This window comes from Rhinichthys klamathensis, unplaced genomic scaffold (assembly GCF_029890125.1).
Source record: "Rhinichthys klamathensis goyatoka isolate OS25496 unplaced genomic scaffold, OSU_Roscu_1.1 h1tg000192l_1, whole genome shotgun sequence".
NCBI lineage: Eukaryota > Metazoa > Chordata > Actinopteri > Cypriniformes > Leuciscidae > Rhinichthys > Rhinichthys klamathensis.
The window spans coordinates 204,060-492,417 of record NW_026606718.1 but is presented as its reverse complement, the minus strand read 5'-3'; the positions used below and the strand labels follow the sequence as shown (position 1 = coordinate 492,417).

General features: G+C 38.9%; 7 protein-coding genes and 1 long non-coding RNA gene across 9 annotated transcripts; 2 read left to right on the top strand and 6 right to left on the bottom strand.

Moving 5' to 3' along the window:
- Window positions 1–72,999: 72,999 nt before the first annotated feature.
- On the bottom strand, window positions 73,000–172,521 carry LOC130095647 (uncharacterized). Its single transcript, XR_008808144.1, has 3 exons — window positions 172,436–172,521; window positions 170,588–170,733; window positions 73,000–73,338 (listed from the first exon to the last, which is right to left on the bottom strand). It is a non-coding gene; the product is annotated as an uncharacterized LOC130095647 (long non-coding RNA).
- Window positions 172,522–178,981: 6,460 nt separating this feature from the next.
- Window positions 178,982–179,985, top strand: atoh1b (atonal bHLH transcription factor 1b). The gene has a single exon (XM_056262532.1). It carries the CDS (start codon window positions 179,009–179,011, stop codon window positions 179,693–179,695), a length of 687 nt encoding a protein of 228 aa, XP_056118507.1. The 5' UTR covers window positions 178,982–179,008; the 3' UTR covers window positions 179,696–179,985.
- A 1,204-nt stretch (window positions 179,986–181,189) lies between these two features.
- On the bottom strand, window positions 181,190–192,232 carry dok3 (docking protein 3). The gene is made up of 5 exons (XM_056262379.1): window positions 192,120–192,232; window positions 190,833–191,141; window positions 188,561–188,651; window positions 184,304–184,473; window positions 181,190–182,694 (listed from the first exon to the last, which is right to left on the bottom strand). Exons 1-5 carry the CDS (start codon window positions 192,174–192,176, stop codon window positions 181,480–181,482), a joined length of 1,842 nt encoding a protein of 613 aa, XP_056118354.1. The 5' UTR covers window positions 192,177–192,232; the 3' UTR covers window positions 181,190–181,479.
- A 312-nt stretch (window positions 192,233–192,544) lies between these two features.
- LOC130095645 (probable ATP-dependent RNA helicase DDX41) lies at window positions 192,545–199,532 on the bottom strand. Its single transcript, XM_056262378.1, has 17 exons — window positions 199,362–199,532; window positions 198,866–198,955; window positions 198,585–198,738; window positions 197,472–197,546; window positions 197,323–197,383; window positions 197,099–197,235; window positions 196,938–197,010; window positions 196,419–196,572; window positions 196,101–196,237; window positions 195,794–195,956; window positions 195,489–195,620; window positions 194,540–194,611; window positions 194,356–194,452; window positions 193,856–194,005; window positions 193,503–193,574; window positions 193,219–193,329; window positions 192,545–193,070 (listed from the first exon to the last, which is right to left on the bottom strand). Exons 1-17 carry the CDS (start codon window positions 199,386–199,388, stop codon window positions 192,934–192,936), a joined length of 1,842 nt encoding a protein of 613 aa, XP_056118353.1. The 5' UTR covers window positions 199,389–199,532; the 3' UTR covers window positions 192,545–192,933.
- A 1,166-nt stretch (window positions 199,533–200,698) lies between these two features.
- On the bottom strand, window positions 200,699–215,376 carry fam193b (family with sequence similarity 193 member B). The gene is made up of 10 exons (XM_056262376.1): window positions 215,038–215,376; window positions 212,558–212,833; window positions 210,731–210,914; window positions 208,712–208,927; window positions 206,935–207,343; window positions 204,828–205,014; window positions 204,483–204,716; window positions 202,707–203,724; window positions 202,518–202,593; window positions 200,699–201,753 (listed from the first exon to the last, which is right to left on the bottom strand). The coding sequence occupies exons 1-10, from the start codon at window positions 215,224–215,226 to the stop codon at window positions 201,657–201,659; spliced, it is 2,886 nt and encodes a 961-aa protein (XP_056118351.1). The 5' UTR covers window positions 215,227–215,376; the 3' UTR covers window positions 200,699–201,656.
- Window positions 215,377–217,117: 1,741 nt separating this feature from the next.
- Window positions 217,118–225,247, bottom strand: abhd18 (abhydrolase domain containing 18). The gene is made up of 13 exons (XM_056262375.1): window positions 225,097–225,247; window positions 224,008–224,117; window positions 223,471–223,555; window positions 223,252–223,352; window positions 223,054–223,129; window positions 222,710–222,794; window positions 222,585–222,612; window positions 222,321–222,459; window positions 222,088–222,177; window positions 219,041–219,142; window positions 218,495–218,873; window positions 218,247–218,409; window positions 217,118–217,416 (listed from the first exon to the last, which is right to left on the bottom strand). Exons 2-13 carry the CDS (start codon window positions 224,097–224,099, stop codon window positions 217,362–217,364), a joined length of 1,395 nt encoding a protein of 464 aa, XP_056118350.1. The 5' UTR covers window positions 224,100–224,117; window positions 225,097–225,247; the 3' UTR covers window positions 217,118–217,361.
- Window positions 225,248–226,108: 861 nt separating this feature from the next.
- Window positions 226,109–237,462, top strand: LOC130095642 (metal cation symporter ZIP8). 2 transcript variants are annotated; one of them, XM_056262374.1, is made up of 8 exons: window positions 226,109–226,597; window positions 226,822–226,984; window positions 228,532–228,701; window positions 229,154–229,276; window positions 229,753–229,881; window positions 235,151–235,340; window positions 235,506–235,690; window positions 236,972–237,462. In XM_056262374.1, exons 1-8 carry the CDS (start codon window positions 226,382–226,384, stop codon window positions 237,119–237,121), a joined length of 1,326 nt encoding a protein of 441 aa, XP_056118349.1. In that variant the 5' UTR covers window positions 226,109–226,381; the 3' UTR covers window positions 237,122–237,462. The 2 variants fall into 2 exon arrangements, with proteins under 2 accessions (XP_056118349.1, XP_056118348.1); XM_056262373.1 differs by having other exon boundaries at window positions 229,747–229,881.
- A 5,051-nt stretch (window positions 237,463–242,513) lies between these two features.
- LOC130095636 (diacylglycerol kinase theta) lies at window positions 242,514–287,217 on the bottom strand. Its single transcript, XM_056262367.1, has 23 exons — window positions 286,376–287,217; window positions 281,098–281,177; window positions 273,153–273,252; window positions 270,504–270,589; window positions 269,423–269,548; window positions 267,479–267,635; window positions 265,541–265,615; window positions 265,359–265,459; window positions 264,984–265,198; window positions 263,224–263,314; window positions 262,866–262,920; window positions 260,502–260,563; window positions 260,177–260,327; window positions 259,826–259,864; window positions 249,208–249,323; window positions 248,419–248,570; window positions 248,155–248,303; window positions 247,891–248,069; window positions 245,925–246,021; window positions 245,672–245,822; window positions 245,464–245,575; window positions 243,781–243,933; window positions 242,514–243,279 (listed from the first exon to the last, which is right to left on the bottom strand). The coding sequence occupies exons 1-23, from the start codon at window positions 286,581–286,583 to the stop codon at window positions 243,178–243,180; spliced, it is 2,757 nt and encodes a 918-aa protein (XP_056118342.1). The 5' UTR covers window positions 286,584–287,217; the 3' UTR covers window positions 242,514–243,177.
- Between the last annotated feature and the right edge of the window lie 1,141 nt (window positions 287,218–288,358).

Below are 288,358 nucleotides of genomic sequence, written 5' to 3'. Positions count from 1 at the left end.
TTCTGTCAGCTAGGTTTCGGGATTGAAGCTCTTTAATGATATACCAGAGCAACTGACTATGGGACGGCAGCCACTTGGTTGCTCATATTTAATTGGATCCACAGAATTGAAATTTTTCCCTCATTTTCAAAGTGTAACAAGTTCCCTGCCCACCCCAGGATATCAATTTTATTACACATATTGTTGACAACAGCATTGCATTATTAAAAAAAGTTTTCTTAAAAAAAAAAAGGGGGGGGATGTAAAAAAAAAAAAAAAAAAAAGAGCTAAGAAAGAAGTTTGTTGAATCAGCTGAGAACAAAACACAAGACGGGAAAAATGCATATTGAACGCAATCTCTGTGGGCAACTAACTTGTTACGCTTAATTAATTTCACCAATATTTGTCATGTGCACCCAGCCTGAAGAGTTATGAACTCATCATTTACATACTGAGAAATCATTGATCAGAACAACTGCATTGATTCGTGCCATTTATATAAGCGTCGCGACACCCACGCTCATTGACAGCAGAATCAGTCATGTCAAAGATGACTTCATTAGCGCTAGAACCATTTGCATGCCGAAGAACGAGTCATAATGATATGAAATATGAGCCAACAGAACCAACATTATAATGCACCACTGATTTCTACCCCCTGCGGTAAAAACAGAACAGAGGACATTTACCAACACATTGTGGATGTACTGTATCAGTTGCGTTTTTTTTTAGACTGAGGACCACAAGAAAAAGCCTGTTGAACCTCCACGGCAGTACATGAACTCTAGTCCCACATGCCCCTGATCGGGGTATACAAAGGACCTTTGGAAAAGGCCATATCAATTTACAAGGACAACCCATACCATCCTGCTAGACAAAGGAACAATGGCTGTCTTGGCTCATGAAGACACAAAGATGCATATGGATTTTCTTTTAAAGGATAATACGACTCTCAGGGGGCCGCCGCAGCTCAGTTTGAATTTAGAGACACAAACGGGGATAATTGAAAGCGACAGCAGGTTGAGTACAATGACTGAATTGATAACAACAATCATAAACCCGTAATCATCTCAGCAAGGGACGCTCGACTTCATAGGTAAACAAAATTACCAGACTGACACCCACCATCTTGTTTCTTTGCCTCTTTTGGCCATTGATCGCGATTCGCACACCAAAGCCCGCAAACAGAAGAGGACCAACGGAGCCGAGAACAGTTTGTCCTATATTCGTGCTGGAGGCAGCGACAGAGGGAATGCCATTCGTTGATGCCTCGCTCCACGACCTCAGGGAAGACAAAGGCCAGTAACGGACACCCCCTAACCCACTTTCCCTCCTCACTGATGTTCACCACGGTGTGCAGGTTTGTGTGATTCTACGACTAAGCGGTATGATAGTTTCCACATGGCTATTGTTAGGGGGGGTAACAGTTTCAGACCCAGGACCAGAGATGATGAAAGAAGACCAGGAGTCGTGATGTTCAATCAAAGAGTAAAATTTACTGAAGAATAGTTTGCAGTTTAATTGGCAGAGTCAGCGTCAAAGTCTCACGAGGAGGTCGCAAGCTAACTCTACCTTACATGAAAATCGTACACCAGTTATACTGTTTTCAAGGGCATACATTACATAAACATTCACTTCTGATTGGCTCAGAAGACATAAAGCCTAAACAATTACACATAGATAGAAGGGTACGTTGACATCAATCAAGATAGCTGTCATCCAAGTCACGAAGATCCAGTAATGACCTCGGAGGGCCCATCGAAAAGCGTCATGAGACCAGCCACCCCATGTCATGAGACCTGCAACATACTGATAAAACCTTCCATCCTCAGAGAGAAGAAATAACAATTACTTTACTTCTTGAGAGATATATGTATGAAAGAAGTAAAACAAATCATAGAATCATACAGAAATTGACCCCTGCCCATTAATAGGGTCAGCAGAGAAACATGATCATATGATGAGGGTTTTCTTTAAGTTTAACACACTCATTAGTATACATACGGACAAAAAGCCTGTATTTAATGTTCTTGCTCAGGGCCACAGAAGATTAGTCCCAGACATCATAAGACATTCATGAAAGATAGGCCTTCACCCAACATTCAGGAAAGAGGTGCATTCAACAGAAGTATGAATAAAAACTATATGTGAATCATTTATTGCGTATAGGAATGATTATATAACTTGATTAGTGCTTATTATAGTAATAATGTAATCATAAAAAAGGATATACATATAGTTAAATTGAAGAGGCAAGGGATTCTGACCCCAACCCTTCAGTCCCCCGTTTTAGACCGATGTGTGGTCCAATACCGCCACGTCTGGTCTATCAAGTGAGGCCACTACGGAGAGGGGGAGTGGTGACGCATGCTTCCCTGACGGGTCACACTTGTCTCTTCACCTCGTCACGGACATGCTGGATACTAAAAAGTCCAGTCCCCGTTAAGAGGCTCTCCCACCTTCCACTCACATCAGGGCTTCAATGTTGTTTTGATCCAATTTGTCCCTCAGGTGGGTCGTGAGCATCAGCAGTCTCTTTTCCTCCTCAGCAGGATTCAGATTTCTGCATGCAGTCCTGCACAGATAGGAGAAACAAAAACGAACACACAACCAAATACACAAACAGAGGAACATCACCCCCACAAGGGCTCCCACAGCATACAGCACGTAGTGCACAAATCCCATGACTATATCTTCCGATGCTGTCACCAAATCATCCCAAGCTTCTTCCACATATTCTTCTACAGTTTCTGCCATATCTGTGAATATAGCACCAACCGAAAAAGCCAAAACAAAAGCCACCGCAATAGCAGATGGTGCTTCAGAGTCCGACATAAGAGAAGTTCCCTTGGACTTAAACCAGGCAGAATTCAAATACTCATAACCTGCAAATGGATCAGTCGTCTTTACCTGCTCAAGGAAAGCTGTAATGTATTTCTGCTGAGCTTCCTGGGCCTTTACCTGGGGAAAATATTCAGTTTCTTGCTTCAATTCAGTAACACAAAGGGAACCCTCCGCTCCATTACCATCTTGACTCTGATCCACTGGACGCCACGTGGGACCCAAGGGATGCGTCCACCTATGTCTAGCACAGTTCTTGGGAGAAATGTTATACTCGTCATGCAACTGGATCGGACCCAAAAACGGCCGAAATTGTTTTTCCCTATCAAACCACTCATCCCCTATGGCTACATCCTTTAACTGAGGCCACATCCTCACCTGGAATGGTTGATAATTATCCCACAATAACTCCTCATATTTCACTGGTACCAGACGAGTCTTTATTCTAGTATACATCAATTCAATCGTCAATTTAAGCACATGAAGGTGCATCCAGGCAGTCACATTATAAGCCATGGAGGTAGGGCTGTAACATTTCCCTTCTAAATAATCATGCAATTGATCCATTTTAAGAGCCGTTTTATTAGCAAAGCTCCTAACGAGCTCGTACTGATGCAACACGTCATACAAACTAGTCCAAGTGTATCCTGTCTTAACAAAAGAGGAATTACATACTTCCATAGGCACTTCCATCACCTTTACACCTGTGAGTTTTTCCGACATCGTTTTACATTTCTTAACATCACCTGGAGGAAAGGTTTTAACAAACCATTGTTGAATGTTTTCACCTAAACAACGTTCCACCTGTACTGTCTCCTTCCACGGATCATCAAACCTAGTATACTTGGGCCAAGAGAGAGAAAAAGCATTGACAAAAGGCAAACCATTTTTACTGCCATTAAGGTCGAAATTCTTTTTATCAGTCTTATCGATTCGTCCGAATCGATCACAAACAGCACCATAAGACCTGTCTACGTCCCATCGGACCATGTGAACCCTCGTGGGAACTAACACTTTCCATCTCATCGAATCCTTATCCTTCAGGATCTGTTGATACAAGTCTGAACCTGGTTCTTCTCTCACAACAATGTTGCTATGTATGTAACTTTGGACCACATCTTTGACAACCTGATTAGAACCTAATTCAGCTTTAGCTTTGGGCAGGTAATATGACATTATGTGTCGAGGGTCAGGTGCACTAGGATAAAGGGGAAGTTTCACTGGTTTCCCTCCTAAAATCATGTGGGAATCCCCTAATGCTACGGTCTGACGCTTCTTCCGCCCTGCTCTATTCTCATTCTTCATGGGTTTCAACAGATAACTATTAGCCATATTCATCCGTTTGGAGCAGGCAGTGTGGTTTTCATGGGCTATGCTGTCTGGAATCCAACTCATGGAGCTAAAATGCGGTTCATAAACATAAACACCTCCATCTCTCACCCAACGACCTTTTTGCATAATGAGGGTATTACCGGGATAATTTGGGGAGTGACCAAGCCAATAGGTCACTGACTCATTTCCGTCCAACCGATAGCATCTATCGTTTACCTTCTGATACATAGTCGAAATCAAATTTAGACCCTCAGTTGAATTTAGGCATGGGTATTGTACCCAGGATGGACGGTTGTCAGTTTCTTCACAATCCCAATTAGTCGCAAAAGCATGGAATCGACCGGTCCAAATGGAAATCTGTATCCACAGTAGAAATGACAAAGCGATTAGGATTAAACATACAAAAGAGAGCGGGAGTACTAATCTAACAAAAGCCCGTCTCATTTTCCGTCGCTTCTCATTACGCACTTCTTCTTGCAGAATTAGCAGCTTCAATAAGTCGTCTGGCTCAGCCATCTGTAAATGATAAAACAGTAATGCCAGAATTTAGAAAAATCATATACGACAGATATTGAAGAGGTACGATTTATCATGTTATTATGTGGTGGTATTCTGGTTGCAACACCTCTCAAGTGGTTTCACCTGTGACCAATGTCTCCATACTGTACCCAACACACCTCTGTCGAGTAAAACAGATGTATTAGTAGTCAACAGAACTTGGTAAGGTCCATCAAATTTCGGACCCAGAGGAGAGATTATCTCCCTTTGCAACATTACACTGTCACCTATCTCAGGCAACGCAGGCATGTCTTTTTGCTCAGTGTTATCTTTCTCTGCTTGTCGGATACTGACACTAACCCTGGTGTCTTTTAAACAGTTATCCAAAGCCTTCAGATAATTTTGCAGAGCATCTTTCAAAGGCCCTGACGGTCCCTCATGTTGCAGAGGAGCGTCCCAGGGCAGTCGCATGTAGCGACCTGTCATTATCTCAAAGGGACTGATCTGAGTAGTTTTGTTCGGGCTGGCTCTCATACTTAAAAGAATGGTTGGGATAGCAGAGTGCCATCCCTTCCCCCACTCCAACAATCTCTTTCTCAATGAAGTTTTAATCGTCCGATTAGAACGCTCGACAGAACCACTAGACTGAGGACGAAACGGTATGTGGAAGTGTTGTTTCACTCCCATCAATTTCATCACATTCTTCATTACCTTCCCCGTGAAGTGTGTGCCCTGATCTGAGTCAATGTGCAATGGTAAACCCCATCTGGGGAAAACTTCATTCAACAGAATTTTTGCAGTTGCGTCTGCGGTGCAGTTTTTCAGAGGAAACGCCTCCACCCATCTGGAAAACAAATCAACAATCATCAGAATGTATGAAAAGCCTCCACTAGGGGGCAGGGGACCTATGAAATCAATTTGAAGGTGGGTCCATGGCCCCTGAGGTCGAGGGGCATGTCCTAAAGGAATCTTTAGCTTTGCTGGGGAATTCACTTTAAGACATACTAAGCATCTTTTACAAAAGTCATTGCAAGAAGCTCTCAGCTTTGGCCACCACCAGGTTTTTGAAATCATTGCATGTAAATTCTCAGGACCAGCATGTGCCAAACCATGATACAGAGACATTAGTTCAGTTCGAGCAGAAACAGGACAAACAAAACGGTCATTGAATTTCCATAATCCTTCTGTATTTTTCTTTGCACCTAATTTTGTCCATTGCTCTATCTCTTCAGGGTCATCCTCTGAATAAAGTTCAAAAATGTCTCTAGAGGGTTCACTCTCCTGGGGAGCAAAAGCCAGCACACTCACGCATGTCTCAGTCAATTTTGCAGCCTCTCTGGCAGCAGTATCAGCCGCTTGATTCCCTTTGGCCTCTGGAGAACTGTCAGTGGAGTGTCCCGTGATTTTGATAACAGCTCCTGCTGCAGGGAGATCACATGCAGCCATCAATTCTTTTACCTGGTGCTGATGAGAGATGGGGAGACCAGCCGTGGTTAGAAATCCCCTGCGTCTCCAAACCGGGCCGAAGTCATGAACCGTACCGAAGGCATAACGACTGTCCGTGTAGATATTGACGCGTCTCCCTTTGCTGTGCTGTAATGCTCGGGTTAAAGCAACCAGCTCTGCCACTTGAGCCCCTCCCCCTGAAAGAGAACCACAGTCAACAGTTTCACCATGTTCATTTACGACAGCCCAGCCTGTGAATCGTTTCCCCTGTTCATGAAAGCTGGAACCATCCACAAACAAACTCATGGCATCGGAAAGGGGCTCAGACTGGAGTGGGCTTTGGCTGTCTGTGTCAATCAGCCGTGCGCAGTTATGGACAGTTCCTTCGTCTGGAAGCAAGGAGGCAGGGTTTATAGCAGTCTCAATGTCAATTTGTATCTCCACATTTTTACTCAAAAGAGTGGCTTCCCATTTAGCTCTTCTTTGGTTAGAAATAGATCCTAAACGAGTGTTTGTTAGCAGTTTCAAAATCTGGTGTCTGGTGTGCAGAATCACCTTTTGATGTGTCACAATGTTCTCTGTGGTTTTCACTGCCCACTCGGCACAATCACATATCAGCAGACATGGATGTTGTCCTGCCATGGAAACAGGAATAGGAGTAGAATAGTAGCCTACCATTCCATACGAACTTCTTCCTGGAACCTTTTGACCCAGGGCAGCAGAGTAGGATCTGTTTCCCACCCAGGTCCACAGATGGAACGGTCTGGTTGCATCAGCATGTCGCAGTGCTGGGGAGGAAGCAAGAGTTTCTTTGATACTCACAAAAGCCTCCTCCATCTCCTCGGTCCACTCGATCAGATCTGCTCCAGGTTTTCCTCCTTTCAGTGCCTCTGTGAGTGGTTTAGAAAGTTCAGTGTATTCACAGACATACTGGCGGCAGTAATTCAAAAGACCCATTACTTGCCTTAGACCAGTGACAGTATGTGGCTTTGGAAGTTCAATGATAGCTTTAACTCGTTCAGGGGTGATGCGTCTGCCATGCACCCCAACAATCTGTCCAAGATAAGTCACTTCAGGCAAAGCTAGCTGTGCTTTCTTCAAATTCACTTTGAATCCCCCGTTTTGGAGGGCATTCAAAACAGTTTGGACAGCAGTCAAATGTTTGAACTTAGTTGGACTAGCAATCAGTATGTCATCCACATATTGCAGGACAACCGATCCGTCATTTTCAATTTGTTTTCTTACCGGATCGATGAAGGATGCTAGTACCTGATGAAACAAGGTGGGGCTGTTGCAGAAGCCTTGTGGAAGCCGACTCCAGGTCCATTGGCGACCCCTGCTGGTAAAAGCAAATTTCCCTTGGTCCTCCTTGGCTAAGGGACAAGTCCAAAAACCGTTAGAAATATCAAGAGCAGTAAAATAACAATGTTCAGCTCCTATTTCATGAAGGATAGTTGCGGGGTTGGCCACCAGAGGGTGTACTTTCTCAGAAATTGAATTTAAAGAAGTATAGTCAATCGTCAAACGCCAAGATCCGTCCGCTTTTCTGACAGGCCACATTGGAGAATTAGTGGGAGAGGAACATGGAATGATTATTCCCCGCTCACTTAACTCATCCACAACAATGTCAGCTCCTTCCCTAGCTTCATTTTTCAAAGGATATTGTCGTTTGGCTACATGCATAGGACCTGGGATGCTCAGTGGCTGGATCTGTGCAAGACCACAATCATATTTGTCTTTGGCCCATACCTTTGGGAATTTTGAAATTATGAACTTCCACTCAGGACGAGTTTCAGTGAAACCAACAGGTTCAGCCACTGCACATCTCTCATGGTGGGGGCCAGAGTGAGATAAGCGAATTGTTTCATTGCAGCCGAGCACGAGCTTATCTTTTGAAAGCAAAACATCAGCTTCGAGTTCTTTTAGAATGTCAACACCGATAATAGTCCCCACAGTATTCTTCCCCACCCAAAACTCAGTCCAGAACACTTTGTCAGAATCAGAAAGGGTTAGAGGAACAGAAACAGATTTGTGAAACACCTTTTTGCCATTTAGGCCTTCTATATACAAAGTTTCAGAAGTGATCTCAAGATCGAGATCAGTAATCGATACTGTAGCACCCGTGTCAATTAAAGCAATGCATTGCCGGCCTCCTAACAACGCGTTTATGAATGGACGGGTGTCAGCATAATTACTATTACCGGAGGCCGCTGACCCCTAGTCCCCACCTATCAGCTGTTTCAGCTTTGCAAGATCAGCTTGAGACAGAGTGACAGATGGGGAAGCTTCTTTTTTATCATTTGAAGCATTATTTTTGTTACCTCCCTTTTTCCCGTTTCCTTTATTCTTGGGTCTACGGCAATGTTTCGCAATGTGACCTTCCCTTCCACAATTTCTACATTTAGCAACTGACTTGGGACAGGTTCGGGAAGTGTGGCCTAACTCATCACAGTTATAGCATGTCACATCATTGCGGGGAGGGGCCTCCCCTTCAACTGAAACAGCAGCCGCTTTCACAGTGCTCACAGTATCAGCATCGCATGCTTGCATACGGCTCCAGCTCACAGAGCACCAACGGAGCAAATCTGCCCACATTTGGATATCAACAGCACTGTTCATCAACATATCTTTGTATTGCTTATTCAGACCGCCTGTGGCTGATTCGATTACTATAGCAGAATCAAAATCTTCATCATTGTTATTAGCAGCACAGTAGGTCTCATATGCAATACGGAACCGGTCCACATATTCTATCGGGCTTTCACCGGTTCTCTGTTTAATCTGGGTCACACTACTCCACGGAAAAGAACCCCGACCCAGCAATTCTTTCACAGCTGTTTTATAATCAGAATAAGCCACACAAAACTCACCCCAATTTGCAGGGACTCGAGGGAAAAAGTTCACACCCTGGACAGCCCTTAATTTGGAAGAAGGAACTAACCCTTCGACCAGCGACTGGATATCAGCAATGCCTAGATTTTGTTGCCTAGCAACAGCCTCTAGCTTGTCCCATAGACTTTTGTTTGGGTTATACAACTTAAAAGGTTCCAACCCTGCAAGCAAACTGTTTTTCTCAGTGGGTGTGAGTCTGACCCATTGACCATCCTCACATCCCGCACCCATTTCAATATTCAACCCGGCCCAGTTCGTGTGTCGAATCGGGGCGGCGGATGCAGTAACATTAGGTTTAAATGCCTCCATGGGAGTCAGATTAAGATTTTTGACCCCAGAGTTATATTCAGTTTGTTTTGCTTGCACAGAAGGAATCTCTGAACTGTAGGGAGGGGGAGTTGCAACAGCCACATTCAACAGCTCGCGTACCTCAGCGTAGGGCCCACTATTTTGGTTATCAGTCTGTCTGGCAGAGCCTGAAGCGGCAGCCGCCTGAACAGAGTGAGAAGGGAAAGAGGGGGCGGAGGGAGTAGGAACTTCCTCCTTTTTTACAGCCTTTTCTGCCATTTCACACAATGCCTCAAGCCCTTTGCTCAAACTACACAGATCACTGCCTATTTCATTCCCAAGGATTTTAGCCATCCTGTCACGTTGGGCAATTAAACTCTTCCAACCATTAATCATGTTCGGGATTGCCTTTTCAGGGGTTAAGGGAATTCCACCCATTTTACAAATCCATGAATAGGCAAACACGGACAAAAACTTCACTCTGTCAGCCTCTTTCTTTTTTTGCAGCCAGTCAATCTGTTCTGTGACTCCCCAATTAGCATCAAAACCCTGGCTGACCATTTTCTTAATCAGTTCTGCGTATTTTTTTGATTTGAGCGCATCAGAGAAGAGCTGTTTACAGCATGCACTCTCTTCAGCCTCATCACTTGGGTCAGAACAAATTGAGATAACCTTTTTATCTGTCATTGTTGGTCACAGGTGAAACTCACCACAGAGAATGTTCTTAGCAGCAAAAATGTTTTAGCAGCGAATTGAAAAATATGTTTTAAATGACAAGTCTGGACTTCTACACAAAGAAACCACAAAGTATTTTTCACTCACGACTCCCGATCATATATTCTGATCCATGCCAATTTGGGTCATAATTTATTTAAGGGGATCGTTCTTGATGCATCCCTGGCAAACAACCCTGTCTCTGTTACTATATATATATATATATATTTTTTCTAACTAATTTCTCAGTCCCTAACTGCCTAATCCACTAAATTCGGGGATCCCCTTTCTGAGATGGAAGAGATATAGTAGGATCACGGCGCCCTGGACCTTCAATCCAGGGACGTACTCTGCTGGGGTGTTGCTATATCAACAATGCCCAGTGGGGCCCCCACAGAGCACGCTTCGCTTGCGCTGTCTGCTCTTGTTAAATTTTTAAACAATGCTATCAGCGACTTCCTTTTATACTTTAACCTTCAGTATAATTAATCTTCACTCTCCTCATCGGAGTGAAGCTCTTCCGTTCCCCTTCAAATCTCTTCCATTCAGACAGACCTATAGCCTATAATATAATAAATCTTCCTACCTTGTTTGTTGGTTTGCCAGGGGTGTCACCTCAGAATGATTGCCCGCATTCTCCACCAAACTGTTAGGGGGGGTAACAGTTTCAGACCCAGGACCAGAGATGATGAAAGAAGACCAGGAGTCGTGATGTTCAATCAAAGAGTAAAATTTACTGAAGAATAGTTTGCAGTTTAATTGGCAGAGTCAGCGTCAAAGTCTCACGAGGAGGTCGCAAGCTAACTCTACCTTACATGAAAATCGTACACCAGTTATACTGTTTTCAAGGGCATACATTACATAAACATTCACTTCTGATTGGCTCAGAAGACATAAAGCCTAAACAATTACACATAGATAGAAGGGTACGTTGACATCAATCAAGATAGCTGTCATCCAAGTCACGAAGATCCAGTAATGACCTCGGAGGGCCCATCGAAAAGCGTCATGAGACCAGCCACCCCATGTCATGAGACCTGCAACATACTGATAAAACCTTCCATCCTCAGAGAGAAGAAATAACAATTACTTTACTTCTTGAGAGATATATGTATGAAAGAAGTAAAACAAATCATAGAATCATACAGAAATTGACCCCTGCCCATTAATAGGGTCAGCAGAGAAACATGATCATATGATGAGGGTTTTCTTTAAGTTTAACACACTCATTAGTATACATACGGACAAAAAGCCTGTATTTAATGTTCTTGCTCAGGGCCACAGAAGATTAGTCCCAGACATCATAAGACATTCATGAAAGATAGGCCTTCACCCAACATTCAGGAAAGAGGTGCATTCAACAGAAGTATGAATAAAAACTATATGTGAATCATTTATTGCGTATAGGAATGATTATATAACTTGATTAGTGCTTATTATAGTAATAATGTAATCATAAAAAAGGATATACATATAGTTAAATTGAAGAGGCAAGGGATTCTGACCCCAACCCTTCACTATCAATGGACAGGACTGCTTTACACCTTACAAGAAACACATTACAAGAAAATACAGCAAAGAAAATAGATAAATATGATAATATAGAGTGTGAAGTGATACTGTTTTGAGTTTTAAATAATGCAACATCATAAATTTGACAAGAAATTGGTTTTGGTTTGTGTACATGCAGCATTCATCTTACAAAATTACTGGTGAAAAAGTTTTTTTTGAATGTCAACAATAAGACATATCGGAAAAAAAATAACGCTAATTAAATGATTTTAAAGGGGACCTATATGCACTTTTACAAAGTCTTGATTTTGCTTTTGGCGGTCTACTAAATAGGTTGTCATGCTTGAATGTTTAAAAACATTATTTTTCACAAACATTATTGCAGCACCTCTCTTCACAGTCTGTCAGTAACGCTCTGGGGTGTGTTTCCCGCTCAACAACTCGCTGCTTAACCACCATATACGATGAATTTAGTTGAATTGAAGTTAGTCACAACTGTTTCACAAAAACGGGTCGCACCTAGTTTGAACTCACATTAGTTTAATAATATAGGACTACTGTTAATGACATCACATGCAGGTGGTGGAGTAATGCCTTCTAATTAATCGATTCGAGATTGTAATGAATGCATTTAATATGATTATAGTTCAATTATATAAACGACAGAAAGCCGTTAATTATTTAATCACGCAGTATTTAGTGTACACTTACTCCCGTGTCCATGCTTTCATTCGCTCAGCAGCTTTCTCCACAACATATTTTTTAATGACATGTTGCTGGAACAAACTAATGAGTACTTATTTTTTATTTATTTTTGTCATTTTGCTTTACTTGATGCTTTGGCACGCTAAAATATATAGATTAAAATGTATGTGTATATATAAATATATATTTGCCTGGGATTAAATATATAGAATGTACCAAATGTTAGCCTGCTTATTGTTCCCAAGAGCACTATCTATTTAAGTTCACGTCATTTTAAGAAGAAACTATGCTTCTAACCACGTCTTGAGAGCTGTAGTTCTAACCACACAAGTTTGCAATGCTGTTTGAGAATGTTAGTTGATATCAACAATTACATTTTTGATATCAACAATTACATTTTTTGATATCAACAATTCAATTCTTGATATCAACAATTGAATTCTTGATATCAAAAATGTAATTCTTGATATCAACAATTGTATTTTCACTAGTGAAATGTCACCATAGACTGCCATTCAAAATCAATTGTTGATATCAAGAATTGATTTCTTACTAGTAGAAATATAATTTTTGATATCAATAATTACATTGTTACTAGTAAAAATGCGAATTCCTGATATCAATAATTAAATTATCACTAGTCTAAATGTCTATTCTTGATATCAACAACTGAATTGCTACTAGTAAAAATTTTCATTTTTGATATCTGAAAATGTATTTCTGATATCAATATTATTTCAGATATCTAAAATGGCTTTCTTACTAGTAACAATCACATTCATGATATCAGAAATTAACATTGTCACTAGTGAAAATTGAATTATTGATATCAAAATTGAACATTGTTACTAGTAGCAATTCAATTGTTGATATCAAGAATAGACATTTCAACTAGTGACAATTTAATTCTTGATATCAAAAATAAAGGTTTTTACTAGTAAGAATTTTATTTCTGATATGTGAAATTGGAATTTCAACTAGTAAGAAATAAATTCTTGATATCAAGAATTGATTTTGAATGGCAGCCTATGGTGACATTTCACTAGTGAAAATACAATTACAGATATCAAGAATTATAGTTTTAACTAGTTGCAATTCAATTGTTGATATCAAGAATGATCATTTTAACTAGTGAAAATATAAATGTTGATGTCAAGAATTAGCATTGTTACTAGTGAAAATGTAATTCCTGATATCAAAAATTGCCATTTTTACTAGTAGAAATATTATTACTGATATCAATAATTATAATTTTAACTAGTGAAAATTGAATTGTTGATATCAAGTATTCATATCCTGGAAATGAATAAAAGTTAAAACGGCTTGCCATAATAGGTCAGCTGGAACAGCCTGTTGCAATTGGTCAACCGCTTTGAGCATGTTTACCATAACCACGATTTTTAACACACTGGTAGCGTAACTCAACCAGGCCTCATCCTCTTTTTTGTGTATGCTTTGGGTGGGAAATATTTTGGGAATATTGTGACGTGTCCAGAGACGGTGCTTACTGATATAAAGAATAACTCCCTTTGGAGCAACATTATACACTAAAGAAAACTGAAAATGTATAATAATTAATAAATAAATAAATATTGGTCCTCTTTAATTAAAACATAGCCTACTTGACGAAAATCTAAAACAATACCGCAAGATGAAGCACTTTTCTATGGGGTTGATTAACTTATTCAAATGCATCCTATATGAGATTAATCAGACACAACATGAACATATTACAACATACATCTGCACAAGTGAACTTAAACGAAGTTAAACGCTATTCAGCATGTGCAAGTCACATTATGATTACACTCTTTTCATAATAAACAAACTACAATGACAACTGTAGGAGAACAAGTTTGAACTGAATTTATACCATTACAGAAACTCAAGAATGTATATGTACCATTGAAGTACATACTTACTATGCATCGACCAAGCATTAACATTTTTATGTAGCCTACTTACTTGCATAAAGTATGGTCTGGTCTTAAGTATAAACACTTCAGCCTTTCATCTTATGTGACTGCCATTGTGTTTCTGTACTCTGCTGCTGAGTGATTTTCTGTCTTGAAAAGAACAGATGTTCTGCGGATCCTGTTATGATCATAAAACTAGGTAAGTGAAAATTATTTTTCAGCTTAAAATGATCTATCAAGAAGACATATCAAACAAAGGAACAGAGATCCACCCGCAGTGAACTGCTTTTTAAAAAAAATACAAGTTTAAAAGATAACACTCCAATCTCTAATCTATCATTTAAAACTGTATATAGTGCAATAAATAATCACCTCAAATGCAATGCATGGTTAAAGGTGAAATTTGTCCATTACAAGGTCAATAATAGCTGAAGAAAGCAATCCATTACTTTCCCCATCTCAACAATATTTCCAAGTCACACTTTTAAAAACATTTACTATACTTTAAAAATGACAATTTACATGTTCCTTGCAAGAATTTCAAAGGCTGCATTTGATCGACAGTTATTTAAAACACTCTTTTGGAGCACAATGGTGTTTTCGCACTATTTTGCTAAACATTAACTGTTTTTAACACTGGAAGAACAAACCAATGCCATTGGGTGAGTCAGTTTTGCTATTTTCGTCTGACCAAGATGCTCAAACAAACAGATCAATGTTTTAATAACGCCACAGAGTCAGTGTTTACATGTTTCAGAGATATCGACCCACAAATGGCTCGCTAACAGTTCTGCATATTAACGTGAGCTAAGGCACTGAAAACATTACACACTTCACCTCTAACAGCTTATATATACAAGTTAATGAGTTCTTATGGGCAAAATGCGCATGACTCATATAGATAAACGTCTGGACTCGACAAGAGAAAAAAATATTCTTGAACAAAGCTACTCTAAATGTGACCTATCTTTTCACTCTCCTGTATCCTGAGAAGATGTCTGTATGCGCAGTGTTGACTCTAGCAACAGGGAAAAGGAATTACAGGTTCACATCCCCTGGCAGTGTACCTTGGCCCTGTTAAGAAAGAACATGCTCCACTCCGCTTCCCAGAACATCAGATCTAGGCTGTGCTGCTTTTACAGGATGTTTACTCCTCAGGGGCTCAGTTTCATCCTCTTTGGGTTCAAGTCACCTCTCTTTTTCACTCTTTCTCTCACTCCCTCTGTCCTAACACCATGTACCATATGCATTACCAACTCGAAGATGGGATTCCATCAACAAGTACATGGGTATTTTAATGAATTGCAAGGCCCTCAGTTGATTAATGCATAAGAGGGGGTTGGCTTTTCACTGGGGTTAAATTAATCTTAAAACAGAGTGTCGACTAACATACAAGCTACACTTGGTGCACTTGGTCTCGTGGAACGGCATCAGTTTATGCAAACATAAAAGCTCAAAATTGTCCCTTTCCCTAGAATTTTGTAAAAAAAATTTGCATTGGCCATTTGCACTAGCGATGGATGCTATTTACACTAAGTGATGCTAGTTACGCTAAGTGAAAATAGCATTTTTTCTTGGTGATTTAAACTAAGTGCAAGTAGCAATTTATTCTATTTGCACTAAGTGAAAATAACAGCATTTTCTTAGCGATATGCTATTTACATTAAGCGAAAATAGCAATTGATCCTATTTACACTATGTTAAAATAACAGTACTTAGATGTTATTTATACTTATAAATAGTAGGAGATACTATTTGCACCACAGTGTTGTTGTACATTAAACTTTATGCAATAATAACACAGTGTACATGATTACATTTATACAAATTATTAATTGGATGCCACCTTATTGGGACAATAAAGCCTTCTCTACATCTAATTAAACACACGTTAGACACTTTATTTCCACTTTTCGAATATTTTCTTAATTTAGTGTAGCCTCTGCCAACAAGGCGGGCTATTTGCACTTAGTGTGAATAAACACACTTTTTTCCCCGAATAATGTAAAAGTACAGTGGAGTCTAAACTGGGACCACATTGAAAGTCACTTGAGCTGTATCATGATTAAAAGTGTACTCAAGATGGCCCAAGTTACTCTGTAAGTGCACGCAATATGCACAAATAATGAGTGTAATCTTGGCACTTTGGTGAAGACCCTAGATGTGTCCTATCTTGGCAGGCACACCCACCTGCTATTGTGACAGATAATAAATAAATTAAAAAACTGTGATCATCTTTACAGGGACTCAGTTGGGGGCAAATGCCACAGACATGTTTCACACCGCAGCTTGTATAGGCCACATGGACACATGCCAAAACTGCTTAGGAGACATCTAAAGATGAAACGTGTTGCTCATGGGAGAACAGCACTTTTTAAAGGGTGTTTGTACAAGGTCTATTTCACCGTTTCACCCTTAACATATGATGCAATATAAGCAAAAGTGAGAAAATGACACAAAGAATTTGAAAAATACAACTGCTATAACAAGAATTAAATACTCTCAATACTACATTCCATGACACAACAACAGTATTATTCAAATTATAGTGGGTTTTCCCTTCCACCTTTGCCATTCGCTGGAACAAATGCTGCCTGCTGTAGACCCGTCACTTTTCAGTGCTGCGCTCGTGGTGTTCTGTCTTCTGGTTTGTATTTCCACAGCATGAATGTAAGATGTTACGGATTTATGAATGAACCGCTCGTTTTTTAAAATCTTCCCGTTTTATTGACATTTATTATGATATCCGCTTCAAACATGACAATGCTCATAACTGTTGTAAAACCACTTCACCAGTTAACTACTCTTCGAAGACGATGCCATAGAAATATACAGAGCTATGACAAAAATGGAAGTTCAAACTAAATTCTAAATATGGCTGCACGCTAGTTTCTCTATAGAATGCGCAGAGACAAGCGGAGTGATACAAACGGTGAACAGTCCCTGTGCTGATACTGGTGCAATATCGCACTCTGAGAAGGCCTCTCAGCAAATCAGATTCAAAGATCAAAACAAACTGTATTATATATATATAATAAATGTTGCTGTAGTGTGTCAGTTGGAGATACCAGTTTACATTTCCAAACATTCCTTTTGTTATTAATTGTAATAATCCAGTGAGATATTTGTATGCAGGATAAGGAGTCTGACAACAGCCTGTATGCTCCACACGGAGATCTGATCTCATCATCATCGGGTCTATCTGGAATTACATGAAGAAACAGAAAAAAACGGAGACAGACTAAATCCAGAAGACCTGCGGCACGTTGCTTGAAGAAACTTACCTGCAAACTGTCTGTTTTCAGACTCCTTGTGCATACAAAAATCTCACTGGATTTTTACAATTAACGGCAAAAAGAATGTTTGGAAATGTAAATGGATATTTCTTACTGACACACTGGCTTAAAACCATTTTTTCTGGTGAAAATAGTAACGTGCTATTTACGCTTATTTATATAACGTGCTAAGACTTTCACACAGTAATGTATATATATATATACTGTACATACACACACATATACACATGTATATAAAGTACATAAGTCTATACCACGGACAGCCAACTCTGCTCCAAGAGGGCTACCATACTGAAGTTTAGCTTCAAATGTAATCAGACTCACCTGAACCACCTAACTAAAGGTGAAGTATGTACGATTTTTACCCCCGGTTTCACAAACAAGGCTTAAGCCTAGTCCCAAACTAAAATGCATGTTTGAGCTGTTTTAATGCAACTTGCACTATATCTTAAAATATGTCAGTGCCATTGTTTTATCTCAAGATGCACACCAGTAATGTTTTCTTCTAAGGCACGTTTATAAAAACTACTTGAATTGAACTATGGCCTAATCCTGGCTTAATCTAAGCCCTGTCTGTGAAACCAGGCCTTAATACAGTACATTCTCTTAACCCAGTTTATTGTTCATTGCATACTACTGTATAAGTGTAACGGAGGCCAGCTAGCAGTTGCTGTGCGAGTAAACCTCACTCCTAAGGGCTAAGGGCTGCAGTCTTTAGCCTCCTTGTTAGAGCGCCTGACTCTCATGCCGGAGACCCGGGTTCGAGGCCAGCTCGGAGCGGGTCGAGTGGGACCCGGGTGGAGGGGTTACATAAGCATTCCATTCATAGGCTATCTCCCCCAAAAGTGTAAACATCGAGCCTCCAGGGACAATCAAAACATTGAGAGGGGTCCAGATCCGTCAATAACTTTCCAGCTCAACCTATAGCGTGAGTTTGGGGCATGGCAGCTGTAGCAGGCGGAGCCAGAGGGTGTTTAGTGGGGGAAAAGACATTCTGCTTCTGTTACCGAAGTGCAAAGTGCACTGCATTTAGACCTTCAAAGTTTAAACACTGTGGTTTGTTTTGGCAAGCGCAACGTGCAAGTCTTGCAAATAAATTGCTCAGAATTGCAAGATAGATGGTTCAGAAACGCCAGTGATCACTCTCCAATCGCACTCACAGAAGAGCATTACAATTAACTATTGTGCTAGGCGACAGTCTGCCCAACTCTCGGATTGGAGCCGGGCTCGGAGGAAGAAAAGAGATGAATCCTGCAGTTCGAAGACCAAATACACATCATTACCACCCAGAAAATCTCCTTCTGTCCATCCCAGCCTCCCTTTCTTCTGTCAAAATGCATCTCCATTGAAAACATTCTGTTGTTATTGACAGTCAGGGGAATCAATTAAAGCCTCGGCAGTTTATTCTCCAGCCCAGCGAGAGCCGTCTACGGGCGGGCTCTCCAATGACGGAGAACAGTTAACATTATAACTCATTTCCTGTGGAGCCACAAAGGGCCTCCTGGTGACACAATGACTTCTGAGTGCTTTCTAGAGCTCTCTGAAAGAAACAGGAAATGTGTTAAAAGGACATAATAGGTGCCATGCAGCAGGATGATGGGCAGACCCTTGTACAAGCAACTATTTGTTGGATCCGTAACCCAGGCTTTCTTCAGATATGCCTTAGTTGAAGTTTCGGTTGGGTGAAGGAATAGTTCACCCAAAAATGAAAATTAGGATCACTTATTCACCCTCATGTCATTCCAAACCCTTATATTTCTGACTTTCTTCTGTGGAACACAAAAGAATCTGACACAAAATGCTGTCTGTTCCTTACACAAAGCTAAGACATCAGAAGACTGCAAATAGCAGCATGGACCACTCACATGTGCTTAAATGATGTTCAGTCATAAGGTATTAAATTAATCTGTGCTAAAACAGTCAAATCATATAATGAATCAAAATAAAGATTATTTTGGGGGGGGGGGGGGGGAAAGTGAATGATTACAAAATTTCAAATCTGCATGTGCACATGCTTCACTAAAAGATTTTTATGTTTTTAAAAGAAGTCTCTTCTGCTCACCAAGGCTGCATTTATTTGATAGAAATAGTTATTATAAATGTTAATAATATTTCACAATATTACTGTTTTTAGTCCATTTTAATATAATGGAATAAATAAACTGTTTTCAACATTGATGATAGTAATAAATGTTTCTTGAGCAGCAAATCAGCATATTAGAATGATTTCTGAATGATCATGTGACTCTGAAGACTGGAGTAATGATACTGAAAATTCAGCTTTGATCACAGGAATAAATTACATTTTATAATAAAATCTGATAGAAAACAGTTATATAAAATTGTAATAATATTTCAATGTTTTTTTTGTTTTTTTAATCAAATGAATGCAGCCTTGGTGAGCATAAGAGACTTCTCTTAAAAACATTAAAAAATCTTACGATCCCAAACTTTTGAATGGCAGTGTATATTTATTCACTTATTTATAGCAAGAAAAAAAAAAGTAGCATGAAAAAGTATCAACTAACATATTGGAAAGCCAAAAATATGCAGTGTTCTACTCATATAGCTGCCTTAAATCTGCTGAGGGGCTTTATGATTAGTATTATCTACAAAATGTCCATTTAGATAACCTAAAGGGACTAACTAACATTGACTTTAACACTTTGAGATCAGCGATCTCATTATTTCTCACTCGAAATAAATACTTGCTTGCATCTTTGCAAAATTGAAAAGGGAGAAGGGGGGGGGGGGGGGGGGGGGGATGAATGAAAAGAAAAGCGTGCTGCAAATGGATATTGGTGATGGACTCACTTTCACGCTCTGTATTAGGCGGTAAATTGTTGCGCGGCTTCTAAAGTGCGTGGCTTTATCGGCAGGCATGCAGGTCTGCTGAATTTGAATCTGCTGTTTGTAGGCCTGTGTTGTGATGCTGGATGTCAGGCCTGTGTTAATTGACTTTCTGCAGGTGGTTTCCCACATATCCAGCCTACAGAACCCACCTTTCACAGTCTCCATCTGGGCTGATGGGTTTGGATTTTTCACACTGTTCTGCTCTGAAGACTGACTTCAGTGGGAGAAACTCCAGACGCCGCTTTGCTCAGGCTGTTTTTAAAGGCCACCTGCACATCAGCGGCACGGAAGAATATACCGCACATATCGCATTAACTCTCCCCCACACGCGCATGTGTGCTTACCCTTCTTATTCTCAGCCAATACTTCAAACTCACAACTTATATAATTCACTACATGTGCTTGAGTGATTCAATATGATATCGCAAAGGGGATATTTGAACAGACATCTTGACAAACAATGTATATGTCAACAAGAGAGATACAATTGTTCTGCAAACATGCATTTCAGATAGATGAAGTTGACTTAAGCAGATATTCAGCAAAAGATAAGCCTATTGCTTTGTGCTGTGTAATTGAAAAAAGTTTCATTTGGGCTGTGTTAGGAATGGAGTACTATTATGAATACTGAATAAAGTCAAATTCTGGCTAATGTAGGTCATCCGGGTGTTCTTTGCATATAGAAAAATGTATTGTACACATCGTACACATTCAGAATGGAATTATAGGTTACTACATACAGTACTGAGTATATACTCTGCCTACTATTTTAAGTGAAACAGTAGGCACAATGCTAAAACATTTCGAACAGTAGTAGAGCTACGTTGTTGTGATGTCCAGATATCATCTTGGAAGAGACATGGTTATTGTGTATTTTAGTTCAGTTTTATGTTAAATTATTGAACTGAACTGAATCAACACTGAAATGACTTAAGCTGAATAATGCCAATATTATCTTCTTCTTCAAAAAATGATAGTATATAAGATGTTATCATTTGTTTTACTTCCGGTTCATTGGATACACTGAAAATGGAAGGTCAAGTTGTGCAAACTGCATTGTGGGATATAGTATTCCAGTGTGCTCAGTTTGGTGCTTAGTAAAGGCACATTTTGACAAAAGAAGTAGGTCATCCGTTCCAAGCATACAAAAAAAGGCATAATGTGTGCAGTATACATACTACAGTATATATGAGTAGTATGGTAGCTTGCTATTTTAAACATTCAAAATGGAATACTACCTTACTACTTACTATTAGGCAATGTACAGTATATACTCAGTAAGTAGTATTTAGTATGTGGAATTAAACGTGCAGTGATGCATGTTTTAAATGCTAGTTTTCTACATTTTGTCATGATGAATGTTTAATTCAGTATTTCAGGAAATTATCTATTATGAAAGTTATTTTGGATTTTTAATCCTAAAGAGTCAAGAATATGAATACTGCTCAGATTGACATATAACATGTGCACCATATACATACTATACACTAAAATAATTCTCTGGAGAAATAGCAAGAGTACTATGTTAGTATGCTTATCACAAAGTACATAATCTTTTCATTTCAAAAGCCCTCAAAAATTGAGCTATTTGAGATATATTTTGGGAGCATCAGCTCACTGTCGGGGTCGGATAAACACCCTGCAGTTAGACTACGCCACTGCACCTCTGTCTGAGTGCTGTTGCCTGTTTCAGAGAGCTGTTTCCTTGGCAATTCTCATTGGATGATGATGAGGAAAGCTATCATAAAATCTGTGAGTTTTCACATATACAGTGCAGCTCATCGAATGCAATCTATGGTGAAAATCCTCAACTTACTGTGTTGGAATTCGATTTCACAGGTAAGAGACATACTGAAATTAGCATCTGTGCTCTTCAGACATGTGAGAGTTCGACCTTGATGAGGATTTAAAAAAACCCAAATGAAATAGAGAGACTATAAATCTAGCGTTTCACCCTATCAGAGTTTCATGATACAATCAGAGGAGAGAGAGATGCCCAGAAACCCACTCAGCGGTGATATCTGCTGGCTGTGGAACCTGACCAGAACACTGTGGTATAATGTAGCTGATCAGTAAAACTGACAGACTCTGGGGGTGTGAGAGTAGAGTGAGACAGCTGGAAAGGTCACGGGATACAAAGTAGCTATACCTCTTATTGTAGAATGAATCAGCTTAGTGAAGCTGCCCTTTCCTCTCTGTCATCCCAATAGAATCCAGATGGGCTCTGATGGAAAGCCCGTCCACAACTGAGGGCGTGGGATCAGGGTGTACTTCTACAGACATTTAAAAAATGGTCATGAATCGTCACAATAAAACAGAGTTCGCATTCAGATTTGAGGGAGGCATTTTCAAAATCATAGTGCCATGCTGATAAACCACTGACTGTACATCATATTAATGCTCAAGTTGCTATACGCTGATTTGCAAACAGGTGACAGACTAATGAACGTTATTGCATGGATCTCAGGAATGTTTGATTCTGATTGGTCAATTCAACGCTATCTCACGACCAATTCGTACTAATTTGTACGAATGATTAAAAGGTGGCTAATTCGTACGAATTCATACGAACTCACTCGTACGGATTCGTACGATTTGTCTAAACCCACGTGATGGGTAGGTTTAGGGGCGGGGTCAGGGGTAGGTCATTCGTATGAATTCATACGAATTTGGAATTCGTAAAATATGTACGATTTAGCAAAAATCCTACAAATTCGTACAAATTCATACGAGTCAGGTCGTATGAATTGTTACGAATTAGCCACTCGTACAAATTAGTACGAATTGGTCGTGAGATCGGGTTGGTCAATTACAGCATTCAAACCTTTGTTTCCTATAGCTGTGTTCAGTCTCTCCACAGTCTCTACAAGTACAATAATAAAATAATTCAAACCAATATTTCATGTCCAAATATGTATTTATACTTCAAGTAGTTGTATAATAATTCAGTCAGGCATTCATTATTGAAAAAGAAAAACACTGAACGGTTGATCGGGACTCAAATCAATATTTCATGTCTGCGTTTCATCACAAAATAAACACTTTCTCAGCACTTGGGGGTCTTGATAAATCCTGTCAGAGGTTTATTTAGCAATAATTAACATCTGAAGGTGTATTATTGTTTACATATTACATGGCGGACAAATGTTGTTCATAATATTAATAATTGTAACGTGTACAGCAACTAAAATGTAAATAATTCAAATTTGGTGTATCTTATTATATTGCTGTTGCCGTCATTTAATACTAGAAGTAACCATTTAACTATAAATAAATAACCAAAAATTAACCATTATAACATGCATTGGTAGGATGGCAAAATAAAACGGGCTTCTCAAGAAAATCATGAAACCATTGAAATTCAACACATTATTCATGTAGCATATCATTGGTTCTATGCAGCTCACAATAATACTAATAATACATTAAAAATGTATGTATTTTATTATTTTGCTGTTGCATGCATTTTATAGTAGTAGGAAGCTACTCAAGGCCATGCTGTATAGTGATTTTACCACGATTAGTGTGATTTTAGGAACTCACATAATGCCAAAGGCTCAAAAAAACCTGGGTCCTGGATGCTGACTGGTCGATACACCATTCCAGCCATGCAAAAGTCTAGGACTTTAAAAGGATACTTTTTTTTTTCTTTACCAGAAAGGCGCAAGTTAATATATTTGCTTAATAAATGTACCCATTATAAAATCACTATACAGTCTCCTCTCTAGGCTTATTGCTTAATTTGAATGTAGATGAGATAGTAGTCAAAGTCACCCATTTTGTTCAGCTAAAATCCGAGACATTGTCAGGATAATTAGACTGCATTTGTATTTGAGTGCAGGCAGGAACTCACACCCAAAAATTCTTGAATTTTCTTCTCTCAAGGCATGTTACATATGGAGGACACCGTCACATCTGAGCCGCCACAGATCAGAGCATTTACCAGCCCGAGCAACAACACCATCAATAAAATCGGCCGACTTAGCCCGAGAATTTTACATGCTGTGTGCTTAACAATTATCGAACCGCAGGCAGGAAGGAAAGAGAAGGAATACGAGAGAGAGAAAGAGAGCAAGAGGAAAAAAAGGGAAATGAGCTTTAATTGGTTATTTAAACCTGCTGGACATCAACAAAGCACAGCCAGCTGAGAGACCTGCATTATTATACACAAGAAACGTGCACTAATTTTATCCTAAAATGATGGCCCTGCTGGTCAGCTTCGAGCGCACAGGGCTTCTGAAGATTAATCAAATCACTCAGTCATTTTTCCTTCTTATAATCACAAAGCTAATCCACACTTCCACATTTATAAGACTCAGATCGCAGGATTTCACATTATGCCTTTGATTCGGCGTCCATTTGCTCGCCGCATGTTAAATTGTTTTAGAAAATGACTGCGGATGTATTTAACCTGCATGTGTCTTACTGCAATCATCATTTCCAGAGCAACAACTCTTGCCAAACACGACTCCAAAATGAAACTAGGATGTGAAAATAGTGGAAAAAAGCCATCAATACCTGGTTAAGACTGTAAGAGTGCAGATTCTGTGTCTTTTTTCTTTTCTTGAGCTATGTGGCATTACTCATGGCTGTAAGGGCAGAAGAAAGTGGAGGGATGTCAACTCCATTACTTTGCAACCTGAAATGGACAGGTGACCTTTCTAAAATCAGATCAGATCTGTATGTCACATACTACTCCATGCATTGCTAGAAAATCATAATATCTCTAAATGGGATGACATTCGGGGGCTGCAATGATATTCCCGGTGATATGTGCGAATTAAGAATTCTCCGTGCAGGCAGAAGCTCAGCTTGAATCGAAGTTTTTTGCACAGTGGGAGCTTTCCCTCCGGGCCAAGGTTTTAGAAAGTGATATAGCAAGATTTTAGTCTTTGCACTTGGAGTTAAGATGCATTTCAATATACAGAAACTAGCTTTTATTGCAAACGAATGTGCACATTCCAAACTAAATGACTGTTTTTACATTACTCTTGATCTTAGTGTGGTTTTGGACACAAAGAAATATTTCTGATGTATGCATCACCAAAATAAACATTATATATGAATAGAGACTAGTGAGATAATGACATGTTGTCAAGGAAACACCTTATTCTAAATTAAGTAATCATAATATGCAGCTGTGTTATAAAAAATACTCTTCACTCATCACAAATCAACATGATGATAAATTTAGCTATACCTAGATGTATTGCACTTTTCATTTCAGGCTATTAGCTACCGTCCGAACACGACGTGTCCGAAAATAAACACAAATGTCGTTTCATCAGCTGAACATCACTCGGGCAATAATTAATGAGAACATTTTGTTTCTTCTACCCTTGACTTCTTCGCAAAAAAAAAAACAATTGTATCACCACTTTGGCATTAAGGTTAATTTAATGAGCGTGTTATAAAAGCAAGCCTTTAAATAGCAGTCCAGTTGGAGCCAGAGGAGAGTGCAGTGAATGAAAAAGCAAGTCTTTCCGGGATCAATGCAGTAGGTTAACCTATACTGTTGTATCAGTGTAGTCAATGTGGACACATCAAAGGAATATGTCAATGAGGAGAGTTAAAAGAAGTTAAAGGGCAACCCTGTGGGATGGAGATCAAATTTGGGTCAAGAAAACATTCCAATTGGGTCAAAAGATGATGTGACAGTGGTTGAAACAACCCTTCAGACTTACATGAGTCAAAAAGACACCTTTTCTACCTCTAAACAAACCCTTAACCCCAAGATTCGAAAAGGAACCTACTGTATTACGCTTTTTTACATTTTCAACTTTCTTTAGTGTGTAATGCTGCTGTTTGAGCATGAAAAAGGTGATGGTCAGTGTTAACGGATTATAAGTAATGCGAGTTACGTAATCAGATTACTCTTTACAACTAGTAAAGTAGCGCATTCATTTTAAATTTACAACAAAATATAAGTTACTTTTTCAAATAAGTAACGGAAGTTATGTTTTCCCATTTATTGACTCACACCTCACATGTTGAGAGCAATCGGGAGTAAAGGCAGAGGGCGTTGTGTGCGCTAGGAGGGCAACTTCAGATTTTTTTAAGTCAACATTTCTGTGATGTCAAGTCGACGTCGACTAGTCGCTGATGATGTCATTGATGAACAAACAAGCCTTAACCTCGAGCCTAGACTCGAACGCGGGTTGCCTTGTGCACAGCTACATATGACAGCGCTGCCAAGGCTATTGCTCCTACATAACAGCTTATTTTTATCAGTTCTTTTGTCTTTGGGTTGTTACATTTCTCACAGATTTCTGCCCATTCTAAATCAGATACAGATAAAGTAGCACCGTAAAGATTACATTTATATGAATGCCTTAATGAGAAAGCGATTGAGTGTGAATTAATTCTACCTGTGCAGCGTCTCTCTACTAATAGTGAAGCTGTGGGTTTTAGTTACTAAGAAATATATGCTAGAACCTTTCATTTTCTAAGCTATTTTATTGATAAATCACATAAGTGTTGACAATACATTTCAAGTGATGTGCGAGCTACTGTCTATATGTGTGTGTGTGTTACAATGCAGCGGGACATTAGTTTATATCTGAGATTAACTTACGTGTACAATAAGCTAATTAAAACGTGCATTCACCCGATCAATTTTAAGCAACGAGATGGTATAATCAAACATATCTCGTGGAGCGCTCTCAGAGGATGCATTTATTTGTCATTTTAACAATGAACAATTTGTCAACAATAAAAAATAAATAAATAAATAAAAATTCATAGACTTTCATTGACAGTGACACCATATCTTTAGACCACAATGTAGCCTATTTAGACGTGGGCCGGTAAACGACGCACAGCAGCACCCTAAAAGCAATTAAAAACACAATATGTTTTCCATGAATAAACATGTTCATAATAAACCTATGAAAAGTTATCATAGAAAGCATATTGCATTTTCAAATGCTTTTTTTAATAGATTAATGGAGGTAATGAGGCATTGCTCCAGTTCCTAATGAAACGGAATGGCTCCTCCAGCCGTATGAGGTCCCCGTCCATAGTTTTCATCGCATTCAGCATTTTTTTTTTTTACAACAACCCATGTGTAAATTAATCTACTCAGCTAAACAGGCATCTGAACATTTGAAAATACCTAAAAATGTGCTGGAGCAGGCAAGTCAACACAGTCCATAGTAGAGAGTTGTTAAAGCTTTATGGTGCTTCCTTATTTTTTATTGGTGTTACTCATGTCTGAATAGAGAGTATTTTTCTCTCCTCTGTCAGATAGTCGATATCAGCTGAAGTTTGTTCAGGTTGTAGCCTTCCGAGGTTTGGTTTACGCTTCCCCTCCTGGAATACAAGTAGATGCTCAGTGTTTGGTTGCAACGACAACTAGAACTGGCAAGTTGAACATTCTTGAAAAGAATAACACTTTAGTATAACATGAAATGTGTACTAATGACAAAAGAAGACGAGTTCTTTCCAGCTGAAAATGTCATTGCATTTGACATCTAAAGGTCAAGAGGCAAGACTTGCACAGAGCAGATGAAAAAATGCAGTCTGTCCTCATGTTAAGGCCATTACTGTATACATCATAGAATAGTTGAAGGACCAATACTGCCAGTATAAATCAATGAGATATGATAGTTCATTGTCAACAGATCTTGTCAAACAATAAGTCTGTTCCTCAACAAGTCATGAAGGTCAGTGGATCTCAACTGGTGGATCATATCGCATGTTAGCAATACTAAATGCAACTATTAAAACACAGTTCACAATAATCATGCATTGGTATGACAGTAAAATAAATACACTTTTCAACTTTTAAAAAGGAGAAAAGTCAGAAACGACTGCAATTAAAAACACTAAATTCATCATATTATTGGGTTTATACAGTTCATGATAAATATTATTAATATAATTGTTTTAATAATAATAAAAGTAAAAATAATATTACTATTTTTATTACTGTTGTAATTAATATTATTGTTACAAATAATTGAATTAATATTTTAATAATTAATAAATGTGTTGATGTCTAAAGTAAGCCCTAAAGAAAAAACAGTTATGCCACTGGTATAGCTTTGTAAATGTAACTTGCACGAAAGCAATATCACACTCTCAGCCCTGGCGTTGTAACTATTGAACACCACCAGTTTAATTAAACTGCAGACACAAAGAAACAGTATATGTAAGCAGTCTTACTCGTGTGATATAAAGGAAAAATACTTTTTTTTTTAAAATGTGGTTGCTGAAGGAAATGAAACAAAAGTAAAAAGAAATGAAAAAAGACAAGTAAAAATAGCACCCTTGTTTGGCAGACAGGGCTATGGGTTAGTGAGTTCAGGGCTCAAAGCGAATGTCAGAGGGATCATCACAGATCTATACAGCACCGAATGGAAGCTGCCGAGCACTGGTCCAACCTCCATGGCAACCACATGCTCGGATAAAGACGGTGAGAATCGCACATTAATAAAGAGGCCGCACATACACTGTGATTTCAATAAAGCAGAGAGAAAACTGACATGTCTGACATGCAGGACAGAAGTCGATTCCTTCAACCTTCTGGGGATTCAGCATGTGCACTGAGGCATGCTGCTATTCAGCTCTCATGATCTATGAGAGTCACCATTCATGCTCATAAAGAGAGATCGTATAAGATGCACAACCCTGTCAAACCAGTTGGCAACTATTACATCTTCTAGTGTGCGTTCTTCAAGTGAACATATTGAGGTATTGAAGGTTAAGGAACTATATGAAATTGTAAAAGTGTGTACACATTTCATCGATTTTTTTCTTTTCTTTCTCAAGCATGTACATCTGAGGTCAATTAGCCAATCGTGGTCCAGATCCGGACCTTGAATTGGTTCCATCCGGACTGTGAAATCAAATAAACATATGAGGACAGAAAATGAGAGAACATATCTACACTGGAAGCTAGTGGCACACAGTGCTGTGAGAAAACTAGACTGCTCTCATTATAATCAAGAGTTGTTTACACATTACATTTACATGCATTTATTTAGCAGACGCTTGCGACACACAAATGAGAAGAACATCACAAGCAATTTGTCACAACTGCGAATTCTGATGTACATTTTGTCACTTAGTAGGCCACTGCTAACTTTACAATTATTTTTCTACATTAAAAGGAATTTTGAATACCACTGAATCTCCATTGAAATAAAAAGGCAGATAGAGATAATTATGCACCCATAAAGCTCCTTAAAGCTCGTACATTCTTACAGTGTATACCAGGGGTCTTCACCAGGGGGTCTGCCAATTATTTCTTGATCTCAAACTGATTTTTGTGTTCAACAAAATACAATATTAAATTAACTTTAACAAAAGCTAAAGTTTTAATAGCTTTACAATGTAGGCATAAAGTATGTTTACTTACTTTATTTTAAACACATTAATATAATACTACATTCAATCCAACAAATCAAAAACTAATGTAGATATATGTACCCTTATGTAGCTAAGGATCTCTTTTTTGAAGACCCCTAAAGTATACTAAACAACTCTTTTCAACAACTTTTATTCACATATACATTCATCAACTCACACATCAGTTGTGTTAAACGGAAGCTCAAGCATGTTCGCTTGACGTGTAAGAACCAATGAGGTTCATTCTCGTGTTACGCAGCACGTTTGAGCTTCCACAAGAACCAATGAGGTTCTTTCTCGTGTTACACAGCACGTTTGAGCCTCCACAAGAACCAATGAGGTTATTTCTCGTGTTACACAGCACGTTTGAGCTTCCACAAGAACCAATGAGGTTCTTTCTCGTGTTACACAGCACGTTTGAGCTTCCACAAGAACCAATGAGGTTCATTCTCGTGTTACACAGCACGTTTGTTCTTGGATATCAAGCAGGTTCGGATGAGCTTCTGCTGATCAATGTCTATATGTGAATAAAAGTCTAAATTAAATCTGTTCTCTTCAGAAAATTTGGACTATACCACATGAGTAAATGATGACAATTTCCATTTTTGGGTGAACTAACCCTTTAAAATAAGCTTGGAATGTACATACACCCAATCTATTATATAAATGCATCTCAATGATCTTATTGCAAACAATTTGTCCAAGCATACTTTTCATGTTTTGAACAATATTTTTGACCGATTAACCCCATGAAAGGACAGATTTCTTTCTGGTTCATCAGACTTCATTTAAGTCCACTTAACTCCAGGCCTTTTCTTACAACCGTCTGCAAGCTCGCATTCAGATCTACCTAAATCCAATCAACAAACGATGGACTGAAAGAAGCCCCGCCCCACTTTTATAATCAGTTTCAATCGAATATACATCACAATGCAGGAAAACATTATCTGCCTACACTTCTGTTTTATTGTGAGCATGTTAATTTAACAATTATTACTACTAAAAGCTGACTGTATACTCACTCTAAATGATGTGTTCTCTGAGTCTGTATGTTTGTAAGCATGAGGAAGGTCGATTGATCGAAACGGCAAAAAAAAAAATCCAATTTTGCCACCTTTAGTGTGCATGATGTATATTTTTCTAGTTTATATTGTAATTTCATCTAATGCACCTAACACCGTGTCTACACCGAATGCGAAAAAATTGTCATGCTGCAACAGCTTGAGGCTGTCTACACTGGACACAACAAAGTGACCGCAACTCCATTTGTCCTTTATGTCAGAAGTAGCGCGAGCGCTTTAGGTATCAGAAATAGAACAGGGCATCAGTTTACTGAATTTGTCATGTACCACAGCATCCAGTTTAGACAGCATCTGCGTGCGTCGCACCGCTTGTGTAGACACGGTGTCAAGCTGCGTTCACACTATCAGCGACAATAGAGAGTAAAGGTGATGATACACAGGGCAACTATTTGAGAAATGTTGCTGGGCAATCTTGCCGAGCGATTGTTGCTTGGGCACTTTCCCATTGAAAAAAGGCTAAACATTTCTATCTGGATAATTTAGATCGGTCGTGGGCCCTGTGTCTCATCTGGTTGCCGGTTGACGGCAACATTGCCCAAAAAGTTGCCCTGTCTATCATCAATTTAACAGTGGTCGTTGGCGACAGGATGTAGGAATGTCCAGTAATGCGACAAATTAGAGATCTATTAACTCTATGAAAATGAAGAGCCACTTTCGGGAGCGACAACCAATAGAGTGAAATCAGTGGAGCGCACGTGATCCGACATTACATCCTGAAGTACAATGTCGAGGGAAGATGCAGAAGTTCATTTTAGCGGTCAGCAACTTTCCTATAATTTATAATCCATATCTCTGTGTACAGTAGCACTCGCCGTGCTGACTCCGAGTCTGAATGCTCATGCGAATGCTAAATGCTTTCGTGAACCCACATAGACTTTCGCAGAAGATAAATAGCCGCGATGGCAAAGAGCACGTGCTGTTTCTCATTCATCTTTAATCTTAAACATCTCATGTACTGATTCCATTTACATTTAGTCTTTTCCTTCCAAAAGGTTTGTTTGTAGAGGCAAGAAAACTGATTACAACATGGAGTCACATCCGTGAATGTCATTCAAAAACATTACTAGGTAACCAGTAGTGGGAACACCCACTAGAGACCGCACTGCCAGCCACTGGCGGCATGATGTGAATCTGAACTTGAGAAAAATGTCAACACTCAGAAGAAAAGAAAATTATAGCCAAATGTATGTGAACACCCTCTTCAAATGAAAAGGTTTGGCTATTTGTTAACACTTTACATAAAGCCATATATATTGCATTACATAATGCGTTAAAATAAAATGCATTTTAATGCATTATTTATTCATGGTAATGCAGCTTATAATGTATTGTATTGTCTCATGAATAATTGAAACCACATTTATAATACATTTTTATATTTACCTAATCACTGAACACACTTTCAGAAAGCATAATGCATTAAAACACATGACTAACAACCAATTTTAGATGTAACAAAGAATCTGCAAATATTATAATGCATTTTAACTTTGGTTACAATTATTTATGAAAATACATAATGCATTATAACGAAAACCTTTATAATGCATTATACATGCATTATACATAAAGGCTTTAAGTAAAGCCTAAATTTAATGCTGTGCTGTAATCAGTCCACTGAGGGCGAGTAGAATACAAACCCATGTGCTGCTTATTGAAACAACCATTAAAAAAAAAAAAAAACGACGACTTCAACTAAACTTGACAATAAATATAACATAACCATAAACGTGAACATAAACTTGACGTACTTGACCTAGACTCACCTACAGCGGTTACATGAAACAAAGCTAGACAAGATAATAGTAATATGAGGGCTATTTAAAACTAAAACGAATGACTTAACAAGAAACACCTGAACATATGAACCAATGAAAAAACAGAACTGAAAAACAGAACTGATGAAGCAAGAACCTTCAGTTCAACACATGAGACTAGAGAAGCACAAGACATGGGCAGCGTCTGAAATCGCATACTCTCTTGAGTAGGTACTTCTATTGAATAAGTAATTACTTCAAGATCGCTAAATAAGTACCTTCTATAGTATGATTGTGTGTAGTATGATTCGCCATGTTGTCTTTATCATGTGACCTACCAGCGTCAGTTGCGTCGCTTCACTGCCATTCATAAATCCTCTCCAGTGGCCTCATGGGATAGTAAAGTGTCCATGCACACGTCAGAATCTCGCTAGAAATAGTAGGTCATCTAGGAACTTTTTGCCTACTCATTTATGAGTACTGTGAAATCAGACATACTACTTTTAGTCACCTATTGTTTTTTCACGTACTATAGTAGGGAAGTTTGCAATTTCGGATAGCCATGAGGGCAAGGAAGTCACATGACAAGAAACCAGGAACAAAGCTTCAAAATAAAAAAGCATGAAACATGAACATGAAACAAAACCCAAAACAGACGTGGCATATACCATACAAACACCTTCTAAAGAGTAGAGTGCTTACAGCTTTGTGGAAATGAAGGGATCTTTTTTTAAGAAGGCAATGCTCCTGTTCACAAATTCATCCAGAAAGACCATAAATAAATGGTTTACTAACTCTGATGTGGAAGAACTTGACTGACCTGCACACCTTTGGGATGAATTTGGACGCTAACTGTAAGTCAAGCCCTATTGCTCAATGTCTAGTGGAAAGCATTCCCAGAAGCATGGAAGCAGTTAGGTAGGACCAACTCCCATTAAATGCCAATGATTTTGAAATGAAATGTTCAGCGTGCACACTTTCGGCCATATATTGCATTTTCCAGAGTTTTCCTTTCAACATATCCCCGGTGATTTAAGTACTGGTAATGCAAAATGATTTCAGCATTTGAAGATGGGTCATTTCCCTATAACCAAAGTAGACTCAGAAATACAACAGAACCTCAGAATAGAAACATTTTACAGATCAGGCATGTGAAAATCCTGCGGGGCAGTTCTTATAGCTCTTGATTGATGTATAGTTGTCCTCAGATTTGGGTTTCAAAGCTTCTCCTCTCTTTCACAGTCTTTACTCCTGAGGACGCCTATGAATATCTCACATTTCTCAAAGCATTAAATCCGTCCCCCGTCACTATGGTTACAGACAGCTTACGTACGAAAGCAGCCGTAAGGCCTCCCAGAAAGCCTTAGGAGGTCTTCAATGTCTTCCTTCCCCATTAACAATACATGAAACTCATAACTGGACCCCTATATTAGTCAGCAGGTTTCCATCTGACTAATGATAAAATCAAGGAAGCCATGCTGAAGACATGATGTCTTCAATACATAGAGAACGACGAAAATCATTTCTGAGCATGAGCCTCCTTACGGTCTCATTAGATTTACTTGTGATGAATGACTACTTAGATTTCCATAAGCGGTTGAGAGGTTATCATTCAATGGAGATATTAAAATATTGGTCTCGCATATGAAGATATTAAACGAAAGCTTTAAATTATGTTTTTAATCAACAAAGCTAATCACCAATATCCTGCGCGAGAGATATTCAAAGGCACGTTACCAATCACTAATGAATCTTCCACTGTCACATGACAGATATTGGACCTGGGGAACAATACATCAAGCTGCTTAGGATTCAAAGAAAGTAGTTACAGTAGTTTATCTGCTGGAAATAAATGTGGGATTGAAAGATGATAGAAATCTTCCCAACTAATACTTTCACTATGTGGTTTACACAGTATTGCCCTCAAGGAGAACATTTTGAAAATAACCTGTTACTTAGGTTAATTAAAGAAAAAAACATTGCACAGATTTTGTAAATATTAAATTGCCCAAACCACAGATTAATATTTCTGGTTGTACAGAGTATGATGCAGCATAATAAAGCATTGATTTATCCAGCCTGATCTGATAAGAATTCAGATATATACTCTGAAATAAACAAAATAGATGTATTGATATCATATAAAAAATATCTAATGTATGTATTTTAAAAAAATACATTGAATATACAGCTTTAAACACGTAACATATTTAGATCTTTTATTTAATAAAAACATTTAGGTACCTTTTACAATGATATGACATATATATATATATATATATATATATATATAACTCTTTCCCTACCTTAAACCTACAGCCACTTTTTACCAATTTAAAAAAATATAATAGGTTGATAAATGTCTATTAACCATAATGGTTTCAATTTATTTTGATAGTCAACTTTAGACATTCTACTAACGATAAGTAACTTTGCAAATACACATTGAGGACACAATATGTAAGGTTTTGTGATTAAAATATCCAAAAAAAAAAAAAACATTAAAACAATGTTTGTTGACTTGTGTACTGACATTATCCCAAATGTTTCCAACAATGTTTAAATTTTAGACGCTTTAGTTTAACATTTGTAGATGTTTAGTTTTAGATGCTGTCAGTATGTTCATAATGCATAGTTTCTATGTCTATGCAAAGATATGAAAATGTATTGGTGCTAAAACTGTACTTTAAAAACCTGTGATTTATCATGTACAGTAGTTAGGTAATTTGGGGATGGAAGGTGGGTCTCTGTACCAATCAATCCTTTATGAAGCTGTGTGGATCAGAGGCAAAGATGACAGTATGCAGATTAAGTGTCCTGACCTGCACCCATCAAGCAACCTACATTGTGATTAACGGGAATGCTAACGGATAGCTTTCTTCAAGTGTTCTACATCTCCTTGATGTGGCTGGTGGAGACTATAATATCCCCTGTTCTCATCTAAATGGGGGAAAAAAAATATCCAGAAAACATTCAGAATAGGAAACTAAGGCTCATTCTGACATGGTGTATGAAATTATTCACACGGGTGATTCAACATTAATTTCCCTCTTTATGCTTGGCAGAGATGAGGCTCATGAGAGCTTCATTTTGTGTTAAATAAATATATTGACACAGGATTTTGCATAAGGACGTGAAGCTATTAATAATACAGTTATCCTCCTCGTCCAGCTCCAAACTTTAAAACAGCAATCCAGCTTCCAGGGGCCCATATCTCACTTTTATAATCCTTAGAACAAAACCAGAACTTCAGGCAGCTGCACATAAATTTTCCCATATAGACTTTATATTATGCTTGGGTATTCACAATTTCAGAGATTTCTGTTGTCATTAACTCTTTAAAACTAACAAGGACTTTCTCAGAGGAATTCATTAGCCACTGTGTATTTTGCAAAAGAGGAGCTAAGAGAGGCTAAAATAATAGAAGAAACAAATACTACATTTTAAGGTCTTCTGAATATGCAATCCCAGTGTGTTTAATATGCTGTTGTGCAAAAGTAGTGCTCACAATTCATGGAAAAATTCAATTATAATTATGAATAATCAATTCACAATAGTTACATTTGCCAAGAATACTCCCTAAATGAAGACAATTCAATGAAATTACATTATTTATGTTGCAGACAAGTGAACCATCAACTTTTTTGAAAATGGGTATTTACACTGTAAATAATCAGAAGTCGAGAAAACTCAAAAACTTGAAGCAACTTAACAACTTTTATTGAGAATACTGAAAAAAATATGTTGTATCAACTTAACTAAAATTGGTAGTATTATCAAACATAATATGTCAAACTCAAAACTAATGTATTTACACGTGAATCGATCCAAGTTCAATAAGCTTGCATTTTAAGTTAAGCTGATCACTAACAACATTATTCATGCAGAATGTAGTTTAGGGTTTCAGTTTGTCTAGCAACTGGGTTGTTTCACTCACACCTCCAAGAGGACTATATTAGTGGGGTGATGAAGGGAATAGTAAACAAGGGGTGATTTCGGACACAGCTCAAGGAAACAAAAACTAAACAGAGCAGGGAAACAGGAACTAAAGAAAATGGAACAAAATATCTAAATAACAGTCAATAACCATAACACTGACTAAATGGAAGTTGCTTTTTTTTTTTGCAGTGTACTTTTTTCCCTCACTGTATATCTTGTTTCACTCAGATCGTCAAAAAACAAACAAACAAACAAACAAACAAACAAAGGGTTTTGAACGTTGTATTCGAGTTCTACAAGCTTGGATTGCCTAACATAAACTTTATCCTTCTCTCGTTTCTTGTAGTTTGTTACCCAATAGGTTAAGACCTGTCAAGGTTTGTGTAAAAGTGTGTGTGTACGTTTTTTTTTTCTTTGCTTTTTTTGGCACAGCACAGGTGACATGTCGGCATTGTCAGAATTGTTTTTGTCGAGTGTAGCACTTGGCACCCCATAAATTTAGCTACGCTGATAAATTACTGTCACTGTGGCTTTCCATCAGTGACTGTTGGTGACACAGTAGCTTCTCTCCAAAGTGCTTACTGTACTATTGTTGTATTAAAATAAACAAGAGCCTGGAGGTAAATAGATGCATGCCAATGAGACAAGTATGCTCTCATGCAAAACAGGCAGAGACAGATGAGAGAGCAGAGGAGAGTTACTCTGATAGATACGCCAGGAACATTAATGAACAATACATTTTGAAAGACGTGGCTAAATTATATCTCAACAACAGGGTTGTGTTGATATGTATAATTGAATAGAGAATGACTTTAAAATTCTATCATTTGAATTGACAGCAAACAGGAAGTAGAAGGAAACGCAAGAAAATAACTTGGTAATATAATCAACAGTCAATTTGAGAGAGTAGGACGTTTTTTTTGTTACGTAAAGCTTCAAGGAAAGTTTTTGCTGTGTTGGGTTTTGGGTCTATGTAATCACAAATTCCTGGCTTATTGTTTTACAGGCAGAAATGCTCAGATTTCTGGATTTGTGCATTAAAGATGCAGCCTAATAAAATATTAAGATCCTTTCCAGAAGCCATGAAGTCTGAACACGAAGAGAGAGAAAAAAATCACTGGAAAAGAGCTTTTTCTTTCCTATGAGCACATCCACACGGGATAAGCTTTATGCTGACTTCACATGCTGGGAACTTCAGAGATCATCATGTTACCAATTTGGGATGACCCATAACCTTTCAACATGGTGGAGAAGAGGACAATATCAATAGTAAATAGTAGGTAATTATTCATTTTTTCAAAATTCAAATGTATCTTCCTAGCTGTTGCAGTTTTGATGATAGATTTATGCATATCTACATATATACAGTTCTATGTACACTTTTACATAGATTTAACCAAGTATACAAGAATGAACCTGTCTTCCTCCATGTTTTGTATTCTCTCCAACCCCAAAGAAACTTTACTTCAGAAGTGGAAAGTAGGATGTTCCAGCACATGAAAGCGGGATAACAGCAGAGACAAATCCTTATAAAAGATTAATTTATCAAAATTGGTGTAGAGAGCATATTAAAACACAAATCACTGATCAGACAAAACTATAATTTCTTCAACAACAAAAAAATTCACAAAACACTATATGCAACACCAATGCAAGTTAACGATTACAAAATCTAATTAACTAATAATCCCACCATTTGCACATTTCAACAGCCTCTTCTTCATCTGAACTTTGACCTTTGACCTTTCCCACTACATTTTGTATTTTCAAAATACAAGCCTAACATTGACAACACCTGACATGAAATAAAGGCACAAATGGTATTTCAATATGTATCAATGTATAATTCTTTTTTTTACCAGTGTTGAGTGGAAGCATGATGTGTGATCATTTGCTTGATGAGTTTTGTGATTGGTGGATGATATTCGGTATTATAACAAATTTTCATTGGTTGTTTGCAACAATTTTGTCCTTGTGTGTATTTAAAGGAACCAAGGCTTGTGTGCCGAGACGCGTTGGCAAAATAAAAACAGTATTACTTTTTCAGCTCCACTTTTTGTTTGTTCTGACCCCTTGACCTTACAAGTGTTGATAAATAACTATATATGTATAGCCCAACATGTGCACAATTTCATATAATTTAGAATTTCTTATATATGGGGTTTCTGTCAAGGGACATGTTTGCTTCCAAATGTGAATGACCTAAAACTGAACTCGTTGTGTGGACAGCAAGCTGAATTGAATTGCATGCACACACACTCAAACAAACAATCCCAGCAACATGTTGACATTACAAGATGGGCAGGTGGATGCATTAGCACAATCCCCTTGTAGGTGACACAATGATTCGCCCTATTTCACTCAATCAGACAGTTGGGACAGATACGGGTAGATAAGCTGAATTCAAATCACTCACGCATTGTGGAGAAGCCCGCAGCGCATTCACTTGATCTCTAAACCCTTCAACAAAGAGAGGATGCATCCCCTTGATCCTGTGACAGGCTTGATACGTAACAAAGAAACCCCATCGTGGCAAACTGATCTTCAAAACGTATTTGTTTATTCTTAAAAATGAAATATTGCAATTTTTGTTTGCTACAGTGCTCTGCTAACCGATCTAGCGTTTACATCCAAGGCTATTGTGAATCATCTGGTGCTTTAGAAAGCACTTGATATATCTAAGTCTCTTCCCAGACGGATAAGATCTTGTGTCCAGGAGCAGCGCTGGTCAGGCTGAATGACTGCGACTGCCCTGTGTGACTGATCTACAGCCTCTGAGTCAGCCCGTATCCCTCGGCCACGGCCTGTAGAACCTCACTAATAAATGACACTGGAGGACAATGTCCTATTTCTACTGTGGACTTATCTGTCATAGCATGGTGTGAACAGCCCAGAAACGCAACTTAAACTGCTAATAGATGACAAACATTACCAGGCTAGAGTAATATTTGACACGGTCTGTCTCATAATATTCATAATCGTAGGCAAAGGTTACAGACAGCCCGCCAGACCATTTTCTTAAGCTCTAATCTGATTGGCTGCCTGTACACAATTTCCGGGAGTCAGGGTTCACAGGTTTTTAATCAGTCTGTCAGGTAGTTACAAGACTATCATACGTGCACCAAGGAAATAAAGAGTCAAATTGGACTGGCCAAAGGCATGTGGCATAAAATCTTGAAAAGATATTCAGTGCTTTAATGCTTTAATAGCTAGTAAACGATGTACTTGAGCACTTCTGTAATTTTCCACTGTGGTTATGATTTCTATGTAAGAACCTTTTCACCTCAGAACGCAAACTGAAACTGTGAGATTAAGTCTAAAATAAGAAATCACTTAAAAAATGAAATTCTGTCATCATTCACTCACCCTCAAGCTGTTCCAAACCTGTATGAATTTATTTCTTCATGCTAAACACAAATGAAGATATTCTGAAGAATGTCGGTAACCAAATATTTGATGGACCCCATTGACTTCCATGGTATTTTCTTTCCTACTATGGAAGTCAATGGGGCACATCAACTGTCCGACATTCTTCAAAATATCTTCATTTGTGTTCAGCAGAAGAAAGAAATTCATACAGGTTTGGATCAACTTGAGGGTGGGTGGATGATGACAGAATTTTATTTTTTTAAGTGAACTATTCCTTTAAGTCAAACTGTGAGATATAAAGTCACATTATGAGATATCAAGTCATACTGTGAGATAATGATGACAAATTGTGACAGTCACGTGATATATAAAGTCAAATATAGGATATAAAAGTCACATTGTGAGATATTACGTCAAATTAGGAAATATTAAGTCATAGGGCCCTATTTTAACGATCTGAAACGCAAGTGTCAAAGCGCAAAGCGCAAGTAACTTTGTGGGCGGATCCCGGCGCTGTTGCTATTTACCCGGCGGGATAAATGCCTCTTGCGCCTGGCGCAAATCTAAAAGGGGTTGGTCTGAAGTAGCTTCATTATTCATAGGGGTGGTTTGGGCGTAACCTGAAATAAACCAATCAGAGCGTCATCTCACATTCCCTTTAAGAGCAGGTGCGCATGTTGCATGGCGGGTTGTTATTATTATGGCGCATTTACCAGGCGCGCGCAAGGAGCGGTTCACAGCCGAGGAGATCGATGTTCTCGTCAGGGCCGTAAAAAAGAAAGAGAATTGACATTGGGGATGGGACAAACCCACCCAAATCAATAAAAAAAAAAATGAGAAAGCTCAACTTAACTGGTAAGTTAAAGAGTAAGGTTTTTAATGTACTTACATTATGGTAAAGGTGATTTCGCAGTCTTCAGATTTTTTTTCCTGGTTCTTGACGGACAAACTAATTTGTCAGATGTCCTTATATGTGTCTTGCCACTATTGGGCAAACAGGTCTGATCCGTCATTACTACAATTTGCCTGAAAAATTTGGGTAAATGTGTAAGCTAGATTTATGCCTATTTTTTTCACATCTTCAAGGACACCACAATGATTTCCCTCGTGTGGTAATATATTTCCTTGTTATAATGTATGATTGGCAAAAATAAAAACTGCTGCATCTGTGTTGATGAGAGAATAAGTGTACGCACGTTGTGCACCCGCTACATTATGGCCAAGCATGCGTGCTTAAAATAGCATTATGAACAACGCGCAATGCGCCACTGACTTTAGACCAGGTTTTTTTTGGTCAGTGGCGGAATTGTTTTCTGGAAGTGCAAAATAGCACTAGGGAATGTTTGCGCCGAAACACGCCTCCTTTTTGCGCCGACCCGCCCAGGGAGCGCAAGTTCATTTCCTAGTTTACTGACGTGCGTCTGTGGAGGGAAAAGCCCGCTTTGCGCAGGTGCAAAATAAGAATGATACATGCGTCAGTGTAGAGCCGTGTACAGATAGAGCCCATAGTGTGATATAAAGTCAAATTACAGGATATTAAGTCAAAATGTGAAACCATGAGATATGAAGTCACATTGCGAGATATAAAGGCAAAATGTGAGACATAAAATACCACTGTGAAATATAAAGACATAGTGTGAGATATAAAGTCAAATTATGGGATATAATGCCAAATTTTGAGGCATAAAATACCACTCTGAAATATAAAGACGTATTGTGAGATATAAAGTCAAATGGTGAGATATAGAAAATATAGTGCCTAGCACACCTGAATCATTTGTAAGGGTGTTGAATAAAAAAAGTCCAATATAAACCCAAAAAAATGTTATAAATCCTGCACAGTACTCAAGCTTTTATCATCACAAAAATGTTATTTGACAAGGCTGAATTCCTTTACGCAGTCCAAAGTCCAGCAATGCAAGACAACTGAAACCATCAAGATTTCAGCCGCTATCCTCATTATATCCATGCTACACAGGCACTACATCTAATTTGGTGTGTTAACTGCTTAATTAGGCTTCGGATTGTATTAACGGAGTGCCAAGAAAGACATCTTGAGATTTAATATCAATTTGTAGGTTAATCAGGTCAGCATGCGTCACCTGCCAAAACTCACAGAGCCTTTGAAACACTGTTTTAATTACCAAAAATCCTGCAACCTGCTCTTTTTATCATTTACCCGCAAACTTTATTAGAATGTTCTCAATATAGCTTTTTTTCTGACAGTTGTTTTAATAATCTCTCAGAGTCTGTGGAAAAGTTTAATGAGCTGGATTTAAATTACAGTAATGTGATTTTTATTGAGGCTGCATTAGTAGATTAAATGGGTGTAATAATTCATATTTTCCAGTTCCTCGGGGGTGAAACCCTGGTGAATAAGTTCTCAACGTTTTTTCCATCCACACGACTGCTTAACATTGACAAACCTTATTAATATTAAAATGCAAAATTAACTCCGGGTTACACTGGAAACCCAGTGAAGCCCAGGGGAAGATGACAAGACCTGCTGAATGATGGTTAAAATAAATAATGACAGCTAGGAAGACAAAAAAAAACAGTTTGATTTCACCTTGAATTCACCTTACTACAAATTACAGCTAAAGTCAAAGTAGGGAATATAAACCTAGGGAAATATATAGTATGTATTTCTATAGGAAAGTGTATACACTGTTAACAATTTATTGTAATTTTACAGGAAATTCCTGGCAACTAATTGCAGTAAATTTACAGCAAGTAATATACAGGACTTTTACTGTTTACTGTTACAATAAAGTACTGTATTTATACAGCAGTGCTACTGTGATTATAATGCTTGCCTAAGTTGCCAGGAATTCCCTTTAATTTCATAGGACAGAATTACAATTTAATATTGTAATTCAATATACTGTTATCCTGTTATTTGTGAATATTACAATAAAATGCTGTAATTTTCCGTATTAGCCAATTAAAAACACAACCGAAAATTTACCATTGTACAATTTTTGGCACCATTATGCTGAACAGTGTTGCCTTTAGTTGGACAATTTGACTCTAGACTTCTTATGTGAATTTATGGTCTTTGTAACAGTGATTACCAAAATACATCATTTGTTCCAAAGAAAGTCAGAAACAAAAGTGGTCTGGTGATAGGCGTATAGTTTACAACATAATAAAGTACAAAAAACAACCAAAAGTAGTTATTTGTTATTAATAGATTGTTTTTCAACAACATACATTTTTTTTTATACAGATCAGACATCAAGCTGATATTTTTTCTAAAATTGGGAATGTAATCTTTGGACACACACACAGACATCAAGAATCTACATATGAATCTCAACCATGGTGACATGCTTTATGCCGCAATGCATTCTGGGAGGCTACATTTAAAACTCCCAGCATGCATTGTTGCATGAAGCATGTCACCATTGTTGAGATTCATATGCTGATTCTTGATGTCTGTTTGTTTCTAAAAAATAATAATAATGATTTTCAAAATTTGTAAAAAAATTCAGAATGTCTGCCCTGTGTCAAGTAAGGCCAAAGTTATTTATTAATAACAAATTACAACTTTTGGTCAGGGTCCAGGATAAGATTAGTGAATCATTCTACTTTTTGATAATGAAAACTATAACACCTTTGGTTTTGTTTTCCTATGTAACAAATTATGTGCTTTGGTAAACACTGTTACAAAGACCAAAATTTAACTTAAAATGCTAAGAGTCAAACTGCCCAACTAAAGTAAACACTGATCACCATAATGATGACTAAACATTTTAAAACATCTACATCGAACCTCCGTTCATAGACTTATGACTGAAATAAAGTCAGTCTGGTTGGTAATAAGTGAAGCTGGTAATGCTGTTTGTGGAGTTGTTTAATCCTCCTCTGCTGAGATCTTCAGAGATTTAATGTCTTCTTTTTATCTTTATCTGATTTTAAGGCTGTGACTGGATATCCATAGACTTATAAAATAGATTTCATGTTAATGTTTCATACCTGATTCTTCCTAAAATGTTTGATTCTGGTACCGTTGGCTGCCGCCGCGCAATTTCAAAATTCAAACAGCAGCGATCCCACAATGCTATGCGGTGGCTGTAAAATAATGCTTCTACAGTGTAGTTACAATAAAATTACAGGACTGTCCATACATTTCCCATCATGCATTTGCATTTACAATAAAAACATGAATACAATATGTTGTTGTAAAATGTATTGTAAAAATTACATCAATTGCTAACAGTGTAGCTGTGAAGTAACGCGTGTCACATACTAAGGGGTAAGCTGTGCCAGTGGCTCAAATAATAGTTATACTTTGATACTGAGCTTTGTACTCAAATGAAACACTATTAGATACTATAAATGCTGAAAATGGTTTTACTAATACATTCTGAATATGAAACATTCTTCTGAATGGTTACTGCAAATGTTAAAATAAGACTTGAAAATGGAATAGTGCATTAGTAAAAAAATAATAATAATAATATTTTACACAATTTTACCGTATTACACAATTATTCAACTTACCCCTTTACATGACACAGCTTACCCCTAATGTGAGCGTTAGTTTTCTTAAAAGTCCTCTTTCCAATGTCTAATTTCATTTCAACACCCTAAAATATAATTAGGCATATTAGTTTTAGGCATATTAGTTCTAGGCTCATCATCCATAACTCCATCAAGGTCAGCCAGGAATCTTGGGGTTGTAATTGATGATCAATTGAACTTCACAGACCACAATGCTAGAACTGCCCGGTCATGTAGATTTGCCTTGCACAACATTAGGAGGATCAGACCCTTCCTATCAGAGCATGCTACACAGCTCCTTGTTCAAGCACTTGTTCTATCCAGACTGGACTATTGTAATGCTCTCCTATAGCAGGTCTTCCAGCTTGAACTGTCAAACCTCTGCAACTGATCCAGAATGCTGCAGCCAGAGTGGTTTTTAACGAGCCGAAGAGAGCACACATCACTCCTCTCCTCACAAAATTGCACTGGTTGCCAGTTGCCGCTCACATTAAATTCAAGTCACTGACGTTTGCCTACAGAACAACCACTGGCACTGCTCCCTTTTACCTAAACTCATTACTTATGTGCCATCCAGAAACTTGCGCTCTGCAAGCGAATGTCGTCTTGTGGTGCCATCTCAAAGAAGCACAAAATCTCTTTCTCGGACCTTTACCATGACTGTTCCCTGCTGGTGAAATGATCTGCCCAACTCAGCCAGAGCTGCAGAGTCAGTAGCCACTTTCAAGAAACAGCTGAAGACACATCTTTTTCAGCAGCACTTGATCCAGTAACACTAACACTTTCTATTCTATTCTATAAAAAAAAAAAAAAAAATGAAAAAAAAAAAATTCATGGACTGCGTTAGATGAAACTGAGAAGGGTCATAACACTTGAGTTGTCCTACTGTTAGTTTAACTGCTTCTATTGTTCTCATTTGTAAGTCGCTTTGGATAAAAGCGTCTGCTAAATGAATAAATGTAAATGTAGTTTTACCTCCACCTCATTTACCCTTGCCTAGAGGACAAAGTACAAAGCGCCACAGCTTCAGTATCAATACACACCGGTGCGAACTCTCTCAATCCACAATTCCTAACGGTTTCTCTCATTTGCACAATCAAAAATTAACACAAAACAAAAACATTGCTCATTTTCAACATCAAAAATAGAACCAGCAGTGTGATACTTCTCACCAGGCTTTCTTCAACCCCCCCCTCCCCCCCTCCCCGGCTTTCTTCAACCCCCCCCCCCCCCCTCCCCGGCTTTCTTCAACCCCCCCCCCCCCCCCCCCCGGCTTTCTTCAACCCCCCCCCCCCCCCTCCCCCCCCTCCCCTCTTTCTCTCACACAAACACCCCTTTTCTTCTCTCTCTCTCTCTGTCTCTCTCTCTCAATACCTGTTTCTCTGGTGAAAAATGTTATTTACATGGTGAGAGGAAGCGTTGTGAATGCTTAGAGTGAGGCACCTGGTCGTTCGCAGGCAGAGACAGAGTGCCTGCAGATAGAAATCTAACAGCACTATCTATCTGGGTTATTAAACCTGCCCCTCAGGATTCTTCTGAACAGAGGACTGGCTATTATGTAGGCCAGAGAGAGACAATACAGGAAAGGCCACGTCACCAAGACTGTGCCTACGTAGGACGACACCGGAATTAACTGGAGTTTTGCACGTAAAACTCCAGCAGTAGCAAAGCGTCGCTGATCGCCGTTTCACAGTCCATCAAAGCAAAAGTCGCACAATGACAGCTAAATAAATAATGCGCGAGGGAAAAACAGCACGGGTGCAAAGATCCCACCAGAAGCGAGGAGAAAGAAACAATTATGCAATGCCATGATAAAATATGCACTAGTGCATTTTACCATAAATAATTGTTTTGTTCTACAGGGAAGCAATTTCGACACAGGAAAGGGAATGAAGCAGGAAAGCGTGATATTGGAAATTCCGCTATAAATATTAGCACATGAGAACGTTGTTTGCCAGACTCCAGAGACGACAAAGTGAGGCAGGAGGCGAAGAGGATGGAGTAATTGATCAGGCTGCAGCCCTTGTACTGCCTGTTTTGAATGTTCAAAGAAACGCTGCTCTGGCTGATAAATGAAATGCAATGGAGGATGCGTTTCGGGGGGGGAAAGTGCACCGATGCCTATTCCGTCCCCAGGTGGGAAGGAGGAGCGCATTTGTTGGTGTACATAAGGACACTGAGCAAATTTGAGTTGCTCTCTAGCGATTCAAATACTTCTTGTTGTTTACATTAGTTATTAAATTAGCAGAATAAATTTCTCATTATGTAACATCTCGCCGACTGCTCACACTAAGGTCCCTGCGTTCGTTGCCTTGCAATGGAAGTGACTCAAAGCAATACGAGAAGACTTAACTTGTCTGAAACGCAATTACAGACGTGTGGGTTAATACAATAAGGTGGAGATTACAGTATAATGTGTGTGCGTGTGTGTGAGAGAGCATCACAGCCTCATTTCTCTTACACACACACACACACACACCTGCAAAGCAATTCTCAGACAGTCAAGTCATTAAGGCCGATGTTAGTCCGCAGCATTTAATTAAAGCTTAAAAATGAGGTCAGCTTCAGAAGGACAAACATATTCTAATGGAGTCGGAATGCACATGAAGAACCTCTTCAAAACTGCTTATGTAGCCGGTTTCTGTTTGGCTTCTGATGGACTGTCGAGGCCTAGAAGATCCTTTACGCTGCGGAAATCAATCTGGACAGGTGGATCTCCGGGGCCTGTGTTTGAAAGAGATGGGTCAGTAGTGCAAGGTATGCTTGACCTTGACTCTATACCGGTTCTGACACGGTGCACCTGCCCGGGCCGATCTGCATCGCATGTCAGGTGGCGAGACACTCAGGTCACCCGCTGTCGGCGCCACGGAGCACCAATGCGGAAACATTGCGGGAACACGTTCACCTCCGGGAACTGCGAGAATGAGCCGCTGGTAAAATGTTAGAGCTCTGAAATATTTACACACGCCACGCGTGTGTATCGTCCAGGCTGTCTTCTACTGTTTACTGACGGCGCACAATCTCATCTCTAGAGTCTTTTAGCACACATGGCAAAAAAAGGTCATCGGATGTCAATGGCAGAGCAGAACGGACTCCGATATCATGTGAAATTACATTCGTCATCTTCATAAAACCACTTAAAGATTTCATAAAATGTGTATGGTTGTTGACAAAGTAGGAATTAATGCGTTACGTGGAACGGGACAGACTTTCAAAAAGATTACGAGCAATGGAAATGACGTGGATGCTAATGGGAGCTGCTATTCTTGGATGGTAATCGCTGTCAAATGACTACAGGAAGCATGCAGACAGGCAAGATTTCCCTTTTGCTCTCAATTTTACTTATTTCCCTCTCCACAACCTCCACGAGCTTCATACGAGAGCCCAGACAATTTATATGCTGAGTGGAGTTTGAAATTCTTTTTCATCAGGACAAAAATGACAGTTTGCACTCTTCACGCATTCTTGCTCCTGCGTGTGCTGACGGCTGTGGCGTAAAACAGCCTGTCGTCAGGGTGAAAATTAATGCGAGTAATGTTATTTTTTCTCGTCATATATATTTATATATTTTTTTTAACATCATATGCGTTTTAAATATTGATAAAATTAATGCAACAGCTCATGCCATCATCCTGAAGCAGGAGTGTCACAACAGGGCAAATTTACAGTGTTAAAGAGCTGAATGCTGACTGTTATAAATTATAAGGCATCTGATTAATATTCAGGCGCCATCTAGGGAATCTAAAACTATACTATTCATTTTCAGTGCCGCTGCACAGGTTCCCATAACTCATGGCAAAAATGAATCAATAAATCATGACTCGTGGCAGCTATATGGAGGCCAAATATTGTGCGGCCACTAGGAAGCCTTTCAGGAGGTTATTTGCCACAGTCGGATCAAATAGTACCATATGTTGAATGGCGACATGACTGCGGTACCACCCACAACATTTCAAAGGTCTCAAGCTGAAGTCAACAATGATGTAACTTTGGGTACGACCTTTCACAATAATTATATTATGAGTGTGTCAGCTCCTGCCATGCACAATTCGAAATTTGCATCATCATGGAAAACAGGATTTTCAGTGCTACTTTGAAATAAAAGAGTTAGATATAGACAAACAAACAAAAAGCACCCTTTCTAGTACGTCCAGAAAATATATGGAAAATAAAAAGCAAAATCGGCTGAGTGACACATGCAGCAATTAAACTTTAAGATTCAAAATCGCAAAACAAAACTAGACACATTAATATTAAAACTCTGTCTGAAAATTATAATCATTTATACATTATAATATAACAAAATTAATGAAAATGGATAAGCATTTTGAGATAAAGATAACAATTAAGGGTGTTCAATTTGTATTTGTTGTACAAAAATAATTAAATTTTAGTTGAGCATTAGAAAATGGGGAAAATAATCTATATGTCAAAATAGTTACAATAGCTACAATTAAATATATCAACCGATAAATAAATAAAAAAATCTGTCCAAAAACCAATAGTACATATCCCAATACAGACTGTAAAATGTAGTTAAAATAAAAAAGGTTCTCAATGAATCATTGAATCCGAGTTTTGAAAAGGGAACTGATTCATTGAAACCGACCAAATTTGAATTCAGAGAAACATCTTTGTCTAAAAAAACACTGACCAAAAATAAAAAGCTATTTAAAATCATTGTAATATCACATTGTTGGGTAAGCAAATCATGACAAAAAATGGTTTACATTTACTATGAAGGCCTATACATAGATGACAGAAGTAATTTTCATATGGAAAAAAAAAGCAAGTTTTATTCTAAAAGTCATAGAAGGAAAAACAGTCACTTAAAATGAAATTAAATTTGAAATCAAATTTTCCAACATGTCCAAACGCACTTATAAAAATCTGGTCCAATGCAGCTCCCCATCGGCCACCCGGGGGATAAAATTCTGACACCATTCTGTGTTTCTCATGTTAAATGTCAGAGTCCATTTGTCTTTCAAGTCGCCTGTTTGAGATCTTACTGGAAACAAGAGAGCCTGGGAGCCTGCAGCATTGGGAAGTAGCTCTCCTGCAGCTCCAAACTGCCATGTCACACCATTACAGTTAATACATACTCTGCTGTTTGAAAAGAGGGCATTTGGAAAACTGCACACCGCTGTGATAACCGGGGAGATGACAGGTCTTTTTCTCCCTCAGCCTCACCTGCCACTACCTGTCCCCGCCATCTCCACTCAGTCAGCCAAATGTCACCAAACAGAACCTGAAATATCAAAATGGCATCCGATCCACCGGTGAAATGACGGGGCGGAAGGAAGCCGCTTCTGAGATGTTGTCCTCTGAGGTGGAGCAAACATCATGCAGTCCTGCTCTACTGGACTACCATTCCAGATGACAGCTAACCTTCAGAGACTCAACAGGGACAGATTACAGCTTCATATGTTTGTCACAAGATATCATGAGAGAGTTTGACACTAATCTCACCTGTTTCAATGCTGCCACATCATATCATACTTTGATCATATCAAATCATACTTTTTTTTTTTTTTTTTTACATGCTACCATAGAGTGCAATGTAAATGCCAAGCTAATTCTTCACCACCACAGTCTACAAAGTACCATAGTTTTACAATAACTGCAGCACGCACTCTTAAAAATAAAGGTTCTTTATTGGCACCAGTGGTTCCATGAAAGGCATTTAACATCCATGAAACCTTTCAATTCCACAAAAGATTTTTATACCGGAAAGATTATTAATTTTCAGATTATTTAAACTTTTTTTTTTTTTTTGCAGAAGTTCTTTGGGGAATCCAAAATTATTCTTCTATGGCATCACTTTGAAAACACCCTTTTGGAACATTTATTTTTAAGAGTGTGGTGCCAATAAAGTACTTTTTTTAAAAGCATTCAATGCCATCATTTACATTAAAATACCATTTTATTATGATTTCTAAAGTACTTTGATATATACCATTGCTGCAAACCATTATAGCACCTTTGTGATGGAATGTTGTGCTAGGAGTTCAAACTCAGAAACAAATACAACTACATTTATTCTAGTCAGTGTGAATCCACTCCTAAAAAAATATATCCGAGCGCTTCACCGGGAAGGCAGGATTTAATATTCAGAGTGAGCCATGCACCATCCCAAAGGTTTTTAATAAAAATGATCCTGCTTTATACACAGTGTAGTTTAATAAAGTACAATCATTTACTGTTTCTGCAGTTATCTGCATAGAGTGCACACGTTCTGTGGCACAAGGTCATGTTTTGTGAGTGCAATTGCACAGCTTTCAAATCGTCATGGTCACCATCAAAACACTGACATGATGAGCTTGCAGCACTTTCTCTCCTGGAACTGCCGCGTTAACCTAAGCCCAACGAGCTGTCAACATGTGGCAGCCAGGTAATCCTATTCAATTTTATAAGTCTTGTGACTTTAACTTTGAAAAGTTTGCTTACTCTCCAGGGTCACATATAACAAGGCTTGTCTCCGACCTTATATGGAACAACAAGATGGCAACGAATCAATGTGGTGGTGGAAAAAATCATTAATAATAATCACAAGGTTTATTGGCATTTGTAAGATGCCAAATCCCAAGTGTGTTATTTCGATGACTAGAATCATTTTAATTCATGGTGCAGATAGATTTATTGTGACCCTAAATGACAAGATCTGCAAGAATATGATATGAATGTTCTGGAAATTCTAAGACACAAATTCACATGATCCACAGCAATAAAAAGAAGGTCCGATCTGGCCAATATTTATCAAAATATTATATAAATATAATAAAATGTCTTTCTTTTTATTGTTTCATATATATAATTTAAGTGTCAGAAAATATATTGACATATTTTGGAATATTTTATGATTTCATTTTAAAATTAAATTTAAACTGATAAAACAAATATTTCACCAACGAATACATTTATTATGGAACCAGTGAACATGACATGTTTTTTTATTGATAGGTCTGAAATCAGCAAAATTCCTGTTTCCTTTGTTGAACAGATTTGTTAAAGTCCTTTTGGCTATTTGTTAATCAACCTCTTATCTCACACCTAACACGAGTGTCCAGAGCAAATCCCTGTGAATGGTAATCAAGGCTATTTTGCATTGTTGAGAGGCCTTTTTCCCTCCAGTTGTTTACTAATGAATTCCTAAAGTGCAGCAGCAAAGTTGATTAGAATGGATTAGCTGACCTCTCCTCGTCTCCATTTGCATTCGGAGAGGAGAGACCAAGTGCTCGCCTGGCCATGCCGGCAGCCAACCTTAAAATATCTCAATCTCCCTAATGGGATTGCCACAGATCCAATGGAACTTTCCTCGGCTGGTCCTTCATGCCTCATCCGGTCCGGCAGCGCACACGGGTTTAAGAGCACCGAAGCTAAAGAGCCACGTCTGGAAGGATTGGAACCAAGAGCTGTGGGACTTCTTCAGAACATGACCCCTTGGGCGCATTCTCCAATCATTTTGGTCAGCTAATTAAGGAGCAATGTTCCAGCTGATTAGTTTCCATTGTGTAATTACCATGCAGTCTGTTGTGGGATGTTTCCGTATGACTGCCAGCCGCTCGTGACTCACCGCAAAGAGAGGAAGGAGGAAGGAGACAGTGGCCTTGGAGAGAAAAGAGGGGTCCCTCACAAATGCTCAAAGAACAGATCTGGGAAGAAACTAGCAAGAAGAGACGGTGATTTACATAGTACTGACACCAGCATTTCATTGTTCTATTATAATTAACAGTGTCTGGAAAACTATACTTTAAAACATTAGCTTGCTAAAATACAACGTTTTTTCATGAAACGCTAGGTGGCGCAGGCTGATAGGTCCTTAACTCAATTTGTTTGCGATCAAATCGATATCTACATAGCGCAGCTGATTGGTTGCTGTGGCATCAGCAGCCAATGAGCTTGCTGTTCAACATTCATACTTCGCATTGTTTGCTGTTAGCAGTGCAGTATGCCTCAGAAACCATCCACCTTCCCCAGCTCCACCTGTACAGATCTGCTACAGGGGTTATTTCATGTACGTTATATGTGCAGCAGCAGCATGTCTTGCATGATCACAGCAGCATGCCTGTAATGCAGATCTATTCCGCCAAGACCAAATACATTAACATTGCCATATCTATTACCATGCCATTCTCTCCAAGAGTTGTCATGACAGAACTATTTTTAAAGTTAAAGGTCATCCAAAAAATATAAATTCTGCCATTATTTATTCCAAACTCGAATGACTTAATCATAAAAGTGCTCCAAGCTGACTCATGCACTATAATAAAGTATACTATTATGAGTCTTCTGAAACTATACATTTTAAATAAGGAGCAAATCAAAATTGACTTACTGAAAACCAGGCATTTTCATGAGAGTTTATAAGAAAAGTAGCAATTTATTCCTTAGTGTTCCACAAAGTCAAAGAGTAAATGATTACTTTTCATTCAAAATTTACTTTTCATCTTTGGATGAACTAACCCATTTATTTGAAATGGGTTAGGGGAATAAACTAATTGACTAAATGTCACTGTTTTTTAATATCAATTATGTACTGTGCAAACAGCTACATCCTCAACACTTATCCTCATATGTAGTGTTTACGCCTGATTCGTTCTGAATCTGTTTGTTCAGATTATAACACATGAACCAATTCAAAAACTGATTCACTGACTAAACTCTCAGCTCTTCTTTGTTATAGCAACATGTAAAGTTAAATAAAAATAAAAACATAAAATGAATGTCTGCTGTTCATTCCTGTTTTTAGCTCTTATCAGTTCATTTTCAAGTTTATTTCTATCATCCTATTAAAATTGTTAATTCATTCAAATGCATATGTATATTATTTATTTAAAAAAAATAGGAAGAAACTTCCTATCTGCCTTGAGTGGAGTTACTTACTGTTTGTTATTAGTTAGTATTACTTTTGTTAAACTACTTTAAATTATGAGTAGCTTAGTCTCATTGTAGCTTTTGCAACACTGGAAGGGACAAATCTTTGAAAAATGTTAAAAGAAAATTTAATTTCTCCTGACCACAAGTCAGCAAAACTGCTCCCTCTAAAGGAAAATCTAGGCAAAACTTCACTAATACATTATGGAGTTGGAGCACAAAAATGTCTGAAACACAGTTTAATCACAGAAGGCCAGTCAGGGGACCACTTTTTCCACAATACTTTCAATTTATCAGATGGAAAACGATTGTTGCAGAGAAAAGACTAGAAAATTGCTTTTTTTTTTTCAACACACCCAATACGGTCCATTCAATTGTCCAAATGGCGCTTTAATAGAGGTACTTGTAGCGCAATAACAGAATAATCAACGTACTTCACATTCAATATCATACAACGATTTTACAGTCGGATTCTGCATCTACATCTCTTCAGCCAGGCCAGTTTATCTTTACAATAACACTTAGTATTTATAAACTCTGTAAGCCATGCACAACTAATAACCCATTTCCTCGGATGTTTGTCACGCTCCGATAGCTCAGTTATATTGGAACTGGCTTGAGAATTGGTGGCGGTGGTATCGGACATATGAGCCTCAGCTGCTTGGCTCCCATTTGTTGGATTTGAGGTGGCTAGGATGATGATAGAAAATGAAATAATGCAAAAATCCATCTTCCCCCCGCATCGTTGAGCAAGCAAACTGAATTTTGCTTAATCTACAAAGGGCTCACAGTCAAAAGCACGCTATTTTCGGAGAGCAGGGAAAGAAATCTTACCTGACAGTCTACAAAACACACGCTACAAATAGATTGCCACCCGTATCAAAAATGAGTTTCCTGGTGTGATTAAGGAAATAGCAAGCCTGCTTTCATAGCGAGGAATTTGCTTACCCTTGTGTTTCATTTAAAAACCTGCATTCAAAGTGCAATGCGCTTTTCGAGCACCCCTGTGGGAGAGCATTTGTGTAATGATGACGCTTTCGTGAGATGCAACAAGAGGCAGCCAATCTGTGTCTGGAGCCAATTAACACTTGAATCAAACTAGGGTGGCTTCATTTGCAGTTTTAGAATAACTGACAAACATGTTTAAACAAGCGTCGAATCAACTACAAAGGTGCCCAGAATTCACAAGCAAAACAAACCGAATGAACAACAAGATTTCCCCCCCTGTTACTCTTCCTGTTTGTTCCAGGTTCCAACATCATAATGTTGATGATCTAATAGAGTCCTCCTAAAAGAAGCAGTAGGAAGTGTCACAGATTGCTTTGATTGCGAGAAAACTCGACTCGAAACACTGAAGCAATATGAGGCACTACAGAAACACATAATGCCATGCCATTTCTTCCCAGCTGGTGGGCAATCTGGGCAAATCTCTCACCGTGAATCGGGAATAACACGAAGACGGCTGAATACCGCAGCAGTGTTTTGTCAAAACATGACCCGTCTTCACAGAAGCAGAATTCATTTGCTGGAGAGCTTGGAGAGGAACAAAAACAGTGATATAATAAGAAAAGATCATTTCATCTGACTTCTCTGTATTTTTAGTATATACTTGTATAACATAAAAAGAGTTGAGAATTGCTTAACTTACAGTGATGAGTTAAAGTAATGTAAAAACATATGTTGTCATAACTTCTATTCAATTTTTTTACAGTGATAGATGCCAATAAATCATCTCTGTGACAATAAAATAACAGTGTAATCAAGTCAAAGTCAATAACATGTCTATGCTTCTGAGCACATATTTTCACACATGCATCTCAACCGAGAATCTACAAAAGTAGAATTGAAATGTTTTATTCAAGGGTCAGAGGGGCTGAAAGTGTGTGTTGAGTGATATCTTGATTGTATTATGCAAATGAGGGATGTTCATCTCCTGCCTTTCTTTTCCCTGGAGTGGACATGGTTTAATCCCAGCCTCTCTACTGTTTTGTCGGAAATGTCAGTCAGTAAACAGGAAGCATTTGCTGGACCTGACAGGATCAACAATGCAAACACCCCCTCAGATGTGTGCGGGGTGCTAAGCCACATCGTTCCCTTCGTAGGTGAGAAATTATGCATGGACATGAGCGCAGTCTCATGGCCCTGTCCATCTTGAGCTATCAATGAGATTATTCATTCACAGTTTACCATCCCTTCTCATTGTTCAGGGCTGCTGTAAACATTCGAAAAGAGGTAACCTAGCCTAGCCTAGCGGGTTAGCACTCCCGCTAGCCTGCGAAGCCTTGACTTTAACGCTGTGGCAGATGTCAATATGAGTCAACGTGAGACTCGCAGACAGATCTCTCTCACACCACCTACACGTTCAAGCTGACATGCGAGGGAAACGTTAAAAAAAACAGAGCCGAGGAGCTGGTGTCAAAATATATTTGATGGGGACATGAAATGCCATGAGCGTTGGTCAGTGCGGCCCATGTCGTGTTGCTGTGGAAATACTGCAGGGTTTCATATTGATAACCGTCCTAAGAAGGAGCCGTGCAACTGGGCGGCTTGGCTGAGGATAAAGGCAGCGAGGAACAGACAGGTGGACGGCTTAGTTTGATATCTCGTTACTCGCATTTTATCTCAGTACGCCGCCAAAGCAAGGCATCGTATGAAAGCCCCAGGGGAGCAAAACATAAACATCTTTCTTCTTCCTTACTCCCTCTCTCTCCACTGCCTGTTATTTATATATTTCTTTCTGTGCATCACAGACTGTTCGGTTTCATTAGTTTTTAGTTTAAGTAGCTCCGGCTGGCTGCAAACCCTCCTGTGGAGCAAGGTAATATCAAAGTTTCTATCTGCAAAATAGTCAAAGTCCTATTGTGTTTTCGTCTAGTCTATGTGTGTGTATACAAAACATTCTTTCAAGCCAAATTAAACTGCCTATTTGCCTTAAAGGGGTCATCGGATGCAAAATTCACTTTTATATGGTGTTTGCATATAAATGTGTCTTTGCAGTGTGTGGACACAACCACCATACAATGAAAACAATCCATTCACCCCTTTTTTTAATCCTCAAAAAGTCTAAACACTCTCAATAATCAAGCCGTTTGGATATTCTGAGCAACAAGATTTGTGAGTCATATTGCAATATGAGTCATATTGCTCATGCTCCACCCACGACCACTGACGGACTGTCCCGTATTAGCATATTTCTGCCCTCAGCCATTTGTATACTGTCCACCAATGCAGGTTTCCAAGGAAGTCTTGTGTCGACACCCCCCATGGAAGAGAGGGGTGGGTGAGCAGTTGCTCATTATCATTTAAAGAGACATGCATTAATACATCGATCATGTGTGGGGGGGCGGGGAAGCTTCCAGTTGAGCAGGATCAGCCTTCGAGCTAGCAATGATGTAAATGCCAGGACCCGCTCCAGCCAGGGCCGCATTAAGAGCTCACTGGGCCCCGGGGCTATGAGCTCTGCAGGGCCCCCCCACCACCACTTTAGGTCACCAACTACATGAGCTAAATGTTCTATCATTATACGAGTCATTTTATTCATCTATGATATTCTTCACAGTTAAGTTATATTACTTTTAATACGATTTTTTATCATATCAAAATTTTATGCCACTCAAATTTCATAATTCTTGTGACCAATTTCAATATCACAAAAAATAATAGTAGCTTAAGAAAAGAATCTCAAGCTTACTGATGAAAAGAGTCACAAATAACAATAGAACAAAGGCACATAAGAAATCGACCTACTTGAAAAACTTAAAGCACTGAATAATATTATATTGTATAAAGTAATCAAATAAATAATACATAGTTTTCACTATAAATTCAACATTCATTCTTATTAATTTTACAAAAGCGATTCAGTCAAGGGCAGTAAATAACTTTATTTCTAATGTTTGATTAACATTATTGCACAAATGGCGACAGCAGCTTTATTAGCAGCTTCTGTCACTTTAAGACCTCAGGGTCGGAACTCAAGTGCGCTGTGCAAAACCGCCTCAAGGTTACCATGGTCTCAAAACCAAAATGAATTCTCTCCCGCTGCTTACTGTGCCTGAGCAGTTTAAAATAATTTGTATCCAAACCACAATGTTTAAAAACGCGTTTAAATTATAAACTTGTATCATGATGGCGCAGGAAAATGTACATATTTCTACCGGATATATTATCGCCAGCCCTTTAGGCGAAAATAGAGTTTGATCAAACACAAAAAGCATCATACATCCATCAAGTTAATAATCAAACTTACCGAAAATTTTTGGGGTCGATGATGACGCATGTGTTTTAAGAATAGAATGAAGTGAAGAGTGGATGCGATTGATTGGTTGATGCGTATATTCTAATAAGGCGCAGGCAGCCATCTATAGGCCTACGTGCAGCAGCAGGTAGATCGTTCACAAGTTAAATATAGAATAAATGTATTTGTTATATCAAATTAAAACATGACGTTTCAATTCACCATTCCTTGCTGCCCACGGGGGTTTGATTGACAGGCGAACTGGCCAATCATAACGCCGAATACGCAATTTTGTCCGACAACAAAGCTGTCAGTAGATTAACGTCGGTGGACTTGAACTTGAAAACGGTATTGTTTAAATGACAATATTTGAAAGTTGAGACTTTGTTTCATATCAACAGTAAGCTGCTCTGATCTCTCTCTCTTGTAGTCACTCGGTGTAACGTTAGTCTTTGCCACGCGATGTATTTTTCACTGCGTGAGTGAGAACATGTGCGTGACTCATGAGAGCCGCCTGGCTTGTCACACAGTAACTAAAAAAGGCGGGTCTTTGCGAACGGTCACTATAATATTCATGATAATGATTCCATGATAATGCATGGAATATACGCCAAAGCGCCACTAAATAACAGGGCTAATTTGTGGGGGGCGTTGCGTGGTAAGGCTTTGGCAATCAGATGGCTAGTATCTACTCCACAGCCAATCACGGGCCCCCTCCTTGCTCGGGCCCCGGGGCTTTAGCCCCGCCTAGCCCTATTGTTAATGCGGCCGTGGCTCCAGCGCAACAGGGAGGTCAGTGTCTGGGAAAATGCCAAAAATGGCTGACAAAGGGTTGGGAGGGATAGTGTGTTCATAGGCTCTACTCAAGGTGTCGAAAAAGTTCATCCAAAAAGTTGTCAGCTTCGGACAGGACCAAAACATATGCGTATGATTGGCAGGGGACTGGTTACACCTGCTACAGGCATCTCGGACATTAGGGTATATTTTAGATAATTTTGCATTTGTGTAATGAATTCTATGAAGGATTTTACACTGGATTAGACCATGACGGGCGCATGTGGAAGAAGAATGAACCATAGCCTGAGCACAGCCCCACTGTTCGTCCGTAAACGCCATGTTCAGTTCGCCCTCCCACGCGGCTTTTGAAAGGGCACCAGGGTATGCAGCGGTTGATCCTAGTGACTCGTACAATACGGAAATGCAATTTCTACGACTGGTATCTATCACCAATAGGGAGTCAGTCAGGTTTTCCGGGGGGCGGTTTGGAAAGTGGGGAAACGTTTTCTTAACAAAGTCTCTAATCTGAAAAAAAAACGGAAAAGGTGTGATTTTGGCAAGTTGTGAAGAGAAGAGAGCTCTGTGAAGGATGCAAATATGCCATCCTTGTATAGGTCCTTAACAATGATACCATTGCTATGCCAGGCCCTGAATGCCAAATCTGACCTTGAGGGGGTAAAGACATGATTTTGGAGCAGTGGTGTCAAGATGGAGGGACCCTGTAAATCTAAGCACTTCCTAATCTGACTCCAGATCTTAAGCGAGAGGGATACAATCGGGCACGAGCCTGCAGGTCCTGAGGGCAAAGGGAGTTGGGAGCATAAGACCGACCGCAACGGGAGGCGTGCACTTGATCACTCCAAATGTACCCAGGCAGGAGGTGAGTCATCCCCACCCATCCAGTATAAAAGTTTTTGCATATTAGCTGCCCAATAGTAACGTCTAAAGTTGGGGAGGGCCAGGCCCCCCTCGGACTTAGGGGATTGTAAGATCGTTTTGCGGATCCTGGCAGGTTTGCCGCCCCAAAGAAATTTAGATATCACTGTATCCAGCTTGTTGAAAAAAGATTTGGAAATGAATATTGGGATGTGCTGGAACAGATAAAGGAATTTGGGGAGGATAACCATCTTAATCAAATTTGCCCGCCCTACGAGGGAGAGTGGTAGGACTGCCCATCGGTCGAAATCACTTACAGTTTTTGCGACCAGAGGTAAGAAATTTTTGCGGAACAAGTCAGACACGGCCGTTGTGATATGAACCCCCAAGTAGCTAAATCCGTCGCTACTCCACTTAAATGTCGATAACGAGCGAGGGAGCTGCTTAGCCAGAGAGTTTATCGCCAAGAGCTCACTTTTCTGGTAGTTGAGCTTATATCCGGAGTACGTACCTAACCGTTCCAAAACATTCAAAATGACAGGGAGTGAGGTGACAGGGTTAGAGATATACAGGAGCAGGTCATCCACGTATAGTGAAACTTTATGAGTTACACCAAATCGTGTGATGCCCTTGAAGCCTTCCTCCGCACGGAGCCAAATGGCCAGAGGTTCTATCGCTATGGCGAATAGGAGTGGAGACAGCGGACAGCCCTGTCTGGTGCCTCTACGAAGTGAGAAAGGGGGTGATAACGCGTCATTAGTTTGAACCGATGCCGTCGGGGATGAGTATAATAATCTGACCCATAGAATAAAATTCCCACCCAGACCGAACCTATCCATCGCCTCGTACAGATATCCCCACTCAACTCTGTCGAATGCCTTTTCGGCATCGAGGGACACCACGATTTCCGGGATACCATTATTTGATGAGTGAATGATGTCGAGTAGCCGTCTAGTGTTATGGAAAGACTGTTGGACCAGGCATAAACCCGGTCTGATCTAGCGAGATAATGGAGGGCATTAACCGTTGGAGATGGAGTCCAAGAACCTTTGCAAGAATTTTGAGGTCTACGTTGAGAAGTGAGATTGGCCGGTAGCTGCCACAGAGCAGGGGGTCTTTCCCTTTCTTAGGAATTAGGGAGATGGTGGCTTTAGATAGGGTATCCGGAAGGCGACGCTGATGGAAAGCCTCGTTGTACATATCTTTAAGGGCTGGCGCGAGAAGAGCGGAAAAAGTTTTATAATACTCTACAGTGAAGCCATCCTGCCCCGGGGATTTACCGCTCTGTAGGGAATTAATGGCTATCTGAATCTCAGCAGTGGTTATGAGGGCACCTAGGTCGTTCACTGATTCTGCATCTATTTGGGGGAAAATCATATCCTTAGGCGTCTCATCCGCAATGGGGGGGCAGCTAGAGGTATATAGGTCAGCGTAAAATTCAGCAAATATTTTATTAATGGTGACAGGATCCGTGTGCAACTCGCCTGAGTTGGCTCTAATGGCAGGAATAAGCCGTGAGGTTGCCTCAGCTCTGGCCTGATGAGCCAGAAGCTTCCCTGCTTTATCCCCAGACTCAAAAAAACGCTGTCTAGATTTGAGCAAACGGAGCCTGGCTTTGTTATTAGATAGGAGATCAAAGTCTGTCTGGAGTCTAAGACGCTCTCTGTAAAGGGTAGGTTCCGGGTTAACCGCGTATTCGTCATCAATACTCTTAATTTTCTTAGTTAACAGGTCTAACATTTGTGACTCTTCGACTCGTTTTGAATTAGACACAAAGGAGATAAGCTGTCCTCGAATATAGGCCTTCGAAGCCTCCCAAAGTACACCTCTGTTTGTGTCTGGCAAGTCATTCAGCTCAAAAAAAAGAGTGATCTGGGAGTGTATAAATTGCTTGTAGGGATCTTCCGCTAGTAAAGAAGAGTTAAACCTCCACTGTCTGAAGGGGCTAAAGTGAGCACGCAAGTGGAAGTCAAGTGAAGTTGGTGCATGGTCCGATATTGCGATACTGTGGTAAACGCTGGATTTAATCCTGGAGAGCAGTCTATCGTCTAGAAGGAAGAAATCTATGCGTGTGTAGGTTTGGTGCACATGAGAAAAGAAAGAGAATGTCTTGGTCGTGGGAGAAGTGTGCCTCCATGGGTCGGAGAGGCCCAGTCGTTTGGCGAAATCATGTAGAGTTTTAGCTGATTTGCTTAAAGAGTGTGGTTTGTTTGACGATCTGTCTAGTATGGGGTCTTGAACCAGGTTAAAGTCCCCGCCTATAATTATATAATGATTATCAATGTTTGGTAGTGACGTGAATAGTTTGGATATGAATGAGCAGTCATCCCAGTTAGGACCGTAGACGCTGGCCAAGATGACGGGTGTATTTTGTAATTTGCCAGCGATGATAACAAAGCGACCATTGAGGTCTGATACCACTTTACCTGGTTCAAACATGACGTTTTTACGAAACATAATGGCAGCGCCCCTGGCCCTTTCATTAAATCTTGAATGAAAAACATGGTCAACCCAACCCCTTTTTAGTCGTGTCACCTCCCTGTTGCGCAGGTGGGTCTCCATTGAGGAATTTTAACCAAACTATGTTACGAACTTTACATGAAGACCCTAAAGAATCATACCAACTTGTGGAAAATAAGCATCCGATGACCCCTTTAATAAATGTTTCTGGTCTTATTGTGCACGATCCATCAGTGCACGCTATTCTATGGAATTTAAAAAAAATTAAAATTAGGTCTAATTTGCGTACAGTCATAATGCTTTCAATGAAGAACGTACTACTTGGCTGTAAATAAAGTACACTTCAATTCAAAATTTAAAATTAAAATCATAACGTCCATTCAAAAAAAATTTTTGTTGCAAGAATTGTAACAAGAACACTCAAGACTGCATTTATTTGATCAAATACAATAATACTGTGTAATATTATTATAGTTTAAATGAACTATTTTCTATTTTAATATATTTTAAAATGTAATTTATTCCTGTGATTCAAAGCTGAAAATTCAGCTTCATTACTCCAGTCTTCAGTGTCATATGATCCTTTAGAAATCATTCTAATAAGCTGATTTAATGCTCAAAAATTATTTATATTAAGCCGCACAACTGTTTTTAACATTGATAATATTTTTGTGGAAACTAATACTTTTTTTCAAGATTCTTTGATAAATGGTATGTTCAAAAGAAAAGCATTTATTTGAAATAAAAAATCTTTTGTAACATTATAAAAGTCTTTCCTTTATCCTTGCTGTATAAAAGTATTCATTTATTTATTAAATCTTACTGACCCCAAACTTTTAATCTGAAGTGTACTTTCTTTAAGTATGCTGATGTGTAATATGAATACAATCTGCATATCTGCCATGTTGGCACTCATGTGACGCTGCCTCATGGGAGTGTCCATCAGATGCGCACTTCAGAATTCTGCGCACAGATATACTAGACATTTAATACACTGCTTTCGGCATACTAAATACTATAGGGAAACATTTACATTCATACTCGATTTTTCAGTGTAATCTTTCATCAAAATGTAATCAATTGCTCCACTTTACTTTCCATGTGACATCCCCAATCCCTTAACAACCAAATCAACTCCTGATGAATAATAATAATAATAATAATAATGTTTTTCAACATTAAATATTGTATAAAGTTTTTTTTTTTTTTAATTCAGAATTAGATCACGTTGTGGACGTGAAACGTCAGTTTAACGCTGACCTGACAAAGCTTTAACAGTGAATCGTATTTTTTTTGTTGCTAAATTTGCGACCGCCATTCAGGCGACAAATACAGCTGTCACTTCCCTTCAGACAACTAGAAACATAACGGACGTGATCCCTAACACAGTGTCTGACAGAGGGACTGGTTATGCATTATTACTGAGAGAAGCTCATCCTGCTCCCTTCAACCCACGGCGCGTGGACAGACCTGTATAGCAGGGGCATCCACAAAACAATGAAGATCCGGCAAGTGTCTCAAAATAAGAACCTCCAGCTGTCATTTCGAAATCCTGGAGACAAAGTCATCTTGCATTCCCCTCTGGACAGGTGACATGCAGTGAGTGGGTCGCAGGGCCGAGGGTGGTTTTGATTTGAGGAGAGTGAACAGAGGTGACAGGCCTGGAGCTCCGAGCCCAGGGGAACAAGCGCCACAATCCCACACCTGCAGCACACAACATGCTTCTTCAGCAACATTTCCCTTTTTCTTCCTCTCTCTCTCTCTCTCTCTCTCTCTCTCTCTCTCTCTCTCTCTCTCTCTCTCTCTCTCTCTCTCTCTCTCTCTCTCTCTCTCTCTCTCTCTCTCTCTCTCTCTCTCTCTCTCTCATGGTTCTTTATCTACCCCTCCACCTGCATCTGTTCACCGTCTCACCCTAGACCCTCAAGGCAGGGGCATAAAAAATGTATATGATTAGTGTCTCACGTTGCATTTTACAGTAACGGTGTAAGGGTATATAGATTTCATCGTTTGCTTCATCGATACTGAGAACAAAGCAACAAATACAGTGCGTTTTCCTGTCTGCAATGCGGTTGCTATGCATCCGACTCTCTAAAACTGACCCATCACCACAACATTACACCTCTATGAGCAACATCACACCAGCACAACAGGTGGTTGGTGGAGAGGGGTCGAAAAATCAAAGGACTTGCTGTCATCCGAAAAGGAAAGCTGTTTTAGAGAAGGAGCAAGATTTTGACAAGAACACAAAGAATCATTCACAATGCAACCAGGAATGTATTAAAAAGGTAAATAGGGTTCATTTTGATTTAATGTTGACTTGAAATGAAAGTACATACATACTCAGTGTAAAGTTCAGACTCTTCCTCTTTCTTTGTCTTTTCTTTGGTCGTTTATGAAGTGAGTTGACGATGCGAAGGAGCAGAGTGCATCATGGGAGGCTGACACTCCCCCCACCCCCCAGCTCAGCATCCATCTCGGCTCAGGAGGTTGTAGCTCCTCTGACAGCTTTGTCAATGGAAATTACTCCAATCCGTCTGGAGTGGTTGCACACGGCACCAGCTTTACCTCTCTCCTCGGGCTTTAATGTGGGTAAGCTCAAAATAACTGCCCCAGGGGTTAACCCCCCCAAAACAAAACAGTCAGGTTTCTGAGATCATTTTATTTCAAATTTTATAGAAGAGAAAAAAAGCTAGACAAATAGCACTAGGGGTTGAATTTGCGGTAGAGTTTGTTTTTGTTAGTACAAAAGTGTCTCATAATAATTCACTATTTTTTATATACTATTTATTTCTAGATGAAAAGGCCAAATAAGGTAGGCCATTTTGTTTCTATTTTTTGTACAATTTTGTTGGATTTAATGGTGTTTTGCTTGAGGAAGATGTGGCCTATTTTTTGTGCTTAGAATAAGGTCTCAAAGGGGTATATTTACTATTAGCAAAGAGCTAAGAGACATTTTATTTCAGTTATCATTCAATCACTCATAAATACAAATATAATGTAATAATTATTTGTGACACTGAAGATGGCTATAACCCTTCTTTCACAGTTTGAGCCTGATGAATCTTGACATTGTCAACCTGGAATATGTCTTCCTACATGGTTGTTTAAGAAATGAAAAGCTACACACTCCATCAATTAGGGTTAGAAGAACTGTTGCCACAATGATCCAATTATGAACTCTAAAGCATTTGCCTATTTAAATCCAAACAGCCTGAGGTCACCTCTGTTTGTGATATCACCATGACACCATGACACCCGTGACACTCCACAATCGGTGCAACACTCGGTGCAATATACTCACAGTGAGCATGCACGGGTTATGTGTAGAGGTCAAACAGAGTATACTATGGAGATTATGACCTTGACTGTCACCACACTCCACACACATCCGTAAATCAGTGTTAGGGAATACCTAGCTAAATGTAGCAACACTACTAACTACATTTCAGTACCATAACAGTGGCCATTTACAAAAGGTACTATCATAGTGCATTGGTTGAGTCAATGTGTCTGGCTGATCAGGATGCACAAAACAAACAGAGCAATGATTTGAAAGCACCTCCGAGCAAATCATCTAACGAATGGCTTACTTAGTCGTCTCCACAGCAGCGATAGGAGAACGTATTTAACAAAAAAAAATGTCATACTTCAGTTTTAAATTTTATGAGCTATACTTGTAGCTTGGCAAGCTACAGTTTTAAAGCAATTTACGCAACACAGCATACAGCCAGCAAAAACACTTCTGTATTCATTAGTCTAACAGAGAGGGAAACCCCACTCAATGTGATCTGTGGGTTGAGATGCTTATTGTCTCTAGCTGTGTACAGTGAGGCCTGCTGTAGACTAACAGCAGCTGTTTCAGAGCTGGTGTTATTACTGTAGGGGGGGTTTGGCAGTGGGAAACATCTCTAAAGCATCTTTGCCAAACGCTGTAACTCGGGGAAACTATTATTGGCCAACACATCAAACAGCTTGCGCGAATGCTGGCCCCCTGCCACTGCGAGGGGGAGCAGAGGAACCAATTATTTAGCAAAACAGCCATAAAGAGGGCTCCGTTTTAATGATGTGACACCAGCAATGCACACAGGTTTTAAAGGGGAGGGATGAGGGTGTTGTGGGTGGCGATAACACACAACAACAAAAAAAGGAGGGAATAAACTACTCGGTTACTATCGTAACCTCAGTTCCCTGAGAGAGGGAACGAGTATTGCGTAGCTATACGCAGTGGGGAAACTCCTTTTCCTCGATTTACTGAAACCTATATGTAAAACGCATTTGCAGCTGCACAGCTAGCACACTGAGCGTCTGGCACGCTCATAGGCTGTGCTGCCGCAACTGCACAACCAATGGCGCGGGCGACTCTGACATACAGCCAATGAGCTAGCTCAACGTCAGAGCCCGTCAAGGGGGTGTGGTTTAGCCTATAAAAGACCCCCGAATTCGCCATTATAGCAGGTTTATACGACTGAAGCGACAACTTCACCCGTTACTAAGTGCGGCCGGCTACGCAATACTCGTTCCCTCTCTCAGGGAACTGAGGTTACGATAGTAACCGAGTAGTTCCCTTTCGAACGGTCACTTCGTATTGCGTAGCTATACGCAGTGGGGACGCCCTGTAAAACGCCGCACCCTTAGTAACTGGTTGCACTGCAACTCAGGCCCCCTGAGCTAACAGAACAAGCCAGAACCCAATATAAGAATATATATATATAACAGACCAGACACTGTCAGGCCTGAATAATATATAAGAGTCAGTAACAACCAACAGAATATACTAACAAACCCCGACACTGTCAGGATTATTAGTACAATTCATAACCAGCCTAAGCGGGTTTTATATATGTATGTATGTGATTATGCACAGTAATTTTTTGTAGACAAGACCAGACAGCATCGAGTCTTAATCATACTGAAAGAACCTTCGCCTGCAGGGAAGGCACCTCCATATTATAGAACTTCATAAATGTGGAAGGCGAGGACCAGCCGGCCGCCTCACAAATATCTTGAATGGGAAACCCAGATGACCAAGCCCATGACGAGGCCATGCCTCTAGTCGAATGGGCCCTGACACCTATAGGGCAAACCTGACCCACTGAAGTATAAGCCATAGAAATGGCATCCACTATCCATCTAGACAGTCTTTGTTTGGTAACTGGACCACCCTTAGATCGGCCACCAAAGCAGACAAACAGCTGTTCTGACTGTCTAAAAGACGCAGAACGCTCCAGATAGACTCTCAGCGCCCTGACAGGGCAGAGAAGATTAACCTCCCCATCCTCGGCAGAAGGGGGAAGGGCTAATAGCGTGATAACTTGCGCTCTAAACGGCGTTGAGAGCACCTTGGGTACGTAACCATGCCTGGGTTTGAGAATGACTCTGGAGTCATCCGCTCCAAACTCCAAACATGCCGGACTCACAGAAAGGGCCTGCAGATCTCCCACTCGCTTGATAGATGCCAATGCCAACAGGAGAGCAGTCTTGAGCGAGAGTGGTTTTAGACCCACCGACCGGAGCGGTTCAAAAGGCGGCCCCTTCAGGGCCCTGAGGACCGTGGAGAGGTCCCAGGGAGGTACTGATGGGGGCCTGGAGGGGTTAATTCTCCTAGCGCCCTTCAGAAATCTTACTACCAGGTCATTTCTTCCCAGTGATTGACCAGCCACCAACGCATGATGCACTGCGATGGCTGCCACATAAACTTTGAGCGTGGACGGGGTGCGGCCCGCGTCCAGTAGCTCCTGCAGGAAGGAGAGTACCACCGATACCTCACATGACTCTGGGTCAACTCGATTTTCCGAGCACCAGCTGGAAAAACCCGACCACTTCAAAGCATACAGACGCCTAGTAGACGGGGCCCTTGCTTCAGAGATAGTGCCTAAGACCTTGTCAGGAAGGCCCCCGGGTACCCGTTTAGGGGCCACACATGGAGGGCCCATAAATCGGGTCGGGGGTGCCATATCGTCCCTTTGGCCTGTGTGAGGAGATCCCTCCTCATTGGAACGGGCCAGGGGACCGTGTCTGACAGCTGAACCAGCTCCGGAAACCATGGTCTGGATTTCCAGAGAGGAGCCACCAGAAGGACTGGGCATCCGCTCTCCCTGACCCGTTCGATGACTTGTGGGACCATCGAGATGGGGGGGAAAGCATAAAGGGGGCGGTTGGGCCAGGGATGGGCCAGCGCCTCCCTGTTCTTCGAGAAAAACACCCTGCAGTGGGTGTTGGCTCTCGAGGCGAAAAGGTCGATTTCGGACTCGCCGAATCTCTCCCATATCAGACTGACCGTCTGAGGGTTCAGAGACCACTCGCTTAGGGGAGTGTTGCCCCGTGAGAGCATATCCGCGCCCATATTTTGGACGCCCGGGATGTGCGCTGCTCTCAGGGAGCTCAGGTTGGCCTGTGCCCATAGGAGGAGGTCCCTCGCCATAGCATACAGGTCTCGACCAGAGACCTGATGCCACCCTGGCGATTTATGTAGGCCACCACTGACATGTTGTCCGTACGGACCAGGACATGGTGACCCCTGAGGTTTAACAGAAATGCTTTCAGGGCCAAACCAACTGCTTTCATTTCCAGACAGTTGATATGTAAGCTCTGCTCCATGCTCGACCAGAGGCCAGAGGCAGGCTTGCCCTCGTGCAGCGCTCCCCAACCCAGGTTGGATGCGTCTGTAAAAACCACCTTCCTCCTGGAAACTACCCCCATGGTCACCCCCTTGTGGTACCAGTCCTGAGCCCGCCAGGGAATCAGTGCTCTTAAACACCCGTGATTCACCATAATGCGCAGGCTGCCTGACTGCCATGCATGGGTTGGCACACGGCGTTTCAGCCAGTGCTGCAGCGGGCGCATGCGCAGTAATCCCATGTGGAGTACTGATGATGCGGCTGCCATTAGACCAAGCAGTTTCTGAAACCTCTTCAGAGGCGCGTGCTCGCGCGCCCTGAATGCGGCTGCCAGTGTCTGCACAGAGAGCGCGCGCTCCTGAGTGAGCCGCGCTTTCATTGTCACCGAGTCTAAAACCGTTCCCAGAAAGACCACAGTCTGGCTGGGGTTCAGTTCGCTTTTGGCAACATTGATTGTGAGACCCAGGCATTTTAAATGGCCGAGAATCAAATCCCTGTGAACTATTAGTTCGTCTCTCGACTGCGCTAGCACCAGCCAGTCGTCGAGATAATTCAGCACACGCACACCCTGGCTTTTTAGCGGGGAAAGCGCTGCATCCATACATTTCGTGAATGTACGGGGTGCCAGACACAGACCGAACGGCAGAACGGTGTATTGATATGCCCTCCCCTCGAAGGCGAATCTCAAGAATGGCCTGTGACGAGGGTCGATCTGAATATGAAAGTATGCATCTTTCAGATCCATTGAAACAAACCAATCCCCCGGGCGAACTTGCGCGAGAATTTGTTTGAGTGTTAACATTCTGAACGGCCGTCTCATGAGAGCCCTGTTCAAACGTCTCAGATCTAGTATGGGTCTGAGCCCGCCGTCTTTCTTTGGAATTAGAAAATAGCGGCTGTAAAACCCCGAATACATTAGCGCGGGAGGGACTGACTCTATCGCTCCTTTTGCTAATAAATTCTGAACTTCGGTGCGAAGCACGTGACCCACGCCGCTTCTCACCGATGTCTCGATAACCGCATGGAATTTCGGGGGCCTGCGAGCGAATTGGAGCGAGTAGCCTCGCTTTATAGTGTTTATGACCCAACTCGACACACCGGGGATGGCTTGCCAGGCCATCACCCGTGTGGCTAGGGCTTGACACACTGAATGGGGGGGACCGCCTAACATAGGGGTACCTGATACCCTTACACTGTGATTTGTGCACATACTGAGTGTTTGACTGATTATACCGGCTTTTGCCCGGGGGGATTTCAGTCTTACAACAGGGCGGGGGCCGCCTAGTGAAGGGGGACCGTGAACCCGTGTGATGTGATTGTGAAACATACTCTTTTTGTGCTTTATTTGGGTCGCCGTGAAAACGGCGTTTGTTTGCAAAGACGCGCTCACTGCTGCGGGCCTGTTTACAATAATAAAATCCCCAGCCGCCTGAACTGAACAGGGAGCTGTGGGAAGTTTTGCCAGCTTTTTCGAGGGTGGTCCGGCTAGCGCGAGACACGAGCCCTCTCTCTTTCCTCTCCGTGCTAGGACGACTTCGGAGGCACCTGGTCGGCCGCGGCGCTGGGTCGAGGGCCTTGACGCCTGGGGAGCGGGTAGCGCTTTGCGGGCCTTAGCTGGCGTTGGCTATCAGCCGCAGGGCGGGGCTGAGAGGCCTGTTTCACCAGCTTGGCTGGATGAGGCGAAGGCGGCGGCTTGGGCTTGCTGGTCGCGGAGCTCGACCGTTTCGGCAAGAAGTGTCGCATGGCCTGGGACGCTTTCTGTGCCTCTGTGTACCTCTCCGAGAATCCTTTCACCGCCGGGCCGAAGAGACCGGAGCTGGACACCGGGGCGTCGAGAAACCTCGTTCTGTCGGCGTCCTTGATCTCAGTGAGGTTAAGCCAAAGATGGCGCTCGAGCACGACCAAGCTCGCCATGTTTCTTCCGATGGCCTGTGCTGTAGCCTTAGTAGCACGCAGCGCTAAGTCTGTAGCACTCCTCAGGTCTCGAAAGGTCTCCGGGTCCGGGCCAGACTCGTCCATGGACCGGAGGAGTTTGGCCTGGTAGACCTGCAACACGGCCATCGTGTGCAGGGCCGATGCAGCCTGACCGGAGGCGGAGTACGCGCGTCCAGCGAGGGCTGAGGTGTTTCGGCAGGGTTTGTTGGGATGAGCGGCTCTAGCTCGCCAGCTAGCTGCAGTGCTCGGGCAAAGATGAGCTGCCACGGCCTCTTCGAGGGGCGGCAAAGACTCATAACCCTTTTCCGCTGCGCCATCCACGGAGGAGAGCGTCGCGGAAACTGCAGAACCCACACGTGCTGAGTAAGGAGCGCGCCAGGCCTTGGTTAGCTCCTCGTGGACCTCGGGGAAAAATGGCGCCGGTTTGTGACGCGGGGCCTGCTGGCGCCCCTCCAGAAACCATCCATCCAGTCGACTACGAGGCGGCTCCTCGGGCGAGGCCCACTCTAGCTCGAGGTCCGCGACGGCCTTCGTCAGGATCCGAAGCATTTCGGCGTCGGAGTTCGTCCTGGTCGCTAATCCACTGGCCACGGATTGAGAAGCGGTGACGGGGTCGAGAGAGCCCGGCCATTCGTCCTCAGAAGCGGCGATGGATATGCTGTCGTCGCGCTCGAGAGATCCGCCGAAGGAGACGAGGCCCGCCACGTGTGGGGGGGGGCGTTGGTCTCCTGTGAACAGGACCGGTGATGGCGTTTGAGTCGGAGAAAGTGAAGCACGCGGGGACGCGGCCGGCGTGCGTTCACAAATCTCCATACCCTCCGGTTGCCGTTGGCTGCGACGCTTCTTCTTCCTCGGAATGGAAAGCGTGGTTGAAGCGGCATCGCCGTCTCGAGAGAGAGCTAGCCGATTGCGCAGCACGGAGATAGGCATGCAGTCGCAGGCCGCACATCCGCCGGCAGAGAGTGCATTCTCCGCGTGGTCGACACCCAAGCAGGAAATGCAGCTCTCGTGTTGGTCTGCCTCGTGCAGACGGCCTCCGCACGTGGCGCAGGATGAACGAGGCATTCTGAAACAAATCACAATAATATAAAGGATATAGGATGTCGCCGGATAGCCACAGGTGAGACGGCGTCAGGAGACAATCGACGTGCAGGCGAAGTCTGCTGAAGAGAAGCTCGCTCAGGCTGAAAGGCTTGTTCGACGGCGAATTCACAGTAAAAAGCTCAGGGACATGTGTACTGTCGCTGAAGGAGTAAAATCTGCTATAATGGCGAATTCGGGGGTCTTTTATAGGCTAAACCACACCCCCTTGACGGGCTCTGACGTTGAGCTAGCTCATTGGCTGTATGTCAGAGTCGCCCGCGCCATTGGTTGTGCAGTTGCGGCAGCACAGCCTATGAGCGTGCCAGACGCTCAGTGTGCTAGCTGTGCAGCTGCAAATGCGTTTTACATATAGGTTTCAGTAAATCGAGGAAAAGGAGTTTCCCCACTGCGTATAGCTACGCAATACGAAGTGACCGTTCGAAAGGGAACAATCAGAAAGTTGCGCTGTCATTAATGGACTCACTGACTGCCTAAAACATTTGCGAAATCAGAGGTGTAAGGTACAGTGTAAGGTACATTATTACTACAAACAGAAAAAACTTCAGATTACTATATCCTGTTCTTTTGAACTTTCCATTCATAAAAAAAAAAAAAAAAAAAATCAAGAAAAAATATATCCCGTTTCCCTCCAAAAAAAAATTAAGCAGCACAAACATTTTTAGTCAACATATTAGAATGATTTCTGAAAGGAATATAAATTATATAACAAAACTATAATAAAACAGAAGAAAATATAGTATTATTTGTCTTACTGAGCTAATCACAAGTCAAACCATTTCGCTATAAAATTCAAGAAAAAAAATACAACTAATTAAAAACAACTAATTGTTCGATTCTGGAACAAAGGAATCAATTCCAAGACAGATTGAATCTATTAAGCGAATGATTGAAACAATCACCCATATTCTTAAACAAGATGCTCACTCATCACCATCTGGTGCAATGATGTACTGTAACATACACTGAATTGATCAGTGACAGTGAATGAATCTTTTTGATGATCTGAATCAAGTCAATGGGATGAGTCAAAATCCGTGAGGCTCTTATGGAACGTGGAGTAGTACTTCCCTGAGTGGAATCGACTCCCAGTCTCTCAAAATATAAGAATTGATTCTTTTTGGAATAGACTTCAAGCACTAGAAACTGGTCCTTGTAAAGAAACACCTCAACAGCCATTACAACAGAGCTTTTGTTCCTCATAAATTAGTTTAAATTCTTACCAAGATCTCAACTAAAAGGTAAAAACAGTTGATTAGTCTATAAACAACTATTCTCCAACATAAAACAAAAATATAATCAGTTGTGGTTTAAAATTACATTTAATAATTTAATGTAGCCTAACACATTTCCCTGAGTCCTATTGGCTTCCATAGTCAAGACATTGAAAACCTATTAAACATGCTGCTTTACAAAGTTTGTACATAACGTTACTTTAATGAGGAAAACCTCCATTGTCTCTTGTTTTCATGCGCCTAAAGCTAATCAAAAGTTTACTCTTTTTATTTTTATTTTACTTAAGTACAATTTAAAAGTGTTTTTGTGAGATACTTTTAATTGAGTACAAGTTTGGCATACTTAAACTCTAATATTATGTCTCTGTATACAATTTCGCACCTTTTTCTAAAACAGACGGCAGACGTGTTACATCAAAGTCATGCTTATGATCTTGCGCGAACCGAATCGCATACGGTGCTGCGCTCTTCTGTGCCGAGAGCTCACAAACATAAATCAGCATGCATTTGCTGCAACGCATATGTTGCGCGTATCCCACTTGCACCTGTGCTATCAACACTCATGCGACCAATTTTTATGCATTCCGTGGAAATGAAAGCTGATAAGGGCATAAATATATAATGATGTTGCTGTAAAGCTTCAACCTGCTTTTGATCTCAGCTGGGTATCCAATACCTGGGAACTGGGAGCAGAACACATGGACTGGGGCAGGTAAGATTGCCTGCCTTCAAGCTCGGAGATACGGCCACCTGTCACTTGTCCAGTAACACAGCACGCAATCATCCAATTTCAGCCCCACTCACGAAGAAGGTCACCAGCAAAGTGCTCCATGGTTTGCTGAGGGACAGAATCACTCTTACTTATAAAAGCACCCACCTCCAAATCCTTTGACGCGTGCTGTTCCGTCACTGGCACTGCAAAACACTGCACAGCCGATGCACAGATGGCCCTGCAATGACAGGGTTCATTTCAAATTAAAATGACAAATTTGGTAGTTCATAATATGCGCTTACCTTAGCAAGTGTCAGAGACATGGAGAATATGCCAGTCATGCCTCTGAATACCATGTCTGGCCAGATGAGAAAGCGAAACAGAGAGAGAAAAGTCTCTCAAACTAATTCACTAAGTTACGTGCATGCACCATCACATTAAATAATAAAATAAACTCTGTTTCTCACAGTGTGAGGGGGATACAAGCCAAAAATGTGCTGAATTCAATCTGCATGCTGCAGTTCCATTAAAGTCTATCACAATATGGCATGAATTACAGAAACTGCAGAGCATCAGTCACTCCACCACTGCAATCCAAGCACCTGAATCAACTGTTTTAAATGCTGAAAGTGTGCTTGACTGCAGCCAATTTGGATATCTGCCTGGATATAACGCTCTTCTCAATCATTTGATCATTGTTTGATGAACTACTACTGTAGTTCATGGTCAATAGTATATGTTGTCTCGAACATAGTATAATGTTATAAAATGGCAGTATATTTATATATAATAGCCACATTTAAAAAAAAAAATCATTTAAACAAATGTTTAATTTATTATTATTCAATATTTAAACTTATTATTATTATTTTAAACATTTTTTATTTGTTGGTGAGTATTATTATTATCACAATTAAAGCTGCAGTCCGCAGTTTTCCTCTTTGTCGCCATCTCTGTTCGAAATCTGCAATTGCAGTTATTTGCAGAATTATTAACTCTACATGAGTTGTAGTTCGACACCGCACAGCGCGGATGAACACAATGTTTGAGGAGAGTGTATGGCTGTGAGTCACCGCGCCGGTGTGGATCCTGGCATTCGCAACATAATATTTTTCACCGGAAAAAGTCATCTGAACAAGTAAGTAACATCCACTTTTGTTCTGGACAGGGCCGGCGATTGCTATTCTTTCGGTTCACATGACGTCACTGTAGCTTTACGCCGCCATCTTGACGACCGACGGTCTCAGTAATGCCTGCAACATGTTGTGCAGTTGGCTGCAACAGCCGAAAGAGGAACGCCGAACTGGTATTTTATTCTATACCAAAAGAAAAGGATAGAAGAAATGTCTCTCATTGTATTTCTCATATTGTATCATGTCTCATCTTTCTGTGCGCACACACCCGACCCGAAGCGTCCAGCCATAGAGCCCTATATACAGCGCGCGAGTAATGAATTGAGCTGTTTCATGTCTGAATGGACAAATACACACAACATCATGTTTAAATGTCCGTTTTGGAGAGTATTCACGTAAAATATGTCAGTCTCAGTCATGTCTTAAACAGAGTTGTCATCCAGTCTCTTTGGTAGAGAGAGAGACGAGGAGAACAAAGCATGCAAATGGAAATTATCGCGGCCGGAAAAATTATCGAGCATATTTTTTTATCGTGCGATTAATTGATTTATTGACTATCGCGACAGGCCTAATCCAGATTAATGACAGCTAGCCGCGAGCCGTGGCTAACAACTGGCAAGCTACCAGCTGAGACTTAACTACCTAACAACTAGCTACCTAGTCAGAGCAAACTACCACCAAAATCATACATTTTAATTTTTTTTTATAATACCAACATTTCCCATAATTAAATATAAATCCTTGGTGGCCTCTTACCCATCCAGCAACACCTGATACGCGTCTGTAAGTTACTCTGAAAGCCTTCGCGATCCATGGGGAGGGGTTATGCACAAGATAAATATATATATATCATGGAAGGGAAATTGGGGCAAGTCTGGGGCAGATAATAAAGGACAAAAGAAAACTGGGGGTAACAAATAAGGATCGGATCCTAAAATTAAAATTGTATCCATGTATCTCTCTTTCTCTCTCATTCAAATGGGCAGTTTGGGCGGCCACCGGGCGAGATCGGTCGTCAATATGGCGGCGTTCTATTTCTAGTGACGTAGGTGGCATCTATGAATAGGCGAACTAGGCAGTTGCCTAGAGCGACAAATGTGTTGGGGGCGCGGGCGCCCTCTAGTGTCGCCCTTGGCCTACTTCCCATTAATCATAGAATTAGAATGACAAGCGAAACAAAAACATGTTTATTAAACATGATCATTCTAAGGCGCCCCTCAGCCATACGTTTAATTACTTGTCAACCTGATTATTAGATTGAATGGATGATTATTGTCGATCATTTCCTAAAGGGGCGGCGGGGGTTAGTTGCGTTACGTTACGTTCTATGGTTACGTTAGGCGAGTGCTCGGCTGCTGCGCGCGCTGATCGAAAATGAAGCGGTCTAAACCCTCTGGTGCACAGGGACGCAAACGGAGAAAGCAACAAGATAAAAATAAAGCCCAGTATAGAGGTAAGTCTTCTCATCTCATCCATTAAGGTGTCAAATGTTCTGGCCATCGGGACAACCGGGAGATTCCCGCGGGCCCGACGTGCTTTTTGGGCCGATACATAGGGGCTGTTTACACCTGGCCACTTCATGCGTTTTCTCAGATCGGATAGCTATCTGATTTATCAAAACGATTCCATTTACACCTGGTCACATAAATGTGTTTTTGCAAAACGGATATAAATCCGATCTTCAATTCCCGCGCTATAAGCAGATTTAATGGAGTGCACGTCACCGAAAGCAACAGATAAGCGCTGCATTTTATTGATCATCAGCTAATTTCAAAATCAAAGACCGCAATAAGAGAGAGCGGCAACAGCCCTGGTAAGATCATTTCGTTTCTTTACTTTTAATGAAGGTGATTAGTGTGTTAAGCGTCTGCGACTTACTTTCACTTTGATTTGCGATAGTTTGCACGTTGGCTTGATGAAGAGATCGATGCTCAGCTGCTCCTCTGCGGTAATGCGTGTTGCAGTAGCGACGTCATATCTGACTATAACATGACATATAGCCTATAACACGCTCTCACACGTTTATTTTTTAGGATTTTTGGGAGGAGTAAAATTTACATATGTGGTTTCAACAACCAGATGCATTTACACTTGTCCAGTTTCATCTGGAATGCGGCCCAGACCACCTCCTGAAGTGGTTTGAGCGATCGGATTTAAATCCGTCTCGAATGCGTTTCAGAGGGCATTTACACCTGGTCTTTTCACGATCCGATCACAGAAAACGCATGAAGTGGCCAGGTGTAAACAGCCCCAAAGGCTACATCTCATACTTTTATTTTTCTATTTTTGTCTTAACAAGCCCATAAAACTCGTACATCGGTGGCCCATTCGTTTGGTTTTGTTTTGCTTAATTGGCGGCGCTGGGTTACTTTTCCAAACATATAACTTACTTTCAAGTATAGAAATTTGTACAATACTAATGAAAGTTTCCTTTATTTTTCAGTGCATTTGTTTTACAATATAGCCTATGGCAATTACTGTCATGGGATTAATATTATATCTATTATTATGTAGTAGTGTAATGTAGACAGACACTGTAATTAAAAGAGGTTTGAATTTTTCTTTGTTCAATTTGCACACTGAATATGGGTTGGAGCTTTTAATTTTGAACTCTCAAAGTGCACCAGATTGATGAATTTAACATTAAAATGCACAAAATTTTCTTACGGGGAAATACCCCAGAAACCCCCTTAACCTTAACCTTGGAGCAGAGCAGCCCAATAGATTGTAATAATAGTAGGCCTAGTGGTAGTAGTTGTAATTTATCTACTAAAAGTTATTTATGGTCAGATAAAATATAGTTGTTCAATGCAACTATTGGCGCTTTTCCACTACACAGTACCAGCTCGCCTCGGCTCGGCTCGGCTCGACTCGACTCGCCTTTGTTTGGTTTTCCACTGTGTAAAAGTTGTACCTGTACCTGCTTTCGGGTACTTTTTTTCGTACCACCTCCGGCGAGGTTCCAAGCGAGCTGAGGCGAGCTAACCCGATACTAAAATGTGACGTGAAAACAATGCCGACTGCTGATTGGTCACAGAGAATCTGCGTCATCATTGCACGCGCCAGATGGAGTATTTTAAATAGTTTGGCCAGAGATAGTTACTAAACTTACTACTATTGTTATGGCAACTCGGAAGAATACGCCGTGGTCAAACGAGGAGGTGCAGACATTCCTTTGTTTGGTTGCCGAAGAGAGGATCCAGCGAGAGCTTGATGGGGCAACGAGGAACGAAATGCGTCGCTATGACGACCGGGTACTATTTGTGGCGGTACTTTCTGCAATGGAAAACGGAGCGAAAAGCGAGCCGAGTCGAGGCGAGCCAAGGCGAGTCGAGTCGAGTCGAGCTGGTACTGGTAATGGAAAAGCGCCATATGATAATATCCTTGAACGTTCTTTGTAGCATTTGTATGAACAATTTATTGTTTAAGTTTTTGAGTAACTATAAGAGCATGTTTAGTTTAATAAATACTTATAATTTTTTAAAGGGGGGGGGGGGGGGCGATATTAAAACTCAATATCGCCTAGGGCAACCAAAGGGTTAGAGCCGGCCCTGGTTCTGGATCTGACATTGCAGTAAATCTTGCTGATTAAATAAAAAAATCGCTTATCATACGGAAAATTATACTTTGTTCTCAAATTGTTAATGTTAACAACGTCAGCATTGCGTGACTACATGTAATGTCCTTCCGATATGTATCCTTGTTTTCGCATGGGGCCGGTTGCAGTCTCTTTTTTTCTGTAAGTTTTCCACTCTGAAGTCCGAACAAAGTCTTTTGCATTTTACAACGGGTGATTCTCCAGTTGTCACTGGTGATTGTCGTTTGAACCTTTCTGGATCCGCCATCAAATTGATAAGTTTAATTATGTCAAGTGCTGTGAGAAAAGGCTATAAATCTCCACCTCCAGCATCCTCACACGCAATATAGCCTACTAGCCGAGACTCCTTCTTTATGTGTACAGATGTGACGTAATGACGCAAAGACATGCTCGAATTTCCCACGGAAATCCACCAGTACCACTGGAATTAAAAACATTATTAAAAGCTTACCGCTTTGAATCGAGCTAAGGCAAGCAGAATTTTGAACACTGACTGGTTATGTATTTTCTCAAATATGTATTTTGGATAATTTTTAACCCCAAAAAAGCTACGGACTGCAGCTTTAAATAAGTTACATATAGTTTAAATAAAGTTTAAATATTGAATAAATTAAATAAATAAACATTCGATTATTATTATTATCATCAGCAGCAGAATTATTGCCGTTAACTTATTATTATTATTACAGTTGTAATTATTACAATAATTATTATTTGAATTCCACTCAAGAATGTTTCACAGTCTATTAGATGATGTACTGTAGAAGCTACGAAGGAAGCATGAGATACACCGTTGCCCTCTATCAAGAGAAGATCAAATTTATTGGATCAGTTTAGATCCTCAACAAAAAAAGAGAGACAGAGAAAGACATAAAACCTGGAGACTTTGAGGTGAGAAAAGACAAGAGAGATATCTGAAAGATAAGAGGCACTTCTAACGCTCAGGGCACACAATACAATCTGACTGTGAAGTAATCAACAACACACAGCGATCATGGAAAGTGCCAAAAAAGAGACTCAGCCATTGCGTGGCCTTGGGTATTCAGTGGTGGTCAGGAGGCAGGAGCCCCATGAAATATTGAAGGCTGAGGTGTGTTTGTGTTGTCTTTGATCCCCCTTCCCCCCCACACACACCAAACACACCACCCCCCCACCCCCCACCCCCCACATGCCCACCTGCACCCACAGCCAACTCACATCAAAGCCGAGACTTCACTTTAAGAGTGAGAGATTTACCCTCTTTCAGATTAAACACACTGCGTCTTATTATCACAGAGGACTGTTCACCCTGTCTTGTTCTCTTTATTAATTTAGTCTCAAGAAGACAACGAGTACGACAAAACCACTCTGGCTTACGCAGCTTCCTGACAAGTCATCAGTGAAAACGGATGCAGGTGATTTTTGGTGAACCGCGGAGGGTTTGACTGACAGGAAGCGCTTCTGCTGCTGTGCTCAGATGTTACCTAAAAAACACACACATTCCCCTCGAGTATAAATGAGCGAAATGTCAATTTCTCCTCAATCAGGGCAGAAGTTCAGTGAAAGATGACATGAGTGCAATTTAAACTCTGATTGAAGAAACAGCTCAGGTGTAAATAACATGACGGAAGGATGCAGCACCTTTTTTTTCCCACCTAATAAAAGAATGCAAAACGATCTAATTGCAAGTAAAGGATCCATGTGTTCTTTACATCAGTTGCTCCGTGCAAGTACATGTTATCTTACAATAACTTTTTTTTCTTTTACGTTCAGTGGGGTGCAAAGATTTAGGTAAAACGCACATTCCAAGATAGACGCTCATTATCCTGCACACATGCAAAAACTCACGGTTTTCCGTCGTGCTGTTGATATAATCGCAGACTAGTTGTGCCAATTAAAAGGTCGTTCTCCTCCTCGACTGAAACGATGAACCTGGAATGCATTCTCACACAAATGCATACACATAACATAGCTACAGATGATTTTTGACAACATTTCAACAAATAACATAACACGAGAATGAGCTTGCACTCAATTTTGCACTGACTTGAAGGAACAGGAAAAAGAAAAACATGTCATAACCGGAGTCAGCAGCAAGCAGCCACTTCAAACTAGTTTGAAATTTGCTGTATTTATATGTTGTCAATAACTCTACAGAGCATGTGTCACAGTTGTACAGTAACATTAAAAACATGTTTTAATATTAATATAACATGGATAAGGGATGTATATATTATATTAGCCTATTAGTATTAGGCATTGTCAAAAACAAATCCTAAGAGGAAAGCTTCCATGTGTATTTTTATATTTCAACTCAGTAGAAAAGCATCTCAATGGACCCAATTTCAACCACTGGCCAATTTCATTTGGGAATATCCGGCCTGAATGTCTTCCCAAATATCGACAGAGTTCTAAAGCAAATAAACCAGTGAGCAAGCAATTGAGCCAAATGCATGAAAAACAGTTGGGTATCTAAGAAACAGATGTCAGACATGGATTCCGTAATGAGCTCAGCGCAGATCCATTTATTCCAGAGGCCTTCTAGATCCCCTCACACTGTGAGAAACACAGAGGTCAGAGTTCATCTCCCATCGCCTCCTCCGACAGGAAGAGATGGAGAAGATCCGCCGTGCCCAAAACACAAAGAACCCTCTGTAACACGGCAGTGACAAATGGCGGAATAACGAGTCTAGGGGAGCGCCTGACTTCCGAGAGGAATTAATCAGTGGGGATCCTGAGAACGGGACGCAGGGAGGAGGACGTCGGCTCGGGGCCCGTTTGCCTGAGCAGCCCGAGTGTTCTCTAGAGGTCAAGTGACTAACATGTTGCCGGTCCTGTCGCTGATGTGTCATCAGTAACCTCTATAATCTGCCCATTGTCTTAATGATGCTGTCAATGGGCACCTAATGGCGGTCCACCGGCTTCGCCTGGCTGCTCCATATTAATTTGAGCAGGGCCCTTACAGCGAAGGTTATTTTTTATTGTGTCTGTCAGGGGCTGATAAACCTGCTCGCTGCCATCCATCTATCAGCGCCGTAGCTCTCACTTTCTATTTCCCACCACCCTCTCACGCACGCTCGCCTCCCCTCCGTCACTCCCCGCTTGCTATTTCTAACCCTTTCGCATTGCCTCGCTCCCACTCCCTCTCGCCCCTTACCTCCATGGGGCTTTTTTTTAAAAACACATTGCAGCTTTATGTTATCTCGTGTGGCCCGCCCACTTCTCTCACGCCGTGATGAATGGCCATGGCACAGGTATCGATTTCCAAACCGAAACAATTTGGACACAAAACAAGTAGCAGTTTATCATATTGATTTTCCTCCCAATTTAGTTTCTCCCTATAAGGTGACACACCGACGGGAATGAATAAATAAATAAATGAACGAATGAATAAATAAATAAAGACAGGTGCTGAGTTGTATCGATGATACTGTCCGACCCAGCCTGTCATTGGTGCGTTTCGTGGTTTTAAACTCACTCATGTTTTTATTTATGCATCTTATTATTTTGAAAAGAAATCGTGAAACTTTTTGGTTCACTCTTGATTTATACGTACATCCATGCATGCATGTATACCACTCTCGGGTTAATATGATGAATCGAGTATTGGGATACTGTGACAGCGATTTAAAAATACAGATAAAAATTACCACCCTGTCACATATTGCTGTGGAAGTGCTTTCAGGCTTGCAAAGCAAGCTGGTTAAGAAATGGAAGATTAATGTAAAAGTCACTGGAATAAGAAACCCAGGGTTTCGCAAGCTGTGACACGCTATACTCCATCTGAAGCATTTTTATCATTCTTTTATAATTATTATGCATGCATATTTAATGATGTCTCATTACCTGAGAGACTACACACAGCACTTTCACATGTAAGAGGTGTTCTTAGGCAAACAAGAAGTGTTTTAACATGAACAAAGGTGAAAGTAACATGATGGAGAAAAAAACACATAATTACAATTCTCAATACAAATAATCAAAACAAACAATCATTAACAGCACAAGAGAGAAACACTTGTTCTACTCTGAGCTGTTCATGTGCTCAAACTAAAAAATTACTTGTTTCTATGGCAACAGTCATAATGCCAAAATGGATGCATGTGAAATATTGCTTATGATGATGATGATGATTTATCACTTCATTAACTCACCTTAACCTTTTATACTTTATCTCACCTGGTGTGTTATCTTAGTTAATTAACAAATATATGTCACAGACTATATGCTCATCAAGTCTGCATTTATTTGATCAGAAATATAGCAGAAAAAAACAGCAATATTGTGAAATATTATTACAATTTAAAATAAATTGGCTTTCTATTTTTATATATTTTAAAATATAATTTATTTCTGTGATGCAAAGCTAAACTTTCATCAGCCATTACTCCAGTCTTCAGTGTCACATGATCCTTCAGAAATCATTCTAATATACTGATTTATTATAAATGTTGGAAATAATATATTTTTTATAACATGTGATACTTTTTTCAGGATTCTTTGATGAATAAAAAAAGAACAGCATTTATTTAAAATAAAAAATCGTTTGTAACAATATATACTGTAATGTTATTCTTTCTTTTTGTAAAGAAATTAATACTTTTATTCAGCAAGGATGTGTAAATTGATTTTAAAAAATGATAGTAAATATTTATATTGTTTGAAAAGATTTATATTTTGAATAAAGGCTGTTCTTTTTAACATTTTAACATCAATGAATCCTGAAAAAGGTATTACAGCCAGGTTCCAAAAACATTAAGCAGCAAAAAAAAATGTTTCCATCATTGATAATAAACAAGTATCAAATCAGCTTATTAGAATGATTACTGAAGGATCATGTGACACTGAAGACTGGAGTAATGATGCTGATGAAAATTCAGCTTTGCATCACAGAAATAATTTATATTTTAAAACATTATTTTAAAACCATTATTTTCACAATATTTATATTTATTTATTTATATATTTTTCTGTATTTCATATATATTACTGTAGTAATATGCTATGAAACATGCTATGAAATAAATAATTACATGTATATGTATATTACTATGTATAATAATATTGTATTATACTATATATTTAAAACATACAACAACTATAAAACACAATATATTATATTAAAAAAAATGTATATACATAAAAAATTAACTAGTCAACGCCAAACCTACAACGACACCACCTGAAACACTTTCATACATACAAATTAAAAAAAAAAAAATCCTCAGCAGCACATGAGCAGAAGAAGGCCGTTCCACGCTGTGAAAGTGTCTAAGTTCATAGTCTTATAGTTGACAAGACTTCACTTCAATACAACACTCCTTTGAGATCAGACTTCTCTGAGAACCAAGAGGGGGAAAAAAAGATTGCATCACAGGAAAAACTATTAACACTTTTCATCTAACATATAAACAATGCAGAGAGTGTTTCTATAGCTGAGAGAGCACAGCGGTACCTGAACACGAAACTCAAGAGGAGAAAATATGTTTTCGATCCTGGTCTCACAGTGCTACTCTCATTTTAATAGAAACCATTCAAATCGTATAGAAGAACGAACAAGCAATCCTCCGGCAGCACAAAAGAGGCCGGTCGCCGGGGCAAAACAGACTGTGCCGAGCGAACGCTGAAGATGCAATATTCACATCGCCTCGCCGCACACCGCGGTCATCGGGGACTTCGCTTCCTCTCCAATCGCATTACACAAAGTTTTTGTTTTTCTTTTGATGGAGCCAAATGTCAAGAGCATCTTTTAATAACAGATTGGATTTGATTATATTGTGCTGACAAGGCACGATGCTGGGCACCTGAAAGGCGTGAAGTTCTGCCCTGAATACATTAGCTCTGACGGGAGGGGGGCCGCTGCGACCGCCGCTGCCCTTGGCTCCTGATCTCACGGCCGCTGCGGCAGACAGCCAGAACATTGCGAGGGGCCTCAAGACGAGGATGATGTCCCAAAATTGTGCAGGGAATAAAAAAAAAAAAAACGAGTGGCCCTTTCAAAAGTCAAAGACGAGGAACCATAAGCGAGGGAGGTGCGACTCACTTAATATCACCTGCATATTACAGAGTTAACCTCGTGTCCTTTCCCATCCCTGGCTTTAAACACCCCTACTGTTTAAATTAGCCCGACACCCCACCGTGTCCTCGATTGAAATTCTCTCTCCATGACAGTCTTCTTCAGTGTGCAGGAATAGCTGGGCGGTAACAGGTGAGCTCACTGCCGCTTTCGGGAATAATGGTGATGATGAAGCTGAAGAGAACATGCTTGGTAAGAATCTAAACTGGGTAATGATGGGAGGTACAGCAACACTCATTTCTTCCGTTCTTTATATAACAGCAGCACACGGAGTTGTGCTGATGATGTGCTAAAGGAGGCAGTTGAGAGAAAGAGAGAGAGAAGGTGAGCCTTTTCTGTAACCTCACCGTCACATATGAACACATCAACCGCTTCCCTGCCAGCTGGAGAGCGTTCCCCAGGGTCTACACACAGAAAAACTGTCTAAACCAGCACAATGTTCCCTAATTTTTCATCTACACAATGAACAGTTACAAAAAGTCAGAGGTCTTCGAGTTTCACTTCTCAACACAGCTGATAAATTATCAGATAATGAGTCTTTCTTCAACTACAGGTACATTTTTGTGCCATGGCTCGATTCAAATTCAAATCCAGACTTCCCCATTCTGAGAGAAAGAGCTTCTTGAACAAGAAAAAAAAAAAAAAAATTGTCCATTGGGAATTTTACACTGTAACACTGAAAATAAATTATAACAATATTACATTTTTAAAAATAGGAAACAAAGTGTTAAATAAACAAATCACTTCAATATTTATAGTGTGAATTTATATTGATTTTTGCACTAATTTCCCTTCTGGCTTCAGATCATCCATGACAAACACTTTTTTTTTCACTTTGTTTTTATTAAGGGGTCAAATAATACTTTCTGATTCCTTTTTGAGCACCGTAAGTAGGCAAATCAAATAAACTAGTGAGAATGTGAGGGTCACAACAAGGCCAAAAGTTGAAGAAACACCCTTAAACCGATTAAACCGATGAGAATGACGAAAAAAAAAAAAAAGGTAAAATAATTTCACATTTTTCAGGCAAAATGCTTGCATAATTCACACCCCCTAAAATCCAGCTCTCCCACACAGAGCTCAATAACTCTTGTGAGATAATTGTGTCTGTTTTCTTTCTCTCAGTGCAATTCGCTGCACTTGGAACACGATCTGCAAATGACCCGCTCCTGAGAGACGTTGACCTTTTGTTGACACGCTCTGTGATTCGGGGACAGAACATGCAGCTGTGCACGAGCGCAAATTTAATTCCTCTGGATCAGGAATTCAGGAAGGCAGTCGAGGGACTTGGAAGTAAGGGTTGGGTCATTCCTGCTATGCAGCACATTTTCATGTCCTCAGCAAATGTGTCTTAATATACTGGATAAAATATTAAACTCACAGTTTTTAAAGTCACCATGAAATCAAAATTGACAATTCTAAATTTTTTAATGGAATATTGCAGTATTTATTAATGATTTATGTTTGCACATTTTTTTTTTATTCACATGCCCTCGTAAACTTTAATCAAAACAACTTCCCCTCCCTCTTGTCTTCTCTGATGATGTGTTTACTGGTGCAAGGGGCGGGACAACCTGTCACTCACATGAGAACGACCAATAGCAAACCATCCAATCAATTCCCATTGGACAAAATCAAGTCCCACCCTAAATTTTTTCCTGTTCGAGAATCCGTTTTATTCGGATATCCATTACAATAGAGAATAAAAGACTCACAACTTGTTTCATACTAACGTTAAAGATGGAAATCATATTAGGTTTTTTTTTCATAACAATATCATAAGTTACAATTCGGGTGAATTTTAAATAATGTCACTACTTTGGTTTGAGCAAATGTAACCATTTTCTTGTCATTGAGTAAATAATCAAGGTATAATGAAGTTTAAGTGCCTCAGCTTGACCAGAGTGTATTTCTGAAAGTCTGATTTACCCTTTTAGAGAAAAATGCCCTTAAATTTCCATATTCATTTAAAAAAAAAAAAAGAAGAAGCTATAGTTCAAAAGGCACTGCATAGCAGAAAATGTTCAACTAGAGAGTTTTGGTGACCTGGCCTTGACTGCTAAAAGACCATTACAGGCGAGTTAAATGTAGCCAGCAGAACAGCGGAAGTGAAAACACTTGATTAAGTCCTTTTCACAGTCAGCATGAGAGCAGAGGGATGTTCAAAGTCAAATATGTTGATTGTGCTGGTTATCAAATGATGATTGTGATGAACAGAGTGAAGAGAGAAAGGTGCAGTAAAGCAGTGGATGATTTCCTTCAACAGTGCCTCCTATTCCATCAGTGGCATGTTTAGTTAACTTAGGAATCACAAAAGAAATTTCCATAGAGGGGGAAATCCCTTCAGCTGCAAAGTAAGAGAATGCGAAGATGTGATTACAATGCAACAAGCTACATCTAAGCTACATCTGCCTAGACAGCTTTTCCGAAGAACGTCAGATACCTTGTTTAAGCCAATTTCAAAAGTAGCATAACATGTATCCTTCATGTAAAAAAAAAAACTATCTTAAAGTGCAGTACAGCCAGTGTTGTTATTGTTAACTAAAACAATTACAATTTCTTAATTGAGAAAAAGTTGAAATAAAAAAAAATTTCCTTGGCCACTAGGTTCAAGTTGAAGTGCTGAAATTACAACAACGACCAAATTTACAGTGTAGAAATATTTATATGTTTTTTTATAATATTATAAAAAACAGATAGACCTACTGAAATGACAAAGGCACTGGAAAATGGCTAAAACTTCAAACTAAAACAAGTATTTAATAAATATAAAAATAAAAGCTAATTCAAAAGATTAATATGATAATAATATATAAATAAATAATACTAAACTAATACCTAGCTCAGTGAACATATCGAAGTAATCTCCTAATGCTATCATACTGGAATCAATTGTGAGTCAAATGAGTCTCACACGCACTTTTGAATGTGCTGCCTATGTCGAGTGTTTCAAAACTGTCACTTTAAATATTAACATTTACTCATAACAGATGCTTTTATGCAAAGCAACTTAATGAGGAACATCACGAGCAATAGAGCTGACAATATCCGTAATATATGCCAAGTTAAAAGTATAAACTAAACTAGCACACAAGCTAGGGCAGATGTGAAATGCAGACATAAAGAGAAAGAAAATACTGTAAATATTTGAATAAAATCCAGTTTCATTTAAGTTTTGTAGGAACCAGACAACAAGCCTAACCACACTGCCTTGACACTGTCATCCCGGAATATGTCTGTAAGGCCGTCTAATTCGATCCAATGGCGGTACTCGATTAGAGGTCTCACGCGTGTTCCGTCTTTTCTCATGGCAAAGGGATTTTTAATTAAATGCAATACATTTTATCTTATGCATTAACTCGTTATTTCATCTGACTCCATAAATGAAAAGGTTTTTCAATGATATCTGTGCATCATTAAATATACGTGAATGTTTGACTATTCCTTTTAACTCTAATGAAGATAAAGTCAAAGTCTGTTAGAATAATCAAATATAACAATTTATTATGTCATGTAAATGTATTATTACAATTTCATCATCATCTCGGCGACTCAGCATTCACGGGCTGATCTGAGATACAGAAAAGGGGCCCTGATCCTTCCGCTGCATTTCATTATATAGCCAGACCTCATTTCATATGTAAACATGAGTTCACAGTGGACATGTCTGCCCCCCCCCAGTTGTTCAAATTAAAACCATATAGATTCTTACGTGAGTTTGGGTGATCTCTGCAAGAGTGGGGGATGCGGGGAAGAAGTGTGTGTGTGTGTGTGGGAGTTCAAATGTTAATTTGCCAAGGTCCTTCGTCTCATAGACCAGTGGCCAGGTCTATCTCTTCTACCAGTTTTTTCCAGTCTTCCATGTCCATGATGTGTCTTCCTATCCTACACGGTTGTTTAAGAAATGGAAAGCTACCAATCAATCAATAGCTTGTTTTCATATGACGTCACGCCACTGCGTTGCCATGGCGCGAAATGCAAATGGAGGGCAGGAAGTGATTTGCTGTATTTAGAAAGCACTATAACAAACTCAAAATGCCTATGTTTTGCGTCGTTTATGGTTACTTAAATCGATCAAACCACGAGGAGTTTTTATCGTGTACCAAAAGTTGTTGTCCATAAGGGGGGAAATCCAAGAAATTGACCGAAAAACTCCGGAAAAACGGCTTGCAAACCTACGTCTGCGGTCGGGAGGAGCCGAATGGGAAAATGCCCGTTTGTGCAGTGATCACTTCGTCAAGGGTGAGTTAATACAACTTAAGTGGCTATGTTTGTGTAACGTGTAACGTTTACGAACTTTGTAAAGTCAAAGTATGTCTGTAAGACGAGGTAGTTGCTGATATCTACCGCCTCGATGGCAGGAAAATCTTTCAATTCAGTTGAAAAATCGCTCCTCTTCATAACGTAAGGATCACGTCCAACATATGTTTGATTTTTTGTTTATATCTTTCTCTTGTAATAGCTTGTAAAGTACAGTACGGACTTTCCTCCATCTCGTCCATTGCGCTCTTCACTCCCTGCCCTCCATCTGAATTTCGCGCATCATCATAATCAGGTGACTGAAACCCAGCTATTAAAGTTAGAAGAAGAACTGTTGCCAAACATATAACATGCTACAAACATAATAATCACTGCAATAATGATCAAATCATAGACTCTTAAACATTTCCCTTTTTAAATCCAAACAGCAACTTTTTTTTGGCCGGGCAGTGCATGTTTGGGAACAGAGCTAAAGTTACTTTATTCCTTAGATCTCACTCATAATAGCACACATTTAGTTACCTAAATATTCACACTCACACTCTAATTTTGAATTATTTTCCCCAGTTACGCAGCGGGCACATCTGGCGCAGAACAAAGCATCCGATAAACAAACACGGACAATGCACTCGCTGAAATGTGGGTCAAGGTAGATAGAGCGGAATATACAGCTCACATATGTTTGGATTCCTGGAGATCCACTGTTGTCTTCCCACGTGTCAAAGCAAGCTGACCAAACGTAGAAAAATCTCCAGGCCCGGCGATTCATGTAGCCAGCCTCTGAAGTCTCGGGGGTCTTATGTCGGCTGAGAGTTCTTAAACTCAAACAATAGATTATGGTGGTCACCTCCGCAGTGCAGTGTGCTGTGTTAGGGAGAGCTCTCTCAAAAGGACAATGGTGTGCAAATTGATTTATGAGGATTCTGGGAGCCATAATGTGCAGTTGTAACAAGGAATCAATGGGCTAGAAAAATGCTAACAGCAGACCTTTATGTCCTGGGCCTTTGTCCCCGCACAATTTAATTAATTTTCCTCTCTCTCTCACTCTATTTTTTTATATACGGGCTGTGACGGGTGATGGAAAGCTACATCAGTGCTGCTCGCGGTTCAGCAGAGTTGAGCCACGGCGGTGTGAAGCTCATCTTACAAGAAAAAGAAGAGTAAATATGACAGACAGAATGAGGTTTCTCTCTCCGAGGGATTGTCTCCAGGTGAGAAAGTTAACTGGAAAAAATTAAAAGGTGAGAGGACTGTGATTTGGGGGCAATGCTCAATATTGAGCTGGCTGTATATATATATTTTTTTTTTTCATACGTCCTATAGAGAGGGAAAATTACACAGAGAAAATAAAAGATGACGACAAAATGTTTGCTTTAAAATCAGCTGTCAACTTAATGTAGGTTCTCTCTTCTCTCTCAGGTCTAAGTTATTAGTTCCTTGTATTTTAGCGGTTGACATATGAAAACACTGACAGTACAAACAAATTGTTGTGACATTATATAGTAATGAGTGTTTCTCCGTGCAATGCTACCAGCCATGCACATCATGCCAACGGCAAAAATGAAAGCATTATTTTCCTCTGATAGGGTGTTTATTACAGTAAACAACCAGACCTCATGCACTGGGATGTGTTATACTTGCTTTGTTTGTCCTAAAAATAGTGTAGTGTGTGTACACACATACACACCAGGACTAATAAAACAGGAAATTGGAAACAGGATAATTAGCTGTGGGTACTGCTATTGCCCTATTACCCAAGACCTCCTAATCCTCTAATTACACCATTTGTCTATCCATTCCTCCATTTTCCTCAAGCTGTAAGCAAGAGGATCACTGTAGTAATTACGCTTTGCATTAGAGAGACTCGGCTCGTTCCTCTGCTTTCGACTCTGAGGTGCACAAAGAAAGCTTAAGCGAACACAAACACACAGAGACTTTGGTAATCCTCTTAAAACATGTTGAATACAATAATCATAACTGAATTTACCATAATGTCAAAAGTTAGAATGTAGTGGCTCTACATTTTCACTTCACAAACAGAGCTCTGAAAAAGCAGTTCTTTGATAGCAAACTGTTTTCTGTTGTGCAATTATATGAAGAGGCGTTTCTGGTCTTTCATTAGTACAGCACAGGCTCCTCATCAAATTTATATACATTTTTGTTTTTGTAAAAACATGACAATGTAAAAAATTCTACCTGACAGGTAAGTCTGCCTCCATCATGCTCAGATTCAGAGAAAAGGTGTAGAAAGAAACCGATCAACCAAATCAATCAAAATACTTTAAATGCATGTTTCTCTTTCAGTGTTGGTGTAGTAACTGCATTTTGCTGCACAAATTAAATACATAATTTAACTTCTTCAATTCTACATTCGTAGTACGCAGTGTATTTGAAGGCATTTGATCTCCAAAACTTCAAGAAAATTATTTTGCAATATACAAATTGGCTACTTGAAAATATTTTGTAACAAATATTTGCAATTACTGTAGAAATATTAGAAAACAAAAATACCTCAGAAGAATGATTAGATATAGACCGACAGATAAACAACAAAACGATAGCACAATATAGGTCGTTGCATAGAATATAGATGAATAGATATAGATAGAAATGATATACAGACTGATAGACAGAGAGCAAAAGAACAATATATTGAACAACAGACAGAATGATGGATAGAACAATATATAGAACTGTAGAGAGATAGAATGATAAATTGATATAGAGAATGATAGATAAAACCATAGAGCAATATACACTAACCTAAAGGATTATTAGGAACACCATACTAATACTGTGTTTGACCCCCTTTCGCCTTCAGAACTGCCTTAATTCTACGTGGCATTGATTCAACAAGGTGCTGAAAGCATTCTTTAGAAATGTTGGCCCATATTGATGGAGATTTGTGGGATGCACATCCAGGGCACGAAGCTCCCGTTCCACCACATCCCAAAGATGCTCTATTGGGTTGAGATCTGGTGACTGTGGGGGCCATTTTAGTACAGTGAACTCATTGTTATGTTCAAGAAACCAATTTGAAATGATTCGACCTTTGTGACATGATGCATTATCCTGCTGGAAGTAGCCATCAGAGGATGGGTACATGGTGGCCATAAAGGGATGGACATGGTCAGAAACAATGCTCAGGTAGGCCGTGGCATTTAAACGATGCCCAATTGGCACTAAGGGGCCTAAAGTGTGCCAAGAAAACATCCCCCACACCATTACACCACCACCACCAGCCTGCACAGTGGTAACAAGGCATGATGGATCCATGTTCTCATTCTGTTTACGCCAAATTCTGACTCTACCATCTGAATGTCTCAACAGAAATCGAGACTCATCAGACCAGGCAACATTTTTCCAGGCTTTAACTGTCCAATTTTGGTGAGCTCTTGCAAATTGTAGCCTCTTTTTTACTATTTGTAGTGGAGATGAGTGGTACCCGGTGGGGTCTTCTGCTGTTGTAGCCTATCCGCCTCAAGGTTGTGCGTGTTGTGGCTTCACAAATGCTTTGCTGCATACCTCGGTTGTAACGAGTGGTTATTTCAGTCAAAGTTGCTCTTCTATCAGCTTGAATCAGTCGGCCAATTCTCCTCTGACCTCTAGCATCAACAAGGCATTTTCGCCCACAGGACTGCCGCATACTAAATGTTTTTCCCTTTTCACACCATTCTTTGTAAACCCTAGAAATGGTTGTGTGTGAAAATCCCAGTAACTGAGCCGATTGTCAAATACTCAGACCGGCTCTGGCACCAACAACCATGCCACGCTCAAAATTGCTTAAATCACCTTTCTTTCCCCATTCTGACATTCAGTTTGGAGTTCAGGAGATTGTCTTGACCAGGACCACACCCCTAAATGCATTGAAGCAACTGCCATGTGATTGGTTGATTAGGTAATTGCATTAATGAGAAATTGAACAGGTGTTCCTAATAATCCTTTAGGTGAGTGTAGATTTAGAATGTTAGACAGACAGATAGACAGGACAATAGATCTAAGGCACTTGGTATTAAGATGCGTTTTGGTCAATCAGATCACAAGACGAGGGAAACATATACCCATTTACACCTGGTGCTTTAATGAGTCTCTTTTTTTTCCACTTTCGACCACTTCTGTCCTGATTTCTTTGAGGGAGGGTCTATGGGCGGGTAAATGTATGGGCTTTTTCAGATCTTTCGATCTAATGGACAAAATAAGCTTGTGGAATTTACATATGAACGCGTGACTGAAGACGAAGGATGACATAAAAACATACGAAGAGCAGCAGCTATATTTGTTTCTGCTGTGATTGACGGAAGACCACCTCGAACACAGTGAGAAATCAGGAATGATGAGAGAACATTGTGCTTGGTACGCATTTCATCTTCAAACCAAATTTGGGTCTTTAGCCGTCAAAGTTTAAATCCCGTCTGGCTAGATCGCTTCCAATAATATTTACACATTAAAGCCGGGTTTCCACCGCAATTACCAGGAACTATTTGTCCCAGGAACTTTTTTCATAGGAACTTTTTTTTTGCCCCAGAACGGTTGCTCACTGTGTTTACACCGTGGACTAAAGTACCGGGAAGATTAGTCTGTTGACGTTGAACTGCGTGCGACTGCTCCTCCCAGTCTGCGCGTACTTGTTTTGAGTTTTAAGTATTGAGGAGATTCAAGCTGTGCTGTTTTTGTGTGCGATCTATTGGTTTACTAACGAGGTAATTAACAAAACGGCAGAAAAGAGACGAACACTAATACCAAAGCGTATTCATTTCAGAAAGCTCGTAATGCTAGATAGACAACGTTTGTTATCAGCTATAGCGGACATGACCGTGAGATGGATGGGACGAACGCGCGCCATCCGGCAGAGAGAACAAGGTAAAAGAACCAATCAGCATGTTCAGCGCACAAGTCCCACCCCGAAAGTTCCTGAACTCTGAAAAAGTACTACCTCGCCAGCAGGGACTTTCTGGGGGGGGGGGGATTTTTACCCGGAACTTCATTTAGACCCTGGTTCCTGCGGTGTAAACACACGGAGTACCACCCCAAAGTTCCTAGTTCCTGGGGAAAGTTCCTGCGGTGGAAACGCGGCTTAAGTCAGTAGGCGGAGAGTAGGCGTCTGTTATGGCTGTTCGAACACATTTGACCACATGAGCGTCTACAAGCAATCCGGTCGGATGTTGTCAACTACTTCTGGAAGTGGTCAAAAGTGGACAAGCTCAAAATATTTTAGACCCCATTTACACCTGTATTTAGCGTCGCCCACTTGTGATCCGATCAACCACAACGCATCCAATATTAAGTGTAAACAGGAGCTAAATCTAAATACAATACAATACAATACAATAAATACAATCAGAACAATAGATAGAATGATCGAATGATAGATACAGTAGATGACAGATGTGTGTGTGGACGTAAGTCGTACAATCACAGCACCTTGAGCTATCATCTCTAATGCACTGTACACATCATCCAGTTTCTGTTACCATGGTTACTGCACCTGCTTGAACACATCACAAAAACATTGGTTGTATACTCATACTGTAGATCAGCTAAATGTAGCTTTTAGTCTACCCAGACTATTTCCACTGTGGTTTTTCATAAACACATCCTCCAGAGAAGAATCTTATTTTGACAAGACCAATTAATTGACACAAGTACATTCCTTGCACATTTCCATGAGGGAGCTGTTTTCATCACATCATAATTAATACATGTGTGCCAAGCAGAAATGTATCAGGGCCGTTATTAATCAGAAGCAATGATCAAATATTTGATGCTTGAGCCAAGACTCTCCCACTGTGCTAACGCTCTTTTACCTCCAAACTTATTAATTATGGATATGAGTTCTGGAGGAAACAGTTGTTGAAAGGACTCTTAACCCAATGCAAAAAAAACAACAATTCCCTCCAGCGCAGAAGTTGCCGTTAGACAGAAGCTTCTGTTACAGCCTTGTATTCACTTTATAGAGCAAATACACAGAAGTGCGCAAGTTAGAAAGCAAATCTATAAAATATTCATTTTCTCATATTTCAAACATCTGTGTCAGAGGTGAAGATATAAGATATAAGAACTCTCAGAATGGAGTAACTAACTAGCGCCTACAATCATGTTTCATTTGTATTGAACTGTTTTTAGTTACTGACTGTTTCATTTGTTTTATGTGATTCGTTTAAAGGAGTAGTGCAAGTCCTCTGAATTTATATGACAGCTTTGTGTGAGCTGTCATTACTCACCGAACATCTTGACATCCACCTTTGCTCTCCTTGATGAGTTAATGATAGTCGTAGTCATGTATGAGTGGTGAACGAATCATTATTTTGTGTCATATTGTTTGATTAATCAGTTGAATCACAAAGGGGTCTGAATGATTCATTCACTAATCAAGTGCTCAAATTCAACTCATTGACTTCGGTCCGGTTGGAGAAGGTCCGCGAGTCGTGTTTTTTTAATTAATCATATGATTCAGAAAAGGGTCTGAATGATTAATTCACTAATCCAGTGCTCAAGTTCAATTTGCTGACATCAATCCAATCAGAGAAGGTTCTTTGAGACTTATTTTTTTATTTATCAGTTGATTTCAGAAAGGGGTATGAATGATTCATTCACTAATCCAGTGCTCAAGTTCATCTCACTGACTACGTTTACATGCAGCCAATAACCCGTTCAAAACCGGGATATTAGCAATAACCCGGTCGCGAACGGCCATGTAAACACCGGCAAAAACCCGAATATGCTCATATCCCGGATTTTAAAAACCGGGATATTATACCTGGGGTACCCCTTTTCTAACCCGAATTTTTGGTCATGTAAACGCGTATCGGCATATCCCCATAGTGATGTGTGTTCTGCGCATGTTCTATTCGCAAGGAATCTTGGTCTTTTGAGTAGAGAAACTTCTCGGCGCATACAAAAACCCGCGTGCAGTATACCGGAAGTAAACATGGCGAGACGCAGCACAGCATACTTTTGGAGCGAGGTCAGTAACGTTACCAGCACCAAAGCGCAAACAAAGGCGATCGCTATCTGCCCCGAACTATTCATTATCCGCGTGCTGCTGTTGTTGTTGTCTTTGGATACAGGAAGAAGAATCGGAAATGACGCATATTGCGTCTTAAGGTTGTCCGTACGTCCAGACGCTAACCGCGCATCGCGTTTACATCGGGATATTGCAATTCCATGTATACAGCAGTAACTCTCTCTACTCACGCATGTAAACGGGTTATCCCTAATGTTTCAGAAACCCGAATAGTGACCTTAACCCGACCATAACCCGAAAATTGGCTGCATGTAAACGTAGTCACTGACTCCGGTCTGGTCAGAGAAGTTAAGAGCAAACTAGAGTGAAAGATTATTATGAATAGGTTAAAAAAACATTACTCAAAATGTCCCCTTTTGTGAAACGAGTTTCAGTTGTTCACTTTCAGTATACAATTTTGGATCAACCTGAGAGTGAGTAAATGAGAAAAGAATTTTCACTTCTGGGTAAACTATCTCTTCAACAATTTGCAATGCGGTGTCTGTTATCGTGGTGGGAAAATAAAGTCATCATGAGCTGAGCTTGAATTCAGAGCCCACACCCAGCATATAGATGAAGTGCTTCTATTCAGCCTTAAACAGAAACTTTCCAAGTTATAAACCAGACATCTCTTGAATTTTATGCAAAGGGCTGCAGTATTGCTCTCAGTGCATTATATAATATGACAAATTACTTTTTCAGCATGCTGCAAGACTAAAATAGGCTACGGTCACACTTCCCTCTGCTTTCAATTAATGGCATGCAACCTGTGAGCGGCCGAGAAAGCAAATGGATCCGTGAGCTTTCTGAAGGAGAGAATGAAGCAAAGGACTTTAATGATTGGTTGTTTGGGTCAATGAGCATCCTCTCTGGTTTGAGCATAAAAATTTTAAAGTGTTTTGGAATTCTTCCAGAACCTTCCCCGCATCAGCATTCCTCTCAATCAATGGTTATTGACGCAGGTAAGTAGGTGCTTAATCATTTTTAATTAGTGATAATCAGACATCTTGTCTGTTTGGGTAAAGAGGCTGCAATCCAGGCTTGTTAGGTCAAGTTTCTATTCAAACGGCTTAATTGCGATTCATTTGATCTTTTTTCTGGAAAAGAGTGTGAATATTTTACCATTGGATAATGTTGTGTTCTTGTAAAGCCAGCATAAACAAAGACAAACACCTCAGCTACTTTAACAATTCTTTGCAAGGTATTCCCTGTTTAAACTATTCATTTTCAGAGCACACTTCAAAGTCAACATTCATTGGCATTCGCAAGCCATTTTAGTTCTGTAACATGACATTTCCAGCTGAAACAAAGTAACGGAGGCCAGCTAGTAAGAGCTGTGCGAATAAAAAAGCCTCACTTCCCTGTCCTCTAGAGGCACGCTAGCGACGGAGGGGGGGGGGGGGGGGGGGGGGGGGTGTTCTGTTTTGATGTTTTCATTTGCCTATCCAGTTGAACAAGATGTGGTGCTGATGCGTTATTCATTCAAAACTTTGCAGAATTTAGTGGTGTGTGGTGGGCGTTCTGGCGCAATATGGCTGCCGTCGCATCATCCAAGTGGATGCTGCACATTGGTGGTGGTTGAGGAGATTCCCCCTTCCATGTGAAGCGCTTTGAGTGCCTAGAAAAGCGCTATATAAATGTAATGAATTATTATTATTGTGTTATTGAGTTACAAATGGTGTACGCACAGAACAGAGAGGCGGGGTGAGCAAAGCTCATTATCATTTAAAGTCATATGCACTGAAACGGCGTGCTGAAAACAGAGATGTTTTGGACCAGGTAAAATACGTTTTTTCTTACAATACTAATGAGAAATTTTAATTAAAGTACATTACAAACTTTTAATTTAGACCCTAAAGAATCATATTAGCTTGTACAAAAATGGCATTATATGACCCATTTAGGCCGGGCTCAGACTACAGGAGTTTCAGGACGATTTGTGGAAGATTTACCCTTCCCGACATTCTGAGAAAAAATAAAAATAAAATAAAAATCGTGTCCAGGGCATTGGTTGGTTCTGATGTTCGGCCTAGATAATCTGGTAATGTGAGGCGTTTTCAGATCAAATCTTAACCCTTCCGATCTGCTCGAGGACACAATGGGCCGCCCCGACAATATCAAACATGTTTGATATTTAGGATTTTAAATCAGGATGATTATGACTATGATTACATCAGTACTTCCAAAATAGATTCAGATTCAGATTCAGATTCCCTTATTAGTCCCCAAGGGGCAATTCAGTTTTACAGCCAACCCATCCATAATAGTTAAATGCATTAACACACAATGTATAAAAGAGAAAAGAAGAAATAAATAACCACATCCACACATACTAGTATCACACACACACACACACACACACACACACACCTGCCACTAACTAAACAGAGCAGTGGAAAGCAAGAGCCAGTACCATGTAGTTATGTATTTTCGTTTAGCAGTCTTATAGCAGAAGGAATGAATGAGTTAGCATAGCGATTAGTTTTCCGTATTGGCACATAATACCGCCGACCTGACTGCATAATAACAAATTCTATACTGTGTACATGATCTGGTTGGCACATTATTCTGTCTGCCTTTTGGACAGCATGTGTTTCCCAGAGAGAACAGAGATCATTTAATTGGGTACCAGTGATTTTTGAGCATACCTTAACAATGTCGCTCAAACTTTTTTTTATCTTTCACGGCTAGTCCATTAAACCAACACAAGAAAGAAAAAGTTAATAGGCTCTCAATGAAGGCCTGATAGAATGTGCATAAAATTCTTTTACAGACCCCAAAAGAGTTTCCTCAGTAAGTATATTCTTTGGTTTGCTCGCTTAATAATGCTATCAATGTTCTCACTGAATTTCAGTTGTGAGTCAAACACTGTGCCTAAGTACTTATATGTTTGAACTATTTGAACATTTTCATTATGTACTACACTTGGTTTAGGTTCATCACTATGCTTCCTAAAATCTATGATTACTTCTTTAGTTTTTGACACATTTAAGTCAAGGAAGCTGTCATCACACCATCCGACAAATTCCGCAAGGGCACTATTGTGGTCAGATTGGTTGCCCTGTAATAGGGACAACAGGGCTGAGTCGTCTGAAAACTTCACCAAATGGCTGTTCTCCCAAGATGACCTATACAGTTGTCAGTGTATAATATAAAAAGCAAGGGTGAGAGTACACAGCCCTGAGGAGAATCTGTGTTTGATACGATGACAGATGACATATTACCATTTACATAGACCTGCTGCCTTCTATTTGTTAAAAAATTTCAAACTAATAATAAGATCTGCTCGGGTAACTTAAAATGTGAGGCTAATCGTTCGACTAGAATGTGGGGCTGCATTTTGTTAAAAGCTGAACTAAAGTCAGCAAATAAAATTCTTACGTGTGAGGCAGGTTTCTCAAGATGTTTATACACCCTGTCAAGAATGAAAAGCTTTGCATCCTCTACCCCCTTGCCCGCTTGATATGCGAATTGTAGTGGATCTAATTTATCTACAGTTAGGAGGATGATTATGTCCTTCACGATTTTTTCAAAGCATTTCATAACCAGGGAAGTCAGTGCAATTGGCCAAAATTCATTGAGGTCTTTAGGAGATTTTGTTTTAGGGATAGGTATTACTGTTGATGTTTTCCATATGTCAGGTATATCCCCACTGTCAGCACATTTTTGAAAGATAACTGTGAAAACCTCACTAAGCTGCTCGGCGCAATAGTGCAGTGTACGCCCACAGATGGCATCAGGACCAGCAGCCTTTACTTTTTTTGTATTTTTTTAAGTAATGTTATGACTTTTGTCTGTTGACGACGTGTAAATAGCCAATGAGAGACAAGTCTACAAGAAGAGGGAAATGACGGAACTTTTGAAATGGCGACCACGAAAAAAACAAACCGCTGTGAGAGTTTGTTGAACAACAGAATGGAGGAACGGCTGGTGGAAATATCCATTTTGTTTTCATCCTCTTCCCCGTGAGATCTCGTGAGGAGCTATATCTGGCATGATAATCTTAAGAATATCTTGTAGTGTGTGATTAATTTCTTTCCAAAGATTGCAATGTTTGTGAAACTAAATATAAATATAATAATATAATAATATACTAGGATATAAATATGATAATGGATTTTTTTGTTTCTACCACTAAAACTAAAACCATTTGAATATCAGTTAAAAGGATAGTTCACCCAAAAATACAAATGTTGTCATCATTTACTTACCCTCCTGTTGTTGCATGACTTACTTTCTTCTATGGAACACAAAAGAAAATATTTTTGAAAAGTGTATGGGTTTCACAAAAGAAAGAAATGCTTTGAATCACAAGAGGGTGAGTGAACTTGCCCTTAGCATCCTCACGTAATCTGCACTACCTCGGAGACATCATCTGACAAGAGATCCATCTGGACATCGTTCCAGAGTATGGATGAGCAGATCAATCTTGAAATATTGGATTTTCCGATACTGATGCTATATTGGGAGGATTGATCCTCACATAAAAATATTGATGCATTTTTTTAAAGCATTTACTAATGGTTTTGAATAATACATTAGTTTTGAAGTAAAGAAAGAACTTTGTTATCAAAAGGATGAGGTATTTCTACTTCTGCTCATCTGAACTCAAACAGAAATGCTGAACACAGTCACAGAGAGCAGTGTAATATTTAAATATTTAATTCTGTAAATAACCAAGCTAATTGTTATGTTCATTATGGCTATTATAGTTAATAATAGAAGTAACCATAGAAGCTGCTCAATGATTGATCATAATTGTTGTTAATAAAAAAGGTCTGATAATTAGCAAGTGCGCGCTATTTAACGTTTAAAAAAGTTGTTGTTATTGTTTTTTTTAAAATGTTAAATGGCTATAATTACCCATTTTATCCTCAGAAATTACATTAATTATTTGCATTAGTTTCAGCAATATTACCTTTGATAATAATTGGTATCAGATCGAAATGAAAATAAGTTATATCACCCATCCCTAATTCAGAGGTAAAGCAAATTGTTATATTTAAGGATTACAAAGAGATTTACTTTGGAATAACATTAGGGTCAGACATGTGTATTAAGTAATCATTTTGATTTCACGTTAACTTTAAACTTCCTAAACATGTTGCATCCTAAAATACAACAAAGCTGGCTAGGTTTACACCTCTATTAGTTTCCTTAGATAACAAGGTCTTGAGATTCCAGACTCCTTGCCTCCCCCCAACCCCCCGCTGAACGTTCATACATCATTAATGCTCACACATCATAGCAGTGATAATTGCGGAGGACGTGAATATCACACGTGTCACACCTCCCAGACACCGACTGACAATTCTCCGGCCCCTGGTGCCCCGGCTGCCTGGCGTCATGCGAGAGTGCAACATTCGCTCCCTGTCCTCTGACGCTCCCCGTTGCGTATGTGAACTCGCTCCAACCTCTGCCAGTAAAAAACGCAACCTAGATTTGGAGTATTAGCGCAGTCAAATCCTACATAAGCTACTCGACAAAAAGAGAAGCTGTTATTATTGTAATTTTTTGGACAGTTGCCTACAGCATATGGCCTGTTTTTATTTCTTGCCTTTTTTTAAATCAATTTCAGCATAACTTACCACAAGTAACATGGTATTAAACAAGCAGAGATCGATTCAGAGAGTGCGCTAGCTAAGCGAGCTTCTTTGATCCCTGAGCTTAAGGATCAAGCCTTTCTAAGTATCTAAGGATGATTATACCATAAACCAGAGCATGTCTACAACTTATCACAGATAGCTCAGTGTTTGCTGAACCGCAAACATCACACGAATCAGTTGCTAATTAAAGTACACCTCCACAGCTGTACTGGCAGGTAACAGATCTGAACATATTTATTACCCTGGTTTTCCTCCTCCAACACATCTCTATCATGATGCTCTGTGCTCGTACCTGTGCGTTGTACTCTTATAACAAGCCTGGCATAGTTCGGATTGTCTCCAGCAGTCATCATCTTGACAACCCGGCCCTCCCTTTGCCCCCTGAGCTCCTCTTAAAGGTACAGCTGTCATTTTCAACAAGTGCCCACACCGCCACCTACTGCAGGAACTCTCCCGAAAAAATACATTTAATAATGTTTTCTGAAGAAATAGTCTCTACTTAACTCAAGACGACGTGTACATTTTGTTTACTACCAGAAAAAAAAGGCTGCATATAGTGCTAATTTCACCCGAAAACGTATATCTGGTATCTTCTTTCGTCATGCACTCAAATGTTTTCAGAGAATTCTCAGATCTTTTCCAGGAACCCTCACAACCACAAGCAGTGTCTTCATTTACGGAGTTATCCTCTCGAGCACAGACAGAGTCGCGGCGTGACAAAAACGACGCGCAACTCGAACCGCAGACTCATCTCCCCTTCATCGACCACCAAATCTTACATCCCCGAGCACATCACAAATTCAGCTGCGGTCGAATCTGCATTATTCATCTGAGGAGCATATTTACTTGGAGTTCGCAGTGATTGAGGCCGCCGGCCCCAAATTAACCTTCTCATCTCAGAACGCATCCTCCTCGAGGAGCCGCACTCTGTCTGGGGGGTTCATATCGATCAGCGGACTCTCGAGGGGTGGGTGCGTGTGTGTGTGTGTGTGTACATATGTGCAGGTTTCTGCAGAGCTCTGCTGCGGTGCTGGGTGGCAGGTGGTGCTTGGCTGAGAGTGAGTCTGCTGGCTTCTCTGTTTGAGTTATGCCAGCAGTGAGTATAAGGCCCCTGCAGTCTGTCTGACGAGGCTTGTTAGACGCTGCTTAAAATAGAGAGAAACATCTCTACCTGCCACTCAGCTCCTGGCAGAAGGTTACCTGGCGCCCAAAGTGCAGCAAAAACACAGAGCAAGGGAGGATCTGGATTGTTTATCGGAGTTCTCCCTCAGCACGTTCTTATTGGAGACAGCCTGCCGAGATTTCCCCCAGGACGCGGGGCGCTACGCTACAGGGGACTCGGGGAGAAGAGAGGGCACCGCACCAACCTTCACTTCATCACACAACAACACCTCTGACTGGAAAGCTCCCCTGCTAGTTACCTGCTCCTTTTGTTTTGTGCCATTCCAGCTGAATTTTCCTCTTCTAGCAAGCCGCCCGCTAGCAGGTAATGTAGCACAGATACGGCAGATTATTCCAAGATGTGAGCGAGAGATTCATCCCAAAACTTGGCTGTAAAAGACACCTTTGCATTGTGCGCAAATGTGTAAAACAGATATGGCGAGAGCTAATATCAATTAGCATGCAGCATCAATTAGCATGCAATCTCACAGCACATTAGGGAGGGTAATGGCTTGACCCCAAATTCTGCAGGCTCTAAAACACTTCAGCAAGTCCTTCTACAACTTGCGTGAAAGTCATTCACGCGCTATCAGATCTCTCCATAAATGTGACGTAAAAGAAATAATTACATCTGTCCGACTAAAGTGTGTGCAACTCGTTCTGATAATAAAAAGTGTGCACAATGATTTTTTTGACAGTTTCTGAACTGTTTTATAAAGATTTGATGTTCATTTTTGGACTGCAATAAAGTCAGAGTCTCGAAACCACTCGAGATAACTATGAATTAACAGTGTCAATGGTGTGACTCATTCCTTCTCCAGATGTGATCAAGGCGTGTACGAGGGTGTGAAACAGGCGAAGACGCGGCGAACGCACCTCGCTTTGATTCTCATGAGTTATGCTGTTGTGAGCCCATAATAACCCACTCCATTAAACTTTATGAGGGGTTAGAGAAGAACAATTTCTTGCTGCCACCTCAACGTGATCTACAGTGCTCTCTCTTTCTAATTTTTTAGCAATAATATTGTCCATATTCATATTACCTGGTGTGTGGTCATAAAGATACTTCACTATTTGAAATGTGCAGAAATTTTGATGCACTGCATTTGAAGATCAAGGAGGAACTATGGAGCCGGCCAATGGACAATCAGCCTTTAACGGAGAGGCTAGCGGAAGACTGACACCTGGGAACAAGCCACTGCATGTTTAAAATTGATATATAGACAAACAGCCAGAGCCACAACGTAAAATCAACAAAGAAAAAATCGAATAATGCTGTATACTAGTCATGATACATTGTCACCTCTTTTGCAGTATTACTCCCATGGTGGGTTCAATGTTATTTCTTGTTATTTGGACATTAATTGCAACAAGAGGAGTCTCCAGAGAACCTGGTGCCCTGGGGCCTCGCAGGACCATAATCAGTCCTTGCAGCTTCAATAGAAGTTCATCACAACGGAGCAGACCACAATGCAATAATGGTGTCATCTAAACAGTGCCACTGTAATAAAGCACAGCAGGGTTCCAGAAGTAAAAATACCATTCTTTTTCTGCTTAGAAAGAAATAGATTTTTAGCAATAATATGCATACAACTTTTGAGATAGACCTACCGTGTGCTCAGAGCCTCCAAGTTTCCATCTCTGTAAGATATGATTTAATATTTGCACAGGAATTTTAGCCTGACAACGTCAGACTTCGTACTTCCGCTCAATATCAGTTCGCTTCTGTACTCAGTCTGAGACATCGACATGTCTCTCAGTTTTCCTCCGGCCTGAAAACAGCCGACCAATCAACGAACAGAGGGCGGGCTGAGAGCCGTGACGTAGACGCTAAGCGCCGAGTTTAAGATTGTATTTTAGGTTAGGGAAATCGAAAATGACCGCGGATATGGAGACACGGGATGCAATTCGCTCTGTTGTGGAGAATATTCCCGGCATTTGCAAACTGAAGCCCGAACAAGAAGAGTGTTTGTTAAAGGGGTCATATAATGCCATTTTTGTACAAGCTAGTATGATTCTTTAGGGTCTAAATTAAAAGTTTGTAATATACTTTAATTAAAAGTTCTCATTAGTATTGTATGAAAACACTTATTTTTTTACCTGGTAAAAAACAGATCTGTTTTCAGCACGCCGTTTCAGTGTATATGACTTTAAATGATCATGAGCTTTGCTCACCCCGCCCCTCTGTTCTGTGTACACCAGAGCCGGCTCTGGCGTACACCGTTTGTAACACAATAACCATAACACGTTGTTCAGTATAAACGTGGGATTATGCATTATATTGAGAACGTCATACATAGAAAACATGCCGTAATGTACCCTGAGTGTAAACTTAGACGCATTCATTGTGAAGCGTGCAGCTAGCGATTTACAAGGATTAATATAAATATTAATATAAAGTTTAATAAAACCTTACACTCACTTCAGTTCTTCTAGAGGTTCAGCAGGAACACGAATATCTGGTACCGATCCTTTTTCAGGAGCAGCTTCTTAGCAAATCCAGCTTTATACTGACCCTCATTTATAAAGCAGTCTGGTGTGTGAAATGATTCGCACATGAGAGCATTGACGTTGCTCGTGGGGAATATTCCCTTCGAAAACAAACACAGCCACTGCGTCTTCGGCGGTTTGGATTTAGGAACATTAAAATGACTGCTGTGTTCGTTATTACACCCAAGAACAGAACACCACAATCGCCTAGACGCCATTCTGCTCATAGACAGTGCTCCAGCATATCAACAATGACCGCGCCGGTCCGCGCAGACTATGATTGACAGCTCTCACGAGCGAGGGCGGGTCTGTGTTTAAACCCGGCTGTCATTCAACAATCGTGGGAGGGGCGTGTGAGCTTGTGATGTCACAGGCTCGAACGGCTCGATTTGAGAGGCAGGGGAAAACATATAAGGAGATTAAAACAAAAACACTGGATGGATTTTTATCATTATATGATGGTTGTGTACAGACACTGCCAACACACATTTCAGTACAATCAACTTGTAAAAGTGCATGTACCATTATATGACCCCTTTAAACATTTTGAATGGAGGTGATGTTGTGGCCTTACTCCCGACAGGTTTTAGGAAAAGTTTAATTTATCAACTATTACCGATCGTCAGCGAGAAACTGGGGAGGCCAAAGTCCGGCAAGGCGATACTTGTGATTGTGATTGGTTGCACTCATGGAGGATCAGGTTAAGGAGGCACCAAAACTCGGTCAGCCATGTTCACTCCGGTATTTCGCTCGATGGTTTCGTTTTCGCATCATAGGCTACATGTGTTTACAGTGGAAGTTCGATGCGGCTGAGCTGGCAAATAACACACGTCATAACCAGACGTTATGTGATTGGCTTGATTTTATACTTCAGACAAGCACCCCCCGTCTGCTATTAATATAACATAATATAATATAATATATAGGAAGATTATTTTGCAATAATCTTTAAGTAGTATCTTACAGAGATGGATTTTATTATCTAAAAATGATTTTTTATTACATTTATTATTGGTTAATATACATTTCTAAAACGAATACATTAAGACTTAATTGATTTGTATAAATGAACCTTATTGTATTATGAATGAACACACGAATTAACAATGACTCTAAAAATAATTAACATTAACTTAGATTAATAAAAAAAACATTTTAATACTAATTTACCCAAGTGTTTTTTATTAGTTAATGATACCTAATAAATAAACTTAAGAAATTGAACGAAAATGTAAATTACTTGCAGAGCCAAGGTGACTTAAAAAAAAGTAGCTGGTCACTGCCACTGCACGCGTTCTGTTACTGTGTCTTGTTGGCACGCGGTTTAGAGAAACACATGGGTGATGTGGGCAGAATCAGGCCTGAGTGCAGGCCAAGGGCGAGGGATGATATATGATTGAATGTGCATCTCTCCCTGGGGAACTTCCTTCCAGTCGTCTGAAAGGAGGCTATTTACTCGGTCACAGTGCTGCAAAGGTGCGAGACAGACAGGGACTGAAAGTGCCGTTAATCCAACCCGTTTAGGCAGGCCTGCGACTCCATCTCCAGCCAAATAGCTCTGCAAGCGGCAGATATACTGCTTTTGCAGAGGAGTGACAGTGACATATGAAGATTAAGGGGGGGTCTGGCATCCACTGTCTCCTTAGTGGGTTCATGCTGAAGGAATATCAGAGAAGTTTGCAGATACAGAGATGCTTTTCCCTAACACAGCTTCCACACGCCTTCCTGTGGATGGTTGATAATGCCAGCCAGCAAACAGTCATGCGCAGATTAAGACATAAGGCTGTTATAATTATTGTCTCTCTTTGTAACGAGGTGGGAAGTGCCTCTTTGATGTCCTCTGATCTATACGTATGTCAAGTCTGCACTAGCTATTTTGTGCCACATCCTGCTATCGTATTAACCGTGAAAAGTGTGGCCTATGGCGACATATTGAACACTGCAAACTGACAGGGCTTTTTTTTTTTTTTTTTTGGTTTGTGCCTATGGGACTAATGTTTACAAAGTCATCCACATTACACACACGTCCACTCACTCGCAGCTGCTCCAGACCTATCGCGTGCCAGCGAGAGGCAGACAGGAGAACGTTAGATTGGACGAAATCAGCTCGATCACCCATTCCCTTGACCTTCCAGTGAATCACTTGGAAAAACAGATCTTGTTTATTTAATTAGACATGATAAGGAAATCACCACTGGCCAAAAAGACAGCAGTCAAACTCCATTGCATCTCAGATAAATTCAATCCCCAGGTAAGGTCACTGAACAGAGCCGGTATCTCAAAAATTAAGAAAACAAATGCAAAAATCAAAGGGTATCACACATTTGTATTTCCTAATCTTGAATTCAGAGCCATATCACACAGCTAAATCTGACATCAAACGTTGCACCGATCCAGAAGAAGAGTTGGATCATATAAATGAAAATTAATAACTGCTGAATGTTTGCTGTTTATTTTGGTATTTGAGCAAAACACTATTACTGTGAGCATAAGAGTTTGAGCTTATGAGTGACAAACTTTGGCCTGTAGCTCTGATCAAATCGGCTTTACTATTGCTTGGGATTTTACAATAATTACACATCTTAAATTTTGTGCATTTCATATTGTCAGTACCGCAGGGTGTTTATCCATATTTTTATTCTTGCTACAGCGAGATACTTGATTTATTTTAGAGGCTAGATCTTAGCAAACAACTTTAGCAAGGATCCAGGATCATTAGATAATTAGTTAAAAATAAAATAGAATTTCACAATATTAGTGATGTACGATATTTTTTATCAAATAAATGCAGACTGAGCATAAGAGACTTCTTTTAAAAACATTTTAAAAAAAATCTTACTGACCCCAAACCTTTGAACAGTAGTGTATATATATATATATATATATATATTAAACAAATAATGACTTAATTTTTTTCCTGATTGCACCTATTTTTTAATTGTAAATGTCTTACAGGTTCTGCAATGTGTACAGTGTGTAAACTTATGAGAACAACAGTATATGAAACATAAAAACGCGTCATGCACATGCCCCCCTTTTCTATGCAATTTCCAAAAAAAAAAAATTTGTTTCTACTTTCACAATTAAACTGAACCATTATTGTAGGTTAAAAAAACTTGTCTAAATCATTGCGGTAGAAATTACCATTCAGATATCGGAGTGTGGAGGCACACCTTCCGCAGATCACTTTAAACTGAAAATCCCTTGTGTAGCCAAAGGCTATAGATTTATTAAGACGGTGCACTCCTATTACTTATGAATGGTAGAAACTGCTATGTGCAATATGGTGGAATACATCCTGTCTTCTAAATAAAAGAGCCAATCACTGATAGGTAAAGTCCTTGCCGCTACACTGGGCAGAAGCGGGTGCAATGCAACGCCACAAAAGGCAATCGAACCCATTATAATCAGTGATGTTGTCTACACTGGATGTGGCACGGTGTGACGCGACACGACAATTAGCCAAAAGTAAACTGATTCCTTGTTCTATTTATGATGTATTCCAAGCACTCGCGATACTTCTCATATATGAAGGACAAATGTATTTGCAACGGTTGCTTTGCCAGGTTCAGTGTAGACAGATTCTAGCTGTTGCGGTGCAACGCAATGTGACGCGTCAACGGTTGCATCCGGTGTAGACAGTGTTGACGGTGTTGACTGCACATGTGCACTGCCTGACCTGAAAAAAAAATTGTAATGCTATTTGAGCATATGAAACAACATTTATGGGACAGTTCTTGTCAGATTTTGTTGCTGGTTTGAAATACAGTGCTGGTCAGAATTATTTGCCCCCTTGGGAAATATGATCAAAGATGGCTGTAAAAGATAAATCTGCATTGTTTATCCTTTTGATAAAATCGAACCTTTTATTGAAGTAAAAGAATTGAAAGTGGGGGGGAAAAAATCACATTATGAAATAAATATGTTTCTACAAAACACAATTATTTGCCCCCTTTTATTAAATACTTTTTGCAACCTCCTTTTTCAAGATAACAGCTCGGAGTCTTCTCCTATAATGCCTGATGAGTTTGGAGAACATCTGACATAAGATCAGAGACCATTCTTCCATACAGAATCTCTCCAGATCCTTCAGATTCTCATTTTTCAGGTAATCAATAAATTACCCTTTAATCTAATAAATTAATCGATTGAAACAAATACTCGTTATTTTCAGCCCTAGTGTAATGTCAAAACTGCTATTTTGGGTCCCCTTGTACATTAAAAGATTAAACCAAGGGCACCAAGTGAGCCAGAAATGCCACTGGTGCCCCCTGAAGAAAAATAGGTGCATGATGCCCCTGGAAATGTAGTATATGAATCCTGATGAGGATACAGGGTTAATTACACACATAGGCAGCTAGTGCAAAGTTTAAAGATACCACATTACTGCCTTTGGCAATGCATTACTGTAATGAGGATGTCGAGAATGTCAAGATTATTAAAGGTCAAACAACTGCTTTTTGCAACAGAAACGCTCTACTGCACTCTCGACATCAGATGTTGGTAGAACTACTCTTACAATCATCTTTTGATGACTGAGAGGCTGTAAATATTACGCCTGGACACACCAAGCCGACTGTCGGCCATGGACAATGTCAAGCCGTTTTTGAGCATCAGTCGGCTTTGTTTTTTCTGTGTGTTCCGCAGTTGGCTCTTGTCGGACACCGCCTGGGTTTTTTGGGCTGATTGAGCATGTTGAATAAAGAAAGTGATCGGCGTGATTGATATTCAAAATGGTAAGCAAGCGCTGATTCTTTTACGGTTTGTATATCTGCAGTTTCGGTTTCCCTTTTGGAATAACGAAAATAGACTATTGATACCTGCTGATATAGACAGATATTTACTTGCATGCCGGCGCAGAACACACGTGCTAGCTGACAGTCACCTTTAGTCCTTTTGGTGTGTTCAAGCGCAGCTTTTTGGCAGAGACGCAGCCGACAACACACAGTCAGCTTTATTTTCCGCTAGTTCTTTGACGTTGACATGAAATATTTAAACGTTTTTCCCTGTGACAAAAAAATTCTTCATGTCTTAAAATAGACACACTTTATGCATCACACTTTACAACATCGGATGACGTAATTAATATGATTAGCCTTTTGCTTGACTACGTTATCAAACAGCTAGTAATGTGTTGCTAATGTTACACAAACCATGTTCCCGTTCGCCATCTCAGTCTGCCTTCTAACAATCAGTATACTTGGAAATGCTTTGAACAACTTAGAAGGTTGTTCATCTTAAAAGGAATATAAGGAAGATAGTTCATCATAACATACATCATATACATAATACACTTGCTATATTGCTAAATTTTTCATATCAACAGAAAAATATACAATATGGCTTCTCGTAAAATTCCCTTCCCTTGCTAGAGCATAGTTAATGATTTGCTAAAGCCCGCCCCGCACGTTGACATGATTAGTTACAATGTAGTTATTGACATAAGGAATACCAGCGATTTAAAAACACTTTTTTGTCTTTGGCTCACTGCAGTTTTAAGGAGAAAATACTCAGCAATGGTGTTCACTTATGAATTTGCACATGGTTTGTCTTAAAGCATATTAAAAACACCACATAGACATATATAAACAACATTAAAAATGTGATTTTCACCACAGGGGTGTGCAATCTTTAATGCAATCTTCACATAACAAAGTGAAAAAAGTTTAAATCTGTTAGTTATGATAAAATGGGGCATAAACCTACCCGTAGTTGAAGAAACACCCTTCGATATAATAATAATATGATTATTTCGACTGCTAAAAAGAAACCTGTCTATTCTCACAGACCGTCTGAAGGACTGAGACGTAGCTACATGAAATTCAATTGTTTCTGGCCCGCATTATCCATCATTTTTATTAGTGCGCCAGTGAGATAAGACTTAGTTATCTTTTCAGGGAATCCATTTGCTCCACTTGAGTAATGTCAAACGAAAGAGAAAATCTCGATCTGGGCCTAACGGCACCACAACTCATGGGACACACGTCCATGTCATTGATTAGAAACGGTTAAAGTGAGACGTGTTTGGGTTGGGTTGGGGAAGGTGCTTAGGCATTTATGTTATTTCAACATCATCAGATTAGAGTCACATTCAGTGGGCTGTTCCTTGAGAATTTTGCCAAGAAAAAATGAAAACACTATGACGGATTGAGATGAATGGGGAGCCAAATGAGCTGACAACAAAACGCCCCAGGCAATGCTTTACTATTCAATTAGTCTTTAAAAGGGCTATGGGGAGAATGGCTTCCTTCCATCAGTCCACATGAAAAGAACTGGTTTCGTGCAGTATTCTCATTTGGGAAAGCTTTAGGGGGAATTCTCATTCATCGCATTCGCCACCCATCAGCCCACCCAGGTGTGCATTATCTTCAGACTTAATGAAGGAGGTCTCCCTCCACAGGTCACTTTAATACCTGTCAGTAAAGAGCAGAAATGTCCTGAAAGTGTTAAGCCATGGTACTCATATGGACAATGCAGGTTCAAATCCAAATAGATTTTGCTACCAAAAAGGGAAGTTGATCTTTAACAATACATTACTCAACTTTCACACCATTAAAGACAGCCCTATTGTGAGCAACAAGGTTATCAATTGAACATATTTGCTTCTGTTGAAGCCATCAGCCCCCATTATTTTAACTTGTTTTTAAAATTGTGTTTAACAGCTGAATACAAGATGAAAAACTACCATACAATACTACAATGCTGTAGCTGTACAGAAAATTCGACCAATTAAAGTCAAAGTAAAGTCAAATTGCACCATAAGAGCTTGCAGGGAACGCCCACTCCCATAAAGCACTGCAAATTGCATCATTGTAATCTCTATAATTGTAAATGTTGTCTCCCTACACTCTCAAAATACTTAAATTTGTGTATATGGGTCACGGGAGGTGTATGCAGAGGAAGACGAGAAGTCGAATTTCCAATAACAATAAACTTTACTTACAATAATAAACTCACAGCGTACAAACAGGCAGACGGGCAGAAGATAAACACTCATAGACACCTTACATAAACGCTACATGACATAGACGAGAACCGACAAAGACTAACTGAACAGAAGGAAACTAAATACAGATACAAATGAACACTAACGAGGTGAGGACAGGTGACACAGATGACGATGAACCGGTGGGTAATGTTCATAATGTGACATAACGCCCGCCTTCAAAAAGGCGCGACCTCGCGTCGTAGAACATCAACAGGGGTGGGGGGGTGGGCGCCCTGAAGGCTGACCAGGGCATGGCTTAACAGGGGCAGGAAGCCTCCAGGGCGGAGCAGAATGAGCAGCAGGCCATGGCGGATCAGGATGAGCAGGCACCCTTCGGGTGGCCATGATGGAGAGACCCCGTCGGGTGGCCATGGCGGTGCAGACCCTTCGGTTGGCCATGGCGGTGAAGACCCTTCGGGTGACCAAGGCGGAAAGGACCCTTTGGGTGGCAGTGGCGGAGAGGACCCTTCGGGTGGCCGTGGCGGAGAGGACCCTTTGGGCAGCCATGGCAAGGACCTATATCCCCCCCAAAAAAAATACTTGGGTGAAATGACAGAGTCAGAAAAAGCCTCAGGGACAGGCTTTGGAACAGGCTCTGGGACAGGGACTGGGACTGAGACGGGGACAGGCTGGGCAGACGGGACGTGAACAGTCTCTGGCTGGGCAGACGGGACGTGAACAGTCTCTGGCTGGGCAGACGGAACATGAACAGTCTCTGGCTGGGCAGACGGAACATGAACAGTCTCTGGCTGGGCAGACGGGACGTGAACAGGCTCTGGCTGGGCAGAAGGGACGTGAACAGTCTCTGGCTGGGCAGACGGGACGTGAACAGTCTCTGGCTGGGCAGACGGGACGTGAATAGACTCTGGCTGGGCAGACGGGACATGCGGGCTCGGCGTGGCTGACGTGCAACGCGGGCTCGGCGGGGCTGACGTGGAGCGAGGGCTCTGGGCTGGACGGGACCAGCGGTGAAGGCTCTGTGCTGGACGGGACCAGCGGTGAAGGCTCTGTGCTGGACGGGGTGAAGGCTCTGGGCTGGACGGGACCAGCGGTGAAGGCTCTGGGCTGGACGGGACCAGCGAGCGGTGAAGGCTCTGGGCTGGACGGGACCAGCGGTGAAGGCTCTGGGCTGGACGGGACCAGCGAGCGGTGAAGGCTCTGGGCTGGACAGGACCAGCGAGCGGTGAAGGCTCTGGGCTGGACGGGACCAGCGAGCGGTGAAGGCTCTGGGCTGGATGGGACCAGCGAGCGGTGAAGGCTCTGGGCTGGACGGGACCAGCGAGCGGTGAAGGCTCTGGGCTGGACGGGACCAGCGAGCGGTGAAGGCTCTGGGCTGGACGGGACACAGGCTCAGAAAAAAAGTAAATTGAGTCATATCGGTTTCTGGATGAGGAAAGGAACAGGAGACACTGGACAGGCGGTCTCGGTGGGACGAGAATCTGGCAGGATGGGCACTGCAGGTCTGGCAGGATGTATTCCAGATCGGGGATCGACGCTCTCCAGACACCGGATAACGGTCTCCCTCCAGCTGAGTCTGGTGGTGTCTGGAAGGTCGATCCGATGGCGAAAGGTGGCCCCGAGCTGGAACAAGGTACACAACCTCTCGTCGTCAAGGGTGCTGTGGATGGCAATGCGGACAAACCCCTTGACGAACGAGAGGAAGTGTTGGCTTTTCTCAGCCAAGGCGATAATTTTTACCCCATCGTCCATCTAAGGGCGGTCGGTTCTTCTGTCACGGGAAGTATATGCAGAGGAAGACGAGAAGTCGAATTTCCAATAACAATAAACTTTACTTACAATAATAAACTCACAGCGTACAAACAGGCAGATAGGCAGAAGATAAACACTCTGGTGATAACAACTCGTAACATAGACACCTTACATAAACGCTACATGACATAGACGAGAACCGACAAAGACTAACTGAACAGAAGGAAACTAAATACAGATACAAAAGAACACTAACGAGGTGAGGACAGGTGACAGATGACGATGACGATGGACAGGTGGGTAATGAGGGAGTGAGTTCAGGTGTGGAGACACGAGGGATCCTGGGAAGTGTAGTGAAGACGAAGACAGGATGGTGCAGACGATGACTGTGACAATATGCATATTTCGCAATAAAAGTAAAATATATTGTTTTTAGATATAATCAACAACTTTAAATTAATAGGGCCTCATTTTAGATTTCTCCATATTTTTAATATGATTATGTTGTTTGCGATGCTTGATTGGATTATTGCTCTTTCCCTCATTAAAGCCGTTAAATACACAGTCTTGTATCTTTGTCTTTTTGTCCCATTTTAAATACTTTTTTGCTTCAAAAGACAGTGTGCAATGTTGTGATTCAACTTGTAGCTGGTTGGTTCGGTGCATGGCTTGTAACACTTTAATAAAGACTTTTTAGAAATCCCTATGGGAAAAATTAATGAACCAAGGAAACAACGCAACTGAAAAATTGGGCGGGCAGTAATGCACTCAATATTTCTAAATACGTAATATAGCAATGTAAAATCCCACCAGTCTAACAGTACACCTTTACTGGGTTTATAAGACATTTTATGAGCACAGGGAGACAAAATCTACTACAAATCTATCATAAAAACTGATAAACACACAAGACATAAAAATCACATTAATGCATTGTGGCATGGGTTGGTTATGTTTTAACCTGCGGGTTATAAACGACTCGGCAGGCTGATAAGGATACATGTCGCCCTGGGCACATGTTTTCCCACCGCTAACGGCAACGATGGGAAAAGTCAACAGCAAAAGGCCAGACTCTGAAACTAATGACAGCCAGCAGCACCTGCCGAGCACAGCACCACCTTTCCTCATTTCTACTATGAATCAATTGGGTTTTTTTTTTAATTATGCCAAGATGATGATGTATGCCCCCCTAATAAGACATGAATGGAAAATGAAAGGTCGGTGTTAGCTAGATAAATGACCACCATTATTTTACCAATCGGAGAGAAGCCCTCTATATGTTCTAATTTGAATGATAATAAAATTCTGAAATGCTTTGTCCTAGCAGGCCACTTTCTCCATGATAAGCAGCTTGGCAAGGTAACCTTGTCCGGTAACCCAGGCTATTACGGGCTTCTGAGAGCCGCTGTGCTTCCAAATGAGAGGTACAGAAAATAAATCACAGTTCCCCACGAAAAGACGATAGTTACATGACAATACAAAAACTAGCTTTAGCTTTTATAGATCTTTAACTTCAAACTGTGCTTAACCCTGGGTCTTTTTAAATCCCATAATAAGTCCACTTTTAACCCTGGGCAAAGTAACATTCAAACTAGCAATTCTGAATGAGTTAGCAGCAAAGACATACATAAGTAGAATATTAATTACACTTCAAACAGCCAGAGTAGACTTTGATGGCATTCTATTTTTAATAATAGAAAAGCAGTTCAGAAAGGGTCACATGTACAGAGCTGAATTGTGGATGATTTTCAAATTCCTTTTCAATTCCTCAATTTGAACTAAAGTAGCAAACAGGATGCTAAATTTCACAAATTTAAGAAAGTAGAATTAAAGTTAATTGAAATTCAAAGAGTGTTATTATTTTTACTTAAAGGGGTGATGAACTGAGAAATCAAATTTTCCTTGAGCTTTTGACATCTAAGAGGTCATCAAATTATAAGAATATCCTGTAAGTTTCAGAACTGAAAACGTCCTTGTTAGTCCAATAAAAGCTTTTATTGACACCAGGCTCAGCAAACGACTCGTTTTTCAAAGTGGGGAACTATGATGACAAAGCAAGGGGGTAATCCATTAGCCGGGTGATTCGCACGAAACCATTAAAACACCACGGCACTAATGATTTTAAATATTAAACATGTTATTTAGTAATATAAAAAAGCATCACAATAAAGACAATACTGATCTCTACCTTGCACAATGTGTAATTTCAACATGGGAATAATTTTATTTTCTATTTTACTGTATTTTCTGCAAAAATTCTCATTACCGTAATGCGTCCAACTTAACTGAATGTATGTTATGTTGTAATTTAAACAAATTAAAATAAAAAAAAAATCAGAAAAAAATTAAATGGATGTTCTACTAGATTATTTCAGATGACAGAAAAATAATTTACTGAATATTCATGTATAATAATAATGTAAAAAAGTAGGAAAATTATGTGTCCATGACTGCGGTTCTCATCCTCCGCAACATTTTTTGAGGATTGTTAAAACGCACATTTCAGAATTTAAATAAAGTTTGAGTTTGAATGAAGAAGCACATGGGCCAGTTCCTTCAAGATGGCTACCAGGTCAGAAGATCTTTTTATATTTCTCCAATTAATGTAAAATATTCACTTGTCAGAATGTGTACACGACATATTGATTATCATTACCGAAACAAGTCGTTTTCTACATTTAGAAAATTTGTTAGATTTACAATTTTTTATAAAATTGTACTTCATTAATGTCTAATTATATGCACTAAGTAAAAGATTAGCAAAGTCATCATGGATTCTCTATTGTTAGCAAAACATACCAAGGCACCTCATCCTCCGAAACACCATTCTCATATACTGCAACCATTTAAGTCCAGTTGCGGTAGAGAGAACTTCTGTTTCGGAAATGAGAATATAATCATTGTGTACTACTTTTAAATATACCTTATGGAATATGAATTTAAATATTTGTTGAACTGTTGATATTTTGCTTCATGTTTTGTTTCATTTTAGGCAGTCAGCAAGTGAGAAAAAAAAGTTTTAGCAAAGGCCAGGTTGACAAAGTTCAGGGAAAAATTATACAGCAACCCAGAACTGCTCGAGGAGTAAGGAAGGAGAGAGAGAGGTTAGGTTTGGAGATGTTGCTGGTGTAATCAGCAATAAACACTCTACAGTGTTAGGAAATGTACATGAGCGTACACACACACACACACACACACACACACACACACACACACACACACACACACACACACACACACACACATATGTTGTGTTTTCATGTTTTATGGGGACTTTCCATAGACATAATGATTTTTATACTGTACAGACTATATATTCTGTCCCCCTACACTAACCCTATCCCTAAACCTACCCATCACAGGAGACATTCTGCATTTTTACATTTTCAAACAACATCACTTAGTGTGATTTATAAGCTGATTTCCTCATGGGGACCAAAAAATGTCCCCACACGAACAAGGATTTCGGATATTGCCATCCTTGTGGGGACATTTTGTCCCCATAACGTAGGGTTTACCAGGCCACACACACACACACACACACACACACACACACACACACACACACACACACACACACACAGCCTTTTTGCCACTACTATAACAGGGCTATATAAATAAATACATCTGCAGCAGTCTGTCATTAATATTAATAAAACACTTAAAAAAACTTCAATAGTTTTAATTAATAATTGTGTAATAATATTGTAATAATTATAGTTAAAGTATTTCTGTTCCTGAAAGCACTCTTTATTTTAGTTGTATCTTCATTGTATTGTATTTATTTGTGCTTCTCTTCACTGTAAAACCCAACAAGTTAAGTTACCTCATTTGGAAACCGATTGCCTCAATTCAATTAAGTTTATAAAAGCAATAGTTATGAGTACTCTGAACTTATTTTAATTGAGTCCACTAAAACAATGATATTTCTTAATACACAATTAAACTTTACACTGCATTTAAATACTTTATATAGCTGAAACTTCACTATATTGAGTAAAAACAGTGAAATGACAAACTTTAAATGAACTTGCAGTTACTGCTAGCTCACAATATCACACATAAAGTAAAATACAATAAGTTAAGCTAACAATTAAGTTGATAAAAACAATAGTTATGAGTACTCTGAAATTATTTCAGTTGAGTTCACTAAAAGTAGATACATTGCAGTCAAGAATTAAGTGATTATTGAGCATTAGTGATGAACACCTGCTGTTAACAAGCAGAATCACAGAAGGAAAGAGAAACACAAGAACTACAACTGTCTTCAGACAGTAGCCAAGTTTCCATCCACTTGTCAATTGAATTATCTGAAGTTCGGTAAAAAATCTCATGCGAATAAAGATGAAAGTGTGTTTCCATCCAACGGCTTTAAAGCGAATAAAAACCTGTGCGTAATGACGTCACATGCTGTTTTGCGATCAAATTGGTATATAGAATTGATTTGAGACATTTTAAGGTGTTTCCATTCATTTTCACACAACATTCAAGCAAACATTTGCGAACAAAGTTTTGCTAGACAAAATGGATCGCGCCATCTACCAACAAATTATCAATATTGCACAAGTTGTAGCCTAATAGTGCTTATGTGCCAGCTGATAGCGATATGTAAGGGATAATGTATAGCGAGGCGTTAGTTAGCCTGAAGGGGTTGTATTCGCTATAACAACCGCCTTGCTATACATTATCCCGCTTATTACATGGCTACCTACCAAAAAAATCGATAATTTGACAAAATATTGATTTAAAAAGGAGTTTATTGATTTAAAAATGATTGTGTTGCTTCCGCTAAAGAAAATAGTCCGTTCCGTCTCTGAACTGCGTCCATGGCAACGCTCTGTTGTTCATGGCAACGGTGTGTTATACTTAGCAGCGTCTGTTATCAAGAAATAACAGACCGCATTCTACATTAGAATTCAACCAAGCCATGTAATAACAAGCTATAATAAGAAAACAAAGACGCTATCAACACATTGCTATGATGATGCAGATGGACGTAAATGCCCGACGACAACGGAGGCGGCCTGTGGTGTGGGAACGACAGTGCTCCAAACAACCTTCTGGGAGATCGTGGTTCAGAGACACCTCACGGAAACCCTTTGGTTGAAGCATTTTTTTGCTTTGTCCACTTACATCTGTCTTTGTTGACACCCGGCATGTGTGCGCAAACAGAGCGGAAATACTGGGCAGAAATTAACTAAAACTTCTTCTATGTTTTGTGGCGTGTTGCAACCATAAAATGACCTAAAACTTAATCGCAATTCATTATTTATTCGGCAAATAACGTTTCCATCAGCGTTTATCGCATAAGCCGTATATCGATCAAGATAAAATCCGATGAGACCGAACGTATTTCATTTGAGTCGATATTCATGAAATTCAATCGAATTTTACTGTTTCCATAAGGCATTTTTCATTCGATATCACTTAATTCGGATAAAAACGTGTGGATGGAAACAAAGCTACAGTCTTAGTTGAAATCAAATGAAGATAAAAGACGACATTAAATCTCTGAAGATCTCAGCAGAGGAGGATTAAACAACTCCACAAACAGCATTACCAGCTTATTGAGAATGAACAGAGGCTTAGATGATGATGATGTATTGTTTCATTTAAAGACGCCATGATAGTGGTCAGTGTTTGCTTTAGTTGGGCTCTTGATCCTTGACTTTATAACACCAGATTTTCTCTGGCTGCTGAAACTGAGTGTTTATAAAACAAATTTGTTATAGCACAAAAGCCAAAAGAAAATATGATCATGTGTTGATGGTTGTGTTTTGATGATGGAAATCATCAATTAGTGACTTGATTCCCTGATCTTTTTTTAGAGCCAAATCTCTGAATAAACAGGTGATGTATTACTTGTATTGTACATTATAATAGAACTGTGATTTTACTGTAAGGTCCATTGTTGTGACAATCAGATTTTAAAAATCTCTATGGTATCATGCTGACTTACACAGACATCAAGAATCATCATATGAATCTCAAAAATGGTGACCATTAAAAAAATGTCATGCTGGGAGCCATGGATAAGTTTTGTATAATGCTAGTACCCAGCATGCATTGCAGCATGAGTCGTTTTTTTAATGGTCACCATTGTTGAGATTCATATGCTGATTCTTGATGTCTGTGTGAGTCTTGATATTTCAATACATTTTCTGTGAAACTTTTTTTGCACAAACTGTTTGTAAAGTCTTTCATAATATCTGATGGTCACAACAGTGCTGACACTTACTTGTAGAATCGCAGTTTTGAATAAAACAAATGTAATGTTGCCCTTTTAATCAGAGATTAGTCTCTGAATGAGATCAGTGAATCAAGTCACTAAATGATCATTGTCATCATGAATCTTTAACAATCAACACCCATTCATACTTTTCCTTGACTTTTGTGCCATAACATATTTGTTTTATATACACTCAGTTACAGCAGCCAAAGAAAAACTTGTATGCAAAAGTCAAGGGACAAGAGCACAACTAAAGCAAACGCTGATCTCCATCATGGTGACCTTAAACGAAACTCAAATCATCAAATCATCAACTTCTAAACCTCTGTTATTTCTAATAAGAACTTCTGTAGACGAATGGCAGTAATAAAGTCAAACTGGTTAATAATAAGTGAAGCTGGTAATGCTGTCTGTGGAGTTGTTTAATCCTCCTCTGCTGAGATCTTCAGAGATTTAACATTATTTATCTTCAGTTGATTTCATCTAAGGCTGTGGCTGAAAGTCAGTTGTAGTTCTCGTTTTTCTCTTTTCTTCAGTGATTCTGCTTGTTAACAGCAGGTGTTCATCACTAATGCTCAATTATCACTTAATTATACAATTATTATTCAATTATCATTCTGGTATCTAGAAATGCTCTATAGCTCATTCAGTTTGAGTTCTGTGTCAGTCATTCAAGTTTCAGTAATTTTGAGTGCAGTGAACTCAATTCTATTTAGTGCATATTACTGTTAGGTTTTACAGTGCAACACATGGCACAATTACATTTGTGCAATGATTTTGCTTTTCTTATTCTCCTTATCCTAAGAATTAGACCATTTATCCAATTAGCCTACCAAACCAAAATAAGTGATTGTAAATGCCAAGCTCATGTAATGTAGTGGATGTTTGTATGTTATTTCATGTTTCTCCATATTTAAGAACAGCTATACTATTCCCTCTACATTCGTTAAAAGAAAGATTCAGTAAAACCTAACTTTTTATGTTGTATATACTTTCTCCTCTACTTTTTTGGCAATATTTTCCTCTCATTCATCTCCTAATCATCTATTCTGTGCAGCCAGGTGTATACATTGACAAATGATTTCAACAGTAGGCATTTACCTAGTTATGAAGAGGTTGAAGAATGAAGAGGTTTTTTCCCTCTCTGAAACACTTTGACAAATATTAAAGTTATAAATTATTGTTTTACGAATATTAAAATAATTTATTTTTGTATTTTTTGTTGTTGTAGCACTACAAAATAAAACAGATTTGAAATTGAATCCATGATTTTGCATATATTATACATTTTTCTACATTAAATCTAGACATAGTAGACTTATTATCATTACCGAAATAATCAACCTCATTTCCAAAACCTATGTTTCATTACCGCAACAGATGATCATTAAATGTTAATTTAATTAATATAAAATTTGTAGTTTGCTTTTAAATGCATGTACAGTATCTACACATTATGTTCTTTCAGGTTTGTCACATCATTTTGAAAATGTGTCAGGTTTCATTAAAATATATATAAAAAAAGGTTGTAAATTGTGGAAGGTGTTGCGGTAATGAGAGAAATTAAACAAAAAAATTAAATAATGTTAATATAAAAATAAATATTATTTCAAATTTCAAAGTAACTGTGCATGACTGTTAATAATCCATTTTTAAAAATGTGAAAATTTATTTTATTTTCTAACAGTGTTGATGTTTTCAGACTGTTTCGGTAATTAGATTTTTTAGGACTTGTTTTGGAAATTATGCTCAAAAAGGTCTTAAATTGTAAGTAAATGTTTTTAAATTAATGTTCACAAATTCTCCAGACTTTGTTTCTAATGTGTGATTTTTTTTTTGTTAATTCAAGCATTTTTTCATTTTCATGTTTGAAATTTTTAAAACCAAGCTTTCGTGAGAATCACCCAGCCGGAAGTTGAAGCCTCGCGGGAGCCGCCATTGTAGCAGACCATCACCTGCTGTTAGCATCCCATTGACTCCCATTCATTTTGGCGTCACTTTGACAGCGAATAACTTTACATCTGAGGCATCCAAAGACTTCATTTGTCCATTATTTATTTCTAAAGAAACACGACAATGTATAAAATGTTCCATTACTTTGTATCTTACGTTACGGCCCCGTAGAAGCCGTTTTTTTAAAAATAGGCTAAAGATTGCGTCATAACCACGGGACTTTCTGTCGCACAATAGAGACATTACAGTATAGACAGGAGGAGAAGCTCGCTGGCAATCTTTAACTGTCTATGAGGCAATCGGGGGGACATGGAGGCACAAAGTCAAGGTAGAAGCCCATAAATAGAGAGTCTATAAAAGCAATGGGACAAAATATTTCAACAACGTTTTTGAGGAATTAGGTGATTCAGATTTGGCTTGGCACAGCTACTAGAAGATTTTCAACTGCCAGACTGTCGTCACGCTCAGTTTGAGCCTGCGCAGTCACTCAGACATCAGACAGGAAGTGTAATAATCGGGCTTCAGTCTTCTCCGTTAAAATCAATGGGATCGCTCTGTCCATTTCTTTTACTGTCTATGTGACAAAGAGGATAAAACACCACCCCCGCAGAAGAAGATCAACGCCTACTTCAACACGGCCGGTTTAGCCCCGCCCACCGATCCGCGCATTACACGAAACTCATTATAATATGCAAAACTGTTATCCACTCACAGCAGTGGGCGTTTACTTCCAAGTCTTCAATGCGAGACGCCCATAAAAACCGAGCGTTTTTTAGCTAGGCTCAAAACTAGGGTAGAAAATAGCCTATTACTTATTAATTTTGATGTTTTTGAATGTAAAAATCAAGCGAAGAAATGTTGCCCTCTTTTGTCTTGGCAAATAACTGAAATAAGTTAAATTAGTTGAAGCACTAAAATTACTAAAACTGAAAAAAAAAAATCAAGCAATATATTTTTTATTTAAAAAACTAATAATAATGACAAAAGCAAAAAATGACAAACTAAAATGAAAATATAAAACCAAAAGCTAATTTAAAATATTACTAAATACCATAATATAAAAATAATATATAGACAGATAAGAGAGAACCAGTTCTTTCAATTCTGAAATTTACCCAGCCATTGTCAAAAGCGGTTTTCATTACCTTGACCTCATAAATATGCTAATAAGAACATTAACCTAGGGTTTACAAATGTATAGTGTAAAATCTTGAAACCAGACCAACCACTATCCCAGGAACAGTCTAAGTATAAAACGTGAAACAAGATAACCCACTGTGCAATGGCCCTCGACTGACAATTTCAAGTTTGAGAAGCCCAATAAAGAATGATCGCTATTTTAAGCCATCAAGAAAGAGTTTTATCTCACATCCCTGATGTTTGATGTGTCATTTGACGTTTGAAGTCTTGGCTAATGTAGCTGACACACAAATCTCTGATTAACCTTTTTCACAAAAGACGATTTGGTGCAACTTCCTCCCTCTGTGATTACATAAGAGGATTTCCCAGAGCAGATATTCCTCATTCAGCCTTATAATGGCAGTTTGAACAAATGAGGTGTCTAGACAAACAGTCGGGTTGGGAGAGGGAACCAAAAGCATGCTGCATTTCCCATGAGCTTGGCCGTGCATCAATGAAAACAATCTTCAAAGCCAATTTATTTCACACTAATGTGTTGTTTCACCGCATGCGAACCATCATTAGTGTTTCGGATCCTAAATAAATAGTGTATTTTTAGCCTGTTGGAAGAGAGGTATAGGATGGCCATGCAAACATAAATAATAAATCGCATTGTCCTTGTCTTAAAATACATCTGAAAAGCAATGAAATGTGATAAACTGTTTCATCCGGATCGCCTGATATTTGTGGCAGTCACTTTCGAGATGATAGCACGACTATATAAGTTACTGATAGCACTGCAGACTGAGTCTCTGTGGGTCTAGCTCAGGAAGAAAGAGGCCAAACAAGTCGATCCAATATTGTAACTCAGCAGCAGTCCCAGTCGAAGATAAGTACACGTCTGGTGCAAGACTGTCAGGAACTGCAACACAAAAACACAACTGTCTGTCTTTGCTGACCAGCAGTATTTCCTTCCCTTATGTCCTTTTAAAACCAGCTCCTTGTCTGTTCTCAGCACAGCGGTTTTTACTGTGTTTCTAAGAGCTGCCACACACATCCTGCTCTAGTTCAAACCAGTTAACTCTCTTATTAGTGCTCCTTATTAGTGGTGCTTGCTTATGCTCACTCTTGGAATTAAGGATTTTAACCCCAAGTGTTATGATTTGGAACATAACTCACTGCTCCACTGTGCTACAGACATTAACAATACTTCATTACAGGCCTTAACTCAAAAAATCCTGTGATGGATGGATGGATGGATGGATGGATGGATGGATGGATGGATGGATGGATGGATGGATGGATGGATGGATGGATGGATGGATGGATGGATGGATGGATGGATGGATGGATGGATGGATGGATGGATGGATGGAAGGAAGGAAGGAAGGATGGATGGATGGGTGGGAGGATGGATGGATGGATGGATGGATGGATGGATGGATGGATGGATGGAAGGAAGGAAGGAAGGATGGATGGATGGATGGATGGATGGATGGATGGATAGAGTGAGGGAGGTAGGCAGGCAGGCAGGCAGGCAGGAAGGAAGGAAGGAAGGAAGGAAGGAAGGAAGGAAGGAAGGAAGGAAGGAAGGAAGGAAGGAAGGAAGGAAGGAAGGAAGGAAGGAAGGAAGGAAGGAAAACTAACTAAACTGAAAGAAACTAACTAAACTGTGTAGCGACAACGAGAATGCAACCCACACGAGTGAAGCGTTCGTACATAATCAAACACAAGGGGCTGCATATTCCAGATCACCCGAGGCTATGAGCCAAGAAGACCTTTTGTTGTTTAACTAAAGGAAGGACGTTGTCAATGTTTTATAATTTGGCAAGAACAGATCTGTTCAGAAATGGTGAAACAAGAGGCCCTAACAAGAAGTCACCTGACCCCTGCGACTAAACAGACTGAACCATTCAGGGTCCCGAGCTAGTTTTCCCCTCATCAATTATTATATCTCCTTAAGGCTGAAAAAGTGGACTTGCATACAAAATACCCTTTGTCTTGAAGACAACCATTTGCAAACTAAACCCTCACGTGGTACACACCACGGATGAGACAAATGCTGACCATAAGGATACACACACACACACATAAGGACTTTCCTCCAATTCTCCAATACCAATAAAACTCATCCCAGAACAATTCTTGACTGACCCAGAATCAAAATCATGTAACATAACAATTATATATTGTGTTTACAACCCCTGTATGTGTCTATTCTGCTTAGATCACATCTAAGTCATGTAATTGTTTTAAATATTAGAGATACTGGAATGAAAGTGTCGTGTTTCCTATCATTATGCTCGTATGTGTTTAATTCAAAAGATGGCTTGATTGAAATCTGTGTAAAAATGTTTATGTTCTTAAAATGGAAATTATGTCTAAACTGAATCCTATGTTCAAGCTGATGACTAAGCAGACCACAGATAGCACATGATTCACGATGAGAGAAAGGGGGGGGGATAGAAAAGACCCCCTTCTCAAATAACCATATAGTATCTTATTGTCCGAATTCCAAATTCCTCCAGGAGGCGGGACAAACATTTTGAGTTTAAAATCTTGGACCCGAACACAGAATCCGGCTCTTGTGATCCGCTCTCTTGTGATGCTCTTGCCCTCTGCTCTCTTGTGATGCTCTCTTTCGGCAGAACAAGCCGGGTGGAGCCGACGATGGTTATAGTAACCATGTAGACGCAGAGAGAAATGACCCAAATCAAGATATGGGTTAAAACAGATTTAATTCAAGCCATCTCGTCACACTTTTCTTTCTTTTCTTAGTTTGTTTCTTTTCCGTTAAAAGTCTCGGTTCTAAGTTAAGTTTTGCTGCAAAGTTTCGTTTAAAACGTTTCGACTGCAACACGCTTCCAACTTCAAAGACTTTCATCCATCCGCCAACACACCACGTGACTGGCTGCCCAAGATCTATCAAGCACGAGGAGACCGCCAGCCAAACCACGGACCCGGGAACCCCCTTCACAACAAAAGGGAACCCCAAAGCAAGGACAAGCAAGTACCTCCAGACTTTTAGCTGAAACTGCAGGTGCATTTTAATATCAAATTGAATTACCCGCCTAAGAAACGATACAAGGGTGAAATTAATTATTGATGGTTCGTTCAGGTCATGTCTTTTAAGTGCATATAGAAACTTGGGATCTCACCATCTGACTCCTAAAACTCATTCTTCCTCACTCTCTGTCTTTCTTCAACTTGTATGAATGCGTGTGTTTGTGTTATATTATTTTTATGTGTGTTAGTCATAGGCTTATAATCAATAAAGTATTATTTGTATTTGAAAAAAGAAGCATTACTTGTGTTATGTGCTTACAGATTTATTGTCTTGAACTTCGATCTAAGTTACCTATGCTTTGACCCTTGATTTATTTCTTAATTTAGCTGTAAGCTGGGAATTAGTCTTTCTTGGCCAAGAAGATATTATATTTCCTAGAATTAATAATTGTTTATGCTTTCCGTTCATTGGATGAACTGATAAACTGATCATACTATTGATTTTGCTACAGTAAATTCTGAAAATAATTCAATTATTAATTATTGATCATAATCCGTTATGAATAATAATTAATTATATTTATACGTGCGTATAATCGCTACAACTGGTACTAATTTATGAGCAGATAGAGGTGTAAGCAAACTACATTTCCCATAATTCTCTGTGACAGGACGAGATAAAATACACCAAGAAAAAAAATTCACACCGTATATATTTTTTTTATGTCGTAAGTGGTAAAAAAGTTGACTTCATGTTAAATCATAAGATGGAACTTCACGAGGAACACAGCACAAGGAGCCACCAACAACACTGAAAGCAATGAATCGATAGACAATTATATAGTTTATTTAAATTTACAGAATAAAGACGCATATAGTTTGTTGCTCCCTAGAAATTATCCTAGTTCCATGTGCTACAATAAACTATTGAAATATGTTGTACTGAAATAGTGTGAGAGAGAGAAAAAGGGGGGGTGGGGATGGGGAGAAAGGTTTGAGAGGCATGAAAATGTATGTGTGTAGTGTGTATGTGTGCACACCTGGGAACAGTGTGAGAGATGATGGAGTGGATGAGAAAATGGAGGCTGGCGCTGAGGGCGCAGTTTTAGCTCAGAAGAATAAAATTGGTGTCCGGTGAGCCAGATCTTCCCTCCAAGCACCGATCAAACCGTCAGCTAATCCCTCACAACTAACCATCAATCGAATACAAACACATTTACCACAGCCAACAAACAACATTCAAGAACATACACATGCAAAGTAAGCCTTAATAATGAATACATTAATATTTTAGCATGTTTGAGCATCTGTTGAAATTGGTTGTTTACTTTTTACTTGCTGAAAAAATAAAATGTCTTGCCAGTTAAAGGGATAGTTCACCCAAAAATGTTTATTTACTGTCCCCTCATGTCAAAACATCTATGGCTTTCATTCTTCAGTGAAATAAAAACGTTTTAAAGCCATCACTGACGTCAAACCTGACTAAACGTCTTGAAGCACCATACCTGCAACAATAACCAGCTTAACCACATTGTTCATCTAAAACAAGTTAAGACTCGTTTTATGAATGTTTACGTATATGCCATTTTGTGGTACAGTATCTCTGCTTCCTATAGATTTTCTCATTAGCTATATGCATGATCATTTTCTTCGCAAGAAATTTGAGTGAAATTGTCCATGACCTCCCTCACTCTCTTTTGAAAGCGCTTCAGTTCCCCTCACTGAACATCATTCTCAATTAAAAAAGGAATGAAAAGCCTTTAAAAAGCTGAAGGCAGCAGAACATGAATTGGTTCACATCATCAAGATTGATTTGTCACTCAAAAAAAGGTGCGTTCCCTGCCAACAATGGTTCCTTTTGAGCACATCAAAGCTGAGACCCCCCCCCTGCACCCCCCCCCGCAGGACACAATAGTGTGGTGCGCCTGTTTTAATCTCAAAATTGCTGTTCTGATGTTTTCAAAAAACTGTCTACTTTGTCACAAACTTCACACTTCAGTCCATACCTTCCGGTCTTTTACACCTTCTTCTGAACCACAAATATGCTCTCAGCTTTACACAAAGCACACAAAATATTTATGACTCCACTTCTCTGGCATAGTACACTAGAAATTTACTTCTTTAGACAGGCAGACAAATTGTTTGTTAACTAGCATATTTATGTTTTAGTTGCAACATAAAAATTGACTACAAATGTGAAATATTGGATATTAATGTTTAATCTGCCCCTCAAAGAAATACAGCATTTACTGTGGGACTTCAGCCATAATAAAATTTTTGCCAGTTGCTTAAACAGATTTTCTGAAACCAATAGTAAACTTTTCAAATTTATGAACATGAAAGCAAAAGTAAAACTTAATTGTAACTCAACTTTAAAACTATATTGATATTACTGTAATCTCCCTTCCATTGGCAAACAAATAGCGTAAGTATTTTGAAGTGATACAATAACTTTGTGTGCATATCAATATTTAAGTTGTTATTGTTATTAGAACTCGCTGCCCCATTGTACTACAGACATTAAAATACCTCAAATAATGCAGTTTGTTTAGGAGAGATGTGCTATTATTTTTCATATGCAATCTATTGTCTTAAAATAATTCCCCTGGCAGTCAATAAAATGCCTGAAACAAGAATTCAAGAACATTTTGTGAATGAGCTTTTTTGACTTGGGCCCTGTAATGATGCAATAGAAATGAGTTAATTAATTAGTTAATTTAATATCATTTCAATTATGGCAGAAGCACATTTTGCACAAGATAAAATTGGCCTACTCAAAAAGAAAAACAATTTGCACACACAATGTGCATATTTTGCTCTCCATAATATGTAGAGTAGGAAATCGAAAATCCAAAGTGTGCACACAGAAAGCTGCCTCTCATATTGTATAGAGGGCAATACTGAAATGAGTTCTCTTTTTGCACACAATAATGTCAAAATATCCTCGTAAACACAGTCGTTTATGTCTTAAGTGACCGTAAACATTTGACATAGAAAACACATGTGTAACAGTATATTAGATCCGTGCAGCTCTTAAAGTGACAGCAGCCTAATATCCCTGCTGCCGTCTCTATAATAACGTTAATTAAACAACAAAAGACGAATATAAAATTCACTAGCTGTTCTTGACTGAATATATTTTATTTATAAAGTGCAGTTTTATTTTACATTTGATTCCTGAATACCTGAAAATCTTTTTATAGTAATTTTTTAATTTTTAATTACTGAGCGTTTAATTGTCTTTTATAATGCTTGAAATGTATATTTGTTAGGCTAGTTGTATTTGCTATAGTATTTTTAAACCATAGTTCCTTGTGTAAGTGTTCTTTAGACTGTTGGTTTTTTTATTCATGGTATTCACCAATAATTAAATTATTTAAAAATAAGACTTGGAATAAATGTGAATGATACAGGTTTTTTTTTTTTTTTTTTGAATCGAAATTAGAAAACGATAAGAATCGTAATCGATAAGCAGATTCGTAATCGTTAAAATTCAAATGATACCCAACCATAATCAAATGGCAGTAGAAATGTGCAAACTACTACTTTACACAGGCAGACAAATAAATTGATAGAACTAGCATAATTTCTGCTTTGAATGCTACGTAAAATTACATACAATCCCTTCTAATTGCTAACAGATGTAATACATTCTACATTAAGTCTCCTAAAGAGACACATTAGCTGGTTTTTTATGGATTTTGATCTGTTCCTCGCACAGTTCGAGAGTCTCAGTAGTTAACAGACTTATCATATGGAGTGGTATGGAGCACTTTTATGATGCCTTTATGTCCTTTTTGACCCTTAACAGCCTCAGTCCTCATTCATTTTTGTATTATATTGAAAGGAGTGACCAGGATATTCTTCAAAACAAAACAAAAAAAAACAAAATCACCTTTTGGGCTCCACAGAAGAAAGCGAGATTGAGCAAATGACAGCATTTTCATTTCTGGCAGAACTATTCCTTTAAAATAGAAACAGCTTCTATAGAGAATGTGAATCAGCATCTTCAGGGTCAGGCCAGCGAAATCTCATCTACATCACGGACAATATTGCATTGCAGCTCAGGCCAGACAGCGGGAGGAAAAAGCTCCCGTTTGCCTCATGAACTTCAGGCAAGACTAAGGTAATGTTCTCACAAGCCACCTCCACTGCCTGCAAAAGATTTTACTGCTCAATATGCAGATTTCTATCACATACTTTCCAGCATTCCATAAAGAAGATCAACTACACTAAAAGATCTCATCACAGACAAATGTTATCCTTGAGCTTCCTCTCCTGCATCCTCTTCTAATTTGAGCCATTTCTGCATTGTTTGGATTCAAAGCCAATGAATTCAGTCATCTGTAGCTCTTTTTATACATCCTGGAGTTCTGCCTGTACACATTCACTTACTAGCATTCGCATGGTGAGAAGGCTAGTTAAGTGTACTTAGGTTGTGATGGTTTTTGAATGCTAGTGCTTTCTACACGAGCAAATGCTGCATAGTTTGAAAATAAGGTTAAACAGATTTGCAATGTGTGAAACAGATAAATAATGTTCTTTAGTTTTGATAAATGACTCGTTCTTTTAGTTTGGCCAATTTTATTGCATAAGCAATTGAGAAAATTTTCAACGGACTGCAAAAGCATTATTTAGGTAAAACTCTAGCACATTAGAACATCTCAAAAGTTAATGGTTAAAAAGAGCTATGCCAGCAATTCCGAAAGTATTACTGAGTATTTATGGCTGGATTAAATCATGAGAGATGATTATGTAAAATTTCTCATACTACAAAAGGGCCATAAATAAACTGGAGGCGTTCATTAGCGCTTTGGCGTTGTAATGTATGGACCCAGCGAGTTCGATAGGAGGGTTAGTTAGCCAGCTATCAGCATGATGCATCAGTGCAGGCTGCCGTGCTCAGTGCTAGATTTGAAACGTGTCAGAGGTAATGGGAAATATCGTCTTATGTTTTTGCTATCATGACTTGCAGTGAGTTTAACTCCATCAAAGGTGCAGTGCTGTGTGAAGAGAGAAAATGCTCTCTATCCAAGATTCACGATGAGGCAATTCCCATCCCATTTCATATCGAATAATATTATGTTGCAGTTGCACGGAGTACACGATGCTTTATATCTTCCACTCAAGATTTAGAATGCAAGCCGCATGAAAATACATTACAATGACAGTAAATATCTAAACAGGGTTTTACAGAACGTATCTATTTACAACAAAAGACTTACACATGGGACACGATTCCACCCATCATTCATGCCAGCTATATGCTGATCCACTTCATTTATTTTCATTCATTTTTAATGGAAACACAAGAACGGCTTTTCGTGTTGCAGCACGCTGAAGCGTGTGCATCTCTCCCTAGAGGAGGCAAACAAAGTCATCCCAGCAGGGTGCCGAAATTTATTTCACCCTGTCCTTTCTCTATGGCCCTTAAACTGCAGCTCTACGCGTTTTTGCAGAGGATCAGAGGGAGGCAGGGCCTCCTCCAAAAATTCGGATGAGAAAATAATTGGCAGTACATATTTAAAACAAAAAGTATGAGATCAAAACACTCTAAAGTAACACTGTTTAACAATGACACCAGAGAATTTAAGATTCATAAGACTTGTAAACAAAGACTGCGGTGCACTATTTACATCTTAGTAATGTCGTCATTTACGTCTAGGGATACATGAAATTTAACATTCTGGCTGATATTAATAAGCAGGTGATTATTTTTATGTTATGCTCAATGACTGATGAAAGGCATTTTTATTTTGTCTAAAATGATGATGTAAAAAGTCTAAATCAATCATTTGAAATGCTACAAATGAATTTAGGCATCACCACATGTACAATGTAGAAAATTAAAAATGATTTGCTAAAAATTACATGGAAAGTCGGCATGAAATTCAAATTCAAAATGAAAATATTTTCTAATTGCATGTTATTAATCTTTTTGAGCAATTACTCAAAATTGTGAACATTGTGAATGATTAATGTATGCATGTTTTGACCTTGTCATTTTTAATCAAAATCTCATTACTCAATCTTCTGGTGAAATGTCAGACTTGGATTTGATGTCAATGTTTTTGGTGTGAACGTGCCTTTATAGCTACAACTTCTGCATTGATTTTTTGGGACAATTTGTGGATTGGTGACATGCTGGAGTTCTCCAATTATTTGGTCCGCTTAAACCCCACCCCTTTCTTACAATTAACTGCAAGCCCATATTCAGATCTGCCTCCATCCAATCAACAACCAGTGGATTGAACTAAGTGCCTGCCCTAGAATCGTTTTTTTGATAATCCGTTTTCCACTCAGATGTACGTCACAATTTGGAAGAACAAGAGCTGTCGCTACACCGCTTCACTGTGACTTTACTAATTTAGTCATTTAAAAACAATAACATTGTTAAAGTGTTAAAGATTAACTTTAAGTGAGCATGACAGCAAAGTTCATCTAAATGTTAATTATTAAATTAAATATCCAACATGCACAATTAAATATCCAATATCAGCCGCATAACAATAAATTGAAAATAGCCAATACATTTTTAAAAGCTAATGACCGATATATATTGTAATGCTTCCCTAATGAGATGATAATTCAGTTCTGAAGATGGTGAACACACAGGGCTAGACTTAAAGAGAGAGAGAGAGAGAGAGAGAGAGAGAGAGAGAAGAGAGAGAGAGAGAGAGAGAGAGAGAGAGGAGAGAGAGAGAGAGAGAGAGAGAGAGAGAGAGAGAGGAGAGAGAGAGAGAGAGAGAGATGAGAGAGAGAGAGAGAGAGTGAGAGAGAGAGAGAGATTTGCTGCTTCTGTGGCCAAGCACCAGCTCCGGCACAACAACCAGCACCATTTTGGTAGAAAAGAGTAACCAAGAGGATAACTTTGCCTCCTAATTTCCAGAAGTCCAGCGCAAAGGCTGTGCATTTTTCTTCGTGTATGAAGAGTGACAACAGAAAGGGTGTGACTAGCATTCAAAGACAACCCACAGAATCAGTCCACGGCCCGTTTTTGCATCTCACTTATAACTTCCTGCCCAGCAAATAGTCGGGGGGAAGCAAGCAGAGGGAGGGGTCGCGACCCTGGCTCCTCTAGTTTGAGTGGCTTTGGTTACTCAATGAATATCAAGGGCAGATCAGTTCCATTATTCATCAGCCAGCTGCTTAAAAGTGCCTAAATTTACACATATATTGGAGAAGACAGAGTGAACTTCCTGTCCTCTCTCCGCCTGTAATATTGCCTCATTCTGAGTTTTGTTATTGTGGGATCTTCACAAAACCTGGCACCCCAGAGGCGTTGTATGCATTTGTGGGTGGCAGAAGATTTATAAACATAGGACAGCCAGATCACATTTACCCGCTGAATTATTGAACAGGGATTTTATGAGTTTCCCCTCTCTCTCCATCACATTTTCTGTTTGGCAATGTCATTCAGGAGTTTACCGAGTTGCCAGCTGCTAAATGATCTCAATATACTGAAAGGTGATGAAATTCTGAGAGAACTAAGTACTACAGTGTTCAAACTCAGCACATAATCCTTAGTTACTGGGTTGATGATGTCGAACATCCGAGTTTCCATTAGAGTGTTTGTTGAACTGCTCACCTCACTTGTCATTCTGTAGCCAAACTGCAGCTGTGTGGTGTCAGGTGTTTGTGTTTTGGGGCAGCATGTGCAGGCTTTTTTCCAGCATCATGCCAAATCCTACACCCAGTTGGTCACAAACAACTAGTGTTGCATTATAACATTGGGGTTAAACCACGGGAGTCACATGGATTATTTTAATTACGTATACCTTTTTTGGGGCTTGAAAGTAGTTGCGTAGGCTGTCAATGGAAGGACAGAAACCTCTCAGATATCATTAAAAAGCCCTTCATTTGTGTTCCGAAGATGAACGAAAGTCTTGGAGGTTTGGAACAACATGAGATAATTAATTAAATATTTTTTGTTAAACTAACCCTTTAAGTTGCAAACGTATCATGACGCCAGATTCTTGGCGATACACAGCCCTATTATTTTGTTGAGTTCAGTTGACATAATAATGTTGATCATTACATTAACTTAATATTGTGTGTAATTCAAACTCAATTTTTTTTTGTCTTGATAACATTGAAAAATGGTTAGTGGATTTCTAGTTCCCAGCATGCTTTGCATAGGACTGTATAGGGAGAGTACATTTTGAAATTAAGTGTTATTAAGGCGCTAATGCCAGTGACAAGTAATATCTTACCTGTACATGTTAAATAAGTTACATTTAGCATGTGTTATGGTAGCTGTGGATTTTATATAGATAAGATTAATAAGATTAATTTAGTTCCTGGGCTACAACTCAAGTAGTTGGAGCGACTTAAAACTATGTTTATGTTACAGATTATTAGGTTCCTCTAACTCAATATAGCTTGTTGGTTGAAAATATTTTCAATTCAATATTTTCAGTTGTCATAACTTCAAGAAATTGATTTCATTCTTTTATGTTGAGCCAACGCATTATTTTTTAGAGAGCAGGAGGTCTCGGTCTGCTTCAGTGCTTATGAATGCATGTTTGCCTTTCACTTTCGCCTTTGAAATCACGATCACACGTACTCTGTCTATAGCCCTATAACTTGCGGACATCTGGGAGCAGCTATCTATATGCGGGGGTTTGAGACCGCTTTTGAATGTATCCTCGCTTTTCACTTTTGAATTTGCGATCATGAGTACTCTGTGTATAGGGAACAGCAGTACTGAGTGCACAATGATATTTTTACAAGATGAGATATTTGTCACTGACACTCAGAATCTGTTGCACACCAAATACTATGCCATCGTCCTGTCAGTCATCTTATCTCTCCTTACACTTGTCACGTAATAAGTGAAATCTGAACCCTGCTGTATGGAGCAAAGCAGATGCTTTCAGTTTATAATTGCAGCGTGTACTAGCGTCCGTTAACCAACTGAGGCGGTGCCGTGGTGGGCAAGTAATGTAATCATGTAACACCGGTAACACAGACTACCGCAGGACGCCTATTCGATAAGTTTGCAAAATATACGTCCTAAACACTGTCTAATCAGGCTGTAATATTATCATTATGCCTTTTGTTTCATATCTTTCTGTGTTAAAAATAACTATAAGCCAAGCGAACCAGGACTACTAAATGTATCATTTTCTTTTTTGGCCCGGACCAAAAGAATCAAGAGCAACAAACTACAAGTGTGAGGACACCCTAACAAACAATAAATAAAATAATTTGAAAAAAAATTAACACACACGCAGCAGAAAACAAGCCATTCCATCAACATGACAAATAAATTAACAGGCATGCTAATGACACCGGCTTCTCACCCCCCAGGCGGAGTTCATCAGCCCAGGTGTTTACACCTCTTAACATACTGAGCGGAGCATGTAATTGACATTCATTTGAATAACAATAGCACCTGTGAGTTTGATTATATGGATGCCAGCCATCACTCCCGGCACTTTGAAGCCACCTAACCTTTAGACCATCGAATCCCTCATCGAAACCAGGAGATGCAGCAGCCGCTAATACTGCAGCAGCTCAGTCCTAATGGAAGATAGCTTGAAGCCTGTTGACAAAGCATTTGAGAGCAGGCCCTAATGCTGTGCCTCATTAGGATTACCCAGGGCCCGAGCCCTGGCAACATCACTCATGACGGCCGTCATGACAACAGGAGAATGCAGAGCTGTCACAGAGACCCGGCTACAGCCAAACATACTTCAGGAGGAGCTGGAAAATTAAGCGTGCGACAAAGGAGAGAGAGAGAGAAAGGGAGGGAAAAAAGAGAACAAGGGTTGATATACAGTCTATCACTTTCCCCTAAATAAATCCTCACAAGGGCAGACCGGCAGTGTCTCTTACCGTGAGACGGTTCAGATAGCTGCACAATACAGAGGCAGGGTTTGAACAGTCCCCAATGGCTAATAAATCTCTGCATCAAGACAACGCTGCAAGATGAGCTAGTTTATCCAAGCACTGGTCAGTCCAGCAAAGACCGGGTTATCGTCTCAGGGCTTTTCATCGCACGGCCCAAAGGGAATCGAGACGGCAAGATGCCGATGACAGGATGTAGTTACGGCCTCCATATCTTATTCATGTGGTCAGATCCCACCTGGGACTTGAGGTCGTCTAGAAACATCTATTTGCCACCATTGTTTTTTTTTTTTTATTGTGTACCCCAGGGATGTACCAGACCAGACAACCATTCCAGCGCTATCCCAAAACTAGCGTGTTACAGATGAATCCAGCTATGTGAAAATTATCTGTACAGTGCCTCGACAAAGTGTTACTAGTACTTCCATAATAGAATTTCTACGATAGCCGGTGTTACCAATGTTCAGCCGCAACACCGGTTACATCACTTGCCCACCGCGGCACCGCCCCTAATGTCGTTTAGATTTTTTTATAGTAATAAAAATCATTTAGTTCAGTTAGAGAACAGACACTATAGTTTTGTTCTCTAGAAGTTTTAGAAGTTTAGAAGTTTTAGTGTTTTTTGTAAATCCATTCATGTCTGAAACTGCAGGGTTGTCGTGTGGGGTACCTCAGGGTTCTGTCTTGGGACCCATCTTGTTCCTTTTGTATATATTTCCTCTAGGACAGATAATTAGTCAGTTCAGTGACATATCTTACCATCTGTATGCAGATGATATTCAACTGTATTGCTTGTTAAAGGAAACTGAGCTCCATAAATTGTCTTCTTTAACAAACTGCTTGACTAGTATTAAACAGTGGTTCTGTGACAATTTCCTTCTCCTAAACTCAGAGAAAACAAACACTGATTATTGCCCCTGAAAGTAAAATTCCTCAGATTAAACAGCATATTGATGACTTAGACTCGTCTGTTCATCCGAGCCTTAGGAGCTTAGGTGTTTTTGATTCTGCGATGTCCCTGGGGTGTCACTCTAAACAATTGGTCAGAAACTGTTTCTTTCAACTAAGGAATATTTCCAAATTAAGAATACTGGTGTCAAAGGGTGAGTTAGAAATGATTAATCATGCTTTTATTTCCTCTCGCTTAGATTACTGCAACAGTCTTTTTACCTGTTTGAACAAGAAGGAGCTTCACCGTCTCCAGGCCGTTCAGAACTCTGCCGCAAGGCTTTTAACTCACACAAATAAAAGAGCTCATATCTCACCTGTATTAGCAGCACTTCACTGGTTACCTGTCCAGTATAGAATTCAATTTTAATTCCTGGTCCTTACTTTCAGAGCCCTGCAGGATCTAGTTCCTCACTACATCTCTACAGCTCCATACTCCGACCCGTAGTTTGAGATCATCAGGTCAGAGGTTGTTAGTGGTTCCCCACACTCATTTTAAAACCAGAGGGGATCGTTCATTCCAAGCAGTGGCACCTAGGCTGTGGAATGCTTTACCTCCTTCTCTACGTTCTGTGAATTCTGTCGAAGCTTTTAAAAAGCAACTAAAGACGCTGCTATTTAAGCAGGCTTTTAGTTAGACGTGGGGTTGTTATGATTTTGTTTTATGTTTTCTATTTGGTTTTAAACTTTCTCATGTATTGTACTTTTGTTTTATTTGTTTTATTGTATTACATTCTACTGTGAAGAACTTTGTGATTTTTATCTGTGAAAGGTGCTATACAAATAAACTTTACTTACTTTACTTACTATAATTACGAACTGAAAAAAGTGTCTGCTCAATTCAGCGTGAACCAAACAAAGAGTCGCAGCAGGAGATAGATTTCACCTCACTTCGCTCATTTCGCCTCACTCTTGACTGACAAGACGACGGAGGAAGATTTGGTTTCAAAGCTAAATGTAAAAGTGCCTTTTCAAGCGAGTTGGTCATTATACTGTTTTGTTGTTGTGTTTTTCATTAAGAATAATAATGAACCCACCCTACCACATTGGGACGCACAATGTGTCTTTCCTCCAGGTGCACAAATTGATATTCAGCAATGCCTATGTTGCCGGACACGATTTCACATTCTCAAGTGACAACAATATCTAGCAGAAATCAGAAGCTGTGGTCATGCACGGATTCAAGGTTGGCCTGTCAACACTATTTGTCCACGGGAAGGGAGGCACTCCAGAGAGGGCATTTGCATGACTTCATTGTTTTCCACCGTGAGTCATTTGAATGGCACAGGGGGAAGCGTTAGGACAGACACTCTATGAGAACGAGTGCCGGGCAACAGCTGCCTTATCTTCTCTCCATCGCTTTTTTTAGAAAGCAAAACCATAACGGCTGTGGCACGGTAAAGGAGATGTCATCGGAATGGAAACGAATTTGACAGTTGCGAATGAAATGAGGTGAAAAATCAAAGTCACATTCTATTTGGTCTGTGCGGCTGCCTGGTCTGAGATCAGTCTGAGCACATCTGGATGTGTGTGTGTGTGTGTGTGTGCTTCCAAAGGCCTGAGCGCCTGCCCACTCACATCATCAACAACACACTAATAATTCACAACAGATCTAGCCCGTATCAAATCAAAGATGAAAAGCAATTTACGACAGTAATCACCGGCGATCATTGAATTCCTGGCTTCAGAATTGATTGGTGCTATACACTCGAAACATTCCCCTTACAGGCTGGAAATGGAATTTCACACAAAATGTCTATTCTCAGGATTAATCCGTGGTTTCCAGGCCCACCGTGATGTCTATTCTGCCAAGCTTGTTTGGTTGCGTGCACGTGCGTCAGCATAAACTCAAAGAATCACTGTAGTCTGTTCAAGAGGCCTGCGTTCTGCTCCGAGAACAGCCTGCATCTAAAGAGCCCTAAAAGCGGAACGAGGTACGGCAGTTACATCTTACATGGTGCCGGACAGGGAAAACAAGCAGGATGGATGAGTCTATTCACAAGCTGTCCATTAGTTTTCATTAGTCTGTTCTGGGAACCTGTAGATTTATTGACCAGATTTGCCTCACACTAAGTCCTGGGGGCTTCCGTCTGATTGCGACACTGAACAAAAGAGTGATCAGCTCCCGTTTGTTTCAGCGTGTACGCCTCATTTTTATCCCTCCCAATTCCACATCGGGGAGAAAAGCCTGCCCGATGAGGCCTACCATTACCCTTGATCTGATTCATTTGGTTTGGACCTGTTCGATCAATTGAAAAAAATTTGAATTTCTCTTGTGACGACGAGGCCATAACTACACCACGTTCGCATGCTTGAGTAAGCGTCCTTGAGGGGCTCCTCAAAGATTCTCCTCACACTATTAACAACAATCGCAACATGGCAGCGCTAGAAATGAATTTTCTTTGGTTTGGGTTGAGAATCACAACTCATGCCCTGCATTGACCGGCGTGGCTAAAGACGAAGTGCTTTTATTGATTAAACAGATATCGATATAGAGGAGGACATAAAAGAAGGTGCAATCTTGACTAATAATACCCTCCATTCATATACACACTTTCCACAAGCTGACAAAACCCTCATAATATTCATTACTCGCCATGCCTGCGTTTGTTGTGACATTGAAGCATTATGGTCTTGTTTACGACGGTTAAGGTGACAGAAAATCGGGTGTTTCATGTATCAAAGATATGATATTCTTGACCGCATCCACACAATATTTAAAGTGCAAACAGAAATGATTAATCTGATCACCATGGAGATATTGGATTCCTCCGGCAGTCTCCAATCAATACATTCTTTTCTCGAAGGGGGAATTTGGAGATTTCATTAACCCACTACGAAGCTCTTGACTGTGGTGGTTGAACCATTACACAAGGTGAAAAAGGGCAAGACCATTCTTTTGGCCTAATCACACATATTTCCTTCCGCATGTCTATACTTCTTTTTCGGGGGCTGTACTTTAGCAAAGCGTTGACCAGGATTTATGGAGCAATAAAACGAAATGTATTCAAAAAAATGAATGGGCATTATTTACAGCTTTCCACTGGTGATATATACTGCTTTGTTCAAACATGTTTCATCTTTCTTTTCTACAATATTTTGTAATTAATATCGGTTTATCTTTGTCGACCGCATGCTTGGCCTGCAAGCAACTCTGCAGTATTGCATGGTTTATTCATGTTGAATTTGTTAAATATGGTTGCAAGCCATGCAGATCAATTCTTAACATGCCATTGTACGCAGAATATCTGAAAGCTTTGAATTACTTTCTCCAAGGAAACTCCCTGTTCACTTTTGTAATCAGTCATTAGTTATTTCATTTTCCATTTATCAACAAGCCTTGTGATTCATATAACACCCAAAGCGTCGCTGAGAATGAGTGTTTTAAATCAACATTGAAACTAATTTTACAAATCTCCTTTCTCATTTGTTTTTCTATGTGTACAGTCTCACACGGGAATATGTGTGGGCTTCTGCACTGGAGTTCCTCCCCCAAGTCGTCCTAAATTTGTATTCGAAAGGACCCCTTTCCTCTGAAATGCTGTTGAGTTTCCAAAGAAAGTCCAAAGACAAAAGCCTCATTAGCTAAATTTGTCAAACTTGCATGTGATGTGCAAAAATTAGCTCTAACACAAGGATAGAAAATGCAAGATGACCTTGTTGGTAATAAAGCTAGCTCTGTTTTATTTCTTCTAAACTTTTGAAGTTGAAGTTTAATTTGTGCAATGGACAGTATGAACAAAGCGTTTCATTGTAGTTTTGTAAATTGCCGTTGAGTGCTATTTAAACCCTTTCCAAATCATGCATACAAGAGACAATACAGTCCCTCACAATGTCAGTGTTTTTTTCTTAACCTTGCAGCCGGCATTTCCGTTCCTCTTGTCTTTCATTGATTGATTATACTCTGTCCTCACCACAAACCCACCAGACAGGGATAAAACACAAATGATTTTTATGCTTTGCCACAGTGAGGATCTGTTCAACAGGCCTTTCATTCAACTATTTTATTCAAGAAGAATGCCCTCAAATCAATGACATTAAATTCAATTTACTCATGTATTGTTTATTGCAGTTCTAATTCTGTCTTCGGTCATCCTAAAGCTTCGTCCCAAAGGTACTGAAATGCGTTAAAAAACAGTGTTCATTCAGTATTCTGTTCTATATTGTGTTATAAAACTGATTCTGTTACAGAATTCTGATTGGTCAAAAAACGATATGATGTATTTTTTTCCCTCAATGGAATACAATAAAACACAATAAAAACAGTCCATACAACTCATTGTAATGTGAATATTCCTAAAACACGCGATAGCTGACATTTTAATCCTTAAAGGGGACCTATTATGCAAAATTCACTTTTGTTTTTGAACATATTTAATGTGTCTGCAGTGTGTGTACACAATCACCCTATTGTGGTCAAATCCATCTACTCAGTTTGTTATTTTCCCCCTTAATCTAAAAAAAAGAAAAAAGAAAACATACATTCATTCTACTAATTTCACTACTAATTACTCATTTTAATTTCAAATTTGAACTACAATTCTACACCCTATATCTAAATTCCTTTAAAAAAATACACCGATTCTCAATTAAATTTTGAATAGAACAATAGCCCACATGCTGTACAAAGTATTACGTCAACTGACGTTATATATTTATATATTTAATTATATACTTTTGCAACTGCTTAGCCTTTCTTATTTAAATTGATAGCATTACACATATAAAGAAAGACTGCAAAGAGTTTTTACCCAGAAAGAGAAACAACTAGAAATGTCTCACTACAGGCCACAGATGTTGTTGAAGTCATTTTGTCTCCTCTCCTGGTGGAGAGATGGAATTACCCATCCTTATGTGTTCATACATCTTTCCTTCTCCAGATGACCGGCCCTCCCCTCTGGGATTGACACCTACCATTTATTCTCATTTTAGGCTTTCTTCGAGACATACAGAGCTCCTTAGTGAGGTATAACCAGCCTGGCTATCAGCAGACTGTGTCGTCCGAGCTATCCTGGAGCTCTGAAGCTCCCACTGTGCCAAGCCATCAGCGATGGCCAGCATCAGAAGACTGATGCTATCCCATCATGCTGTGGGAATAAGCGGCAACACATCAGATCAGTCCATCCTCGGTGAGGAGGGTAGAGAGGAGCCATTTGTCATTATCAAATGCCTTTTAATTTCAGCGTCTGATTTATGAGTTTCACTCCTCAAAGTAAGATGTTCATTGGCAGTGTTTTTCTATTCTGTGGCATTTAGTTTTCATTAATGCTGCATAATGAGGCCCTATGAGTCACAACTAGGCCTACTCAGATCTCTAATCAAATGACTTATAGCCTAATGTATTAATAATTTACATATAATTTGTACAGCATGTTCTATTCAGAATTGAATTGAGAATCAGTGAATTAAATTTCGACTGAAGAAAATAGGATGCATAATTGGAATTTGAATTTAACAAAGAAGAACAGAGAAGAAGAAGCATGTTTTCAGTATGAAAAGAAAACCCATGAAATGTTATCAAACGGGGATATATAAGCTAATTCAAATTTTGATTTAAATTATGTTATCTGGAAGCAATATGTTAAACATTATGTGCTGCTGCTGTAGGCCTATAGAAAAAAAATATAATCTGACTGACTAATTGTCTTGTCATTTGTTTTGAGACAATGCATAAATACTGTCATTTGAGCATTTAGGTTTTTAACTTAATGATGTAAGACTAAAATACCTTATACCTTATAAAACAACATCCACACCCACAATTAAACACAAAGCGCGATATACAAGCCAACCAACTACTTGCCAAGAAATTCTCAATTATTTCAACAAAACATTTCAAATACATTTCTGCTTTTGTTTACGATAACATGATATAGGCCTAGGCGTAGACACGCCATATTGATCAGAACGAAGTGAAACGATCAGAATAAATGCATGTTTTGTTTATCTAACAGCACGTCAGCAATAAACGTGCACAAAAAATAACCGCGAACTTACCGAACTCCGCTAATTTCACCTCGTGCACCTGTTTCGCATATCCGGTACCCACTAAAATTGTTATCGCCAAAGTTTTTACAAGGTAGAATTCAGTTGAGAGACTGCCTCCTTCACATGCTCAATGCATGTGCTCCCAAGTCTTCTCAGCTTTGAGTTATTTCAGGGGGGTTCTCATGACTTGTTTTTAAAGCTACCATTCCCTACCAAAGAAATATTTTAAATAGAACTCATGATTTGAAAAGGGTCCAATTTTTAAGCTACTACTCTTTCTACTTATTGAATTCTACTTATAGTATACACTGCAAACTCCATAGTCACCAAAAAAAATGCACCATTTATTTTTATATGGAATTTTGCAGTGTTTACTATAAATGATTTATCCATGGACATCATTATTTTTTAATAATTCATCAGCCCTTCAAATCTTTAATAGACAAAATGAAGTCCTGCCCTATATTTTTTCTCATTCAAGAAGCTGTTTTACTTTCATCCCAACTTTAAAAATAGTAAGTGAAGTAGTATTAAAAATAAATATTTTAAGCTGCATTGTTGTCCTATGACCTCATCGAATAGAATGTGTAATTCAGAATATAAACAGCCAATGCAACCTGTAAATAAAACTGGTTATTTTGCATTTGTAATCCACTTTGTATCTTAAAAACAAAACAAAATGTGACTAACAATTCATTGTAGGCTACACACTGGCCTATATTTAGTATACTATTCTGAATATAGATTATTTAGGTTCTTTGTCGAATTCTTTGATAGGGCTCTTTGTTCACCCATACAACTAAGCATTAATGTTGATATGATAATGTATACTATGATGATAAATGTACTATTTCCTTTCATGATTTATGTATGCACAAGTGCCAACAGAGGTCTCGGCAGGTTCCAACAGGCGTTCTCTCCAAATTCTCATATCTATACAAACATGCCTTGGGCCGCATTGAATATGCAAGTCATATTAAAACAAGCTCCCTTAGCTTTGTAATGCATGGCTTCACTTGCTCTTTGCTTGTCTTGGGAGACAGTGTTTTGGTTTGAAAAGTTTTCCCTTTTCTGCACTTTTTTTGTGCTGCTTAATTCATTATAGCGATTTGCAACACCACACCAAAATCTACAACAAAAAAAATCATAGCAGTAGCTACAGTATCCTTGAATTAGTCTAACCCTTTTAATGTTGTGTTTTTCTTTGAGTTTATTCATTCTCCTGTCATTAATATTAAATATTAGTCTTTGCTGAATTAATTAATTCCCCCCAAAAAGTAATACGCCATTCTCGCAGATGGAGGCAGAGCATAGGTACCGCTGTTTTACGAAGCGCCGCTGAATAATGATACCTAAAAAACTAAGTTTTTACAAAACTCTTTGTTCTGTGCAGAACAAACAGGTCAGGAAGCTGCCGTCCTGGGCCAAGGTTATAAAGAACCGCATTTATTAGGTTTGCAACAACATAAGGGAAATTGCAATGCAACAACGGCTGAGCCCTACACTGTAAACCCGAATAAGTTGGCACAACTCAAAAAATTTAAGGCAATAAATTGCCTCAAATTTTTTAAGTTAAGAAATTCAAAGTTTAAGTAAGCAGAACTGACATATTTTTATTTTGTATTTGTACATTTGAATTGTTCTTAACTTGAAATGTTTGAGTACACTAATTCATACATTTAACTTAAAATTTCATGTAATCTCAATGTGAACACTTTTATTAGTATAAACTTAGCTAGCTTTAACAAGCTAGTTTGCTAACATACTATTTTGTTAACTTCTTAACAATAGTATGCTATACAGTAACACTTGCAGCAATACAAAGCTTTTATTTGCTCTCAAATCAAGCTCATGCACCACTTGTCACCATGATGGTAACTATCCTAAAACCAACATTAACAGAAATTCTTCTAAATTAGCATAACGAAACATTAATCATTACTAAATCACCCGCTTAACATTAATCTTGCACAAAAAAACATTGTATTACACTTAATTTTAGCATTTACTCTCCCTTTCGAGTGCCATCGGCAAAGCATGCTGGGAAATATACATCCCAGCCGTTTCAGTTAAACTTAAGTTCGTCTAAATTAAAAGAAATAATTTCATAAAACTCAAAACAATGAAACAGTTCAGTTTACTTAAAATATATCCATTCTGTGAACTTGAAAGAAAAAGAAAGTGCTAAATACTCATAAAAGTTAATTTGATTGAACTAATTAGTTTAATTTAAGTTTTTCCTACTCAAACCAATTAAGTATTTTGAGCGTTAGGGTTTACAGTGTAGCAGACTACTAACCTAAAAAGCTAATTTGATTCATTTTCCAAACAGCTGAATGGAACCTCTTTCCGTGACTCATTTGTTTACCGTCCATGACTGAAGATCCACAATCACTGGAAACCATCTAGAATGAGAAGAGGTAGAAAAAAAAAGCGTCACTGGTGAAATAGACTGTGATTCAGATTGCTCTTAAAGCCTTCTGATTGTGTAGAGAGACCTCGTCTCCACTCAGGAACAATCTCGGCAGCACAGGAGCGTTCCAGTTCGGGGGTGGCATCTAAATTGCAAACAACAGACACAATCAGCAAGGAAATGGCCATTTCCTGTGAGTCAGCCACCGTGACAATTCTCCTCTGATAGCTACTGTTACAATACAATGAGCAGGCATTGATGGAGATGCGGGCAGGGAAAACAAACCCTCAGTAAGTCAACAAGCTCGTGCAGTTTGGGATGGTCAGTGGAGGAGAAAGGGGTCCGGATCACCTGTGGGGTTAGCGGGGCCAATGCAGGACCAATTGCGGGCTCTGATTGGGCCAATTTAACATGCGTCTATGCAGCGGGAAGGTAAACAACCCCCGAGACACGGTAAAGGGTGCAGACGCACCTATAACTCATGATAGACTGTGGCAACTTGAAATGGCATTTTAGAAATCTCATCAATCTCTTTGATTTCACAAATCCCATCAGTTCATCGCATTCCGTCGGTGTGATCAGAAACATATGCTATTCGCATTTGCGCTCATTAGATCAAATAGGTGAAGTTCCAGAATTATATTGCATGGGATGCCCTGATGTCGCTTTCTCACTGATGGCTTGTTTATTGTTTAATTTGGGTTCAGCGAGAGCTCCTGCCCAAGTGCTCTAGCCCTCAGTCACAGAGCAAAACAAGCATGTCTTTTCACTGATGGCTTTAATGATTGTCTTTTGGGCTTGTTGTCCGGGTAACCATTCCTTGTTTAGACGTGTTGTCAAGGCAACAAAGATGGAAAAATCAGTGGATTGAAATGATATTTTTAGAAAATCACCAACATGCTGCCTGAGGTTGATCTAAAGGGCTGTTAATTCTCATGATCGGCGTGTGTAAAAAAAACACAAGAATGTTTCATGTTCTGCCACTCTGCAACCCTGAAATGTCTTTTTAAAGACCATTCATATGACTTTGGCTTTTGTATGAACCCTTTCTGTTCAAAATGATCGATTTTCACCTTGATTATGTATTTCTCATATGCTTGAGGCTTAGATTAATTTGTTGTTTGTTTTCATCAGAAAGCTTGAGCACAGCAAATAAAAGAGAGAAAAGTGGAGATTAGCTAGATTTGTTGTGCTTTATAATTGCTCTTTCTGCATGAGAGGCTCGCACTGCTGAAGTTTTCCTGCTGGTCTTGAGATAATAGTCAGGCAGTATGGCACTGTATAGTTCTTGCCTTAAACTAAACCTGGCTCAAATCTCTTTCCACATAGCTCTTTTGTTTTCTGTCAACACACCCACTACATCTGTCATGTTAAGCATCTTCTCTCACTTCACTTTTTTCCACAGCGATTCACACTGTCTGCAACAGTGATGCATTTTTGAGTTTATCACCTTGAAGTCAACATGAAACACAGTTCACAACCCATTTTTACTTCTGCAAAAAAATGGGATATTCTCTTTTCTCTACTTTGTGTCTTCCAATTGGCTTTATGCACAGCTTCACTACTTCCTGAACTTCAGCCAGCTCCTTTGTTTCCTGTCTGCCATTATTGGACAAACTGATTAATCCAGGTGTGCCTGATTATTGTTACTGAGGCCAGGCACACCTGGATTAATCAGTTTGTCCAATAATGGCAGACAGGAAACAAAGGAGCTGGCTGAAGTTCAGGAAGTAGTGAAGCTGTGCATAAAGCCTATTCAATAACATTCTTAAAGGCATAGTATGTATTTTTTGCCACTAGATGTCATTTATTCAAAACAAAGGCATGACGCCGTGAATGAGCGGGTAATCATGAGAGTTGTCGTCTTCACCTCCACAGCCAATGGAAAGCAATCTGACGGGACTCGGGCAGAAATCATGATTACCGGTGAGTTAATGTATTAAAGTTTTATTGATGTTAATGTGGTATGAAGCAGGGCTCAGCCTGAGAGCCTGTGGCATTTTAACTTGCTGTGTTTTTTTTTTTTTTTTTTTGCTTATATGTCACAGTCGGCCGCTGCTGCTCCTTTTGTTTTGTTGCTTGTTTATTTTATGATTAAAGTTATGTTTCATGTCTGCCTCCTTCTTCCATGAACTTTAACTTTGTTACAATTAACATTTGATAATGCAAATTAAGATTATTTAATTTCATTCTAATGAAATAGACGCAAGTGCTGAATTACCACTCATACAGGTCACCTATAGGTCACTTTACTTGACGAATTAAAATTGTGGGGTAATAGCGCTGTTTTACTTGGTCAAAACAATCCTACTTAAATACATTTGAGTGTGTTGAAAGTTGTTTACGTGTTCGCTTTATGTCTGGTATCAGCTAGATCAATATCTGGTAAGCTAGATCAATATTAGAATGTCATATTAATAAAAGCTGGATGACTTGTGTTGCTAAATGGCATTAAAATTAAAGGTGCTCTAAGCGATGTCACGCGTTTTTAGGCCAAAACATTTTTTGTCACATACAGCAAACATCTCCTCACTAACCGCTGGCTGCCTGTCCCCTGAACACACTGTAAAGAAACACGATCTCTGTAGACAGCTCAGGCTCCACAAACAGCAACAAAAACAAACTGGGCTAACCTGCTCCATGAAACGTGACAAACAGTTCCAGCCAATCACTGACAAGAAGGACTTGGGGGCGGGGTTTGGGGGATTAGTGCGCGGATGAGGAGGAGGGAGGGTTTGACAATACTTTAAACGTCAACAAGAAGTGACGTCACCCGACATCGCTTAGAGAACCTTTCATTTTAAAATATATTATATGATGGATAAAATGCTGTATTACTGTTACTGTGGCTATAGCCACTTGCCTAAATGGTACAAACATGTTACTAGTGGTAAACCAAGAAACAAGAGATTCAAACAGTACGACTAACCGTACTGAGCTATATAACAATGATTCGTTTTCTGTCGATAAAGGTATTCAAACAGTTGCTCGCCTGTCAAATAAAACATAATATATTATAAGAAAGTAAAACCAGAAATTTATGGTAACGCGGATATGACGTTATTGACAGGCGACACATTGACACGGGCCGTTACACTGGTTAAAATAGCTGAGTTCTCTGGATTTAAACATTGTTGGAAACATTGTCAACAAAATATATAACATTGTTCTAATGGTTTTTGGATATTTTAATCCAAAATCTTACATCTGTGCCTTTAATGCATTCTGTTTACATTCCATTCCTTTGAAAAAAACAAATTTTACCTTTTCCCTCTCACCCCCCTCTCTCTCTCTCTCTCTCTCTCTCTCTCTAATAACTGCATTAATAATTGCATAAAGCCGGAGACACATTTAGGCCTACTGTAAGGCCGGTTATGAATGTAATTTGATACTTATGACTGATCATGCCCAAACGAGTGTTCAGCACGCTCAGTCTGTGTTCACAGTCGGTGTTTAAAATCTGCTGCAGTCGATGGAAACAGTCAGTCTTTGAATGTTTCAGCTAGTCGTTAAGTGTGTCCCCAGCATTAGTCTGCTATCAGTGGCTCAAACCTCCGTTAACTCTAAAATTACGTTAATTGGAATTAGCAACGGAGGTTGCTAGCAACGAAGCAACGAAGAAATTATACAAGAGCGTTTTAATGACAAAAACTTGACAAACGTCTTGAAATACTCCGCTTCGCGTCGTGACCGCATTACCACCTCGGGTGTGCATTATTTTTTTAATAATTCAACGGCCTGTCGTCAATTATTCCTTACATAATGCACACACACATGGTTGAAAAATAGAGAGTTTGGTGACATCAACCAAAATGGAAAGTCATTTCAGAGGCGAAGCAATTTATATTACATTTTGGCAAAAGATTGCGAAGACAAGCATTTGCTTTCTTCAGAAAAACAAGCAATTATTAATTTCAATAAGAGCAGAAATGTCTTTTAAAGAAAAATAATTTTTTGTCTTTAAACTCTTTTTATAAAGGTTCCTCATTCAGCATCTTGGATAACTACCTGTCCATGACGTCTTTTGGAGAAATGCTTGTTTATATTTCAGTGAACGGTGCAATTATTTTAAAATCTCGCTTGTCATACTATTGGCATTTTCCCTGTGAGAATTTCTCTGTGCAAAAATGTAATTTAACTGTAAGCGATCATCTTCCTTCACGTAACATTAGTCACAAATATGACAACTTCACAGAAATATCTTGAGGAGCCAGTCCTGGAGCTGACGGAGAGGCTTTGTAAAACTTCATTTAGAGGATAATTGGTGTGCAGACATTGTTAGATTACAACCTTTCAATGGCAGTTCACTGAAGGCAGGTGATTATAACGTCTGATATTCATGGTGAGGACAAAGCTCTGTGCGCTGCATGACAAGAACTCGTTCTGCTGGCATTCCCTTGCTCCGACCCTCAAGAAAACACCTGCCATGTGAGACAAGGTTCTCTACTGTAATGGGACTGGGGGCTTTTGACGCAGGGACCTGTAAGAAAAAAAACCTCATAAATGTGACCACTTCAAAATCTTAATTATTTCTTCTAGACAGCAAAATATTAAAATGAACTTTACCTTAAATATCACCCTTCTCAAGTGTTTTTCCTAAGAAAAGGACCTTAGTAATTGTAGATTCGTCACGTGTAGAGTTTCAGAAGTGATCTCAACGTCTCAAATGTGCTCAGATTTGACAAAGCAAGGCTGAAATCAAAAGTAAGAGCTTTTAAAGGATTAGTTCACCCAAAAATAAAAATTCTGTCAGTAATTACTCACCCTCACGTTGTTCCAACCCCGTAAGACTTTCGTTCATCTTCGGAACACAAATTAAGATATTTTTTATTAAATCTGAGAGCTGTCTCACTCCTCCATAGGCTTCTCTCTAATTGAAACTTGCCGGCCCAGAAAGTTAGTAAAGACAATGTTTAAAATAGTCCAAGTGACTACAGTGGCTCAACCATAAGTTTGTCAAGCGACGAGAATACTTTTTGTGCGCAAAAAAAACAACTAAAATAACAACTTTATTCAACTATTCATTTTCTTCTGTGTGGGCCTCTGAGGTGAGTTCACGTTAGTGTAACAGCGCAGCGCTTCTGGGTTGTACGTCAGAACGTAGGCTTACTATTGGCCAGCATCACACGCATCACACACATGACCAGCGTCGGCCAATAGTGAGCCTACGTTCTGACGTACAACCCAGAAGCGCTGCCCTGTTACACAGTTGACTAAAGTCGTTATTTTTGCGCATAAAAAGTATTCTCGTCGCTTGATAAACTTATGGTTGAGCCACTGTACTCACTTGGACTATTTTAAACATTGTCTTTACTAACTTTCTGGGCGGTCCGAATAGGGCTATAGTTGCAGAGTCACTTATATAATCTATGAAGATCATCACAAGGGTAAATAAAATGGATGCTACTTTCATGTCTCGTATCACACCATTGCACTCTTGTTTCATACAGACAAATTGTATTGAGCTACTGAGTGAAATGACCTCAAAAAGACTGCTGTAATACATCTGTTACAGTGTCTGTCTTGTTGAAATGCTGATTTTTTTGTACATTATTGAGCTTTCACTAAGAAAAAGTCATAAGAAGGTAAATAATACAATAATTTAAACAATATTTAATGTTCACGTATTGATTTGTTTGGTGAGGAGCCTTGGAATAATCACAAATTGAAAAATTAATTTTACATTATCCCTTACTTAACTGTTTGAAAAAAACACATGAATTTATCATTCAGGGACATGTCACTGTCGCATGTATGTTCAGTTTAGTTCAGTTTCTGTCTTGTCTGTATTAGTTCTCGTTAGTCACTATGGTTTCTAATTAGTTAAGTCTTGTCCCGTTTAGTGTCCTCATTTACTGTGTATACTCCCTGTTCTGTTCAGTCCTTGTCGGTTATTGTTTGTGTTAATGTGATGTGAATGTTCTTCTTGAGTTTGCTAATTAAAGACATTGTATCTATCACCATCTCCTTCGGTGTGCGCTTTCTACAGCCACACCTTCAAGCATTAGTTTCATCAGTGGGTTAAACACAGTTGAAGTTCAAGTGCCGATGTCCTCGATCTGATTCGTCAGTCTGTGCCAGGAAACTGCAGGGCAAGCTTTGGTATTTGGGGCTTGTTACTGAGAAGGAGGGTATTTTCTGTACTGGCCTACTCACCTTATTAGCAGTCTTTATTACTTTCCATTTTAATGAACCACAGAGAAGAGGATCAGTTTGTCTGTATATGTTTATTTGAGTTGCTAATGGACCAATCTTATGCAGCTCAAGGCTAGAAATTCAGATCTGAGAGCTAGGAACAGTCCCTCAAGAGATGGCAGGGAATTTTGATGACTTTTGGCACAGAATGCAGAATATGGATATGGGTGCAGTAAAGAACATTTTATTTAGGGAAGTCTGCTTTTTGTATAATCATGCCTATTTATTCCCTGATATAATAGATTTATCTCAAATGATTAGACAGTTAGACAGCACTGTTAAAACGATTAACAAAGCCATCAAAACGGAATTTAATTTCACAGCACAGCAACACAAAATGTCAAGCACATTTTTCCATATAACAATAAATAGTGAAATTGAATCCAACATGGTCCAGAAAATAAAAATGAGAGGCTATGAGAAAAGGAAATGGTAAGGTTTACCAGAGCTTCACCAATTTCTGTGGATTGACACATACTACTGTCACGAATAATAACAGTGGATTAGAAGTCTCTTAATTATTCGAGGAGAGCATGAGATAATCTTGTCACCTTAAACATCACCATTAATGAGCCTGTCTCACTTTATTTCATTTCAGCAGGGTATGTGACAAACGTCTCGTTCATTAACAAATTGGGTGGTTGCTAAAAAAACATGTTATTGTTACCAATGCTTTTTTTCTTATACGTATATATATGTGAATGTGATAATGTAATGTATATGACAATTTTTTCTTGTTCATGTTATCTGGCATCCAGTAGCGGTGCAAATGACATATTCAACTCTTTTTTTTTTAAATCTCATCTCCTCTCTAAAGTCTCCTTGTAAAAGAAAAGTTCACACGAATATGAAAATTCTGTCATTACTTACCTTCATGATGTTCCAAACCTGCGTGGCGTCTGTGGAACACACAAAAAAATGTGCCAGTTGAATTTTTCAAAGCAGTTACTTTTAATGGGGATCGAAGCGGTGAGTTGAACCTGGTTTTATTCAGGAGCAAGTCATTCAGACGGTATACATGATATTGTTGAGCACTTTGCTCAGCCTTGCTTGCTGTTTTTAAATGTGCAATATCAATTAAATTAACTTGAAACTTGGTTCATGAACTGGATGAACTCATTTTCTGAAAAGGTCTGACTCAAAAGAAAGATTCATTCACATCCAGACATTATCACTTCTATCATGAGCAAACCAATGAGCGGTAAGGCAGATGTCAGGATTTTTACTGAATAACAAGTCTGATCCTCATACAAAGCTATTGTATGGTTTGGGATGTGGTGTACAGATCATACGGACTACTTCAATATGGTGCTTTTTTTTTTTTTTTTTTTTTGGAGCATGACAGCCCCAGTTCTCTTTCACTTTATTATACTGAAAAGAGCAACATGGGGGTGAGTAAATAATGAGTTTCAATTTTGGGTTATCCTTCGTGTGTGAACTGGGTATTGCAAATAAATAAATAAAGAGAAAATTTACAAGCTCATACCATCCAACAAGGTTGAGATCACGGATTATGCCACTGCATGAAAGCAAGTGCCATTCAAGTGCCAAGCGTGAGATATTCACTGCGCTAAAGCCCACCTTGAATGGAAAAGCACAAGGACGGGGTCTCTTTAAAGAGGAGAAATATCTACTTAGCTCTTTTCATCTACAGCCCACAGTGGGGAGGTGAAGATCAATCAAATGCATTTTGAGAAATGTCAATCTCCCGTCTCCCTCCAGCCCACTGTACTATAAACAGAAGGGCCTCTATTTGCTGAAAATTACTGCTGTTAATTATAAAGCCCATTAGGTTGGGACGCAGTCGATAGAATCCTGCTATAACAAACTAGAGCTTGTTTTTTTTCCGAAACTCATTCCAGCAACCCTTCGCAAACAATCTCTGTCCGGGCACTGTTAATCACCTCCACGTTGCCACGGTGACATCAGTTCTGAAGACAGTTCTGTCAATTAAACGGCATTCAACAGAAAACAAACAGCCAATCAGCACAGCGTGCACAGTGGCTATTATGTGTGTGGCAATAATATTCATCTAGAATATGTATAGAAAGAAATGATAGAAACAGCTACTGAACACATCCAGGTGATACATGGATCTGGTATTTATAAATGGAAATAATTCCGTAGGTCTGGAGGCAATTGTTTATTTTTCATAACTGCAGTCATCCTAAAAAAATAATGAGTAGATTTTGTAGAAAACTGCCAAGACATTATTAATTGATTATGGAATAAAGTATTCATTAGGTCCTAGCATGACTTCTATCCTGTCTTGGATAAGCAAGAGCACTTGTCATTCAGCTCTTGGTATGATTAAATCAAAATTAGACCTGTCAATCAATTAAAAACACACACTATGTCAAATAATGAATATAATTAATTACAATAATTGCAAATATCTATGTTGGAGAGCAAATCCCCTAAATAAAAGTTACTCAAAGACATGTACACTAGTGTGGCAAAACAGAATATTGAACATTACAGCTACGGCTATAAAAGTCAATAGTTCGTTTTATCTGTCACACAGCAATCAATTCTGCAGTCAAGATTGTCAGTTTGTCTTTTATTCTGTCTGCACTATTTTTAATAGGGGTCAGGGGCATAATTAAATGCATTATTTTCACGTTATTTTCTAAATTAACATGCCAAATTGACAGCCCAAAGTAATGTGACTAACCTTATGGTGACATAAAAGTCTGCTGGATGTATCATTATCCTTAAACTTTTAGAGGCCAAGCATCACATTATTGCTGATTATGACCAAATAATTGTAATAGTTATAGATCTAAGGTATTTAGCCCAGTTATGTCATTAACCAGCCTCAGATATTAATAGTTAATCCATAACACTGGGACACTTCACGTGATGTTAAGCTGAGAAACACTGAGAAAGAAAAATCAAACAAAAATCAAAACGGGAACCAAGGAACACAAAGGGGAGAACAAGAAGACAGGAAACCAGAATGTGACAAAAAAAAACACAAGAATGCCAACATAAGAAAAACAACTGACAGAAAAACAGGAAAGATAACACAGCAAACACTAGAGCTGCATCCGAAATCACACACTATACAGTAGGTACATTTGGTTTGAAACTTAGTTTGCGATCATTGAAATAGCATGTTCTATATAGTATGAATGTGTGTAGTAATGAAATTCAGGTGTAGCCTACTACATCCGCCATGTTATCATTGACATGTGACCTACGGCATCAGTTGTGTCGCTTCACTTCCATTCACAAATCCTCTCCCATGGCCTCATGGGATAGTAAAGTGTCCATCAAATGAGAATCCCACCGGAAGTAGTAAGTCATTCGTGTACTTCTCGCCTGAATTTTGGACATACTACTCGGCTCACACTGTTTTTCGCCTACTATATAGTATGGAAGTAGGCAGCTGATATACACAGATACAACAAGATAACATAACTCAGGTGCAAACAATCAGGGAGCAACGAGGGGAACCAAAAGGACTACAAATGGACTACAAAAAATAGACACCGGAAATAAAGCAAATCAAAACTACACATAAAAGTTCAAATAAGCGACATATTGCTGTTCAAAAGTTTGGAATAATTACGACTTTTTGAGAGGAATATCATTCCATGATAAGCAGCACCATGCATGTTGAAGTCATGTTTTAAAAGCAAAAATAAAGTGTCATGAGTGTTCTATAGATGTGCATCTATTGTTCAATAAAATCATTACAAGGGCCTTAAAATAGCACAGCTGTCTGTTTCAAACAAAATCTGCCACCCGAGATCCTCTGTAAAAACAGACCTGTTGGCAAAAAAAGAAAAGATACATGATTTATAAACACCTTTAATCTATAAGTGACTTCCTCATGAATCATTTCATTGTATTCAGTGCGTTTCCCCATTCTGTCCCTGTGGGGAAGCAACAGTAATCAACAGAGCCATATAGAGCAGCAGTGCTGTTACCTCCCGTGTGGAAAACAAAGTGCCAATCCTAATAAGTAATGGTGCAGCTATGGCAACTGCGTTCAGCTGCTGGTGCTCGGACTCCATTCCTTCAAGTGCTCACAGCGAGGAGGTGCATTATGGGATGTGTTTCCTTCAATGTCTAGACCGCCTATGAGTTAAAGGCTTCCACAATGATTTCTGCACAACCGCCGAGCCCTGTGTGTTGATGTCGCAAGCGCGGTTCAGACAGCCAGTCACGCTGGGGACCATAGAGGTGGACAATGTCAGGCCAGGCTGAATAATGGGCCCTGCATTAGCCTTAGCTCTCAGCATATGCCAAAACAACACATTCCCCTTAGCTATTCTCTCTCATGTTTTTGGAGCACCTCTAGCCAGTCTGCTAACTGGACATGGATGAAAGCAGTAAAGGAAAGCAGAGGCTTATATTTAGACTAGTTTTCTGGTATGAGGAAAAAGGGAAGGCTTTCTTATTCCTCAGAGGTGTCTCTCTCTCTCTCTCTCTCTCTCTCTCTCTCTCTCTCTCTCTCTCTCTCTCTCTCTCTCTCTCTCTCTCTCTCTCTCTCTCTCTCTCTCTCTCTCTCTCTCTCTCTCTCTCTCTCTCTCTCCCTCTCTCTCTCTCCCTCTCTCTCTCTCCCTCTCTCTCTCTCTCTCTCTCTCTCTCTCTCTCTCTCTCTCTCTCTCTCTCTCTCTCTCAATCTTATTCTCACATTCACAAAATGTATTACACTATGGTTGAAGGGATTTGATTTAAGTTGCTCTGGAGGCTCAGCGTGCATTTAGACTCGGAAGGTAAGTTGGAAGTGCTTATAAAAAAATTAGTACACAAATAAAATGAGAAATATGAAATATGATTATCTTAGAAATCATGTACAGGGACAACAGTGAATAAAGGAGATGACAAAATACCAGCAAAATGTCTGGTGACAGGCAGCGCCTCCACATCATTGTGATTGGCTAATTATGTTGTCAGTGTGATAATGCCCGCCTACCAGCTTAGTCCAATTCACGCTAAATGACTCTTATGAACCGGTTCTTTTAGTGAATCAAAAATATACCATTTATTTATGATACAAAGTATTTTTAACAAATATTTAAAAAATAGGTAACGCTTTAGATTACAGCCCGGAAAGTACTGCGTCATGATGAATTTACAACGTAACTTTCGGTAATTATAGTGTACCTATAAAGTACTTACAGAAGTATAAGGGAACAATATGTAAAGTTTGGGGAATAAAGGGAAAACAACCAGGTGTAACGAGGACGCTGAGGCTGAGTGAGAATCCATGTGCGGAAGTTTATTAAAGACAGTTTCCACAAACAAATACGATAAGGCAGGCAGAGGGTCAAAACCAAGGTAGCAGTCAGATCTTTCAACATACAAAGGGGAATTCCAAAAGGCAAGAGTGAGTAGGCAGGCAAAAGGTCCAAGCAAAAACATCAGTCCGATCAGGCAACCAAAACAAAGGGGATAATCCAGAAAATCGAAAAACAGGTAACCAGGCAGAATCATACACAGTCGACAAGCAGGATCAACAGGAAATAACGCTCGGTAAGGCAGGTAAACTGGCAATACTTCGCAATGAGTAAAAGAATGGTCTCTGGTTAAATAGCAGTCAAACAGGAAATGAGTGCAGAAGAAGCAGAGGGAGTGGAACACAGTCAGTACTCGGGTGAGGGCTCCCTCTGCTGGTTTGGCATTACACCAGGAGAATTAAAAAATGATTTATACTGTAAGTATTATAGAACTAAGGGGTACTTATTCTATTATTATGATACAACAATCTTACTTTTTTTCATGTTTCAAGGCAAGTAAAGCTAAAATGATTGAATTTTTTTTTTAATACTGGGAAATATACTCTTGTTCCATGTACGTGGTGCTTGTTACCCTCTTGTTTCATGTAGTTACAGGGTAAGTGTGACATTACGGGCCGTAAATTAAAGTGGTGCTTGTTACCCTCTTCTTACAACGTAAGTACAATAAAAATACATACACACAATCTAATATCACTGACTCGGAAACCTTTATTTGAAAAACAACTTATTACAGTTGGTCTGAAGCAATAGTCTACAGTTTAAAAAGTTTAAAATATTTATGTGGCGAGCAGTACGAGGCCGAGGGACGTGAGAGAACGGCGTGAGTGATAATGAATGACACCTGTGAGACGCACCGGTCTCGCATCTCTCACGGAGGAGCGGAAGAAGCATAAAGGAGGAGCGACGACAGTGCAGATCGAGAGACCGGTGCGTCTCACAGGTATCATTCATCATTATCACTCACGCCGTTCTCTCACGTCTCTCGGCCTCGTACTGCTCGCCACATACGTATTTTAAACTTTTTAAATTGCTTCAGACCAACTGTAATAAGTTGTTTTTCAAATAAAAGTTTCCGAGTCAGTGATATAAGATTGTGTGTATTATTATTGTACTTACCGTGTAACTACTTGGAACAAAAGGGTAACAAGCACCACTACATGAAACAAGAGTATCTTTCCCCATATTTAAGCAAAAGTTGCAATAGGTTTAGTTTTCAGTGCACTTTTGTTAAAAAGATTACTGTATAAATGCATAGATATGTACCCTGTCATTTTTAAAAACCCTATACAGTATGTATTGGTTGGATGAATGGATAAAACTATAGCATGATAGAACAATAGATAGAATGATGGATGGATGGATAAAACTATAGCACGATAGAACGATAGATAGAAATGGATGGATGGATAAAACTATAGCATGATAGAGCGATAGATAGAAATGGATGGATGGATAAAACTATAGCACGATAGAACGATAGTTAGAACAATAGATGGATGGATGGATAAAATTATAGCACGATAGAATGATAGATAGAAATGGATGGATGGATAAAACTATAGAACGATGGGTGGATGGATGGATGGATAAAACTATAGCATGATAGAACGATAGTTAGAACAATAGATGGATGGATGGATAAAACTATAGCACGATAGAACGATAGTTAGAACAATAGATGGATGGATGGATAAAATTATAGCACGATAGAATGATAGATAGAAATGGATGGATGGATGGATAAAACTATAGAACGATGGATGGATGGATAAAACTATAGCGTGATAGAACAATAGATAGAAATGGATGGATGGATAAAACTATAGCACGATAGAACGATAGTTAGAACAATAGATGGATGGATGGATAAAATTATAGCACGATAGAATGATAGATAGAAATGGATGGATGGATAAAACTATAGAACGATGGATGGATGGATAAAACTATAGCACGATAGAACGATAGTTAGAACAATAGATGGATGGATGGATAAAACTATAGCACGATAGAACGATAGTTAGAACAATAGATGGATGGATGGATAAAACTATAGCACGATAGAACGATAGTTAGAACAATAGATGGATGGATGGATAAAATTATAGCACGATAGAATGATAGATAGAAATGGATGGATGGATGGATAAAACTATAGAACGATGGATGGATGGATAAAACTATAGAACGATGGATGGATGGATAAAACTATAGCGTGATAGAACAATAGATAGAATGATGGATGGATGGATGGATGGATAGATATGTACCCTGTCATTTTTAAAAACCCTATACAGTATTGGTTCACCATTATTGCAAAAAGGTATGTTCTTGCTAAATTGCTCTCAAGATTGTTGTATCATAAAAATAGAATAAGTGCCCCTTAGTTCTATAATACTTACAGTATAAATATTTTGTTTTATTCTCCTGGCTGTTACCCCTTTATTCCCCAAACTTTACATATTGTTCCCTTATACATGTTATAGGTACACTATAATTACCAAAAGTTACACTGTAAAATCGCTTTAAATACGTAGTACTTTTCGGGCTGTTATCTAAAGCGTTACCAAAAAATAAAATAAATAAAAAACACTTTCCAATTTGAATCAGTTTGACAAATCCTTTGCTGAACCGGTTTGGTTTCTCAAAAGCACTGTAAGCCTAAGTAGATCATCGAAACAATTGGTGCAAGTTTGTCCAGACTCTATTTATGCTTACGAAACTTTTAAGAAACGCATTCCAAAGCTGTTAAGAATCAACATATCACTGAACTGATGTCTGCCCGGATAGAAATGAAGAAAGCTTTGCGACACCATTATTACTGACCGTTTGGCCATATGACAATGAACATTTCAGAACACCACCACACGGCACTGCTTACACTGATATCAGATTTTAACAGTAGCATCCCACAATCACGACTGTGCGGAAGGGTTTTACATATGTCTTATAGCACATGCACAGGGGTCTTTATCTGAGGTTTTCCAATTTGAATACTTCTCTCCCTGCGGTGATAACTGCGCCCCTATGCAAAGGCCAGACAAAATATCTTCAAAGTGGTTTCGCTGAATTTACCACAGAGCACGATCTACGTTTACCTGCTCTCTACATTCAGCAAAAAGCTTTCAGCACCATCGAATTTCAAAAGGAGTGACTCAACAGTGCTGTGTAGTATGAAATCGTGTTGGAAAACAATGCTGCATTCAGCAGGAAACATATTTATGCATGCACTGATGCAATGCTTAAAAGTTGAATGAGACACACAGTGAGGTCGATATAAAATGGAACAAAGAGTAATATAAAATAGAACAAAGTTCCAGTGCAGATGCTCAAACTTCTTATTTCCATGCTGAAATCTGAAAGAACTTCAAACTGATAGCAAAGACCCCTTGACTCCTGCAAAGCCTTAAATATGTATGTATCCTATTTAAGAATTTAACGGCACCATTCAAAAACAGACTAGACTCCTGCACTCACTGTCTCACTTACACTCCTCACCCCTGACACCACTGATACACACAGACTTTATTCTATAACTCCATTACCACTGAAACTAGAGGCTATGTCTCACTCCCTCTAATACAGACCTGCTCATCCGTAAAATTATGTTTTACATAAAGGACCCGTAACTGAATGTGTGGTCGACCTGAAATGTCCACAACAGCCACTCTCTCAAATGATACTAGTTAACTAATGCTCCCCCTGGTTTAATTATTCTATTTAAAGCCCCCGACTTTAAGGAGAGATGTTTTTTGGGGATCTAGTCTGCGTGCATGTGTGCTTGAGACAGCCAATTAATTCAGCTTTTGGAGAGCGGATGAGGAGACATAGTGACTTCCAGGCAGTATTAGTCATGCGGAGTGGCACAGAACGGCAGTCACTGGGGGAAGCTCTCATGCATTTTAAAGGTGATGGTGGAGATGTGCTCCTTCTCGTCTCTTTGCCTCCTGGCTCCGGTCCTGTCCTGTCCATGTCTCCCCTCATGGTGCCACGCCAGTGCCAGTGCCTGTCCCCTCACTGCTTAGACTCATGCAATTGCAGCCATGTCTGAGGAAAAACTGCACTTCCTCAACTCAACTGACATTCGAAGAAATTCAAACATCTTTTTAATTGGAAAAGGGAAGTTTGTCAGAGCAAACATTTTAATGTTAGCGTGACAATGCTTTATATGACTTTTTTTTTTAAATCTCAATTTGAAGTTTTAATAGGCCTTACAAAGAGATTAACTGACCATGGATGGATGGATGAATGGATGGAATTATAGAGCGATAGATAGAAATGGATGGATGGATAAACCTATAGCACGATAAAACGATAGTTAGAACAATAGATGGATGGATGGATAAAATTATAGCACGATAGAATGATAGATAGAAATGGATGGATGGATGGATAAAACTATAGAACGATGAATGGATGGATTAAACTATAGCATGATAGAACAATAGATAGAATGATGGATGGATGGATAAAACTATAGCACGATAGAACGATAGTTAGAACAATAGATGGATGGATGGATAAAACTATAGCACGATAGAATGATAGATAGAAATGGATGGATGGATGGATGGATGGATGGATGAATAAAACTATAGAACGATGGATGGATGGATAAAACTATAGCACGATAGAACGATAGATAGAATGATGGATGGATGGAATTATAGCATGATAGAGCGATAGATAGAAATGGATGGATGGATAAAACTATAGCACGATAGAACGATAGTTAGAACAATAGATGGATGGATGGATAAAATTATAGCACGATAGAATGATAGATAGAAATGGATGGATGGATGGATAAAACTATAGAACGATGAATGGATGGATAAAACTATAGCATGATAGAACAATAGATAGAATGATGGATGGATGGATAAAACTATAGCACGATAGAACGATAGTTAGAACAATAGATGGATGGATGGATGGATAAAAATTATAGCACGATAGAATGATAGATAGAAATGGATGGATGGATGGATGGATGGATGGATGGATGGATGGATGGATGGATGGATAAAACTATAGAACGATGGATGGATGGATGGATAAAACTATAGCATGATAGAACAATAGATAGAATGATGGATGGATGGATAAAACTATAGCATGATAGAAAGATAGATAGAATGATGGATGGATGGATGGATGGAATTATAGCACGATAGAGCGATAGATAGAAATGGATGGATAAACCTATAGAACGATAGTTAGAACAATAGATGGATGGATGGATAAAACTATAGCACGATAGAACGATAGTTAGAACAATAGATGGATGGATGGATAAAATTACAGCACGATAGAGCGATAGATAGAAATGGATGGATGGATAAACCTATAGCACGATAGAACGATAGTTAGAACAATAGATGGATGGATGGATAAAATTATAGCAAGATAGAATGATAGATAGAAATGGATGCATGGATAAAACTATAGAACGATGGATGGATGGATGGATGGATGGATAAAATTATAGCACGATAGAATGATAGATAGAAATGGATGGATGGATAAAACTATAGAACGATGGATGGATGGATGGATAAAACTATAGCACGATAGAACGATAGTTAGAACAATAGATGGATGGATGGATAAAATTATAGCACGATAGAATGATAGATAGAAATGGATGGATGGATGGATGGATAAAACTATAGCACGATAGAACGATAGTTAGAACAATAGATGGATGGATGGATGGATGGATGGATGGATGGATGGATGGATGGATGGATGGATGGATGGATAAAATTATAGCACGATAGAATGATAGATAGAAATGGATGGATGGATGGATGGATGGATGGATGGATGGATGGATAAAACTATAGAACGATGGATGGATGGATGGATAAAACTATAGCATGATAGAACAATAGATAGAATGATGGATGGATGGATAAAACTATAGCACGATAGAGCGATAGATAGAAATGCATGGATGGATAAAACTATAGCACGATAGAACGATAGTTAGAACAATAGATGGATGGATGGATAAAATTATAGCACGATAGAATGATAGATAGAAATGGATGGATAAAACTATAGAACGATGGATGGATGGATAAAACTATAGCACGATAGAACGATAGTTAGAACAATAGATGGATGGATGGATGGATAAAACTATAGCACGATAGAACGATAGTTAGAACAATAGATGGATGGATGGATAAAATTATAGCACGATAGAATGATAGATAGAAATGGATGGATGGATGGATAAAACTATAGCACGATAGAACGATAGTTAGAACAATAGATGGATGGATGGATGGATGGATGGATGGATGGATAAAATTATAGCACGATAGAATGATAGATAGAAATGGATGGATGGATGGATGGATGGATGGATGGATGGATGGATGGATGGATAAAACTATAGAACGATGGATGGATGGATGGATAAAACTATAGCATGATAGAGCGATAGATAGAAATGGATGGATGGATAAAACTATAGCACGATAGAACGATAGTTAGAACAATAGATGGATGGATGGATAAAACTATAGCACGATAGAGCGATAGATAGAAATGGATGGATGGATAAAACTATAGCACGATAGAACGATAGTTAGAACAATAGATGGATGGATGGATACAATTATAGCACGATAGAATGATAGATAATGGATGGATGGATGGATAAAACTATAGAACGATGGATGGATGGATAAAACTATAGCACAGCACAACAAAGATGATAGATAGATAGATAGATAGATAGATAGATAGATAGATAGATAGATAGATAGATAGATAGATAGATAGATAGATAGATAGATAGATAGATAGATGATAAAATGACGTGGGAGTGAGTAAATAATTCTTCAACATGCCATCGCAAGGTAAGTGTTCACAAGAACTCTCACACAGTGTAATCACAACCACACCTTGGGTAATTTCACGACAACTATAGGGAACCTAAAGCTAACAACTGAGTTTAAATTAAATTTCCAATCACTCAGGCTTGTTAAATAAGACGGAAGGAGCGCTTAGAGACTACAGCTGCACTGAGCTGTCTCTGGCCTTGCAGAAGTGTTATGAGTAATTAAGACTCGGTTGGAAGCGGTTTTGGACCGCTAGAGGACTGTAACTGTACACTTATTGTTATCGACTTCTCTGCGGCTGCCAAAAGGTTACGCGTGTTACACAATACAGAAGATGATCAGGAGCAAGACACTTGAAGATGAGTTTTCTCAGCATAAATCCTCATGCAAAAATATTATTTAAAAAATGAGATGCACATCTTCTCATCATCTATTCATTTTTAAGAAGGGTTTTAGAATAGGTCCTCACTTATTTATGAATCAAAGGTGTTTCTTGTGTCTCACAAATATTACTTAGACCTTCATTGTAATGCAGGATCACATGTTATAAACACTCGTGTGCACAAATGGAGCTGGGAATTGTCAGGGGTGTGTGGTTGCAATAATGCACACGGCGATGGAGAATTCACAATAATCTTTTAATAAACAAAATCCAAGAGAACACGCAGGAGAATCACCAGGAAATAACTCAACACCATTTACACATAAACTCAAATGAGACTGAACCAAGAACTGAGGAAACTAAGCGCTTAAATTCACGGGGGGAGATAATTAACCAGAACAGAAACAGATGCGGGATTAATTAACAACCAAGGAAACTAACTAGGAAAACAGAACACAGGGAAATGAGCACAAAACACAAAAGACTAAACAGGGGGGTATTCCAGAAAGCAGGTTATGTGACATACCCAGGTATGTTTAAGCGTAAGTAAGCGGATAAACTCAACTTTCAGTTCCAAAAACGGAGGTAACTTTCAGTGTACAACCTGAACATAACCTGCTTCGGAGCAGCTCATGCGTGATGCACCCCAGATGTGTATTCCAGAAAGCAAGGTTATCTAACCATCAAACATACCCTGAACTCTCGGTTGATTAAACCAAACTTTGCTTACTCGAGGTATGCTGGTTCCAAAAACTCAAGGGTATGTTCATGATTAACACAACAGACATTCTCAACAGAGCGACGAAGAAAAAGCTTGCCATACTTCTTTCCTCTTCTTTTGTTAAATGCTGATTTACATAAGTGCATATAGACACCTATTTGGTTTTAATCACTGTGAATAAGAACTATATTGTTTGTTTGATGCTAATTATACTATAAAAAGAAAGACTAATTAAACTAAATACAGTCTGTGCTTGCAAAGATAACATGGCTGTATACGTTTTATTTTTTGTTTATTCATTTTGCTTCCACGTTGCTTGAAAGGTAAGATATATCATATCATGTATTTTATTATAGAAATACATTATAGCATAGAAAAATGAAAAATAAAACGTCTGAATGCAGATCAACAATGTGTGAGATGAGAATTATACAGCTAGGCCTATATATTATAATAAAATTAACATTACCTTGTTTTAATAGCTCTTTATATATCGATATAAATATATATATATTGTTGTGCGCAATCTGTCACGGCCACTGGAGCCTCATCAATAGGGCACGCATGCGCTGAACACCTCTGAAGTAAACTAATCTAAAACTAAATCCTAAAATTTGCAGAGGCCAGCTGTAGTTCACCCTCAATAGCGGGAGTGTGTGCGGGGCTTTCTTTCATCCCCACGAACTAAGAAACTAGCTAGGAAAACAGAATGCAGGAAAATGAGCACAAGGAGATTTACAGTAAACAAACAAGAAGCTAAAAGGACTAAACATGCTTGTGATAGCTATTCACCACTGTTGTCAGTGCCCTAAAACTAGGTTAGCCTAGATGTACTGCCATTTAACGCATTTAGTGAACATAGTCAGTTGTCTTTATTTACTGGTTGTGACAAAGTAGCAAATCATTATATGTTGAACACACTCACTCAAACACCAACTGCCTTGGAGCCTTCTGTAAATGGGTACAGTTATATGAACTAAAGCCTGGGAGTTAAAAACATAAAAAAAGAAAGTATATTTTCCTATATTAATATTCCCATGACTACATACACCTTATTTTATTCTAATACAGAATTAATCTATAATAATGTAATAATAAATCAAAAATAATATGCAATATCAAGTAGCATAAAAGACCAAATTATAAATGGTCACACCTGCTCTTACCTTAAAAATAAGGTGGATATAATTTCACATAATATATTTTATGTGTTTCAAGTGTCCCTTGCATTTTAAAAAATATTACTGAGTGTTTAATTATAATGCCTCACTTTCTTAACACTCTTCTGCAATTTATGGAGCTGGAGATTCACCAGGCACAGTTGTTGTCAGTATACTTTTTTACTGTTTTTCTCATTTACTTTGGCTCAATTCCAGATTTTTCTCAAACCATTGTTCAAATCTCCTAAAAATATTTGTCTTGTTCACATCAAATTTGAATTTCTTATGAAATTAAGCAAATAGCACATGTTTTGGCTCATGTGTGCAAAATAATAAGTAAATTGTCAATTTGCACATGGCTTGCTGATCAAAACCGTTGAGTTGATTCTCAGTGAAATTGTCAGCTCTTCACAACTTCTAAACATTCTTTGATCACATGCAAAATGAGCCATTCAATAATCAAAATCTGTCAGACATCCATGTGTATTCCATACATATCTTTGACATGGAATGTCTGTGATATACACTCACCTAAAGGATTATTAGGAACACCTGTTCAATTTCTCATTAATGCAATTATCTAATCAACCAATCACATGGCAGTTGCTTCAATGCATTTAGGGGTGTGGTCCTGGTCAAGACAATCTCCTGAACTCCAAACTGAATGTCAGAATGGGAAAGAAAGGTGATTTAAGCAATTTTGAGCGTGGCATGGTTGTTGGTGCCAGGCGGGCCGGTCTGAGTATTTCACAATCTGCTCAGTTACTGGGATTTTCACGCACAACCATTTCTAGGGTTTACAAAGAATGGTGTGAAAAGGGAAAAACATTCAGTATGCGGCAGTCCTGTGGGCGAAAATGGCTTGTTGATGCTAGAGGTCAGAGGAGAATGGGCCGACTGATTCAAGCTGATAGAAGAGCAACTTTGACTGAAATAACCACTCGTTACAACCGAGGTATGCAGCAAAGCATTTGTGAAGCCACAACACGCACAACCTTGAGGCGGATGGGCTACAACAGCAGAAGACTCCACCGGGTACCACTCATCTCCACTACAAATAGGAAAAAAAGAGGCTACAAATTGCAAGAGCTCACCAAAATTGGACAGTTGAAGACTGGAAAAATGTTGCCTGGTCTGATGAGTCTCGATTTCTGTTGAGACATTCAGATGGTAGAGTCAGAATTTGGCGTAAACAGAATGAGAACATGGATCCATCATGCCTTGTTACCACTGTGCAGGCAGGTGGTGGTGCTGTAATGGTGTGGGGGATGTTTTCTTGGCACACTTTAGGCCCCTTAGTGCCAATTGGGCATCGTTTAAATGCCACGGCCTACCTGAGCATTGTTTCTGACCATGTCCATCCCTTTATGGCCACCATGTACCCATCATCTGATGGCTACTTCCAGCAGGATAATGCACCATGTCACAAAGCTCGAATCATTTCAAATTGGTTTCTTGAACCTGACAATGAGTTCACTGTACTAAAATGGCCCCCACAGTCACCAGATCTCAACCCAATAGAGCATCTTTGGGATGTGGTGGAACGGGAGCTTCGTGCCCTGGATGTGCATCCCACAAATCTCCATCAATATGGGCCAACATTTCTAAAGAATGCTTTCAGCACCTTGTTGAATCAATGCCACGTAGAATTAAGGCAGTTCTGAAGGCGAAATGGGCTCAAACACAGTATTAGTATGGTGTTCCTAATAATCCTTTAGGTGAGTGTATGTTAAATTGGCAAATGTTGCCTTTATGACTTTACATGTAGAAATGTGTCAAATGGACATGCAAATATTTACATGTAGCACATTGCTACTAAAATAAATGTACTGTTTACCGTGCATATTATTTTCTGTGTACTACAGTATTTATGTTTCCCTACAAACCTTTATAATGTTGAAATCAGTAGCCTACTTAAAAAGCTCAGTGGGATACCAATAGCATTCAGCGAGACAGAACCAAAATGATTGTATAGGGCAGTAAACAGCCAATGTCAGCAAAAAAGAAGAACAAAAATGAAATTTGTACATAACATTTTCAGTGTTGACTTGGGAAAAAAAAAAAAACGGTACAGTACACTTTGATCAGCACTGCTCACACAATGACAGAAAAACTTTACATTTTAGTGGCATTGGCCAATTTACTGACACAATAACTAGGTTAAAGCATAAAATAACAGTTTTGGGTGAGTCATTACATTTTGCAGAGTCGTGATGATGTCCCATAGGACAGTTGTGACAATATACTTACAGTTTAGAGAATGATTAAAAAAAAGCCAAAGCAATTGAGGAAAACCTGTAAATTGATTTAACCCTTAATCGCATACCTTGGGTCTTTAGTAACCCGGGACGCCATTCACTACGTCCTCATTCATTTTTTAAAGTTAGACATCAATCTTCTTAGTATTCCTCAATCAATTAATTATAAACAATATAGCAAGAATTTTTTTATAAAATTATAATGTCTGATACAAAAGTTTGAAGTAACGTTACCGCAGGCAGAAAACAAAAGAATAGAAAGTATCATCACCAAACCTTGAAGTGGCTCAGCGATTTACTGCAGAGCAAGTATTGAACGCTATAAAATATTAGAATCACTGTCATTTAATGGTGGATCTGGTGAAGAAGCTGTCAGCGATCAAAATATTGATTTTGAAGATGTTGAAAATGATAGTTTTGAGAATGTACTGGGAAATGAGCTCTGATGAGGACAGTGATGATGGTATTAAACATCTGCTCAAACTGAACCCTTGCCAGCTCCAAAAGGTAACAAAATATGCTTTATTTTATTCTTCTGTAATTGATACTCTAATATCAGGAGATTTTTATATTATTGTGACAAGTAGAGATCCATTCGTGTTAGATATAGATCCGGGTCGCTAAAGACCCGAATATGTAATAATGATTGGCAAAACATTAATGAATTTAAGGGTTAAGTCTGGTGTATGACCTCGCATTCTCATCCATGGTGCACAGGGCTGGATCCTAGCAGCCGCGCAAGACACCCACTCCACTTTTCTGTTGCTCATTCTCAGCAATTTTATGGGATTGAGCCCCCTCTCCGTTCCGCCTCCAACTTTCATTGGAAATGAACTGTCCTAGCGGGTGACTTCTACCGAGCAGCACCTTAAACTATACTTCTCTCCCTGCTGCCCCACCTCCACTGCTATCTGTACATCTGTATCTGTTTATACTGCTGCTGTCTCTAAGCCCACTAAAAAGTTTCCTTTAAAGCCGGCATGAAACAAAATTTGCAATTGTCTTTTCTTCCCTGTTGTGATGTACATCCGAGTGAAACATTTTCAAACAAGGAAAAATGATAGCCATATCAATCAGGAAATCCTATTAATATCTTTATTATTGTTGTTATTGTTTGAAGGAGTGGGAGGAGAGTGAGAAAAGAGGGGAGAAAGAAAGAAAAGAGGAAAAAAATAACCGAATTTTTAAGAACCGAATACCCTAAAACACTCAACACCCCCAAAGGACATGTAGAATTTATAATTATAAGGTTTTTCTTTTCTCTACCTTTTTGTTTTGCTTTGTTCTGTTTTTATTCTTGTTTTTTTTTCTTCTCCCCTTATATTGTTGTGTTTTGTCGATATGTATTTTGTACAATTTCTGTATGTCTACCACTCGTTCTTGCACTAAAACAAAACAAGGAAAAGGCGAGACTTAAAGGATTAGATCACCCAAAAATGAAAATTCTGTCAGTAATTACTCTCCCTCATGTTGTTCCAACCCCGTAAGACTTCTGTTCATCTTCGGAACACAAATTGAGATATTTTTGATGAAATCTGAGAGCTGTCTCACTCCTTCATAGGCTGCAAGGTAATTTCATCTGCCAGCCCAGAAAAGTTAGTAAAGACATCGTTAAAATAGTCCAAGTGACTACAGTGGCTCAACCTTAAGTTTATCAAGCGACGAGAATACTTTTTGTGCGAAAAACAAACAAAAATAACAACTTTTATTCAACTATTCATTTTCTTCCGTGTGGGCCTCGAGTGAGTTCACGAGAGCGCCACGCATGCGCGAGAACTGAGAAGATGACAAAGATGGGTCTCGATATAGTGTTTAAAATGGTTCTAAAGTGTGCATTTCCTGGATGTCTGAATCGTGAGAAACCAACGAGAAAACGTAAAAGTGCCTTACCAATACCGCAAAATGAATGGCTTACCTTTCTCACTTTCCCATCAAATGATCGTGAGGCCCACGCAGATGGAAATGAATAGTTGAATAATAGTCGTTATTTTTGTTTGTTTTTCGCACAAAAAGTATTCTCGTCGCTTGATAAACTTAAGGTTGAGCCACTGTAGTCACTTGGACTATTTTAACGATGTCTTTACTAACTTTTCTGGGCCGGCAGATGAAATTACCTTGCAGCCTATGGAGGAGTGAGCCAGCTCTCAGATTTCATCAAAAATATCTTAATTTGTGTTCCGAAGATGAACGAAAGTCTTACGGGGTTGGAACAACATGAGGGAGAGTAATACTGACAGAATTTTCATTTTTGGGTGAACTAACCCTTTAATTTTGTTGATCTATAATTGATTGGATCATTGTCGTTTGGTATTGCTGCAATAATGTGGGTGACAGGTTGCTGGAGGTCGCGCCAGTGCACGTCATCAGAGAAGACATGACGTTGGTGACTTAACAGAGGGCATTTACATTTACATTTATTTAATTCGATTTTTAAAAAAAAATGATTATGACTTACAAATGAAAAGTAATAGAAAACAGAAGATATTATTAATACAAGGTAGAATACAAGTCTGTACTACAGTAGTTCGACACTACAGCCTAAGTGCATTCATTTATTTATGCAAGTTTCTTTTTAAAGTGCAAAAAGGCAAAGTGCAAATAGGCTTGTTAGTTAGTCAAGTGCTCACAGTTTTCGCAGCTCGGGTGAAGGTTGGGTGTTTTGCATCATGTGACGGTGAGTGTTAAAGTTTTTGAAAGTGGCCTTGTACCATGCTGTGATTTCACCACCAAACTTGAGGCAAGCACATTTTGAAGGGATGGCTTGTATTATTTTAATTTAATGTTAATAAGTTAATCAAATTAGCAATGCAACCAAATTTACATTCCTGCATTTGGCAGATGATTATGTAGGATGGATGGATGGATGGATGGATGGATGGATGGATAGATAGAGTTCAGTCTCATCACACTTTCTAATCGCAGCATTAGAAACACCCACAAGGCCACAAGGACCGTACAAGGTCACGGAGAGATTTGTGTGAGTCCAGGGATGCAGCCTTCTATTTACACTCATCAAATATGTACTTAACCTGGGTCAGCTGATCAAAGACTCATGAGTCGAAGTCTACAGATGATGCATGAAGGCTCCCCATGGATGTAATGGCTATGTTATGATTTACAGTGTCTGTATTAGCAGGGGATATTAATTACCGGGAACGGAGTGACAGGAACAATGGGACGAGGAGTGGGACGTCTCTGCTCTGGCGTTCTTCAACATCTCCCCCTGCAGCAAGGCCGACAGCAGCCCACTGGGCTTTACATTCGCCCTTCAGAAGCCCTCTCCCAGCCAGGAGCATCTGGAGAGAGAGAGAGAGAGAGAGAGAGAGAGAGATGGAAACAAGAGATCAGAAAGATAAAGAGGATGATCCATGAAAGCAAAAAAGAGGAGTGGAAGAATCTGGTTAAAAATAAAAAGGCCTTTTGAGGAACTGGAGCACCAAAACAAGAGAAACGACAAAGGAGAGCGTTAAAGAGGGAACCTAAACAGTAAAGAAAGATAGAGTCAGTGCTTATGAAAGCCTTTATGAGTCCCTGTGATCCATTTTGCCATAACTCACATAAGCAATGGCTCAATGATCAGAGCGTGGTCACAGAATCATCTCTCTTGAACCAGAATCTTTCTCCTTCCTTACTCTCCCTCCGGCCGCCTGCAGCAAGCTATGACACCTCAGGACAAGACCACACTGAAGGAGGATGTTAACATGGTACTGAAACAAATAAAAAAACAACAGACAGTCTGAAACATCCATATCCTCACATTGATAAAACGCCTGTGATGTTCATTCCTGTTGATCCATGCAGCCCAACTCTTCTGACGTTTACAGAATGTCGAGGAAAGGATATACGGACGTTGTGCATCCAGCTTCGTGTGTATTCTCATCCCATCAGGACCTTGAAAGGAGCCCGTCGCTGATTTAATCAGCAGGCTTTTTGTTGACTTTTTCTCAGAACAGGAATTATTGATTGGTGATGTCACCGCGATAAGCAAAAATGCCAGATAAATGGCAATGAAAGGCATGCAGTTCGCAGACGCCTCACCTTCCTCTCAATCAAATACAGTGTGCCGAGAGAGAAGCTTTGATGCAAACTGTGAATGTCACTTTCATTCTCATTACAGAAATTTCCCAAAGGACATGCGCGGTGACAACGGTTAATATACAATCAACAACAGCTAGTTAATAAACAATTAAAAGAATGCCTCGAATAATTGAAACCGCCTCTGATAGTGTTACTGATTAGATTGTTAAATCGCTTCTTATAATGTCTCAATTATGAGAAACGTATCTATTGTTGCATGACTTAAATGAAAGATATTCTCTAAGCAAATCACTGTCAGCGAACTAAACATAGAATCAAGCTTCATTTGATATTGAATTAGATTGGATTACAGATAATTGCAGCTCCTGTAAAATTCCACAGCAAAACAGGTCATGTAATGAGGTTACTAAATAAACCGATGGCAGACAGAAATGAAGACAAATTCTGGAAAAATTGAACAGACAGGGACAAGTTGGAAACACTAAAGGGTATGACATGAGGGCATTTTTGAGAATCTTCACTGATCAGGAATCCAAGTTTGAAACACCCAGGACGCCATGACATTTCTCCCACCATGAATTTAATTACTGGGGTAACTAAGGGCAATAGGAAAAAGGAAAAGGACAGAGAGAGAGAGAGAGAGAGAGAGAGAGAGAGAGAGAGAGAGAGAGAGAGAGAGAGAAAGAAAGAAAGAAACGTGATACACAACAACTACAAAGTGGAGCACTACTGCCCTCTGTTGATTTGAAAGATTAAGCCATTTGATCTCATATTTGTCAGGATTTTACTCTTTGAATAGGGCAATAAAATAAACTGCAAACTGCACTTTTGTTTACAGTAAAATATACTGTAAACACAAAAATGTTTACAGTATATTTTACTCCTGTAACCCATATAGCAAACTATAGCTAAAATACACTATAGGCTAATGTAAATTGATTGATGTGATTGATTACTTACTCAAGTCACGGTTTACCAGACAACGGGAGGTCATTCAGATTTTTTAAAGAAGAAATTAAATTGTAGATTTCATGATCTTTCTCGTAAGCCTAACCTATGAGTTCGAGAACACGAATGGTTTTCGTTCTGCCTCTAGTCTTCAACAGTCGCGCGCACGCACACACACACTTGTCCGATTGATTATTTGGGGTGATTGTTTTACGCATGCGTGTTGCTCAAATAGATGATGTCATTGAAGGCACCGATGAAATGAAGGCACAGTTCAATGAAATAGGCCTACCAGCTGTTTGGCAAGAATTTATAATAATCCTCGGAATAAATGGGTCTGTCTTAGTTTTGAGTGTCTTCTGTTTGGTATAGCTATGTTGGGTTTATTAATAAACAACTTTGAGGAACAATGTGTTTATATGTTCTAATAAATTAGCCTAATAAAGAAAGCAGAAAACAGTTGATTCAGCAGGAATAGCTATTTGTTGGATAGCCTACAGTAGGGCTCGAATATTATTTATTTATTAATGGCCCAGGTGTTTGGAAAAATCAAATATGTTTACAATGTAAAGTTCACCACGTCCAAACACTTCGGGAGTTCCGCTATTTCCGCCTCTCTCTGGTAAAGTTTATAGATGCTACATTACTGCCATCTGTCGGAATAGAGAAAACGCCACGACCATTTAAATCCCTCTAGAAGCATTCCATAGTAGTTTTTTTAAGCTGGTCTAGGATGGTGGTGTACCTGTTTATTATAAGTCATTCTTATTAGCCTTAATTATTATTCGTCAGTATGCAGTCAATCAATGTATATAAGTAGAGAAGACATCTCATTACTCCCTCTGTTGTTTGCAGCCACGTCTTTATTTAAAACGGACTCATTAATTACCTGCAACTCTTCAGGTGTGGATTGTATGCAGACCTCTCTGGCAATCGCATGTCTCAGAATCTGTTGTGAAAGCAACGTTATTTGGAGTTATTTATTTATGGATGTCACTGCTAAATTGTTTGCCTATGAATGAGCCACGCGCCTCTCGGTTTCCATATGGCACCATGACGCGTCATGTTGAGTTTTACTGATGATCATGCAGAATTATAGATTTTCAGATTACCATAACACTTTATAATAACTTTCAGTAATCCATCTTCTCAGTCAACATATATACCTTCTTTTTTTTTTTTTTTTTTTTTTTTTTTTTTTTTTTTTTTATATTAATACTTTTATTGAGCAGAGATGCCTCAAATTGTTTAAAAAAAAAAAGTGACAGTATAAAGGCATTTACATGGTTTAAAAAAGGTTCTATTTCAAATGAATTCTGTTCTTTTGAAGATTGTATTTATCAAAGCCTGAAAAAGTATATCACAGGTTTTACTAATATTTAAGAACTATTTTTGCTCTATTTTTAATCATATTGAAATTGCCTTGGTTAGCACAAGAGACGTATGATCCCAAATTTTTAAATGACAAAAATACAAAATATAATATATCTAAATATATGACGTAAATAGCCAGCATGGCAGAAGATGCTAATGCCAACAATTCCACATTTGCTATGCAAACTTTTGAACGAGTATAACTTCCTTGACAAAAATTAAATTATTTTTAATTAAGAGTTTTTAACTAAATCACTAGAGTTAACATTTACGTAATCAGACTTTTGACTCAAAACCAGTTACTGAGATATAGGCTAGCCTATAGTGAATATATTAAAAAATATATTATTTTATGAAAATATCAAAGTTTCAAAACTCTCCATGTCACAGTAAAAAAATACAATAAAAGCATAGGACATATAGGCTATTTTAATGTGCACTATGTTAACCATAGCCTACTACTTTACTGCACATATCTGTGGTTAATATTGACTGTAGCCTAGCCTACTTTATCGCTAACTTGCACTCCCAAAGTACATATTGCATTCAGCTGAACTTTTTTCTTGTAGAGCTTCTGTAGCCTACAGATGAAATGAACTCTGTTTAGTCATTGAATAATTTTCCTGTTTATCACTGCTTCTGAATAAAAGCGTAATTTAAATAGCCTAAAGGTGACCTGACTTGACTTTACCCAATGTTGGTTTGTGGTATTGCACTTTTTTCACTTTTTGTCATATGGTCCCCTGTGGTTTTGTGCATTAGCCTATATGTTAGGCGTGTTAATTGTGAAAGTGTTTATGACAACCTAATAAAAACAGCATTGAAAAAAAGGTTTTGCATTTGGGTAAATATGCTAATTATAACTAATATTTTTGGTAGCTCATCTGAGCAAGATTGGCCGCTATTCTTAAACATCGAAGATCTGATCAATGGAACAATTGCATTGAACAAATGGTTATGTATTGACGGCATTGATCCATCATAATATAATGTGGATTTTAATGAGCCCTTAGGCTCAACAGAATATTACTTCCCTTCCTAAAATTAATGAGCCGCTAATTTGCTTAATTTGCGGGTAAACCCCTAAATTAGACTCAGAGTGACAAGACAGTATCTAAGCAGCACGTCCGTACCTCGGGCTGAATTGGAATAATTACATGGGGCTGAGATCAAGGGCGGTGTTGAGATAGGCCGAGCGATTTTCACTGTTTCTCTGTGATATTGTCTATTGTGTGAAAAGTGGAAGCGTTCGATCTCTGCAGGTCTTTAATTAACTAAAGGAAAAACAGGCGATGCACGCGCACCCCGGGTCAGACGCGGATCATTCACCCGCGCTTGACTGAGCTCTGAAGAAAGAATCCATCGTTTCAGGCTGAATTTATCGATGTATTATTACTATTAGCTTTTAACATAAACACGAGCTAGATGTTCTATTGAACCTTTCATGTTTGTCGTGGGCGTGGCGCATATTTTCATCTGGCCGGTTGCCTGCTTAGACCTCTCTGGCAGTTATAATCACTTGTTTTGTTTTCTTCAAAACTGGTCCTGACTTTTTTAAGTCAGTTAGCCAATATAAAAAGTCATTAGTCTAATTTAAATCGGAAAAGAAAGAATAATTACCTCTTTGTTAGAGGCTAAGTGTATGCAACTGGTCTAAAATAGGCGCTCACAAAATCGCGTGCCTGAGGATGTAACCATAGACCTTATTCAGAGCAGCGCTATGACGAAAGCGATGATGTTTTCAATGGCACACACACACTTTTCCTCAGCTCATGTTATCTGGAATTTTTTGTCTACTTAAATGTCCTGGAAATATATTTGCAGTTTTTCGTCAGCAGAACAATCCAATCCAAAAACACATTGAAAAAAATATATATGACCAATAAGTAATGACAACATATGTTTTTACATCGCTTTAACTCATCAAAATAATAAGTGAACTTTTTTTTTTTACACATTTTTTAAAGTCAGTTTAATGTAGGCCTTTATTTAAGTTGAAATGACTTAAGCATCCAAGTTGATTGAACTTAAAAATTTAAGGCAGCAACTTCTTTTTCTATAGCTACCTCACAGCCTCTCTCGTCCCTCAACGATGTTGTGAACTAGATCTATAATCTTTGAGCACTTGACAAAATTTATAATGCGCTTATTTATTACTTAATTAAATATGTAAATATCACAAATAAAGCATATAAATCAGTAAAATAAGCTGACATTTGACAAAGGGTGTGTGGTCATTTGGGTTGTCTTATTAATGTCAATCAGGATGAACAATTATTCAAATTCTTATTGAAACAATTAATTTTCAGAATTTATAAGCGAAAACTATCATATTAATTGCATCCATACTTCTGTAGCCTATTGTCTGTTTTTTTTTTTTTTTTTTCATTAATCACTCATCACTTTTGACGCTTTTCTGCCAAAACCTCACTAAACACTGTGCATCAATAACAATAATGACGCCATGGGAGCTCATAAATTGACCTTTGATATGTTCCCAACACCTTCCGCGGTCCTGCACCGTCCGCCACCCCCGTCTCAAGGCCTATACAGCAGATGGGGAGTGTGTCTCTGTCTGCTCAGGGCTGCAGGCTGTTGCGCTGGCAGTAGGGTAGCGAGAATTAAATATTCATGTAAAAAATGAATGGAGAACCCCTGCGCGGAGAGCGTGCCCATTTATTCAGCTCGCGCAAGCCTCATTAACCCGATGACTGGCTAGCAGGTCACGCTGATTTCCTTACCAACATTTAACATCTACCGCCTGTCTCCAAACACACACACACACACACACCAACAGAGAGGAATTTCAGACCTTCCCTTTGGAGTTTCAGAAAAATAATTGGCCTATTCAGATAAAACAGGGTAGGCCTATAGTTTATCATGTCTATTCTTCTGTGCCTCTGTTTTGATGTTTTTTTTTTCTATGTTCAGCAAATGCAGAAATACCAAATGTATTTTTTTTAAAAGTCGTATAGCCTACAAATAGTTGACCACATAGGCTACTTGCAGTTATATGTCAAAATATATATCATTACTGTGTTATTTGCCGCCACTGCCACCAAAAAGAACGATATTAAACAACAAATTACATAAATTAAACAAAATGTAGCCTAGCTTATTTTTAAAACTGAACTTAAACTCGTGGGCTAAATTTAGATGCTGCATGCTATGAGCCTAGAAAGGATTTTTGCGTTTAAAAGACGTCTAGCCGTCCAAACACAGCCCATGACGTCTAGCTTATTATAATTATATTTATATTTCAAAAAACATACAGAGCAGTTTTTGAAAAGGAAGAATAGCCTACTTAACTATGATTTTAAAGAAGCATATGTAATTTTGACTATTATTTTCATTGGCTACTTTTTATAAGAACTGCGCGTGAGGCTCGAGGAGAGCTGGCCCCTGTAAATTAAAATGATGATGTTGCAGTGCTCAGTGATTAACACTGTCATGGACGAGGGGGAAAAAGTGTGAAAGTTAAACGATCCCTGGTTGGTCGCGTCGCAGCATATGGGAGACGTTAGTGTCGGCCTCTGACTGTGAGACGGGTGCCAGGGGACAACAGATGACTGGGCTGAAGTTTGCTACTCTATTCAACTCTCACGAAGAGCAGCCTCAGAGGGGCCACTGTCATCATACTCTCTCTCTCTCTCTCTCTCTCTCTCTCTCTCTCTCTCTCTCTCTCTCTCTCTCTCTCTCTCTCTCTCTCTCTCTCTCTCTCTCTCTCTCTCTCTCTCTCTCTCTCTCTCTCTCTCTCTCTCTCTCTCTGCAAAACAGTCTCGTGTTAAAAGACGTTGACTTGGACGTTAAAGAAATTTTAAAAACAAATAAACAAGAAATAGACCTATGAAAACATCAGTGACTCCCTAGCCCCTGCTGTTCAAAACAGGCATGTCGTTTACACAATGTTGACATAGTTAAGGCGTCTGCTTCTCTATGCATTTACCTAATTTGATTGGCCAAAATTAATGGCATGCACATACAAACAAGTAAAAAAAAATACACAATACAAACAGGCAAATACATAGGCTAGCTATGCTACCTTTCAACGGCGTTTTTCAATGTTTTTCACTAACCACAAGTTGGTTATAGCCTATAGCCTACGCTCGCGAACAGAAGTCCCCTTCGCCTGAGGAGGTAACACGCAGTTTCCGTTCAGACTCACGCCTACACAATTTATCATCTATATCGAGATTTTTTTTTGTTTACACTATAAGCACATTTAAAAAGAAAAAAATGGTGTTTTGTTTAAAACATCATTAAGACTTAAGTTAAGTTAACTGCTGGCTTAATAAAAAAAAAGAAGAAGAAGAAGAATTAATAGGCTAATTGCATTAAATTATTTTCTTTAACTCTAAACAACATGGTCGTTTCGTGTGTTGTTACTGAGCGTCTCCACCTATGATTTGTCCAAATATTGTTTTGCTTCATTGCTAAATGATTTATGACGAGACTGAAGACACTTTATCAGTTTTCCTGGACTTCTGTGACAGGTGCGACTCACGTCCTGCTTTCCAGCTGCTCGTTTTATTGCTGCGGATTTTACAGTTTATTTGAGAAGAAATATGACGCTGCTATGCAAGTTTCTTGCTAGATTTTATTGGATACCAATTCCGTTGCTTATCTTGAATAAAGTGGATAAGGATGTTAGATCAAGTCCTCTGAGGTTTGAGATTTGAGTTCTTCTGACTAGCCTATTTTAACTTTTTAGATATATAGGCTAATACAAGACTCTGTTTTATTATTATAATTTTTTATTAAAACAACACAGAAAACACATCACAAAATATGTCACGATTGCTGTAGATGTAAATAAAACAAAACATATTTTTGACATAAATATTATATATGCTATTTAAATCCAAAGTAGGCTAAATTAGTTAGGTTAAAGCAAATGTTAAAATTCCAGTTGATTAAATTCTAATCTGTGTTGTGATCATTCTTTGGAAAATCTTCTATCACCCCAGGACATGTGAGGAAGAAAAAAACAACTCTTTATTCTATGGAAGTTTGAGGAGCATTTTCTATTGGCTGTGAGCACTCAACAGGAGCATTCAGGGGAGGAGGGAGGGAGGTGATGCCACTATAAGGCCGACAAGGATCCTGTCTGAAGGTAAAGGGCCCACCCAAGGCACCAAGATTGAGTTCAGCATTCTCCATACTTGATTTTTTTATTTTTTTATTTTTTTTGTAGCCTACATTATATCAGCCATGACCGCAAAAACCAAACTTTTGCACTGGTCAGATGGAAAATTTCGGGGACGACCGGACGAGTTTTCTCTCTCTGAACATCCGAGGTTGACCCGCAGTGACCCACGGGCCTGGATGACCTCCGCGACCCCCGCGTACTCATCCGCAGGCGACCACTACACTCACACGTCGGTGGATGCCGCCATGGACGAGTACATGTCTGGAGACAACAGTCCTTTGACATCGGAATCTGATTTGGGAGGATCTAAAGCACATGGGGGTTCCAAGCCAAATCCCCCCGGACCTCAAAGACACAGACGTGTGGCCGCTAACGCGAGAGAAAGGCGGAGGATGCACGGACTGAACCGAGCGTTTGACAAACTGAGGAGCGTCATTCCGTCCCTGGAGAACGAGAAAAAACTCTCTAAATATGACACCCTTCAGATGGCGCAGATTTACATCACAGAACTGTCCGATTTGTTGGAAGGTGTTGTGCAGTCGGAGTGCAGAGATCTGAGGGATGGATGCAGCGCATCTGGCAACCATGGTCAGAGGAGTTCAGCTCAGGCTTTGAGGACCAGCATCCCTTACGCAATGGACGCACCTTCTAATTTTGCTCCGGAGAAAAATGATGTCACGTTAAATGCGAGTGATGGCGAATCGTCCCATTTCAGCGACATCGAAGAAGGACAGACTGGAGGACGCTGATGGCTTTGCTGGATAGACTTTGAGACTGTGGCACTCTGAATAATCATAATTTATTTGTCTGTGTTTTAGTAGACACTGAAGGAACCAAATAGATAGGCCCTGTTGATAATGGTTAGTTCTTCTAGACAATGCTTCATTAGTCTATACTTGATTGACAACATTTCTGAAACTCACAAAAAGGGAAGGGGACAAAATATAGGCTACAAGCCCTTTAATTGCACTTTAAGACAGACGATTGCCTACATTTGGATTTTTCCATTCCACGTGTACAAAACCTTCATCAATAATGACAAAAATGTTATTTATGTCTCTTTGTGGTTTTTTATTACCTCAAAAGTTTAATAAAGATTTTCTTTTCATATATTTATCTGGATTGCTTCGATTAGTCATACATTGGTTACAGCAATCTGAATGACAGAAAAACGTTGCACTTAGCCTATTTAAAAAATAAAATAATAATAATAATAATAATCAGCACAGGTCGTTTCATCCGGTATAATATTCAGCTTTTGAAACCGTTTACCAAAAATAGTCATTCAGATTCGATCGCTCTTTCTTTAGTTACAGTTTCTCCAGTAGTTGGCGACAAAGTAGCCTAAGTGTATTTTAGTGTGTTGTGTGAGTCGTTTAAAGCATTCATTCAACAGATTTGTTCACGACTGAAACAAGTAGGCTAATCGTTAAAAAAAAGTTACACGCGTTCCCAATGTCAACAAATCAGGTATGGAACTATGACCTTTGTTCAACCTTAAAATTATGAAGACACTAACGAGTTTCCGTACCACCCGGCCTTATGCCATTTCAATTGAGTCAGCATTATTGCAACCAATTTCTTAAATCAATTCAACTTAAAAGGTGAAACTAATATATTATACTCATTACTGCAAAGTGAGGTATTTCAAGCCTTTATTTGTTATCATTTTGATGATTAGAGGGATTTAGGCTTAGAGCTATGAAAACCTTTTCACAATATTCTAATTTTGAATTTGGGGGTTTCATAAGCTGTAAGCATAATCATCAAAATTATAACAAATAAAGGCTTGAAATATCTCACTTTGCATGTAATGAGTCTATATAATATATTAGTTTCACCTTTTAAGTTGAATTACTGAAATAAATGAACTTTTGCACGATATTTTCTAATTTTTCGAGTTTCACCTGCAGATGTGTCAGGTAATAAGGGAGACGTCCAAAATCTGTGAACAGGGTTGGGAAACGCTGCATTAAAGTGATAGTTTATCCAAAAATAAATATTGTGTCATCATTCACTATTCCTCAAGTTGTCCCAAACCTGTATGAGTTTCTTCTGTTGAACACAAAAGAAGATATTTTGAAGAATGTTGGTAACCAGACAGTTGATGGTAGCCATCGACTTCCATAGTAGAAAAAAAAAAATACTAAGTCAATGGCTACCATCAACAGTCTGGTTACCAACATTCTTCAAAATACTTTCTTCAACAGAAGAAAGAAACTTATATAGTTCCTTTCCCTTTAAAAGACACAGAGGCAACAACCGCACCCAACTATTTCATGCCAGCGACCAATTGTTTTAGACAATTTTTGATATATTGGTTAGTAATACACATTTTTACAAAGACTTTTCTAATAAAATCATTTACTTTAGTATTCATATCATACAGTTTTCTCTAGATTTAACCATTAGCCTCTCTCACATATTCTGTACATTATTATTGAAAAACTATGTGGTAACTTACCGCACAGTATAAAACATATCACTTACATTTATCAGGCTAGCAGTGACCTCAACTATAGACATAGAACCCTTAATCAGTCATCTCCTCATCTATATTGTCTATCCGATCGCAACTTCCCCCATGTGACCTGGAAGGAAATGCGGGTGGTATTTTAGACAGCTCTCTAAAAAGAATGCTAGAAAGGGTCTGTTTAAAGTCGACAGAGATTTCGCTTGAAGTGATCACGGGAGTTTGTTGACCAGCGTTTGGCTGCTCTTGACCATTATTGTCCTCAGTCTGTCTGTTCTTAAGCTTGGAGGCAAAATTCACTTTGCTATACAGATCCTCAATATCGGGTTGATCCTGTTCGGCAGTAGTCTTAGCAGTCCAGTTAGTGTAGTGAGCCTCATCATCGCTGCTCTCAGAAGGTTCTTGAGATGATTTCCATTCCTTCTCTTTCTCCACAATTACATCTGTATCCGGATTCATGTGAAATCCAAAGTGTTGTGGTAGACTGGGAGGTGTTGACACTCCGGGGAGATTCATTTTTGTTCTTGGTTTTGGTTGTGGAAATATTATTGAATACAAAACATCATCTGGGCTATTCACAGCGCTAGAAGGTGGATCTGGTAAGGAGATGTTTTTGCGTGATTGTGCAGGAGATGGTCTTTCTTGATTTAAGTTAGCCGGAGGATGCTTTTTAACATTAGGCCTGTCCCGTGGTTTGGTTTTAGGCAAGGGTGGCGGCAGTGGAGGAGCTTGTTGAGGAGGGTTGTATGATGCCAGTAGCTCTTGGACATTTTGGTGTGTGAGAGCTCCTTCCATGACCCTGTGTTTCGTCTGCCCATATTTCTGCAGTGCAGGTGAGCAAGGTCTTTCCTGATTCTTGCTGACTGGATAATACTTATTGACTTTAGTTTTGGGTTTTGGTGAAATGGGTAGTGGAAGGGGTTTGGATGGTGGCAGCAGCTCTTGGAGACTCTGGTGTACGAGAACCTCCTCAATGGCTTTGTGTATCGGCTGTCCATATTTGCATTTTAATGCTGGGCGCGGTCGCTCTTGGTTCGTGCTGATTGGAGGAAGCATTTTCATCGTAGACCTGTCCTGTGGTTTGCTTTGAGGGGAGGGGGGCTGGGGTGCAAACTCTTGCGGAAGAGCAGTAGCTTGTGCCAGCAGTTCTTGGACACTCTGGTGCATGATGGCCTCCTCAATGGCCCTGTGTATTTGTGACCCCTGTTTTGACAAGAAAATGAACTGACCCTCCCCAGTGTGACAGCGACGACCAGCCTCGATCATAATCCCCCCCTGAAAAGACATAAATAGTTCAAATGCAACAACTTCTATTCACGTATATTCAAAAAACTGAAACAAGAAAACAATTCAATATTTTCAATCATTAAAGACCCTCCTTACAAAACAAATACCATGATTCAATATCATTTTACTAGATATACTTGATATATATATCTCAAAGGTGACAGTATTTACATTTATAATGTTACAAAAAAATGCCAATACATTCCGTTTCTATTCATCAAAGAATCCAGAAGAACTTTCCACAAAAATTGAACGCAGCACAATTGTTTTCAACATTTATAATTATAAGAAATGTTTCTTGAGCACCAAATTAGCATGTTAGAATGAAGTCTGAAGGATCATTTGACACTGAAGACTGGAGTAATGATGCTGAAAATTCAGCTTTGACATCACAGAAATAAATAATAAAATATAAAAAACAATCTATTTTAATATTGTAATAGTATTTCACAATATTACCTTTTTTTTACTGTATTTTTTTTATCAACTAAATGCAACCTTTGTGAGCATAAGGGGCCATTTATATGAAACCATTTTTAATTCAAAACGGAATATGTTTTATGCGTTTAGGCCGTTCATTTACACGACAACTGCGTTTTGAAAGACTGAAAACGCAAGCTTTTGAAAACGGGTTTTTCAAAAGTGTACGTTTTTGAAAACTATACCGTTATCACCAAAACAACAAAAAATGCAAATTTGAAAACGGTGATGTGCGTATTACTGTTATAGGCAACGTCGATCCTGGAGTGCCACTGTCCTGCAGAGTTTAGCTCCAACCCTGATATAAACTCGCCTGCCTTTAGCATTAGTAATCCTGAAGACATTGATTAGCTTGCTCAGGTGCGATTAGGGTTAGAGCTAAACTCTGCAGGACAGTGGCACCCCAGAATCGACGTTGCCTATCCCTATAGGCACATAGTGTTTCTTTACAAAGTGAAATCGCCAACTACTGGCCTGACAGCAGAATACAACGTTTTAGTCGTTTTCGCGGATCCGTGAGAACGGGGATCGTTTTGACAAAGTTGTCATCTGTACGCAAAAAAATGCACATGAAAAACGTTTCAGTTTTTAGTACATCGTCGTCATGTAAACGTGCCATAAGACAGTGGTTTTCAATCATGGTCCTTTAGGGATATATATATCTACTTCATAAACGCCAGAGGAGAACTGGCCCCGACTGAGCCTGGGTTCTCCCAAGGTTTTTTTTTTCTCCATTGGGTCATCTGATGGAGTTTTAGGACACCATCGGGTCACTTGATAGAGTTTTTCGGTTCCTTGCGACTGTTGCCTTTGGCTTGCTCAGTTGGGGATATTCAAATTAAATGACCCATCATACCACTGATCAGCTCTACCAAACTTGGATGTCTTTTTCCAGTAATAAACAAACACTGTTAAGTTGTTTTGATTGATAATGTGAAGCAGCTTTGATACAATCTGTATTGTGAAAAGCGCTATATAAATATATTTGACTTGACTTGACTTGACATATGTGTGTGTGTATATATATATATATATATATACTTAATATATATATAATTTATACAAGCAAAAATGTTGAGTCAGAGGGTTACATATCTCTTTATTCCTCATGAAGCACCTTGACTTGGCCAAATCTCCGGAGCAGTCTGTAGGGCCAGCGGTAGATGGACTGTCCGGTCTTGAGGTCCAGCAGGCAAATAGCCTCTTTCTCAGAAGACAGCAGGTATGACCCAGACATCCTGCACCTCTGAGACGCATCTGTGCTCTGCACTGTCACCTGGAACTGGCCTGTGGGGTGGAATTCATAAAAACATCAAACCAAAGTCTCTCTGGACAAACCCTGTGATGTCAGACCTCTGGAATGAAAGACAAAATAAAATATATTTTACAGGGGTGGCCAAGACTTATGAAGTAGTGAAATTGATTACATGAATAATTGGTCTAAAATCAAACTTAAATCTTGAGCTAATATATACAGGTCCTTCTAAAAAAAAATTAGCATATTGTGATAAAGTTCATTATTTTCCATAATGTAATTATATAAATTAAACTTTCATATATTTTAGATTCATTGCACACCAACTGAAATATTTCAGGTCTTTTATTGTTTTAATACTGATGATTTTGGCATACAGCTCATGAAAACCCAAAATTCCTATCTAAAAAAATTAGCATTTCATGAAAAGGGTCTCTAAACGAGCTATTAACCTAATCATCTGAATCAAGTAATTAATTCTAAACACCTGCAAAAGATTCCTGAGGCTTTTAAAAACTCCCAGCCTGTTTCATTACTCAAAACCGCAATCATGGGTGAGACTGCCGACCTGACTGCTGTCCAGAAGGCCATCATTGACACCCTCAAGCAAGAGGGTAAGACAGAAATAAATTTCTGAACAAATAGGCTGTTCCCAGAGTGCTGTATCAAGGCACCTCAGTGGGAAGTCTGTGGGAAGGAAAAAGTGTGGCAAAAAACGCTGCACAACAAGAAGAGGTGACCGGACCCTGAGGAAGATTGTGGAGAAGGACCGATTCCAGACCTTGGGGGACCTGCGGAAGCAGTGGACTGAGTCTGGAGTAGAAACATCCAGAGCCACCGTGCACAGGCGTGTGCAGGAAATGGGCTACAGGTGCCGCATTCCCCAGGTCAAGCCACTTTTGAACCAGAAACAGCGGCAGAAGCGCCTGACCTGGGCTACAGAGAAGCAGCACTGGACTGTTGCTCAGTTTTGCATGTCATTCGGAAATCAAGGTGCCAGAGTCTGGAGGAAGACTGGGGAGAAGGAAATGCCAAAATGCCTGAAGTCCAGTGTCAAGTACCCACAGTCAGTGATGGTCTGGGGTGCCATGTCAGCTGCTGGTGTTGGTGCACTGTGTTTTATCAAGGGCAGGGTCAATGCAGCTAGCTATCAGGAGCCGGTTGCACCAACAGGGCTTTACTAAGCCTGGTCCTAACTGCTAAGTAGGTCTTAGTTAAGACCAGTCTTTAGAGTTGACCTAACGTCGGTTGCACCAACCAAACTTAAGCCTAGGCTTAACTACGCCTGGTCTTAGCGTTGCGTGTTCATGTGAATGGCCATGGAACTCTAGTGGTTGCCTAGCAGCGTGTGTTGCTGGGTTACGCTGTAAACAATCTTCTGCTGTTTTGTTAACTTGTAGCCGTTTCAATGGAGGATCAAAGAAAAAGGAAAGGAAATTTAAAGTTAATAGAGCTGTACAGTCAGCACGTGACAATTCGCTTCATTCGCGGCAGCATTACGTCTGTCTCCTGCACGCGAGAGGAGAGGTAGAAGAACGTTGGTAATAAATGTCAGTTCAATTGTAAGTTCATTCTTTATGTGCTAAGGAGTGTGTGCTGTGTATCGTCTATGATGATATTGTAATCATTGTTTTAACTATGGACGAGGCACATTTGTTTCTCGTGCTTGTTTTCACTGCGTGATGTGTTACTGCAGTTATAGGTATGTCCCCAAATAAGTTTTTTGTCTTATATTTATATCATATTATGTTATTAAAGTGCCGTTTTCATGTGCACAATTGCAAATGTGATATTTATTTTTATACAACAGTTAAATTAAAAATAAGTTAACATTGTGAGTTACTTTTTAGACACAATATTGTGAATATTGTTTGTTTCCCCTTTATTTCGCTGATGAGAATTTCAAAATGAAACCATAGCAGTCTCCATGCAACAGACAGCAAAGATTGTTGACCGTTTTCAACGAATCATTTTAACGATTCAATGAACGATCACTTGCTTTTAGTGCAAAATCACTTCACTTTAACATTATCTGTCGGAAAACGGATAGGCCTATTAACGCCATTATATGCCTAGATTTTGACTTTACGCCTGCTACTGACTAGGCGTAAGATTTACGCCCGGTCTTAGCGAGAAGAGGACTTAAGCCTGGATGGTGCAACAGTCGTAACTATTAGGTCGGATTTAGAATGCTGAGTTAAGACCTACTTACCTTAAGACCAGGCGTAAGCCCTGTTGGTGCAACTGGCCCCAGGAGATTTTGGAGCACTTCATGCTTCCATCTGCTGAAAAGCTTTATGGAGATGATTTCATTTTTCAGCACGACCTGGCACCTGCTCACAGTGCCAAAACCACTGGTAAATGGTTTACTGACCATGGTATTACTGTGCTCAATTGGCCTGCCAGCTCTCCTGACCTGAACCCCATAGAGAATCTGTGGGATATTGTGAAGAGAAAGTTGAGAGACGCAAGACCCAACACTCTGGATGAGCTTAAGGCCGCTATCGAAGCATCCTGGGCCTCCATAACACCTCAGCAGTGCCACAGGCTGATTGCCTCCATGCCACGCCGCATTGAAGCAGTCATTTCTGCAAAAGGATTCCCGACCAAGTATTGACTATTGAGTGCATAACTGAACATAATTATTTGAAGGTTGACTCTTTTTTTTTGTATTAAAAACACTTCTTTTATTGGTCGGATGAAATATGCAAATATTTTGAGACAGGAATTTTGGGTTTTCATGAGCTGTATGCCAAAATCATCAGTATTAAAACAATAAAAGTCCTGAAATATTTCAGTTGGTGTGCAATGAATCTAAAATATATGAAAGTTTAATTTTTATCATTACATTATGGAAAATAATTAACTATCACAATATGCTAATTTTTTGAGAAGGACCTGTACACACACACACACACACACACACATGAATATGCAAATTCAGCACTATTTCTGGATAACTAAAGAACATTTAGTACTAAATTCGTTTTTTCCAATTTAGCACACTTTAAGTATACCAATTTAGTATGCTAAAGGTACGATTGCAGGGTATTCATATTAAGTACATACTGGAAATATGTACTTTTATTTGTAGTATAATTAGCATAATTTATTTTTCTCTAGGGTATGTACTGAGGGTCCTTAGTTTCTAACACCTTTTATGCACACATAGATCTATTGTCCAACAGCAGTTTATCTGTGTGGCTCAAAAACAGATATCAGATAACCGTTACTTCGTGTTTCAAAGCATTTGCATTATCAGTGTTGCAAGTCATCTTGAGACTGACCACCAGTTTCTCTGAGACTAGACTTCTTATCATTTATATTTAACGCATCTCTGGGTGAGCATTTTAATACTGAGAAAATGCTAGGAAACTAGGAATGCGCTGCATAATATTTATTTATGAGAAAGAGGAAGGTAGATCCCAAAATGTTTTAAATAAATAAAATGTACAAGTTAAAAAAACAAGACCTGTAACTTCTCACCAGACTACTTCTAAATAAGACTTCTATCTCAAGATGCTGAAACGCACAGCAAGATATGATGCAACACCAAAGATGGCCATCTGCACGAGTACACAAAACCGACAATAAAATAAAATACAATATAGGAAGGATAAAAAGACAAGAACTTAGACTGAAACCTGAACACTTTTAGACTAAATGTTCAAAGATAAGGAGATAAAAAATATTTTGACACTTTTTTTATAACTTTTTTTGATTTATCTACCACAATAATGTCTTTGAACGGTCTTCATTTTAGGGATTTTTCTCAGCAAAAATTGATCTATGCCATTATTTGTGAATAATTTTAATAATTAATCATCATATCATGTAATTCAATTACATTTTTTAAATGCTTGACAATGATTCTCTCTGTTTATCAAATAGTATGTGTGAGAGTGATTATTTCTGTGCTCTTTTCTTATTATTTTAGACCTACATATAGATACAGGACCACATAATGGAAACAGAAGTACGTCAGCATCATTAAACACATCCTCTTGCTTAACTGCAACAAACAGTTGGTTACACCTAGTTTAACAGTAGCTAGTCGTTATCGTGGTTCTGGATCAGGCTTTGCTTATAGCGAGGTGTATTTTCAGACCCCAGTCTCACCTGCTCCCCAGGTGGAGTACAGTTGATTATCAGCCGGCGGCATGTATTTATCTTTCTGGACTTTCCTGGCATCTTCAGTTCCTTGGGTCTTCTAAAAAAAAAACAAGGCAGTTGATAGCAATGCACATTAGTAATTCCTCTTTTTATGCTATCAATCTTTGAAAGACCTATTTTGTGCAATCATAAACTCAAAGGTGTGGTTATCAACACTTCCTCTGTGACAGCCAGGCGAGCTGTTGTGTGAAGCTGTTTGTCATAATGGATGTGTTGACTTTAGTCACTTTAGTACTTGTAAAATGTACTTCCATCTAATGACGACTTGCTTTATGGGGGGCTTTAGGTGTCAGACAAAACTTGAACTGGTTTTGGATACATGAATGGGTCAAAACGGATAACTTCTGAGAGGAGACTGGATCCAATTATATGTTCCTAGATCAAAAACCTTGTTCGTAGTTGCTTGAACAATTTATCAATAATATATTTGAATAATTTCCCTTTGATTTTAGCAGTGGCTCATAACAACAACAAAAAAAGGCAACATATCACACTCAACTTTTCAACTTAATGCATCTAATCCGCTCCAATTGAACTAAAATACTTTTATTTATCTAATGAGCTACAGGTGGTCTTAAAAAAAACTGTCTTAAAATCTGGACCCAATTTTTGCCGCATTTTGGTCTTCATAATACCCCCTTGTTATCTCCAATACATTCTAACCCTTCGTTTCACCCCTCCATTTTGGATTGTGCGTATGCATCCTGGAGAGACCTTGGATTGGTTTCTATTGCAGACCTTTATATTGATAGTGTTTTGCCTCTTTTGATCAGTTGACCTCCCAGTTTAATATTCCCAAAAGCCTTTTTTTTCAGATATTTACAAATTCGAGACTTTGTACGTTAAAAAATGGTTAACTTTCCAAATGCCCCTCCTCCTTCAGATTTGGACACCATTCTGAGTGTGGATCCTTGTACTAAAGGGTCAATTTGTAAATTAGTGTTGCAATTTTCCTCTGATAACCTACACATTGTCTGGTCCCAAGACATTAGGACCGACATCAACGAGGAGACATGGAAAGCAGTCTTGAACAGGGTTTACTCCTCCTCTCTTTGCGCACGTCACAGACTCATACAGTGCAAGGTGGTTCATAGAGCACACTGGTCCAAAACCAGGTTAGCTCGCATAAACCCCTCTATTGTGGAGTGTGACCGGTGTCACTCTGGTTCAGCCACTTTAATTCATATGTTCTGGTCCTGCCCTGCACTGTCTTCCTTTTGGAGGCTAATTTTTGTCTCATTGTCAGCTATAACCTCTGTGGAAATACCACTTTGTCCAATTATTGGTTTATTTGGTGTTTTCCAGCCTGGCCATTCTTTGCCTTCTTATTTTTTAGACTTTGTAGCTTTTTTAACTTTTAATTTTATTGAATTGGAAGAGCCCTCACCCTCCATCTCACTCTCGGTGGGTTAGAGATGTTCTTTATTTCATAAAAATCAGAGAAAATTAGGTACTCTCTTCGCCGACCTAGCTCTATTTGTGTCAAGCTTTGGCAACCCCTTCGTGAACATATCCAAACTCTCCAGCTTGACCCTGCTCTCTGTGTTTGATTTAGGACCCCATTCCCTGACCCCAAGCCCACCAATGACCATCCTAGATGATACTACTTCTCTATTGTAAGGTCAATATACAATTGGTTTTACTATCTAAAAATGTATAAATAAATCATTAAAAAAAAAACAAGCCAAACTATCACACTCAACTTTTTAGGTTAACTTAAATAATTCGCTCCGGTTGAGCCAACTTAAAAACCTTTGCTCATCTAATTAGTAAAGTAACCTTTTGAACTTAAATTTTTTTGTCAAGGCAACTATAGAATGATTTGCATTTAGCAAGGCAAGCAGCTCCAATCCTTGTCTTTCATATCCATGATTTTCAAAGATAACTTCATGACATGAAAATGGTTTGCCTCTTAAAACCAGAGTAACACCCAGGCAAATATATTCCATTCAAAAGTTGCAATGAGATGTACAAGTTTTTGTAGCTCAAACACTCCATAATAGTGTAAGCAATGCCAAGGTCATGGGTTCGATTCCCAGAGAATGCATGAACTAATGCAATGTATAGCCTACCTTGAATGCAATATAAGTAGCGTTGAATAAAAGCATCAGCCAAATATGTAAATGAAATGTAATTGTCAAAGTTATGGTAAGGATAGGGTTTGTTTGACAGGAATGTTTGACCCAAGAACATATTGTACTTTGCAAAATCCTCATACCTGAAATGCCAGCTGGCACAGAACAGAGATCCAGTCCTCTCGAGTGGGAGCAGCGATGGTGTAGGTGCATGAGGTGGTGTTTAAAAAGAAGGCAGAGCAATCCGTGGGACAGCTCTCTCCTGGGGCCGGGGTGATGCTCAGGCAGTCTGTCAGGCGAATCACCCGTTTGTCCGTCTTCCTGAGCCCCGCAGGCCTTCCCATGGCGAACCCCTTCAGACCCCCTCCATCACGCATGTCGTACAGCTCCATGCGACCAATCCCTGCAGGGCTGGGCTCAAACAGAACCAGCCAGGATTTCCGCCATATCTTCTGCAGGAACAAGGGGAATGTTTTAATGGAGGTAAAGACAGAGCAAGGAAAATGAATTATTTTGTGGCATAACTCGGAAGGGTTTATCAGACTGCCTGGTTCAGCACTCCTCTCCACTGGGACTGGTTAGTATCTGGGAGGGCATGCCAGAGGCGGCAGCAGAAGTTATGAAAAGTTCCTTCGTTTTATCTCCCATGCATGATTCATAGCTGTTAAACGCTACCATGAAGATGGAAGTACCTCAGGTGGTAACCAGCTGCCGTTTCCCTTCTATATTAATAATGTACAGTTGAAGATTTCTGACCACCTATAATTCCCAAGGCTAGTTGTAAATAATTAAAAATGCGGTTATAACTGATTAGCAATGATTTTCCTACCTTTTCCTTTCCATTACTTCCTACCTAATAAATTGTAATTACTTTAAAGGAGTAGTTCACCTGAAAACAAGAATTCTGTCATCATTTACTCACCCTCATGTTGTTCCAAACCTGTATGACTTTTCTTCTTCAGAACACACAAGATGATATTTTGAAGAACGTTGTTAACCAAACAACATTGGAGTCCATTCACTTACATTGTATGGACAAAAAAATATATACTCTGCAGAAGAAAGAAAGCTATGCAGTTTTGGAATGAAATGAGGGCAAGAGTAAATGATGATTAAAAAATGATTTTCATCACTTGGTTGACTTTAATCTCCTTTAAATCTGTTGATATTTATGCGTTTGTCTGACATGATCACATTTTATCAGTATGTGTTCTCCCATGCAAGTTTAACCCATGACCTCGGCCTGGCTAACTTCACACTCAAGCAATAAACTATAAAATATACTATTAACATAAGTTGCATAAAAACTAGCACATCAAATATGATAGTACTACTAATACTAGAATTAAAAAAATGAATCAATAAAATTAAAGCCACACAATTTCCACCTTGTGTAAGTGTTAATTATAATTTTCAATGAACAACCTTACCTTCCCAAACTTGACCCCCTGCAAAAAGAGCGGCCCCTCTTTAGAGATTACGTCCATTGTGCTAGTTTGCCTCTAAGTGCTCCTGTCCAGTTCCTGTATTTTCTACAGAAGGTGACAAAACAGAGAGAGAGAGAGAGAGAGAGAGAGAGAGGAGAGAGAGAGAGAGAGAGAGAGAGAGAGAGAGAGAGAGAGAGGAGAGAGAGAGAGAGAGAGAGAGATGAGAGAGAGAGAGAGAGAGAGAGAGAGAGAGAGAGAGAGAGAGAGAGAGAGAGAGAGAGAGAGAGAGAGAGAGAAGATGCCTAAAAATGGCTCACACTGGTTTCCTACTAACGCTGAGAACTACATTGACGTGCTTCTCTATTAACAATCAGCCAAGCTTGGTCATAAACAGGACGTTGCAAAGATATGTAATCAGATCCTCAAAGTAATCTCAAAGAAGAATTTTATTTGCAGTTTGCATCATAAAACGAAGAGCATGAATTGACGTTCATATATTTACACTGGATGTGTAGCAAATAAACAATTAACTGTCAAAAACATGCCTGAGTGGATTTCAGATAAATACTTTAACAGTTCAGCTGTTACATAATTACATGAACATCAATATAGAGCAAAACCTGCTGAAAACTCCATGAACTAACTAACTTTAATATATTTTTTACTTATACAAAGCTGTATTTTGCAACAAAAGGTTCACTGAAATTAATGAAACAATGTACAGTTCCATGAATAATACATTTTGTACAAAATGAGATAAAACATAACACTGAAGCCTCTCTCAATGAAGAATTTAACATCGAAGGAGTAGACGGCATTAAAAATCCATGGAGCTGTTGGCCAAGTAGTCTTTGCGGCCGATGTTGGTGACCTGTTTTGTCTGCATGGCCTCCAACTTGGGACAATCTGTGATCCTGTGGCCCAAACCGCCACAAAATGTACATCCTCTCTCCCCTAGAAATGAAAAGCAGAAGTCAAAAATGCCTTTATCTTGTACTTTTGAACCTCTTTACACAATCAAGCAAATGTTGCAACAATGTTGTGCATGTAAGCTATATAAGGCTATATAAGCTTGTTTCAGCAATAAGTATGTAATTTGTACCTCCAATATCCAGCATCGTCTCGTCTCCCGTTTGGAGGACCTGCAGTACAGGAGGAACCTTCTGTTTGGCTTCAACCAAAAGAGCTTTCAGATCCATCAGCACAGACTCATCTATGAAATAAAACAAGAGTTTACATGCACAATAACATCTATACAGTATATTTTTGGAAATAATTAGTTATTGTTTGTGCTCATTTTATTTCGGAAGAAGCAATGATGCAATAAATAAAAAGGAAAAAGGAAAGAGAGAATTTAAAGATCAATCTATAAAATAAAAAACTTACCACATCCTTTGTTGATAAATGTTGTTGCTATTCCTGTCTTTCCAGACCGACCTGTTCTGCCTATTCGGTGGACTGTGGAATAAATGTCACAATTTAATGTAAACATACAAAAAAAAAAGTGGCATATAGTTATTTAATAAGCTAGTTTCATAAACTTTTGTCAAATGTGAAAGGAGTGCTTATACTACCGTTATTTAAAATAAATGCCACTTGTTTTGAGATTTTATTAATTAAAACACATTCCTACATGTGTGGCTTCTAAATAAATTTTGAACTGCATGAACCATATTAAATGCTCAACAAGGCTGAAAACAAAATCAAAACTTTAAATAAACAATCGTCTGAACACCTACCATAGTTCTCAATCTCCTCTGGCATGTCATAATTGACTACATGCTGGATAGCTGGGAAATCCAGACCCTTCGAAGCAACATCAGTAGCCACTAAGACGTCTTTCTTTCCCTCTTTGAATGCTTCAATGGCTTTCGTTCTCTCTTCTTGGTCTAAAAAGCACAATTGAGGAGTGTGTTGCTGAACTGTATGATCTGTTTACTTTTGTACTGAACAGTCACATTCATAACAGACTATTAGATATTGTAGGTAACGTGAACAGCATTAGCTAGTGCATATGATCAGTGTCAAGTGAAGCCACAGAAACTCATCGCTCCTTTGAGGTCAAGTGAGATCAAAAGTTCTGACATAGTTTGAACACTGGTTTAGCACTATGATAGGAGCCACACTGCAGCAGAAACTGACACCCGGTGGAGAGCGTCTGTAGCTGCAGGAGCCAGCGTGCATACTGCTGATTGATGGTGTGTGCTTTACAAGCAGATTGAGATGGATGATGTGGTACCTTTTCCTCCGTGAATAGCCACTGCCTCCACACCTTTCAGCAGAAGATACTCGTGTATGGCATCTACATCTGCTTTCTTCTCCGCAAAGATTAATACCTAAGACACAATGTACGAAGTATGACCTTTAGAAGAGATAATGTAGGGTTCTCAGATGTGGTTTAAAAAGAACGAGAGGCTACGTACCGGAGGTGGGGTCTTTTGAAGACACTCCAGGAGATAAACCATTTTGGCCTCCTCTTTGACATATTCTACTTCCTAAAACACACAAATTAAAGTGAGGACGTCTTTAAGAAAAGCTTTCGGTTCAGATTCATTAGCATACGCTAATGTTCAAAAGTTTGGGGTTGGCAAGATTTTTTTTAATGTTCTCTTATGATCAAAAATAAAAATGTTAAAATCATTAAACATCACTACAATTCAAAATATCTGTTTTCCATTTCAATATATTCATTTTTTTTATTTATTACTGTGATGGCAAAGCTGAACTTTCAGCATTTCAGTCTTCAGTGTCACATGATCCTAGAGAAATCCTAATATGCTGATTTGCTGCTCAAGAAACATTTCATATTATTATAAATGTCAAAAAGAGTTGCTTGATATTTTGTGTAAAGCGTAATTCTTTTTTTTTCAGGATATTTGATGAATAGAAATATCAAAAGAACAGACATTTATTTGAAATAGAAATCTTTTGTAACATCTTAAATGCCTTTATTACCACATTGATCAATTTAATGCATCTTTGCTGAATAAAATAATTAATTTCTTCCAAAAACAACCCCCTTTTGAACGGTAGTGTATTATACACAGTCATAATTTACTCACCCTCTTGTCATTCCAAATCTGTATGCATTTCTTTCTTTTGCAGAACATCAAGGAAGATACTTTGAAGAATGTTGGTAACCAAACCGTTTCAGTTCCCATTGACTTCTGGCGGTCATTTGGGAGCTGAAACTGTTTGGTAACCAAGATTCTTCAAAATATCTTCTTTCATGTTCCACAAAAGAAATAAAGTCATAGAGGTTTGGATCGACGTGAGGCTGAGTAAATGATGATAGAATTTCACAAAACAAGTAAAAGGATTGAATGGAACGTGAGGAAAGAATAATGCTGGGCCTTCATTTTAATGTCTTACCTGGATGACGTCCAAGCTTGCAGCTCCAGCTCTGCCCACGTTAATAGTGATGGGTTTCACTAAAGCACTTTTGGCAAAGTTCTGGATCTTCTTGGGCATAGTGGCACTAAAGAGCAGCGTTTGTCTCTGACCCTAAAGCAGAGACATATTGGGCAAAAAAAACTCTTATCCTGATGAATTACCCTTGATGATCAAACCACTACATATTCAGGAAAACATTGAAAAGGGCAGTGACATTTCATTATATTTACTGACTAAATGTTCTATAATCGGGTTGCCTAATCATGAGATGTGCAGAAAAGTACCTTAAAGTAAGAGAAGATGGTCCTAATGTCCTCCTCAAAACCCATGTCAATCATCCTGTCAGCCTCATCCAGAGCCAGATAGCGGCAGATATCCAGACTCACCATCTTCTTGTTCAGCAGGTCCATCAGTCTGCCAGGAGTGGCCACCATCATGTGCACCCCACTACAATCACATCATCATTCATAAGTTTATAAGGGATTTTCAACTAAATCAGCATCCAAATAAAGACCCAGTATGACGCCCTGGTATTTTATGACCTTTTCTTTTTTTAAATGTCATGGTGTAAATTTAAATAATTTGACTTACTGCTTTACAACCTCCATCTGGTCTTTGACGGACATGCCCCCAATACACAGCGCACAGCGCAACTGTGGAGCCCCTTCATCCTCTAGGAGTTTACAGTAGTATTCAATGATACTATGTGTCTGCCTCGCGAGCTCCCTCTACAGACGAAGAGAAAGACGTGCAATATAAATTACCATACTGCTGCCATCTGACTCTTGACTTGCGATTTATATGAAGTAATTTTGTGAAATATTGTTACATATAGGTAATCTGCTTTAATTTTTACTGTCATATTTCTAGCAGATGACACAGGATGTGTGAGAGACAGAGTGGGCTTACAGAAGGGCAAATGATGAGGCCGTAGGGTCCCTCTCTCTTACAGAAGGGTAGCCGTTTCTCTTGCTCCAGACAAAACATAGTGATGGGCAGCGTGAAAACCAGGGTTTTTCCTGAGCCGGTGAAGGCAATGCCAATCATGTCCCTGCCATAGAGACTAAACAAACAAACAAAAACACAAGTTTATAAAACAATGTTAATATTTTGAAATGTGTATATGCCATATGTACAGTATGTATGTGTGTGTGTGTGTGTGTATGTATATATATATACTGTATATAATAATCATATACTGTATATATATATATATGCACACATACATATATATATATATATATATATACACACACGTTCACACACTTTAAAATGAGAATATTAAAATATTTTTTATTAAAATTCAAGCTAAATGTCTATATGTACTTTTTTAAATGAACACCAAGCTAAAACCATCTAAAGCCCCCTGACACTGTAAGATAATGATTGAAAATCGCCCCAAGCAAAACAGCCCCACATGGAACTCACATGGTTGGTATTCCCTGAATCTGAATGGGTGTTGGGTGAACGATTCCTTTCTTCTTCAGTCCTTTCAGGATGGCTGCAAAGACCATTAGAGTTAAGAGCGGGCCATTAGCGTGAAGCTGTGAGTGAGGGGCAGCATGTAAAATAGGTGAGATGGATCTTACCCTGAGGAAGCTTCATCTCTCTAAAGCTCTTAATGGGTGGTGGAATGCCTTCACCTTCAACAAGAATATGGTACTTCTTCCGTACACGTTCGTGCCGTGCTGGCGGCATGCCGAGAATGTAACGTGGCGCATTCCAGCTGAAGGGAATATCAGAAATTATTTGGTGTTGTCTTTAATGCAAACACACATGACTTGACAAATTATTGGAGTGAAAGTCAGCTCACCTTGTTTTTATTGGGTCATCGTATGTGATTCCTTTGGCCATTTCCTTCACGGACATTAGAGCTGATAAAGATATTGAGCAGGTTTATGATAATAAATACTTTTTACCAATACATTTAAGAACCTGGCAAATTATTCTGTTTTAGCTTACCTCTGCCTTCAGCCACACTTTCCAGAATTTTTTCTTCCTCTTTCAACTGCTTCTCCTTTGCAGACTCCTTTCGAGCTAGAATTATTAATGTAATAATTGAGAATAAACAAACATTATGGAAGAAACAGAGAACACTCAAGAAGATTAATATAGGCCTATATATGTTTTTCCTTTTGAAACTATACCGTACTACAAGTATAATTTAAGTGAAAACATTTTAAAAAATAAATTAAAAATAATCTGTCATATTTATACATTTCCATCATAAATTTTATTTTAATTTTCAAAACTAAAATCTTAGATCTTTTTTTATTTCCAGGTTTAAATTATATTTTACACACAGGTTAAACAAGCTAAAAATTGTGATAAAAAAAAAACATTTATGAAAGTAATTCACTAAAAAACTTAATTAAAACCCCAAAAACTAAATACCTCAACTGAAAGTTTGAAATGACTGATGCACCAAAGACAATCAAAGTTGTTTCCGTACGAACATACATAGTACCGGTCAAAAGTTTGCAAACACCATTTTTTATGTTTTTGAAAGAAGTCTCTTATGCTCATCAAGCCTGCATTTATTTGACCAAAAATACAGAAAAACTGTAATATTGTGAAATTTTACTACAATTTAAAATAATGGTTTTAAATTTTAATATACTTAAAAATATCATTTATTTCTGTGATGCAAAGCTGAATTTTCATTAGCCATTACTCCAGTCTTCAGTGTCACGTGATTTTTCAGAAACCATTATAATATGGTGATTTACCATCAATATTGGAAAGAGTTGTTTATATTTTTTATAACCTGTGATACTTTTTTCAGGATTCTTTAATGAATACAAATTTTAAAAAAGAACAGCATTTATTTAAAATAGAAATCTTTTGTAACAATATATACTACCGTTCAAAAGATTGGGGTCAGTAATTATAGATAGATAGATAGATAGATAGATAGATAGATAGATAGATAGATAGATAGATAGATAGATAGATAGATAGATAGATAGATAGAGTCTTCTTCAGGCCTTCAAATATTGTTAAGACAGTGGGAGGCCCTGAGTAAAAAAGGTTGACTGTAAACAAATAATGAAGCACAGGGGAGGGTGTAAAGACCTTCAGCTTTCTCCTTGAGGTGTTGGTGCTGGTCCAGCAGACTGACATTGGATCGGGGGCCCAGACCCTCATCCTCATCTTTCTGCTCTTCACCGCTGTCTTTCTGTTCCTCTTCCGTGAGCCCTTTCCCACGCAGACGCATCACCTTATGGAGCTGAGGGTCACAGCAAAAGAATGAGACAGAGTTTTTCAAGAACCATAGCAAATATCCAACAGAGCTGACAAACAAAAACACATTTCTCATGACAATCAATAACCATGCTGTAATAGAGATTGCTTACCATCTGCTGTTTTCTAATCTTAACAGGAACATACGGCACATAGTCATCATCCTCTGAGCCCTCTGATCCAGACTTCTCCGAGTAGTTTCTCTGACAATTACACAAGTCACACAGCATTACATGTATTACAAACTGCATATTACATTACAAATCAAACAGCATCCCATAACGTTAGAAAGTAGTTCAGGAGCACACATTCTCTTCGCAAGTTCGCATAAGTGTTTATTTACACTAAAGCAGGATAACGTTAAGCTTTACCATATTTAATCAGTTTTATGATATCAAAACACAAACAAGCACACACTCGTTTGCTTAATTTTGACACATTGAACTCGTTATTTAAACTGCTAAAACGTAATTTTATAATAGATAAATACAGTAACCAGTAGGGAAAAATCTAATCGATGTAACGTTACAATTAATCACACGTTTAATAATATTGTGAATGTGGGTGAGTCCTTTAAGACCCATTTATTTACATAATACCGTAACTCACCTTTTTGGGTCGGTTTTCTGTTTCCATGATGCTCGACGTTACTAGCTTTAGTATTACAATTTAGCGATGATATTTAAGTGTAAAAATGTCAGATAAATGTTACATTATATCCCATCAAGTATTGTTTTTACTCGCTAGCATGCTACGCTGCTACTCCGCAGCAGATACGTGACGTACATGTTACGTACACTACGGTGGCCCAAAAGGGACTTGACCAAACGAAACGAAAGTATCTCGGATCGTCCATTTTTCCAAAAACATTATGTAGGAACATAAAGGACATATTAGGCAGAATGACAGTCTCGGTCACAATTAATCATTCCAATCCCAAATATTCTGCCTAAAATCTCCTTAAAAGGTCTCCGGTTTTTTAAAAAACGAGAGTGAATTAATGACAACAGATTTTTTTGTTTGTTTTAGCATAAACTTTACATTGAAAACAACTTCAAGGTGAATAACGTTAATTTGGAACTACAATTTTCCAAATTATTCTCATTTATTATATTTATCAATTTTCTTATATTAACAGATTTGCATGGTAGTTTAGAAAGCAAACACGACACATTTTTTTCTCTCAAAACTGTCATGTTTTAATCTTTCGGCATGAAAGATTTTCACAGTATCAAAAGTGAATAATAATAATAATTATAATAATAAAAAACAACAAAATAAAACAGAAAGCCAACATACACTTGGCCATTAATGGTATAGTATAAATCTACATTCCAAATGTTTAAGATAATGTTTTCTAGTTGAATATAACCTGGATAGAGTCAAAGATGTCGGAAAAATATGAAAACAAAAACTCAAACCATTTCTCAAGAGATCTCAATCCTTCAAAGGAGATTCAGATGATCATAAACCCAGATACCCTAATATTCAACATGATGTCATATCTGTAGTTGGGATTTTTACCAGAAGGGGCTCAGTAAAAAATACAATGCAGACATACAAAGCTATGGAAAGGGCAACCAGATGTTACAAGTGCCGTACCACGGTGGAGGGTCTTAAATCATCATGAAAAGTCCTTGATTGCAAATGTAAGTGAAAACAGGTCTGAACTTGTCACGCACTAGTGGACTGAAACTACATGAGCAGAGTGTCTGGGATGAACAAAATGAGGTCATGCAGCCAAAACAAGGGTGCACTGCTGGAGAACCAACTACAAACTGACACTCACAACAAGAACGTGGTCACAGCACAGAACTATATCCAAACCACCACAAGGGAGGATCAGCAGGGACACTACCAAAAGATATTGCTCTGGGAATCAGGGATTTTTGCCAAAAGTCAGTTTTGAACAGCATTCCATACAGTGTTAAAGGAAATGGGAGAGGTTTGTAGTAGCCTACACTTGTCAGTTTTACTCATCATGCAAAGGAAACGTAGCTCGTCTGCCCAACCTTCAAGTTTGTGTATAAAAGTGACAGTCAACGGATACAGGTCTTTAAAATCAATTTCTTTTTAGTGTTGATTCCTTTTTCTTTTCTTGAAAATGTCCAAAGTAATAAAAAAGGTTTCACACGTCATACATTGTAAGCATATGCACTGATGTTCTCGTCGTTGTTCTATAGGACAACCAAGTCAATGTGCACGGTTCACTTTGTGCGCAAATTAACGGTCTTGGCTATACAAAGTCGACTGTGAAATCAAATGACATAGGTGTGGTATAGTCTATCCAGATCTTTGTATTTCACATGGACAAACTAAAACATCAGTGAACACAACAGTCTTTTGCTGCCTTTTTACCTCCATTATGACAATCAGACATGATACAGCAATTTGAATTTTGTATTATCAAAAAATCTATTCTAAGACTACAGTATATTTGCAGGGTGAGTGGCGTCTGCAAAAATTCATGATGGTGATTTGCAAGTGGAGAAGTACCTTTTAAAATGAACAGCTGAAAAAGGCTTGATGGGTCAAACCGTGCCATTGTTGCAAATTTTAAAACATTTTTATTGTAAAATAACTGTGTACATACGACATATAAAGCATATAGATGAACTGGATCAGTACCCGAATGTGTTTTAGCGACTTATGCAATAACAAGATGCAGGTTTTCGGACTGAGGTCAGGGTGCAGTGTGATTCCCCACGAACAACAGGTATAACGAAAACATGTTTGATGACTGGTGGTCAAAAATCAAGGTCCCGTGGCATAGAGGCAGAAAGGGCTGTGAGAGGGAGCAACCTTAGGCCGATCGAGTGTTAAGTACAGTAACCAAAGGCCAAACTGGTTTTTAGTACAGTCTTGCTGGGAGGGGAGGGGGGTCTGTTTACCATCACCCATCTGTTACTGAGCTGCATTTGAGGGCATCTTTTTGAGGCTGAAGTTGGACCAGTTCACGGCCACCTTCTGTCGGGTTTGTTTAGCAGAGTCAAGGCAAAACCTAAGAGAAAAAAAAAGGGGAAATTAAAAGAATGTTAAGCAACAAGTGAGACTTTTACATCTGTATACAATTCTGGTTGCGAGAATGACCTGTGAGGCGATAAAGAGACAAGCGATATCTTTTCCATGTAAATCTAGTTGATATCCTAACAATGAGCACCAGGAAGTTTTGGTTACCCTATCTAGATTTTAGTCACTATGTCTGCACTTGGTAGCCCCAGCGACAGTCAAATTGCAAAATCCCATTTTGCATAACTGTATATTAAGCATCAGATATGTTCTAATTGGCATAAAACAGTAATATTGTGAAATATTATTACAATTTAAAATAACTGTTTTCTCTGTTAATGTTTTTTTTTTTTTAAGTGTAATTTATTCCTGTGCTTGATATTTTTATTTACTAATGCATTTTTTCCAGGATCCTTTGATGAATAGGAAGTTTAAAAGAACAGCATTTATTTGAAATTTAAATCTTTTGTTTAACTTTTTCTTTACTGTCACTTTTAATCAATTTAATGCATCCTTGCTGAATAAAAGTATTAATTTCTTTAAAAAATGCTTTTGGACTATAGTGTACCTTACAGTAGTCTGTGATCACCATATTAGAGCAGATTTATATTTATAAAAATATGAATATAAAATGTAACTAAACTAAACTTCTGTATTGCATCCTAAATTTAAGCAATAATAATAAACGTGATGCTTGTCTAAAGAAACACAGCTAAAAAACAGAGCAGTTTGTCTTTGGTAATGACTGGGTTTTACCTCTTGAAATATTCAACCTCACGATCGATCTCATCCATTTCCGTAGGGTCAACATCTTTGGGAAGGAACACATCATCTATCAGGGATAAATGGGGTGAAAAGTAATGAAGAGCTGAAAATTGTCAAGAAAATATGATTAAACAGACCCACAAGATCAGACCAACTTGCTATTTCCCAAATGCCACTTACCGATTGCATTTGACTTTTCCGTCTTGTTTTTGTTCTTATTTTTAGTCTTTCCCTTCGGTTGCTGTGCTTGCTGCTGTGAACTGTGAGTGTTGGAGGTGTTTTTAGAGTCCACGTCCCGTGTGTCCGAGAGTTCGTTCTTCCCCCTCTGCGTGTTAGACCCTGTATTATGGTGACCGTTTGAAGCTCCGTTGGATGACTGCTTCCAAGCTTTGACCTCTTCTGCTCTCTTATTTCCTGTTTTCTGGGAGTCTGTGTGCTGCTGAGTCTGGTGGTTCTGTTTGGATCCACCTTTGGTGTTCTTATCTGAATCAGCTGCCCTTGTTTCCTGTGCTTTGTGCATCTCAGTTTTTGCTGCTTTCGTATTGATCGCCTGCTCTTGAGTCGCCTGGTCCTGCTGCCGGTGATTCTGAGGTTTCTTAGCCTTCTTTGTCTTGGATCCGGCTGCAGTTGAGGTCTTGGTTTCAGGAACTGCATCGTTGGGTTTGGCAGCAGACACGGTGCCAGGCTGGATGGACTCTGACCCCGTGGCTGGGCTTCGTTCTGGTGACTGAACACGGATGAGCTTGGAAAGACTGGGTGTGGAGTGGAGCCTCTGGATGTCTTTGGCTGCAGTGGTGGTGTCCTCCCAACCGTTCACTATGTCTAGGTCCCTCTTGAAGTTCCTCAACGAGAGCGGTGCCAGATCCAAGTCTATCTGCTGCAGATCAGAAGATCCATTGAGGTGAGACAGCAGATGGTTTCCTTCCAGTGTCGCAGCCTTCTTCGGGAAGTCGTTGACGTCCAGGTTGAGGTCGTACATGCTGAAGGAGGCACGGATGGAGTCTTTTATGGTGTTTTTGATCTCCTCCAGACGACTGGTGAGGAAACTGTTAACTCGCTCCAGCTCCAGCTGAGGCCACTCCAACAGTCTGCTTGCCTCCCCATCTTGAGTCGAATCTTCTACGGGATCAGGGGGAGATGCCGAGCGGGGTTCACCGCTGGCTGCCTCAACGCTGCCCTGAAGAGCCCTCTCCTTCTCCTGTTCAAAATTGTTGATAAAATCATTCACAATTGTATCTTTTAAAAGAATGTTGGAAGAGTAAATGCTGCATTTGCATAAAGACAACAACTGGCAAGTTGTCTTCAAAAAAACTATTTCTGGAAATCAAAAAAGCCAAAGCTTCAAAGGTACAATCTGGAAACAGAAGCCTGTTAGAAATCAGTGGCTTATCAGTAATAAAATTCAAAATAATAATATTTTTAAGCATATTATCCAAGCATGCACGTGCACACACACGCACACACTGTTCAAACAATAAAAATAGAGATATAATTGTTATACTTTTATATATTAAAATGCAATTTATTTCTGTGATGGGAAATCTGAATTGTCAACAGAAAAAGGTGTATTTATTTACAATTAGTTATATTCATGTAGCATATTTAGGAATGTTTGGAATAGCATATCAACATACAGGTGAAACTCGAAAAATTTGAATATCGTGCAAAAGTTCATTTATTTGAAAACCTTTTCACAATATTCTGATTTTGAATTTGGGGGTTTTCATAAGTTGTATGCCATAATCATTAAAATTATAACAAATCAAGGCTTGAAATATCTCACTTTGCATGTAATGAGTCAATATAATATATTAGTTTCACCTTTTAAGTTGAATTACAGAAATAAATTAACTTTTGCACGATATTCTAATTTTTCGAATTTCACCTGTACAACTATTACTATTACTGCAGTTTAAAGTGTCTATATTGCACACAGTCAAACAGAAAACACTGTACCTTTTTCTTCTGTTTGTGCCGTGCCCGTTTAGCAGCCTTGGCACTGTTGATGGGTTTAGGCTCTGTGCTGTTGATGAAGTCCAGGAGTTCATCCACATCTCGATGGTCTATGGCACTCGGTGCTGCCGGGTCTAGATCCTGCCTCTGAGGAACTTCCTCTTTACGGCGGGTCAGTCTGGACCGAAGCTTCTCCCTGATCTCAGCATAGTTCCGACTGGTGGGGGCAGCCGGAGGCTGTAGAGGGGAAGATGACGAATACTTTTATTTATGGTAGACAGAGCACACAAACATAATGTATTAGAGCAATGTCTAAACATTAAAGATGGAGCATTAGGTAAACAGTACCGCGTTGTGGCCGAAGAACTCGCAGTAGCAACAGTCACAGTATTTCCCGTCCTTCTGATTGTTGGAAGAGGAAGCACAGGAGCTGCGCTCCGAGCTGCTGTCCTCATCATCTCCTTCTTCAAGCTCACAGGGCGGAGCGTGACACAACGACCCATTGGGCAACTTGTGCCCTTTACATGCCTGGTCCCTGCTCAAACAGAACAACACAACTTTAGACACAAATTTTCGTGATTCAATTTCAATTCACAAGCTTGTGATTCGGTTTCATTTGATTTGATATAGATTCATCTGGAATGGATCAAGGAAAACAAAAATACCTCAAATAAAGCTGTAAACTATACAGGGAACCCTGTCAGTGGTGCATTAACTGTAATATTAAGGATTCGAACTAACAACTGATTAAGGATACAAACATTTAAATTTGCACACGAGGCAGTTTTCTATAATAACAAATTTATAATAAAAACTTTTTAAAGAGATAATTATGTTTCTTGAATAAATATAAACTGTGCCGTCTTAAAAAGTAGTTTTAATGATTGATTTATTCAAACATACATTATATATTGAAGAACAGGTTAAGTAAAATTCAATGAATATGTAATATGGTGCATATATTTATCAAAATGCTCCTCTCTAGGGTTCATTTTTCAAGCTAACAATCGAGCTGTAGACACTGAATGGCTTTTCTGAGGTAAATGTGACGTTTGCAAGCTATTTCATCAACGTCTTTCTGTGGTTGAAACACTGATTGTGTTGTACTGTATCTTTCAACATACAGTACCTTCTGATGTTCATTCATGTTTATTTCATGATATAACTAATAGTTAAGAGGAAGAGATGATCAGTAAGGCGACTATACAGCGATCCGTCGTGCCAAAACGGCATTTATTATTTGAATTTCAAAACAACATTGACGGACTCTAATGCTGAGGCTTTGTTTCATATCATAACAAAGCACGAAGTTTATTGCGATTTATTGGATGGAAGGCGCGCTACAAATAATGTTAAGTAAAGTTTTGTTTATGCATCAATAAAAAAAAAAGCATAGACTAAAATATCGATTCCTGGGATTTAAAGGGGTCATATAATGGTACATGCACTTTTACAAGTTGATTGTACTGAAATGTGTGTTGGCAGTGCCTGTACACGGTCACACGCTCGGAAGCCCCTCCCACGGTTGTTGATTGACAGCAGCGTTTCAACACAGACCCGCCCTCGCTCGTGAGAGCTGTCAATCATAGTCCGCGCGGACCGGCGCGGTCATTGTTGATATGCTGGAGCACTGTCTATGAGCAGAATGGTGTCTAGGCGATTGTGGTGTTCTGTTCTTGGGTGTAATAACGAACACAGCAGTCATTTTAATGTTCCTAAATCCGAACCGCTGAAGACGCAGTGGCTGAGCAACGTCAATGCTTTCATGTTTGCGCGAATCATTTCACACACCAGACTGCTTTAAAAACGAGGATCAGTATAAAGCTGGTTTTGCTAAGAAGCTGCTCCTGAAGAAAGGATCGGTACCAGCTATTCGTGTTCCTGCTGAACCTCTAGAAGAACTGAAGTGAGTGTAACGTTTTATTAAACTTTATATTAATATTTATATTAATCTTTGTAAATCGCTAGCTGCACGCTTCACAATGAATGCGTCTAAGGTTTACACTCAGGTTACATTACGGCATGTTTTCTATGTATGACGTTCTCAATATAATCCCACGTTTATACTGAACAACGTGTTATGGTTATTGTGTTACAAACGGTGTACGCACAGCACAGAGAGGCGGGGTGAGCAAAGCTCATTATGATTTAAAGTTATATGCACTGAAACGGCGTGCTGAAAACAGAGCTGTTTTTGACCAGGTAAAATAAGTGTTTTCTTACAATACTAATGAGAATTTTTAATTAAAGTATATTACAAACTTTTAATTTAGACCCTAAAGAATCATATTAGCTTGTACAAAAATGGCATTATATGACCCCTTTAAGAATAGAATCGATTAAAGCGAATGAGAATCAATAAATCGATATTTTCAACAAAGCCCTACCAGTTAACATACAGAGATGTTAAGTAATAAAAACAACCGATGACCAGTGCACGTCCACCGATGCTCACCTGCATGCCCCAGACGTCAGATGGCCAGCATTGGAAGAGGCTACAGGGCTGCCGTTACTGTGTCCGTTGCAGGGGTGACTGCAGCCTATGAGTGAGTTGCCGAGTTTGCCGTGTTGCGTGTTAACAGCGGGAATGTGGGAATTCTTGCAGGCGCTGGGCTTGTGCAGGGCCACCGGACTGTCCGCCCCACTCGAGTGCTTGGCTGCGGGAGAGTGAATGTTTGGTACCAGCGGAGAGAAAGGAGCATGCGAAGGCAGCCCCGGACTAGCGGAGTTGACGTGAACATGCTGACTGGAGTTTTGTTTGGGAGGCAGCAGCGAGGAATGCTGGGATGAGAGACCCGTTGGACTGTTGGGCGGCACTGACAGGTCTGCAGCTTGGTGGTGATCGTTTGGGTGGAACGCTTCACCTGGAGAGAAACACATATTTTAATACTTTGGATATTTAGTTGTCTTTAGGGGAAGTAAAATTAGTTTGCATCCAGATGCAAGTGATAAATCAACTCTTCCATGTTAATTAGAGTGACAGCAACAAGCAACGGGACAGTTTATCGGTTGCTTGGTTTCTATGCCCAGTGAAACTTCATTGGTTCATAATCCCACCTTACATAACAGTTTATTAAATATCGAAATGTTCTGATTGGATGTGATTGTGACACTTTGCAGCAATATTTCCTTTGCAGTGATGTCTGACACTTTCTTGTCACGTTGAGTATGGTTAGGAAATGGTGTAAATTTGAAAGCTTTGCGGCTCGCACCCATTACATAATGCGGTGCAATATGAACAGCTGAAAAAGCAAATGGTGAAAGAATATAAATTAAAATGTATTCAAATATTAACTGTTATTGTGTACATTAAACCTGAAGTCCATGCATACATACTCTCCCACACAATCCTTTTTAGTCTTTCTACTGCAACACTGCGCTAAAATTAGAACAAGCAATTCGACCTGCAATCTATTATCTTCTATCCCTAAACACAACGTCAATAGAACCATTGGGATAAAAAAAAAAATCGGATATTACCAGATTCCATATGTTAATACGCCTAAACAAAGTGGTAAATTACATTCTAGTAACACTTTAATTTGATAATTAGGTATAATGAATTAACAGTTAACAATACTTTTACAGCCTTTATTGATCATGGCTAATGTTAAATTCTACATACGATACCATTCAAATGTTTAGGGTCAGTAAGTTTTTTTTTTTAAAGAAATTAATTATTTTATTCAGCAAGGACATACTGAATTGCTCAAAAGTGACAGTAAAGCCATTTACAATGTTACAAAAGATTTCTATTTTAAAATGAACTTTGTATTCATCAAAGAATCCTGAAAAGTATTACTGGTTTTCACAAAAATATTTCTTAAAATCAGCATATTAGAATGATTTCTGAAGGATCATGTGACACTGAAGACTGGAGTAATGATGCTGAAAATTCAGCTGTGTCATGACAGGAATAAATTACATTCTCAGTTATTTTAAATTGTAAAAATATTTCTCAATATTACAGTATTATTGATCAAATAAATGCAGCCTTTGTGAGCATAAGATAATTCTTTCAAATATATTAAAAACTCTTACCGACCCCAACTTTTGGAAAGATACATTTTTACCATTACAAGTAAATTAACATTAGTTAATGTATTATGAATGCACATGAATTAACAATAGCATATTTATAAATGAATATTAACCTAGAAGTATAAATGTATAAATGTTGTCAGTTAATGATACCCAGTGCAATAACTAATAAAATCATATTGTGTTCTCACCTGGAGGAGTTGGTCGTCGACACATTGTCTTGAAGTGCTTGGGGTTGGTCTTACATAGATCAGTGGAGGCGGACAGTGTCCCAGGAGAAGCTGCATTGGAATTCTGGGATGAGGGATGACTGTAGGGACAGACTTTAGTCCCGAATGTTTTGGCAGCCTTCCCGGGAGCATCATGAGAAGATCTCTTCTCATGGCAAGCTGGTACCAACGTCCCGCCTACTACGACAAGAAATAACACAATTAGTCTGTCTTATTTCTACAGCCAAATTCTATTTAATACTTAAAGGGGTCTTAATATGGCCTTTTACGAAGATTTTATTTTGTTTTTGTGGTGTACTAGAATATGCTTTCATGCTTGATTGTTCCAATTATTTTTCACATATTTGTTTTTCATTATTACAGCTCCACTCTCCCCAGTCTTGCCCGAACGCGTCGTTTAGCTCTGGTTTCGATGAAGCCCCTCCTTCAGAAATACAAATTGTCCTGTGATTGGTTAGCTGGCCCAGTGTGTTGTGATTGGCACCACTTAGCGTGTGTTCGGGAAATGTCACGCCCCATCATAAACGCGAGCTCTACTCAATTTCAAACCAATTCAAATCTAATTCAGACTTAAGAATGTTAACAAACAAGAGGATCGTCCAGACCAGAACGGATTTCATGCACGGACTTTGCAAGCCCGGATTTTACAGGACGTTTCAGAGTGGTAAGTTTTTTTTTTTGTTATAATTTTCTTATACATTATGGTAATACAAACAGTAATCGATCACAAAACCATGGTTAATTTTCCTAAGGCGGGGTGAACAGCCTTACAAAAACTATAGTAAACACTATATCAACACTAATGTTGGCTAGCAGGCGAGCGTAGCAACAACATAAAACTTATAATTGGAACTGTTAATAGAAAACGTCTCGGTTACGTTTGTAGGAGGAGGGAACAGAGACGTTACGTCTCATTGCCACAATTGCTGTGCTCGCACGCCAAATCTCATTGGCTTGTTTAGTTTACACTCAAAGGTGATTGGGCTCTCAGGCAAGATCCCAATACGTCGGTGACATCGACGTAACGTCAAACGTGACCGACTAAAAGGGAAAACAACTACAAATAACAAGACATTCTTACAAGTTATGTTCCACAAACAACAGATTGTCCCAACAAAGAGGGAACTGCTCAATTTCAGAAGAAGCTTTTGTGTGTTGTTAAAGAGACACTGTTTTTTCCTCAACGCATTTGTTTGACCTTCCTAAGGTTGACGAACTTAGATCTTAAACACTGTTCATGAACCTTATAATCCCAATGTTTATCTGTGTGCTGCACATTTTACGGAGAACAGCTTCCAGAAACTAAGAGAGTACAATGCAGGCTACATAGCAGCAGCTCAGCCAGGCCTCGTCTGCTTTTTTGTGTATTCCGTTGGCAGGGATTATATTATGAGTGACATTATGACTTCACAAACCCGGAAAAAACGCGTTGTAGTCCAAATGAGCCGTTCGTTTTAGTTCTTGAAAAGGGAATTCTGTCAAATAAAATATCTCCATTTGGAGTGGACTTTGTAACCTTGGAGCTTTTGTAACCTTGCAGATCCTTTTTTATGCTAAAACGGCAACATGACACTAACTAAAGTTGACAAAGTGAAAAAGCATCATAGAACACCTTTAAGAAAACCACTCCGCAGACTACACAAAGTTTGATCAGGTCTTAAATCAACCCTTAAGCGGTTTATTTTGTCACTATGCCTATCTGACTGTACATTATCCTGCTTGTTACACAGCTAAGTACCAAATAAATCAATTAATGAGCATGACATTGATTTGAGTTTATCGTCTGAGAATAAAGATGAAATTATGGAGTGATATGAAACCTGAAACTTGCAGTTATGTAGAAAAAAGGCTGCCTGAGACGGCCAATTCAGTGGGGATTATACAAAAAAAAAAATCAGAACACACAATACTACATTTGACCAATCAGAATCAAGTGTTCAAAAGTGCCATGTAATGAAGTAAAAGAGCAGGAAGACGTACCCTGTGAAAGTGTAGGTGTGCTGTGGTTGCAGTGAGACCCTCCATTAGAATGAGCCGAATTCCACAGGCCAGACAGTTTGCGCGCGGAGAGGAAGGAGCTGGGGTCCCAATCCACCGAGCTATGCTCCGGATAACCATTCCCACAGCTCTGAGACTTACATGAGGACGAGTGGGACAGCGGCACCTGGATAACAACACATCCATCTTTTAGACAAGTGACAGGAAGAAAAATGTGAGTCTGCAAAATCTTTTAGGGATCTTTAGGGTGCATGGGAAATTATGTTTCACCAGACATGCGAGCGCTATCAGACTTTTTTTGCCTGTATTATGTACACAGGATTGTCCTCAATGACCTGCTGAGCTTTCCTGTCTAAAGAAGGAACGGTTTTGGTCACACGTGTGACACACTAGGTATGTTTCCATCCACCTATTTTTATCCGCATTTTGGGATGTTACATAGAAAAAAAAAACGCTGGGTGGAAGCTTAAATTCTTAAAATGCACATAAAAAAAACGTATTTGCTCAATTGAGGCAGATACATTGTGGGACAGAGGCATCCTATAAGAAGACATGCACATAAACTATGACGGAAACACATTTAACCAATAAATCTCCCGATGCGCAACAAAAAAAACTTGCGTGACTTTGCGTCAACAGTGGATGAGATTAGATAAATGGACTAACTAGCCGATCAATTTCATCGCACAGGCACTGCATCTCAAATTTATCATTCTGAAATGCCTGAGCAAAAGTCTGTCATCAGAATGCTTTGGTATAATGACCCCCCAGAAGTGTCTCGCATGATTGCGTTCCCTAACACCAGGCATCCGAACGCAAGATAGCATGACAGCATTAATTGTGTTTCGTCTGCGCGTTCTGAGACGCAAGTCATTTATGATGTAGGAAAAAAGAGCCACAGTGGCTTCCCCCATTGCAGCAACCTCCATTTTTATTACAGATATTTTGTGACAATTTCCCAGGAAGTGATGATTTTGTTCTCTTGAACACATGCGATGAAAATGCTGCTTAATTTTCTAATGTTTTAGCCGATATTCCAATTTGGTGAATTTAAGTTAAATGCATTAAAACATAACTACTGTTCTTCATGCAATCAAAGGATAGATGCAAACTTAGCATCCTCAAATCTTTATGAACACTGCAGTGCACAATCAACTTACCAAAAAAGCATTTGAACACTTAACACATGTACTATGTGAATGCCACTGCATTAGATAATAAAATATTAAAGTGTTTTTTCGTGTTACTGTTTTTACATTTATTGATGTAATTGCATTTTAAATGCATTTCCTTTTAAGGAAGATAGCACAAAAAAACTTTTACAAAAAAGTTTGTTAGGTATGAAATGACGAAAGAATGAAGACAAAGTATTTGGACACTTTCTGGATGTCAAATATTTGTTAAACGTGTGTGAACTTAAAGGGAACGGACTTCATACAGCTACTAACTACTATACTGGTGGTTAATTAAAATGAACAAGAATGGTTTAGAACAGTGAAGTTAGTTTTCAAAAAGGCTTTAGCATGATTTGTTTACCACTTGGTTTGATGTTTTGTATTTAATGCAATGATGTCTACAGTGTCCAATTTTTTTTATTATTATTCTATATTAGGAAGTACAAATTATTGCTTCTTACAAAAATGTTGACATGCTTATGGTTAAGATAAATATGTGCAGATCAGATTCAACACATTCTAAAGTTGAGCAAGTTGTATCTATACACACTAATTTCTATGAATTAACCCATAGCCTATATAAATATATATATATATATATGTATGTATATGTAATATATTCTGTCTCAATAACCTGCGTAGTTTGCTCCTGAACCGTTCTCCTCTCCTCCTCTTCCACACTCTTCCTGCAGCTCTGGCAGATCCACAGCGGCACCTCACCCAACAGCGACTGAGAGAGCGAAGGCACGGCGTCTGCCAGCTTGCGGCCCGGAACCTCCCTAAGCAGGGCCTGGGACAGCGCAGGCACAGCCTCCGCCAGTTTGGACCCGTGACTGGGAAGCCCATTCACCTGGCCTGCCCCCCAGTCTTTAAACTCCCGATGGCACAGCAAGCAGCATGTATGCATGGACTGTGTGATCAGAGCAAATAAGTTGACAAAAACAGATGGAAAAATTGTAATGAACTGCATCTGAAACCAAGAAATTATATTCACTAAAATATCTATTATTTTTTCATGCCTGAAAATCAAAAATTCCCTGATTTGTCCAGGTATTTCATGACCGTGGGAACCGTAGATATCCCACAATCTTGTGCAAGTTGTTCAGTAGTCGGTAGAAAAATTAAAAAAGGGATCCAATGGAGTAAAATCAAGTTAAATGGGTTCATAAATGGGTTCATAAAAGCCCCCCCCCCCCCCTGCCCCCGTAAAATTATTACGATTCATTTTCTACAAGGAAATAAGCACTGTCTGCAGACATTAAATATTTGCTTGGTTATGTCTAAAGCTCATTTTAATTTGTTCTAGATCATTAGAGATAATGTTATAGTGTTTTGGAAGAAAGCACAGTTCATTAAAAATATTCAGACAAAAACGCTGTCTGTCAATTCAATGACTGACTGGTCAGTAGATCAGTAGAAAAGCTTTTTATAGCAGGAACTCAATAATTAAAGCATGATTCTTTGCAAATAAGTTGTTAAATTGTAAAACAGACCTGTGCACATAAATTACATTATAAATATCAGGGTTTTTTTTAATTTTTTTTTACTGTTTCAACTATTGCAGAAAATTGAAAGGGTTCAGCAAGACTACTGTAACCCACCAAAACAAATACCACACATTGAGAATCCACTGTACACACTCTTATCACGACAAGCCCATTGCTAAATGCATAAGCTCAAACATTTTTCCGTTATTGACGTGTTTGTGAATTGAAAGTGTAACATTTTATAGTGTTGCAGATATTAGCAGGTTGGTAAACCTGAAAGGCAGCCAAAATGTAATCGTATGGCAATATGGTAACCATTGACACAAATACGCCTCTTAAGTCTTTTAATGCACAAACACAAAGTAACGTTAATTGTGTCACCGCATAAAGTGAGATTGTGGCTGGGTTAGTAGCGCCGCTTTACCTTGAGCTCTACAGAAATAATTTAGTAGCCAGCCACAGCAATAGACGACAGCAACACAGTTAGCTTTGTGCTTCACGGACTTTCGTTTAGCTTTCTTGAACCAGCTAACGTTATATCTAAACAACCAGTGTCGTATAAAACATTCAGATGTAAAGTACTGCACTGCTTGGGGCTATCAAAACGCTGTGAAGGCAACACATTTATTTATTTATATCGTTGCATAGGTTGCGAGCGAGCTAGTGCTGCTCCGCCCGTTCAGCGCGAGAGCAAGCGTAGTGATGGGAAATCCGACTCATTTCCGAGAAACGATTCTTTCGAACAGTTCGTTTCGAAGAACCGGTTCCAAAACAGATTCAGGTATTATTTTACGTCGGGAAGTAATCGCGCCATCACATGGTCCCTCAAAGACATATCCACATATGTGGTCCATCCTGGCGTGGCATATTATATGCAAACTGCACATATATTAGCCTACTGTTTATTAGGTTCTATTTTCTGTTTTATTTTACATTTTATAAAAGTGTAATTCAGGTATCCGGCTCCAAGCTCAGTTTGTTTTAGACATGATTCGGCTCATTAAAACAAATCCATTTTATAACAACGTTTAAATATAATTTACATTTACATCAAACAATAATAAGATTTACATTGCATTGTCTATTTAAAATGTTATTTTTTAATAAAACGCTTTTTATTAAAAGAAACTGTTTTGAGACTGCCATTTAATCAAATCATAAACATTGTCATTACAATTTTATAACATTTCTGTTATGGGCTATTAAAATAATATACTTTTTCACCACATCACTCAAAATGCTCTTACTAACACATTACTTATCGGCTTCAGCTCCATACAACGCGTACGTTTCTGAAAACGGCTGTCAGTCAGATACTTTGATCCGAGAACTATTCTGACAGATTCCGTCCGATTCCTGAACGAATCGTTCAGACCAATTTTGCGAATCGGTTCGATCAAATCACAAAAGATCCGACTCCAAAGAACAAGTCGTTCATGAATCGGACATCGCTAATCAGGCGCTACAAAACGCAAAATAAGCGCGAAAACACAAATAACTGCACGTGCAATAGAACCCTAAATAAAGCGCCCGTTAAAATAGTTTACAAAACCAAGTCTCTAACAGCGAGAACCGGCTCGAGGAGGTGTGCTGTTGGATGGACGTGTTAGCATTAGCTAACAGTTACCTGATTGGTCCTGCTCGCTCCTGCATCTCCTCCAGCACCAGCGCCTCCGCCTGCTGTCGCCGCCGCTTCTGCTGCTGCTGCTCCCGCATCGCCGGGCTTCTTCGACAGGCTCTGCTGCTGCTGCTGCTGCTGTCCCGACACTAAATCCTTGGCCCCGACGCCCTGCTGCTTGCTTTTTTTCCTCGCCATCGCTTTAGTCCGTATTATGCCCGTCGGCTGGTCTCCAGGCTCGGTGTATAAACACAGTTTCGGTTCTTGTGGGCAGTCTCGAATGCTCCCTGTTCTTTCTCAAGGCAAGACAACAGTGAATATGGCGGAGGACTGGCACGCGCGCGCACACACACACACACACACACACACACACACACACACACACACACACACACACACACACACTCGAGCAGGTTCAGGGGTCACACGTACTGATGGCAAACGGCTTCAGTAAGGAAGGGGAAACCCGAGGACTCCATGTTTAATGAGGGCAAGACTTCCAGATGACAGAGTATCAAACTACAGTAGTGCAGGAGAGAAGGAGAAATATCAACATAGTAATCACGTGCAGCTTTAATACGTACATGCAAATATGTTCTTTGATGTGAGTAACGCCAGTAAAATTATACATTAAAATAAAATATCTATTTTTATGCGCTTATGTTGTGTTTAGAACATTATATGAAGTTTAATAATTTATTATATATATATATATTTTTACGTGATTTTAAAAATCCATCTATACACTGTAAATAAATAGTCAATAAGGTATTACAACATATGTTTTCACATTGCTTTAACTGATCAATTTTCAAAAATTGTATACCGGTAAGTTATACAACATAAGTTATTCAACTCTTAAATCAGTTTAATAATATTTAAGTTGAAATGACTTAAACATCCAAATTTATTGTACTTAAAAATTTAAGGCAGCAACTTTTTACATTGTATCATACAAAACTTTATCTGTATTTTAAAAAAAAATTAAACTCACAAAAACTGCACAGTACATGGATACTTCTTTACCCTGTCATACATCTAAATCACTCAGATAACCATACTTTTACTTAATTTCAGCTTCCATTTCTTATTTCTCTAGTTGTTAATTATGGGTAGTTGTATGATCATAGATTAAACATTGTTTTGCATACACTTTATTTATAAAAAGTATTAATATATACATTGTCTGTTTATAAAGATATGTTCACACATTTCATCTCCCTTTGTCAAACATTAAATCTCCTGTAGTTCTGCAAATGTAAAGTTGTTTAAAAAAAATTAAACTTAATTTCTCCATTTTGTTTACCAGTGTTGTATGCTGAAGAAAAAAAAGTCTGAGAATCCATACTACTTGGCAAAATATTGTCTTCAATATCTTACAGTGTATTTGTTTGGTCTCCGACTCAAATATTGTCATTATAATATTTCACTGTTATTTTAGCAGTTAGTTTGTAAGTTTCATTTTGAAGGGGAAAAAAATGACACTTCAATATTTAGGATTTCCTTTTTATTATAGAGAGGAACAAATGAAATTAAACAAATGGCTCATGATGAATACAGAGAATAGTGAACACATGGCAGATTAGATCAAGTGACAGTAGTGATATATAAAACATTTACATTTATTGAAACTACAATTGTTAGTTGTTACTGTAGTATTGGCAGTGATTAGGATTTAAGAGTTTGAAATACACGCAGCACTGATTTTTAAGAATGCAGTTCACAAAAAAATATATATATATATATATATTTTGAATCCTCATCTGAATTTGTTAAACTTTTTTTTCTTCATATCTGAGATTAAAACAATGGTCTGCCCATGTCAAGGCCATTTTCCTGATGTATTATTTTCTAAAAACAGGCAAACATTTGCTCTGCAAATCAGGATATTCTATGTTGGTGAAACAAAAATATAGAGTGCCAAAAGTTCATTTATTTTCCTTACAATTCAAAATACTATATTTTCAGAGATCTTCTTCATTAAGAGATTTAAAGACACCTTGATGTGTGAGTGAATTATGGTTTGGAGGCACATCTTTGTCTAGTTTGGTGAATTATGTTTCAGTCATGATTATATATATGATTAAAGGCAGTGAGGTCAGGAAGACAAGGTTTTGTATGGGTTGAGCACATGTAAGTTAGCTTTAGGTCACTGTGAGTTTTGAGGTGTACCACACAGAGTAACACAGTTCTGTCACTACAACCGCTGCACACTGCCTCCCTTTGGTTACATTTACACAGTCTTCTGTAAAAATCACACATCACATTCAGTGTTCTCCATCTCCACATACTTTCAAAATTCTTGTCAGTGCTGAGTCCCAAAAAATCCATGGCTATAAGCTGGAATACTTGTGAAGAAACCGGTCGTAGGCGTCGTAAATCGCTTGCCTGGAAGTCAACAATCAAGCATGAAATTCAAAAGTTAATGCATGTATTTAAAATTATTGGACATATGGTTAATTCACATGATTATAAGCAATATGCTACAGTTTAACCACATAATTAACATTGATCACTATTAAAGGAATAATTAACTGAAAAAAAAAATACACCGCAGCATATACCCCAGTGTTCAAATGTTTGATGCTCACCATAGCAGCATTATTACAACCTTTGTTATTATAATCAATTTTGAAAACAGTTGTGCTGCTTAATATTTTTGAGAAAACCATAATAAAAAAAATTCAGGATGAACAAAACATAACAAAAACTTAAAAAAGGATGCAAAACACCATAAAGAATCATGATGAATGTAGTGCATGTGTATATTCAAGTTTTCTGAAGTCATTGCTTGTGAGAAACCTGTTGTTATTCACTAATAATCTTGACTTCCACACTAACTACGTTCATAAGAGAAGCTGGGATTTGTGAACGAATCATTCCTTTGAATTGGACTTTTTCAATGAATTGATGTAGTTTATAAAAACATTCTAAATGTTTCGTTCACTGACTAAATAATATTAGTAAATATTAGTACATTGTGAACTAACTTGACAATGAACAGCTGCATTTTTATTAACTAACATTAACAAAGATTATTAAATACTGAAACAAATGCATTGCTCATTGTAAGTTCATGTTAGCAAATACATTAATTAACGTGAACTAATGAACCTTATCGTAAAGTGTTACCAAAAAGTCATACAGGTTTTGGGTAAAATATCTATTTAAACTCCATGGATATTTCCCTTTTCTAAAAGTTGACTGTGCTTGCTTACCGAAACAGCCTTTGTTTGAAAAGGTAGGCGCTGATGTGACCTCCTTTGAGGTAGCGAACCTCACAGCCAGGCCAGATCTCCTGTAAGCTGCGTACTCCAGTGCGGGGAATATAAGCGTCTTCCTTTGCCTGGACTATAATGATCAGACTGGGATCCACAGGCACTGGAGAAAAAGCATGCAAAAAAGAAAGAGGATCAAACCCAGGAACACAAGCCAAACCATGTGCAAAACAAAACAGATGTAGTACCTGAAAAATTGGCGATGTGTGTGCATTCGTCCATCACTCCCTTCATGAAGCAGAAAGACTCCCGCTGCAGCGACTGCCGCTGGCCGGTCCCGTAGGTGATGTTCTTAGCATGTAGCATGTCCAAATGAGGCCCGCTGCTGCTCACAGCGGATAGCATCTGATCTAGTCCATCTCTCTCTCTTCGCCCCATCAGCAGGGCTGAGTCTGCCGCGTGACCTCCAGTCCCGGGCTGAGAACACGAGGAGCGCTGCCCCATCTGCTGGTCCCTCTCTGGCGAGTGGAGGTCAAGAAGGTCATGGCCAAGATCCAGGTCAGAGAGACTGTCAAAGCTGCCTGGGGCATTTTTTACGAATTCCTGGCCCATACGGAAAGAGTCTGTCTGAAAATCAGGGGTGTGCCAGTGAGTGATTAGTCAAAAATGTTGCACATTCAACATCAGTCATGTGATACATAATGCAAGGAACAAATCATATCTTCCTCTGTGATCTTTTGTGGTGTCCACAAGCTAAATTACAGCAAAACTCTGCCACAGAATAACATACTTACCCCACAATACTCCAGCATACTGATGATTTCTTGCTCATAGACTGTGTGAGCTGCATACTGCTTTTCCAGTTCTCTCCAGTTCACGGCTCGACTTAAAACACCCTGCAGAAGATCAAATGAATAAATGTGATGTTAAGAAAGACACCCAACTTAGTTATTCATGAATGAATGAATGAGTAACACATGGTGACATCTATAGAATCATGTTCTGATGCTATCAATTCACTGACACCGGAATGAAGACGTAAAGTTATTCAAAGCTACAAAGTTCAATAGGTAAGTGACTAATACTGTCTTTATGTCCTGGGAAGTCCCTACATACCAGGGTTATTATAGTTAAACTAAAACCATTTAAAAAAAAATGTGTTACATGCTAAATAAACCCTAATTGAGATAAAATAATATAAGAAAACTTAATTCAGATAATTGCAAAGGCAACATCACTCATTTTTATTTTTATTTGATGTATTAAAATAACGTAAACATAGTTCCTGCAAAAATGAAAATTCAAGTTGTTCCAAACCTGTATGAGTTTCTTTTATTCTGCTGAACACAAAAGAAGATCTTTTGACGTAACCAGACTGTTGACTTCCATAATATTTTTGTCCTATTTGGAAGTCAATGGCTATCGTCAATTGTCTGGTTACCAACATTGTTTAAATGATCTTATTTTTGTGTTCAACAGAAGAAAGGATTGAACTATCCCTTTAAAACTGAAATAAAAAGTGAATAAAATCAATATAGACTAATAAAAAAGGAAATATAAAAATAAAAACTAATTTAAAATATGCGTGAAACTTGAATCTTAGGGTACATTTACATGACAACGATGTACTAAGAACGGAAAAGTTTTTCCTTTGCGTTTTTTGCGTACAGACGACAACGTTGTCAAAATGAACCCCGTTCACACGGACCGGCGAAAACGATTAAAAACGCTGTATTCTGCTGCCAGGCCAGTAGTTGGCGAAGTCAATTTGTAAAGAAACACCACGCGCCTATAGACTGAACACATAATACGCATGCATGCACGTATTACGGAGTATTTTTTAAATAATCCATGCGATCACTCCCGTCCCCGTGTGATAACCAATCCATTTTAAATGAACTCAAATACAATATTTCAACTTTCCACATCCACCCCAGCCCGTTTACCTTCAGGAGTCAGAAGTACCGTGACTACTGTAGGCCGACTGTCCTCGCTTAAATCAGTCAGACGGCGGGCGCGGGCGAGTGGAGGGTGGATCGAGCGGGATTCTTTATTGGTGTCGATTTTCAGTCTCTTTTTAAAGGGGTCATATAATGGTACATCCACTTTTACAAGTTGATTGTACTGAAATGTGTGTTGGCAGTGCCTGTACACAAACATCATAAAATGATAAAAATCCATCCAGTGTTTTTGTTTTAATCTCCTTATATGTTTTCCACTGCCTCAAATCGAGCCGTTCGAGCCTGTGACGTCACACGCTCGGAAGCCCCTCCCACGATTGTTGAATGACAGCGGCGTTTCAACACAGACCCGCCCTCGCTCATGAGGGAGCTGTCAATCATAGTCTGCGCGGACCGGCGCGGTCATTGTTGATATGCTGGAGCACTGTCTATGAGCAGAATGGCGTCTAAGCGATTGTGGTGTTCTGTTCTTGGGTGTAATAACGAACACAGCAGTCATTTTAATGTTCCTAAATCCGAAACGCTGAAGACGCAGTGGCTGAGTTTGTTTTCGAAGGGAATATTCCCCACGAGCAACGTCAATGCTCTCATGTTTGCGCCAATCATTTCACACACCAGACTGCTTTATAAACGAGGAGGGTCAGTATAAAGCTGGTTTTGCTAAGAAGCTGCTCCTGGACCGGTACCAACTATTCGTGTTCCTGCTGAACCTCCAAAATAACTGAAGTGAGTGTAACGTTTTATTAACCTTTAATATTTATATTAATCTTTGCAAATCGCTAGATGCACGCTTCACAATGAATGTGTCTAAGGTTTACACTCAGGGTACATTACGGCATGTTTTCTATGTACGACGTTCTCAATATAATTGATAATCCCACGTCTATAATGAACAACGCGTTATGGTTATTGTGTTACAAACGGTGTACGCACAGCACAGAGAGGCGGGGTGAGCAAAGCTCATTATCATTTAAAGTCATATGCACTGAAACGGCGTGCTGAAAACAGAGCTGTTTTTGACCAGGTAAAATAAGTGTTTTCTTACAATACTAATGAGAATTTTTAATTAAAGTATATTACAAAGTTTTAATTTAGACTCTAAAGAATCATATTAGCTTGTACAAAAATGGCATTATATGACCCCTTTAATCATAGGACTTACGCATCTGTCAATCATCTCCGCTTGCAATTTGGCGAACCCAGCGCTATGATTGGTCGAACTCTTCTTCTTTTGGTGTTGCTTGATTTGAGGACTGCGCGTGCAAAGAGGCGTCACCAGGTTTTTGCGTAGTTTAGAGTGACAAATCGTACCAGCAAACTTTGAGGTCAAAATGCGTGCCCGCTACGCAAAATGCGTACATGTTGGCAGGTCTGGCACGATGACACTTTTACTGCCAAAACGCATTAAAAGTTGAGAAAATGGCCCCTTATATAAAACAAAAAATAGTATTTTTAAAAACTAATAACAATTTCCAGTGTTACTGGAACACTGCTGCATACTTTCACTTTCTTTTTTCATTTTCTGACAAATATAAGCTAAAATGCAGGAGCTTTTCAGCACTAATGCCATTGATGCTTTATCTATGCGTTTTATCATCACTTACATTCTTGTGCTGCCGCAGAGCCGTACATTTCATAAACTTGCTTAATAAGCAGTTATTTCTGGGAGGATTTATAGTTATTGATGATTAAAAGATCACAAATTGCATTCAAAACTAAAAAGTAGACAACTGACTTGATAAATCCAAACTAAATCAAGTTTAAGTTTCTCACCGGAAATTATGATATTGTGGCATCTTAGAAATACAACCAATCCAAAATGACTTGTAGGCAACATTAATACGCCACAATATGATGCTAAAACATAGTTTTATTCTTACTGTGGTAAAAACACTTGAAGCAGTCGTCCAGGATAAACAAGGTATGAGCGGAATTGGTTTGGGCCAGTTGGTTACAGCTAATGATGCCATCTAGGAAGAAATGAGTCAACAAACCAACAGTAGATTTGTGATATGTTATATAGGATATGGAACAGGTTCTTCTAAACACAGTGGATTGAAAACAACATGAAGTAATAAAGTCCGATAATGTAAATGAGGAATGCAGAACCTACATGTCCGCCCATAGAAATGCCAGTCATGCCCAGCGGCCAGAAACCCTCTCGCTCCAGCCAGTGTAACAGCACAGCGGACTCCAGGATCAGTGCTCCACCCATCACAAACAGGTCTGATACGTTCTTCAGACTGGAGCGACTGCAATAAACGCACATCATATACATTGTAATAGTAAACATGAATTGTTCATACTAACGCTCCATATAAAAAAGACATGGACAACAATAGCTTCCACCACAGCTGCTGCCAGTAATCAAACTCACAGTTGGTCTTTAGGTTTCCTGTATCCATGTACAGCTCAGAGTCAAGGAGGTGTCAGATGAGATTTTGATACTAAGAGTCAACATGGCAAACTAATATGTCTATAGTTTAGAATTTTTAAGGATATAATAAGGATTCTCCAACAGAAGAGATGCCATCCCTGATTCTTTAACCATCGGCCTGGCCATTAGTGTTCGCCTTCTCCAGAAAAACTGAAAAAAAATGAAAGAAAAAAACAGAGATGCATCAAATTCAAATAAAACTCTAGCTAATACAAAATAATATTAAATACTAAATACTATTTAATAGTTTTAAAACATTTTAAATAAACATAAAATAACATTTTTTTTTAAAAGATGAACACCCCTAACTTTTGAAGTTTAGTGTATATCGTTTATCCCAAAGAAAAACTTCATAATGCTGAGATTGAACAGAAGCACAGCCAAACAATGGCAGTTTTTGCACACTCACATGGTCTCCTGTTCCAGCCAGGTGAATACAGACTGGTCTGTGCCTCTTCCATTTCTTAGGTACAATGAACTGGAATCTGGTGGTAAAGTTGAAACAAAATGTCTTCATTTGAAAGAACTTTGAATAAAAGCCACACAATAAGTCACATTAATCCTTCGCATTTGCATTCAATGTTTGTGGGTGATTTGTTTTGGCTACCGGGCTTTGACGGACTCGGCTGGCAAGATGCCCGGGACAAAGTGCTCCAGTGGCGATATGAAATGACCGTTGTGAATTTTGCAATCTGATTGATCTTCTACCTTTGGGCACAGCGGTAACACACAGTTAATAGGTCATTATACAATTTTCAATTGTGCTGAATAATATACAGTATATGCATAAACTATAGTTACTATTACTAACAATAATGTCTCTTACTTTGTCAATAAATATTGGGTAGTCCCTCTGTACCAGATCTTTGCACCTCTCCCTGTTGCCAATAATCTTCCGGAACTCAAATATTCTGTAATATCCATAAAGCAATTTAAATTAAACAAGTTAATATCATTAAAGGTGCACTCAGTGGTTTTTTTTTTTTGTTCATTGTCAAACTGGTTGTCAATTTTTATATACACAATTTAGGTGTTTTATTCACTACTATTCATTACCATGATGTGACTGATCATGTACTATTTTACTGCCTGTACAAAAGACTACATGCTCGAAATCTTATTCAAACAAAGTAATTTTTAAGTGTGCATTTTTGGCCCTACACACATTTTTTTACAACAAAAAATAACTGAGTGCATCTTTGCACATTCTATAAGCCATACATCAACAACTATAATGTTTATATCACTGCTAATTATTATTCTAGCATCAATATTTTATAAGTATAAGCTTCTGTATAAGCTTCACCCCACTATCATAAGTGAAGTCATGTGATGCTATTTGTTTTTATTGTTTCTAGTTTACCTTTTCAGGTCCTCTGGCTTCCCCCATCCTTGGATGAAGAGTTTGGTGAGGAGAAGCCTTCTGTACAGAACATCAAGCCGACTCACACCCATTGACAAAAAAACATTCTTCTGCAGAGAACAAAATACACTTAATCAACATAATCCGTCAGTCAGCTTTAGGCTTTACACATTCCAATATATAAGAACTGAGCAGCACAACACACACTTAACAGAACACCGGCTAGACCAGGGCTTTTCAATCATTTAGATGCCACAGACCCCCAAATATGATCATCCCCGTGTCAGGGACCCCATCCTAAAATTTAAAAGGCATCTATCTTTTATAAACACCCAATTTATACACTGAAAATTTTATATTATAAGTGTAGTATTAGTTTCTATTAAGTTACATTATTATATTATTTTTTCTACTCACTATAGTAATGTACTGTTTAATGTATTATTTATTTATTCAATTTTAATCAATTTTTTATTTATTTACATGAATCAAAATGTCTGTTTATTTTAATATAATCTATTTCAAAGATGAATAATTTTTTTTATTTGAATCACATTTGTATTGATTTGTTTGATTTGTTGTTTACTTATTTTAATCACCCCACACCCCCACCCGACCGGACCCCCTGTCACTCTTATGGAGCCCCGGACCCCAGTTTAAAAAACCCATATACAATACAAATTATCTATCACTGGTTATTAAACTTTAGAGGATGTTTTTGACTATTAGAAAAGGATTTTACTCAGTTTCTGAAACAGAACATAAGTTAGACACTGGACATGTCATAACCTCTCATTCATAATGCATGACTATTCAGTAATCACTGATAACTGGACAGTGACACTTCAATAGGTTTGTGTGAAATCTAGAACATTAAAATGCTTATCGGGTTTCTCACATTGCCCCTAAAAGATGACCAGTGTTTGAACATCCCACACTGACTGTCTGTTGTAAGTCTAATCAGCTGTCAGTGATGAAGCTGCAGTAGAGTAAGTTGTATACAAAGTTACTAACTGCTTGTCTCTTCAAGCCCACAAATACTTGAGGATCAAAGTGCGGATCAATGGACGTAAATAAATAAGTATATACCTCGTGCTAAAAGGACGGAGATGTGTGTTTCTCTGAAGAAACTGGATCAGTGCACATGACAGAGGGCGAATTCCATTTGATGGTGCAGCGCCATCCCAGCGTTCAACTCACTGCCGGAAGTAGTAACTCTTCTTCTACGCTCATGATCGGCAGTGGTGTACTCAGTTGCCCCGTTAGATGGGAGTGTTGTACAGGTACATTTTACAGTCGAGCTCTACAAGCAGAAAATCTAGTGTAATTTAAATATAGTAATTTTACTATACTAAAATTATATACTAACTCTATATCATATTCTTATAGGATTCCAACATAAACTAAATGTACACAAATTCCAGCATTATTATTCCTACATATCATTGTTGGACATAAAAAAAAAAAAAAACTTCACTAATTTAAAACGCCTATTGTGCCAGATTGTGCCAGATGCAGTTTCCTACACCATCTCATATATATAAGCTAAAAAAAACAACAACTTATATTTACAATATAAAGCCATTTGTATTAGGAATAGTACATTTACTTCACCATTTTGTAGGCATATTACAATTTGGAACTGATCATTTGATCTTGAGCATCACTTTAATAAGCAGAGTTTGCCACTTCAATTTTTCCCAAGATTACCTCTATCGGTATTTAATAATGTAAATATATCTGCACTGACTGTCTGTAACATGTGGATCCATAAGTATTTTAAAATTTTCGATTATTGTCATTGAAATTGAATTAAATAAATGCGCATCGAGGCTCCGCCCATACACAATAAATTATGCAAAATGTTTGTTAGCACTAAATTCATCACTGTGATGTATTTAGCACGACGTATTCTTTCGCATTTTATTTCTTTGTATTAACTCGATTTTGTAATCTAACTTGCAAAAGTGAATTAGCCTAAGTGTAGGGCTCACTGGATTGTTTTGATGGATCCACTTCTGCTAGAATAACAGTCGAGATGTTTCGACCACAGTTGGCTAAATTAACGTTAGCAGCTACTAGTTTGAGAACTTTATTTGTGGGTGAAACCAGCATTTATCATGGTGGGCTGAGTGCCAAATGGAGGCGCGACATATTAGTCAGGTCACCGAGGATACTATTGGGGAAGAAATAATTAACTCTTTTAATAGTTCTTATCTTTATTCTTAAGATGCAACTTTCTTCGTATACGATAACGTTAGTCCTCTGGAGTCGCGCGCCGCTCCCGGGATAATCTCCAGAGGGGACATTTAAAACTCTCGCTGCTTTTGCTTCATTCGGGTCGCTTCAGAGTGGAAACGTGTGTTCTGTAAGCATGGCAGGCATTCCCAAAGCTTTTACTCATGTGTTAGGCTTTCTAATAACTGTAATCTCAGGATTAGGAGCCAACTCTCTGCAGCAGATTTTCATAAAGGATATCGTGGCTGTTTACGGAAAAAACGGTTCACTGGATCTCAATGGCATTAACAGTTTATTGAAGACAATTGTGCAAGACAAGCCCTTGGATCCGAACATTCCTCCGCATGCTCAGGTAATATGGTCACTTTAACTTGAGTTAGGCCTACCAAACACTATTTACTAAACTTTTAAAGAACATTTGACATTTTATTTTCTGGCATTTGATTATACCACACATTTTGAGAGCACGAATACAGAAAAACAAGTGAAACATAGATATTCACACTGTTTAATAGGATTAGTCTCGTCGTTCTTTATTATGGCCTTATTTCATTGACTTGTGACCCTGTTTATTAGTGTGTGTCCGGAGAAGATATTCTGGTGCATTATGGGCTTCAGAACCTCTCTCATCTAACAGAGGAGCATCTGGTCACTGTGTGCCCGGCTCTGCTCAACCAAGCAGTGCTGCCACCCTGTTCAACAGAACCTCCCGTCCTCACTGATCCCACAGAACTTCACGGTGAGTCTTCTTACATGTGCTGAAGAACCTGGATCAGTACACAGTACACACACACACACACACACACATGACAGAGGGTGAATTCCATATGATGGTGCAGCGCTATCAAAGACCTTTCTCCTGATGTAAACCAGCTTATTGTAGATTTTGAATCCTGAAAGCAGAGAATGATGGGATGGATGTGCCACATGAAATAAAGTTGTAGGCCCTACACTTTTTATCTTAAATTATAATCATGTCAATTAAAGTAGTTTTCCCCTCTCAATTCTCATTAACGTAATGCAAAACAATCTTGGGGAAAAAGTATACATTTAAAATATTTTCTAATTTGTATTAGGACTATTTTTTTATCATGCTATTTGAATAAAACACTGCATAGGTTTTACAATAAAACATTAAACATTTTCTGTATGAAAATCAGAGTTGAGAATAATGGCAATTTCATGGCAATTACTTTGTCACAAAGCAAAAATCTTTCCTTATGCAAAACACAACTTCTAATTAACTTAGACATAAAAATGATATATTACCGGTATTTAAACTAGTATTTTTAAAAGTACTATTTTTGTACTGACTTTAAAAGAACGATGCATGACAATAGTTTGTACAATAATTGATTAAAATGTACTGTATTACAGTCATGAAAATCACCATTGAGAACAATGGCAATTTCAGACAATTGTGTTTAATTGTCTTACATATAATGTTACAAATCTTTCTTTATGAAAAATAAAAATTCTCACAAACATAAAAATGAAATAAATACATTTAGTTTAAAAATAAAAATAGCACTGTATAACAATAATTTTTATTATAAAATAAAAAATGCACCTTATAACAGTAATGAAAATCCAATGTCAATTACATACAACTGTTTAATTGTCTTAAAAATTAAAGAAAACACAATTTTCTTTATGTAATCTAGTCTCATAGATAAAAGATAAAAAATAATGGCTAACACTTTACAATAAGGTCCCATTATTTTATGCATTAACTAACAATGAGCAACACATTTGTTACAGTATTTATTATTCTTTGTTAATGTTAGTAAATAAAAAATCCTCTTCATTGTTAGTTCATGTTAGTCCCGTCTATTCAATATGAACATACAACTTTTGATTTCAATAATATATTAGTAAATGTTGAAATTAATTTCAATTTAGATTAATAAATTCTTTAGATTGTTTTTATATAATTTGAAAATAATTATAATGTTGTGTAGTCTATAATAGACAGAGTAATTTTACTCATTGAGAGATAGACTGTATTTGTGAGGGAATACTCATCTCTTCATTTTATTGGAGCCTTACACACATTTATACTGTAATACACTAAAAATGCACTGTATTACAGTTATGAAAATCACAATTGAGAATAATGGCAATTACAGAACATTTTTTAATTGTCTTCAAAATAATGTCACAAAGCAAAAATCTTTCTTTACACAAAGCATTTTCTTTCTCTTTTTTAGAGACTAGAATGAAAAATGATGTACCTTTCTGTATAACTTGAACTGTGAGAGCTCTCACCTTTCCTTCTGCATATAGTATGGGGATATGGCTTCTTGGCTGTTACCATCATTAATCTGGCCTCACTGCTGGGTCTGGCTCTTGTTCCTGTCACTAAAAAGCCCTACTTCCCCAAGGTGCTCACCTACTTCATTGGTCTGGCTGTTGGCACACTCTTCTCCAATGCTGCTCTCCAACTTATACCCGAGGTGAAATGCTTTTTTCATTTTTCAGTTTATTTCATTTACATCAGAAGCTTTCTTCATGTCATTTAGGTCAGTCCTCTAGGAGGTTGTTGAAGGTCAAATTGGTGGTATTGTATGAGTGTGAACCAACACTAGTTCACATCTTTAATTATCAGCACAATGATGCTGATGCAGATTATTTAAAGTGATTTCATAATAAAATGCTCTTTGAACTGGACTCATTCATTCCAGACATTTGTATTTTCCTGAAGAGTGCAGATGTTTCTTGATATGTGATGGCATGATCGTTGCATGACGTGATATTTGTTTTGCACTGATTAGATGTTGTAATATTTATTTTGGGTTTACGTTTTAACTTTGAACTAATAACATGCATGTTCACATGGGGAAAGCTGGATATCTGGCTTAACTTGTTTAAAGACTCATGATTACATGATTGATTCCTGATTGAACAGGCCTTTGGGTTTGACCCAAAAGCAGACGGTTACGTCCTCCAAGCTGTTGGGATCTTTGGTGGATTCTATGCGCTGTACTTCACTGAAAAAATCCTGAGGATGCTCCTCAAACCAGGACATGAGGTAGGTAGGTTCATCTCAGCATAATGAGGACTCAACAGAACTCAATTGGTTCTTTTCATTCCTTGTATAATTCAAACTAATAAATAAAAGCAGTAAAACATTATTACAAGTCTCTCTGGAATACTTGTTTCTGATTAGTCAGTCACATACCCACAGCATTCTGTTGTCAAATTTTTTCTTATGTAATAAAATAATTAAACTCAAATCAGTATATCATATTCTACGAATACAGTAGTTGCATAGTGAGCAGGACAAGGTACAGTCAGCTGGCCATTATCGCTGAATCAACTTCAGGGTGATATAAAGTTTATTTTGTCATTATGACCTGTTGACTATATTATCTCATTAATATGCATGTAATCTGCAAGAAAAGTGGCAGCGCTCAATGTTGTATAAAAGCATGTATGTTCTTTAAAATTGTATACGGTAATCATACGATTAATTTAATCCTATCTGCTTCGGTACCTCAGCACGGACACGGACACAGTCACTTCCTCCCCTCAGAGAGTGTCCAACAGAACGGCGTCATCATTGCGGCCGACTCTGATTTCAGCTTTGCCAGCGGCGACAAAGCCAGCATAACCACTGACCCCCCAGTGGAACAGGTACAACTGGTCACATCTCACAAAAAACACAAACAGTTCTAAGAGATATGCGATTTACCTAAATATATCTGCAAGTTGCATAAACGTTATAAAACAGCTAATGGTTTGGAGGGGGGGGAAACGACAATTCTGATTCATTCGCACATGAAATGAAGTAAATGTGAATGTACTATAGTAAAACAAAACTACATTTTTATATTTTGCAAGTGGCGCTTGTAAAACACGCTAACAGGATGCCAGGACGTTGCTTTGTGGTTACTAGGGTGTTCTAGATGGTTGCTTACTGAGTCAACTAAATAATAGCTATAATATAAAAAGGATATAATATGTACACTACCATTCAAAAGTTTGGGGTCAGTAAAACATTTTTGGTTACACTTTATTCTGATGCTCCCTTTAAGACATTCTGTTTACCTAACATGTCAACTCTTAGAGTATTAGTCAAGTATTAGTAGACTATTAAGGGTAGGATTATGGTTAGTATGTAGTTGCAAAGTTACTTATAGTCAGTAGAATGTCTGTTAGTGGAGCATATAAAGTGTTATCAGATATTAAGCAGACGACTAATACTCTACTGACAGTTAGTTGACAGGTAGGTGCAACATAAATTATACTCAACACTGCAGAATGTCTGTAGGTGACCATCAAAATAAAGTTACCTTTTTTATTTTGAAAGAAAAATAATACTTTTGTTCAGTGAGAATGCATTCAATTGATTAAAAGTGACTGTAAAGACAGTCATAATGTTACAAATGATCTGTTCTTTGAACTTTTTTTTTATTCATCTAAGAATTCGAAATAAAATGGCTTGAAAAGAAATTATCAAATGTAACTGTTTCAATAGCACTGATTTCTTATTTTATTGATTTCTTAAGGATCATGTGACAATGAAGACTGATGCTGGAAACTCAGCTTTGCCATCGCAGAAATGAATAATTTTTAAAAAATATATTAAGATTGAAACCTGTTCTTTGAAATTGTAGTAATATTTCACAATATTACTGTCACAGTGTCTGGTTGTGTTCCCTTGTTCGTCACTAGAGGTCCTCGTTATCACGGTGTCCTTCACTATTGACTTCATTTCCCAGCATTCTGTCTGTTAGATGTCACCACTTCCTTGGTCGGTTTTCTTGTTGGTTTGTGTTTTGTTTTCATGTTTGGATTGATTATTTGGATTTTGACCCCTGCCTGGAAGACTACGATTTGGATTACCCTTATATTAATAAACTGCTGCAATTGGATCTTCTGTCCCGTGTGTGTCGTGACAGAACGACTCCGTCAACTCTGATCCAGCGGTATGTTTTTTAATATCTCTTCCCCAGCCACCGAGCGGGAGAGAAGGGAATTTTTTAAGGGGACCCGGTTGGTCAAGTTTCGCGGGACCCGTGGAGGTCACAGAGGAGGATGTAGTCGGGAGATGATCCCGGTTCCGGGGGTCCGGAGAAGGAGAAGGAAGAGACACAGCCCGTCGGCCCAGTCAGAGACTGTTCACGTCCCGTCTGCCCAGTCAGAGACTGTTCACGTCCCGTCTGCCCAGTCAGAGACTGTTCACGTCACGTCTGCCCAGTCAGAGATTGTTCACGTCCCGTCTGCCCAGCCAGAGACGGTTCACGTCCCGTCTGCCCAGCCAGAGACGGTTCACGTCCCGTCTGCCCAGCCAGAGACTGTTCACGTCCCGTCTGCCCAGCCAGAGACTGTTCACTTCCCGTCTGCCCAGCCAGAGACTGTTCACTTCCCGTCTGCCCAGCCAGAGACTGTTCACGTCCCGTCTGCCCAGCCAGAGACTGTTCACGTCCCGTCTGCCCAGCCAGAGACTGTTCACTTCCCGTCTGCCCAGCCAGAGACTGTTCACTTCCCGTCTGCCCAGCCAGAGACTGTTCACGTCCCGTCTGCCCAGCCAGAGACTGTTCACTTCCCGTCTGCCCAGCCAGAGACTGTTCACGTCCCGTCTGCCCAGCCAGAGACTGTTCACGTCCCGTCTGCCTTCATGGACCTGGACTATCTGGAGCGGCTCGGAACCTGGACATGCCTGTGTCCGCTTTTCCAGAGCCAGTGCCTGTTCCAGAGCCGGAGGCAGAGCCAGTGTCTGTTCCTGAGCCTGTCTGTTCCTGAGCCGGTGTCTGTTCCTGAGCCGGTGTCTGATCCTGAGCCGGTGTCTGTTCCAGAGCCGGTGTCTGTTCCAGAGCCGGTGTCTGTTCCAGAGCCGGTATCTGATCCTGAGCTGGTGTCTGATCCTGAGCCGGTGTCTGATCCTGAGCCGGTGTCTGATCCTGAGCCGGTGTCTGATCCTGAGCCGGTGTCTGATCCTGAGCCGGTGTCGCCGGTGTCTGATCCTGAGCCGGTGTCGCCAGTGTCTGATCCTGAGCCGGTGTCTGATCCTGAGCCGGTGTCTGATCCTGAGCCGGTGTCTGATCCCGAGCCGGTGTCGCCGGTGTCTGATCCTGAGCCGGTGTCGCCAGTGTCTGATCCTGAGCCGGTGTCTGATCCTGAGCCGGTGTCGCCGGTGTCTGATCCTGAGCCGGTGTCTGATCCTGAGCCGGTGTCGCTGGTGTCTGATCCTGAGCCGGTGTCGCCGGTGTCTGATCCTGAGCCGGTGTCTGATCCTGAGCCGGTGTCTGATCCTGAGCCGGTGTCGCCGGTGTCTGATCCTGAGCCGGTGTCGCTGGTGTCTGATCCTGAGCCGGTGTCTGATCCTGAGCCGGTGTCGCCGGTGTCTGATACTGAGCCGGTGTCTGGTCCCAAGCCGGTGTCTGGTCCCGAGCCGGTGTCTGGTCCCGAGCCGGTGTCTGGTCCCGAGAGGGCATCACCGCCCTGGCCGCCCGAGGGGTCTGCTCCGCCCTGGCCGCCCGAGGGGTCTTCACCGCCCTGGCCGCCCGAGGGACTCTGTGTTTCGCCCTGGATGCCCGATAGACTCTCTGTTTTGCCCTGGTCCCCGGTTAAGCCCTCACCCCTTGTTCCTGTCTCCCTTCATGGACCTGGCCCACCATCCCTCCCCCTGATCCTCCACCGTTCCACCTCCCTCCTGAACTCTTGTGTCGTGTTTTAGTGTTGTCGTGGAGCGTCTGGTAGCCGCTCCGTAGAGGGGGGGGTTATGTCACAGTGTCTGGTTGTGTTCCCTTGTTCGTCACTAGAGGTCCTTGTTATCACGGTGTCCTTCACTATTGACTTCATTTCCCAGCATTCTGTCTGTTAGATGTCACCACTTCCTTGGTCGGTTTTCTTGTTGGTTTGTGTTTTGTTTTCATGTTTGGTTTGATTATTTGGATTTTGACCCCTGCCTGGAAGACTACGATTGGGATTACCCTTATATTAATAAACTGCTGCAATTGGATCTTCTGTCCCGTGTGTCGTGACAATTACTGTTTTTATTTTTGATCAAATAAATGCAGCCATGGAGAGCATAAGAGACTTCTTTAAAAAACATTTAAAAAAATCATACCAACCCCAAGCTTTTGAATGGTAGTGTATGACAGAAATATAAAATATCATAAATATGATATAAATAGGTCAGCCATTCCTATGTGAAAGGAAACTAAAACTAGTGAATTTTCTGTGATGCTTGTCCATGCAAAAACAGGATGCCAATGTGTATCTTTGCAGTTGCTAAGGTGTTCAGAGTAGTTGTTAGCACATTGCTATTCGTTGCATACTCTAATAGAGCCCAACTGCTGTATAAATGGCTCAGGAACCTCCTTCAGTGTAAGTCTGTAGGGTTTTGTGCCCACTTTTGTGCAACAGTCTCCTCAACAAGCCGTATGATTTGAGGTAACATTCATGTCTGCAGCACAAACAGTGCAGGACAAGTTACTTATGCCTTAAAGTTAAATACTGATTGGCTTAGCAAACAAACACCTCTAATTACTGTACATTTCATCTACAAAAAAGACTGTTTGATTATCGCAGCGGTAACCAATTTATGATTACATGAAGGTGTCTGCAATTATCAAATAAAGATAAATGCTAATTATTTGTCATAACAACCAGGCTATTACATTATTAAAGGGATAGCTCACCCAAATCAAATCTCACCCTCAAGTCATCCTAAGTGTATAGGACTTTTTCTTTCAAACGAATACAATCGGAGTTATATTAAAAAATGTCCTGGCTCTTCCAAGCTTTATAATGGCAGTGGATGGGTGTTTCTGTTTTGAAGTCCATAAAAGTGCATCCATCCATTATAAAAGTGCTCCACACGGCTCCGGGGGTTAATAAAGGACTTCTAAAGGGAAGTGATGCGTTTGTGTAAGAAAAATAATCATATTTAACATGTTACAAAATAAAATTCTAGCTTCCGGCCATACGCAGTCTACTTGCGGCTAAAGCGCAACTTGTGACGTCGGAAGTAGCGTAGTGCGTCATGGCTAGCGTAAATATCAGCAGTACGTCACATTACTCGCATAAGTTGCGTTTAGACTAGTGGAATCCGTATGTTCGTTTTGCCGGAAGTTAGTTATTTTACTTTATAAAGTTTTAAATATGGATATTTTTCTTACACAAACTCATCGCTTTGCTTCAGAAGGCCTTTGTTAACCCCCGGAGCCGTGTTGAGTTCTTTTATGATGGATGGATGCACTTTTATGGACTTTAAAACAGACACAGCCATCATAAAGCTTGGAAGAGCCAGGACATTTTTTTAATATAACTCCGATTATATTCGTCCGAAAGAAGAATGTCATATACACCTAGGATGACTTGAGGGTGAGTAAATCATGGGCTAATTTTAATTTTTGAGTGAACTATCCCTTTAAGTGTAACATCAGACTGTAGTCAATGGTTAAACCAGATTCCTGGGTCATGTGATAACAGTTGTCCTTCAGCGGGATCCAGTACAGTTCTTTGAATGCTTTCAATCATGTATGTAACATGTAACACACACACACAAAAAAAAAAAATCCTCAACCCTGCAAGGGTTCAACCCTTTTTTTCGAGGGTTTTGAGTTTTAAAATGCAGTTTTTTGGTACAAAATTAAGTAGTACATAGTGTACAGGTCAGTGCAACTTACAGTCCAGCCGTAGAGACACACACAGCTGTGTTTACTTTCATCTGTCACAGCTGCCAGCAGAAACAAGATTGTCTTCTGACCTTTGACCCTAAATCACGAGCACCATGTAATTGGGATCGTCATCTCGACCCTGTAACAATACAAAAAGTTAGACCTCGGGGCTAAAAGTAAATAGTATTTGAAATATGAACCCAAGCTCAAGAGGGTACAGTAATGTTGTTAGAGAAGAGAATGAGGTTTTAATTCAGATGTGAATGTGTTTGCAGGGGTCTTGCAGATGGCTCAGAGGAAGACGGCTGTCCAGCGTGAAGACGGTGGCATGGATGATTTCCCTGAGCGATGCTCTACACAACTTCATTGACGGACTGGCCATCGGCGCCTCGTTCACGGTGTCTGTTCTCAATGGCTTTAGCACCTCTATCGCTATCGTCTGTGAGGAATTCCCTCACGAGCTGGGTAAGAGTAATACAGGGATTCAACAACAATTTTTCCACCTGGAAAAACTTTCAGTTGTGAGTGCTCTGATTCAGTTGTCAACTACTGCCCTTTGAACGTTGACCTTCGCTAAAGGTTTATGGGAAAAACATGCGAGGCACATTTGCGCTCTGTCTCCCCCTGTAGGCGACTTCATTATCCTGCTGAACGCAGGGTTGAGCATTCCACAGGCCGTGTTCTTCAACCTGCTGTCTGCGATGTCCTGCTACGTGGGCCTGGTCCTGGGAATCTTGTTGGGAAACGCTTTTGCCCCCAACATCATCTTTGCCTTCGCTGGTGGCATGTTCCTTTACATATCCTTGGCTGATATGGTAAGAGCAGTGTGGGTTAGTAAATACAGTGCATAATATTTCACCACATTTCATTTTTGGATTGTCTTCTTGGCGCATTAAAAAACATACACTACTGTTCAAAAGTTTGGGGTCAGTATGAATTTTTTTTATTTTTAAGAAAATACTTTTTATTAAATCAAGCCACAGAAAAGACAAGTCTTGTTTTCTGCAGAAAAAAAAAGAAAAATCAAAATGAAGAGTTTTTGCTTGGAAAAAAAAAAGGAAAAACTTTTTCCTTTTTTTCCCTCATTGGCAGATATCATTTCTTGTTTTAAGCAAAACTCACTTAATTTTGGTCAGAAAACAAGACTTAATAGTAAAGTAAATGATTTTGATTTATTTATTTTTTTAGATATGTGTACTGGAAAACAAAACAAAAATTCTAAGAATTTTTTTGACAGTAAAACAAATGCTATTTCTTTGAAATTCTGTTTATAAAATAGAAAATTGTAACTTTAAACAAAATTACTAAGCAGCACAATTGTTTTCAACATTGATAATAATATGACATGTTTCTTGAGCATCAAATCAGCATATTAGAATGATTTCTGAAGGATCATGTGAGACTAAAGACTGGAGTAATGATGCTGAAAATTCAGCTATGCCAATAATATTTTATAATCTTACAGTTTATACTGTAGTTCTGATCAAATAAGTGCTGCCTTGGAGAGCATAAGAGACTTCAAAAAAAAAAAAAAAAAAAAAAAAAACATTTAAAAAAAGTCTGTCTTAAACTTTTGACCAGTAGAGTATTTCAATGCTAACATTTTTACTTAGCAAATAGATTTTGGTGCATGTTTTGAGTTAAATAAGCAACAATATGTTACTATTTTACAAATAATTTTTGGACTTATACTGACACCTAGAGGTGTGGAGGCAGCATTGAAAGTAGTTTTTGGTTTACAGATGCATAAGAGAAACGCACTGTTCATAGTGTGCCACAGATAATACATTCAGTGACCGATAATAGTGGTGTTAAAAAGATAAAAGTGTGCCGTGTCAGATTGGCCATGTCTCCAAAATGGCCACCCCCATGATGTGACCCGCTCCAAGTAAAATAAAACAGCTTTTATTAGGCTAGTCAAATGACTTCATCGTATGTGAGCTTAGATGATTTTAAACCTAGAAGTATTCATTTATTATGGGGTAAAATCTTTTTGAGGGAACAAAATGACTTTGGCTCCACTTCCGATCACTAAACGGAACATAAATCTGTTTTAGCGGCGCAAATACTGAATCCTCTTTCTCCCTCTCACCTAGTTGCCTGAAATGAACATGATTGCCAGTGAACAAGTGCGGAGCACGAAGGACGATATCGTTTTTTTCGCAATCCAGAATGCTGGAATACTGACAGGATTTACCTTGATTCTTCTCATCACAATGTTTTGTGGGAATATTAGCCTGGGCTAATGTCCGTTTCATTCTGTGCACTTCCCATTCCAGATGATACTCTCATTTAAGCTATTTATTTGAGAAAAAACTACTTTATACTATTTTTAAAATCATTTGTACTGAGGAAACTTGAAATCATTAGGTGTAAAGTAATTTGATTTGTATAAGCTGATTATTCTCAAAATGTACAAGTCTAACCATTGTATACTGCTGTAAATAAACTGTACTGACCTACTAATCATGTTTTGTAGAAAAGATTAATTTTTGGTCCATTTGGTGCTAACTGAATGAACAAGTTTGTTACTTTGTACAATAGGAACTTCTAATATCATGCAAAATAAAAACAGAACAGAACTGTATTAAAAAGTCCAAATTTATGTCTTTTTTTCTCATTGGACACATCCATCTGTTATACAGCTGATTGATATATCTATACATTTAGTTATTTAATATTCATTTAACACAATGTACACTTAAAAACATCTTTAAAACCATACAATCAGTGCAATATCTTTACAGACCAAATTAAAAACATATTCTCTTCAAAAATATACATCTATATAGATCTCAGAACATTAATTCTAACCCACTTTACAAGTAGTAAGAATAAAACCTAAAACCATAGCAAGGAGGTAAAATAACTTTAAACAGTTTTGAACAAAGCTATTATTGGGCATATCTCACGGAAACTAGTCATGAACATGTCCGGGTCATATTTCATCCCAAAATCAAAATAAATACTTAAAGATATTTTGATCTTATTTTCATCACACGGTCAAGTATTTACACCGAATTGTAGTCATTGTTGTACTGTTGTACTAAATGTAAGTTTTTAAAAATCATAAATAAAAACAACAATGCACTGCACTATCTACAGTACACTAATGAGAATCTAACAACAATAATCGGTGGGAATTAAAAAAAAAAAAAAAAAAAGAGAGAATTGGGGTAAAAATATGTTGGTCCAAAATTTATAATTAGTGCTGTCAAATTGATTAACCACATCTAACATAAAAGTTTTTGATTACATAATATGTGTGTATATATATATATATATGTCTCTGTGTGTATATACTGTATACACTACACACACATATATATTTATACTTATAAATATTTCTGTATATGTATTGTATATACACAGACACACACACACACACACACACACACACACACACACACACACACACACACACACACATATATATATATATATATATATAATACATGTAAATATAATAATATATATACACACACATATGTAAACAAAAACATTTATGTAAGATGCGATTAATCCATTTTTTGACGGAACTGAATGTAATATATTTTTTCTTTTGATTTTAGGAGTAAAATGAGACTGATTTTCGTGAGATTTACTCTATTAGGAGGCACATCAGCTCTAAAGGACCCAGAACAGCACGGTTCTACTTCATAGTCACTGAATCAGCAGAACAAACAGAAACAGAACGGCATGGAGTTGAACGCACACGTTCGGCAATACTGCAGAAGTTCTCGAAGCACTTTTATGAGGCACTATACGGGCCAAACCACACCACAGAACAGCACGTTAACCCGAGGGCTTGTCATGGCAAGAGGCACAACTAATGCAGAAATCACCACTGTACACACTGCAGGCAAATCAACGACACAAGAGAGGGCGAATCAGCGAGATCAGATTGCATCTGAAGAAAAATGACAATGAGACCTAAATCATTGGTTATACTATATATATCTATATATATAATTGAATGCACTTGGTCAGCTTTTCATATCTGTCATCATTCCGAATATTCCCAGACATGATCCATGAAGTGCAGGAAGAAAAGCAGGCGCAAGTCTTTGGAAGAGCTTGGCCGAACTTGATTCTCGGAGTGATGTGTGCCGGTGAGGTAGATGAGGTCAGACAATCCCCTTAGGTGGCCGAGGCTTTAATGCATGCCTGATGGGAAGTGGAGCGTCTAACTGATCATACATACAAAATCTAAGGCCAGCCTCATGAATCCATACAGCTGGAGCAGGGCTGACCAGTCACTGTACAGAAACAACATATACACGCCATTTACTAGCAAATATATATTACAGCACTGCGCTCGCCTCTAGCTTTAGCTTTACACGACTGTCTACTCTGTCAGATAACAGTAACATATTTATTTACTTACAAATCAATGCTTTCACCAGAACATGATGAAGCTACGCTTGGCTTAAAGGTTCATATGACCAGTTCAACTATAAATACAGAACTTGCTACGTGATCTTGCGCGGAATGTTTTATCAAGTATCGTACAGCGTTATATTACTATTAAAGGTACAATATGCAGGATTTTTCCCCACCAGGGGTCGCTAACCTCTTACAATAACAAAGGCGTATATTGATGACGTATATTCCACATTAAGCGGAATTATGGATCTTGTCGTCAAGCTGATGGATCTTTTATGGATGAGTGAATACAGTGATGTTTTTAACATGACTGTGGTATGAAGCAGGGCGGCGATTGCTAGACGTAACTTATACCAGTGCCACACGCAACGCGAGTCCTGCGGATATAGAAGAATAAGGACATTTCATTCTACCCGAACTACACGCAAGTGCTGAATTAATACTCACACAAGTCAGTTTATTAGACGAATGAAACTTAGGTAACACAGCGCTGTTTCACTTGCTCTAACAGTTACACTATCACACTAAATGGCATTTGAGTGTGTTGGATGTTGTTAGTTAGGTTGTGTGTTGGCTGTATGAGACTAAGTAAGCTAGATCAACATTAGAATAACATACAGATCATATTCTAACGTTTCATCATGTTGAACTAAATAACATTGATTAGTTTTATGTACATTTGCTCACCGTTCTAATAAAGTGCATGCAACACTCGCGTCTCTGTCAAGTCGAAGTTAGTCGCGGACGTGGAGCTCTCGGCATCTCGAAAGATGTTGATCTTCGTTTTAGTCCTCTTTTTGCCTCAAAGTCTGCTTGTCATGCTCCATAATGTATGAACAAAACAACAACAGCGTGAGCGTCCTGCTAGGCATAACCGGCATAACCCAGTTGTCAACATCTGTCGCCATGGTTACTATGGCAGTAAGAGGTCAAACCCAGAGCCATAGAGAGAAAGAGTTGCGACACTCCCATAGACCGCCATAGGAACTTTGGAATGCGGAAGTAACGCGTGTCGTGGAGCGGCCAATAGTTCCAAACACTGATAGTTTCTCCATTGAACCCCATTCATTTTCAGTGCTTCAGAAGTGTTCGCTGGTAAATTAATGAAATTACTGTATTTTGTTACTTTTACACACATTAGCCGACCTCTCGTGAATCTAGTCTGTAGTTATATTTTATTTAGCCAGTTTTAGTAAATGTTTATTGGAAGATAATAGGTTAATTGCAGCTATAGCTTACGTGACCAACACTTCACTAACGTTAGCTAACTTACGGTAACTGATGTATATAATATATAATATTTTTAATAACATTTTATATGTATGTATATATATATAGCCTATATATAACATTATATATACATACACACACACAATTCATTTATTTAAATGGGTTAGGGTTATGCATTTATGTGCTTATATGTATTTAGGAACATAGTTAATTCACTCATTAACTATTTCTCCGGTTTCATTTTATGAAGAATATTTTTCGGTTGAATATTTACCGAACATTGCTGTATATAGTCTGTATATAGTGCTGTATATAGTGCTTTCTACGTTATGGGAGCAGTCTATTTCCCTCCTAAATTATTCATTTGTACATGCACAGCGTAATTATTTATATTTTATGTTGGTTGGAATTGTGAACGGACCGCAGACCTCTTTGCGTGATCACGAAGCGGAATGTATAAGCAAGATCACGGGAATCAATAGCCTAATACAGCCCAGTTGTGCTAAAATAAATATCATGAGACGTCCATCATCAAATGAATGACATGGAAAAGTTAAGTTAGAGCCGCTAAAGCCAGTGGTACTACCCATGCGAACATGAACACTAGCGTTTCCCTCCAAAAATATAGCCTATAAACTTATCTAAGTTGTCACCCTGCCTCTCCAAATGCAAAACTGACATTAACTAAATGCAATAACAGCTGAAAAAGTACTTGGGTGTGTGTTTTATTTTATATTTACCGTTTAATAATGCAATCGCTGCTGTCTGTCCATAGAAGAACATGACAGCCCGCGTATGTTGTGGAACTATTGGGGCTTACATGAACCACGTGACAGCCGTCGCGGCGACATCAAAGCGTGTCGCAACTCTTTCTCTCTATGGCTCTGGTCAAACCCATAGACAGTAAAAGAAATGGACACAGCGACCCCATTGACTTCACCGGAGAAAAGTGAAGTCAAATAGAAGCACTCACTTCCTGATTGCCAAGCGCACTGCGCATGCTCAAACTGAGCTTGAAGGCGTAGTTGTGACGTGAGCAACCTGACTGACAGTTGTACGTCTTCTAGTAGCGGCGCCAAGAGGAATCTGAATCATTCCCTTCTGAATCTTGCAGAGCCGGAGATGGTGAGTATTAGCTGTCCATGAGCTCGCAGCAGGAGCAACTTTACAACTCTCTATGGGCTTCTCCCTTGACTTTATGCCTCCACGTCCCCCCGATTGCGAGTGAGCTTCTACATCTGTCTTTACGGTCATTTCTCTTCTATGCGACAGAGAGTCGCGTGTTATGACGCAATCGTTAGCCTATTTTTACAAAAACTGCTTCTACGGGGTCACAACATAAGATACAAGGTAATGGAGCATTTTATACATTGTCGTGTTTCTTTAGAAATAAATAATGGACAAATGGAGTCTTTAAACGCCTCAGATGTAAAGTTATTCGCTGTCAAAGTGACGCAAAAATGAATGGGAGTCAATGGAATGCTAACAGCAGGAGAAGGCTTGTTAGCCAATGGCGGCGCCCGGGGAGACTTCAGTTTCCGGCTGGTGGATTACCCCCTTGGTCAAACCTGGCGGAAACCGAGGGTAACGCGGATATGACGTCATTGACTGGCGACTCCTCACCCCTGCTCACACGCCCCGTTTCCTTGGTTAAAATCGCAATTTTCTCACGATTTACAAATAGTTTGAAACATTTGGGATATTGTAAGTAATCAACTAAACAAAATATATAACATTGGCCTAGTGGTTTTTGGATATTTTACTGCAAAAATCCTACATATTGTACCTTTAACACCAAAAGTGGTGCATATGTCCACAAACATTCATCCTTTGTAAAATCCACGACTCTTTAGTCACAGTATTTTTCGGTACCGCTCCTGTTCGAAAAGCTTTTTATAACAAAACGGCTGTGATGACACCAGCTTGTTTACTCGCGTTCTGCTGAGGCATGATTGTGCCTACAGTCTCACAGCTAAGAAAGCTACAAAATTGAATACAAAGACGATTATCTCTCCACACTTACACATTCAAATGTGCTCTTATTGAACAAGAACTAGAGTTGTTTGTACATATATACTGCATTGTTTTGGTTTAGATACTTGTAGAAAGCTACAAGGGGCTGCTTTTGCAAATTAACTTCAAGTAAGACATTAATGATAATCAGCATAAAGATGAAAATGGCCAGATGAAAGTCAGTTTTTACCATAAACCAAAAAGGCAAGATGCGAGTATTAAGTGATAGTCTTAACTTGGCGGTGTTCACGAAACGGTAGTTTTTGGCATTTGTGATGTGCACAATGGGATTAAATACTGGTTGCTTACTCATATGTGCCATAGCATTTCAGTGATGGACTACTTTAAGACAATATTGCCTCTTAAAAGAAGATGCAGATTGGCAATCGAAATAAAAGCGACACAATGATCTACACCAGCATGAATCTAAGGCAAAAACAGGCCGAGGGCAGCTAAAGTCCTGAGAAACAGACTGCAGTGCTATCATCTGATGGGGCGTTTGAACACAACAGACTATGAGATGTTAGAGATGTCTGTCTGAGTCATACATTCTAGTTCAGCTAAAGTCAATGTTGATACCCACTCAAAGTGAAACAAAGAACAGAGCAAAGACTCAAAGAAAAGTTGTCAAGGCAACAGTAAAGGGCTGTCAATGAAGTGTTTGTGAGGTTTGTCACTGCCCACCATCACTGGGAGCTGGACTGTCGGAACGGCCTTCCTTCAAACTGCCCGTTTGTTTCTTCTGCTTGGTTTTGGACTTTCGTAGCATGCACACCTAGAACAGAAAACAAAGCCGTTTTAAATGCACAGAACTTGATATTAGAACTGAAGGCTAACAGATGGTGAGAAAATGAAATACTTGAACGGAATGACCTTTGGTTCCATTAACGGTTCTGGAGTGTCTGCATTCTTCCACCCATGCGCAAACATTTTTGCACTCGTTAAATTAATTGTGCAAGACAAATAGAGGCCAGGAAGGAAATTACGAATCATACTTTTTGAAGGGGCCTACCTCTTATATTGAATATTAATGAGATCAAGGCTTACTTAGTGACCTTTCATGAGTATTCAGTGACAACATCATTTATATATATATATATTAGTGCTGTCAAATCATCTAACATAAAAGGCCGAAAAAAAGTCACATCTTTTAAATTCACATCTGGGAATCCCACGTCATTAATGTTGTGTCGTCTTTACACAGCAGATCTGGAGTTCATGGAGTTGGGCAAGTAATTTAGGGAATATGACTGTGTTAAAATAAATGTAGAAGTACCTTTGGTCCTGCGGCTGAGATGATGATCTGTCCAGGTGATTGTATCCAGGGTTCTCCGTCCACCTGCACTGGAATGGGTTTGGTCACAGTGATGCGAATATAGCTCCCCTGAGCGATACGAATCCCAGAGCGCAGCCCACTCTGAACCTGACCCTGAAAAAAAAAAGCAATTAAAAAAATGTATTAAACAAAGTAAAATAGATTGGAACATAAAACAAATATATACTATATTTAGAGAAAAATTATCAAATTATGTTTAATAAACAATATACAGTAAAAAAAAATTATAAAACAGACAATTTGGCAAACACTACCAATCAAAAGTCTGGGGCCAGTAAGGTTTTTCTTTTAAAGACATTTATAATTTTATTCAGCAAGGATGCATTAAATTGATTAAAAGTGATGTTAAAGACATGTATAATGTTACAAAAGATTTCTATTTTAAAGGTGCATTGCGCAAGTCTCTGAGTTTTTGCAGAACTACGCCCCCTCTGGCGACAAGCGAAACTGCAACCAGAGGTGTGCACGCTCATGGACCACACGCATATGCACGCTTGCACTAGCGAGCACGAGCTGTTCATAACCAAAGGAGCATCAGCCGCACAAATCTTTTGTTTACAGTCATAATGTCTTCAGAGGTAATAAAGTTAGAAATCTGCAAGTCATTTTAAATATATGAAAGAAAAGGCATTTGAGTAAATTACACACATGTGTGAGGGCAAAACAGGGGTAGTAGAAAACTTTGGTTTTTGTTTCCATCTATCTCCATGTTGAACTGTTTTATGTGTTTACTGTATCCACTTATGATTGTATTATTATGGAAACACGTTCATGAACAATATAAGTTATTATTTTGTAAAAGCCAACTGAGGATCCCGTTTGAATCCTAGAGCAGACCGGAGATCTCTCCATTTGTTGAAAGCCTTCCCGATGTTGACTCTCGTCTTATTCCGACGCCTGTCTGACTCCAATTTGGCCCTTTTGGTGGCACTAGACAAACGTTTTCTTTTGGAGTTTGCGTTGGGGTTTGGAATGAACTACAAGCCGGTCTCTTAGAATCCATCTTCTACTTTTGTCGAAAGTTGACTAAAGTTTTGTCGCTCGAGTTGTCTTCGCTGATACGGAGAATGGCGGCGACGTCACGCCCAGTCTCAAATTCCGTCCCGAATCCCTCTTATTTATTTTACTGTACAGGATTATAGAGGCAATCGCAGGGATCAGAGAAGGGCTCATTCAGCCCATCAGGCAATGGTTTAAGCATGTATGGGTTAGAAAAACGGGTATTTTTAACATGAAATGTTGCGCAATGCACCTTTAAATAAATGCTTTTGAACTGAAAAAAGTATCACGGTTTCCACAAAAATGTTAAGCAGCAACTGTTTTCAACATTGATGATAATAACCAAATCAACATTTAGAATGACTGCTAAAGGATCATGTGACACTGAAGACTGATGCTGAAAATTCAGCTTTTCCATCACAGGAATCAATTACATTTTAAAATATATGAAATTAGTTATTTTTCAATGTAATAATATTTTACAATATTTCTGTTTTTACTGTATTTTTTAATCAAATAAATGCAACTTTGGTGAGCATAAGGGACCAATCTTGCCGGCCCAATACTTTTGAACAGTAGTGTATGTACTTAAAGGAGAACATTTTCTTAGAAAGAGGAACTCACCATGTGCACCACACCAGTCACTCCCACAACCTCCAGCATCCCATCATCTATCCTGGGCCGCCTAAACCGAGAGTCATTGTCTGAGCCCCACAGGTCAGCACCAGAACCCCAGCTACACACACACACACAGCAGCTTTAATCTTCTATAACAAACTCCCGTGTGTGGAATTGTCTTTACTTTCATTGTGTGAGACTGACGTGTGTTTACCTGGGAATGTTGAGGAATATTAATCCTTCTATACTGGGCAGTTCCACATCATGTCTGTCCACTTGCAGTCTGATGTCTTTATGAAGGTTTCGTGTGTGACTCAACTTCTGCAGGCCCACCTTCACGTACATACCTTTATTGTGGAACCTGCAAGAACAATGACAAAGTCAAAATAGCAATGCACACAGACCTCCCTCACCTTAACTCTGAGCAACATGGCCAACCTTTAGAGTAAAGAACAATACTTTCCTGCTATTAAACTTGTCTGGATACTCCTCACGTGCGTGATGAAAGTCCAGACTCAGTTCAGCATCAATTCCCAGCCCAAAATAATTATTCATCTGCACAATCTATAACACAGACAGGTACAACCCTGTTATGTATGTTTGACTGCTTTACGCTAGTAACTTACAAAATGTGTGCAGTGACTAATTCCTTAGCGGAGCTAGAAGCATAAAAAATGAATAGTTAAATTATTAAAAATTAAAGTTGAATGAATAAATAGTATAATTATTTATTATAGTATTGTTATTGTAATAATTCATTTTATTGTTATTATTATATGCATTAATTATACTTCATTATTATGTAATTATATATATACATATATATAATATAAATTAATGTACATATACACTCACCTAAAGGATTATTAGGAACACCATACTTATACTGTGTTTGACCCCCTTTCGCCTTCAGAACTGCCTTAAATCTACGTGGCATTGATTCAACAAGGTGCTGAAAGCATTCTTTAGAAATGTTGGCCCATATTGATAGGATAGCATCTTGCAGTTGATGGAGATTTGTGGGATGCACATCCAGGGCACGAAGCTCCCGCTCCACCACATCCCAAAGATGCTCTATTGGGTTGAGATCTGGTGACTGTGGGGGCCATTTTGGTACAGTGAACTCATTGTCATGTTCAAGAAACCAATTTGAAATGATTCGAGCTTTGTGACATGGTGCATTATCCTGCTGGAAGTAGCCATCAGAGGATGGGTACATGGTGGCCATAAAGGGATGGACATGGTCAGAAACAATGCTCAGGTAGGCCGTGGCATTTAAACGATGCCCAAAAGGCACTAAGGGGCCTAAAGTGTGCCAAGAAAACATCCCCCACACCATTACACCACCACCACCAGCCTGCACAGTGGTAACAAGGCATGATGAATCCATGTTCTCATTCTGTTTACGCCAAATTCTGACTCTACCATCTGAATGTCTCAACAGAAATCAAGACTCATCAGACCAGGCAACATTTTTCCAGTCTTCAACTGTCCAATTTTGGTGAGCTCTTGCAAATTGTAGCCTCTTTTTTCTAGTTGTAGTGGAGATGAGTGGTACCCGGTGGGGTCTTCTGCTGTTGTAGCCCATCCGCCTCAAGGTTGTGCGTGTTGTGGCTTCACAAATGCTTTGCTGCATACTTTGGTTGTAACGAGTGGTTATTTCAGTCAAAGTTGCTCTTCTATCAGCTTGAATCAGTCGGCCCATTCTCCTCTGACCTCTAGCATCAACAAGGCATTTTCGCCCACAGGACTGCCGCATACTGGATGTTTTTCCCTTTTCACACCATTCTTTGTAAACCCTAGAAATGCTTGTGCGTGAAAATCCCAGTAACTGAGCAGATTGTGAAATACTCAGACCGGCCCGTCTGGCACCAACAACCATGCCACGCTCAAAATTGCTTAAATCACCTTTCTTTCCCATTCTGACATTCAGTTTGGAGTTCAGGAGATTGTCTTGACCAGGACCACACCCCTAAATGCATTGAAGCAACTGCCATGTGATTGGTTGATTAGATAATTGCATTAATGAGAAATTAAACAGGTGTTCCTAATAATCCTTTAGGTGAGTGTATATGTACATATTACAATTACATTCATTATATGAATAATTGTTCAATTATGTTAAATGTTAAATTTAAAAATATACTTTATTTTAAACCATAATAAATGATAAAATATCATTAATTAAAATAATATTTGTATTATAGATTTTATTATTAAAATAAAAAATATGATTATATGATTTATAATATGAAATTATTTAAAATTAATGTAGCTACATATTATAATAATTGCATTAATTATATAAAAAAAAACATGTTAAAAAAATATATATATTTTATTTTTTTAAATAACAATAAAAACGTACTATAGGTGCATTTATGCAGAAATCATATTTATTGTAATTTGAAGTCTCAGGGTTTGATTGCGTACCTTGGGCGGCTCTAGGACGCCGTTCTCTTTGCCGTCCTCTGCCATATGCTGCGCGTCCAGAAGAATTGTCCAGCGGTCCATTTGCACTAGCTCTGCCTCGTCCACAGACACCAGGATGTTGAAGGGGTCCTCGCCGCTGTATCCCGCCCCCCATCGCAACACCCGAGCCAGATCGTTCCCTGAACACAAACCACAATGGTTGCAAATAGTTAAACCTACAGTAAACTAGAATTAAATGATACACTTTTTTCCTCCATCACGCACCTGTGCCCAGCGGTATGATGCTGATCGCTGGCTCAGGACAGACAATCTTATGTCGGATGGACTCCAGAACCCCCAGCACCCATCCCACTGTGCCGTCTCCTCCACACACCAGGATACGGAAGTGAGGGACGTCCCTGAACGCGTGCAGCCTGTACAAAACACATACAAGTGAGCAGGGAACCTACAGCATTCATCCATACATATTCCTAGTATCAAGACATTGATATCAGTTTGACCATCATTCAAAAGGAGAGGAGGTCTAACCCAGGAAGTGGTCCTCCGCTGGTCAGCTCAAACACTTGGTGAGGGTTTAGAAGTTTCCGGAAACTGTATAAGATCTCTCTGCCCTTTAGCCCACCACTTTTAGGGTTGACAAAGACCAGCAGGGGGCAGCTTCCTTTGGCCAGCTTGCTTTGCTGTTGGGAGAGAAAAGAACATTTTGTTACACTTGTTGTTGAATTGTACTGTAGTTTCTCACTGGGCCACTAGAGGGCAGATGCATCTAAAGCTTGGGCCAGCATTATGAACTTTAATGAACAGCATGTGACCAACTGATCACAATGAAGTCAAAACAGGTGATTATTTTGAATCAGCTGTGGGTTCCATATATCTGATATTTGGACACAAAATACAAAATCTGTCATATACTCACCCTCATGTCATTTCAAGCCTACTATGACATGGTGATGGAAAATATATGAGATGCAAGAAAATGTATATTTCCAATGCTTTTGCATTCTCTCGCAAATGTTAGCGTTTTTTTCCCCCCAAAACATTTGTGTCATAAGTCAAGAAATAAGTCATAGAAGTTTGGAATGACATGGTGGTATGTAAATAATGACAGAAGTTTCATTATTGAGTGAACTATCCCTTTGAGCCTCACTTGCAATGTCCATGTATAAATCACACTGCATTATACAATAAAATATCAAACCATGTGGCATTTGTTTTAAAGAAAGAGCATAAGAACACGTTTCATATTCACAAAAATGAGTCTGTTGCACCTACTGAGTGTCACTATTAGATTTATGGCTTTGTAAAAAGATGTTGTACCATGATCTCAGGTATGACAAGCGAGTAGAGCTGTTTGCCGCTGATGCTGATGTCTTTGGCCAGCATGTAAATCCTCTCTGCCTCTGAGAAACAGCTGATCTGCAGAACCACAGCACCTGAAAACAGCACACCAGCTCAGTTATACAATCATACTCACTAACACCTGCTCAAACCTGGGACACACTTATTTTTAGCTCTAAGCACAATTATTTTTACCGCCTATCATGATATGATGGAACAAGACTATGCAAATCCCAATGCAATCCTTTATATATACCAGTCAAAAGTTTGTGGTCAGTAAGTTTTTTAAAATATATATATATACACTCACCTAAAGGATTATTAGGAACACCATCCTCATACTATGGTTGACCCCCTTTCGCCTTCAGAACTGCCTTAATTCTACGTGGCATTGATTCAACAAGGTGCTGAAAGCATTCTTTAGAAATGTTGGCCCATATTGATAGGATAGCATCTTGCAGTTGATGGAGATTTGTGGGATGCACATCCAGGGCACGAAGCTCCCGTTCCACCACATCCCAAAGATGCTCTATTGGGTTAAGATCTGGTGACTGTGGGGGCCATTTTAGTACAGTGAACTCATTGTCATGTTCAAGAAACCAATTTGAAATGATTCGAGCTTTGTGACATGGTGCATTATCCTGCTGGAAGTAGCCATCAGAGGATGGGTACATGGTGGCCATAAAGGGATGGACATGGTCAGAAACAATGCTCAGGTAGGCCGTGGCATTTAAACGATGCCCAATTGGCACTAAGGGGCCTAAAGTGTGCCAAGAAAACATCCCCCACACCATTACACCACCACCACCAGCCTGCACAGTGGTAACAAGGCATGATGGATCCATGTTCTCATTCTGTTTACGCCAAATTCTGACTCTACCATCTGAATGTCTCAACAGAAATCGAGACTCATCAGACCAGGCAACATATTTCCAGTCTTCAACTGTCCAATTTTGGTGAGCTCTTGCAAATTGTAGCCTCTTTTTTTCTATTTGTAGTGGAGATGAGTGGTACCCGGTGGAGTCTTCTGCTGTTGTAGCCCATCCGCCTCAAGGTTGTGCGTGTTGTGGCTTCACAAATGCTTTGCTGCATACCTCGGTTGTAACGAGTGGTTATTTCAGTCAAAGTTGCTCTTCTATCAGCTTGAATCAGTCGGCCCATTCTCCTCTGACCTCTAGCATCAACAAGCCATTTTCGCCCACAGGACTGCCGCATACTGGATGTTTTTCCCTTTTCACACCATTCTTTGTAAACCCTAGAAATGCTTGTGCGTGAAAATCCCAGTAACTGAGCAGATTGTGAAATACTCAGACCGGCCCGTCTGGCACCAACAACCATGCCACGCTCGAAATAGCTTAAATCACCTTTCTTTCCCATTCTGACATTCAGTTTGGAGTTCAGGAGATTGTCTTGACCAGGACCACACCCCTAAATGCATTGAAGCAACTGCCGTGTGATTGGTTGATTAGATAATTGCATTAATAAGAAATTGAACAGGTGTTCCTAATAATCCTTTAGGTGAGTGTATATATAAATGAATACTTTTTCCAGCAGGAATAGGCTATATTAAAATGATTAAAAGTGACAGTAAAGCCATTTATAATATTGTATTTATATATATATATATATATATATATATATATATATATATATATATATATATATATATATATATATATATATATTAGTGCTGGGCAACGATTAAAAAATTTAATCGCGATTAATCGCATGATTTTCTTGCGATTAATCGCGATTAATCGCATTGTTACGCGTAAAATTGAATAATGAATTCTAAAGTAGTGTATTGCGCACTTTTGATTTAAATGTACTGCTACAAAAGTGCAATAACATGTGGTTTGCAAAAACTTTAAACAAATAAGGTGCTTTATACCAGCAGTATTCCCTTTACACTGTAGCAATAAAATATTTCTTGTAAATCTCAACTTAAACATTAACGTAATCAAATCAAATATTTAAACAAAGCTATTTGCCACTGCCAGGGCATTACCTTTTATCTAGCTAGTTAAAACGAGTCCAGTTTTCTTTTTTCTTTTTTTTCTGAACAGGTATCTTGTATCAGGGAGCAGCAGAAACAGTCTATGTAGTCAAAGGGTCATGATCACTACAGATATAAGTCGACCAACGTTACTTCTCTGATAGCAGCTTAGGTTTGGTCATGGCATGCCATGGTTTCCCACGTAAGATTACATTAAACAGAGGTAAAGCCCAATTTATACTTCTGCGTCGAACTCACGCCGTAGCTGTGTAGCGCGCGTACCCTGACGTGCATCTCTCCAAAAATGTAACTTCAATTCTACGCGTACCGCAAGCGCTGTGATGGCTAGAACCGCTCCCCGGGTTTCACACTCTCCCTCTGCATGTGTAATTGCGCGTCAACGGGGACAACGACGCAGATATATAAATTAAAACCAACGCGTGGTCTATAGCGTAGAGGCTCCGGTGTAGGTCCGACGCAGAAGTATAAATCAGCCTAGAGTGAGGTGAGGTGGTCGAGCACAGGTGCAGCGACAAGCGGTTGCGTTCCTGTGAAACTATTGCGGTCATGCTCGCCTCACGCACGCGCCCGCGCGTTGCCGAAGTTGAATTGTCTAACTTTTTGTACACGACGCGCAGCACAAATCATTGGAAGAGAGACTGATCCTCGGCTCGCTGTTTGTGAGTTTCCAGAATCTAAATAGTTATCAGGACATCAACAGGAGGGAATTCACATGGCAGAGCATCCCCGCTAAACTAAACGCAGGCCTATCAGGTAAAGTTATGTATAATTTTAATTTAAGTTAAAAAGACTACAGCTGCGTAGCGCACAGAAGCCGTTGCCATGGTTACTATCCATAGAGCGCCTGTCATTCACTCGCGGAGCGCTGTCTCCCTTTCTGTTCACCTGAGAGAACCTGCCAAAGCCTCTCCACTGCTTGTTTGGGTGGGTTACCCAGATAGCAAAAAATATCGGCACGGCTTCTTTTTGCCGCCGGCCCCAAACTGTCGGCTATAGGTGCGCCCCGCTGGCGGAGATGAAACGTTTGCCGCCGAATACGTCACTCCCATTTCTTGCGAGATGCCGCCGGCGAACAGCCGCCGGGCCGCCGACTTCATTCTCTCTGGCGGTTGCCGCCGTCTAAATGAACCGCGGCCGGCTGGCGGCAAGCCGAATTGAAATCGACCAGCCATGTCATTGGCATGAGTGGAACTGACAGCATTTTAACTTTCACATTTAAAGCGATTATAATTATTATGTGAATTATATCAAATTTTGTTATTGTTGTTGCTCCAAAGTCATTAGGGTTTATAACAGATTTGACTCAGTCTGATTCCATGATAAGGTTTAGGAAAATACATTTAAATTACGTTGAAACTCTGAAGCGATTCAGTGATAGGCCTATGTAAAATATATAGAATTATTTTATTCACTTAAGGTGACAATTCTTTACATTTCTTTGATTTATGCACAATATTGAGATGCACAAATAGTCCAAAAAGAATTCCTTTTGTAAAACTTACTTGGCAATAAATATCTTTCTGATTCTGATTAGGTTTTAAAATAAATATTTCATTCATGGTATGAACAATTTAGCAGAATAAATGGATGAAGTTAGACTTTTCACCAATGCCTGAAATCAGTGAACAGTGAAAGACATCTGCAACTTGGCCAAAAGCTTGGGTATGCTTTAGATTTTTTTTATTAATTTGCAACCATGGTAATATTTATAATAAACATGAAAATCCCTGTTTTGACCTGAAAGATAAAGTGAAATATTTAGAAATATTTTGTCTCTCTGTCACCCCAGGAAATTTCGTTTATGTCTTTCATTTTTTTTACAAGCTCGATTTTTTATTTTTATTTTACCTTTTACAGGTAAGGGATTAATTTGCAATTGCGAGTTTTGCAATCTGTACAAATGTTTAAGAAAGTATTAAAGCACAAACAGAGAAGTACCTCCACCGGCCGAGAGAGGCAGTCCCTAAAAAACGGAAGCAGATTTACCAACACAACAGTGGCCACTCGTCACACGATTTCAGTATTTGGAGACGATATCCTATAGTCATTGACTACGATCTTTGAAGTAAGTACATTTTTCCTTTTTGTGTAACGCAATATTATGTTCATTTTTAGTTCATCTTTTTCAAATATGTTCTTGCCTTACTAGTCAAGCTAGTAAGTTAGCCTTGTTTACAAAGTTTTCGTCATGTTTCTGACATAGCTAACGTTAGTTAGGCTAACGTTACTTAGTTTCTTCCTGGCGTTAGTTTTTTCTTTTCTTCTTTTAACTATATTTACGTATGTTTATGCAAGTGTGAGTACTACAGTATGTGGTTTAAGATAGTATTGGTCAGTCGAATAATTAACTAACTTACGTAACCAAATCCTGAAGGACAATTCTCCCGCCCACGTGGGAATGGTAACGTTAGCAAAATCTTTACAACAAGAAAGACTGATCAGTATAACTTGTGTTGTTTTCTAACTAAACATAATGATGTTTTGTTTGATTCGACAACCATGCTGCTAGTCTAGTTTAACTTACAGTGTTAGCTAACACATGCTGCTTCGCCTTTTTTACTCACTGAATTCAAGCATGTTCGACATGTTGAAATGTATCTAGCTACAGTAGATCGCCAAAGCTTTACATCTAGAAAGAAAGCTTTACATCTAGAAAGTTTAACTTTTGGTGTTTTCTTACAAAAATAACGATGTATGTGTATATATATATATATATATATGTATATGTGTATATGATTGTGTTTGTCTGAACATGGTTTTCTGTTGATCCACTTGTGAAAATGACTCGTTTTTTGAAGGGGTGAGCATTTTAATGTTATTGATTTTCCCTGGAAATTAATCAAAAAGTATACTTTATGCAAAATGTTCTTCTATTTTAGATGGTTCACATTGTTCAGTTTATCAGCGAGGAGGATCTGCCATTTGCAGTGGTTCCGCAAGAGTGGCTCAGCGAGAGCATGTGCCATTGGCCCCCATTTAACCTCAGCAAAAAGACGAAGGCAACAATTTAGCCATCCTCTGCACACCTCCACACAGCACCTGGGAGAAACATCATTTTAAGTTCATGAAGGGAGCAGGTAAATGGGTCTGACTTGTGTATTTGATTTTCCTGTATTTCATCTGTGTAATTTATTTTCTGTTTATTGTGGATAACTGACTCTTTCATTCATTATTCCCTACTCTAGAATCTTGGAAGTCCCAAGAAAAAAACCTCTAGAAAGATGCATCGATTCCAAAAAAACCAGGAAAATACTGAACTGGTATGTAAAATCTATTGCTGTTATGCTGGATTTGTGATCCTGCCACAAAACTATACCATTTGTTAGATTTTAAAATTTCTGTTTCCTCTTTCTCAGAACCAGGTTTCTCCCCAGTAATTCAGACTCCACTTCACAGAGCCAAGAGTTTGAGTACAAGTAAGTGATGTTATTTGTGAAGTTTTTTTGTCTTGGAAACTATTGCTTCTATTTGAAGTCGGCATGAACCGGAAGTTACAAACGACTTTTCTCCAGTGTTGTGACGTATTTAAAAGTGAAGCGGTATATTGAACGGAGGGCAGGGTTTTACTCTAGCGCTCCTCTTCTCCATCTCTGCTCATAGCACGGTTTGAGGGGAGTTGCCACGCCCTCGCGCCATAGCACATGACCGGAAGAGAAGAGAAGTCGTTTCGAGGGGGAAGGGAAGGGTAACGTATTTGATTAAAGATTATAAGGCTACATGAATTTTAAAAGAATAATGAAGTGCACAGATAAATCATTTATATTATAAAACGGTTAGTTCCAATCCTTGATTCTGATTGGTCAATAGCTGTGCTTTATTCACGATAAAACACGGCTATGACCGCTTCACCCAACGGTTCTATGTATCACTACACAACACCCCTAGCAACCACTCTTAGCAACTTAAACAGATGTTTCATCTCATTGATATTGTTCATTTAAAGCTAGAGCAGAGCATTGTGAGAGATCGAGTAAGCGAGTGTACCTGCATTTACAGTAGACGTAGCATTTTCCTTCAGGTCAGTCCTATATTCATAATAAAAAAATGCGTTTGAATGTCCGCTGCATATTTTGTCCTTTTAACAGTCATGGGGTTTTCCGTGCATAACGTTAGTCATCTGTCAGTTGCGTCTGTCTTCTCCGTGATCACAAGTTCGAGTCCTTTCAAAAGCCTTCTCTACAGACTCACTCACTCACTCACTCATAAAGACAGTCTTTGCCGCCATCTATTGGCGAAATAATATATGTAACTTCTGTTGCTGTTCACGTTCCGGGACTATTTTTTCCAGCGGAAGGCAGGCTTTTAGTGATTTTACTTCATGAAAGTTGCATAGATACATATTTTTCGGCTTTAATATTTTTATTGTGTGGCAACCGTTTTATAAAAGCAATAAGGTACTCGAGGCAAGTGCTGTATCGTGAATAAGTAACGGCTGAAGGGGTTGCAGGCACTCCGCTTCGCGTCGTGCCTAACAACGCCCTCCAGCCGTTACTTATTCACGATACAGCACAGCCTCTCGTACCTTATTGCTTACATAAACACTACAATATTACATATAAAAATACGAATTGTAAAATCTTACTTCAAGAGCAGGTGAAGCAAGTTCAACAAACAATGTTGAAGACGTTTGCTTGCACTGAGCAATTAGGTACAACTTGCAAACAGCACCTGTGGTTGTCGGTTTAATTCCCACTGGGGCTACCTGTACATGTAGTAGACCTAGATATAAAGTAAAATTTAAGATTGTATACTGCATATATTACAGTCTGAATCCTTAGCCTTTCACATTTTTTATTTATTTATGAGAAGCTTCAGAGAAATGTAATTTGTAACACTTTTTTGGGATTTTCAGCTTGGTGTAGGGGATAAAGCATGTTTTAGAGACATGTTCCTGAAGACCATTGTTCAAAGTAAGTTGGATATTTTTTTTAGATTTAAGTAGATGTGTATGTCCTATTGTCCTCATGCAATTCAAATTAAATGACAGATCTGTATTTTCTATATTAGCCATCCGGAAGGACCCGGAAACCCAGGATGCACTGATGAGGCGGTCCAGGTTAACGTTACGCGTTACCTGAAAGGAGCATCTGACCGTGAAGGCAGAAAAAGGCGCCGCACAGCTGAGAGGGACCCACAGCCGACCACTTAAAACTATACTGACTACTGACACCCCAGCATCACTGACAACTGGAATCCTTTCTTTATCTTGCAGTCAGTAGAATCAAGACCCCTTAAGAAGTCAGAAGTGTCAGACTACACTCACTCACTGTGGAAATTACTTTCTTTTTTTCTTTTTCAAATAAAGCTTGTAAATCCTTGTGCCACAGGTCAGCATTGCCGTTATAATGGCCTATTCTACTCCAGAGCTTTACTATAAATTACTACCACTTATCATATTGTTAGAAATGGCTTGTAAATGTAGTTATACTTTTATTTATTTGGTATCTTGCACATTATTTGGTATCAAATATCCTCTTTACTTGTCATAATGTTTACTGGTAATTTGTTACCCTAGAGCTGTCCTTTTTATATGAACACTTATTGTAAGTGTTGTAATTTGCTTGTAAGGCTGTTTAACCAAAATTGAATTGGAAACCTGCATGTTAGTATATTGATTTATTTATTTTTCTGTTATGTTTCAGTGATCTGAAACATCTTGTTTAAATGACAGTTACTGTACTTTGAAATGTGGAATAAAAATGCCAATTGTAAATTTGTCTGGTTTGAGCAATCATTATTCTTGATAAACTGCATGCTATAAAAAAAAAATATATATATATAGCCAGAATAAGCGGCGGCAGAGCGCTCGAAAATAGCGTTTGCCTCCGGCGGGCCGCGGAAGGACGGCCTTCAATATAAAGCGCGGCGGAACGGCGGTTGGCCCGCGGGCCGGCCGCTTAACGAAGGCGGTAGGAAGGCGGCTGCCGCTTTTAAAAAGCGGCTGCCGCCGGCGGTGCGCCGTCCAACGTGTTTGCGATGTCGCCATTCTGACGCTTCTACTGCCGCCGGAGAACCGACGGTGGTCCGCCGACTCATTGCTATCTGGGTATTTGCTGGCTGACCAACATCCCACCCCTCCTGTGATCATGGTTTGACTGTAGGCCTATTTGTATTCAGAGCCAGTGAGCAACGGACTTTCAAAATAATAAAAAAAAAAAACTGCGTTAACGCGCGATAAAAAAATTGTCGGCATTAATTAATAAATGCGTTAACGCGATAATAACGCGTTAACTTGCCCAGCACTAATATATATATATATATATATATATACACTCACCGGCCACTTTATTAGGTACCCCATGCTAGTAACGGGTTGGACCCCCTTTTGCCTTCAGAACTGCCTCAATTCTTCGTGGCATAGATTCAACAAGGTGCTGGAAGCATTCCTCAGGGAGTTTGGTCCATATTGACATGATGGCATCACACAGTTGCCGCAGATTTGTCGGCTGCACATCCATGATGCGAATCTCCCGTTCCACCACATCCCAAAGATGCTCTATTGGGTTGAGATCTGGTGACTGTGGAGGCCATTTTAGTACAGTGAACTCATTGTCATGTTCAAGAAACCAATTTGAAATGATTAGAGCTTTGTGACATGGTGGAAGTAGCCATCAGAGGATGGGTACATGGTGGCCATAAAGGGATGGACATGGTCAGAAACAATGCTCAGGTAGGCCGTGGCATTTAAACGATGCCCAATTGGCACTAAGGGGCCTAAAGTGTGCCAGGAAACATCCCCCACACCATTACACCACCACCACCAGCCTGCACAGTGGTAACAAGGCATGATGGTTCCATGTTCTCATTCTGTTTACGCCAAATTCTGACTCTAACATCTGAATGTCTCAACAGAAATCGAGACTCATCAGACCAGGCAACATTTTTCCAGTCTTCAACTGTTCAATTTTGGTGAGCTCTTGCAAATTGTAGCCTCTTTTTCCTATTTGTAGTGGAGATGAGTGGTACCCGGTGGAGTCTTCTGCTGTTGTAGCCCATCCGCCTCAAGGTTGTGCGTGTTGTGGCTTCACAAATGCTTTGCTGCATACCTCGGTTGTAACGAGTGGTTATTTCAGTCACTGTTGCCCTTCTATCAGCTCGAACCAGTCTGGCCATTCTCCTCTGACCTCTGGCATCAACAAGGCATTTCCGCCCACAGAACTGCCGCTCACTGGATGTTTTTTCTTTTTCGGACCATTCTCTGTAAACCCTAGAGATGGTTGTGCGTGAAAATCCCAGTAGATTAGCAGTTTCTGAAATACTCAGACCAGCCCTTCTGGCACCAACAATCATGCCACGTTCAAAGTCACTCAAATCACCTTTCTTCCCCATACTGATGCTCGGTTTGAACTGCAGGAGATTGTCTTGACCATGTCTACATGCCTAAATGCACTGAGTTGCCGCCATGTGATTGGCTGCTTAGAAATTAAGTGTTAACGAGCAGTTGGACAGGTGTACCTAATAAAGTGGCCGGTGAGTGTATATATAAAATAAATGCTGTTCTTTTGAACTTTCTATTTATCAGAAATCCTAAGAATCCTAAAAAAGTGGCACTGTTTCTACAACATCAAAAATAAATGTGCAGCACAACTTTCAACAGTGATAATAAGAAAACTTTGAGCAGCAAATCAGCATATTTGAATCATTTCTGACATATAATTAAAAGTTCAAGTGTTGCTGGATTTTCTTCTGCTTCTAAAATGATTTGTGAAAGATCATGTTATGTTGAAGACTAGAGTAATGATGCTGACAATTTAGCTTTGCCATCACAGGAATAAACTCCATTTTAATTTAAAATATATTAGAAATACAATACATATTTTATAATATAATAATATATAATAGAAAACATATTAAATTGTAATAATATTTCACAATATTAGTGTTTTTACTTAATTTTTGTTTAAATAAATGCAGCATTGATGAGCATAAGAGACTGCTGCACCGACCCCAAACGTTTGATCAGTATATTATAGATTAATTATTATATAAATTAATTGATTAAAATATATATAAATAATAGTAGTATATATTATATATTTTATCATATTACATACATATTATTTTGTTTAATTAGGATAATATTATATATATACACCTTTGTACCATTTTTTCCTAGTATAGCCAGCGACAGAAAATAATAAAGAGTAGAATAGTAATAGCTCTAGGTGTCAGAGCTTGTGTGTTAACCTCTACATACTTTAAGACCTTCACACAAACCAACACGCCACTGCAACAACAATCTAAATGCGTTCAAAGCATCAAGGCGAGTGAGCCAGTGGGCATGTTGTGGATGACTGAGAACAACCGGCAGTTCGGAGCGTGTGTGTGCAGAACAAGGGCTTTCATTTACAGAGTGCTGACAGTAGGCCAGATTATGGCCCATGGACACAGCGAGCGGTCTGTTCTGCAGCATGCACCAGCGACCTTCAGTGTTATCAAATAAAGTCATGCAGTTTAGTTGCACTCGGAACAAAGACGGACATTTTGAGTCGCCTTTAATGGAGGGATGCATTTCCTGTGACGAGGAAACAGGCCGTTCTCCCACAGAACCCTGTGATTTATGGATGTGATCACTCTTACCTTGTCCGGCGTATACGTGAGAGATGGTGGCCAAGTGACCTGGGTGGGGAAGAGAGAGAAAGAGATATGAGATATGTTAGTGTTAAACATGCAATCACAAGAAATCATCAGCTGTCACTATATTATCTGCTCTAATCCCTCTCAGCAGAGCGGCGTCAGGCATACTTACAATGAGTACACAAGATGACTTATGTCAGAGTTATAGGTCAGCATTGTTAAAGGACAATTTCATGGAAAGATTAATAGAATCCATAGAGATTTATGGAACGAACGGCTAAAATCCAAAGGATCGCAGCAGTTTAAATCTTGAGCTTACACATCATTCAAGCACACACAGATGTGCAGACTCACTTTTGACGGCGAGGTGTTCGGATAGCAGGCGTGAGTATTCCTCTTTGTCGAGTTGTGTCGGAAAGCCTCCCAAAATCAGATTGACCTGCACCATTCGATTCCTGCTTTCTTCGATGTAAAACCGTGTCTGATTCATCTGTCGCAACGATGTCTGAAAGTCACATGCTCAGAATCAGCGTATGAGACAACCGAGAAGCTCTCACAAGATGTTTTCCATAACAAGCACACGGACACTGTAAAATTTGCGTGCTGTGCTTTATCAGGGCTCATCACCTTGAGTGTTTTCCAAATGCCAAGCAATATCAGCATGACCCACCCCACATACCTTCCGTATCTCCAGCAGTTTGTCCAGTAAAAGCTCCTGACCGCTGAGGACTTGTCTTTGAACTGAAGATGGGTAAGAAACACAAGGTTAGGGTATCATGAAACCCTTCCACATTTTTCGAAGCTGTTCTATATGTTGAAAAGGGTTCAACCAAAATCCCTTTCATGATGCCAATCAGATTCTTAAGGTACTTGAAGGAAATCACATCAAAATCAATTCAATTCATATTTATTTGTATAGTGCTTTCATAATACACATCAATCATTTCAATTTAGAGTGATCTGTTATCAGAGGTAACTGTCTAAGTTATGTATTTCAGAAATGTACAAATACAAATGACACAGTTAGCTAAAAAATTATTCATTTAAGGCAGAAACAATTAGCACATTTAAGCAGTGATGGGAATAACGTACTAACGGCATTACTTTTTCCAGTAACGTGTAATCTAATTGATTACTCTTCTCATCTTAATAACGCCGTTCCCGTTACTGCCAAAAAATGCGGCGCATTACTATAACTGATGAAGCTGTTTTTTGTTTTTTTCATCAGACCAACTAGATCTCTGAGCGAGAGGCAAATACTTTTTTTACTGTTCTTCCTTGGTTAGTGGGCAGAGCACGAGACAAGCGCATAAATGCTGACGATTGGCTGAGGTAGAGTAAAATGTCATTGTAAGCCAATCAGAGGTAGAGTTGGGCGGGTGTTCGAAAGCACGCATAGTAGTGATGGGCATTCGGCTCTTTTGACTCAGCTCACTGAAAAAAGCAGGCTCTTTTGGCTCACAAACGGCTCTTTAAATGACTTTGACTATAATATTTCAATTTTTATTACATAATTATTTAATTTCTATAGGCTAAATTTGTAAAAATAGAGTCGGCTCTTCAGATATGCGAGCCAGCTCCCGACGTTCACCTAAAAGAGCCGGCTCTTAGAGTCGCCTCATTCGCGAATCGCGAACGACCCATCAAAAGCTCATTCGCGAACGAGTCGATCCATCATCACTAACGGCTAACGCTCATGAATTGCGAACGACCCATCATAACGCATAGTCGGACAGGACAGGACACACAAGGAACAACACAAGCCAGTCAGTCAACGAGAGACAGGTGTGGCGACGAGCTTAACAAGCTTAATTTAATTTTGCCCAGTTGTGGCCTGTTGAGGGGCAATAAATATCAAAAGTTCCAAAACATCTATTGTGTTATTTGCATTGATCCACTATATAAACATAATATCTACATACATGGCATTTGATTGGAGGCTAGTCTCACTTTGTCCCACAGCAACAATTTTTTTTTTTTAGATGTGTGTACAATGTTTCATGTTTCTGTTAATAATGTATTGTATTAAGTGTCCATTTTATTATAATATTCAGATTGATCATAAATAATTGAATTTGCACATGTATTGTAAGTTCCGTTAAAGAGGGGTAGAGGTCGGGTCACATTTGAGCATTTAAAATTTAATTTTACTTGAAAGTAACGCAATAGTTACTTTTTTAAGTAACTAGTTACTTTTAAAATTTGTAACTGAGTATCTAATTGAGTTACTTTTTGGCAGAAGTAACTAGTAACTGTAACTAATTACTTTTTAAAAGTAACTTGCCCAACACTGCATTTAAGTAATGAATACTTGTTTGTTAACAAATGAATTTTTTAATTAAAAAAATTAAATATAAAATCAGGCAAATTACATTTCCCATTACGGTCTGTATTTGTCAACTGTAAAATATAAATAAATAAATAAATAAAATTCCTTAAGAAAATATACATTTTAATTAGTGTGTGCATATATATATACACACATTAAATGTTTTGGTTCGACATAACACATTTTGATTAGAAAATCTTATTCTCTAAATCTTATCTTATATCTTACCACTGCAAAATTTGCAGTTTCTCAGGAATGATTATTTATATGTATCTGTTTGAGTAAAATGAACATTTTTGATTTATTCTACAAACAACATTTTTTCCAAATTTTAAATAAAAATATTGTCATTTAGAGCATTTACTTGCAGAAAATGACAACTGGTCAAAATAACGAAAAAAGATGCCATGTTTTCAGACCTCGAATAATACAAAGAAAACAAGTTTATATGCATTTTTAAACAACACAATACTAATGTTTTACCTTAGGGAGAGTTCAGAAATCAATATTTAGTGGAATAACCCTGATTTGCAATCCCAGCTTTCATGCGCCTTGACATGCTCTCTATTAGTCGGTCACATTGCTGTTGGGTGACTTTATGCCACTCCTGGCGTTATAAATCCAGAGAAACTGCTAATTTTGCAGTGGTCTCTTATTTTTTTCTACAGCTGTATAATATGATATATATATTATAATACATGTAGGAGAACTTACCTTGTTTGCTGCTCATGAAAACTTCTACAAGGTTAAAGTCAGCAGGGTTTTCATTCTAGAGAAATTTGCCAAATAAACATGAGGATTAACATGCAAATTGTGCATAAAAAGTTTACTATTTTTACATTTTATTAAGAATCTATTGTGGTATTTGCCACAATAGATCATACAAGCAGTCGCTATGTGGTAGGCAAAAAATCAGTTTAAAAAAAAAAAGCAACAAAAAAGGTTGATTGCTTATAAAAGTACTGGCACACATTTCCACGCGTGTTTTGAGGCATCATCAACGTTTGTGGCTCAGATAAGTTGTGTGTCAGTACTAACATGCAGGATTTTTGAGAAGTGAAATCCAAGTTACCTTTTTTCCTAGTTTTGGGAGCACTTCCTTTATGACCGAGTCTACCATGCTGTTTTTCCCAGCAGTCACTGAGATGTAGGCGACTCCAACCCTGAAACACAAATGTGAAACCCAATAAAGTTCCCCATTACACCATAATTTGAAAGCGTAAAGCATTGAAAAACAATCCATCCCATGATTTATCTGCTGGTCTGAAACTTCTGACAATGTTTTGATTTAAGGTGGTAAATATTACATAAGATCATAAACTTTTGATTCTGGCACTAACTGGTCGCATGTGTTAAAGCCTGACTCAATACTATGTTAATAAAATATAAAATTCTTCATTAGTTCTAGACCCATGTTAACAAAACTAAACGCCTCATTTAATGAAAACATAAAGCACTTAAGTGGCACTGCTCTTCTTTTTAATAAATCTAAAGGTTCCCTGATGAGTTTTTGTAGGCGATGAGGGTCCATCAGCATTTGTGATCCATTTTCTGCTGGCAAGGCAAAAACATCTTAGGTAAACCACGGATGCTGTGTCACCTCATCTCCGTGGCAACTGGACACACAACAGCAAGACTGTCATCAGTCGAGCAGTGCGTGTTTTGATGGGTTTCATATACACTTGCCCTCGTACACGACACAACTATTGTCCATTTCCTTGCAATGCCTGGAGATGATATATGGTTTGTTTGGAGAAGCGAGGGGATTGATGTGCCATAAAACCCTCAGATAAGTAAACTGTAAGCTAGAACCTCCGTTCTGACGCAAGAAGTGAGCCTCTTTATGATGTGTTTGTATGTAAAATCCATTTTCCATTCTGTTCTGCTTACCTATATAAAGCTAACTTCGTCTTCTAAATAGGGGTGTGCGGTGTGTATTGTCTACGATAATATAACAAAGTGCAAGCTGACACTGAGTGGCCTATTAGTATACAGAACGCCCTCAAAATTCAAGATGGGTGCCTCAAATGCCTCTGTATGTTTTAGTCTTAACAATGACATGAATATAAGCAATATCACAAGCAAGCGTGCTGTTCTTCTCAAATATCAGCATGAGTGCAAATGTGAAATTGATTTCATACAACACTTGCTTTATTTCCCAAATGAAAACAGAGCGCGCGACTGCCCTGAGTCATTGATAAAATATTGTCTAATTAATAAACGTTATTGACTAAAACCCAGAAAATAATCAAGATAACAATTTTTTTGTAAATATCGCACATCTTCAGCATTTTCTTTGTGTAGCTTGTGGGTTATTTAAAGGAATATTATGGTTTAAACTTAATGTGAAATCATTTACTTTCTTAATACACATTACTGGTCTAATTGTACTTGAGTCATGACTAATCATATCTTTTCAAAATATAAGAAAAAAATGTAAGAAAATAAAATTACTAAAATTACTTTAACTTTCCAGCTGATGTCACCAAGTCTTCTCATTTTCGAACCATTTCCGAACAAGTCTTATGAATTTTCAAGTCCTTGTATATAAAATCAAGGCCCATACTACATGTTTTTCTCTCATTAAATATTCAATTTCAGTTCAAATATATTGGATTGTGGAAGAAAAATGTGGTTTCATGTTGACTTTAAATAGCATGCTACAGGTGCCGTTGGTTGACAGAACTTGAATTTAACCTGAAATATTGCTTTAAAGAATGCGTTTACTCTACATTCTTGTACAGTTCCTTGTGAATCAATCTATGGCAGTCGGACAACACTAAAAAAAAACAGCAGAACATGATGCACTGAAAAAGCAGAAGTAGAGCTCACTTGTGCCAGCTGGGGTAAATCTTCACCACCTCTGTTTCTCTGGGTTTTGCTCTGAGCACCAAGGGATCAGACACAGTGTCTTTAAAAATGGGCTTGTTGTCCGGGGTGCCGTTACGGTTGATGATGTCATCTGTAAACAGTCCCTGTTGGCTGGAACTCTGTAGCTCATAATCCTGCGGCTCATCTGGGATGAAGAACGCTCTGAGCGCCGCTTCCTGTCAGAACCGGAAATCAGAAACATCAGAATAACACTGACAATGAAGTTTGAATGTTATTCAAGCATGATCTTTATAAAACACTTTTGATGTATATATTCATTGTAAAATGTATACATTGCAATTCAGGTGAAACCTGATCAAGGAAAAAACATCTCACCACCACTTCCTCATTCTTGATTATTCGAGGGATCGAAACCAAGCGAAACTGATTGCGCTTAGCTGCATCGTCACCATCGAAAACCTTCAGCGTCTGTTTACCTAGGCCAAAAGATGGGAGATTACTTTGGCTGCAAGTGTGATTACCATTAGCCATGATGTCATTTTTGGCCAGTTTTGTACCCGTGTCAGGTGACCCCGTGGACTGAGTCTCCTTTGACGTTACCGGACTCGGAGTATCGGCCTCATCCAGGTTATCTGGAGAAAACACACTTCTCTATGAGCATTTACAGACATGTGATCTTGTTATTTGATATTCAAAGGTGAATTGGACAGTCTAACAATGAATTAAAAGGGATACATTTTAAATGTGCAATTTCACAACCATCTCATTTTCAAGGCTTACACATTTAATGGTAGAAAACTGAAATTAAAACGGAAAATAATTATTGTGCTCATTGACATTGAAGAAATGTTCTGGGTTCAATACAAGTTCAATACGTCTGTGACATGTGCAGTCGAGTACCAAAGAAAACGATTGTGACATGCCTCACAGTTTGTAAAAACAAGCAAAAATCATGTGTTCAGTAATGGAAATCTATAGGGCACTGCAGAGGGGATATTAACCACAACATTTCTAAAGTACAGCCACAAGACTTACCGCTTATGGGTGTAATCATAAGACTTGATTGATGAACTATGCAAAGTTATATCTAATAGTATCACTGTAACTTTCACATGACACATCCAGTCCCGTAACAAAATTTTCATGCTTTTGAAAGGCATTTAATGTTCACCAAGGATGCATGTATGTGATCAAAATCATACTAATACATAAATCTAATACTGTGAAGTATTATTATAATTGTATCATTATAACTGTTTTCTATTTTAATATTTTACGTTCAGACGTTTAATATTCAACGTCTGAATATTCAACGTTTAATATTCAACGTTCAGAAGAAAGTATCAAAAACGATTGCAATTTTGTATAAGTTGCAATGTATTTTGAACAAAAATGCTTTACATTTACTTTATAGTTCACTTGTCACACCATACTTAACATATGGTATTGAAATATGGGGAAATACATACAAAACTAGAACCAATCCAATTTTCCTATTACAAAAGAAGGTTATCAGATTAATTAACTATGCACCTTACAATTCACCAAGTAATTTACTGTTTCATCAATCAAAAATGTTGAAGTTTTATGACTTAGTTGATTTGTACACGGTAAAGTTTATTTACCAAGTCAAACATAATAAAACTCCTAAATGCTTGCAATTATTATTTAACCAGCGAGAAAGTAAATATAATCTCAGAGGACTATGTATATTTAACCAACCACAAGTACATTCTACATTAAGAGAACACTGTTTAACAAATAAAGGAGTTAAATTGTGGAATAGTTGCTGTAATGAGTTAAAACAAGCCACGTCTATTTTTCAGTTTAAAATTTTTTACAAGAGATTAACATTGGAAAAATATTCAATAGAATGAAAATTAATTAAATAGGCTTGCTTCTGGTGTGGACAATGGTCCACTAATGTGTTAATGTTAATTTTATGAAACAGATGGTGTCATTAATGAGTTGCATTTATGATTCTAAAGTTAAGGGCAGGCACAATAAGCTTTAGCTTCTGCCTGCACCTGGTCATCTATAGTGTTTATGTTTCGAATGATTTGATTGATTGAATGATCTGTAAATGACCAAACCGAATAAATAAATAAAAAATTTTTTTTTTTAAATGTCCTTTATTCCTGTGATGGCAAAGCTGAATTTTCTCATTCAAAGCTAAATCATTCTAATATGGTGATTTGGTGATCAAGAAACCTTTCTCATTATTATCAATGTTGAAAACAGTTTTTTGTAGAAACCTTGATTTTTTTTTCAAAGGAATCTTTGATTATTTTAATGCGTCCTTGCTAAAAGTACGTTTTTAAATCTTACCCCAAACCTATATTTAAGTGCAAACACATTTTTTGCTCGTTTTTACCACCTTGATGAACAAGTCAAAATGATTGTGCTAATGCAGCCACCTTGTCGTGAATCGGAACATTCCTTTAACTTTAAGGTGTCTGCTCAGATTTCAGGGATGAGTGTCTAGGCAGCATTACCCATCTCGCCGTGCTGGGAATTCTCTGAGATTCTGTAACAGTGCATCTTGCTGAAGTTCCGCGAGCAGATCGACACGCAGCTGGGGTGAAGAATCATGTTCCGCAGTCGTCCCAGGCTGCACTCCGGGGACATGATTATGTAACATGATGCATGTGCCTGCAAACATATAAACACAGATAAGCTCACAAGCTACAGTACAGATTTATGACAACTGCAATTTTTCTAATAATAATGACAACAGATGGTTCATTTATTTATCCAAAGCAACATATAGGGACATTGTTCCTGTATTAAGGGTGCTATATTAACCAGGGGTTAGGTGGCTTGCTGAAGAGCACACTGGTTTACCATTCATGGATTGACCTTTGCAGGGTTTCTAACAACATATTTGACCACTAGACCACACCACCTCGACTCAAATAAAATAAAGCTACAGTCTTGTGTGTATAAATTATTTTTTTCTTGTGTCTTTGTTCTCAAAATCCTAGAGGTTGGTGCTTTCAAAGTATTAGAGCTGCAACCAGCCATTTTAAATATAGACCCTGAAGCCTCTTGTCCTCAAAAAACCTTTTGCTCAGGCGCTACTGCTTACATCATGTACTAACCTACAGTACATGCTGAAAAACTTTGAGAGCTGGGGAGAGGATGGAATGGATGCTAGTGTTCAGAGGGACATGTTGTGTTAGCTGGAGTGCAGTGGAGTGGAGAGTGGAGACTGAGCCATTGGTACAGTATGTAACTCTATTGACACAGTGGCTCTCTTGCAAAAATTGCATCTTCGATGTAGGCAGGTGACTTCTAAGTCAGCATCCTAACTGAAATGGAAACTCATAAGTGAGTGATTTGGAACGTGGCCATACAATTAGTGCAAAGTGGCTGACTCAACAACAGGCATCATGAAAGGACTAACAACAAGCATATCTTAACAATCAAACCAGTAAGGGTCAGTGAGATTTTTTTCTTTTTGAAAGAAATGAATGCTTTTCTTCAGCATTAAATAGATCAAATGTGATAGTACAGACATTTGCAATGTTAGAAAATCTTTCCATTCCAAATAAATGCTATTTCTATTCATCAAAGAATCCTATCGAAAATGTATCACAGTTTTCACATAAATATTAAGCAGCACAACTGTTTTCAACAGTGATAATAATTAGAAATGTTTCTTGAGCACCAAATCAGCATATTAGAATGATTTCTGAAGGATCATGAGTCTGAAAATGCTGAAAATTCAGCATTGCATCACAGGAATAAATTACATTTGATAATCTATTAAAATAGAAAACAGTCATCATAACTATTCATAAACTAATCATTTAAAACTGATTTTTATTCATACTTTTCAGTGTTTAATGCATAATAAGTACATTTCTCTTGCATCATTCATCTGTCATCTTGGAATTATTTTTTTTATTTCAGGCCAGAGTAATGCATTCTGGGATTGCCTTCTCTGTAAAAAATATAAGAGATGTTGTCTTAGGATCTGAAAAAAGAAATATCTTAAGAGGCAGCATAATTAGGTTGTCTACCTTTTGATGCCTTAAAATGGTGTCTATAAAGGATATAACTGGTTTTGAAACAAAAGGCAATCTGGCAACAATCCAAAGTAAGAAACCAGGCCAGGCAACAGAAAAAATAGCCACTGCCAAGATGACAGAGGAATAATAACACAGCAAGCAGCAAGACTTTTTTCCTGCATTCAACTTTGACCGAGTACAATTTTGTGAGTGCTGACAGGAGCTGCATCCCACATTGCACCTGTTAAATAATTGATTGATTCTTTAAAACACGACAGCCTAAAAGCCCACTCACCTTCATTCTTATGACTAAATAATGAAGCTGTTTGTGTGATGAATACAGCCGACAACAGGCAAACTGAAAGCGATGAATGCTAAGACAAGTAAAATTTGGGTGCACTATAAAAACGAGAAACGAACACTTACCGTAACGCCACACCACTCACATCTCATGCCAGCCAGGACGTCTGAGGAGCTGCAGGTGCGACGGCAAAACTCACAACGGGCACCTGAGGACATGTTGCCCTCCCGCCAGTGATGCTGGTACGTGTCCTATCGGAGCAGGAGGAGATGATGGGTTAGGAAAAGCCATGTGGCCAATAACACAATCTAGAGCAATAATAGAGATGTGATTTAACCAGGAGGACATGCTCCTGGATCAACATCCTAGTTATACTTTCTGCTGGGGTTGAACAACATTCTTATCAACCAATCATTTCCCCTCCAAATTTAGCGGTAATTTAGAATTATGTAATTAGATCATTTCTAATTATAGATCAAACTCTAAGTAGAAAGGCAGCTGACTTGTTGCCTTGCTGCCCTATAGGTAATGACTTTACAGGCAGCGTTTGCGAACAAAGGTACCTCGTGAGGTAGCATAATGGTTTAATGATCTACAACAAATCATTGGTATTAACTAAGCGAATATTTAATTACTACAATAGTAATTTCTTGCTAGAAATAACATCAAAAGTGGAAAATGTTGGCCAATAAAGTACATTTACACACAAACTGACCACCAACCACAACTTTCAGATGCCATCTTCATTTTTTTTTAGCTCAACTGTCACAGAATGGAAAGCACAGGTTTGTGGGATATCAAAGGCAGCGAAGGATACTTCTATGCTGCCTTCCAAAATGATCAGATGAAGGTATTTCAGTTGATAGGAAAAGAAGCGAACATTGGATTCGGACGTGCCTTGATGCCATCCTACCTTAGAAGGCAGTATTTTTAAGCCCTCACGCGAAACTCCCAAATGCGTGGACAACAATAACGTTGTGCAATCACAAATAACAATAAGAAGACAACATGTAGTGTTAATCAGTACTGATGTAATTAAAATCTACCAAACAACATAATTTGAAGTGTGAAGAAAAGCTTGACAAGCTATGAAAAATTCAATTACTTTTCAAATTGAGGTCAGCCTTTAATGTTAGGCTTTAAATGTCAGGTTAATAGATCAGTAGAAACAGAAGGAGATGGTGCAGTCCTGGTTCTCATACTCACAATGTCTTGCCCTCCATCTTGATGAGAGAAACGACAATCGCTAACACTGAACGGGGCACAGTCGCTGTGGACATGTAGCTCACACACTGAAAGACACGTGAGGTAAGGTTATTGAAAGAATAGGGAGTGTCTTTATGTGGTTTATCCACTAAGCAAGCATCATCTGAGGTGAAACATTTGGTATTTTCATTTTATTAGCACAGGCACTATTAGTACTGCCTGTGAGGTGTTACAGGCCTAATAGAGGGAAAAGCCACTTAATTCATATTATTGTAGCAACTGTTTAAGTGTGTGTGGGAATTAAAGATCGACTTTCCTTGTGAGCTTCATTTGTGCCTTTTGTATGCAAGAGAGAGGAAGAGAAATAGAAACAGAGAGATTTGAAGTGTGATGTTTTTCTTTTCAGCTCAGTTCTTAGAATTCAGCCCACTGCAAAAGGCCATTCTGCCATTTCCATGGAAACAGCAGCTTTCCAAACAGGAACAGCCAGCACAGACAAATGAGCAATAACAGAAAAAAAAGAAAAGAAAAAAAAGACCAAGACCAAGACCAAGACCAAGGGTTTGGGGAAACAGAAAAGGTTTTATGAGAAACATTGAGCGAGCCAGATTGTTAAAATAAGGGAAATTATATTTTGAGTGCTTAAAGTCCCACTGTGGTGAAAATCAAGCTTTTAATGTTTTTTAGATGTCTATGTGATGTTTTAATATACTTTAAGACAAACCATAAGTCAAATGTGCAAATTCATAAGTCAACACCATTGCTGAGTATTTTCTTCTTAAAACTGGAGTTTCAAAAACGCGGTTTGAAATCGCTGGTTTCTCTGACGTCACAAACTACCTTGTAACCAATCACGTCAACGTGTGATCGTCAACGAGTGGATCTCTGAGCTGGTGCGAGTGAGTGGAGACGGGGCTAATTTGCATATTAATATAACCACATATACTAAATGAAGCGAGGGTGTAGAGTTACATTTAAACCATTTTAAGGCATGAAGACATTTTTTTCAAGGAAAAAAAAAAACGTTTAAAAATGTCGCTTTGGTGATCAAAGATGAGTTTTAAGGGATACAATTATTGACTACAGGGGTCTTTAAGATATCCGCAACCCTGCAGATAAAATCTATCTGTACCTACTTTCGTCCTTTAAAGGAGCTATATGTAGAATTCAGAAACCCATGTTATTAGCGACACCAGTGGCTGTTAATTGAACTGCACCCAGCAACTTATTACTTATTACTCGCACTCGTGCACATAAGTATAAGTCCTTTTTTGTTCTTCGCTTAAAAGTAAAAAGTTGGAAATACATTTGCAGTGAAATACCGTTAACGGACATCTAGAAGCCGTCCGCGATGCCGAGAGCGCCGTTTAGATGAATATGTAAATATGTGCTGCACGCTTTCCTCTCAATAACAAAATAAAGATACAACAAAAATAACAGCGGTGAGAAAACAGCAGATTAAAGCATCGGATCGTAGGTTATGTTTGCACCAGCTCTGCAATTCACTGGCATCATGTCGGCAGATGAGGTAATGGAAATGACACTGTAATGATAGTTTGATTATAAAGTATTTTTGAGAATATAGACTATGATCTATATTGTCTATATTCTCAAAAATATTTTATAATCAAACTATGATTATAAGGATTATGTGAGACTAGAGTTTGAATGAATCCCATTTCTTTGAATGACGCATTGGGAATTACAGTCCAAAATGGCTCTTACGGCATTATCCTTAACATAATGCATTCGTGTGTCATTGAACGGAAAAGATTCTCTCGGGAGCACATGTAAATGCCACATCCTTTTAATTTTCCCAGCAAAAATGTCCCGAGTCCTTTACATAAAAATCAGGCTTTCATAGACAACCTAGGAAGTCGGGGAAAGTCTCAATTTTTTGTTTTTTGTTGGCAATAAAAAAGCGATCAATACATGAAAATTCTTACATAGCCCCTTTAAGCTTGTTCAAGCTGGTTTGCCGGCCTGGCCGAGCTAGCTAGTTTAGTTAGTCAGCCATACAGTACCCAAAAACCTCTCTAAAACTAGCAAAACAAATCAGCCTGATCAGCAAATCATATTAATGTGCATTAGCAATGGAAATATCTAACCAACAGCAGCTGATAGGCTTCAAATAGGCCATATCATACGGCTTTCTAGTCATTTTTGTTATTTTCCCAGAAGATCACTTCTGAGTCAAGACTATAATTTAATTTAACGTGAACATTTTCCACCCCCTCTCTGACCCTTAGAATTAAACAGGCTGTTTTTGATACTACACACATAAAGAGATATTCATAACTTATTCAACGGAACACAAAGATATTCTGAAGAATGCTGGTAATCAAACCGTTTTGGTGCCCATTGACTTCCAAAAAAAAAAAAACCAGACATTTCTCAAAATATGTTCTTTTATGTCCTACAGAAAAAAGATACAGATTCAGATGAAATGAGGGTGATGACAAAATGTTCATTTTTGGGTGAACTATCCTTAAATTACCTATTTGAACTAAATGACTAATTTGCTTCAAATGCATCAATTCTGCCGGTGAAAACTAAAAATTGTCATATGAGCCCAAATTAGTTTAGGTTATAATCAACACTTTGTTTATTCTGAATTTATAACATCCTCCTTCACACACACTCACACACCTTCACAGCGCAGAGCCGAACTGCCTTCCAGATGCTTCCGGCAAACACAGCAGAACCTCTTCTTCTGACCAGCAGGACCGAAGCAATGTGCTACAGGAACCTGGAACACAAACAAGGAGAAGCATGATTAATAAAATCAAATCTTCAAATGCACCTGGGAAACTTGCTGTCGGTGTTCGTTATTACAACATGTCACCTATTCAAGTCGGAAAGTAGCCTAAAGTAGAAGCAGCCTAAACAAAATTATAGCTACATCTGAATTCAAAATATAATTTCTATCACTATGTATATGGGGTATCCCATTTATACGTGAAGCAAACTGTGAAAGTTGAGAGATTAACACCATTCGTGACAAATTTGCTTTCCACTAACTGATCTCTATACAGATTATAGATGTATCTTCTAGATCAGTGTTTCCGGTTTCCACCATGTTTCAAATAGACATACCCCTTCCAACTTGTATCATCTAAAAAGTTTCCCAGAATTTAGCTTGGTCATTCATATGCTTAGAATTGGTAATTACGATATTTCCGACACCACTTGGAAGGGCACATTGCCCTGATCCACACTGAAACTAATTTCATTCACATTTCGTTCACTTTAGAGTATCAGTATGTTTCAATGAAGTATTGGAAAGTTTGTCATTCATCATTTAAATTAGTCATTAAAATAACTGGCTTAATCATACTATTAGTCCCAAATCAGACATCACTAATGGGCTAGTCCATGTATCAATGAGCAAACCGGCAGATCTGTGCTTCCATGTGACATCACTTCCTGTCTGAGTGGTGTGAATGGTGGGAAAGTGCGCAGATGCCCGCACTTCCTTCCCGTCTGGGGGAGGGAAGTAGAGAATTTAAGGATTTAAATAGCTGATTTATTTTCCCTTTGACCTCATGTACCAGCATCGCAGACCACAAATAGACAGATTTATATAAATATAATAGAGGAAGGTTTCAATGTACAGTATATGTCTTAATAATAAGTTAAGGAATGGGAAGTACCGTATACCCCTACTAAGCATGGGCCATATTTCGATTTTTTTGTTTCAGCGTACAGTACAGCACAATACGATAAAAGTGAACATAATACAACACTGAAACCCAATCCTTCCACTGAAAGCGTCAGAGTGCATTCAAGCTTTATATTTAAAAGTGTTTAACCTGTTTAACCAAACATATACAATTAAATGCACTCAAAGAAAGGGGGAATGGCCTGAGAGCAGTTCTCCCTTTCCTTCCACACATTTCCTTCCTACAGAGGCTCTCTTTACATCTAACATGCAAATGAATCAAACAGAATCATAAAGAATGTGAAGATTACCACTTCTAACTGGAAATGGAATCAACTAAATGACATCCAGTTATCTGGAATATAACTCAAATGTGAGCCTGTCTGGAACTACCAAAGACCCATAGCAAGATGTTCTGATATAGTGAAGAGATGTGTTGACAAATCCCAGCTGGGCTGTCATGATGCGTGTGCCCATCTGTAACGACTGATTTCACGGGAACACATTGTGAATCACACAGAAGATTGTGACGGCACAGAAACGTGGGAGGAGAAGTCAGCCTTTCTGCCATCTACCTTCCCATTCTCTCACTCGTGATGGGCAGCACTGTGACTCTGGATACATATCTCCAGGTCTTTGGTTTGGTTTGGATTGATGTGCAGGTTTGTAAAAAATTATACAAATATTTTGTTGGGGTGGTGAATTGGTGGTTAGAAGTTTTATGTTACCAAACCAAACATCCAAGGCATTATGGGAAGTGAGAGTGAGCAACATCTGGAGAGCCATGTCTTGCACTGCTTCCATCATGCTCTTGAGCTGATGGTCTCCATTCGCATACTGAAAGTCATGCTGCAAAAAAGTAAACAAACCTCCTTTTAATTCCCCACACACAGGAAAAACTCCCTTTAATTGACGGAAAACTCCCTTTAGGATGACTATGCTGCTGAACATTTCCATTAAGCATTCTTAAAAGTGAAGTGTGTCATTTTTCCACATCCCAGTTTCTCCTGGCCCAGTTTAAAATGGAGAGAAACTATTCAAGAAAAACACCGTGGCACAATTAAAACACTGCTAAATTTGTTTGGGCATGTTTTTGAAAGTTTCGTCTGCTCACCATACCTGCATTAATTTGATAAAAAATGCAGTTAAAACAGTAATATTGTCGAAATTTAAAATAGTACGTTGAAATGTTAAAAAATATTTGTGTTGCGTATAATTTTTGTGGAAATCATGATGCAGTTTTTCAGGATTCTTTGACAAATAGAAACAACAGCATTTATTTGAAATCTTTAGTAACATTATACATGTTTTTACTGTCACTTTTGATCAATTGAATACATCTTTGATTAATAAAAGTATTAATTATTAGTAAAATGTATTAAGACTCCAAACTTTTGACCTGATCTAGCCCTAAATGGTCCATATTAGCATTAAATACTGTATGTACCCTTAACATAATATGTATTCTTTAGGGGTAGATAGCTACAAATGTGTCCAGTGACAATTTGTGAACATACAAGCACTGCAAAAAGGCAGGGGACATTAACTCCATTTCTGTGCTGCTAGGCATACCTGTCAGCTTCAGTGAAAAATTAAAGTGACATTTAAGGGCAGAAATTCTCACGACAGCACACGGCTCAGTGAACGACGGGATAGATTAGGTGTTTTACTCAAGATTTGAATTTATGACTCGGAAATACGACGAAAAATAGCTTGACCTTTGCTCAAGCAAATCAGGATATTTAGATGCTTGTCAGGGTGCCAGAAATCGAACTCGCTGATGTCACAACAAGGAACAGCTGTTTAAAAGTCTGGACTGCCTTACATTTTCATAATGCTGTGAAATGTCACGAACCAAAATATGACCACTGCACAGAAAATACCTAAACTCTAGGGACACAAAATATATAATTCCACATAAGGACATTATGGTGAGGTTTTGTGTTTAAGGTTGCTAAGGTACTCAAAATCTCTGCTGATGAGGCCCCAAACACTGATGATGCGAGCACACACACACACACACACACACACACACACTTTGCATGTGTCCTTGAGCTGCGGCCCATCTCTCCCTCCTGCAGTGGACACATCCTTACTGGCTCTTTCCCTCCCTAGGGAGTTGCTACAGTAGACTGCAGAGCATCCTACCGGACATGACCTCGTTTCCTGTTATTAACCGCCATCTCTCTGATCCTAAAGGTGATTGGCTCCTGTAAATGGCTACTGCTGAGGTAGCCTACTTCTGGTAGCCATCTGTTCTTTCAGAACAAATGGATGAAAATAAATGCTAAAAAGCAAACTGTTTGTTCTTGAGTTCTGGATGAGAGATATTTAAAGGGGTCATATAATGGTACATGCACTTTTACAAGTTGATTGTACTGAAATGTTTGTTGGCAGTGCCTGTACACAACCATCATAAAATGATAAAAATCCATCCTGTGTTTTTGTTTTAATCTCCTTATATGTTTTCCCCTGCCTCAAATCGAGCCGTTCGACCTTGTGACGTCACACGCTCGGAAGCCCCTCCCACGGTTGTTGATTGACAGGAGCGTTTCAACACAGACCCGCCCTCGCTCATGAGGGAGCTGTCAATCATAGTCTGCGCGGACCGGCGCGGTCATTGTTGATATGCTGGAGCACTGTCTATGAGCAGAATGGTGTCTAGGCGATTGTGGTGTTCTGTTCTTGGGTGTAATAACGAACACAGCAGTCATTTTAATGTTCCTAAATCCGAACCGCTGAAGACGCAGTGGCTGAGTTTGTTTTCGAAGGGAATATTCCCCACGAGCAACGTCAATGCTCTCATGTTTGCGCGAATCATTTCTCACCAGACTGCTTTATAAACGAGGGTCAGTATAAAGCTGGTTTTGCTAAGAAGCTGCTCCTGAAAAAGGATCGGTACCAGCTATTCGTGTTCCTGCTGAACCTCTAGAAGAACTGAAGTGAGTGTAACGTTTTATTAACCTTTATATTAATATTTATATTAATCTTTGCAAATCGCTAGCTGCACGCTTCACAATGAATGCGTCTAAGGTTTACACTCAGGGTACATTACGGCATGTTTTCTATGTATGATGTTCTCAATATAATTCATAATCCCACGTTTATACTGAACAACGCGTTATGGTTATTGTGTTATTGTGTTACAAACGGTGTACGCACAGCACAGAGAGGCGGGGTGAGCAAAGCTCATTATCATTTAAAGTCATATGCACTGAAACGGCGTGCTGAAAACAGAGCTGTTTTTGACCAGGTAAAATAAGTGTTTTCTTACAATACTAATGAGAATTTTTAATTAAAGTATATCACAAACTTTTAATTTAGACCCTAAAGAATCATACTAGCTTGTACAAAAATGGCATTATATGACCCCTTTAATACTATTCACTCTTTTTTGCTGTTGTTTTGGATGGTTTTCAAGAGTAATATTCATATTATAAATTAAGATTCATAATTCATCACTTTAAAGACTAAATTAAATAAAAAATGACAGTGACAGTGCTGTTATTGGTAACTAAAACTATAAAAAAAAATCTCAGCTACCATGGCTATATTCATGGCGAGTAAAAAAGTGAAAGATATAAAAAGTTAATAAATATATAACAATATAAAACTTTTCAGGGATTGAAATAACACTGAAATAAAATAAAATATAAATATTAAATGAAATACTTCTTGAAAAAATGAAACGGGGGAAAAAAAACTATAAATAATAATAAAAGAACACTGGTATCTGGTCTTACTGTTTATAATTCATCAGTGTATGATATTTAATTAAATTTACTTTCTCTAGTCCACACCTTAAATTACCTATTAATTCCACTAACATTAATCAAAGCTGTCCAGACAGGGAAACATATTATTAACCAATAATATAAGAGCCTAACAATGACAATCCTCAATCAAAACACTGAAGTTCCAACCAAAATGATGTCAACTTCCACTATGCCAAATATTCTGTTTCAAATGGAAATACGTACCATTCCAGAAGTTAAATGTGTTCTGTGCACATGAAGTCTTCAATTATTTGTTTATTTTAACAACATTTTTATCCACAGACGTAGAAAGACGACTTTCTCAAGTCTTAAAGGACATATTCTTGACTTTCAGTAATAATAGTGTCAAATGGCTGCGACTGTTGTGTTTGTATTCCCTCAGATGCGGTTCAGAGAAGTTGTTGAGTAAAGGTTAATGGAGCAGTTGGCTCGAAGACTGACTCACTCCTACACCACCCACCCACCCTACCACACCACCCACCCACCCACACACACATAGCTAAGAAAAATGTCTTCAGCCAGTACAGAAAAAGTCATATCCACTTCCTTTTCAAACTGAATGCACCACTCTTAAAGCCTAAGAAACTAGAAAAAGAGAATCAAAACACTGCATTTACTTTCTTGTTTTGTCTCTTCATTCATTATGCATGAAGGCAAACTTCCAGTAGATTCTCTGAGGGCCCGTCTTTGATTCAGACCAGTGGTTTCTGTTCCACCTCATTATCTTTTGGTCTAAATTAAGTTTTTCTGCATGGTGCTCGACTCGGTCTCCTGTCATGCCCTGAGGCTGCTCTGATGCGATTGGCCGGTCAGTGTTACCTCTGTGTCATTTGGCTAAAGCAAGGCGGGTTTTGCTGGGTGGGAACTCAGCCCTGATGTGCATCAGCACATTGAGAGGATGCAGTTTCTAAGAAGCGAGCATCTCATGTGGTTACTTTTTCGATAGCTGGTAACCAGCAAGATGTGTTATTTTTTACATGCTAAATGTACATCCTGTTTTAAAAAAAACAACAATAGCAGTTTTTCTTCAAGTCACAGCAACTGTTCAATGGAGAGTGTATAGACATTATTATAAAAAAGAGCCAGATAAATCCCAATTATTACATTCCAATCCCACTTAATTCATTGTTCTTTAAATAATTAAATGCATGGACACAAAATATTGATTTTCAGTTCAAATTATTTTATTAGTATCCAAGTAAGTCAAATTTGTCCATTATAATGTCAAAAACAACTGGCCTAGCAACAAGGCAAACAGATGTTATCGTTAACTAAGACTCGTACTCGTTAACTTAACTCGTAAAAACATTGTTTGGTAATTGAAATAAAGAAATTGTATATATAAATTTAGATATAAAATTATATATATATATATATATATATTTTTTTTTTTTTATATAAAATTATTTTTTAAAATGTTGCCTTGGCAACTAACTGAAATAAATAAGTTTAAGTACTAAAATGACTAAAACTTAAACTTATTAAAAGCTATATACAAATAAACTGTATAAAAAATAAAAATAAAAGCTTACTCAAAATAATAATAAATACTATAATAGTATATTAATAATACTAAAATGACAATGGACGAACACTGAAACAATATTGCATTATTATAATATATGTAATTATTCATTTTGAATATTTTTTTCTATGGACTAGTTACCATAGTTACCGTTAGACATTTATCTGTATATGAAGACTGTGGAATGATACAAAATGCAATAAAGTAGCACTAGAGCTGCATGATTCTGGATAAATTGACAATCACAATATTTTTGTTTCAAACTGAGATTACGATTCTCCAAGGATAAAGAACAGACAACTAAACAAATTAACAACATTTTCTAGAGGTTCTAAAAAAAAAAAGTCACATTAATTTTAAAGTCTCATATGTGACTAACCAATCAGAATCAAGTATTCCAGAGCAAAGTATAATAAACCAAATTAGCATGCCAACACAATATGTTCATATCAGCAAGGCCACTTCTAAAATTCACAGGGATCGGGACCTGCATCAAATCAGTACAATGAGTTTATCAACTATAGATGGTGTTTATAATCAGTAGTGAGTACAATGGGCCAAAAAAACTTCCGGTCTAGGCTGATAGCAGCTCTTCTAGATTGCTAGATGAGCTGCTATCAACGGCACAAAGGCTGGCTGACAGCTGGCCTTCATGAAAGACCACAACGCGACAGGAAGTCATCAGTAATTCATTATGAAGGCTGGACAAAGGGTTACACTGACTGCTGTGTCACGGAGCAAAACAGCTCCAGTCAGTATACGAGGACTAAATTATTTAATGTAGATTCAGGACATAATGCACTTGCACTTCCTGTTTGTAATGCAAAGCCACGAAGACGACAGGTAAGCATTAACTGCAAATTATGATCTTTCTTGCATGATCATACCCTATGAAACAGTTTGATCATTCTTCATTAACAGCATAATTGTTTGAGACTTCATGTCCTGTATTATCAGAGCATCCATCCAGCATCGTGATGCCTCAATAATGTTGTTAGTGGGATGTCCGAGTAAATAAACCTTGTCTTGCCTTATGTGTGTAAGTATAATATTCACAGTGTCTTGGATGGATGGATGGATGGATGGATGGATGGATGGATGGATGGATGGATGGATGGATGGATGGATGGATGGATGGATGGATGGATCAATCAATCAATCAATCAATCTCAAGATCATGTCCCAGTAACATATATATTATAAAGAAAATGAAGCCTAAAAATTAATACTTTTTGCATCCATATGATTGACTTTTTTAGGAAGAATTATTTTTAAGAGGAATTATTTTGAAGAATTTATTTTGAATCGTGATTCGTAGTAGATTCTCATTATTGTTGTAATGGAGTATTTTTTAGTTATGAAAAAATACATAATAAATATGTTTGCATTACAGTAATGATTTTTAGTTACAGTAACAAGAATTTTGAGTTTAGTTGTGAGAAAAAAAAGGCACAATGCAAAAACCTTTAAAGTGAAAATAATCTTCTTCAAGCATTTTTTTTTTCTTTCATTTTTTTTTTTTGGGTAAAATATGACCAGGACATGTTTCTTAGAGATTTCTTGGCATTTACTCACATAGTTACTGATGTTTGTCGGTTCTTTCAGATGTTATGTGTGGCACGTGTCACTCACCCGAACTTGTGTGGGAGCCATACAGGAACACACGGTCCTGACGTGCTTCAAACACTTCTCATGTGACATGAAGTTACACACTGCAGAGAAAGAGAAAGAGAGAGAGAGATTTAGTGTGGGCCACAGAATTATGGTGCCAAGATATGCAGGTACAGCAGCTTTAGCAAAAAGAAAACTTGCCATTCTTTTTCAGCAGTGAATTCACAGCCATTTCATCATAATTTTCACAATTAAGAGCCAATGTCAATTTGTATTTTGTAAACAAACAAATCATTTACAGCAGCATCAAGAGAATTTCCAAAATAGCACTTGTAAACCGGTTTCCCACACCCATCTGCCACTCTTGAAAAAATGAGTTCTGCCCCAAACTCATTTCATTTCTGGAGTGAAAAATCGACCTGTTGGACTGCTCACAAAAACTAAGTAATGCTTATACTCTAAGGGAAGGTCAATCTATGACTGGACACAATTTCATGAACATTTTCAAACATCAAGCAGCAGCATTTACCGCTCAAGAGAACAATTTGCACCAAGAAAACCACACCGATTGGCTGTCTCTATGGTCGGTGAATGCTGCATCGCTGTGTGCCCAATTTATGCTGCTGTCAGAGCTCACTTTGGCCCTCAGTACACACTGAACCTCACTGATGCATTTGTTGGTTTTTCATGCTTACCAGAGACAGGAAGTGATCTCGCTGGCCAGGCTGAGCTCCTCTCACTATCACAACCACAAGAGCAAGGAAAACATTCTAAAGTTTAACGTAACACAGGCGCGTTCTCATGCACACTGTAAAGTCCACCACGCTTGTGAAATCAGAAACAGTTAGAAATGACACGCACACGCTGCTAAGGACAGCACAAAGACTGTTCTGTTTACACATTCTTAATCAACACAAACATCTGTCATATGAACACATGCAACTGTTTTAGAAGGCTGCATTTTTCTGAAGTCTAATATGCAAAACACTAGTGACAGGCCGTTTAGCCAGGGTTTCCAATGTTAATTCCAAAAATTAAAAAAATATACTTTTTTTCCCAAGATTTTCTCCATTTAATTTGCACTGACTAAAATTTCAATGTCAATTCTGCAACTGTTACATTAAAGAGCTATCTGTGCCCGATTTAACCCATATAAATGAGTTTAGTTGGTATAAATTAATATATTTAGGTTAAAAATACTTTTTGACTTCAATGAAACCATTTTTTTACGGTAGACCAAATATCTTGGCTGAAACAGAGATAATAGATACTTTGACATAAACAAAGAATTTTGGCCATGACATTTTTTAGTTCTAATCATATTTAAATAGTATTGTAATAAAGACTTTATTCAGAGCTGCGCTTTGTCCGGTATGAAAGCGAGGCTGAGGGATAGACTTGATTAGGACTTGATTAGACCGAGTTTTCAATGGCATCCGCTGTAAAAAGCTGTATAAAGCTCCTAGATCACCAATAATTTTCCACAGCTCATATTGTTTATGGGGGGGGGGGGGGGGGGGGGGGGGGGGGTTGTCCACTGATATTTCTTGGAGAGATATTTTTGCAGTGTTCCATCAGCAGAACTATCAAAAAACAATAACAGAAAAACCCACTGAAGAGATGAGCCTATCCCTCACAGCTTCACATTCTTTCCCATTAAAAATGGTGCTGCTGTGAATAAGGTAATAATTATGTATGCACAATATAGAAATACTTATTTTTTAATAAGTAAAAATTAAATAAAAGAAATTTTAAAAAGTTTTTTCCTTTACATTTGTTAATTTAAACAATATTTAGAGCCTATTGTATATCCACACCAATTGAAAAAAGCTACTAAAGCAAGCTAGTTTTGAAAGCATAAGATCCCACCCTCCCTTCAGAGCTTCTACAAAGCCACGCCTCCTTCAAAACACATGAACACTCACAGCCAGACGTTAAATCACCACATGTCTCAAACATAACATTACAACATTGTCCACATAACATTACAATATTATTGAGAGTAAACAACTTTGATCTCTGACTTGTACCACCTGACTGCTGCAGATTTATTTTGGTGTTGATAGTGTAGCATAGAAACGCATAAATCCGAGTCCGAGAACGTGAACAGCTCCGAGTACAATGTCACGAGTTGCCATCTTGTACTCACGGTTATGACATGGCGTGAACGCAGCGTATACTCGTTGTTTTGGTTCAGAATGGAATGTAAAAGGTGGCTGCTGTTCATTTGTGGCGCTCTGTGACTGTCTACAACTCTGCGTAGCCTTACTGCGCTGATGTCTTGTGATGTCTGTGGGAGCATGGGGGTACGGGAATACAGGTTGACAGGACATCGCATCAGAACGAATGCAATGATTGGACGAACGTTTTTTTTGGTCCTGAGACTTCCACAGACGATATACACTGCTGGGCAAAAAAATGGGCCAAGCCCAAAATGGCTAACCTCTAAGCTTTTAATTGTCTTAACCACAAATTATTGGTCAGGAAATTAGCAGAATTTAAGTAAATGCACTACTTGAAAAGCCCTTAATGTCTCAGAAAAACATCTAAGACAGAATTAACGTGAAGTTGTGTGTGAAGTGATGAATCGAATGAAACACGAGATGCATGGTGATGCTTCAGAGCGGTGTCTTTGAACATCTGGAGAGAAATATAATAATAAAAGCACCTCTACCACACAGGAGCATGGAGGAAGAGTGTCATTGTGTGGGGAGCCTTTTAGCTGCTGGTATTGGTGAGATACTTCACTGTGAAAAGTCCTTTAATGCTGTGGTGTACAGGAGAATATTGCAGAATAGCTTGCTTCACACAAATGAAAAGTTATCTAAAGTGAATGATCAGATGTTATTTTTCAAAAAGACAATGCTCCTGCTCAAACTGCAAAGTCAACCAAGAGAACAAGTCCATCAGGCTCATGTTTCACTTTATCTACAGTATTTGTGCAATTCTTGCTAAATTCCTGACCAGTGATTTGTGATTAAAAGCAAAAAATTTTTTGCCATTTTGGGGTTGGCCCATTTTTTTTACCCGGGAGTTTATGTAAAAAAAAAAATATATATATATTTAGACCATACTTCTATTATTGATTGCTAGGATGTGAAGTTTTATGAAAAACATTATCTACCCTAAATTACTATATTTCTAACATTCATAGAATGAATAATTATTCCAAATGGAAAATAATTTAATGTTAGAATTTCTCCGGTAATATTGAAGAATTTTTTAATTTTTTTTAAATTAAAATAAATGTTAATTTGGCTATTTTAAGTACATCTTATTTATCATATATAAGTATATCAGCATTATATAATTCGACCCCTACTAGTCATGTCTTGCATTAATAGCAACAGTAATGAATATATAATGACATGAATTCATCATTAGTCTGAACCTGGCACGTTACTAGTCTCTTCACCAGTGCAATAAACACACATTTGAGCATTAGAACATAGAGCATGCATGTGTGTTTATGTTCTACTCTCGTTCTGTCTAGCTACAGCATCCAGTCTGCCGCTTTGCTCCATTGGACTACGTGTTGCCATGGCAACCTGGAAGAGTCAATCACGACTTCACTGCAGCACATTACGTAACAGAAACGTCTCATTTCTGCCTAACTCTGCCTGGTAACATCCACATTGTCAATCAACATCTGCTTTCCTGCCATGCCAATCTCATGTGGCGACATAAATCCAGTCCACTTGTCTCTAAAGTAATTCTGCTTGTTGCCATAATCATTCATAGGAATTGTGGTGAAACCTTGATGAATAGCATTGTGGATTAATCTCTTCCTAGGAAACAGCAACAGGCTTTAAAGGGACAAAACCGGCTGATCTAGTTTACATTCACTGTATGTGTATGAAAAAAATAAATTATCCATATAGAAATCAGATGGAAGGGGATTTGGCCCCATCAATGATTCATTTTGAAGTCATTTGCAGACCATAAAAGTTTAAAACCTACAGATCAGCAGCTTTGTGATGACTCCTCATAAAGAGTCAAAAGAAATAAGCTCAGGCGTAGATTACACTCTGACTGGTCTTTAGAGAAGATATTATATCACAGGTTCTACAAGGCCAAGGGTTACTACACCAGAACTGAATACAAAAGGGGAAAAAACAGTTGCTTTCTTCTATGATTACAATAAAAACTGTCAAGCATCATAAAGGACCCAAAACTAAGCATCATAAAAGTGGTCCGTGTGACTCTATATGGCACTATATTCCAAGTCTTACTTTGTGTTGTAAATTTAAATCACTATTAATTGAAAATATTGACATCCACCCTAACTTTCATTCATTAGAGCTTATGAGAGAAGAAGACGCAAATGATTCATTTGCTAACCGACCTGACCAAGCTTTCCCATTTGTTCAATTATTTGTTTGCAGTCATTGACAACTGACTGGATGGGAAGATTATCAGTGAATAAGGGATTACATGTTGATCTGCTCTTGACTTCAGAAAACTTGAATATACTGTTGTATGGACGCCTTCATAACTCATTGTAATCTAGGCTATTGTAGGTTTGGATCCTGCAAAAGGTGATCAATGAGCCATTAGAGATTTTTTTTAGATGGATTGTCCATAGGTTGCTTTGAATTAAAGCCTAATCTAAAATGCCCAAGAGCTACTTGCTTATTGTTTACCCAACTGAGCAGCTCTGTAAAGAAACAAACTGACATCTAACTAACAGAAGTGAGAATGGTACAGATCTTCTCTCACTCTCACCAGCCTCCATCAATTAGATAGATCTCATCAAAGTGTCCTCCTGCACAGATTCCTGTCCAACAGGAGGAGTGTGCTGGATCGATCTGCATCAATCTGTCTTCCCCATGTAAGTAGACAAGCGATTCGATTCTGTCGAGAAGGAGGTGTAGAGGGGAGAGACTGATTTGCTTGACATCCTCCATCTATTTTCTAACATACCTTCTTCATCCCTTCCCTTTCCCGGATGGCACATGCACAGATAATAATCTGCCAATCAAAATTGTCAATCAAAGTGGTATGGGAAAATTCAATTTGGAACAAAAGCACTTGCATTTTAAACGAAATAGTTAAATGACCCCAAATATATTAAAAAGACCAACTCACAAATATTGTGTTTAGGATGTTTATGAGAGTATTCATCCAATACTATGGTAATTTGTTACAACAAATTACCATAGTATTGTCGTCTAATTAATACCATCACTGTGCCATAATACTACCACAGCAGTTTTGTTGTTTTTAGTAAGAGACACTTTGTTGACATTTCTTTGCTGAATGAAACATGCCGACCAAGTGAATCCATAAAGCTTCTTACCTTCACAAACAAACCCAACAATCCCCCATATGAAGTCGCTGCAGTGATGGCAGAAGGTCGGTTTGGTCAGGGTCACTTTCCGAAAGCAGTGTCCGGGAGCGTTGACAGAGTACCGCGCCTTTGAACCGGGCGACTGCTGCGCCTTTTTCCTCCCGGGTCCGGGGCTCGAGCTCGGGCTGTCGATCTTCACCCGACCGCTGTCTGCCATCTCTGTCGGTTCCAATGGAAAATCCAGCGCAAAACGCTAAGAGAAAATGCTCCACGAGATTGGTTGTTGTGAAAGTCACATATGTGATTTGGCAGTTATGTTAAACCCAATCGAGTCATCACTGAATAAAGTAAATGTTTCTTCTCTCCCGCTACAGTGTATCAGAGTCGGAAACGCGCTACAATGAATCAATGTAACAGAATGTCTAAACGTTCCAATCAAAACGCGAGTTAGTTACTGTAAGAGCTTCACTATCTGACCATCTAACCAGACATCAGACTCAATAAATATGCCAGTCTGCCTTTACCGACGACAACCAGCAGTCTGCAAATGCATGAGGGAAAATAAAGCCACCGCGTCCACATATATGATGCGCTGAGGGTTTAATCGTTATAAAACGCCTGCTGCTTATCATTTACGATGATTTTCACTTTCTCAGCAGAAGAGATTTTCACCAACACAAACGTCTGTAACTTCCGCCTGTAGTAGAGCTCCGGCCAGAGAGAGAAACACACATTCATACGAGCTTCACACCAACAGCCTCAGCTATGGCAAGCCGTTTTAGTATTCCTTTAAAATTACTAGTATCCTGAGGCGAACCTACATGCAGGTGATTCACTGCAGAAACATTTTTGTTATGCTGGTTGAAAGTCTCCTCATATCCTGATAGCAATATGTTAAGCGGTCTTATATAAATCGACTGTGGAAGGCTTAGGACCATTAAATGTTCGTTCAATCATTGAATAAGGTCAAAATGAAATGAAAGCAAGATTTCCCTGTCAGTCAATGTGTGTTTGCATATCACTCCACATGTGAGCGTTCATCAGCGCGTTCACGTGTCCTACTACGCTGTGCAGACAGAGCAAGGCCCTGTCCCAAATGGCGCACTTCATGCGGACTTTCGGTCCCGTGGACTTAAATTGCGCGTGCTCGCCGAGTCTACGAGTCCGTAGGCCGTCCCATTTAGCATTTTAACGCTCTGAAGTGTGCTCAGCAGCGCCCCCTTTGTACCCTTGAAGCGGTCTTCCGCGAAGCCCGCATAGATGCAGGCTCCACGCACTTTAACTACCCAGGAATCCTTGCGAAAGGCCAATTAGACAATGGATGGGAGGAGATTTTGCTCACAGACAATTGTTAACATGGCTGAGAAGAAAATATTTAAGTGTAATTATCATTATGGTTTTTATGACAAGTTTATACAAACATTATGATCATCGGCCAGTGGTTGATGTCTCAAACATAGGCTAATAATAGCGAGCTGAATAATACGATCGCATTATGATTCATTAAATAAATAGAACAGAATGTCAGGGCTTTACTGAGTCATATGTAAACACAACAACAATAGGCAGCATATTTCCCCGAACCTGTAGCTCCTGTCCATAACAACAATCAGACCGTCTTCCTGTTTCCGGCGTGACGATCGAGTCTGTCCCAAAAATACCTCTCAATGCGCCCTCGCGGACTCGCGCTAAGGGCCCTATAGGTCTGCACTACATGACGTCACCGAAGTGTGGACTCTGAGGAAGTCCACAAGTCCGGAGTGTGCCATTTGGGACAGGGCCCAAGAATGGCAGGCAAACAGTTGTTTACGTTTGTTATTGTAGTACGGTTACTCACTGTATACTGTAAAGTTGTCTCACCAGTGAATGACACATGATGTAATCCAATAACATCATCTCTGGTCATCTTGCTTCTGGTCTGTGCTTTCATGTGTTTTGGAGGAGGCGTGGTTTGGAGAGTATGGGGTCTCTGCAGAACAAAAGTGGGCGTTT

Bases quoted from the DNA above. Each gene is read 5' to 3' on its own strand.
- atoh1b (XM_056262532.1), top strand. From the start codon at position 179,009: ATGACCGCAAAAACCAAACTTTTGCACTGGTCAGATGGAAAATTTCGG.
- dok3 (XM_056262379.1), bottom strand. From the start codon at position 192,176: ATGGACGTAATCTCTAAAGAGGGGCCGCTCTTTTTGCAGGGGGTCAAG. The intron at 191,142-192,119 runs GTAAGGTTGTTC...TTGTTCCTGCAG, and splicing joins AGGGGGTCAAGTTTGGGAAG to AAGATATGGCGGAAATCCTG. The intron at 184,474-188,560 runs GTGAGACTGGGG...TCCACCCCACAG, and splicing joins GTACTCCACCTGGGGAGCAG to GCCAGTTCCAGGTGACAGTG.
- LOC130095645 (XM_056262378.1), bottom strand. From the start codon at position 199,388: ATGGAAACAGAAAACCGACCCAAAAAG. The intron at 197,384-197,471 runs GTAAGCTAAAAC...TATCTTTATCAG, and splicing joins AAGTGTGGCTGAAGGCAGAG to CTCTAATGTCCGTGAAGGAA. The intron at 194,006-194,355 runs GTACCACATCAT...TGTGCTTTTTAG, and splicing joins GGCTATTCACGGAGGAAAAG to ACCAAGAAGAGAGAACGAAA.
- fam193b (XM_056262376.1), bottom strand. From the start codon at position 215,226: ATGGCGAGGAAAAAAAGCAAGCAGCAGGGCGTCGGGGCCAAGGATTTA. The intron at 210,915-212,557 runs GTTATTGAGACA...GTTGTTATCCAG, and splicing joins TTCAGGAGCAAACTACGCAG to GTGCCGCTGTCCCACTCGTC. The intron at 204,717-204,827 runs GTACTGTTTACC...TCCCCTCTACAG, and splicing joins AGTTCTTCGGCCACAACGCG to CCTCCGGCTGCCCCCACCAG.
- abhd18 (XM_056262375.1), bottom strand. From the start codon at position 224,099: ATGGGTGTGAGTCGGCTTGATGTTCTGTACAGAAGGCTTCTCCTCACC. The intron at 223,556-224,007 runs GTAAACTAGAAA...TGGATATTACAG, and splicing joins AAGCCAGAGGACCTGAAAAG to AATATTTGAGTTCCGGAAGA. The intron at 223,130-223,251 runs GTAGCCAAAACA...CTTTACCACCAG, and splicing joins GCCGAGTCCGTCAAAGCCCG to ATTCCAGTTCATTGTACCTA.
- LOC130095642 (XM_056262373.1), top strand. From the start codon at position 226,382: ATGGCAGGCATTCCCAAAGCTTTTACTCATGTGTTAGGCTTTCTAATA. The intron at 229,882-235,150 runs GTACAACTGGTC...ATGTGTTTGCAG, and splicing joins CTGACCCCCCAGTGGAACAG to GGGTCTTGCAGATGGCTCAG. The intron at 235,691-236,971 runs GTAAGAGCAGTG...CCTCTCACCTAG, and splicing joins ACATATCCTTGGCTGATATG to TTGCCTGAAATGAACATGAT.
- LOC130095636 (XM_056262367.1), bottom strand. From the start codon at position 286,583: ATGGCAGACAGCGGTCGGGTGAAGATCGACAGCCCGAGCTCGAGCCCC. The intron at 273,253-281,097 runs GTGAGTGACACG...TTTGTGTTCCAG, and splicing joins TGGCTCCCACACAAGTTCGG to GTTCCTGTAGCACATTGCTT. The intron at 245,576-245,671 runs GTAAACACACGT...GTGTGTGTGTAG, and splicing joins ATATTCCTCAACATTCCCAG to CTGGGGTTCTGGTGCTGACC.